This window comes from Oryctolagus cuniculus, chromosome 13, assembly GCF_051225735.1.
Source record: "Oryctolagus cuniculus isolate XC-2025 breed Fujian yellow rabbit chromosome 13, ASM5122573v1, whole genome shotgun sequence".
Taxonomy (NCBI): Eukaryota; Metazoa; Chordata; class Mammalia; order Lagomorpha; family Leporidae; genus Oryctolagus; species Oryctolagus cuniculus.
Window position 1 is genome coordinate 107737116 of NC_142879.1, and position 284546 is coordinate 108021661.

The 284546-nt window shown below is 51.7% G+C and overlaps 3 protein-coding genes, 4 long non-coding RNA genes and 1 other non-coding gene across 20 annotated transcripts in view; 2 read left to right on the top strand and 6 right to left on the bottom strand.

Moving 5' to 3' along the window:
• LOC149122848 (uncharacterized) overlaps window positions 1–6705 on the bottom strand; it is a 6960-nt gene extending 255 nt beyond the window's left edge. The window contains exons 1-6 of one of the 6 annotated variants that reach the window (XR_016219897.1): window positions 6228–6705; window positions 5027–5153; window positions 4862–4939; window positions 4516–4654; window positions 1363–1408; window positions 1–822 (exon numbers count right to left, since the gene is read on the bottom strand). The exon at window positions 1–822 is cut by the window's left edge and continues 255 nt beyond it. This is a non-coding gene — a long non-coding RNA (uncharacterized LOC149122848). The remainder of the gene's footprint in view (window positions 823–1362; window positions 1409–4515; window positions 4655–4861; window positions 4940–5026; window positions 5154–6227) is intronic. The other 5 variants (XR_016219895.1, XR_016219893.1, XR_016219896.1 and 2 more) reach the window with 5 other exon arrangements.
• Window positions 6706–14359: 7654 nt separating this feature from the next.
• On the bottom strand, window positions 14360–25657 carry LOC103350861 (uncharacterized). The gene is made up of 2 exons (XR_016219898.1): window positions 24161–25657; window positions 14360–18098 (listed from the first exon to the last, which is right to left on the bottom strand). It is a non-coding gene; the product is annotated as an uncharacterized LOC103350861 (transcript).
• A 309-nt stretch (window positions 25658–25966) lies between these two features.
• OTUD1 (OTU deubiquitinase 1) lies at window positions 25967–28567 on the bottom strand. The gene has a single exon (XM_017347598.4). It carries the CDS (start codon window positions 28378–28380, stop codon window positions 27118–27120), a length of 1263 nt encoding a protein of 420 aa, XP_017203087.4. The 5' UTR covers window positions 28381–28567; the 3' UTR covers window positions 25967–27117.
• An 18674-nt stretch (window positions 28568–47241) lies between these two features.
• Window positions 47242–48413, bottom strand: LOC149122849 (uncharacterized). Its single transcript, XR_016219899.1, has 2 exons — window positions 48047–48413; window positions 47242–47457 (listed from the first exon to the last, which is right to left on the bottom strand). It is a non-coding gene; the product is annotated as an uncharacterized LOC149122849 (long non-coding RNA).
• Window positions 48414–87494: 39081 nt separating this feature from the next.
• Window positions 87495–96821, bottom strand: LOC127483604 (uncharacterized). 3 transcript variants are annotated; one of them, XR_016219902.1, is made up of 3 exons: window positions 96495–96821; window positions 90762–90847; window positions 87495–89571 (listed from the first exon to the last, which is right to left on the bottom strand). It is a non-coding gene; the product is annotated as an uncharacterized LOC127483604 (long non-coding RNA). The 3 variants fall into 3 exon arrangements; XR_016219900.1 differs by having other exon boundaries at window positions 96568–96811; XR_016219901.1 differs by lacking the exon at window positions 96495–96821 and adding an exon at window positions 94881–95175.
• C13H10orf67 (chromosome 13 C10orf67 homolog) lies at window positions 95982–215136 on the top strand. Of its 2 annotated transcripts, none has more exons than XM_070056147.2 (17): window positions 95982–96179; window positions 102870–102990; window positions 109275–109418; window positions 110698–110772; window positions 138704–138859; window positions 145666–145813; window positions 146805–146863; window positions 149710–149775; window positions 164938–164994; window positions 165401–165619; window positions 183117–183176; window positions 183789–183868; window positions 183939–184004; window positions 189975–190062; window positions 196238–196318; window positions 197366–197423; window positions 214803–215136. In XM_070056147.2, the coding sequence occupies exons 1-17, from the start codon at window positions 96106–96108 to the stop codon at window positions 214886–214888; spliced, it is 1638 nt and encodes a 545-aa protein (XP_069912248.2). In that variant the 5' UTR covers window positions 95982–96105; the 3' UTR covers window positions 214889–215136. The 2 variants fall into 2 exon arrangements, with proteins under 2 accessions (XP_069912248.2, XP_089168571.1); XM_089312445.1 differs by lacking the exon at window positions 214803–215136 and adding an exon at window positions 204886–205827.
• A 9246-nt stretch (window positions 215137–224382) lies between these two features.
• Window positions 224383–226163, bottom strand: PTF1A (pancreas associated transcription factor 1a). The gene is made up of 2 exons (XM_051833486.3): window positions 225219–226163; window positions 224383–224907 (listed from the first exon to the last, which is right to left on the bottom strand). The coding sequence occupies exons 1-2, from the start codon at window positions 226012–226014 to the stop codon at window positions 224723–224725; spliced, it is 981 nt and encodes a 326-aa protein (XP_051689446.2). The 5' UTR covers window positions 226015–226163; the 3' UTR covers window positions 224383–224722.
• A 49791-nt stretch (window positions 226164–275954) lies between these two features.
• The window catches only part of LOC149122850 (uncharacterized), a 140070-nt gene continuing 131478 nt past the window's right edge, over window positions 275955–284546 (top strand). For 2 of the 5 annotated variants that reach the window (XR_016219913.1, XR_016219914.1), the window contains exons 1-2: window positions 275955–276273; window positions 277601–277680. This is a non-coding gene — a long non-coding RNA (uncharacterized LOC149122850). Of the gene's footprint in view, window positions 276274–277600; window positions 277681–279179; window positions 279628–282573; window positions 282768–284546 lie in introns of those variants that run through there. The other 3 variants (XR_016219912.1, XR_016219911.1, XR_016219910.1) reach the window with 3 other exon arrangements.

Here is a 284546-nt window from a genome sequence, read left to right on the forward strand (position 1 = left end):
CTGCAGGTGGTGGCTTTACCCGCTACGCCACAGCACCAACCCTGGAAGCTGGTTCTGAAGTGGAGTAGCCAGAACTCCGATATGGGATGCTGGTGTCACCAGTGGCGGCTGAACTCGCTGCACCACAGCACCCGTCAGGAGACTATTTAAAATACATAAGAAAGATGTTTTCAGAAGAATCTTCATCCGGAATTGAAGTAAGCAGGCGCATATTATTTTGCTAGGCTCACTACCCACATTTGATCTACTGACCCCACCTAATAAAGTCATTGGCCGGCAGGTAATTCAAAGATTAAGAGGGAAAGCATTGATCCAGGCATGATCTATGAATAGCTGAAGAACAGGAGAGTTAATGGATTGCAGGTGGATGATGGGCAGATTTGTTAATATGCTCATTCTATTCTGAGAGTATTCATAGAAGATAGTAATTCATCACCATGTCAGACTTGCTTCCAATGGGTAAGTTATCAGGATGCGAAAATAGAATGCAGATATAGCCCTCATTTCCACTTGGGCAAAGCCAAGAGTGTAACACAGATTGTCTCTTCTACTTACATTTAGAAATGGTAAAAGGTTTCCAGTAGAAATCTACAAGCAGTTTGCAAACATGGACTATTTTTCCAGGTTATTTTGTCTTTCCTTTTGGGTGCTTGACGAGTACAGCAGGTCAGGCGTGTGGAAGAGTTTCCTGGGCTTTTGAACCATGAGTAAAGGCTCCAGCAGTGATGTTTTCATGGTGCAGGGGGAGCTGTGACCCACAACCTCCGACAGTCCCATTTTGTTTTCCAGAGTGGCGGCATGCTCACGACGGAAGTACTTCCACTTGAAAAGACAAGCGTAGGGGCAGATGCTTAGCAAGGTGGCTAAGTTGCTGCTTGGGACACTGGCATCCCACATCAGAGTGTGTGGTCCAGTTCCTGGCTATCCTGCTACCCTGCTTCAGACCAGCTTGGTGCTACTGCACCTGCAGGCAGCAGATGATGGCTCGAGTACCTAAGTGCCCGGTACCCAGGTGGGAGACCCAGACAGACGTCTGGGCGCCCAGCTGTTGCAGATACTTGGGGGGGTGCTCCAGCAGTTAAAAGAGCTCTCCCTGCCTGTCTTTGTCTTTCAAATACAATGAAAACAAATAAATTAAAAACTTGTTAAAGGTACTGAAATCCACGCCTCCACATACATTTATCCCATTTGGCCTGAAAGTCCACTTTCACAGCCTGTGTATTATCAGCCTGCTAGACTCTCTCTCAAAGGCAAATAAAAAAACGTAGACTCATTTCCCTCAGATCTTTAATCTAGGAAACCCAAATGCTTAAAATGCTTAAATATTTTAATACAACGGGGAAGGATCATTGAATTCCTTACCTGCAAAATACAGTCTTTTAAATCTAGATCCGAATGACTCCGGCACCTGCCATCATCAGCAAACACATGGAGAACAGGAAGACAAATTTACAGTAAAGGGTTTTATTTTATCAATTGAGAGTCACAAGGGCTCCACGCTCCAATTAGCCCAGGAAATACATAACAGGCAATGACGCCAAGAACAAATTAAAAGCAAAGTTCTGAGAGCAGACTTCGTTTGTTTATATATTTGGGAATGACTTGTTTTTAGGTTGAAAATCTTCTGCCTTGACAATAAATTTGACCATTATTTGAAGGGAATTTTTAAAAATAATCACTAGGAGTCAACATTGTGACACAGCAGGTTAAGCCACTGCCTGCAATGCAAGCGTCCCCATACAGATGCTGGTTTGTGTCCCGGCTGCTCCACTTCCGATCCAGCTCCCTGCTACCAACCTGGGAAAGCAGCAGAGGGTGGACCAAGTGCTTGGAGCCCTGCACCCACGTGGGAGACCCAGATGGAGCCCCTGGCTTCAGCCTGGCCCATCCCCAGCTGTTGTGGCCATCTAGGGAGTGAACCAGCAGGTGGAAATTCTCTCTGGCTCGTCCTCTCTCTTTCAAATAAACAAAACAATCTTAAAAACAAAACCAAACAAACAAAAAAAACCACTGAGGCATAGACTACTCAAATACAGTACTGTATCAGGCCAGGCGCAGAGATGAATGGGGATGCCCGGGTCCCACAGTAGGGGGCCTGGGTTGAAGTTCTGGTTCTGCTCCCGATTCCCAGTTCCTGCTGATGCACACCCTGAGGGCAGCAGTGAGGGCTCAGGTCCTTGGGTCCCTGCCACCCACCTGGGGGACCCTGACTGAGGTCCTGGCTCCTATCTTTGGCCAGACCCAGCCTCAGCTATCGGAGGCATTCAGTTGAGAATAAAAAACTTTATGAAGAATCCTGCATGCAGCAAAGTAATATCATAACCACAAATGCACTATAAATATACATTATATATATTTGTTTATATGAAAGAGAGAACTGTATCACACAGAGGTAAAATGCTCTATTTTCTTTACTTTGAAGAACACAACAGTCTGGACAAAAAGGAGAGAATTGTGTCAGGGACTTGCGTAATACTGCAATTCCCCTTTCTTTAAAACGCATTCAGCTATCATGTGCTGAAAGTTAGAGAAAACTTGATCAGTTCTGCAAAGTCAGTTAAGAGCACCTCTTCCGGGTCCAGAGGGGTGGTATAGCGGGGAAAGCTGCCGTCTGCAACATCGGCATCCCTTTGGGTGCTGGTTCAAGTCCTGGCTCTCCCACGTCCAATCCAGCTCCCTGCTAATGGCCTGGGAAAGCAGTAGAAGATGGCCCAACTGCTTGGGCCCCTGCGCCCATGTGGGAGACCAGGGAGAAGCTCCTGGCTTCAGCCTGGCCCAGCCCTGGCTATCATGGCCATTTGGGGAGTGAACCAGCGGATGAAAGAGCTCTCAATCTCTCTCTCTCTCTCCTTCCCCTCCATAATTCTTCCTTTCAAATAAATAAATAAATATGGGGGGGGGGGGACTCTTCTTTCTTCCCAAATTCAGTTTAGTGAATTAAAAAAAAAAAAAAAGAAACTTCTATCACCTAATGGAATTGCTTTCACTCAAGCTAACTTTTTGTTTTTTGTTTTTGTTTTTTGTGTTTTGTTTTGTTTTTGACAGGCAGAGTGGACAGTGAGAGAGAGAGAGACAGAGAGAAAGGTCTTCCTTTTCCATTGGTTCACCCCTCAGTGGCTGCTACGGCTGACACACCACGCTGATCCAACGGCAGGAGCCAGGTGCTTCTCCTGGTCTCCCATGGGGTGCAGGGCCCAAGCACTTGGGCCATCCTCCACTGCACTCCCTGGCCACAGCAGAGAGCTGGCCTGGAAGAGGAGCAACCGGGACAGAATCCGGCGCCCCGACTGGGACTAGAACCCGGGGTGCCGGAGCTGCAGGCAGAGGCTTAGCCTAGTGAGGTGCCGCGCAGGCCTCAAGCTAACATCTTTAACATAATTCTCTAATGATCATCAATTCATTTCTCAAACCAAGCTTAGTTCAAAAAATTTTTTTAATTTATTTATTTGAAAGTCAGAGTTACACATCAGAGAGAGGCAGAGGCAGAGACAGAGAGAGAGGTCTTCCATCTAATGGTTCACTACCCAATTGGCCACAACTGCACTGGTCTGAAGCCAGGAGCCTCCTCCAGGTTTCCCACATGGGTGGAGGTGCCCAAGGACTTGGGCCATCTTCCACTGCTTTCCCAGGCCATAGCAGAGAGCTGGATCTGAAGAGGAGCAACTGGGACTAGAACCGGCGCCCATATGGGATGCCGGTGTCTCAGGCCAGGGCATTAACCTGTTGCGCCACAGCACCGAGCCCTTCAAAATGCTTTTAACACAAACTGCTGTGCAGAATTTTTTTTTACTGACAATGATTTCAAGTCTAAAGAAAATAACCCCTTAGGGTACACAGATTTATTCCATTTTGTTAGCTTTATTTTCCCCCTAACATTCAGCAGCATGTGTTTTTCTTACTCTTTATAGAAAAAAAAAAATGTCTAAGTGTATTTCACTGGACAAAACCCATTTCAGACAGCAATGCATTTATCTCATTTCTAGAATGATGGTGGACAGCCGCGAGACCCCCTGACTGCTGGCCTACGAGCAACCCAGGGGGACGTGGTAATGGGGGCAGCCCTGGGTGTTGGGGCCCACTCTGCAGCTGTTAGAACTGATTTAACGGCAGGAAGCCCACCCAAAGCAACGAATCCCTCAGGTTAGAGACCTCACAACGCTGAAATGGACAGGAACTTTACAAACCTTTTGTTTGTATTCTAATCTCACAGGGAAAACTCATTTTCTTTCAGAAAAGATTACTTACAGCTGCCCAGCGGTGTGCTGGCTCCGCGTGTGGGTGTTGGGCTGAGCGCTTCAGATGCCACGAGGGACACACCCACATCGAGTGCATGGGTTGGGGTCTCAGCTTTGCCCCGATCATGGAGTCCCGCTAATGTGCACCCTGGGGGGCACCAGTGATGGCTCAAGTCCCTGGGGCCCCGTCCCTGCTCCCGACGCGAGAGAGGAGAGGAGAGAGAGAGAGAGAGAGAGGGAGGCAGACCTGGGCTCCTAGCTTCACATAGGCTCAACCCACCTGTGCAGGCATTTGGGGAGTGAGCCTGTGGACAGGAGCGCTGTCTCTCTCCTTCTCGAATAAATGAATGGTTCCTCACATTTTATTATTGGGGCCAGGGTTGTGGTGCTGAGCATCAAAGCTTCTGCAGCGCCGGCATCTGTATCAGAGCGCCAGCTTGAGTCCTGGCTGCTCCCTGCTGAGGCACCTGGGTCAGCAGCAGAGGATGGCCCAAGTGCTTGGGCCCCTGCACCCCAGTAGGAGACCCGGATGGAGCTTATGCCTCATTGCTTGGGCCCGGCCCAGCCCCAGCCGTTAAGGCCATTTGGGGCAGCTCTGTAAGCTCCGCTCACACAAAGGCACATACCTGTGTGAGATGGCAGAGGGGCGCAGCTTCCTGAGGAGCCCGTCTGGGTGGGGAGGGACCGGCACAGCAGCTTCCACCCTGGAGGGCAGGGGGTTGCAGCAGTGGGGCTTCTTCGTCCCGCCCCTCCCCCTCCCCCTCCTCCTACATCTCCCCCTCCCCGGGTACCTGGGTACCTTGTGTCAGGTCAGCTGTGCTGGCGCCCACGAGTTCACAGGTGCAGCTCCTACTGCAGCCTCTGGGGGTGGAGTCTGTGAACCACTGACGGGATGGAGAGGGCTCCATTTCTCACCTGCTGAAACTCCCCATATAGATTTACAATTCAGAACACGAGGTGAGGCGGGCCAGCGACGCTGAGCACCAGGTCAGGTGATGCCGGCCTCCCAGGTCAGGGCGCTGGTGAGTCTGGGCTGCTCAGCCCCGATCCAGCTCCCTGCTAACGCACCTGGGAAGGTAGCAGAAAATGGCCCAAGTCCCTGGGCCCCTGCACCTGAGTGGGAGACCCGGATGGAGTTCCTAGCTCCTGGCTTTGGCCTGGCCTGGCTCTCTCTCTCTCTCTCTCTGCTCTTCAGATCAATAAATCTTTTTTTTTTTTTTTTTTTTTTTTTTTTGACAGGCAGAGTGGACAGTGAGAGAGAGAGACAGAGAGAAAGGTCTTCCTTTGCCGTTGGTTCACCCTCCAATGGCCGCTGTGGCCGGCGCACCGCACTGATCCGATGGCAGGAGCCAGGAGCCAGGTGCTTTTCCTGGTCTCCCATGGGGTGCAGGGCCCAAGCACTTGGGCCATCCTCCACTGCACTCCCTGGCCACAGCAGAGAGCTGGCCTGGAAGAGGGGCAACCGGGACAGAATCCGGCGCCCCAACCGGGACTAGAACCCGGTGTGCCGGCGCCGCAAGGTGGAGGATTAGCCTAGTGAGCCGCGGCGCCGGCCCAGATCAATAAATCTTTAAAACAAAATAAAATGAAAAATGTGTTTCTTCCCATTTTTAAAGATTTTTTTTTCTTTTTGTTAAATTATTTTATATTCTTGAAAGCAGATAGAGAGAGAGAGAGAATCTTCCATCTGCTGCTTTAGTCCCCAGAAATGGCCACAACAACCAGGCTGGGCCAGGCTGATGCCAGGAGCCAGGAGCTTCCTCCGGGTCTCCCATGTGGGTGCAGGGGTCCAAGCACTTGGGGCATCTTCCACTGCTTTCCCAGGCCACAGCAGAGAGCTGGATTGGAAGTGGAGCAACTGGGACTTGAGCCAGCACCCACATGGGACACAGTGTCGCAGGCAGCAGCTTACTCTGCGATGCCGCAAGGACCGCCCCTCTTTTCACATTTAGCAACACAAAGTAACTACTTGCCTGTGGCTTGCCCGCTCACCTAAGGACCTCCCCTCCCCTTTCTGCTTTCAAAGCTGTCGCTCCCCCTCTTCGTGGAGGAACGACACAGGACCCTGCGCTATTCTTTCGTCTGCTCGGCCCTCCCCGGGTTTGCTGCTGGTTCTTCCCGGGTTGGCTGCTGTCCCTTCCACCTCCGTGGAAGGGCGGTTCCCCCTGGCCACTTTCCCCACTTCCGCGGGGGAGCGGCACACTGCCGGCCGGCTCTCTCGGGGGCTGCACAGGTGTTCCCTCAGGTGTTCCCCTTAGATGTTCCTGGTGCATGCCGTCTCTCTCCTCCTTTATAGTCCTCTTCCACCAATCCCAACTCTGCTACCCACACGCCGAGTACGCTGCTCTCCTCCAATCAGGAGCAGGTCCCACAGTTTATTGGTTGAACTGGAGGCAGCTGTGTAGAAGCTGTTTCCCTTCTCAGCGCCATATTGTGGGAAAGCAGATGCATAGAATAAGTCCTAATTCCAGTAACTTAGTCTAGTCCGGGTTGCTCCCCACAAAAGCCCCCTCCAGGGCTCCACTGTGGGGGGCACCTCTGGGAGCAGAGCCTGCCTTGCTCTCGGTGGCCACTTACAAAGGCACCACGTCCCTGCACCCACCCTGTATCCCGTGAACCGACCAGCACCGAGCAGCCCAGGCCCAGTTTTGTTCCTGTGACAAAGCGGCTGTCACTGTGTTCTGAGTTACCGGTGCTGAGTGTCCCTCCGGGCTGGTGTCTTTGTGCGGCCCTGGATCCCTCAGTCCCGCCTCGGCCTTCCGGGCCCCTCCCTCACGGTCCCCCTTCCCCTTTTCTCGGCTCACTGAGGGATTTCCCCCACTTCATCTTCCAACTTTCTGCTGAATATTTAACTCCAGCTGTGCTATTTTTAGCTACAGTATTCTTTTTCTAAAAATAGCACTCTGTTCTCCAGGATCCCAATCTTACTTCTCTGAAGATGTGGATTACAGGTTTATTTACTTCTTCCCTTTTTTAAGGTTTTCTTCCACTCACTGCATTCTTTTCCGCTTCCCTTCCATTTGATGTTTCTTTTTTAGAATAAGATTTATTTTTCTGAAAGGCAGGGTGACGTAGTGGAGGGGGGAGGAAACAGAGAAAGAAACTTTTTTTTTAGATTTATTCATTTATTTGAGAGGCAGAGTTACAGAGAGAAAGAAATAGAGGGAGAGACAGAGGCAGAGAGAGAAAGGTTTTACATCCGCTGGTTCACTCCCCAAATGGCCACAATGTCCAGAGCTGGGCCTATCTGAAGCCAGGAGCCAGGAGCTTCCTCCAGGTCTCTACGCTGGTGCAGGGGCCCAAGGACTTGGCCCTCTGCTGCTGCTTTCCCAGGCCATCAGCAGGGAGCTGGATCAGAAGTGGAACAGCCAGGACTCGAACCAGCGTCCATACGAGAGGCTCAGCCCACTATGCCACAGCGCCTGGCCCCAAAGAGAAATCTTGCATCTGCTGGTTCACTCCCCAAATGCCTCAAACAGCCAGAGATGGGCCAGGCTGAAGCCAGGAGCTCCCTGGGAGTCTCCCACGTGGGTGGCAGTGACACAAGGACTTGAGCTGGAAGCTGGGGTTGAGAGCACAGCTGGGACTGCAACACAGGGTGTGGTTGTCCCAGGCAGAGGCGTAACCAGTGCACCCACGCAGCCCGCACTCGCTGTTTCTTTTCCATGTGTGTCTCTCTCTTGTTGGAGAGCTGCCGCCCAGGCCTCGCGATCCACGGCGGGCGCCTGCATTGTGGAGGCTCATACTGAAGTGCTGATTGATTGCAGTCAGCGCACAAGGGTGGCGCTTACTTTGGTGGCTTCCCCCTAAGTGACCTGGCACGGCTGCTGGACCTAGGGCCCCATCTGACGGCCTCTGTTGGTCCTTTCTCTCTCTCTTTTAAAGATTTGTTATTTATTTGAGAGGCAGAGTTACAGACAGAGAGCGGGAGAGACAGAGAGAAAGGTCTTCCTTCCGCTGGTTCACTCCCCACCTGGCTGCAACAGCCGGAGCTGTGCTGATCCGAAGCCAGGAGCCAGGAGCTTCTTCCAGGTCTCCCACGTGGGTGCAGGGGCCCAGGGACTTGGGCCATCTTCTACTGCTTTCCCAGGCCATAGCAGAGAGCTGGATCAGAAGAGGAGCAGCTGGGACCAGAACCGGCGCCCATATGGGATGCTGGCCTGGCAGACAGCAGCTTTACCTGTTACATCGCCAGTGCCAGTGCCTTGGGGAAATATTTTGAGACAGAGAGGTACAAGACATGTTGAAAATACCATTTTTAAAAGCTCACAGGCTGGCGCTGCGGCTCACTAGACTAATCCTCTGCCTGTGGAGCCAGCACCCCAGGGTTCTAGTCCCGGTTGGGGCACCGGATTCTGTCCCGGTTGCCCCTCTTCCAATCCAACTCTCTGCTGAGGCCCGGGAAGGCAGTGGAGGATGGCCCAGGTGCTTGGGCCCTGCACCCGCATGGGAGACCAGGAGGAAGCACCTGGCTCCTGGCTTCGGATCGGTGCAGTGCCGGCCGTAGCAGTCATTTGAGGGGTGAACCAATGGAAGGAAGACCTTTCTCTCTGTCTCTCCCGCTCTCTGTCTGTAACTCTGCCTCTCAAATAAATAACAAATCTTTAAAAGAGAGAGGACGCACCTGATGGGCTGGGTGGTTGACTCAGCGAAGCTCTGTGCTTAGACTGGAGGGGTCAGGGTACTGGAATGGGTCCCCAGGGCTCTCTCTCCTGGGACTTGGAGTTGGTGAAATTCCTCCCAGGACAGTGTTAATGGGCGTAGTAGCCCCACCCCCCAACACACACAGGGCAGAGGGGAGTCCCCTCGGCTGCATGTGGGCTGGTGCTGGGTCCCCCCTAACAAGGCAATGCTGCTACACAGTCTGCTTCCAAGGCTTGCTTCCTCTCCTCATTCCATTCTCAGTCTCCTGCTCCTCGCGCCCACCTAGGCTGATGTCCACCCCACTCTCCAACATCTGTCTGCCGGTCGCTTAACCTCTCCCTGCTGCCTCACCGACAGGTAACGTGGTGCCCACCTGTGGGGCCAGCGTTTTGGTGTAGTAGGCTAAGCAGTGGAAGATGGCCCAAGTGCTTGGGTCCCTGCACCCACGTGGGAGACCTGGAAGAAACTCCTGGCTCCTGGCTCCTGGCTCCTGGCCATTGCAGCTATTTGGGGAGTGAACCAGCGGAAGGAAGATCTTTCTCTCTGCCTCTCAAATAAATAAAAATCTTAAAAACAAAAATAAAAATAAGCAAGCATCACCACCCAACCCCACCGCCTGTAAGATCAGATAATACCGCCCGGGCAGCAGTAGGGGTGACATTTGGCACAGGAGTTAGGCATCCGGGCTGGCCGCCTTCCATATTGGAGTACCCGGGTTCCGGTCTGGCTGTGTTCTCCATTCCAGCTGATAGAGGAGGGCAAGGCCGCTGGGGGCTGCAGGCTGCAGACATAAGCCCGCCCCCACGTAACCCCAGCCTACCTATCGGAACACATTCTTTCCCAGGGCATCTGGTCTTCATCCCACACCTGGGAGAAAGCTCCAGGTGGGGTTCATGGGGGCATCACAGAGCTCCCAGGGACCACACGGCCTCACCAAGGGAGGCGCTGGGAAGCCTTGTCTTTTTGTGGGAGACTGCAGTGAACGGAGGGGCGGAGCCGCCCTCTACTCCCTGCCCCACCCATTTTCTCTCTCTGGCCCACCCCGATCCGCAGCTCTGCTCTTTGCTTTTAAGGAAACTTTCTTCGTGCACCCTCTATGGGCCTGTACTTCTTCTCTAAGCAGAAGGCAGGATCTGGAGTCAAGAGTCAACCCCACCTCCTGGGTGGGGTTGGCACCTTCCTGTCAACGTGCACTCGGGGGTGGGGAGCGCAGGAGAGGTCCCAAGCACCTGGGGCCCTCCCACACACACTGGAGACCCTGATGGAGCTCTGGGCTCCGGGCTTTGACCTGGGCCAGCTTCTGCTGTTGGAGTCATTTGGGAGTGAATCAGCAGATGAAAATGTCTCTCTCTTTCTCTTGCTTTCGCTCTGTCTCCCCTTCGCTCTGTCACTCTTTTTTTTTTTTTTTTCTTTCAGGAGCCAGGTGCTTCTCCTGGTCTCCCATGGGGTGCAGGGCCCAAGCACTTGGGCCATCCTCCACTGCACTCCCGGGCCACAGCAGAGAGCTGGCCTGGAAGAGGGGCAACCGGGACAGAATCCGGCACCCCGACCGGGACTAGAACCCGGTGTGCTGGCGCCGCAAGGTGGAGGATTAGCCTAGTGAGCCGCAGCGCCGGCCTTGTCACTCTTTCAAATAAATAAACAAATGCATCTTAAAAAAAAAAAAAAAGGAAGAAAAGGAGACCTGACCCTCCCGCTCCGGCTCCCTGTGGTTTGAGTATGACTGTGTGACTGGACGCCTCCACAGGTCCTGTTCCAATTGACTGCCTTCTTGGTCGTCCTAGGAGGTGGAGCCACAGGAAGTAACTAGGTCGGGAAGACGACCGTGCCTTTTCCACAGGACTGGGTGGGTCCCAGGAGCAGTGTTTGTCACAAAGCCAGGCTGCCTCTCGTGTGCGGCCTCTTCCGCACGTGCCTGCTTGTCCCTCGAACTTCTGCCACTTCTAGAAGTTTCTGGAAGCAGCACGGGGCCCTCACCAGACGCGGCTGCTGGTCTCGGACAGAATTCTCAGTGTCTGGAGTCGGAGGCAGTGGAGCCCCTTCCTCTGTCGGCTGCCCAGGTCAGGCACTGCGCTGCAGCCCAGGGAGCGGCTGAGACGCGGCCCGTGTTCTGGGGTCTGGGGGAGTTCACAGGGACGAGGGCTCAGCGCCTTCTCAGCCGGCGCAGTTCCGCACAGGTAGGAGCGCGGGCACATCTGCGGGAATCAGACTGGCCGGGCACGCCTCCTCGTGGTATTGCAGACGGGGAGGCCGTCCTGTCTGTGGCATCCATGACTCATCACTTCCAGAATTGTCATCACGTTCCTTCCCATTCATGCGACCTCTCCTCACCTCTATACTTGTCCCCGTGCACCTGCTCACGCACTGCGAGGTCACAGGAGCGCCTGTCGTCCAGGAGTGCCTCACCGGGCTCCGTGTGGCGATCACCAGGACAGACCTTCAGAGACACAAAGCCCAGGCCCCACTCGGGACCTGCAGATCCCTGGGGGCCACTCCCTATACACACTCACACCCCCCCATACATATACCACACACACACTCACACACCCCACACACACTCATATATACACACACACTCACACACACCACACACATATATACACACATGCACTCTCAAGCACTCACACACACCCCACACACATATATACCACACACACTCACAGTCACACTCACACCCCCCACACATACAGATTCCACACACACACTCACACACACCCCCACACATACATATACCACACACAAACTCACACACAATACACACATGCACTCTCACGCACTCACATACACACACCCCACACATATATATACCACACACAGTCACACTCACACACATATACACACATGCACTCACACAGTCACACACCACATAGTCACACTCACACACATACCACACACGCACTCACACCCCACACATACCACACACACACACCACACACACACTAGTCACACTCACACACCACACACACACTCAGTCACACACACATATACACACATGCACTCACACCCCACAATACATATACCACACACACACACACCACACACACTCACACACAATGCACACATGCACTCACACACTCACATACACACACCCCACACATATATATACAACACACACTCACAGTCACACTCACACACACACCCCACACACATACACCACACACAGTCACACTCACACACATATACACACATGCACTCACACACCCCACATATACCACACACACTCACACACACCACACACACAGTCACACACACATATACACCCATGCACTCACACACATCCCACACATACATATACCACACACATATTCACACATATACACACATGCACTCACACACTCACATACACCCCACACATATATATACAACACACACTCACAGTCACACTCACACACACACCCCACACAATACACCACAGTCACACTCACACACATACACACATGCACTCACACACCCCACATATACCACACACACTCACACACCACACATATACCACACACACATATTCACACATGCACTCACACTCACTCACACACATACTCATTCACACATAAGCACTCATATACACTCACATACACACAAATGCACTCATACAGCCATACACATACACATATGCACTCTCACACACATACACACTCAGTCACATGCATACACATATGCACTCATGCACATACACACACTCATACACACAATTCTCACACTTACACACACTCATATCCACACACACAGATGCACACTCTCAGACACAGTCACTCACACTCACACACTCATACTCACACTCACACATGCACTCACACATACACACACTCACACACATACACACATGCACACACACACACTCATTCACACTCACACATGCACTCACACACACACTCATATCCACACTCACAGATGCACACATGCACTCTCAGACATACTCACATACTCACAAACATGCACTCACACACACACTCACATGCACTCACACACTCATTCACACACACATACACTCACACTCACACTTGCACTTTCACACACATCTTGGTCAAACTGATGATGCCTGCACAGCTTCGCACTGGCCTGAAAATCATGTTTTGCCAACATCAAGAATTTCATCAAGTGCTTCCTGGGAACAGTGAAGTCTGAAACACGAGTACTCAAGAGTACTCCCAAGAGTAATGCAAAACACCCAACTTGCCACCCCACATCCTCTCTGACATAGCCTGTGTTTTAAGGTATTTATTTATTGAAAGGCACTGTTACAGTGAGGCGGAGACAGAGACATCTCCTACCTACTGGGTCACTCCCCAGAAGGCACCAGGGGCTGGGCCAGGGTGAAGCCGGGAGCCTGGAGCTCCACCCGGGTCCCCCATGTGGGTGCAGGGACCCAAGTCCCTGAGCTCTCACCTGCTGCCTCCCAGCATATGCAAAGCAGGAAGCTGGAATTGGGAACAGAGTTGAGACTTGAACCCAGGACGCCTTGATATGGATGGGGGAGTCCCAAGGGGTGTGTTAACCACTGCACCAGCTGTCTGCCCCCCAGAATAAAAGTTTACCTCAATCCTTAAGTTCCTAGATGGGACAGTTTCCTGTAAGAAGACAGATTAACAGCAGAGAAACCAGCAGGTGTATTAATGCATGCAGGGGCCGTATCACACAGGAGGCTTGGGCCTTACCTTACACAGGAGTTCAACAAAGAGCAATGGAGTCTAAAGAAGTGACGAGAGAGGAGGGCAGTACTGAGCTTCAGCGGTGGGGAAGGTAAGCTGGCGGGAAGAGAGCCAGGTGTCTGAGCTAAGCGGGAACTCACATCTCACCTTTAGTCTGGAAAGCGGGGAGGCAGGGAGAGGGAGACCTGTTGTCTTTGGGAGCCTCTGTCCTGCTTGGAGGCCAACACGGTCCACCTGCTGTTTAGGATCTTCACTCTGACAGTCCTGCGCATTTGGGGAGAAATGTCCTGGCATCCTTCAGTTAATTAAGAGTCTGCACGGGATGCTGGCTCCACACAGGGCTCCTGGCGGCCACCACCAGTTAATGAAAAACGCGCGTCCTGAAACCTACAGCCAGCGGGCTGCAGACGAAGCAGGCTGGGTGCTGACCCTGCACTGCCCCTGGTGCTGGGAACTTCTCTGTTTCAACTTCGTCTTCCGTTTCAAGGGATGACCCTTCTAAGACTCACGATGCTGGAACTGATGCTTCCCAAACACAAGACCAAATTGGGTGGCTGAGACGTTATACTGGATGAGGCATTTGGTGCAGCCACTTCAACACCACGGCCAGCGACGTGCCCTGTCAGAGAGCCTGCCTGGAGCTCTGGCTCCGCTATGTCCCAGCCAGCTTTCTGCTCACACACACCCTGGGAGGCAGCAGGTGACGGCTCAGGTACCTGGGCCCCCGCCACCCACGTAGGAGACCTGGACGGAGTTCCTGGCCACTGGCTTCAGCCCTGCCTGTTGTGGGCATTTGGGGAATAAATCAGTCAATGCGAGCTCTCTCTCTCTCTCTTTCTCATAAAATGAAAACAAAAATGTTTTAAAGATGGGCCAGGTAGAGGTGCAGAGGGTTAAGCCGCTGGCTGCAACACTGGCATCTCATAGAAGCCCTGGTTTGAGTCCCGGGCTCCACTTCCAATCCAGCTCCCTGTTAATGAGCCTGGGAGAGCAGTAGAGGATGGCCCAAGTCCTTGGGCCCCTGCACCCGCGTGGGAGACCCGGATGGAGTTCTTGGCTCCTGGCTTCAACCTGGCTCAGTCCCTACCATTGCAGCCATTTGGGGAGTGAACCAGTGGGTGGAAGTCTCCCCTCCTCTCTCTCTAACTCTGCCTGTCCAATACATAAATAAATAAATCTTTTAAAAAATAACATTTAAAAAAAGATGAGGTAAATAAAACAAAATATTATATCAAAGACACACATGGTTCTTTAGAACCAAAGATGATCAAAATTTCACTTAAAAGTTCCGTAGCCCAAAAACAAGTTGTGTCCATCCTAAACATAGTTTTGATATTTTTAGGCCAATTGAAAGGAAACATAAGCGGTGGGGGCAGCACTGTAGTGCAACAAGTTAAGCAACACCAGCATCCGTATCCCAGCTGCTGCACTTCCAGTCCGGCCCCCTGCTAACGCACCTGGGAAAGCAGTGAGTTATGGCCCAAGTGCTTGGGCCTCTGTGTCCCCGGTGGGAGACCGCGATGGAGTTCCTGGCTTCTGGCTTTGGCTTAGTTGTTGCAGCCTTTTTGGGAGCGAACCAGCAAACAGAGGATCTCTCTTGCTCTTTCTCCATGGCTCTCCCTTTCAAATACATACATAAATAAATAAGGAAACATCAGCGTCGAAATGGACACTACTTAATATTCATACCTTTCCAAAGCACTTGTAATTTTCAAGTTTCAAGATACATTTTCAATGTTCAATACACAAATGCTGAAAGACAGGCTGCACGTCCCTTATCTGAAATCCCAGATTTCGCATTTTAGAAGACCTGCATTTACATAAGGAGCTCTCTTGGCGATGGGGCCAGATACCCTACACACAGTGCCTGAAGGTAAGTCTGCACAGTAGCCCCCGTGCACCTGCCTTTGGGCTGTGACCTCTTCCATGAGGGCAGGTGTGGCATTTTTCTACTGTGACCTCATAGCTGCACTTAAAACGTTCAGATTTTGGAGCATTTTAGATCTCAGGTTTTCTAACTGAGGTGCTCAAACCTGTATTAAGATAAAATATTTGGGGGCTGGGCTGTGGCGCAGAGGGTTAACACCCTGGCCTGAAGTGCCAGCATCCCATATGGGCACTGGTTCTAGTCCTGGCTGCTCCTCTTCTGATCCAGCTCTCTGCTGTGGCCTGGGAAAGCAGTAGAAGATGATCCAGGTCCTTGGGCCCCTGCATCCCTGTGGGAGACCTGGAAGAAGCTCCTGGCTCCTGGCTTCGGATCAGCACAACTCAGCTCTGACCATTGGCGGCCATTTGGGGAATGAACCAGTGGATGGAAGACCTGTCTCTCTCTCTGGCTCTACCTGTCTCTGTAAGTCTGTCTTTCAAATAAATAAAATAAATCTTTAAAAAAATGATAAAACATTTGCATCAATAAAGAAAAGCAAAACCTATTGATAAATATGATGAGGTGCAATACCAGTCAATACTAAAATAAATAAATAAAACCACAAACTTAAATCAGAATAAGCATAAACTGGGCACTTGAGAGTAAACCTACAGGCCAGAGTTGTTGGGTAGTGGGTTATGCCGCTCTGTGGGAACCCAGATGCCACACTGCAGCGCTGGCTCAAGTCCTGGCTTTGCTCCACTTCCGATTCCACTCTTTGCTAATGGCCTGGGAAAGTAGTGGGAGTACCACCCACATGAGAGACCCAGATGAACCTCAAAGTTCCCAGTTTTGGCTTGGCCTGGCCCTGGTTATGTGGCCATTTGGAGAGTGAACCAGAGGATGGAAGACTCTCTTTCTTTCAAATAAATAAAATTAAATAAATAAATAAAAAAAACCCATTAAACCTGAAGGCAAAGCTACAAAGCAGGTTCAATTTGAAGTGTTTGGGAAAGGCCACCCCCAACAGGACACACTGATGTGCTGCTAACTGAGGGTGCTGGGGAAGAACAGGTGCAGGCAGAGACCCTGCCTAGAGAGATCTAGAAGAAACCCCACCGTCGTGACTCCCTCCCCAGGAGTCTCAGCGCCCAGGGAGAATTAACTGGATGAACTGGTTCCATGGAAGGAAGCCCTGCAGGCTGACACCAGGCCTACACAATCCCTTGGTTGTCTGACGGCTGCTCCAAGACCACCTTGGCTATGGCACCCCCACAAACCCGGGCGCCCCGCCCCACACAGCAGCCAGCCACACACTGACGGCAGGTGGTAGAAGACGGTAGGAGTTTATTCTTCAGTGTGCAGGGTAAGGAGCTGGACAACCCTTGCTCAACCCTCCAACTCCCCGTGGGGTTGAGCGGCACCACCGGCCACACCTTATCCCAAGCCAGGTTGGCTTCCCGGCACGTTTTAGCAACTGTCCTTTTCTGGGTGTGGTCAATCTTTCCGGACTTCCCAGCTGACCAGGAGGCTCCCGAGCTGTGTGCACACTCTGTGTCAGGATGGCCTGATCCTGTAGCACAGACAAGAGCAGTGCTGGCCAGGGCACCGTCTTCTGTCTCCACGCTGTGCCAGCATCCACATCACCCACAGGTCTCCGACGTTTCTGTCTTGCCTTCGGCAAGTACAGTCAGGTCCCTCGGCCAGTCTTCTCCTGGTCCGACAGTCTCCATGGACCTTGAACTCCCAGCAGGAGAGGGGCTGCACCTGCCTTAGTCTGTTTTCAGCATAAGCCTTGCGTTTGTGCGCGGTCCTCTGCGCATGTGGGTTGCATCCCGGCCGCGGCAATGGACGAGCTCCATGGCATCCTCCGACAGGTCCTTGGGCACCAGCAGTACCCATGGGTCATGTATCAGCCGGGTGTCGGGGTTTAGGTCTTGTGGAATGAAGAGCCTGCTCCTGGGCCTGGCCTGGGCCCCCGGGGAATGGTCTAAGTGGAGCTGTGTCAGGCTATATTTAGAGAGCAGCTCTCGTTTATTTATTTATTTGCTGCTGCCTCCTAGCAGTCAACTCTTGAGCAAGTCCGCAATGTGGGCTTCGAGGTCTGAGACACTGCCTCCAGGGAGCCTTACCATCTCTCGGGCACGCTTTGTTTCCTTTCCTGATATGAACGTGCTTCTGGTCTTCCAAACAGCCCGTCAGCCTGCAATACAAAAATAAACAAACGTACCTAGAGTCGGTCTAAACACGTGCTTCCTCACCTCTTCCAAAAGGTGGAGAGACGGTGAGGGCTGAGTCCGGCCTTTCCGGCGAGGCTGCCTGGTGGTGCTCCGCTTCCGACCGCTCCTTGTCCAGTTTTTCCACCTCCCTGGGCCGCGAAGCCACTTCCGCCCAGGACGAGGTCCGGATCTGGAGTCTCTAAGGGGACGTTCCCCGGGCAGGTGCGGTCAGGCGCGGCCTGTTGCAATTGAACTTGCTAGGTAACCTGTAGGCACTCACCCACGCGCTCCCCACACAGCAGCCTGGGAGCTGGCTCTGTGGACGATTTGGCTCTCGGAGTAACACGTGGGTTACTGAACCCGACGGCCAGAAGCGAGCCAGGGCCGGCAGAAGGAGGAGAAGCAACGGCGGAGCATGACTTCCCTGCCGGCATTCTTCCCCTTGCCCCTTGCAACCCGGTCCAGACGCAGCGAGGCTCAGGTTCCGCTGTAAGAAACAAAATGTGTGAATGTCTCCTGTCGGTCAGCAGAAGGGACAGCCTCGTTGGAGCTGGCAGGGCACCTTGCCCATGACCTATTCTGCACATGGCCTTTTCGTGTCTTCGTCACAACTAAGAAACGCAACCACACGGTCCCTCTCTAGAATCACCGAGAACTTCCAGTTTAGACGCCACCTTGAAGCAGGAGCCACCGGGGCTACCTCCAGACACTGCCAATCTCCCTGGCTCCGTCACTTGCTGCAATCATTCAGGTTCAAGGTATAAAACCCCTGTCTACCCCACAGTAGTTCACCATTTTTTCCTTTGCTCAGATTCTCCCTGTCTAAATCCTACTTGCCGGCACCGTGCCAGCACAGGGTCCCTAAATGCATCCACTCAGCCATTCTAATCCATGTGAGAAAAACCGATCAGTACGGAAAAGACAGGCTAGGAGAAGCAAGCCTTAACTCACCCCTGGGGGTGTCCAAACACACACACACACACACACACACACACACACACGGGAGAAGTATTAGGCAGAGGAAGCGTACAAGAGAGCTATCAGGATTGCACTGGGCCTGGCCGTGTACACTGTGACTTAGAGCCCACAGTGATTATTAACTCAGGATGACCACACTTTAGAGGACCAGAAGACCAAATATAAAAAAATATACATGAACAAAATGGAAGACGAATGCAGATACACGCTGTGGAAAATGCCTGTGGTGGAGAGGGAGAAAAATATCGGTTGGCAATGATAAAGCAGCTTGTTCTGAGGGCTTTTATAGCCGCGAGAGAGGGAGAGACAGAGACAGAGAGAGGTCTTCCATCTGCTGGTTCACTCCCCAGATGGCCGCAACCACCAGTGCTAGGCCAGGCAGGGGCCAGGAGCTTCGTCCAGGTCTCCCACTGGGCTGTGAACAGGGTGCTGGATTGGAAGCAGAGCGGCTGGGCCCTGAACCAGTTCCCCTGTGGGGATGCCGGTGTCGCAGGCAGTGACTTAACCCGCCACGTCACAACGCTGGCCCCAAGATTGTTCTGCGAGTGGATCACTGCACACATTCACAGATCTTGTCCTCTGGTACATCCAGGAGGCCACTAAAGCATGCAAAACAGAGACCAAGGAGGCAGCAGCAAGGCTGTCGCCCAAGCCTGGGGGTGGGCATTTGCTGTGGCAGGTGAGACACTGAATGAGATGCCCAGCCTCTGGCTAATTCACACCCTGGGAGGCAACAGGGATGGCTCAAGTACTGGGGTCCCTGCCAGCCATGTGGGAGCCCCAGATGGAGCCCCTCCCTCCTGGCTTAGGCCTCGCCCAGACCTGACTGTTGCTGACATTCAGAGAGTGAACCAACACACAGAAACTCTCTCTGTTTCTGCCTTTCAAATAAAATGAAGAAAATTAGAGAAAAAAAAAGAAACGTCAGCATATTGCTCATGGCAGAACCATCTGGTTCTGAATTGGAAATGCATTTCTAGGACAGTCAGGCCACCAAGCTTCTATGCTGGCATCTCCACTGAACACAGGGAATCACAATGGAGAACTGGGGCTGGAAAAGTGGTACCAGGAGGCTGGCACTGTGGCACAGTGGGTTAAGCTGCCGCCCGCGACATGGGCGTCCCATAGGAGTACCGGGTTGAGTCCTGGCTGCTCTGCTTCTGATCCAGCTCCCTGCTGTCACCTGGGGAAGCAGCGGAAGATGGCCCAAGTCCTTGGGCCCCTGCACCCACATGGGAGACCCGGAAGAAGCTCCTGGCTCCTGGTTTTGGCCTATCCCAGTGCTGGTCATTGTGCCCATCTGGGGAGTAAACCAGGGGACAGAAGATCTTTCTCTCTCTCTTTCATAGGATAAAAAGCCTTTTCTGAGAAACTCTTTCAAAATACACAATTTTTTTTTGACAGGCAGAGTTAGAGAGAGACAGAGAGAAAGGTCTTCCTTCCATTGGTTCACCCCCCAAATGGCCGCTACGGCCTGCGCGATGCACCGATCTGAAGCCAGGAGCCAGGTGCTTCTCCTGGTCTCCCATGGGGTGCAGGGTCCAAGCACTTGGGCCATCCTCCACTGCACTCCCGGGCCACAGCAGAGAGCTGGACTGGAAGAGGAGCAGCCGGGACAGAATCTGGTGCCCCCACCGGGACTAGAACCTGGTGTGCCGGCGCCGCAGGTGGAGGACTAGCCTAGTGAGCCACGGTGCCAGCCAAAATACACAAATCTTGCCGGAGGAAACACTGTTGTTTCTTCCGGGGCAGATCTGTGTTGATCGGATTCACACCGCCTGCCCTGGCCCCACTGACCAGGAGTACTGGACTCAGCGGTCCTACAGTGTGCCTGATGTCTGCCCCACACGTCCTGCCCAGCCAGGCTACAGAGAGAGAACACAGCCACACCAGGCCCTGCTATGGACAGGACTTGGGATGGCTCTATCCTCAAAAGCAAGCCGGATGGGCCAGCGCTGTGGCATAGCCGGTAAAGCCATCACCTGCAGTGCCGGCATTCCATTTGGCCACCACTTCGGGTCCCAGCTGTTCCACTTCCAATCCAGCTCCCTGCTATGGCCTGGGAAAGCAGTAGAAGATGACCCAAGTCCTTGGGCCCCGGCATCCTCATGGGAGACCTGGAAGAAGCTCCTGGCTTTGGATTTGCCCAGCCCTGGCTATTGTGGCCATTTGAGGAGTGAATTAGCAGATGGAAAACCTTTCTCTCTGTCTCTTCCTCTGTCTATAACTCTAACTCTCAAATAAATAAATCTTAAATAAATCTTTATAAAATAAAAAAAATTTTAAAAAGCAAGCCAGAGCACATCTCTTTGAACAGGAAACAACTTGAAAATCACTTCGCAATCATGGAAGGCCCTATTTTTATTTTTCTATAGTGAACATTTCACTACTACATGTAGTCCAAAGGATGGGCTACTCTTTCCAAAAAAATAAAATATTTGAGAGAGAGCAAGAGAGTGTGTGCCTGCAGCGAGAGTACCAGCATCCACTGGTTCACTCCCAGAAGCCTGCGATAGCCAGGGCTGAGCTAGGCTGCAGGCAGGAGCCTGGAGCTCCATCGAAGTCTCCCACATGGGCAGCAGGGACCCAAGGACCTGGGTCATCACCCGCCGCCTCCCTGGGTGTGCACTGGCAGGGAGCTGGAGTCAGCATTGAGGCCTGGACTTGAACCCAGGCTCTCCCACACGGCAGGTGAGCACCCCAAGTGCCATCTTCTACTGCTGCACCAAATGCCTGCTCTGAAGTTCTACTTATAAGCAATTTCTCTTGGCGCAATCTCTCAAGATGTCTGGAAGATGATAAAAAGATAAAATCAAGAAATTCTGGCCAGCACCGCGGCTCAATAGGCTAATCCTCCACCTTGCGGCGCCGGCACACAGGGTTCTAGTCCCGGTCGGAGTGCCGGATTCTGTCCCGGGTGCCCCTCTTCCAGGCCAGCTCTCTGCTGTGGCCCGAGAGTGCAGTGGAGGATGGCCCAAGTGCTTGGGCCCTGCACCCCATGGGAGACCAGGAGAAGCACCTGGCTCCTGCATCAGCGTGGTGCGCCGGCTGCAGCAGCCATTGGAGGGTGAACCAACAGCAAAAGGAAGACCTTTCTCTCTGTCTCTCTCTCTCACTGGCCACTCTGCCTGTCAATAAAAAAAAAAAAAAAAAAAAAAAAAAAAGAAATTCTAACTCTGGTTTCAAAAATAATTTTCCATACTCCAGCGTCTTTTGAAAGCACTGTTTCAGTTGACAACACTCAGCATTTCTCTAATTGCACAGCCACCAACTAAGTATTTTCCAAAAGTCACGTTTCTTTCCAATGGGTTCCTTCAGTCAACAACAAGTTAGTGAGCCCCCAATCTGCTAGGTGCTGGATGCAATGCTGCGATTCAAGTGGGGACGTAACACAGTCCACGCCCATCCAAGTTAGTGCACTGGGGGGAACAAAACTGAGCTCAATGCCTTTGAGATCCTTAGTGCCTGTCTGAGAAGGTTCTAGGGGTAGGGAACCCTTTTTCTGCCAAGGACCATTTGGAGATTTTTAACATCACGTGCCGGCTGGTCATACAAAATGACCGACTTCAAAATTAGCCTGCTATAGATTTCCTGCATCTCAACGCCCCCTGCAGGGCCAGTTTCATGGGCCTTCTATGGCCTGCGAATCCCCACCTCATCTGCAGACACTCTGGGAAAGGCCCCCCAGATTTCCAGGAAAGTCTGGATTTCACAGGACAAGTAACTGCTAATTGTGAACACGACGGGTAACTTAGGGACACAAGCTTCGTCTGCAGTGCACTGAGCCGGTGCCTTCGACCCAAGTACCGCAGAAGGGCTGCATTCACACGCAGGGGCTGATGCGGCTTGCGGGCCTGGGCGCTGGCATCCCAGAGGGAGCTTCCTGCTGCACCAGCCCACTGTGGGAGGCATCCTGATGGACGGTTTGCTTTTTTAACAAAGCCACTCCCTAGCCGCAGTTCTAACCCTGACTCCACGACTGGGTTTCCAACCCATCCGTTCTGGGGACGCACCCAAGCACTGGCACCTGCGGCTCAACACATCAGGAGTCCAGAGGCCTAAGACCTGTTTCTTCCCTAACGGAACCTTCCCTCTGTACAAACACACTGGTTATCAGGGTCAAACTTTAGGGAATTTAACTGCCTAATCTTTTAGGGAATGAAGAAAACCACACAGAAAATAAAGTAATATTTTCTCAAGAAACCCTTCCCACGCCTTTTTTCTTCTTCCAATACAAAAGTCACGGCGAAACATTTCGACAGAGGACTATTTGCCCAATCTGGGGTTAACCAGTTCTGAGACACTAAGGCATCTCCCCACCTCCATGACAGCTTTCTCAATGGCCAGCAACGTGGTGCAGAGAGGGTTAAGCCACTGTCCAGGTTGCTGCATCCCAATGGGAGAGAGTGCCCAGGGTGGAGTCTGGCTTCTCTGCTTCCTGCTGGTGCACTCCCTGAGTGGCAGTGGGGCGTCCCAGTCACCCAGGCGGGAGCCCCGATGCAGCTCCTGGGCTCCTGGCTTGGGCCTGGCCCAGCTTTGACTGTTATCAGTGTCTGAGAAGCCAATCAGCAGATGGAGAGATGTCCCACTCCCACCTCCTGCCACTCCCCCGTTGCTCTACCTTCCAAATACATAAATCAGTCTTGGGGGAATAAAACTGTTTCTCAGAACAGGCTTTGTATTTTATGAACATCCTGGCATGTAAGTTTCTAAGTTTAGAAAAATGTAATCAAAGTGTCACACATCTCTTTGCATTGCTTACCAATCATGGTGTAAGGCTCAATAAAATAAGTAAATTTTATCTTAATTTTTTAAATGTTCATTTTTATCAACTTGAAAGGCAAAGAGAGACAAAGAGAGAGAGAGAATCTTCCATCTGCTGGTTCATGCTCCAAATGTCTCCAACAGCTAGGTTGGGCCAGGCAAAGCCAGGGTCTCCCACATGGGTAACAGAGCCCCAAGTATTTGAGCCATCACCTGCTATATCCCAGCATGCACTGGCAGAAGCTGCATCAGAAGCAGACGAGCCAGGACCCAAACCCAGGCACTGCAATAAGGGACACCCGTATCCCCAACAGCCGCTGACCGCACTGGGCCACAAGGGCCACCCCTTAAAGAAAATCTAAGTTGGAAACGAACAGACTCAAGTATTAGGTTTCCGCCAAAATGTTTAAAACTGAAAAAGGCTTAAGAGCTAAACAGTACTCAAAAAAATGGTCAGTTCTTTATGCACCATTTTAGTAAAAATTCCCAAGTAAACAGACTAACTTTCTCACCAATCTGCCTGAGAACAGCAGAGCTGGGTTCACTTACAGATTTCAGCCTGCCCTATCATCCCTTCCAGGAAAGGAAGTCGACTCAGGAAACTAGGGAGCCCACAGCCCCCAGTCTCCCTACACAGGGAATGAATCTATTTGCTGGAGGGGAGTGAGCCTTCACCTCCACTCCGCAGGTCTTCAGTGAGCAAGGCCTGCTCCACCAACACAGAACTGCTACAGTCTTGCAAGGAGCGGGTGTGTGTGTGTGTCAAGAAACCAAACTACAGAAAGATAGGGAAAGACGTAAACCAACCTCTGAGGCCCGACCGCTCACGTAACAGGCTCCACTGAGCTGACACAGCAGCTGAAGGGCTGGCGCCCGCGTGGGAGAGCCAGGGTTCCGGCCGGGCTCTGCGTCCAGCCAACGTCCACCTTGCGAGGTAGCAGGTGTCGCTGCCACCCACGTGGGAGACCCAGCCTGAGTTCAGAGGGCCCTTGGCTTCTTGCCTGGCAGAGCCCCCACCAAGTGCCTGGAAGATTTCTCTCTCTGCTTTTCAAATAAGATGAAAAGAAAGTAAAATTTTTTTAAAAGTCACACCTCAATTCCAAGTCAAGGATCTTCACTTAAAAATGAAACAAAACAGGGGACAGGAACGCCTTTAAGATGGTAATGGACTGACAATGCTTCGACTTAACTCTCCATTCTTGTGCAAATACTCAGTATCTCCGGATTCCCTACAGCTCCAAATCAAGTGACAAAAAGGGGCAGCCCGGTAATTCGAATGAAAAGGAGTTCCTGCTTTCCTTGGCCTAAAATTCCTGGGACCCACAACTGGTTAACATTTAATCCTTCGGCAATTTCTTAACCAACAGTGTCTCCACCAACACACAGTAGGGCAGAGACGCCCGCTCTGCTGTGTCCGCAGTCAGGCCTTCCGTCTAAGAGGCGACCTGCTGGAAAGTTAAAACAAAAAAACCCAAAGGAGCTCGTGCTAGCCCGCGGCACCCGGCGCACCTGGTGTCACGGCCGCAGGTGCAGGGCTGTGGGCCATTTGTGCTGCTCTAATAAAAACACCTGGGCTTGTGCAGTTTACAAAGCGATTTCTTACAATTCCGGAGGCTGGGGAATCCCAGGCCTTACAGACGGTACCGCAGGCAGGGCAGCCAGCAGGGCCTAGAGCAGTTCCCTGGCCCAGCGCCAAGGCCCTATTCTGTCTGGGACGCTGCAGCTCTCGGGCCTTAATCACTGTGCCAAAGGCCCCAGCTCCCAGGACACCACAGTGGGGACTGAGTGCCAAAACTCTGGATCCGAGAGGCGACAAACGTGAGCGACAGCACCCACTTCTCAACTAGATCCCGTACCACATCTTCAGTTAGGAGTCCCATGCTATCTAGGGAGCAGGCTACATTTCCTTTTTATTTAAATGAAAACACAGCTTTGGTTCCCCTTTAAAAACATTCACCATCAGGGTCAGTGCTGTGCCATAGCAGGTAAGACCACCACCTGCTGTGCTGGCATCCCATATGGGCGCCAGTTCAAGTCCCGGCTGCTCCACTTCCCATCCAGCTCTCTGCTGTGCCCTGGGAAAGCAGTGGAAATGGCCCAGGTCCTTGGGCCCCCTGCACCCATGTCGGGGGTGGTGGGAGACCCGGAAGCAGCTCTGGCCGTTGCAGCCATCTGGGGGGGTTGAATCAGATGGAAGACCTCTCTCTGTCTCTACCTCTCTAACTCTTTGAAATAATTCTTTGAGAAAATGCAAAAAAAAAAAAATACATTAAAGATCTACGCTGGTGGTACGAGACTTAGACACTGCTGGCTCACACAGAACGCGCGCTTCCCTCGCAGCAGCCCACAGGCACAGCTCCAACTGCAGACAGGAACTCCAATCAACACGTAACGTAACGAGGGCAGTCTCTTGGGTTGCGCCTCCTTTCAGCTACATCTCACCTGGGACTAATCCTTGGCCATCACTAGCGTTGACAGCATTCTGCTCACGTGAGAACCTGCAGAACCTCTCAAGTCGGTTCCATGCCCACACGTGAGAAAACCCGCGTACCTGTGCGAACGGCTCCTAGACACACCGTCATCTTAAAGAACACTCCATCCAAAGAGACGTCGTAAAAGTAAAATTATGCCATTTTATTCATTCCATCAGCTGAGAATTGCTCAAATACAGTATTGTACAAAAAAATCACAAAATGTTACAAAATAAAAAAGTACAAACTGCATTACTTAATAAATAGGACTAAAAATAGGTAAAGTGGCAATGAGATAGAGTGTAGGTTGGAAACATCGTTTGACCCAGCAAACCACACAAGCTCTGTTCACAGACATCTTGACAGAACACAGGGGACTCCTATTTTGCCTTTTGAACACAATATTAAGACAGTATTTTCCTGCCGTCAAATTCCTGCCAGGGCTGGCTCCAGGCGTTTACCTTGGTTTCCAGATCTCTTTAGCTGAATCCAAGAAGCCAGGAAGCAGGAGGTTTATCTGGTCACAGACTGGAGTGGAAATCCTCGTGTAACAAAGTGACAGTTGGAGATAAAGCAACGAGGGCAGACACCCACTGCACACACCCGAGAGCAGCCATCACGGGCACTCCGCCCACAGCAGAAATCAAGACTTTGATTCAAGTAAGACCTGGCACTGCCTCTGAAGGAAAACAAACAGAATCTTCCCACACCTTCCCTTGGGTTCTTAAAAAAAAAAAAAAATCGACCATCTCTAGAAAAATAATGATTTCCGTAACAACAACTCTGTCAACACGGAATGGGTGGAGCATCCGGATACACGCACGCATCCGCGTCCACGCGGAATCAGAGAGGACGGCGAGACTCCCACGTCCACGACAGAAGGCCCACCCGCCACGGATGCCTGTCCCAGAGAGCAAGGTCGTGGAAAGCAGTTTCCGAAAGCCGCCCGTCGCATCCCGCGAGGGCGGGCCGCCAGTCTCTAAAAAGGTTGTGCAAAAATACATTATTTCTTCTTCTTCTTTTTTAATATATAAAATAGAGTGCCGGGAAGGGACCAGATCCACGCGGCGAGGCATCAGCAGGCCAGGAGGAGGCAGCGGGGGCGCCCAGAGCTCTCCGGAATCGCGCAGGTGCCCAGCAGCCGGCGGCTCGGAGAGCAAGCCAGGGAAGAGGGACGCGAGACAAGACTTAAGGCAGCACGCGCCGCAGGGCGTCTACGGGCACACCGCCCAGGGCGCGACCCCGGTCAGCGCTCCGGCCGCCGCCCCCGCCCCGCCCCCGGGGGAGGGGGGCTCACGAGCACGCGTTCTGCTGGATGTACATCTTGGACAGGGACACGGCCATGGACCTGGCCAGCTCCTCGTCGCGCTGCCGCTGCGCCTGCGTCTGCCGGCACCAGCGCTCGTACTCCGGGTTGGGGTAGCAGCGGTCGAACACCGCGTCGTAGTGGCCGTTGCTGAGCCAGCTGAGCCAGATGCTGGGCCTCAGGGCGTCCTCGGGCCCCAGGTAGTGGACCATGGTGGACACGGTGGGGCTCTCCCAGCGGCCCCCCGTCGTCAGGTGGATGTTGAGGTTCAGCATGCGGCCCATGGCCAGCAGCTCGGGGTAGCCGGCCCAGGCGCCGTCCTGCGCGGCGGCCACGAGGAACTCGCCCACGTCGCCCTCGATGAGCGGCCCGAAGTGGTCCAGGTGGTCGGCGATGTAGTGCACGGTCTGCTCGCGCAGCTCGCGGTGCAGGGCCTGGTCGCCGTACACCGCCTTGCTCACGGCCCGGTACAGGCAGTTGCCGTCGGGGATGATGTGGAAGCGGAACTGGTCGCGCTGCCGCAGGTACTTGTCCTGCCTGTCCACCTCGGCCAGGTACAGGGCCAGCTTCTCGTCGCGGGGCTCGGCCCGCCCGGCCGCCACCACCGCCGGCTCCTCCTCGGCCGGGGCGGGCTCGGGAGGCCCCGCGGGGTCGCCGCGGGGGCTGCGCCCGGGGGCTGCGCGGGGCTCCTCAGGGCTGGCGGGCGGCGCGGGCCCCCGCTGCCCGGCGGCCAGGGCCTGCTGGTGCTCGCTCCGTCGGAAGTCCCTGTCCGCGCCGTCGGGCTCCAGCAGCCAGGCCGGGGCGGCGCGGCGCGGCGCGGCGGGCAGCAGGCAGCGGGCGCGCGGGGCGGCCGGGGCCGGGGCCGGGGCCGGGGCTGGGGCCGGCTCGGGGCCGTGCAGCAGCAGGCGGTCCGCGCCCAGGGCGCGCACGGTGATCTGCGCCGTGGACGTGTAGTGCGGCGGCCGCGGCGGCTTGCAGGACGCGCCGGGAGGGCCGGCGGCCGGGCCGGCGGCGGCGGCCACCTCGAAGCAGGAGGAGAAGGCGGGCATCGCGGCGGCGGCGGCGGCTTCCCGGGGCGCGGCGGGCGGGTCCTCCCCGGTCTCGGGCTCCGGCGCGGCGCTGGCCGGCGGCGCGGGCGGCTGCAGGGAGACCTTGAAGGCGGCGGCGGCGGCGGGCGCGGCGGGCGCGGCGGCCGTGGGGCCCGGTCCGCCGGCGGGGAAGTGGGTGCAGACGCTGCTGTAGAGCTGCATGGCCCCGGCCGCCGCCGCGCGGCCCTTAATAGGCGCGGCCCGGCCGAGCGCGCTGACCGCGGCCCCCGGAATAGAAACGGGCCGCCTCGGCGCGCGTCAGCGCCCGCGAATAGCGCGCGGGGCCTCCGGCCAAACGGGCTGCTGCGCCACAGCGCGCGCTCGGCCCGCCCGGGCCGCCGGCCAGTGTCCGGACGACGCGGCGCTGCGCTCCGGCCACGGGCAGCGCGGGGCGCGCGGCGGCCGGGAGGCGGCGCCGCGATTGTTTACCTCAGGCCGCGCGCCGCGTCACGTGACCGCCGCCGCGGCCGCCGGAACGAGCGGCCCGTCAGTCAAGCGCGCGGCTCGCCCCGCCCCGCCCCGCCCCGCCGGCCGCGCCCCGCCCTCCCGCGCTCCCCCGACGTCAAGGGCGTGGCCCGGCGGGAGCGCGGAGCGCGGGGCGCGGGCGGGGCCGGGGCTCCTGGGCATGCGCAGTGGCGCGCGTCTCCTGCAGCCCGACCTGGGTTCCCCAGGTGCGTGGCGCGTTTCGGCTCTCGCGTGCTGCAGCTGGGCCGCGCTGGGTAGGCCGGGTGGGAGCTGCTCGGGGCCAGCGTTGCGGTTGTAGCTGAATGCAGCTGGTCTGCGCCCGTAGCCCCTGTCTGCAGGCAAACGCAAGGCATGGCCCGCCACCTGCTGCGCCTGGGCCGCCTTTGCTCTCCTGAGTTCTGAAGTTAGAGACGCAGGCAGCAGCCCTGGGTTAGGGGCATGCCTTCCCTCGCCTCCTCCCCAGTGCTGAGTACCTGATGCGGCTGTGTTAACACTGACTGAAGGGATGAGTGAAGAAAGAATTCCCAGGGTTTCTCAAAGAAGCCAGACTCTTGCAAATGCATTTCGGATTTTATTTTCATTGTATTTGAAAGGCAGAGAGTCGGGCCTCCCATCTGCTGATGCATTCCCCCCAAGTGTCCACAGCAGCCAGGGCTGGGCCGGGCCGAAGCCACAAGCCAGGCACTCACTCGGTCCAGGTCCCCACAGGCGCGGGTGGCAGGGACCCAGCTCCTTGGGCCATCCCAGCGTGCCCGTTAGCAGGAATGCTGGACAGGAAGTGGAGGGGCCAGGACTGGAACCAGGCTCTGCTGTGGATGGCGGGCATCCAGGCTGCAGCTGAACCACTGCCCAAATGCCCTCCCCAGGCGCCGGAATTGAGTTCTTCGCGGGGACTCCTGACCTCAGCCCACCAGGTGCCTTAACTCAGGAGAGGGTGAATGGGCGCCTGCTGGGGGCTCGTCCCAGGTGTGGGTTCATTTAAGGGCAGGGTATACGCTCACAGGTGAGTGCCAGCCCCCACCACAGTTGGCTTCACACTTTCCTGGGGGAGGGGGTGGAGGAGCCATAGGTGAATACGCAAGTGGAGCAGGGTTTGGCAGGCTCTGGGCCCCTTTGTTTGGGCCTCTGGACAGTGTCCTGGCGTCTCCACGTGGGGCTGGAGCACAGACAGGACCCTCTAGGAAGGTGTGTGGCACCTGGTGCATGATGGGAAGTGAGGCTCAGGTGTGTGATGGGAATGGCTGTGATACCGGAATATGGCCTCCTAAAAGTCCCCAAAAGTCCCATCTGGGGTGCCGTGATATCACCGTGTGCTTGTTAGTAAACTCCCAATGTTAACAAGCCCACGTGGGTTCTTCCGAGTACCGGCATAGATGAACGAGGCAGCACGATACGTTTTAGGCTTTTATTCAGTGAGAGAAATGCATAGGAGCATGAGGGCCCTGCCTGTAGCAGAGGGAACTCTGGGTTCATACCGAGCACCGGGAGCCAGCCACGTGGAGGAGCATCCAGGCCAGGAAGCCTGGGGCGGGTGGCCCGAAGGCCACGTGCCCTGGAGGTCAAGGGCCGCAAGGCAAAAGGCCAGAAAGGGAAGAAAAAGGCCGGCACACCTTGTCCCAGGCTCTTAGTCTACATTGAAAGGGGAGTGGTTAATGAGCCTGATTGGCCGGTGGGTGCTCAGGTGTGGCCTGGTAGGGTGTGGGGTCACCCAGGGGCGTGGCGAAGGCGTGGTCTTCCAGCTCACAGACCTCATCAGTTTTATCCTGTGTGCCTGCCTGCATCCGGTGTGGCGAGCTGGGAGACCTGTTGCGCCGCCCAGTGGGGGATGGGTTTGGGCGTGCAGGTGCAGCAATTTCGGCTCCTCGTTCCCTGGCTGTCCACCTTTCCGTGTCTTTATCATCCTGCCCGATTCTGGGGACCACCCTGCGGCCAGCTGGACATGGGATGTTACTTAGATGGTGTCCCTGGTTCGATGGATGGCTGGTGGGCGTGTCCCACCTTGACCTCTGACCTTAGCCTTGGCGTAGCTGGCACTGTGAAACAGACTCAGCCACAAGACAGTCCTCAAATGCTGCTAACCAAGTACCCATCGTGTGCCTGAAGGGAGAGAAGGAAAAAAAATTTTTTTTAAGATTTATTTATTTGAAAGTCAGAGAGAAAGTTACATAGAGAGGAGACAGAGAGGTCTTCCATCCGCTGGTTCACTCCCCAGATGGCCGCAATAGCCAGAGCTGCGCTGATCCGAGGATAGGAGCCAGAAGCTTCCTCTGGGTCTCCCACGTGGGTGCAGGGGCCCAAGGACTTGGGCCATCTTCTACTGCTTTCCCAGACCATAGCAGAGAGCTGGATCGGAAGTGGGGCAGCTGGGACTGGAACCAGCACCCACATGGGATGCCGCTGATGCAGGCAGGCATACAGGTTAAAATTGATCAGGTTTGTGAGCTGGAAGACCACGCCTTCGCCATGCCCCTGTGTGACCTCATGCCCCTAGCTGGCTACACCTCAGCGCCCACCGGCCAATCGGGTTCATTAGCCACTTCCCTTTGAAAGTGGATTAAAAGTCTGGGACACAGTGTGTCCACCTCTTCCTTTCCTTGGCCTCCTGCCAGTGTGGGCTTGCTGCAGCCCTGCGCCTCAGAGCACATGGCCTTCGGGCCACCCGCCCCAGGCTTCCTGGCCTGGATGCTCCTCCACGTGGCTGGTTCCTGGCACTCGTATGAACCCAGAGTTCCCTCTCTCCTTTAGACAGGGCCTCACCCCCTGTGCATCTTTCACACTGAATATGCTGGTATTCAGAATTCTTCTCTAAATATAAGTCAAGAACCCACACGGGCTTATTAATATTGGGAACTTATTAATAAGCACAGGTGATATCGTATGGCACCCCAAGTTCCGGTTTCATATGGTACCCCAGGTGAGACTTTAGGGGGCCATATTCTGATATATTTTAGGGGGTCAATCACAATTTTACCAACACTGCAGGTGGCAGCTTTACCCACTATGCCACAGCACCAGCCCCAGGACAATCTTTTAAAATTCAGATCCTAAAGCAAAAATGTGTTTTAACTGGTTGGGGTAAACACAAGGGAAAAAGATAGCAGCAGGCACACAGAGGATGGGCTACCTTTGGTATACCAGATGCACCTGCCGTATCCTCGTTGTAGGAGCAGCTGCCAAGAGACCAAGACTACGCTTTGTTCTGGGCCAGTGCTTTGCTGATGGCATTCTTTCCGTCCTGCTCACCTGGGAAGCCCTTGGCTAAAGCCGCTGCTGTGGAGTAGCAGAGAAAGCCGGCACCCGGGTGGGCGCCAGTGTGAGTCTTGGCTACTGCACTTCTGATCCCTGCTAACACATCTAGGAAAGCAGTGGAAGACGGCCCAAGTCCTTGGGCCCCTGTACCCACATGGGAGACCCAGAGGAAGCTCCTGGCTTCAGATGGGCCCAGCTCCTGCCGTTGCAGCCATCTGGGGAGTGAACCAGCAGATGGAAGACCTCTCTCTCTGTCTCTCCCTGTCTCTGTAACTGCCTTTCAAATAAAGGAATCTTAAAAAGACTGCATATTCACCATGGGAATTAGCATCTATTCTCTCTCTCAAGCTGGGAAGCCTTCCTGGAGGAGGTGCTTCTCCGGGCTGTCTTCGAAGAAGGAATGAAGGTCAGGCTTGTAAACGGAGGCTGGTTTCTGCCCTTGGACACGAAAGGCCAGGCCTTTCAAGGGACGGCAGAAGGGAGCCCAGGAAGGGAAAGCTGGCTCCTGCGGCCGTCTCCTTACTGCCCCAGCTGAAAGGCGTCCTGCTCCAGAGGGGAAGGGTGAGCTGCCCCACAGGAAGTGTGGGTCGGTGCCCACTGTGTGTCAGCAATAAAGAAGGTGAAACCAGCAACTCTGAAGCCAGGGGAAGGGGGAGGAGGAGTTCACGTAATCATCTGTAATTATTTGATTAAAATTAATGACATTGCCACACGATTAGGAAGATTGTGGAGTTACAAAAAGTCAGGTTATGGGAGGTTTTTTTTCTGGATAATTTAGATGACTTAACAGTGAGCTCTTCAGAAGAAAGGTTCCAAAACTTAGCATAGAATCACTATTGAAGCTTTTACTAGAAACTGTGTATTACAAACATGGGAAGACATTTAAAAATGTTGCAACTTAAAAAAAAAAAACACTGTGCAAGAAAATGGGATCTTATGTTTAGAGAGAAACTGTAAACATATCCACTCAAGCTGGAAAAAGAAAATCCCAATGATCACTCTGGAGTACCATCTGGTATACCACCCAGCATATTTGGTGCTGTGCGGAAAATCGGTAGGAGTTTAGGAAAACATGATCCTAAGCTGAAGTTGGTTATTGACTAAGCTAGAGAAATGGGAGATGTCAGTGACAGGCAGAGGAGGGCAGGGAGAGAAGCGATAGCTTAAAACAGAAAGGCCAAGTCGGGAGTGTTCATTGATCGCCAGCCATGCTGTCGGCTTGAGGCCAAATATGGAGAATCACAGGCAGATCTGTCCTGCAGCCGGGTAACAGGAACCTGACCACCAGGCGTCTTTGTGAAATGAGACATCTTTGTGAAACAGGGCAAATCCTGGCGTTATTTTTTCTTAAGCAGTTTACACCTAAATGTCAACATCTCCTAGCAAAATGTCTCTAAAAATAAAATCCCCAGCGTCTTAGCCTTCCTTCCAAATAAATGAAATCTTGAAAAATTCATTCATCCACTTACTAAGTATTTCTTTGTAAACCTGCTATGAAAAACAATTTAGTAAAAAAAATGAAGTTGGGGGACCCCAGTTTCCCAATTTCTGCACTTAGTACAAAGCTGCTGTCCGCAAAGCTACTACTACTGGGTTGAAAATAAACACATAAATCAATGGGATAGGGCCCGGCTTGTGGTGCACTAGGTTAATCCTCCTCCTGTGGCGCCGGCATCCCATATGGGCGCCAGGTTTTAGTCCCTGCTGCTCCTCTTCCAGGCCAGCTCTCTGCTGTGGCCCGGGAGTGCAGTGGAGGATGGCCCAAGTGCTTGGGCCCTGCACCCCATGGGAGACCAGGAGAAGCACCTGGCTCCTGGCTTCGGATCAGCGCAGCGCGCCAGCCATAGCGGCTATTTGGGGGGCGACCAAACAGAAGGAAGACCTTTCTCCCTGTCTCTCTCTCTTACTGTCTATGACTCTACCTGTCAAATAAATAAATAAATAAATAAATAAATAAATAAAATCTTTAAAAAAATGGGATGGACTTGAGAGCTCAGAGATCCATACACTTAAGGCCGTCTGACCTTAAACAGCATGCAAAGGCAATTCAGTGGGGGAAGAGACCAATCTCTCCAACAACTGGGACAACTGGGTATCTACTTGCAAAAATGAAATCAGACACCCTTTCTCATTACCCAAACATGAACTCAAACTGGATCAGAAGCCCGAACGTAGGAGTGAAAAGTGCACAACTCTTAGAAGGAATCAGAGGAGTAAGTCTTCGCTTTCATGTGCGAGTCAATGATTTTGCTATGGGAAAATGTGTGTCCCAGTGTTTAGTCCAAGTCCCAGCCCCCACACAAGAGTAAGAATTCAAAGCAGAGGCATTAAGTGAGGTGCCCAGACGAGAGCCGGGTTTGCCTAAAGTGAGAGGGAATGAGGATACGCCCACCTCCACGAGGACAGACACCTGTCATGGGGGGCCACATGCCACCTGCAAAGGAGGGAGCGCCTGCGAAAAGGTGACAGGAACCCAAAAAACGGGCCCCTCCCCTGCGCAGCAGTCCCCTCCTGGGGTAGCAGGGTGGTGCTCTAGTTGAACATACAAACAGGGTGGAGTTGGGCGAGGTTTAGTGTGTGGAAAAGTTCTCTGGGAGTTTCCTGGCACCTCACGCAGAGTTTACCATCCACAAGTCCACCATGGCGGTGCCTCCTTCCTAGTGCTTCAGGGGAAAGTGGGCGTGCAGGATTGGCTGTAAGGGGTGGAGTTACCATGCAGGGCTGCAGAGAGGGAGTTGGGGGAATCGCCCAGCTCACGGATCCCTAACTGCCTACCGAGTTCCCCCCGCCAGTGTCTCAGCCATGACACCAAAAGCATAAACCAGAAAAGCAAAAACTGAGAAACTGGCCTTCGACAGAAATTAAAAATGTGCACGTCAAAGATACAATAGAGAAAGTGAAAATGATAGCCTGAAGAATGAGAGATTATATTTGTAAGTCTTCTAGTTGGTGAGGGACTTCTATCCGGAATACAGTATAGAAAGAACTCTTAGAACTTTATGAGGCCGGCACCGCGGCTCACTAGGCTAATCCTCTGCCTTGTGGCGCCGGCACACCGGGTTCTAGTCCCGGTCAGGGCGCCAGATTCTGTCTCGGTTGCCCCTCTTCCAGGCCAGCTCTCTGCTGTGGCCAGGGAGTGCAGTGGAGGATGGCCCAAGTGCTTGGGCCCTGCACCCCATGGGAGACCAGGAGAAGCACCTGGCTCCTGCCTTCGGATCAGCGCGGTGCGCCGGCCGTGGTGGCCATTGGAGGATGAACCAACGGCAAAAAGGAAGACCTTTCTCTCTGTCTCTCTCACTGTCCACTCTGCCTGTCAAAATAAATAAATAAAAAAAAAGAACTTGACATGAACTAGAAGAAATTAGAATAAGCATTTGTGCAAAGAAGATATACAAACAGCCAACGAGTGCTTGAGAAGACACTCTGCATCACCAGTAATCAGGGAAATGCAAACTAAAGACATAGAAATGGACTTCACACCCACTAGCATAGCTATAATAAGAAAGATAAACAGTAGCGAGAGTTGGCAAAGATACAGAACAGTTATATGTGGCTGGTGGGATTGTGAAATGGTGCGGACATTTTGGAAAACGGTTTGGTAATTCCTCAAAAAGTCACACATACAGTTTGACCCAGCTGTTCTACTCCTAGATACATGATCATGGGAATTCAAAGTCCCTGGCCACATAAAAACCTGCATGTTAGTGCTCATAATCACATTATTCATAATATTCCCAAAGTGGCAACAACACAAATACCAATCCAACGATGACAAGCGAAATGCGGCATATGCATACCATGGAATATTATTCAACCGCAGACAAAATGAACTTCTGATACATGACACAGCGTGAGTGAACCTTGAAAATATGCTGAGTGGAAGAATCAAATGCGAAAGTGCAAAAGTGTGCCGACTGCATAATCCCGTTGACATGAAATGTCTGAGATAGACAAAAACATGGAGAGAGAGACCAGCAGTCGCCAGGAGCAGGGTGAGGAGACGATACAGAGGGCCCACCCACGAGTTTGGGTTTTCCTGGGAGGTGATGAAAATGTTCCAAAATTAGGTTATGGTCATAACTTCACAACTCCGAATACTAAAAAAACAAACAAACAAACAAACAAACAAAAACACCTGAATTACACATATTAAAAGGGTGGACTCTGGGGCTGGCATTGTGGCATAGAGGTGAGGCAGCCACCTGTAATGCCAGCATCCCATATGAGCACCAGTTTGAGTCTCTGATGCTCGCCTTCCAATCCAGCTCCCTGTAAATGAGCCTGAGAAAGCAGCAGCAGGTGGTCCAAGTGCTTTGGCACCTGTCACCCATGTGGGAGACCTGGATGGAGCTCCGGGCTCTTGGCGTCAGCCTGGCGCAGTCCCAGCTGTGGCTGTTTGGGGAGTGAACAAGTGGCTGTGTGTGTGTGTGTGTATGTTCCTCAAATAAATAAATACATATATTTTTTAAAAGATTTATTTTATTTATTTGAAAGACAGAGTTACAGAGAGAAGTAGAGACACAGAGAGAGGTCTTCCAGCCTCTGGTTCACTCCCTAGATGACCACAATGGCCGGAGCTGCACCTATCCGAAGTAAGAAACCAGGAGCTTCCTCCAGGTCTCCCACGTGGGTGCAGGAGCCCAAGGACCTGGGCCATCTTCTACTGCTTTCCCAGGCCACAGCAGAGAGCTGGATAGGAGTGGAGGAGCCGGGACTCGAACCGGCGCCCATAAGGGATGCTGGCGCTTCAGGCCAGGGCGTTACCTGCTGTGCCGTGGCACCGGCTCCATAAATTTTTTTTAAAAGGGTGAACTCTATGGCATATAAATTATATCTTTAAAAACTGTTTAGAGCACTTTCTCTCTCTCTTTTTTTTCTCTCTCTTCCTCTCTGTCTCTCTCTCTCTTTTCCTTCTTCGCCCCTTCCCTCCTGTCTGTCGGGTTTCCCCCAATAACTCTTTCCCTTACTCTGGTGTTCTGTGTGTTTGGTGACGACCTTACACAGAGTCACTCCATCTTGTGTCTGGATGAGCTCTAGTCACTCCCTTTGTCCCTGAGTGTTCTCTGTTTTTTTTCTAACCAGTCCCACAACTGCTATCCACTCACAAACTAGCCTTGTAAGAATCCTATCTGTAAGTGTAGAGTCAAAATCAAAATGGGGCAAGTGTGGCTAAAAGCTGATTGCAGATCTCCTGCTTCTGTACGTATTAGCTTTGCTTGCTAGTGGCTAAGGGTGCATCTTGTGAAACTACGTGGGCCCAAACCCTGAGTTACTGGAAAGCGCTAAGCTGGCGCATCAGATTTTTTTTTTTAATAAAAATTGGAGTATATAAAAAAAAACTGCTTAGAGAAAGCTTACTGGGGGGCCACATACTGTGCTTCAGTTAAAAAGCTGATTATAAATGTCTCAGCAACTCACTTTGTCACATTTGTGCACAAATTGTGGACATTTTATATAAATCATGTTTCTGACAAATGTATATTATTTAAATTTAAGTGTTGAAAGGATGCCTTCTTTTTTTCTTTTACCTTTTTTTTAAAAGATTTTATTTATTTGGCCGGCGCCGCGGCTCACTAGGCTAATCCTCCGCCTAGTGGCGCCGGCACACCAGGTTCTAGTCCCGGTCGGGGCACCGGATTCTGTCCCGGTTGCCCCTCTTCCAGGCCAGCTCTCTGCTGTGGCCAGGGAGTGCAGTGGAGGATGGCCCAGGTGCTTGGGCCCTGCACCCCATGGGAGACCAGGAAAAGCACCTGGCTCCTGGCTCCTGCCATCGCATCAGCGTGGTGCGCCGGCCGTGGCGGCCATTGGAGGGTGAACCAACGGCAAAGGAAGACCTTTCTCTCTGTCTCTCTCTCTCACTGTCCACTCTGCCTGTCAAAAAAAATTAAAAAAAAAAATAGAAAAAAAAAGATTTTATTTATTTGAGAGGTAGAGTTACAGACACAGAGAGAAGTCTTCCATCTGCATTTGGCTGGAGCTGAGCTGAGCTGATCTGGAGCCGGGAGCCAGAAGCTTCTTCATTCCCACGACGTGTGCCCCACACCGCCCAGAGGACTGGAAGGTGGCCTGTCTGAAGAAGTTTGATGCTGAAGGGGTTGCTGCATTTCCTGGTCTGCAGACATTCTGTGGATAACTTTTTCGATCTGCCAGAGTTCTGGAAGCAGCAAGTCCTTCATTCCAGCAGGGTTCCGACAGGGTGGTCAGCCAAAAGAGGAAGGGAAACTGTGGACTTTCATTTTCTCCGTCTCTAAAATGTGTAGAGGTCTCTGGAATGACACCTGGGCCAGTGCTGTGGCTCAGCGGGTTAAGTCGCTGCACGCAGGGTGCCGGTTCAAGTCCTGGCTCTTCCACTTCTGCCCCAGCTCCCTGCTAACGTTCCATTTTCCGGCTCCTCTGGAGCTCGGGGGTCCTCCCGAGGACTTCCTGGAGTGAGGGAAGTCCCCAGAGTGGCGGGGGCTGACGGGCCGGGGCTTCTCTCAGCAGCAGAGCCGGGAAGCCAGTCCTGGAGGCACCCGCGATGAAGCCCACATGCACAGCCTTGGGTCCCTGCTGCGTGGACGGGGAAGCCGAGGTCTCACGCGTTCCCTGAATGCGGTTACTTCTGTCCTTACATCAGACGCGCCATTCCTGTGCTCTGGGGCCAGCTCTGGGGGTCCTAACTGATGTGATGTTCAGGTCTGCCCATAGCAACCAGGCTGCTAGCTGCAGATGGGGAAACAGGAGTGGAAAGGCGGCCATCTGCTGCCAAGGGTGATTCTCACATCACAGTTGTCCCTTCTACACCAAACCCACAACCTAGTCCTTAACACCCGGTCGTAGGTGCCCATGAGTAGGTGAGTCCCTCCTCCCAGACACATTGAGGGATGTCCTGGGGGAAGGAGGACCCAGATCCCACTCGACCCTCCGTCTGCACACGGAGCAGGCCCCCTAAGAAACATGCACTCGGTGACTGGGAGGCCAGTTGTCCAAGTGCCCAGTCATCGCGTGAGTATGTTGCCAAGACTGAAGAAAAGGGGAGAAAGGGGATAGGCATCAAGTCACTTTAAAATTGCCTTTTATTTTAGAAGATGCGTATTGGAAATGAAAGCAATACGAAAGTATAGAAATCGAAGTGAGATTCCCTGATGCCGCATCTCCCTTATCTTTCACTTCAGATATCTTTAGATGCAAATCTGGGCTGTGTGTGTCATACGTATGCACACCTCCATCACAGGACTACACTGTGCAGGCACTGGCGGAGTGAACCTTCTTTCTCTCCCTTAGCCAAATAAAAATTTTTAAATAATAAATTAAATCCAAAAAATTATTGTGATTATTTTAAATAATTGTCCCCCCCCCCCAAAAAAAAAGAAACCACACTTTATGGCTTGGAAAACCCTAGGTCAGTAGATGACCACCTGAGGCTGCCTCCCAACTTGGACTTTTTTAATTTTTTTTAAGATCTATTTATTTATTTGAAAGGCAGAGTTAGAGAGTGGCAGAGAGAGAGAGAGAGAGAGAGAGAGAGGTCTTCCATCTGCTGGTTCACTCCCCAAATGGCTGCAATGGCCGGAGCTGTGCCGATCTGAAGCCAGGAGCCAGGAGCTTTTTCTGGGTCTCCCACATGATTCAGGGTCCCAAGAACTTGGGCCATCTTCTACTGCTTTCCTAGGCCATAGCAGAGAGCTGGATCGGAAGTGGAGCAGCCAGGACTCGAACTGGTACCCATATGGGATGCTGGCACTGTAGGCGGCGGCCTTACCCACTACGCCACAGCGCCAGGCCCAAAATTTGCTTATTTATTTGAAAGGCAGAGTGACAGAGAGAGGGAAAGAAGGAGACAGAGAGAGAGTTCTTCCATTTGCTGATTCACTCCCCAAATGCCTGCAACATGCAAGATTGGGCCAGGCTGAAGCCAGGAGCCAGGAGCTCCAGGGACCCAAGGATTCAAGCCATTGTCTGCTGCCTGTCCGGGTGCATCAGCCAGAAGCTAAATTATACAAAGAGAGAGAAATTTTCCATCCACTGCTCTACTCCCCAAATGCCTGTATCAGCCAGGGCTGGGCCAGTCTGAAGCCAGAACCCAGGAACTCCCTCAGGGTGGTGAGCACCCCAGTACTTGAGTCATCACTTGTTGCCTCCCAGGGTGTGCGTTAGCAGGAAGCTGGATCACAGGCAGGGTAACGGAGACTTGACCCAGGCTTTCTGATGTGGGATGTAGGTGTCTCAGACAGCAGCTTAGCCTGCTGGGCCACAACGTCTACCCTGAATCAGTATTCCAACTAATACACGAACTTGGCCAAGATCTAGGCCAGCAAGTGGGAGACCCAACACTTCCTCGCTTTCTGCCTTCTCCTCCATCACCTCCGGCCGTGCACCTTGGACAAGGAAGACGTCCCTGCCAAAAGAGAGCATTATTTAGTTCTCCGCCCTCTGATATATTCTAAACGAGCAATAGACATCTGAACACGGGAGTTCATTCTGACCGTTCTGTGTCTCTACCAAACGAAGCACACTCGAGCGTACTGAAGGCTAAATTCTCTGGTGCTGAGCCTTGCTTATGTACAGTTTTGGGTTCTGACTCATTTTCCGTGGGACACAGTCTATTTGAGGGATGTTAAATTTACTGATTTCCCAGCATGTTTTCCCTGTAACCTTATACCCGTGCCTACCATCTTCCCGTCTTTATATAGCTCTTCCTGTTCATGCTAAGGATGGCAGTGTGCACAGCTGATATTCAGCTCATGCCCACTGCCACAAGCAGACTGGCTGGTGATGAAATATTGAAATGCTTCCATATTTTTTGGCCAACATCCCACGGGTTTCAAGGCCTCCCAGCTTCCCTGGCCTCACCGGTCCCCTCATCAGCACCCCTGGAAATCTGCAGCACCCAGAAACCACAGGGAGCGCCCTGTTCTGAGACTTCAATCCCTCCTGATTCACTGGTGCCCTCTCCTTTTGATCACTGAATATTATATTTTTAAAAAACTTTTATTTTGGGGGCCGGCATTGTGGCATTGCTGGTGAAGCCGCTGCCTGCAGTGCTGGCATCCCATATGGGTGCCGGTTCTAGTCCTGGCTGCTCTGCTTCCCACCCAGCTCCCTGCTGTGGCCTGGGAAAACAGTGGAGGATGGCCCAAGTGCTTGGGCCCCTGCACCCATCTGGAGACTGGAAAGAAGCTCCTGGCTCCTGGCTTCTGCCTGGCTCAGCCCTGGTCCTTACAGCCATCTGGGGAGTGAACTAGCAGGTGGAAGATCTCTCTCTCTCTCTCCCTCTGTAATTCTGACTTCCAAATAAATGAATGAATTTTTTTAAAGAATTATTTTTAACTTTTAAATAAAATTTTTTTTGACAGGCAAAGTGGACAGTGAGAGAGAGAGAGACAGAGAGACAGAGAGAAAGGTCTTCCTTTGCTGTTGGTTCACCCTCCAATGGCCGCCGCAGCTGGCGCGCTGCGGCCGGTGCACCGTGCTGATCCGATGGCAGGAGCCAGGTACTTCTCCTAGTCTCCCATGGGGTGCAGGGCCCAAGCACTTGGGCCATCCTCCACTGCACTCCCGGGCCACAGCAGAGAGCTGGCCTGGAAGAGGGGCAACCGGGACAGAATCCGGCGCCCTGACCGGGACTAGAACCTGGTGTGCCGGCGCCGCAAGGCGGAGGATTAGCCTGTTGAGCCGCGGCGCCGGCCTATTTTTAATTTTTTATAAAGATTTATTTTATTTATGTGAAAGGCAGAGTGGCAGAGAAAGTGAGAGACATGGAAAGAGATCTTCCATCCACTGCTTCATTCCCCAAATGCCTGCAACAGCCAGGGCTGGGCCAGGCAGAAGCTGGGAGCCAGGAGCTCCATCCAGGTCTCCCATGTGCATGGCAAGTACTTGGGCCATCTGCTGCTGCTTTCCGAGGTGCTGTGGTAGGGAGCTAGATCACAAGCAGATGGGAGCAGAACCAGTGCCCACGTGGGATGCGGTCACCACAGACTGTGCCACAACACGGGCCCCACCAAGCATTCTTTTTTTTTAATTTTTTTTATTTTTTTTTATTTTTTGACAGGCAGAGTGGACAGTGAGAGAGAGACAGAGAGAAAGGTCTTCCTTTGCCGTTGGTTCACCCTCCAATGGCTGCCGCGGCCGGCGCACCACGCTGATCCGATGGCAGGAGCCAGGTGCTCCTCCTGGTCTCCCATGGGGTGCAGGGCCCAAGCACCTGGGCCATCCTCCACTGCACTCCCTGGCCACAGCAGAGAGCTGGCCTGGAAGAGGGGCAACCGGGACAGAATCCGGCACCCCGACCGGGACTAGAACCCGGTGTGCCGTCGCCGCTAGGCGGAGGATTAGCCTAGTGGGCCGCGGCGCTGGCCCCACCAAGTATTCTTAATGTTGTTTCTAGGAGCATATCTCGTCTGAGCCTTGCAAAGTAACATTATCAGAATGTCTATGGCTCCTCATTTCATGAATGCCTCGAAGAGACGTCACTCTCAGGCTGCTGTCGTCCTGAGAGCCTGGTGTCTTCTCGAAGACTCTGCTTACCTCCGTGACGCGAGGTGCACGCTGGGAACGTTCTCCCCAGGCCCTCCTTGGCACGCACACATACACGTAGATGCGCGCACATACACAACCTGGGCTACGGGGAGCTAAGTCAAGTTCAACACCATTCAAATCCACTCGCAATCCTTTCACCACTTTCCCACGTACATACAAGTTCTCGGAATGAAAAGCTTCCTGTTTATTTACGATGTCGAATCACCGTCTCCACAGCTGAGGTCCACACTCCATATGAAGCCACATTTCTGCTGGTACTTGTGAAACGGAGCCCTGTGCAAACAAATTAAAATGCTTTTCTTTTCCACTCTTCAACAATCGTGGCATATAATCTATGCGGCTTTTGTTGTTAGCTGCAGGAATCTTACTTGAAAGCCATATTAGAATGCACATGATATGAAACATTTATCACATTGGCTGCATGTTTTCAACACAGAAAAAAAGCGACCATTATTGTTTTATACTCATCATTATGATTCGGTCTCTTCTTTTAATCACATCTTTTAATTCTGTCTTCCATGAGCTTTGTTTTAATATTAATATTTTGAAAATCACAGTTACAGAGAAAGGGATATATATATATATATATATATAGAGAGAGAGAGAGAGAGAGAGAGATCTTCCATCTGCTGGATCACTCCCCATGTGGCCTCAACAGCCAGGGCTGGGCCAAGCCAAAGCCAGGAGCCAGGAGCTTCATCCAAGTCTCCCACATGGGTGCAGGGACTCAAGGACTGAGGCCGTCTTCCACTGCCTTCCCAAGTGCATTAGCAGGGAGCTGGGTCGGAAGTGGAGGAGCTGGGACTCATACTGGTGCCCACCTGGGATGCCGGCGTCATCAAAGGTGGCGGCCCCACCTGCTCCGCCACAGCACTGGCCCCTGGTTACGTTTTAAAGTGCACGTGTGGTCACGCTCTCCTCTTCAGATTCTGCTGGGGGGAGTTGCTCTCTCTTGGCACAGAGGTTCACATGTCACTGGAGACACCCACATCACGTATCGGAACGTTGATCTGAGTCCTGGCCATGCCACTTCCAATCCAGCTTTCTAATGAGGAAGCCGAAGATGGGCCCTTGAAACCCATCTAGCAGACCTGGGTGAGGGGCCTGGCTCCTGGCTTCAGCCTAGTGCAGACCTCACTGTTGTGGGCGTTTGGGGAGTGAGTCAGTGGATGGACTCTCTCTCTCTCTCTTTCTCTCCCCCCCTCTCTGCTTGTCTCTTTTGCTCTCTCTGTTGCCCTACCTTTCAAATAAATATTTTATTTAAAAAAAGAGGAACTTATGCTTTATCATAAGAACAATAAATTGTGTCAGTTTGAGGAAGCTGCCATTTATCTAATAAGAGTGAAGCTAAAACAGAAATCTGTATTGATTGTAATTCTACATGGAACTATGCGAATGCCTGTTACCTCGTAGACTAACCTGTGTTTTGTTTTGCAGGCCTAGAGGAGGAGTATTTATTCAATCATATTGAACTTTGAGGATGATGGAAGAAGTGATTACAAATACCAGGGATTATCATAATTAGCTCTTGGTAGTAGGTTAATTGGTATCCAGTTATGTAAATTTAATGTCCTTTCTTTTTTCTTTTTTTTTTTTTTTTGACAGGCAGAGTGGACAGTGAGAGAGAGAGACAGAGAGAAAGGTCTTCCTTTGCCGTTGGTTCACCCTCCAATGGCCGCCGCGGCCGGCACACTGCGGCCGGCGCACCGCGCTGATCTGATGGCAGGAGCCAGGAGCCAGGTGCTTTTCCTGGTCTCCCATGGGGTGCAGGGCCCAAGCACTTGGGCCATCCTCCACTGCACTCCCTGGCCACAGCAGAGAGCTGGCCTGGAAGAGGGGCAACCGGGACAGAATCCGGCACCCCGACCGGGACTAGAACCCGGTGTGCCGGTGCCGCTAGGCGGAGGATTAGCCTAGTGAGCCGCGGCGCCGGCAATGTCCTTTCTTCATTAAGCATACTATCAGCAAAGGTATGTGATGTGAAAATGTTCAGAGTATGCATTAGACATATTTTTTAAAAAGATGACTCAGAGTTAATTCGCCTTTTTCCTAACCTAAACATCATGGTGCCCCCAGTTAACTTTGCTGTAGTTTTAAAAATGGAAGTAAGCTTTAATCAAATCCGTCTTTCCATAGAGGTACACGGATATTCTTGTGTACACTTAGAATTAAACGGGGAAGATGAATCTTAAACCTTAAAATAAATACTGGAATCTCATATAATGAACCATATCTCTTTAAATTTAGAAGTCTTCTTTGAGTTTTCTATACCCTACATATCTGTTTGTATTTCTACTCTTCAGTGACAAAAACTCTTTGTATTTTTTAAGATGTGCTTATTTATGTATTTATTTGAAAGGCAAACTGACAGAATGTGACAGAGTAAGAGAGAGAGAGAGACAGATCGCCCGTTCGCTGGCTCATTCCTCAGATACCCACAGCAGCTAGGGCTGCACCAGGAGACAGGAACTCCATCTGGATGTCCCACATGGGTGGCGGGGACCAACGTTCCAAGCCGGCTGCAGCTGCCCTACCTCCCTGTGCGCATTGGCAGGGAGCTGGACTGGAAATGCAGCAGCCAGGACTCAAGACATTTTGAGTATCCTGTTTACACTGCTGAGCCCATGTCTGCTGCTGTTTGGTATTCTTATGGAAACCATGGTTACAAGCATTCAGGGAGCGACAGCTCAGCATTAAAGCCCGAAAAGAGAGAGGGGCAGGGGCTTTCAGTCTGCGAAAAATGGATCAAATGCCTGGAGCTTTTTCCCAAGCAGAAAGTTGAATAAATTCCTTGCTGCCTTTAGTCAACAGGCCTCCGCTCCCTAATTCTGAGCCCACAGTTTCTGAAGAGCCTAAGGCTTCAGAGGAGATAATTTACCAGGACTGCTTTTAGGGGGATTGGAAATTATGGGGCAGCACTGTGCACAGCAGATTAAGCCACAGCCTGCATCACCGGCATCCCCTATGGGTGTTGGATTGAGTCCCAGCTACTCCATTTCTAATCCAGCTCCCTGCGAATGGCCTGGGAAAGCAGCAGAAGGTGGCCCAAGTCCCCGGGACCCTGCACCCACATGGGAGACCTGGAAGAAGCTCCTGGCTCATGGCTTCTGCCTGGGTTGACCCAGGTCATGGCAGCCATTTGGGAAGTGAGCCAGGGGATGGAAGATCCCTCTCTCTCTCTCTCTCTCTCTCTCTCTCTCTCTCTGTCTCTCTGTCTCGCCTCTCTCTGTAACTTCATCTTTAAAATAAATCTTTTTTAAAAGTGTAAATTAGACTGCCTGCCTTAAAAAAATGAAAGCCAGAAGACAATAGCGAGAGTTGCAAATACAGGTGCTGACGTTTAAGGAAAGAGTGGCGTGATGTCGATCTATAGAGGTGACTCCAAGAGGCAACCTCCAGCGATGGAGTTGCTGGGATGACGAAGTGGCCAAAAGAATAAATTTCTAGGTGAAAAGCAACCCCCCAGAATGGGAGAAAATACTCGTCAACCGAGTATTTAGAAACTCACAAGTCAACAGAAAAACAACCCAGATTTTAAAAACGGGCAAAGGGTTTTAATAAACGTTTCTCTGAAGGAAGCAGGAGAGTGGCTAACAGACACAGGAAAAGCTGCTCCATACCACTTCCCTGTCTTTGGGAAAATCTAAGTTAAAATCACCATTAGATATGGTTTCTTACCCACTGATTGGTCTATCATCAGAACCCCACAAGTCTCTGGAGACAAAGAGTGGGTTCCGGGCTGCCCTGGGCAGCGGGAGGACTAGGGGGAAATGGGTAGTGATGGCTCTTAAGTAAGTCTTCTTTCTGGGGGTGTTTGAAGAGTGGATGTGGGGGTGACTAACAGCCCTGCAAACACCCTAAAAATAACACACTGTACACTTTCAGTGGGGCAATTGTGGGAGAAGTAGTTCTCACTAAAATTTGAAAAAAGACAATAATAAGTGCTAGCAAGTTTATGGAGAAGGTAGGAATGTAAACTGGTATAGCCACTATGGAAAACAACTTGGCCGTTCCTCAAAAACACAAATTCAGATTTACCTTATGACCCAGAAATCCCACTCGTAGGTATAAACACAAAAAAATTAAAAACAGATGTACCTACAAACACGCAGACATGGATGTTGGCAGAAGCACGACTCGTCCACAAAGTGGCAACTGCCCAGAGAAGCATGAACCGATGAACAGATAAGTAGAATGTGATATAAGGATGCAGTGCAATGTTAGCCAGTAATAGGAGAAGAATTACGTAGTAATGCCTATTACACAGAGATGAACCTCACAAGTGTCGACCCAGTGAAAGAAGTCGGTCACAAATGCCTACATTCTCAGGATCCCACTTAAGTAGTCAGAATAGCCCAGTCTCGGGGACACACAGATTCGCGCTGGCCTGCGTCCGGAGGGAGAATGAGGAAGCGAGTGAGTTAGCGGGTGTAAGGTTTCTTTCTGGGATGAAAGTTTTAAAATTAGATTACAGTGATGTTTGCCAAGCCCTATGAGCAGTAAAATGTATTGAATGCATGACTTAAAGCAGTGAAATTCCCTGTACGTCAATTAAATCTCAATAAAGCTGTTCAAAAATGATTGAGTAGGCGCATTATCTGCACTGCACTGGGGCTCGCGGGACAAGGACAGGACTCCCCCAGCCTCTGTCGCCCTCAGGTTTGCTTCCTCTTTCTGCTCGCTGTGTTCTCTGGCATCCTCTGTCCCGTGGCACGACACATTTCCCCTCCCTCTTCTTCAAAACTCTGTTCCTTACCTCCTTCCTCAAATTGTGTCTCATTCCTTGAATGATTTTTAAAGATTTATTTTATTTATTTGAAACAGTCACAGAGAGAGGTAGAGACGCAGAGAGAAAGGTCTTCCATCTGCTGGTGCACTCCCCAGTCGGCCGCAATGTCCGGAGCTGTGTCGATCTGAAGCCTGGAGCCTCCTCCGGTCTCCCACGCAGGTGCAGGGTCCCAAGTCCTTGAGCCATCTTCTGCTTTCCCAGGCCATAGCAGAGAGCTGGATTGGAAGTGGAGCAGCCAGGACTCGAACCACCGCCCACATGGAATGCCGGCACTGCAGGTGGCAGCTTAACCCACTATGCCACAGCCACAGCACTGGGCCCCTTATTCCTTTCAAAGACCGTATTTCTTAAATCAAATATATGCCCCTTGTACTTCAATGAATGAAGTTGAACCTTCCCATTTTCCCTATAAAAGTCGAAAACCTACATTTCCACGTTGCTTTTTCCTCTTTCTGGGTGTCTGGGATTGTTGCTCTAAAGCTTGGAGTGTAGGGGTGGGCATTGGAGCAGTGGTGAAGACCCACTCGGGACACCCACGTGCCATATCAGGGTGCCTGGATTCGCATCCTAGCTCTGCTTCTGATTCCGGCTTTCTGCCAGTGTGCACCCTGGAAGGCCAATGATGCCCCAAGCAGTTGGGAGACCCGGATGGAGCCCTTGGCTCCTGGTTTAGGTCGTGTCCAGCTTTAGCTGTTGTGGGGCATTTGGAGAATCAATCAGTGGATAGAAACTGTCTCTCTCTCCTCTCTCTCTCTCTCTCTATCTCTGCCTTTTGAATAAATACATAAAACTTTAGGATCTCACCGGAACATCTGCAGAAAGATGGTGGACTAGTCCTGCAGGTGGAGTTGGGCTGTTCTAGGGTCTTTCCTAAGACTGCTCGACCACCCTGCTGCAAGTTCGCGTCCACCGTGAAATCGCGGCCACCCGACCACACTGAGTCACGCATACACTAGCGGCCGGTTAAATCTTTCTGGTGTGCTAATTCTATTCTTTAAGAATAAGCCCTGAAAATGATCTCTCCTCCCCATTTCGGCACTCCTGCTCCCCCACCGTTGAGTGAGGAAACAAGCAATCTCAAGACAGCTGGTGGCAAATCGCTGCTTCCTTTTTTCTGGCTTGTTTTTTACTGCTTTCCTTTCTCTGGAAGGAGCTTGCTTCTGTCTCTCCAAGTGAGGTCAGAACGCCAAAATATCAGCCTGTGTCATTTGCATGGACATTTTCTCAGAAGGGGATTATGTTTCGGAAGCAGCTGGGCGGTTCCAATGAGTCATAGATGAGTCAATCCTGTGGCTAGAGCCCTGGTGCCTTCATGGAGACCCCCGGGCTGCCGGACTGGTTTGCAACTTGGCAGTCACGGGCACACTCTGATTAGTTTTTTTTGACAGGCAGAGTTAGACAGTGAGAGAGAGAGACAAAGGTCTTCTTTTTCCGTTGCTTCACCCCCCAAATGGCCAATATGACCGGCGCTGCACCGATCCGAAGCCAGGAGCCAGGTGCTTCCCCTGGTCTCCCATGCAGGTGCAGGGCCCAAGGACCTGGGCCATCCTCCACTGCACTCCTGGGCCACAGCAGAGAGCTGGACTGGAAGAGGGGCAACCGGGACAGAATCTGGCGCCCCAACCGGGACTAGAACCCAGGGTGCCGTTGCTGCAGGCGGAGGATTAGCCTAGTGAGCCGTGGCACTGGCCACTCTGATTAGTTTAATGAAATCCTTGAGTGTGACAAGGACAAAGCCAGAATGTTCTCAGTATGGCCACCGAGTCTCTCCTCAATATTTGATCCTTGAAAAAGGAAATTGGACTCAGATAGCAAGATTTGCCCCCCACACAGCGATTTTTATATTCCCCAAACCCCTGCAAGGCAGAAGGCACTCCCAGTCGGATCTCTGTTTACGCAGCAATAAACCAGGATCAGATGACCTTTATTAAAAAACTAAAAAGTAAATGTGGGGGTGGGGAGGCAGGCCCACCATTCCTCGCAGGGAAAATCCAAAGGACTTCAGTAGCTAGGGATCCACTTTGACCTAGGAAAGATCCTTCCACCCCAGGTGTAGACACGTCAGTACTGAATCCTGGTGTTTTACCACTTGAAAGTCATTGCTACTTCTCATTTCATAACTGATCACAAAGAACTTCTATCTGTGGAAGCCCTTTCGGAAATCACGGACAAGCACAGGGATTCTGACGGCAACATTCGTGTCCCTGTCTCTTTAGAGCTCAAATTCTTGGCCTAAGAGAGTGTTTCCTGCCCAGGAAGATGGAAATGGGGCTGGGATGGGGTTCAGGACCATTTTCAGTGTTTTTAAAAGATGATTAAAATCACAGTCTCATAAGATTACGCAGGTTAGCTAAACGCCACTTTCTTGGCTTTTTTTGAGGGGCGGGGGACATAGCAGTTTGTGGGGATCCTGCTGACAATTCCCTAGGAACTCTCGGGAAAAGGATCGCCTCATTCCTCTTTCTTGGGACAGTGCCGCTACATGCCTGGACGTGACAGGAAGCAGGCAGTGATGTCGCGGAGTGACGGGAGCCAACGGAAGATCTGATTGGCTGCTGGTGACATCATAGAGATTCCTGGATGATAGCTGGACCAGATGGTTCCAGATTGTGATCACCTGCTAGAGTTCAACAACCCAGATGTTGTGGACGGAACACAGAGTAAGCGTCACACGCAAGTGTGGAGCGACTGCCAGGTTTCCCAGGACGAGGCCGGCAGGGAGCAGGACCGCAGGGTCTGTATATTACTCGCTTGTACATTCCTGCTTATTGGCCGCAGTGAGCATTTTTGCTTATTAGCATCAGAGCGAGGGCCCTGATAGTGCTCTTTTTATCTTGCTGAACTTCAGGTAATCATTTCTATCTGATACATACATGACTTGGGTTTGGAAGAGAATAAAGAGACGCACAAGTGGAACCGGCGCTCTCCCAGCAGGTGTGCTTGGCCCAGTGAGCTCATCCCGGGGATGGGAATCCACAGGGGGCTGGCGCCGTGGCTCACTAGGCTAATCCGCCTTGCGGCGCCGGCACACTGGGTTCTAGTCCCGGTCGGGGCACCGGATTCTGTCCCGGTTGCCCCTCTTCCAGGCCAGCCCTCTGCTGTGGCCAGGGAGTGCAGTGGAGGATGGCCCAAGTGCTTGGGCCCTGCACCCCATGGGAGACCAGGAGAAGCACCTGGCTCCTGCCTTCGGATCAGCGCGGTGCGCCAGCAGTGGCGGCCATTGGAGGGTGAACCAACGGCAAAGGAAGACCTTTCTCTCTGTCTCTCTCTCTCTCACTGTCCACTCCGCCTGTCAAAAAAAAAAAAAAAAAAAAAAAAAAAAAAAAAGAAATCCACAAGGAATTCCCACCAAGGGTGCGAAGGGGGTCGTTGATGGTGGAAGGTGGTAAAAATCCTCTACCACAACCTCCCTCACCTCCTGTCCACACCCACCTGCCCCATTTCTCACCTAGGGAACCTGGGAACAACCAATACACAGAAACCTGGTTTCCCAAGGCCACTTTTCAAGGTAGACAGAAGGGTCCTCAGAGGTAGGGAAAGGTGATCGGCCGATTGGCAGAGCAAGATTCCAGCATTCCTCGTTCATCTCACCAAATACGTCTCAGCTCCTTTCTTAACCATCCCGTGTGCTCTTAACATCATTTCTTTATTTCCAGTTTATTTACAAGGCAGAGAGACAGAGCGGATCTTCTGTCCATTGGTTCACTCCCCAAACGCCCACAACAGCCAGAGTCAGGAGCCCAGAACTGAAACTGGGTCTCCTGTGTGGGTGGCAGAGACCCAAGCACCGGAACCATCTCGCGCTGCCTCCCAAGGTGCTGGGAGCAGCGAGCTGGACCAGGAGTGGAGGAGCCGGCACTCAGACCAGGCACTCGGATACGGGATGTGGGCATTCTCAGTGGGGTCCTGACTGCGGTGCCTAATACCTGCCCCCCTTGTATACTTTGGATGTCCCTTTAGGTCCCTAAACCCTGAAATACTGAGCCTTAACAGAAGTGGCATGAACTTGACCCTGGGGAGAAGGGGTCTGCTTCCAGAATAGGACATGGATTTGTTTCTTCTGCCTCTCTTTTCCAAATACCGAATTCCTCATAAAGAAATGCAGAGATACTGCGTCTATAACTAGAAAATAAAACAAGACGAAAACGTCTCTTACAAATGAGGAACTAGGGGCCAGCATTGTGGTGAGGCAGGTTAAACCAGCACTCGCAATGCCAATATCCCACATCAGAGTGCTGTTCCAGTCCAGGCTGCGCCACTTAGATCCACATTCCCGGTAACGCTTCTGAGAATAGGGCCCAAGTACTTGGGTCCCTGCCATGCACTTGGGAGACCCCGATGGAGTTCCAGGCTCCTGGCTTTGGCCTGGCCCAGCCCAGGCTGTTTGGGCCATTTGGGGGAATGAACCAATGGATGGAAGACCTCTCTCCCTCTCCCTTTTTCATTCTGCTTTGAAATAAACAAATCTTTTCTTTTTCAAGTGAGAGACTATAGAAGGGGGCACTAGACATCTTCCACCTGCTTGTCAGCGGAACTCCAAAGTTGGGAGGCCACGACTGTCACTGTCGTGATGAGATGAAGTACACCTGATGAACTGCTTCGTCCTGCATTTCCCACTGTGTGTCGGTGGTTAGGAGAGGCAAGCAGTTATCTGCATGCTATCTGCATGCTGGCTTCCTGGATGTGGAAGCGCTGTGCAAGGAAACTAGGCCGCACGAGTCTCACCCATGGACTCGTTCACCTAATCAGCAAACGGTGAACGTCTGCCGTAGTCCAGATAAAGATGGGGTAACTTGAAAGGCAGCAGAGAACAAGATAGACATGGTGTCTGGAAGCTCACCTGGTCGAGGACGGGGAGGAAAAGACACGGAGAAATAATGGAGATATTCAGTGGGCACCGTGAGGCGGTCCATCCTCTCCCTCCGAAGAGCACCAGGAGCACACCTGTCATAGAGTGACACGGCCATGGCTCATTGCACGGAGGGAGAACGCATGCCATGTGGAATGGTGGGTGCCTTGGGCAGAGGGGGTTAGGACCTGGTTGGGTGGTTTTGGGAACAGCCCAAGGCCTGCTCCAAGTTAGACACGTCAAGAGTGGGGGCAGTTCTATGACTGTGTAGAGCACCAACAGTCACCCGTTTAGTGAGAGAGGGAGAGTCAGTCTTACAGGCCCCACACGGGAGCTTTGTTTTTGTGCTTAACTGGAACTGTGAGGTGGCTGTGTGTTGTCTGGTTTTGTCCTGGTTTCCGAATGAGCACTCCTGAGTTGGATTCTCCGAGAACATTCGTGTCCAAGAGCAGGACAGCACAGCTCGGCCATCAGCGCCAGGCCCCTGCGGATGTCAGCAGCTCCTCTGTCCTTCTCAAGGGAATCAAATGAGGGGCTTGCGAGGAGCCACAGCATCTGCAGACCCCTCTTATCTCCCCAAGCACCTTACCCAGCCAAGGGCTTCTAGGCAGATAGATCGGGCAGTGCTGTAACTGGGAGTTCACCATTCCCTAAGAGGGGTGTGTGTGTGTGTGTGTGTGTGTGTTGCGGGGTACGGTCTGCGTGGTTTCAAAGCCATCTTGTGCTTCTCCCTTCTCTGTTCTCACGCTCAGTGACAGTGCATTTGCCCTCTGTTAGCTGATCAATAAAGAGTAAAAGAATATTGGGGGTGATCTATTTATAGCTGATAGTTAACACAGACCTCAGCAGCTCCCAATGGACAGAAGCAAATGTTTCCAGCCATGGGAGTATCGACGCTGGCTGCTGGGACATCGGCAGGAGTTGAAATAATGGTTCTACATTTTTCAAATCCTCTCCACCTAAATTCACTGCTCTCTCAGCTTGTCATTTTTTCCCCAGAAAAGCTCAGGAAGAGGTTTATGTGAGTGCCATGGCAACCACTGGCTCTGAGTCAAGCATTTTATGTCTGATTACATGTTTAGACATCTAAATGAGGCTGAAAATGGTGCATACACTTCAATAACAATTTCAACCATGGGATTCTTGCTCGGAGGGCCACAGAGTTAAAGTCCGGTGGGCACGGGGTGGGAGGTCAGGAGTTGGGTAAGGTTTCCTTTGTCAACCACAGGAGGCTCACAGCAGCCTCCAGTTGGCAGGTGCCTTCACGGAGGCAAATGGAGAATGACTGGCCTGTGACCAAGGAAGCCCTGCTGCGGTCTCTGGCTCTGCTACAAAGCACGCGTTGGAGAGCCTCGGGACTCAGTCTCCCTCTCTGGACAGAGAGAAGGTGGACTGGAGAGGTCCCCCGGCTTTCTGTTTCCAGGATCAGGGCTTTCCATGCTCCTGAGAGTCCCCCTGTGCATCTGCTGGTAGATACAGCGGTGCGGTTCAGAGTTCTAGCTTGGAGTTGGGCATTGGGTGCAGAGGCTAAGATATCACTGGGGGGCCGGCACTGTGGCGCAGCGGGTTAAGATGCCCCCTGCAGCACCAGCATCCCATATGGGCGCCGGTTCTGGTCCTGGCTGCTCTGCTTCTGATCCAGCTCTCTGCTATGGCCTGGGAAAGCAGTAGAAGATGGCCCAAGTCCTTGGGCCCCTGCACCTGCATGGGAGACCTGGAGGAAGCTCCTGGCTCCTGGCTTTGGACTAGTGCAGCTCCAGCCATTACAGCCATCTGGGATGTGAACCAGTGGATGGAAGACCTTTCTCTTTCTCTTTCTCTTTCTCTCTCTCTCTCTCTCTCTGCCTCTCCTTCTCTCTGTGGGTAACTCTTTCAAATAAATAAACAGATCTTTAAGAAAAAAGAAAAGAGATCACTTGGGATGTCTACACCCCATTCCAGTGAGCTTGGGTTTGAGTCCTGGCTCTGCTTCCTTTTCCAGCTTCCTGCTCATGCACACCCTGGGAGGCAGCAGTGATGGCTCTGGTCCGTGGGTCCCTGCCACCCACCTGGAACACCCAGATGGAGTTTCTGCTTCCTGGTTTTGGCTTGGCCCAGCCCCAGCTATTGTGGACATCTGGGAAGTAAACCAGCAGACAGACGGTGTGTGTGTGTGTGTGTGTGTGTGTGTGTATTCATGTCTTTGCTTTTCAAAAACTAAAAATAAATAATTTTAAAAAATCACCAAATACTCTTTAAAAAAATAGAGTCCAAGCTTGGAATTAAACCTGAGTTCAAGCCCTGGCTCTGGCTCTGCCTACTCACGTTGTGTTCTTGTGAAGGTTCTTTATTTGTGAGGTGGATCCTTTAATAGCAACTACCTCACACGGCTTTCGGGGGGGGGGGCGGGGGGGGGACTGTCCTGTGTGTAATATTAGCATCTACCTCATAGGTTATGTCGATTGTATGAGACAACACACATGAAGCTTGCTAAGCACCGGGCTTGTGTATCCAAAGCAACCAATTAACCAAAGCAACCAAAAATACCAATGACAACCTTCAAGGGCATTTTTCTCTTTAGGAGTGCGTTTGTGTAACCCACAGCCAGCTGGCCACCCTGTGGGATTAGACACAAACACACAGCGGCCAAGGCGGGGACTGGATTTCAGCTCCTTGGATTGACAGCTTTCCCCTGCCACTGCTGTCTTGGGCAAATGCACTTGTGTTTCTCGTCTATTAAAATAGCTCTGTGATAATTACTATCCCTGGAGAATTACTGTGATAATTACTATCCCTGGAGAATTACTGTGACGGTCAACTAATCAGTCAGTGTGAAGCATGAAGAACAGTGTCTGGTATCTAATAAATATTAAGTAAGCATAAAACAACAAGAAAAGCCACTGTATAGTGAAAGTAAGGAAGTCTTGGGATACAAAGTATTCACAAAATAATGGTGTATAATGCACTTTTTTTGAATGATCGCAACACAGTTGACATCTGTTCTGTAGCCAGTTCATGCCACCAGCACTCACTATTGGGACTGTTTGGGCCTGGATCCCAGGTACAGATGGATTTCTGCACAGCCCACAGCCATAAAGAAAAAAAAATCCCTGTGACTATGCCAAGGTGCAAGCCTGGTGGTCAGTGAAGGGCTGCCTGCCTGGCTCTCCCACTTTTCATTCCATATCTTAATCTTATTATTTAGTTTCTCTCAAAGCAGCCTTTTCTCAACATCACTGCTTATCCTAAGTTATCTGTACTCCTAGGCTGATTCATATTTGCATGTTTTGTACTTATTATATATACATATGCCTGTCAATCAGTCATAATAGCACCTTATATTGAACCCATATTAATACCATGACTACTTCCGATCCCTCTGAATTTAGTTTAAGAAAACAAGCTAACAATGTACTACATGCTGTAGCAGTTAAGACATCACTAGGAATGCCCTGGGTTCAAGTCCCGGCTCCGCTTCCAGCTCCAGCTTCCTGCAGATCCACGCTCTGGGTGGCAGCAGGGCCCAGTCCCAGCAGGCGCAGGCATTTGGGAGCTTTCTGTCTCGTCTGTTTCCCCATCTTGCTCTCTGTCTCTCTTTGCCTTTCAAATACAGAAAAACAGGGGCCAGTGTTGTGCAGCAGGTTAAGCCGGCATCCCATATAAGCAACAGTTCAAGTCCCGGCTGCTCCGCTTCCAAGCCAGTTCCTTGCTAAGGCACCTGGGAAGCAGCGGAAGATGTTTCTCATCTCCAGATTGGTCCAGGTCCTTTAACTGCATATCCACGGTGATCTGTGCTTTTGCACTGGAATTAAATTAATATTTAACTAACTGGTTTGTACCTAGGTTTTTTTTTTTTTTTTTTAATTTTAAATGAAATGGGTAACACGGTCATGCCTCATTTCCTCATCATCACCAGAATCCTAGCTCACCTACTAGACATCAGGGGCTCAGCAAGCATGCTGGCTGAATGTTGAGTCTATAAAGGGCGCGATACAGAAATGCTGCAGGGTCCTCAGGGTAACTTGGGATAATGCTTAAAGCACACCTGCTTGGCCAACTTCAGGAACCTTTATATTTTTATAGATATTGCCAAATCGAACCACAAAGCGTTTGTACCAACCTTAATAGCATGAATAGTTGTCCTGTTAATAGCAAATGAGATGGTCTGTTTCCTCATAGTTACCCCAAAATGTATAGGTTTTTACAACAAAGGTACAGAACATCAAAGAAAGATATTATTATTTTTTTTTGACAGGCAGAGTGGACAGTGAGAGAGAGAGACAGAGAGAAAGGTCTTCCTTTGCCGTTGGTTCACCCTCCAATGGCCGCCGCGGCCGGCGCACTGTGGCCGGCGCATCGAGCTGATCCAAAGGCAGGAGCCAGGTGCTTCTCCTGGTCTCCCATGGGGTGCAGGGCCCAAGCACTTGGGCCATCCTCCACTGCACTCCCGGGCCACAGCAGAGAGCTGGCCTGGAAGAGGGGCAACCGGGACAGAATCCTGCGCCCCAACCGGGACTAGAACCCGGTGTGCCAGCGCCGCAAGGCGGAGGATTAGCCTATTGAGCCATGGTGCAGGCCTGAAAGATATTATTTTTAAGACATTATTTTAAAACTGGATTTAATACATCTCTGTAATTGTGTGAAGATGAGATATGTTAGTTTTGTTTGGGGGAAAGTTGAAAACTACAAGAGTTCCCTTTTAAATGAAAGACTTAAGTCTTTTTGTTTTGTAAACTTTTAAAAAAGATTTTATTTATTTATTTGAGAGCAGAGTTACAGACAGAGAAAGGGAGAGACAGAGAGAAAGGTCTTCCAAGTGCCGGTTCACTCCCCCAAAGCCACAATGGCCGGAGCTAAGCTGATCCAAAGCCAGGAGCCAGGAGCTTCTTCCAGGTCTCCCATGCAGGTGCAGGGGCCCAAGGACTTGGGCCATCTTCCACTGCTTTCCCAGGCCACAGCAGAGAGCTGGGTTGGAAGAGGAGCAGCCAGGACTCGAACCAGCGCCCATATGGGATGCTGGTGAGGCTTAGTCTACTATGCCACAGCACCCACCGGCCACTATACTTTGTAAACTTTCCAAAAATTATTTAATCTTCATTAGAGCCCAAGTATGTGTTGTGTATGTGGTTTATTATTGCAGCTGTTCTATTTTTTCCTCAAAAAACATTAAGATTAAATAGTAAAGGTTTAAAATGGTGGATGCATAATACCATACAGGAAATGGCCCGTACCATTAAGTCTTTGGTTCAGCGAATGTTGCCCAACTGAGTATGCTTAGGTAAACGGCCCAGATGAGGCGGCTGAGCCTCTCAGGACACGGGAAGCCCACAGAGTAAGTTTCCATTTATACATTGCTGTCTCGATTCTGTCAGCACACTGGCCATTGAGGATAATGGTAATGCGCACTTTGTCTATTTAAACCTGGCCTGTAGGCCTGCGTGTGTAACCGCTCAGGAATCCAGACCGAGGTGTTCCTCCTGCACTGCCTTGGTGATTGCACTTCGTGTCCCAAAGACAGGTCACCAGAGAGACAGACGGACAATCCCTGACGTCACACGGAGCCAGAATTAACATCCCCGGTCACCCTGCACATTCCGAGCGGTTGTCAGATAGCGGGGGCAGGCAGGCGCGGAAGCCAGGGGAGCAGCTGAGGACTGGGTGCCACGCACAGTGAGGGAGATGACTCAGGGCCAGGGGCTATTATTAGAGTGCGCATGTGCTAGATAGGCACGCAGCCTGGCGGAGGACTCCCTGGAAGCGGAAGCAGAGACGGCACCGTGACTCAGAGTGGCTGCACTTGACCTCTCCAAACTGTATGTGTCACCGTCGGAATGGAACAGCAGCTGGGTCTTGGGCTCCCAGGCGGAGTGGGGCCGGGAGCGGCTGAGTGGGCGTGTGCGAACTCAGCACATAAATGTGATTGATGTCTCCTTAGCTCTTTGTAAATTATTTTTAAGATTTATTTTATTTGAAAAACAGAGTTAGAGAGAGAAGACACACACACACACAGATATTCTATCCACTGGTTTCTTCCCCAAATGGCCTCAATGGCCACTACTGGGCAAGGCCAAAGCCAGGAGCCAGGAATTCCATCCTGGTCTCCCACATGGGTGTAGGAGCCCAAGCACTGGGGCCATCTTCTGCTGCTTTCCCAGGTGCATTAGCAGGGAGCTGGATTGGAAGTGGAGCAGCCGGGACTCAAATAGGTGCTCATACAGGATGTCAGCGTTGCAGGTGGTGGCTTATCCTGCTGTGCCACAATGCTGGCCCCAGGCTTTCTTTGTAAAGTGCCAGAAACAACACACACTGTCGCTTTACGACTCTTTGTGATGATTAACATACAAAGGTCCAACTCTGAAAGAGAAGCATCCATCAGCACTGTGCACGCAGTCAGAGCAGAAAACTGGTGACAACAAAACCAGTCCCCTAGTGAAAAACTGTGGTATAATTCAGCATGTCTCTGCCCCTGGTTCTTCTATTATAATATTAGGTTCTTGTACAAAGCTGCTAAAATGCTCAGAATTTCCCAGTAGCAATGTCCGTGTTTAAAGACCTGTGGATCACAGCCGAGCACATGCTAATGAGACCCGGGGAGGGGGGTCCTCAGTAAGTCTCAGGATGGGGCCAATCCCAGGAAGACCAAGTGTTGGGAGGCTCAGAGGGTCAGAGTCTTTAGCCCTGTTCACTCTCCCCAGGAACTGCCAAGGGGCACTGGAGACCACGCTCCACAAAAACCTCTTGGACAGTGACATTCCATACAATGAACTTCAGAGGTGAGGACCCCAGTCAGGGCTTGGAAGTCCCAGTGGCTGCACCCCGGCCCTTTCGGACTCCTCATCTGGCCTTTCCCCTGTATCCTTTGTAACTTCCTTTATAGTAATTTCCTTTTTTCTTTTTCTTTTTTGAAAGGCAGAGTGGACAGTGAGAGAGAGAGACAGAGAGAAAGGTCTTCCTTCCGTTGGTTCACCCTCCAATGGCTGCCGCGGCCGGCGCACTGAGCCGATCCGAAGCCAGGAGCCAGGTGCTTTTCCTGGTCTCCCATGCGGGTGCAGGGCCCAAGCACTTGGGCCATCCTCCACTGCACTCCCTGGCCACAGCAGAGAGCTGGCCTGGAAGAGGGGCAACCGGGACAGAATCCGGTGCCCCGACCGGGACTAGAACCCGGGGTGCCGGCACTGCAGGGGGAGGATTAGCCTATTGAGCTGCAGCGCCGGCCAATTTCTTTATAATAAACTGATAAACCTAAGCCAAATGTCTCCCCGAGTTCTAGAGCCGTCCTAGGAATAGGGTTGTGGAATCACAAAGTGTAGCTGCTCACTCAGCAGTGACCAGCACCTGAAGGGGTGAGCCCTCACCCCGTGGGGTCTTTCTTCAGGAAGATCAGAACTGAATCGCATTACTAGACAACACAGAAGAGCTGATTGGTGTCTGCTGTCGAATTGCTTGGTGTGTGGGACAAACTGCCTTGTGTCTGGCTGCAGATGTGCTGTAGGTGCCTTGAGTGTATGCACAGGAAAGAAAAAGCACTTGGTTTTCCCCTTAACACAAACAAAAAACACTTTAAAAAACAGTAATAGTCCTGGGGTGGAAATTTAACCTAGGAGTTTAGATACAAGTTACTCATGGTTTTTTGTTTGTTTTTGGTTTTTTTGATTCATTTTATTTGAAAGGCAGGGTTACAGTGAGGAGAGAGAGAGAGAGAGACAGAGACAGAGACAGAGACAGAGACAGAGAGAGACAGAGGTCTTCCATCCACTGGTTCACTCCCCAAATGGCCACAATGGCCAGAGCTGGGTTGATCTGAAGCCAGGAGCCAGGAGCCAGGAGCTTGTTCCAGGCCTCCCGTATGGGAGCCATCTTCTGCTGCTTTTCCAGGTACATTATCAGGGAACCAGATCTGAAGTGGAGCAGCCGGGACTTGAACTAGCACCCATGTGGGATGCCAGTGCTGCACTGACTTAACACACTACGCCACAGGGCCGGCCCCATAATGCCCAGGATTTGAGTTTCAGCTCCTGACACTAACTTCCAGCTAATGCACACCCTGGAAGGTGGCAGGTAACGGCCCAAGTACTTGGGTCCCTGCAGCAACCTGGGAGGCTTGGAGGGAGTTTCTGGCTCCTGGCTTTGGCATGGCCCCGCCTTGGCTGTTTGAGCAGTGAACCAGCAGAAGGGAGATTTCTATTTGTGACTCTGTGTGTGTGTCTGTGCATTTCTGCCTTTCAAATAAATAAATAAATAAATAAAATATAATAAAAAATCAAAAGGTATAGTTCTAAATGTCCCAAACAATTAATTACAAATTTGGCTTTCATTTAACGGACTTCATCAACATTCAAAATCCTAATATGTTGGAGAAATGGTCTAAGATAGAATGAAGTTCAGTATAAGTCTGGATGCTAACTCTTGGAGAATCAAATTCTGTGTGGCGTGCATTTCCTCTCTGTACTGGCATGTGATGCCGGGCATCAGCTACGCTGGAGGCTTTATCACTAAGGACGCCGAGAGTGACTTGCTCTCAATGGCTCACTGGTGGGGGCTAAGGAGAACGGAACTCGGGCCAAGGAGGATGGAACTCGGGTCTCTGACTGCAGGGTTCTCCTGCAAGGCGTGTTCTCCAGAATGACTGGAGACTCTCCCGGCTCCATGACCCCACACTCCTTGGCCTAAAATGTGAACGGTAATGTGGGAATAGGCCATAGACAAAGGCTGTGGAGTCACAAGCTCTTCTCGTGGAATACCTGCTGTGTTCCCCGCATGGTGCCAAATGTGCCTCCTGCTTGTTCTCAGTGAATCCTGCTTGTTCTCAGTGAATCCTGCAGAGGCTCAATGAATCCTGCTTGTTCTCAATGAATCCTGCAGAGGCTCCCAGAGGTCCACAAGCTTGCACGGGGATAGGCCTTGTGGCACAGTGGGCAAAGCCACTGCTTGGGATGACTGGGTCTCACGCTGCAGTGCTGGCTGGAGTAACAGATACTTGGCTGATTACCCAGCTTCCTGCTAACGCTCCTGGGAAGGAAGCAAACGATGGCTCAAGGGTGTAGGTCCCTACCACATATGGCGGAGACCCAGATGCAGCTTGTCCAACAGGTGCCGAGAGGTAAGACGCAGCTCTGGCTCCTGATTCCACCTTCCTGCTAACTCAGTCCCCGGTGATGGCTCAAGTAGTGGATCCCTGCTACTCTCCTGGGAGGCCTGGACTGAGTTCTTCTGTCATGCCCAGTGTCAGTTGTTGTAGGCATTTGGATGCAATATCCCTCTGTCACTCTCTCTCTCTCTCTCTGTGTCTTTAAAAAAGATTTACTTATTTATTTATTTGAAATACAGAGTGACAAGAGAGGGAGAAAGATCTTCCATCTACTGGTTCTTTCTCCGAATGGTTGCAGCAGTCAAGGCTGGGCCAGGCCAAAGCCAGGAGGCAGGAGCTCCATTTGGGCATCCAACATGAGTGGCAGAGGCTCAGGTTTTTTGGGCCATCTGCTGCTGCCTTCCCAGGTGCGTTCCCAGGAAGCTGGATTAGAAAGTACCAGAGTAGCTGGGACTTCAACTGCCACTCTGATACGGGAAGGCAGTGTCTCAGCTGGGAGCTTGTGCTGCTGTACCATAATGCTGGCCCGGCCCCAAGGAGCTCTCTTTCTCTCTCTCTCTCTCTTTCTCTGTCTCTCTGCCTCTCAAATAAAAATGTCAAAAAGAAAAAGAATCATAATAAAAAGAAGCTTGCTCAAGGTCAAGCAAATAAGAGGGGAAAGTGACTTGTAGGTTTTTAAAAATTTATTTGAAAGAGTTACAGAGAAAGGAGGGAAGAGAGAGAGAAAGAGAGGGGGAGGGAGGGAGGGAGAGAGAGAGAGAGAGAGAGAATCTTCCATCACTGGTTCACTCCCTAGATGGCCACAATGGCACAATGGACAGGGCTGGGCAAGGCCAAAGCCAGGAGCCAGGAGCTACATAGTGGTCTCCCCACATGGGTGGCAGGGGCCCAAACCCTTGGGCCATCTTCCAATGCTTTTCCCAGGCCATTAGCAGGGAGTTGGACCAGAAGAGGAACAGTCAGGACACAAACCGGCACCCATATAGGATGCTGGTGTTTGCAGGTGGCAGCTTTACCTGCTTTTTATGAAGTCACCAATGCCATCATAGCCCACCCCGTTGTGACCCCAGCTAATCCTAATTACTCCCAAAGGCCCTGGCCTGCAAATGTCATCAACATGTGACCTTGGGGATTAAGTTTCCACCTGGGTCTGGTGGGGATGTTCAAACCGTAGCACCAGCTTTTGCTCCTTTGCCGTCAGTGGGATCCCTATGAGTGCTGGAGGCACACGGTTCTCTTTGTTCCAGCACAATGCTGCCTTGTCACTTCTAGGCACACAATGACTAAGTATTCAAACATAAACCAAACTAGCACACTGTTACATCGATGGTGGGTGACTGCAGGTGAACACACCGTTGTGATCACCTGGAAGGTTTCAGCTCTAATTCTCTGACTCCCCAGCACTGCCAGCCACACGCAGGCCCACACTTGCCTTCCTTTTCCCAGGCAGCAAGGGATCTTAAGCTGTGCTTCTATCCATCAGGGCTCCAGGCTGGCCCTGGGTGCACACTTGACTGTACCACGTGCTTCTGAGAACAGAGACTCAAAGAAGAACCTGGAGCAAGCCCTGTCTATCAATATGAGGCCATTCTGACGTGGCAAGACAGGGAGTCGGGAAGAAATAAGCCGCTATGGATGGTCAACTCACAAGCCATGTGTACTGGCCAAATCCCGTCATCTTCAGTGCCAATTCAACATGGCTGAAGATTCAACACACCCACTCTGCATCGTGCACCTAAGCCTCCCTCTCCATCATGCTCCAGGTGCCGTGACGCCTTCTTGGAGAACACCATGTGCACTGCAAACACTGTCTCCTTCTGATCTTGCCATCGGTCCTGCCTTGAGCCCACTCCTACCCTATAAAAGATGAGCCCATCCTGGGAGGGGGCAATGCTCTCTCCTGAGGTTCCCACACTCACATCTGAGTGTGCACTATCTTTCTGCCTTTCAACCAATCCTGGTCTTCTGTTCACCTCTGCCCACGTCTCCCAGTTGCATTCTTACACTTAGGAAGACAAGAACATGCCATCAGTCTAGCTGGGAGTCTCTCTGTGCCCAGTCAGGGGTCTTGGTACCTACAGCAAAATTTGGGAATCCCCATTCCTACAACAATTTAAGTAGAAAGTATGACATCGGAGATATTCCTGGAGCATGGTCTGAAAGGGGAAGGTGTGGGTGCTGGGTGTGCAAGTCCCCTGAGCCATGGTCTGAAAGGGGGAGCTGTGGGTGCTGGGTGTGCAAGTCCCCTGAGCCATGGTCTGAAAGGGGGAGCTGTGGGTGCTGGGTGTGCAAGTCCCCTGAGCCATGGTCTGAAAGGGGGAGGTGTGGGTGCTGGGTGTGCTAGTCCCCTGAGCCATGGTCCCCACCCAGAAGCTACAGCTGCAACAGGACCAGAACAAGGCTCCCTGTGCATAACCTCCTCTGACGGAGACCTATGAGCAGGAAGTACAGCTTGTGGTCCCAGAGCCAAACACAAGGATGCTTCCCCCAGCCAACTTTAAAACACAAATTCCAGTATTGTAACTTTACCCAGGTTCTACAGATTAGAAGTTACCCAGTACTTAAATCCCAGCAAGAATTCTTTAATCCTCTTTCTTCCTTAACATTTCCTACCACCTTACATCACCCAAAGCCTCCCCCACCATACACCCCCCATGAGGAAAGAAGACACCCTCGCCTGTAGCACCAGCCCACCCCTCTGGCTGCTCCCCCTCCTTTTCTTTAAAAACACTTTTATTCTTTTTTATTTGAGAAAGAGAGCTCCCATTGTTTGGATCACTCCCCAAATGGTCACAACAGCCAGAGCTGAGCCAGACTGAAGCCAGGAGCCAAGAATTCCATCGGGCCTCCCACATGAGTGGCAGGGGCCCAAGAACTTGAGCCCTCACCAGCCGGCTCCCAGGATGTGCATGAGGGGGGAGCTTGAACGAAGCACGGGACCAGAACTTGAACCCAGGCCACTCTAATGTGAGATACAGGCGTCTCAACCTCTGAGCCAAATGACCACCCTTCTTCCTACTTTTCTCCCTGCTAATGGTCTGGGAAAAAGCACCAATGGATGGCCCCAGAGCTTGGGCCCCTAACACATAAGAGATCTTGGAAGAAGCTCCTGGCTTCAGCCTGGCCCAGCCCCAGTCATCAGTCATCGCAGTCATGTGGGGCGTGAACCAGCAGAGGGAAGAGTCATTCTCTCTCTCTTTCTTTCTCTCTTTCCCTCTCTCTTCCCCTCCTTCCCTCTCCCTCACTCATCCCCTCCCTCCCTTTCTCTGTTACTCTGCCTTTGAGATAAATAAATAAACTTTAAAAAAAGAAAAATCCTTTGTTTTCCAGCTCAGGCTGCACTCAATCTCAGATTTGCACCACAGATGGTTTTAACCAAGGAAGAGAAGTTCTCTCAGGGGGAGGGTAGGAGGAGACGGTGAGAGAGACAAGGTGCTGGTATTTGGCACAGCTGTTAAGACACAACTGGGGATGCCTGCTTCCCACATAAGAGTGCGTGGGTTTCAGTGCTGGCTCCACATTCCAGCTTCCTGCTGATGTACACCCTGGGAGGCAGCAGGTGATGGCTCAAGCATTTCGGTCCCTGCCACCCACATGGGAGACCCAGAGGGAGTTCTGGGCTCTCCAGTTCAGCCTAGCCCAGCTGTGGCAGGTGTTTGGGAAGCAAGAGACAGATGAATAATCTCTTTCAAAAAATAAAAATAAATTAATTTTTTTTGACAGGCAGAGTGGACAGTGAGAGAGAGAGAGAGAGGTCTTTCTTTTGCCGTTGGTTCACCCTCCAATGGCCGCCGCACCGCGCTGATCCGAAGGCAGGAGCCAGGTGCTTTTCCTGGTCTCCCATGGGGTGCAGGGCCCAAGCACCTGGGCCATCCTCCACTGCACTCCCTGGCCACAGCAGAGGGCTGGCCTGGAAGAGGGGCAACCGGGACAGAATCCGGCGCCCCGACCGGGACTAGAACCCGGTGTGCCGGCGCCGCAAGGTGGAGGATTAGCCTAGTGAGCCGCGGCGCCGGCCTAAAATAAATTAATTTTTTAAAGTTCAAAGCTTGCTTTTGGCCGGCGCCACGGCTCACTAGGCTAATCCTCCGCCTAGCGGCGCCGGCACACCGGGTTCTAGTCCCGGTCGGGGCGCCGGATTCTGTCCCGGTTGCCCCTCTTCCAGGCCAGCCCTCTGCTGTGGCCAGGGAGTGCAGTGGAGGATGGCCCAGGTGCTTGGGCCCTGCACCCCATGGGAGACCAGGAAAAGCACCTGGCTCCTGCCTTCGGATCAGCGCGGTGCGCCGGCTGCAGCGCGCCGGCCGCGCCGGCCATTAGAGGGTGAACCAACGGCAAAGGAAGACCTTTCTCTCTGTCTCTCTCTCTCACTGTCCACTCTGCCTGTCAAAAAAAAAAAAAAAAAAAAGCTTGCTTTTAAAAACAGAGAAAGAAGATGACCGTGCAAAGAGCACACTCTTGGAGGGGGAGGTCAGGCAGGGAAGGGCGCAGACCCAGAAACATGAGGTGAAAGGAACCCAACAATGAGACTGAGGGTGACTCAAAATAAGTGGAATCCACTGAGCTCTTTCTGGGGAATGTGTGCTGAAAATCTGATTGAATGACTTAAAATGTAGGGAAGTTATTTTAAATATGATGATTTCTAGGAAATGTTTTTTTTTTTTTTACAAAAAAAGTATTTACTTAATTTGAATGTGCGTGTGTGTGTGTGTGTGTGTGTGTGAGAGAGAGATCTTTATGTCTATTTCACTCTGCAAAGGCCAGGACTGGGCCAGGATGAAGCTGGGAACTTCGTCCAAGTCCTCGTGTGTGTGGCAGGAACCCAAGTACTTGCGCCACCATCACTCTCAGGTCTGTATTTGCAAGGAGCTGAAGCCAGTAGCTCAGGCCAGGGACCAAACCCAGACACTCCAACATGGTATGTGGACATCTTTATTGCTAGGCCAAATGCCTTCTCCTGACGATTTTTTAAAAAGATTTGTTTACTTGAAAGTCAGAATTGCAGGAAGACAGGGAAAGATAGAGACATCTTCCTTTTGCTGGTTCACTCCCCAAATGGCTGCAATGGTCAGGGCTGGGCCAGGCTGAAGCCAGGAGCCAGGAGTTTCCCCTGGGTCTCTCACACGGGTGGCAGGGGCCCAAGTACTTGGGCCATCTTCCGCTGCTTTCCCAGGCCATTAGCAGGGAGCTGGATTGGAAGTGGAGCAACCGGGACACAAATATGGGATGCTGGTGTCGCAGGTGGCGGCTTTTACCCGCTACACCACAACGCCAGCTGCCGCTGATAATTTTTAAAAAACGTATCAACAAAGCTGACAGCACATAATGCAAGAACTTTAATTTTGGTAGTAATCACACCCTTTCAGATACTATATTTAATTTGGGTTTTGCATCTAAATGAAGAGGGAAAACTTGGCGAGAGTTTAAAGGAAGGCTGTGGGAACAATGGAAGCTTTGGGAAACAAGCTCAGGAGGAGAGATTAGAGGTTTTGCTGACTCCCCCTGTGGCGCAGATCTGAAGAAAGTGTTCAGGCGCAGGACATCTTGCCTCTGCTGTCACGTAGCAAGGATTTGACTTAAACATGAAATGGCCTGCAGTGGTAATAATCTGCCCAAAGAACAAGCAAAGCCCTCTACCACGGACTACTTAGAAATAGGTAGACTTTTCAATTGCCGGTTAGCAGAGAGTTTGACTTCCCTGATACCAAGATATAGTGAACATTATCTTGAAATTTCTCTTAGCATCATGATCCAAGGCTCGTTTTTGTTTGCATGAAGTTACTTCGAAAGGTCACAGGAAAAAGGGGCCGGTGTTGTGGCGCAAAGGGTTAAGCGGCCACACCACCACCAGCAATGCCAGCATCCCGTACTGGAGCCCCAGGTCAAGTCCTGGCTTCTCTGCCTCCCATTCAGCTTCCTGCTAATGCCCTTGGGAAGGCAGCAAGTGACGGCCCAAGCACTTGGGTCCCTGCACCTACGTGGGAGACCTGGATGGAGTTCCTGATTGCTGGCTTCAGCCTGGCCCAGTTCTGGCTCTTGTAACCATTTGGAATGTGAACCAGCTGGTGGAAGATCTCTCTGCTTCTCCCTCCTTGTCACTCTGCCTTTCAAATAAATAAAATAAATCTTTTTTTTTTTTAACTTCTTGGAGGGGATGTCGCTGTGGTGTTGTGGGTAAAACCGCTACCTGCAGTGTTGGCATCCCATATGGGTGCCATTTCAAGACCTGGCTGCTCCTCCACTTCTGATCCAGCTCCCTGCTAATGCTCCTGGGAAAGCAATGGAAGGTGACCCAAGTGCTTGGGCCTCTGTACCCACATGAGAGACCTGGAAGAAGCTCCTGGCTTCGGCCTGGCCTACCCCCAGCTGTTGTGGCCTTTTGGGGAGTGAATCAGTGGATGAAAGATACTTACCTCTCTCTCTCTGTAACTCTGCCTTTCAAATAAATAAATGTTTAAAAAAGAAAAGAAAATGTGTGTTATGAAAAACTATATGTTTGGGCTGGCGCCATGGCTCACTTGGTTAATCCTCCACCTGCGACGCCAGCATCCCATATGGGCGCTGGGTTCTGGTCCTGGTTGCTCTTCTTCCAGTCCAGCTCTCTGCTGTGGCCCGGGAAGGCAGTGGAGGATGGCCCAGGTCCTTAGGCCATGCACCACATGGGAGACCAGGAGGAAGCACCTGGCTCCTGGCTTCGGATGGGCACAGCGCGCCGGCTGTGGTGGCCATTTGGGGAGTGAACCAAGACCTTTCTCTCTGTCTCTCTCTTACTGTCTAACTCTGCCTTTCTAATAAAAAAAAAGAAAGAAAGAAAACTAAATGTTCTAGCCATGTTGAAGTCAAGTCACTAATTACCAGAAAATATAACCTCCCCAATGGCTGATAGCCCAACTTCATTGATAATTCTATAAAATTTGGGGAAACCATGGGGAATTATGCGCACTTTACAGCTTTAATTGTTGCCATCGTCTGACTGTGTCCCCCCAGCACTCCTGTGTTGAAATCCCAACTGCCAAGGTGAAGACCCGAGAATAAGGTTTGTGGCCACAGGAAGCTGTTGTACATTCATGTACTTGTACACCCTTGCTCCTGGTTCCTGCTGGTTCCTGTCACAGAGTTCCTGGAACCCTGGGGATCGCCCACATCAGAGGAGGGCCGTCTGTAACTCACAACGAGCCCCTTTGGAGATAGCTGAGTTGATGCCAATGCCGTGACTTAGGATGGGGTGACCCCCAGAGAGCCCTAGGATGTGGCCTCTTGCCAGAAAGAGCAACTGATCAGGAGGGGAGGTGATTAGGACTTCCAGCTGCACCTGCCAACCTCCAGGTCAGGGATGGGGCTAGGGAGCCGCTGGAGACGAACCCCACAAAAACCCTTCAACTTTCACTAATTAGTTAAAGTTTAGGCAAGTGGAATTTTTGTGACCCTGTAATGTAACTCTATCTCTTCAACTGGTGACTTGAAATGCCTACCTTACCTGGGTGCACCTGTTGCTTCTGAGACCAGGATGCAGGCTCAGACCCCACCCCATTTGCATATCGAATTGGACCACCACCCCTTTCCTTATAGAAAGAGGTAGAGGCTGGAGAGAGCCCTCTTTCCACCACAGACTTTGCTTAGAAGTATTACTTGCTTTGTCTTTCCACCGCAGAACATACCCCCTCTTGTTTTCTTTCTTTCCATCGTCAGACCTCTCTGCCTCTCCTGCTGTCCCACTGTCTGACTGATCATCCTAATTATAGGTACCGTTTTAGGTCCCCCCCTTCTCTCATTTACGGGCAACTCTGTGGCTCGCTCATGTTGGGTATTTATCTGTGTGGGGTGGCCCACACCTGCCCATGGATGTAGGTGTCTTCCCTCACTGCCAAATAAATTCTGTTCTATTTGCACATGACACCGGATTCTAGCTCTGCAGGAAACGAGCACCTGGATAAAAATCAATGTATTCATCGCCTCCTCACTAGGAGACTTGGAAACTCACGGAAGTGCTACAAGGTTGGGCGCCCAGACAGAACCTGGGAGCACTAACCCCTTCCCGGTCACCTTGCCTGCGCCCACTCCCCAAATAATTTTTTTAATTATTGCCCTCCCTTAAGTATTACTGTATCTAAAGTATACCTTGATGAAACTGACTTTATTTTTTGCTTATTTATTTTTATTAATTTAAAAGGCAAAGAGACAGAGATAGACAGAGAGAGATCTATCATCTGCTTGTTCACTCCCCAAATGGTTACAACAGTTGGGGCTAGGCCAGGCTGAAGCCAGGGCCCAGAACTCCATCTGGGTCTCCTACATGGGTGCGGGAACCCAAGTATTTGGGCCATCTTCGGCTGACTCCCAGGATGTGGATTCGCAGGAAGTTGGATTGGAAATTGAGCCAGGACTCAAACCTGCGTGCTTTGATATGGGTGTCCCAAGCAGCATCGTAACTGTTACAACAAATACCCACTCCTGAGATAATGTTTTTAAACCCAAAGTTCTATATACTAGAATTTAGGGCAAGCCGTAATATCAACTAAAGAAATTTTAGGCCGGTGCCACGGCTCACTAGGCTAATCCTCCACTTAGCGGCGCCGGCACACCGGGTTCTAGTCCTGGTTGGGGCGCCAGATTCTGTCCCGGTTGCCCCTCTTCCAGTCCAGCTCTCTACTGTGGCCCGGGAAGGCAGTGGAGGATGGCTCAAGTGCTTGGGCCCTGCACCCCATGGGAGACCAGGAGAAGCACCTGGCTCCTGCCATCGGATCAGCGCGGTGCGCTGGCCGCAGTGCACCAGCCGTGGCGGCCATTGGAGGGTGAACCAATGGCAAAGGAAAACCTTTCTCTCTGTCTCTCTCTCTCTCTCTCACTGTCCACTCTTCCTGTCAAAAAAGAAAAAAAAAAAGAAATTGTAAAATTTAAGACTTTATTTCCTTGCAGCCTTCCCCCATCAATTTGATAATTGCCACACAGCCAGTTTTACTGTAAATACAAACATTTCAATGGTTAAAAACTAAACGCAAGTATTAAAAATACTATACAAACTAAAATGTACTGCCATTGCCTCCTGATTCACCATTCTCTTTGACCCTTACTTTTCAGAAATGTCCTCTGTGTTTGTGTGTAATGAATAAAGTTAGGGATCTATTTATAAAATTGCTCCGAGTTCCCGTTTTTCAAGGCTTAAGATCATTGGCCATCAACTATGATTTTCTTAATAATTTTAATAGTCCATAAAGTTGGGGCTGGCATTGTGGTACTATGGGTTTAAGCCAGAGCGAGTGATACCAGCATACCCTACTGAAGGCTGTTAAAGTCCTAACTGCTCTGCCTCCTAGCCAGCACCCTGTTAAAGTGCCTGGGAAGGCAGCAGAAGACGGCATAAGTGCTTGAGCCCCTGCCACACACACGAGAGACTCAGATGAAGCTCCTGGCTCCTGGTGTCAGCCTGGCCCAGCCCCATGGTGGCCATTTGAGCTGGAGAGGAACATATGGATGGAAGATCTTTTTTTCTCTTTGCCACTCTTCCTTTCAAATAAATAAAATACAGATTAAAAAAAAAAAAAACAGTCCAGGGGTCGGCTCCATGGCACAGTAGGTTAATCCTCTGCCTGTGGTGCTGGCATCCCATATGGGCGACGGTTCTAGTCCCAGCTGCTCCTCTTCCAACCCAGCTCTCTGCTGTGGCCTGGGAGAGCAGTAGAAGATGGCCCAAGTGCTTGGGCCCCTGCACCCACATGGGAGACCGGGAGGAGGCACCTGGCTCCTGGCTTCGGATCGGCGCAGCTCCAGTTGTTGTGGCCATCTAGGGAGTGCACCAGCAGATGAAAGACCTTTCTCTCTGTCTCTACCTCTCACTGTCTGTGACTCTACCTCTCAAATAAATGAAAAAAAAAATCTTAAAAAAAAAAGTCCAGGGGCCAGCGCAGTGGTGTAACGGGTAAAGCCGCTGCCTACAGTGCTGGCACCCCATATACATGCCAGTTTGAGTTCTGGCTGCTCCACTTCCAATCCAGCTCTCTGCTATAGCCTGGGAAAGTCCCTGTGCCTCTGCACTCAGGTGGGAAACCCGGAAGAAGCTCCTGGCTTCGGATCCGGTCATTGTGGCCATCTGGGGAGTGAACCAGTGGACGGAAGACCCTTCTCTCTCTGCCTCTTTCCCTCTGTACCTCTGCTTTTCAAATAAATAAATAAATCTTTTTAAAAATAGTGCTTAAGTCGATTTAAGCAGATTGCCTATTGAGTTAGTCCCATTAATACAAACTGGCACAACTTGAAAATATTTTTAATGCTCTGATTTGATCAAAGAATTATATGGTGAAACTATCCCAAATTCAATTCTACCTGCCAGTCTTAGACTAGTTGGTCTGTCACAAGCCTTCCCAGATCATTTGTGATTTGCCAGATCGGTTGTAACTTGCGTATTTTATGTTTACGTTAGCTAATCCTTCTGGAATGCTACAAACTTGTTTTTTGCTTTGCTGATTAAATTCCTTGTTGCATGTTTTGCAAAAAGCTTCAAGCAGGATCACAAAGGGCTACACCCAGCAAATGCTTCAGAAACACAGCTGGACAGGGCGTTCTGTATGTGCACAGGAGCTGCCTGAGTCACCGATGACTTGTTGGGTCTTGAGAGCCTGTTTTTGAATAGAACAGCCTTGAGTTGTGAGAGCAACTGTTTGTGGAATGTTGATCTCACATAAAGTTCAGTATGTATTTTACGGAGTTTTTCTTTGTGATATTGATGATATAAGAATTCTTCAGAAATGCTCATTATTGAAAAAATATTCACATTCTTTTGCTTTGTCATATAGAGACTGAACAATTGAGAAGAGTTGGGACTACTGAAATATTTCAAGGAGGGTTGGGTGGCGCGGCACAGTGGGTTGAGCCACAGCTGGAGATGCCCGTATCTCATAGCAGAGTGCCTGGGATCAAGTCCCACCTCTCCTTCCATCCAGTTTCCTGCTAATGTATACCCTGGGAGACAGCAGTAGTTGGGGCTCTGTCACCTATGTGGGAAACTGATTGGAGTTCTGGGCTCCCAACTTTGTTAAAAAAAAAAAAAACTTGAGTTTTTTAGCTCCTGGTTGCTGTGGATATTTGGGGAGTGAAGCAGCAAATGGAAGATCTCTGTCTGTCTGCTTTTAACATAAATAAATTCATGAATTAAAAAGCAAGTACAAAGTTTGTACTTCATAGCTCAAACATGCAGAGGTATTTTGTTCTTATCAGAACAAATAGTGTGAATAGTGTAAGTGCTGCATAGCGTTAGCCCTCGTGTTTTAGATACCACTTCTGATAGGTGCACATTCTGTCCGTATCCTACCTTCTATCTACTGATGAGTCAGGAAGGCGGAAAAGGAAAAGGTGTGGCTTGTCCCATTCCCTTTCCTTTTATGCCATCATTTTTATTAGTCAGCTAATAAGGACAATACTATGAGAGAGATACTGTGAGATACAAATAAGAGAGGATAATGTAGAGTTCCTTGGTCATTCATATTTCTTAGAACGTGGTCAGGGAGGTAAAACTTTTTCCTCTTTTCTCTTTGGGTGCCTAGCTGGGCCTAAGAATTAAATTGATAGAAGACATACTAACAGTAGGAAAACATACAGATTTTATTTAGTGTATTTTACATGTTGAGGCAGGAAAGTAGTGGTTAAGAGGTCGGTTAGCACACTTGCGTCCCATATCTGAGTATCTGGGGTCAGTATCTGGCTCTGGCTCCTGACTCCAGCTTCCTGCTAACGAGCACCGTGGTAAGCACTGGTAATGGCTCCAGTACTTGGGTGCCTGCCTCCCATGTGGAAGATGAGGGCTTCGGGTTTTGGCTCTATGTGGGGCATGTTGCAGGCATTTGGGGAATGAACCAGCAGATGGGTGCTCTCCCTCCCTCCCTCCCTATGTATCTCTCTACCTCTCAAAACAAAAACAAAAACAAAAACAAAAAACCAAAACCTTTTTCCTAAATGTGCATGGGAGTCCTCACTAGAAAAATGAAGACCCAAAGAAGCAGATAGGGTCAAAAATTGCCACACTGGGATGTTGGACAGAGTGGGAAATTGCAAAGATGTGACAAGAGGAAGGGGTTTGTATCAGAGCAGTTAATGGCGGAGAAGCAAGGCGCAGGGTAAGTTTCCCAGGGTGGGTTTGAACAGATTTCCCTCTCTGGTGATAAGAATGTCCTCCTTCTCCTGGGGTGGGAGGGCACCTTCCACGGGCAAACCCCCTCTCCTGCTGTCGGGAAGACGTGGCCTTGAAATCTGTTCCCGCGTGGATTTGTTAGCTCTGCTTAGTGAGCTTACTGAAGCCACAGACCTGTGTATTTGCTCTCCCAAGTCAGTAACAACATCAAGAGAGCTTTTGAATGAGGCTGTGGACTACTTGCTTGGCCTCTCACTCAGTGCTTTCCAAAGCAAACTGTCGTGTGGGAAATCCTGAAACAGGGCTTTCCAGGTGCCGGTCTTTACGGAGCTTAGCGGAGCCTCCTTGCCAGAGGGATTCAACCAACAGATAACTTATCTCTATCCATTACCTACTGACCTTCTCAAAGAACTATTTTAAATTAGCAAGACCTGATTTCCCTTTTATCTGCCCAGTAAGAGGTCAAACGTCTCTTGTATTCATCTCTGAACCTGGGAGCTAGGTCTGTGGTGCAAGTGGGTGTAGCTACATTGCATACAGGAAGTTGGGGAAAGCCTTGGTACTCCCTAATCAATGGAAAAATCCTATTTGAAGCGGGCCTAGGAAAAAAAGAACATCCCATGAATTTGTCCTGGGTGCTGGCTCCAGGCTAAAAGGCCAAGTAGGTGAGCTCGAGTCGTCCACCCCCCACCCCCACCCCAGCTTTTCTGCTTCTGGGACTCCCTGGCTGGTTCTGCTCTTTGGGTCTGAGCAAAGCTGGTGAGACAGGTCCCCGGGAGATGTGAGTGGTTTGGTTTGGGATTATCTCTGTGGGAAGGAGGTGTCAGAAACCAGACCTAATACAAACAGTGTGTCGCCTGGGAATGCTGGCCACCGGCCAGGACAGCAGCTATTTACAAGCTTCACGAGGGCCGTTTGTTTAATAAGCATTCACAATGACCCTGCAGGGCCACACTCTGAACTTCCTGTGTGGATACCCAGAAGCCTTTGCTTCCAAGGAGTCTCTGATTTGTTAGCAAGAAGACAGATACTTACAATGCATTAGAGAAGAGTAAGAGCAGGTGTAATGTGGGTCCAAGGAGTGGGGTGTCAGAGAAGAGCGCTGTGAGATAGACGTCGTGGTTGTGTGCTTGCCACCCTCAGCCCTTCTTCCCCTTGCTAACGGTCGTGAGGGAGGGGCCTGAGAAGTCGAAGTCACTCAGGGGCATCTCAAGGCTGCCAGCCCCCGCCTCTGTGTATCTACTCAAGTCGTTAACAGGAGAGGTGAGGGTTCCTTTTGAGAACTTCTGGGAATAAATGTTCCTGCCCCTTTGTTTTATCTATCTATTTATTTATTTTTTAGCTTGAAAGGTTATTATTCGTTGGTTTTAGCATAGGCACAAAGGCAACCATCATCAGGAATTTCAATAGAAATCTCACGCCCATTCTCCCCTCCCTGTAGCCTTTGGCAACCAGTAACCTACTTCCTCTCCTGGATTTGCCTGCTCTGGATGTTTTGGGTAAATGGAATCACACAATTGTGTGACCTTCACTGAGCAAAAGATGTCCAAGGTTCACTCGTTTCGGATGGTGGGATGTATTAGTATTTCAGGCTTTGTCATGGTGGAATAATATTCTGTCATGTGGATAGACCAGCTTCTTATATATCTAAGATATGTATATTATTTATATATTCACCAGCTGATGGACATGTGGGTTTATTTCACTTTTTGGCTGTTAGGGACAATGCTGCTATAATACCCATACACTTTTGTGAGGGCATGTGTTTAGTATCCTCAGGTAGTTCTAGGAGCAGAACTGCTGGTTATGGGGGAAGTCGCCCTTGAATGATATGGAGAAGGGCCAGGCTGGTTTCCTAAGGGGACTACAGTGTTTTACGTCCCCACCAGCAGTGGACAATTCTGATTTCTCCTTGCCAACACTTGTCAATGCTGCGCCTTATTAACTACAGCTGTCCTGGTGTGTATGCAGCAGTATCACAGTATCTTATCTCATTATTTTTTCTAAGACTTATTTATTCAACAGAGAGAAAGAGAAAGCGAAGAGAGAGGGAAGAGAGAGAGAGGGAGGTAAGAGAGAGAGAGAGAGAGAGAGAGGTGAGTCAGGTCAAAGCCAAGAGCCAGGTGTCCCTCGTGGGTGGCAGGAACACAGCTACTTGAACCATGACCGGCTGCCTCTCAGTGTGGGCACCACAGTTCAACTGGAATTAGGAATCAAGCCAGGACTCGCACCCGGCCCCTCAGATACGGAGCGCGGGTGTGCTAGGCGACAGCTTACTCAGTGGGTTGAATGCCTGCCCCGTGCATGCCCGGCTTTGATTGGATTGGTGTTGGCAACTATTTCCCCCCATGGCTGTTCACGCCCCTGCTGGGGCTCAGCTCAATCCCCACGGCTGGGGCACGGAAGGAGATGAGACGGCCTCAGAGGCAAGGTCTCTCACTTTCCCCTTCCCGCATTGCTTCCTTTCCCCTTTCTCCTCCACAGACACTCGAATTCCTCTCTCCAAGCGATTCAGAAATGCACACAAGGCCGCTTGCTGCCCCGTATCCCTTCCCCTGAAGGCTCTCCTCCTGTAAAAGACACCCTGTTCCGTACCTGGTGGGAGGAAGATCAGCCAGAGACATAGAAGGAATCTGAGTGAACCGGCCTGGCTGAGCCCTGCCCCACAACCAGTCTGTCACCTTTAGCTCAGAGCCCCTTTTGTCTAATCATGAGTGTCCACGCGTATCTACGTCTTAGTGTAAAAATGCAGTTTTCCCTGGGTCTTTAGTCTGCGTTTCTGAAGACTTGTATCACATAAGCTTTTGTTAAATAAATTTGTTATGCTTTTCTTTCATTAATCTGACTTTTGTTACAGGCAAATTAACCATGGTTCTTACAATGGGTAAGGAAAATGCATTCCTTTGTTCCTTTCCAGACACTTTTTTTTTTTAAAGTTTATTTATCTATTTTCATTTTACTTGAAAGGAAGGGCAACAGAGAGACAGAGACATAGAGATCTTGCATCTGCTGGTTAACTCCCTAGATGCCCATGGCAGCCAGGCTGGGCCAGGCTAAAGCTGGAAGCAGGCGCTCCATCCAGGTCTCCCACACGGGTGGCAGGACCAAGCCCTTGAGCACCATCACGGCTTCCCAGGATGCATTCGCAGGAAGCTGGCTCAGAAGCAGAGGTGGGACCCCAGGATGGAGGGCTGGTGTCCCCAGAGGTCGCTAGACACCCGTCCCAACCCCCTACCCTCTTCCAAGGTGTTCAGTAACTTTCTCCCCTTTCCCCAGAATGGTTGCCCTCCTCACCATAGGCCTGGGACTCAGCCTGCAGAATTGTGCAGAAGCGGAGTCGGAACCCCTGGAGTGACTGAGCCAGTCCTTGAGAGCTCATCTCATCTCTGGACTCCCAGGTCCACGAGCCAACAGATTCTTCTGTTTCCCTGTGATATTTGGGCACTTGCTGCTGAAAGCATCCTAAATGAAACAAGCATGAAGCCCAGCCTGAAGGAGAGAGAGCTGATGGTTTCCTTCTCCTCAAATCCAACCAAGGAGTTTCAGAAACTATCCCTGGATACTACTAACAGCGATGTCTGGGGTGGACCTCACTCAGACATGAAAGTGCTGTAAACGGTGTCACCGTAGGGACAGGGACCCAGCGGCCTCTCGGTCAAGTCGCCATTGCACTGCTAATTAAACGTTAGTTTAATCAACTCTCACCTCTGCACCCAGGATCTATACGGCTGTAGACTTTGGGCAGATCATTAAAGGAAAGACTAAACAGATCACTGGCCTCCCCACTCAGGAAATCATTCTTGCTACACGCATCTCTGAACAAAGCCATGCAACCTGGCCCAACGCTACTTCCTCCCTCTACGGCACAAAGGAAACCACAAGGTGTATCAGTTAACCAGCCGTTCTGAATGTGGCTTGGCTGGTTTGTGTACAGTTACTGAATGAATTGCAAAAAGGGGAAAAAAAAAAGCAAGAATGAAAGAAAGAGGAGAAAAAAGGCCAGAGTTATTACAGGAGAGAGCGCCAAGCACCCAGGTGAATTTCATTCTTATTTGGCAATTCTACTGATAGCAGAGACCACTCAGCACCTACTTGGTTTTTTTTTTTCTTAAAAGAGAACTGCTTTGCCGTAGGGATCACAAACCCCAAACATTCTCACCAAAATGTTCTGCGGCTCTCTCGGCTCTTTTTCTCACCAAGATTGAATAGCCAGGGCGCGGCGTCAGGTTCCCAAGACAATGTCGAACCAGAAGGTCTCGGTGCTCAGGCACCCATGTGGGATCGGTGGGAAACGCGGTGGGTAACACACGATTCCTTCCGGCCTGGTGCAGCTCGGGAGGTCTGACCCAGACACAAAGAAGCACACTGCCCTGGCACAGTCACTGTGGCAAGCCTGTGGGCCCAACCAGGGATGCACAGAAGTATTCATTCGTTCTTATTCATGTAAGCATTTTTCGACTTATTTTATTTGAAAGGCAGATGGAGCTCCTGTCTGCTGGTTTACCCCCCAAATGCCACAACAGCCAGGGCTGGGCCAGGCTGAAGCCGGGAGCCAAGAACTCCATCCAGGTCTCCCACATGGGTGGCAGGGACCCAAATAACTGAGCCATCACTGCTGCCTCTGAGAGTGCACGTTATCAGGAAGACTGATCAGAAGCAGAGGTGGGGGCCGGCACTGTGGTGTAGTGGGTAGAGCTGCCGCCCGCAGTGCCGGCATCCCATATGGGCTCCGGCTCAAGTTCCGGCTGCACCACCTCCCATCCACCTCTTTGCTATGGCCTGGGAGAGCAGAAGATGGCCCAAGTGCTTGGGCCCCTGCACTAGCGTGGTAGACCTGGAGGAAGCTCCTGGCTCCTGGCTTCAGATCGGCTCAGCTCTGTCCATTGTGGCCATTTGGGGAGTGAACCAGCAGATGGAAGATCTCTCTCTCTCTCTCTCTCTGCCTCTCTGCCTCTCTGCCTCTCTGCCTCTCTGCCTCTCTGTAACTCTTTCAAATAAATAAAAATAAATCTTAAAAGAAAAAAAGATTATGGAACAACTCTTACCGGTCAGAGTATGATGGGAACCTCGCCTAAACCAAGACCCTGACACCAGTCTAGGAACAGCCTCACCAGCAGTCTTTCTAAGGGTGTCAGCCTCACAACTGCTATGCTAACTCCCTTTCTGGGATGAGCGACTGGCTTTGCAGTTGGGATGCCTACGTCCAATATGGGAGTGCCTGGGTTCGAGTCCCAGCTCTGCCTCCACCTCCAGCTTCCTGCTGCTGTGCACCTGGGAGGCAGCAGGTGGTGGCTCAACTACTTGGGTCCCTTCCCTCCATGTGGGAGATCTGGATTGAGTTCTGGTCTCCTGTCCTTTGCTTGGCCCAGCCCTAACAGTTGCGGGCACTTGGGGAGTGAACTAATAGATGGAAGATTCTCTCTCTCTCTGTCCCTCTGCCTTTCAAATAAATATAATTTTTTTTTAAAAAAGAACTGGAAACTAACTAGGTGATTGTGTGCCGGTGAGAACTTGGCTGAGTGCCTGACTGCACAGAGACCTGGCTGGACCACTTCCCTGGAGGACTTCCAGAGGCAGTGTCTTTGAGTATTTTCAGTCTCCCCAGAGAGGAGGCTCTGACCACCTGCTCGCATGGTGGAAGCCTGGCCACCAGCTTTCTCAGCGTCTGGCCAGGGCAGCCCTGGAGATGCCAGCAGTCACCAGGTATGGTCTCTCCGTCTCTAGTCCAGTACCCCAGTAACCACGTGTGCAACGCCCTGGGTCACACACCCTCTGATCCTTCCCAGGAATAAATCTCCAGCGTCTGAGAACGCAGGGGCGCGTGTGAGCTGGAGTGGGGATCTGCGGCCCCACTGCTGCTGAGATGAACGTCCCTGTTGTCCCATGTTTCCTCCTGGCTCCCATTCCAGAGGAGACTTGTTTGACCAGTTCCTCAGCTCTGTGAAGGCTTTGCAGTGCAAACACGTTTACAGACTGGGGCTCCCTCCCACCTTTTGGATTGGCTGTATCAGTCACTGCTCACCCTGCTTCTTGCCTTCCAATGACTGATTGCGGTCGACTCCTCCCCTGTTCTCGTGGTCCTGGTGTATCAAACGCTTTTCAAATGCTCGCCTCCTGCATCAGGGGTTGTGTGATGCAGCAGGTGTCCTGGGCACATATGCACCCCACCACCTTCAACCCAAGGCGTGGCCTTGTCCTGGCCGCTCCTGCTGCCTCTGCCATAGCTCTCACGCCCACATCTGCCACCAGGATGACTGTCGTGACATTTCAAGTCTCCCCCACCACCACACCCATCTCCAAACTCCCATCTTGCTCCATTTTCTCAGCCACAGTCAGAACATTCTAAGACTGAAGTGACCGTGAGAAAGCCCCAGCCCTTTCTCTTCCTTCCTGTCCACCCATCACGGTGACAGCCCTACCGCCCAGCAGTGGTGACCTGGGTCACCTGTGGCCCCGACACACCGGGCCCTTCCTCTCGGCAAGCTCTTACCCCGGCTCTTCCCTCAGCCTCGGGTGGCTCCTCTGTGAGTTTTCTCCTGACTCTTGCTCAACCTTTGAATCTCCGCTCTGGGGCCACGTATGCCAGAAGAAGTGCCACTGAGTCCCTGGGAGCAAAGCTTGTCTGGGAGCTGCCAGGGAGTGCAGGGCAGAGAGGGCGAGGAGGAACTGACACGGGATGAAGAGTTTGTGAGCATAGGGAAAAAGAACCCATAGGAAAAAGCCCACCAAGGACAAATCCCCTGCCATGGGCATGTCTATGACTCTCATGTGCTGTATGCTGTCCTGGAGGCCCTCACCTGCACCTCTTTTTCCCTAGGGTCAGCCCACTGAGAGTTGAGGTCTTGAACTTTTGGTGATTTTGCACTGCAGAAATGTTGGCAAGAGCCAGAACACGTCCTCTCTCCCTGTATCTGGCTGAGGATTTTTTTTTTTTTTTTTTGAGAGACAGAGCGAGTTCCCATCCAATGGTTCACTCCCTAAATGCCTACAAGGTATAGACTGGGGCCAAGCTGAAGCTGGGAGCCAGGAACTCAATCCAGGTCTCCCGTGTGGGTGGCAGGGACCTAGGTTCTCGAGTCATCATCTGCTGCCTCCCGTGGTGCTCACTAACGAGAAGGTGGGATTAGGAGTGGAGCTGGAACTGGAACCCAGGCGGTCTGATGTAGGATGTGTGGCTGTCTTAACTTCTAGACCCAGCACCCACCCCATGCTGAAAACTGTCTTAAAAAATCAAAATAAAAGACCAGGGTGTACAATGAAGCCAATTTTTTTGCACATAAAGGAAAGACGGAATCAGAAGTCTAGAGGGTTTTAACATCTGATCTATTAAGGATAAAGTTGTGGGGCGGCAGCGGCAGTGCTGGGGCTCAATGGGTTAAGCCGCCGCCTGCATTATCAGCATCCCCTGTGGAGCCCTGGGTCCCTGCACCCACATGGGCGATCCAGAAGCAGCTCCTGGCTTCTTTGGACTAGCCTAGCTCCAGCCATCGTGGCCATTTAAGGAGTCAACCAGTGGATGGAAGATCTCTCTCTCTCTCTCTGCTTCTCTCTCTGTAACTCTGCTTTTTAAGTGAATAAATAAATCTTCTTTAAAAAACAAAGTTACGAGAAAATTTAGAGGGAAGAACAGGTCCATTCACAATGTTACCTACCCAATTCAGTAATTCCCTTTTCTTTTTTATTACATACTGTTTTCCCTTTCATTCTTTGACTATTATCACCGCAGGCATTTTTACAAGGTCTTACTCAGAGGGTACAATAAATTTTGTGTCTTGTTTTTATGAGGTGGGACACAGTCTTCATAATCTTTCATGTTGATCATCATCTTTTCATGAAACAGAGGACTTGAGCCTTAGAACCTTGATGGCTGTGGTCCTTGTGACAAATTAAATGCAAACAGCTCTTTGTCGGAAAAGCAGGCTGTTCAAGTGGAGGAGTCAGTAGGCACACTTCACCCCCGCCAGCAACCCAGCTCTGCAAGCTCCCAGCGCTTCAGCCATGTGATTATGCGAGGACATCTGAGGGATGGAAGGCAGGGACTCAGAGGGGCAGCTGGGGGCCAAAGAAGAGAGAAGATGCCATAAACCAAGTCTGCGAGCTGAGGGACGTCAGCATCTTTAGCTGCTTCGTCTGAGAAAGTAATGAAAACAAACAAAGCAAAGCAAGGAGTGGGTGCTGTGGCCCAACAGGGTAAGCCTCTGCTTGGGATACCTGCATCACACATGGCACAGAGTGCCTGCAATGGAGTCCCTCTTCCATTTCTGATCCGGCTCCCTGCTAATGTGCCCGGGAGGCGGCTGATGATGACTCAAGGACTTGGGTCCCTGCCACCCTACATGGGAGACCTGGATGGTGTTCTAGGGCTCCTGGCTTTGACCAGGCTCAGTACTAGCAGTTGTGGGCATTTGGAGAGTGAATCAGCAGAAGGAAGGTCCCCCTCTCTCTCTGCCTTTCAAATAAATGAAAATGCATTGAATAAAACAACAAAATAAGACAAGCAAAAAATAGGCTGTATGTATCAAGCTTTGGAATTTGACAAATTATAAAAGGGATCAAAACATAGTAGTAATTGAGACAGCAGGCTGATGCCAAGACAGGGAAGCCTGCCATTAAAATTCATTAAGACACAAGAAACTCTAGTCTAGGTTGTTGCAGGTAAAAGGGACTTTGTCCATGAATTATTCAAGGAGAAAGGAGCTGCACAGGGGAATCCTCTCTTGGTTTGGCAATGGTTCAGACTTAGTCCAGCTTCCTCCCCAGGTAACAGCAAAGGACAAGTGACAAAGAAGCGCTTTCACTGTTCCTCAGTACTTTGCACAGGGGACCAGATGCTGGGTATCCTACTATCGTCAGTAATAGGGAGAAAGAACGTTGGGAATGGAATCTTAGCACAAGTTAATTAATAATAAAGGGGTTCAAGGAAAGTTAGTGGAATGCATGGGAAGTCCTCTTTTTCACTCTTTGGAGCAAAAGAACTTTTTTTTAAAACAAATTATACTAGGTTTTTTTTTTTCTTTAAGATTTATTTATTTGAAAGGCAGAATGGGAGGGAGGGAGATAGGTAGATAGATGATACATAGAGATCTTCCATCCACTGGTTCACTCCCCAAATGGCCACAATCAATATGAATGAAAATTTTTTGTTCCAAGATATAGGCCTTATGGTACAGGGGTAAAGCCACCTCTTGGGACAACCGCATCCCTTACTGGAGTGTAGGTTCAGGTACCAGCTACTCCACACTTCCAATCCAGCTCCCTGCTGATGCATCTGGAAGGGCAGCAGATGATGGCCCAAGTCCATGGGTTCCTGACACCCATGTGGGAACCCAGGTAGAAGTCTTAGTTCCTAGCTTTGGCCTGGCCCAGCCCTGGCTATCCCATATGGGATGCTGGCACTGCAGGCAGCAGCTTTACCTGCTATGCCACAGTGCTGGCCCCGCCTGTGACTGTTAAACTGAGTCACACACAACCTGGATGCTACAATGGAGCCAGGCAGTATCCCAGGAACACAGCACACCTTGAGCCTCCGTGCATTCCTCCCTTGCTTCTAACTTGTTTATTTAACAGGCAGAGTTACAGAAAGATCTGTCTCCCATCAGTTGGTTTACTCCCCAAATGGCCACGACAGCCAGGGCTGGGCCAGGCTGAAGTCAGGAACCAGGAGCTTCATCCAGGTCTCCCATGGGGGTGGCGGGGAACCAGCACTTGGGCCATCCTCCGCTGCTTTCCTAGGTGTAGCAGTAGAGCGCTGGATCAGAAGCGGAGCAACTGGGACCTAAACCAGCCCCCGTATGGAACGTCAACTTTGCAGGTGGTGGCTTAATCAGTGCACTCCAAGTCCAGTCCCTTGACTTCCTCTTCCTGTCTGCCCGGCCGGCTGACCCTCAGGCATTCAGTCCTGGCCATGCATCAGCTTCCCATGAAATAGTGACCAGGCAATCTTCCCTCAGGGCTCATCTCTTTTCTTTCTTAGAGCTTAATTTTCTTCATATTTCCTACATTATGTGATGTTGTTGCTTTTTAAAAGTTTTATTTATTTATTTGAGAGTTGTAGAGACACAGAGAGGGCTTCCACCTGCTGGTTCATTCTTAAGATGCTCACAATTGCCAGGGCTAAGGCAGGCCAAAGTCAGGAGCCAGGACCTCAATCCAGATCTTCATGTGGGCAGCAAGGACCCAAGTACTTGAGACGTGACCTGCTGCCTCCCAGGGTGTACAGTAAGAAGAAACCGGAGTCAAGAGCTGTGATTCCTGTATGGGATGCACACCTTGCACTCACTATCTTAACTGTTATGACAAATACATGCCCCTGTGATTAACTTTTAGTAAACCCTATCTTTAAAAAAAAAAAAAACTTTAAAAAATATTTATCTATTTGAAGGCAGAGAGAGAGAGAGAGAGAGAGATCTTCCATCCTCTTGTTCACTTCCCAAATGGCTGCAAAGGCCAGAGCTGGGCCAGGCTGAAGCCAAGAGCCTGGAACTCCATCCAGATCTCCCACGTGGGTGGAAGGGTCCCAGGTACTTGGACCATCACCTGCTGCTTTCCCAAGCACATTGGCAGGGAGCTGGATTGGATGAGAGCAGCCAGGACTTGAAGCAGCACTCTGATACGGGTTGCTGGCACTGAAAGCTTGCTGCCCTGCAATGCCAGTCCCTGCAGAGCCTTGAATTTCTGTATCAGATGAGACACTTCTCATCTAATAGTGCCATTACTCAACACCTAATACATTCTATTAGGAATACATGCTATTTACATTGCTTTTGCATTAGCCTTATGTATACCAAGGGTCTCTACTGTGTACCTAGGCATGTTGTGAAATCAGAAGTATATTTGGAGCTAGCGCTGTGGCTCAGTAGGCTAATCCTCCGCCTAGCGGCGCTGGCACCCCGGGTTCTAGTCCCGGTTGCCCCTCTTCCAGGCCAGCTCTCTGCTGTGGCCCAGGAAGGCAGCGGAGGATGGCCCAAGTGCTTGGGCCCTGCACCCCATGGGAGACCAGGAGAAGTACCTGGCTCCTGCCATCGGATCAGCGCGGTGCGCCGGCCACAGCGCACCGGCCGCGGCGGCCATTGGAGGGTGAACCAACGGCAAAAGGAAGACCTTTCTCTCTGTCTCTCTCACTGTCCACTCTGCCTGTCAAAAAAAAAAAAAAGTATATTTGGTTATGAGTCATGCTTAGTAATGCATTCTTCTGTTTTCTGTAGGAGTGTTAATTCATGTGCTTTCAAGCAGGTGTTGCTCTAGTTCCTGGTGAATTCTGAGAACGGGTTCTCCTGTTGGTTCCTGTCTGGATGAGATCCCTGTCCTCTTTTTCTCCGTGGCTCCTCTGCAGCTCCATCTGGACTCTCAGGATTCCATCCTCCAGAGACCCGTCTGTGGGATCCTGAGCACGTAACTCCATTCCATTGAATTTCTCTTGGTTTCAAGCCCTCATATGAAAAAGGGAAATCAGAGTGTGACTGTACAAGGTAACAGCACAGATGAGAGAAGTGTTTTCTAGCCCGGAAGGGTCTCTGCACTGTTTATCTCTGCACTGTCTTGCAATTGGCAGAGTCATTTAATGTGGTAGAATGAGAAGGCCATACCAATATGTCCACTGGCAAGCGAGTGTCAGTTATTCACAAATGGCTTCGAAACCCACCTAGCAATGGAGTCTGCCTGGCAACAGGCTGTGATTGGATGGCTTCGGATACTGCCTGGCAACAGGCTGTGATTGGTTAGGGCATAGACCTCCCCTTGACCGGATTGGCTGCCTTGGCTATATAAGCTGCTGTACCAACTGAAATAAACGAGTCTGTGGGCTGCTCGCCTCTGGCCCGCTTTCACCAGACTCCGGGGGTCTGTGTGTTGACTCCGCGCCTCTTGCCCCCACCACGCTCCTCCTCTCAGAAAGAATCAACCTCAACAATTTAAAAAGCGGGGTTCAGTGGAAAGGGCGTGGGAAGAAGTTACCAGTGTTCACCACCATCAGCTCTCATCTTCCTCAGTACTTGGAGTAGCGACATCCCAGCTCCCTTTGCAGGGTGGAGGAGCCATGTGACTCTGGTCCCGGACGCTCTGTCTTTTCCTTTCTGGGTGCAGTGGCTTCCGAAGCCTGTGCTATAGACGTTGCTGCCGCCAACTCAAAGCTTGTGTCATCCGGGTCTCTGAGTGGTGTGCGGGGCAGAACTCCATACCACCCTGTGGGATGCGTGGTGGGAGTGAGAAATGAACTTCTGTCATGGTCAGTCTCTGCAGCGTGGCCTTGTGACGGCAGCATGGCACTGCCTATCGTGACAAACACACTGTGCTGAGTCTCAGGAGAAATTCTGGATCCAGCTCTGGTCTATTACACCTTGAGCGACAGGACCAAGTTCTCTCCAATCCTGGAAATTCTTAGATTGAAGGCAGGTGGTTGGTACAGCGGTTATGACACTGCTTGGAATGCCAGCATCCCGTGTCACAGAGTGCCAGGGTTCACGTCCTGGCTCTGTTTCCAATCCACCTTCCTGCTAATGTGTACCAAGGCAGCAAGCGATGGTTCAAGTACTGGGTCCCTGCCACCCACATGGGAGACCCAGACTGAGGTCCATGCTCCTGATTTTGGCAAGTGCAGTCATAGCTATTGTATTTGGGGTATGATGGAAGATATCTGTCTCTCTTTCTACCTCCCTCTATGCTGCTCTGTCTTATAAATTAAAAAACAAAAAACCCAAAGACTCAAAAAAAAACCCTGACACTGCAACAAAGCAGTCCCATGTCAGTGACAAAAAATTATTTTTTAAAAAAGATTATTTATTTGAAAGGCAGAGTTACAGCAAGAGAGAGAGAAAGAGATCTTCTATTGGCTGGTTTACTCCCCAGATGGCTACAATGACCAGGCCTGGCACAGGCTGAAGCCAGGAGTCAGCAGTTTTATCCCAGTCTCCCACATGGGTAACAGGGGTCCAAATACTTGGCCCATCTTCTGCTGGTTTCCCAGGCACATCAGCAGGGAGCTGTATGGGAAGGAGCAGCTGGGACTTGAACTGGCAGTCATATGGGATGCAACTGTCGCAGTGACTTAACCCACTGTGCCATAACACTAGCCCCAAAACATTCACTTTTGTGACAGAATAAAATAAAATTTCAGCTATATCAAACCATCCCAGAGAATCAATCGAGGTAGAATAACAGAGTTTAAAATCTTAAAAGGTGTATTTAAATTGTTTCATACACATACTTGCCTTAAAGACAGTGCGTTTAGCATAGCCGCATTGAAGGTAGTAATTTAGGACTGAAGGTCCCTATCATGAACCTTGATTAAAACAACTAAGTAACGTTGTGAAATACAGCCACATCCTCAGTGTCGATGAAAAACAGGTGCATTCGCTCCTCATGATAGCTGAAAATCCTCCACATGATTTGAATTTTTTCATCAATTTTTAAAGATTTATTTATTTATTTGAAAGTCAGAGTTACACACAGAGAGAAGGAGAGGCAGAGAGAAAGAAAGAGAGAGAGAGGTCTTCCATCCACTGGTTCACTCCCCAGTTGGCCGCAATGGCCAGAGCTGCACCGATCTGAAGCCAAGAGCCAGGAGCGTCCTCTGGGTCTCCCACATGGGTGTAGAGACTGAAGCCCTTGGGCCATCTTCTACTGCTTTCCCAGGCAATAGCAGAGAGCTGGATCGGAAGTGGAGCAGCTGGGTTTTGAACCGGTGCCCATATGGGATGCCAGCTTTGCAGGCAGTGGCTTTACCCGCTATGCCACAGCACCGGCCCCATGATTTGAATTTTTGTTTGGATTTTTACCATCATTCAATGCCTTTGTGTCAATTATTATCTTTCATTGCTGCCAATGAACTGATATCTGCCACAGCCCCTCTCACCCTTGCAGCTAGAAAGCACATCTCAAACTCCATTGGAAGCATTTTTTAAAAATGATTTATTTATTTGAAAGGCAGTGTGACAGAGAGAGAATAGAAAGAGAGGTCTTCCATCCGCTGGTTCCCTCCCTAAATGGCCACAACAGCCAGGGCTGGCCAAGCCAAAGCCAGGAACCAGAAACTCCACGTGGGTCTCCCATGTGGGTGGTGGGGACCAGTGGAGAATTGAACCTACATTCCATTATGGGATGTTAGCATTGCAAGCAGCAACCTAACCTGCTGTGCCATAACGCCAGCTTCTTTCTCCATAGGATTTGAACACAGTGATATGTTAGAGTCGACTGCCCGAAAAACGTCACCAAGAGACATCTCTTATGCAAACAGCAAGGGGAAGCTTTATTGATTATCCAGCATGCTGGGGCTGTCTGACCATACATGAACAGAGCAGCCCCGAATAACCAAAGGTTAGGGTTTATAAAGGCAAAAACCGCAAAACCGGGAAGGGGGGAATACATGGTTGCTATGCACGGTTGCTATACACAGTTGCTAAAATCAAAAGAGAGTACATAAAATCAAAAGAGAGTATATGGTTACTGGGGTCAACATAACCTAAAACCTAAGTGAAATTAATATTTATCATAATCTTGACAACATCAGTTACAATATTACAATCAGCAATTAGGACTTGACATTAATGTAAGACACAGACAAATCACATCTTCATTATTAGCCCAGGTAACCCAGGTGCAACCTTTCTACTTTTAAGCTTGAGCAATCATGCTAGGGGGTTTTTGTGTGTTGCCAAGGGTGATGTAGTGCACTGCTATTGTCCGACTATTTGAGATCATAGTTTCAGACCAGAGTCTCACGGTGGGGGGGTGCTTTCCCAGAATGCAGTCTCAAGTGCTCCAAAATGGAGTCCCTACTGCCAAGGTGCTACTCTGTCTTATTTTTTTACAGCTGTACCAGCAAGGTTTAAACCTGTAAGCTTAAGCTTAACTTTTTACACCCGCACATATACAATTTTAACTCTTCAGATACAGACATGGGCATTGAGGCCAGAACCAGCCTCCTGGGAGTGAAGCAGAGATTTTAGGCCCACACGTTGTCGTCACCTTTCTGAGTGCTTGTGTCATTCTGCTTAAGGGTTTTTTTTTTTTTTTTTTTTTTTTTTTTTGTAGGCAGAGTGGACAGTGAGAGAGAGAGACAGAGAGAAAGGTCTTCCTTTTCCGTTGGTTCACCCTCTAATGGCCGCTGCGGCCGGCATACCGCGCTGATCCGATGGCAGGAGCCAGGTGCTTCTCCTGGTCTCCCATGCGGGTGCAGGGCCCAAGGACCTGGGCCATCCTCCACTGCACTCCCTGGCCACAGCAGAGAGCTGGCCTGGAAGAGGAGCAACCGGGACAAATCCAGCGCCCCAACTGGGACTAGAACCCGGGGTGCCGGCGCCACAGGCGGATTAGCCTAGTGAGCTGTGGCGCCAGCCATCTGCTTAAGGTTTTTTCAAGCATCCTGCACGAAGGTGGAATTCCCTGGCCCCCACACTCCGGTCGGACCATGTGTGACAATGCATTAGCTTCCTACAGCAACTGCAGCAGCACGGATTCGTGACCTACTTGCTAAGACCTGTTTGACAGCTGCAGAGACACCTTTTGGGCCATGGCCGAAACCTACTTAGCAGGAAGAGCTGAAATACTTCTCTCTGCTGGCCATTTGGTGAGGCATGGTGATGGTGTCTGTGGGGCCTGGAGCCGCGCTGTCTGTGCTCAGAGCCCAGTTACAGCCCCTGAGCCATGTAAACCTGGACAAGCGAGTCAACTTCTTGGAGTTTCCACTTCCACATTTTTACACTGGGGGGACTGACTCCATGATTAAGTGTCAAAAGCTTAGAAAAGCTCCTGGTACAAGATAAGCATCCAGGAAATATGAGACTCATACGAATTGTTTTAATTGATTTTCTTTGGATATGTTTACTCGTATTGATCACAGGTAAGAGCTGCAGAGTGCAATGGTATCTTCCGATTAATTTATTTCTAATTAATTTTCAGTGGTCACCTGTCGCTCCCCGTCTTCGTGGAGGAACGACACAGGACCCTGCGTTGTTCTTTTGTCTGCTCGGCCCTCCCCGGGTTTGCTGCTGGTTCTTCCCGGGTTGGCTACCGTCCCTTCCACCTCCGTGGAAGGGCGATTCCCCCTGCCACATTCCCCACTTCCGCAGGGGAGCGGCACACCGCCGGCCGGCTCTCTCGGGGGCTGCACAGGTGCTCCTCATAGATGTTCCCCTTAGATGTTCCTGGTGCATGCCGTCTCTCTCCTCCTTTATAGTCCTCCTCCGCCAATCCCAACTCAGCTGCCCACATGCCGAGTACGCTGCTCTCCTCCAATCAGGAGCAGGTCCTGCAGCTTGTCAAGTTGGTGAGAGGCAGCTGGGTAGAAGCTGTTGCCTCCTCTCCCAGCGCCATATTGTGGGAGAGCAGATGCATAGAATAAGTCTTAATTCCAGTAACTTAGTCTAGTCCGAGTTGCTCCCCACAGTCACCATGTTCTCCAGAGAAACAGAACAGTAGGGTGTGCATGCAGGGTGTGTGTATGGGGGTGGGGAGTGTGTGTGAGGGGAGAGTGTGTTGTGTGTATGTGTGTTATTTTGAGAAACTGGCCTATTATAGAGGCTGGCAAGTCCACAAGTCACAGAGCAAGTAGCAGGCAGGATTCGCCGGGACAGCCAGTGCTGTAGGTTAACTGTGACAGCCTCAGGCTGAGAACCCAGAGCGAGCCGAGGGTGGGACGCGAATCCACAAGCCGTCTGCTACGGAACCCTCTCTTGCTCAGGGCAGGGGAGAAGTTCACCGCAGGCAGGCATTTGGATTGGGAAGACCCAGCCACTCCTTGGAGAGCAACCTGCTGCACTCAAAGTCCACAGACTTAAAAGTTAATCCCATAAAAAAAGTAAAGCTTCACAGGAACATGGTGTCTACACAGCTGGACACCATGCCAGGGAAACTGAAGGTGGCACGAACCCTCACCGCCACTCTTCTGAGACAGTGTGTAGCTGAGGCCAGCAGGCAGTGTCCGATAGTGAGCGAACCCTGCTGGATGCTGGGTGCAGTCTGATTTGAAGTGGAACTTGATTCCGAGTCTGATCGTGCAGAGGCAGACCTAAACACTGTCCTGGGCCAGTTCACTTAGGTCAGACTACAGGGGAATACGGTAGCCACCCCCAAATCCCTGGCTACCGCTTTGTCCATGGGAGGGATATTCAAGATCCTGAACCCACAGATAGTACCAAACCCTACATACATGTGTTTTCCTATACCCTCAAAACCATGGTGAAACTTTATTTACAAAGGCACAGTAAAGGATCAATGAAAACTAATAATAAAATAGAACAATTACTGTAATAAAAGTCATGTGGATGTGTTCTCCTTCTGTGTCTCTCTCTCCCTCTCCCTCTCTCCCTCTCACCCTCTCTCCCTCCCTCTCTCTCTCTCTCCATCTCTCCCTCTCACGCTCTTTCTCTCTCTCTCTGTCTCATCCTATTGCATATCCAGGGGTCAGTACCATCCAAGGCTGACCACAGGTATCTGAAACCTCTCAAGGCGAAAACTGCAGTTAAGGGGGGACCACTGTACTGACACTCACCAAAATCATGCTTGCTATTTAGAGGAAGTCCTTCTGGGAATCCATGTCTCCAGGAACATGAGTTACTGGCAGGCGGCCTTGTGGCCCTGGAAAAGAACAAAGAGAGTGAGGTTGTTAAGGGACGCTTTTCCCAAGTGATGGAAAGCTTTGGACAAATGTCTGCCTTCTCCCTTGTCCACAGCACACCCCTGTGGGATCTGGTGCAATGGGGCCCCAGAGAGGGTTTCTCCCTGATAAGTTCTTAAGATCCGCCTGATTTCACTGCATCTAAACTTCAAAATGTTTCACGTCTCTAACATCTGGGAAGTTACAGTACATCACACAGCCAATGGCGGGCCAAGGTGTTCTTGTAGTTAGTAGTGGTGCTGTTTCCTTCCTAGTAGCACAGGAAGCAAAATCGATCTTACACAGGATGAGATCGGGGTGGCGTGAAATAAGGTAACTGCCCTTGGATTACTCCTCACTCGGGCTTCACTGCATCACTCAGTACTGCCATGTAGCAGAGTTCTAAGGACGGGATGAGGGGGTTGAGGGAGGGAGGAAAAGGGGGAAACATGGTCATCTTAGAACTGTGCCTATCAAGTACATGAAATCTGTTCTCTGTATGTTAACACAAAATTTTTTCAACAAGCTCAGGGAGGGCCAGTGTTGTGGTGCAGTGGGTTAAGCCACCGCCCAAGACATTGACATCCCATATGGTGCAAAGTAACTCCATGTGGGTGGCTCACATGGGTGGCAGAGGCCCAAGCCCTTGGGCCATCTTCTGCTGCTTTCCCAGGCACATTAGCTGGGGGCTCCTTTGGAAGTGGAGCAGCTGGGAGTAGAACCAGCACTTACACGGGATGCAGGCGCTGCAGGCTGTGGCTTAACCTGCTGTTCCACACTGCCGGCCCCCAAATGACAAACTCTTATTGATGGACTTCACATGTGGACAAGCTGTCTCTCTGTAGCAACATTTAAGCTAGGAAAATGAGCTGCTCTCAGGCGTTTTTCCATAAAGGGTTTAGTAGCATAATACTCTCCTGGCTTAGGGCCTTGCTGTTTCCTTCCCAGCCCTTTATTTAAGAATTTTGGTTATGGATGAAGCACGACATAAAACAAGTTTACATAACAGAGCCTGCACCACATAATCATACATTACAGCGGCGATAAAAGAAAAATAAGCACTTGACGTACAATGACTCTCCAGAAAGAATTTAAATTACAAACCTACGCTGAAACCTCCTGGCATGTATTAGACTATGGAACTGATACTATCCAGCTGGGATATATGAATTACTGTGTTTGGAGTCAGCACTTGACTCTTAATCAGAGATGTTATCACTTAACACTGCTTAGGTGATATTTTCAAAGAAATACATACACATTGTACGTATACATATGTGCCTTTCCAAGAGGCATTTTAAACTAAAGTTGTCCCCTACTTCCTATCGAATAAGTAAAAGTCATTTTAGCTGTGAGAGTTTAACTCTTCAAAACTGGAAAACTTTAAACAGTAATGTTGTATCACTGAGCAGTGAATGACTTATTTATCTTTTAAAGATTTATTTATTTATTTATTTGAAAAGCAGAGTTACAGAGAGAGCACACGAGATCTTCCATCCACTAGTTTGCTCCCCAAATGGCTGCAACAGCTGGGGCTGGACCAGGCCTAAGCCAGGAACCAGGAGTTTCTTCCAGGTCTCCCACGTGGGTGCAGGGGCCCAAGGACGAGGGCCATCCTCTGCTGCTTTTCCAGGCCTTAGCAGGCAGCTGGACTGGAAGTGAAGCAGCCGGGACTTGAACCGGTGCACATATGGGATGACAGTGTCACAGGCGGCAGCTTAACCCTTTGTGCCACAGCATGGGCCCCTGGACGGTAGTTTAGGAAGAGGGTCCTGGTATTTACTTGGTATCTGTCTCCTGGGGTGTTACAGGGATTATGGGCTTTTTCTGTGGGTGACTCCCAATTGCCAAGTTCAGCAAAGTACACGATCCTGTTTTCACTTGTGAGAAAATGGACGTTCAGAAATGTGAAGTAACTTGCCCAGCGTCCTGAAGCAAGTAAGTTGTTTACACTAGAGATCATGACCTTTCTATTCAAAACTGTCGATGAATTCGACCTGTGATACAAGAGACCTGGGTTTAAGGCGACAAATGCTTTGGCAAGGCCAGCCCGTTAGCACAGGTGAGAACAGGATCTGAAACAAGTAATTTTATAAGCCAGAACACCTGACAGATAAACTATCAGTAGCTGACGAGCGAGCGCGCTGTTATGCAGTTAATCGTTTCAAAAACAGTCCGCATCATTGCTTGGTCTCCTAGATACTGAAATGTGAAACTCCCTGATGCACACTTAACAAGGACCCACACAGAGATGCTTTGTTCGGCCCGTGTTTCTGTGGGGTGGTGTAACTCCGCAGTCCCTGTCAGTCAACAAATGCCGCACGGCGCTGACCAGTGACTCACCAGCTCCAGGGCCAGCTCTGCCTGCCCAGCTGCAGAATATTCCCCCATAATTGCATTAGCAAAGCAACCAGCGCTTATCACACGCCTCCCACTTTCCTGGTCTGGTTCTAAACTCGGGATTTTAATTTTTATTTAAAAGCTCTGTGTAGATTGTTTTAAAACTCACTTAATGCAAAAAAAATTGTTATAGATCTTTTAAACATTTTTGGTTCTACAATGAAAATTTCCTAAATATGTTTGGAGCTAATTTTTTTTTTATTTATTTTTTTGACAGGCAGAGTGGACAGTGAGAGAGAGAGAGAGAAAGGTCTTCCTTTTGCCGTTGGTTCACCCTCCAATGGCCGCCACGGGCAGGAGCCAGGTGCTTCTCCTGGTCTCCCATGGGGTGCAGGGCCCAAGCACTTGGGCCATCCTCCACTGCACTCCCTGGCCACAGCAGAGAGCTGGCCTGGAAGAGGGGCAACTGGGAAAGAATCCGGCGCCCTGACTGGGACTAGAACCCGGTGTGCTGGCGCCGCAAGGCGGAGGATTAGCCTAGTGAGCAGCAGCGCCGGCCTTGGAGTTAATTTTTAAAGAACCTGCAGGGCTAGTACTATGGCATAGCCTCCACCTGCCACGCTGGCATCCCACGTGGGTGCCGGGTCAAGAGCAGGCCGCTCCACTTCCAACCCAGCTCCCTGGGAATGCCGCTGGGAAAGCCGAGAATGGCACCAGAGCTTGGGCCCCTGCATCCACGCGGAAGGCCCAAAGAAGCTCCTGGCTCCGGACCTGGCCAGTCCTGGCTGTTGCGGCCATTTGGGGAGTGACCAGCAGATGAAATTCTTGCTCTCTCTCTCGTCTCTCCTCCTCTGTTAACTCTGCCTTTCAAATAAGTAATCAATAAAAAATAAGTAAATTTTACAAATAAACAAGGAGGCCAGTGCTGCAGCGTAACAGGTTAAGCCTCTGCCTGGTGCGTCATCCCACATGGACTGCTGGCTCCTGTCCTGGCTGCTCCGCTTCCTGGGAAAGCAAAGATGGCGCAATGCTTGGTGCCCAGCACCCACGTGGGCAAACCAGAGGAGGCTCCTGGCTTCAGACGGGCACAGCTCCTGCCACTGGGGCTGTAGGTAAAATGGTGCAGTATCAGCGGCACATCTATGACCAGACACCATCCTAGGCTCTAGCCCACAAGCCAGGTGACCCCATGGCCCAACCACAGGGGCCAGCTCCACCCCCACGCTAATGGGATTCGCGCTCCTACGTCCCTGCCTGCCCCGGGCAAAGGTTTAGCAGGACCTGTTGCTCTCTCACCATGCCGCCCTGGCCCCCACCCTACAGTAACCCTTTCTTCTTGACTCCGGGGTCTGGGCACCAATGTTAAGGCCGCCACAACACGGGAGTTAGAGGCGAGGCTTGTGGTCGGTCGGGGAGCGGAAGCGAGGGGCCCTGGTCGGCAACAGGTGCTCTCAAACCTCGGCCCCGGGGGCGGGCGCCAACCCCACGGACACCGTGGTCGGGCCAGGGCCCACGATGGCGCCTTTTTAGCAACAGCGGCCATCTGGGGAGTGAGCCAGAGGACGGGAGACCCCGAACTCAAATAAATAAAATCTTTCAATAACAAGGCCCTCCCGGAGGCCACGCTCCCCGTGGTCACGGGCCAGTCTGACAGGACAAAGGCCACAGAGCTACCTCCACTCTGTTCTTCACATAGCCAGCGTCCGAGACATTGGGAAAAAAGCGCGTTTTCCCCCGCCGACGACACACACGGACACGCACACGCGCTGGCGGTGTCCGGCGGGGGCGGCCCGGGAGCCGCCGTGGGCGTCTTCCTCAGCCGGGGCGGCGCGGGAGCAGCCACGGGGCCCGCAGCACGAAGCAGCAAGGCGGTCCGCACGCCTGGGGAGGCGGCTCCCCACGGGCGGCGTCCTGAAGCCCGGCGTCGCGCGGGACCGTGGAAGCCGCCCACGCCCACGCCCACGCCCACGCCCGCAAGTCCCGCCCCACAGGCCTCGCTCCCTTCGCTCCGCCCCTCGCCACGCCCACGCCCACAAGCCCCGTCCTCGTTCCCCTACGCCCCGCCCCCGCCCCACGCCCACGCCCCACCCCCGCAAGTCCCGTCATCGCTTCATACGCCCCGCCCACGCCCCACGCCCCACGCCCACGCCCACAAGCCCCGGTCCCCTCTCTACACCCCGCCCCCCGCCCCACGCCCCACGCCTGCAAGTCCCGTCCTCGCTCCCTACGCCCCGCCACGCCCCACGCCCGCAAACCCCTTCCTCGCTCCCTACGCTCCGCCCCTCACCCCGCCCCACGCCCACAAGCCCCGGTCCCTTCTCTACGCCCCGCCCCTCGCCCCGCCCCCGCCCCACCCCCAACAAGTCCCGTCCTCGTTCCCCTACGCCCCGCCCCCGCCCCGCCCCACCCCCACAAGTCCCGTCCTTGTTCCTCTACGCCCCGCCCCCGCCCCACACCACGCCCACAAGCCCGTCCTCGCTCCCTACGCCCCTCCCCTCGCCCCCACGCCACACCCACAAGCCCGTCCTCGCTCCCTACGCCCCTCCCCTCGCCCCCACGCCACACCCACAAGCCCGTCCTCGCTCCCTACGCCCCTCCCCTCGCCCCGCCCCACACCCACAAGTCCCGTCCTCGCTCCCTACGCCCCTCCCCTCGCCCCGCCCCACACCCACAAGCCCCGTCCTCGCTCCCTACGCCCCGCCCACAAGCACCGTCCTCTCCCCTACGCCCCTCCCCTCGCCCCGCCCCATGCCCGCAAACCCCGCCCCCACTTCCATTCGCCCCGCCCCCTCGCGGCGCCCTCGCGCCTCGCGGGCCCGGGAGTTGCCCGGGCGACGGACGCGGCGTGTGGGCGCCGGCGGCAGGGAGCGCGCCGGGCGGCGGGTGCGTCAGCGCTCGGATGGAGGACGAGGAGTCTGAGGAGGCGGGCGAGTCCCTGGAGGCCACGCTCGAACGGTTCAAGGCCCTCCCCAGGTGACGCGGCCTGCTCCTCCCGGCCAGGGTCCCGGGGGCGCTCCGGGGGCGCACGCCGCGCACGGGGGTGCGCCGCTCCCCCGGTCGCTGCCCTTCGTGACCCTTCTCCCGGCGCCTCGTCTCCGGTTTCCTTTAGATAATGGAGACGGGCGTTTCTGGAAGATCCTGAAAACCCATTCCAGTTAGCGCCCGTGAGACCCTGGGGGGGGGGTCTTTGGAAAGGGTCGGCTAGGGAACACTGCCCATGGGCTCCGGGGGCCTGCTGCGCCCCGTGGGAGCTGGGCCAGGGGAGCCCCGGGGCGCGCCGTGTCCAACCTGTTCTGGCTGCTGACGCATCTCAATGATTTCGTGCCTTGAATTCCTTGGCGTTCCTTGTGGGGCAACCTACCAGACGCCCAGTGCCCGGTGTCCATGTGGTGCCTGTGGGTGCTGGTGGTAACTTCTGTCCACCCGCGGCGCCAGGGGGCTGGCGGAGAACCTCTGGCCCACGAGCCCAGCCTTGATCGGTGACTGACGATACTCTATATAAACAAGTCAACTGCAAACCAGTGAGCCAGGGGTTAGCTGTGGAAGCAGAAACATGAGGCAGGGAGAAGGCAGACTGTGCATGTGTGCACACGCGTGCCTGTGTGTGTCACTGGGGAGGGGTCATTGGAAGCTGGCATTGAGGGTGAGGCCCTGCAGGCTTGACGGAGCCCTGTGGTTCTGTTGCAGACCAAGTGTTAGGTAGAGAGACGGGAGAGTGGACAGCAGGGGGCCGTGTGGCTGGAGCAGAGGACGGAGGGGGAGGAGTGAGTGGCAGAGGGGAGGTCAGAGGTGGCCCATGGTGCGCAGATCCTGTTGCTGGGGATGAGACGGGGAGGTAGGGGGGATTGGAGTCATGCTCCCGAGTCATGTTTCGTTTTGATACTGGATTATGGGGCCAAGGGCAGAAGCAGGGAGCCAGCCAGGGGACCACTGCCCTAGTCCTTGTGAGCCATGATCCCCGGGGACACAGTGGTCGCAGGTGCAGCAAGATGTCAGACGGCAGCTGTAAGTCACAGATGGGATGTGTGAGCTGGCCTGGAGGGGGAAACTGAGATTTTTTGACCCAATACCTGGAAGAGAGGAGGGGATATTGTCATCTTACTTTGGGACCTGCTGTGTCGTAGGGACGATTAGAGAGCCACTCAGACTAAGGAGACAGGAGACAGGGCTAGCCTGGGTCCGTTAGTGCAGAAGCGATGAGCACAAAGATGGTGTCTTAAGCTATGAGACTCGCTGAGACGGACCAGGAAGTGAGTGTACGTAGAGGAGGGGCCCCTGAACTGAGCAGGGCGTCAGATAATCCTTTTCCTCTTTGAACACCAAGCCGTGAGAGCGTGGACAGCCCTCCTCTGTCTGCATTGTCAGGCCCCCGTGGGCATGGCCTAGTGTGGAAGTGCCATTGCGGCCTATTAATGCACATTCATGGCTCTCTTTTCTAGAGTAACAGCATTCCTAATCTTATATCTGATTCATTAAAAACTCTGTTATCTTCCCAAGACCATGTTTCATGCATAACAACCCACTTGCTACTGAGAAATGGGGTTGCTGAGACTATAAATAAGGCCTGTGTGGGGACTACTTAGCTCATTTGTTGTGATGGGGGTGAGGCTGTCGTCTGAGATGAGAGGTGTTTGGAATTTGAAGGGAAGCTGGAATCACTTAGATTCTTTTTTTTTTTTTTTTTTTTTGACAGGCAGAGTGGACAGTGAGAGAGAGAGACAGAGAGAAAGGTCTTCCTTTGCCGTTGGTTCACCCTCCAGTGGCCGCTGTGGCCGGCGCACCGCGCTGATCCAATGGCAGGAGCCAGGTGCTTCTCCTGGTCTCCCATGGGGTGCAGGGCCCAAGCACCTGGGCCATCCTCCACTGCACTCCCTGGCCACAGCAGAGAGCTGGCCTGGAAGAGGGGCAACCGGGACAGAATCCGGCGCCCAGACCGGGACTAGAACCCGGTGTGCCGGCGCCGCTAGGCGGAGGATTAGCCTAGTGAGCTGCGGCGCCGGCCTGAAATCACTTAGATTCTGAAGGAGCCATGCCCTCCTGAACCAGCAACACGAAAGGTTGGGCCTGGGGTGACCCTCGTGTCATGGTCTGCCCTCACCAGGGACCAGAGGAAGAATCTGACGCTCCAGGCTTAGCATTTTCTTTTTACGAAATCTTCATTTATTTCCATTTTATTTGAAAGGCAGAGAGGGGAAGAGACAGATCAATCATCCATCCGCTGGTTCATTCCCCCAGTGCCTGCAGCAGCTGGGACTGCACCAGTCCAAAGCTGGGAGTTGGAACCCCGTCTGGGTCCCATGCGGGTGGCAGGGACCCGAGTGGCTGAGTGATCACCCTTGCCTCGCAGGTGCGCGTTAGCAGGAAGCTGGATCGGGCGTGGAGCCAGGACGCAAGCCCAGGCACTCTCGTGTAGGTGCCCCAAGTGCGTCCTGACCTGGAGGCCAAAGGCCTGCCCCCACCACTGGTACTCCGGGGTGTCATTGTGACCTCTGGTCATGCAGTCGGAGTGGAAGGGCAGCCGGTGCCAGCACAGACTTGCTGCAGGGTCACCCTTGCTGTGGGCTCCAGCACAAACAGGGAGCTCTGGCCGGCGCCGCGGCTCACTAGGCTAATCCTCCGCCTTGCGGTGCCGGCACACCGGATTCTAGTCCCGGTCGGGGTGCCGGATTCTGTCCCGGTTGCCCCTCTTCCAGGCCAGCCCTCTGCTATGGCCCGGGAGTGCAGTGGAGGATGGCCCAAGTGCTTGGGCCCTGCACCCCATGGGAGACCAGGAGAAGTACCTGGCTCCTGGCTTCAGATCAGCGCGGTGTGCCGGCCACGGCGGCCATTGGAGGGTGAACCAACAGTAAAGGAAGACCTTTCTCTCTGTCTCTCTCTCTCACTGTCCACTCTGCCTGTCAAAAAAAAAAAAAAAAAAAAAAAGAAAAGAAAAGAAAGAAAGAAACAGGGAGCTCTGCCTGACACCTGGGAAGTGGCTGGAGGTAGCACACAGTGTGGGGTGTGGTGCCTGCCGTCCCCGGTCTGTTCTTCATGAAGGCCTGAAGCAGCAACATTCTGGATGAAACTGAGAACATTTGAAGTGGTCCTTTGTTGAAGAATTCATGTGACTTTAAAATGATTGATTTGGAAAGAATTTCACATCTACAGAAAAGTGACCAGATTAAAACAAAGAATGCCCACATCCCTTTCACCTAGAATTTTCTATTTTTCATATTTTTCTTAAAAAAAAAAAGATGTATTTATTTGAAAGGCACACACACACACACACGGCGGGGGTAGGGGGAGACCGACTTTTCATCTGCTAGTTCACTTCCCAGATGGCCACAACGGCCAGATCTGACCAGGCTGAAGCGGGGAGTCGGGAGCTGCGTCCTGGTCTCCCACATGGGTGGCAGTGCCCAGGTGTTTGAGCCATGTTTGGCTGTCTTCCCAGGCCCATGAGCAGGGAGTTGGATTGGAAGTGGGGCAGCTGGAACTTGAACTGGCGCCCTGATACGGGATGCCGGCACTGGAAGCAGCAACTCGATCTCCAGCTTCGTCGTGCTCCCACTACACTGGTGCACACACACACGTGCATACACACTCACATTCAGGCCCCGTTTACCGTCTGTCTCTCCACAGCGGGAGATCAGCATTGCACAGAACTCCCGTCCAGCCCACATGCCCATTCAGATTGTGCCTACCTGGTCAAGGAGCCTATCCAGACATACACGTTGGCCTTTCAGACATTCATTCTGCCGGAGTTCCTCATCCTTTCCCCGTCTCTCATGTCCCTGACACTTCTGGGAATGACAGAATTTGTGTCCTGCGGACGCCCAGCCCTGCCTGGGCCCGCGCACGCTCCTCCCTAGGGGCTCAGGCTGTGTCCTGTGGACGCCCAGCCCTGCCTGGGCCCATGGACGCTCCTCCCTAGGGGCTTGGGCTGTGTCCTGCGGACGCCCAGCCCTGCCTGGGCCCATGGACGCTCCTCCCTAGGGGCTTGGGCTGTGTCCTGTGGACGCCCAGTTCTGCCTGGGCCCACAGACGCTCCTCCCTAGGGGCTCAGGCTGTGTCCTGTGGACGCCCAGCCCTGCCTGGGCCCACAGACGCTCCTCCCTAGGGGCTTGGGCTGTGTCCTGTGGACGCCCAGCCCTGCCTGGGCCCGGGGACGCTCCTCCCCAGGGGCTCAGGCTGTGTCCTGTGGACGCCCAGTTCTGCCTGGGCCCACAGACACTCCTCCCTAGGGGCTCGGGCTGTGTCCTGTGGACGCCCAGCCCTGCCTGGGCCCGGGGACGCTCCTCCCTAGGGGCTCAGGCTGTGTTCCAGGCAGGAGCGCCCTGACCAGGAGCTCTGCTTCCGGTTGAGCAGGCACAGTTGTTCAGTCATTTTCTGCATTAACCTTGGTCGCCTTGTGTTGGTGTCGTCCAAGGTTCTCTGTCTTAATTTTGTGATGCTTTCCAGTGTAATAAATTTTTATTTAGTGGGTGGATGTTGCAGACTTTTCTCTTCCTAAGCAAGAATATATTGACACCCCCCACCCCAATGTCATCGACAGCTCATGTTCCCCAAGGAGCCTTGGGTCCTTCTGATTGAGGATAGTATTTAGAAAGCAACCTCTTGGCATTTGGTGTGCTCACTGCTTCGGGGTATCATTGTTCCAGCCCCTCATGGAGCATAATAGAAACAAATGTGTACAGGCATACGTGGGGGTGGGCCTCTGGCACAGCATTAAGATGCTGGTTAGACACCGGCATCCCACATTGAAGTGCCTGGCTTTGGCTCCTGGCTCCAGCTCTTGACTCCAGCTTCCTGCTAATGCAGACCCAGGGGGCAGTGGTGGTGGCTCAAGCATTTGGGTTCCAGAAACCCACGTGGTAGGCCCAGGTAGTTCCTGGCTACTGGCTTTGGCCCCCTGGCTGTTGCAGGCGTTGGGAAGTGAACCAGGGGATGGGAGCTCACTCTTTGTCTCACTGTCTGGCTCTCAGATAAGTAAATATTTTCTAAAAATGTATATGTGTAGATATATTTATATACACACACGCACACAATTATACCTGTAACTATTTGTCTATCTGTCTATGTGTTTTTCTACTCGTACCCTTAGCCTTCCCTATCTGTGAGTTCTGCATCTGTGGATTCAACCAGCCAGGGACTTAATACAGTTTTAAAAATCACATCTATACTGACATTTACTAAACAATACAGCATAGCAACTAGTTGCATAGCGTTCATCTTGTGTCAGATATTATAAATAATCTAGCAGTGACTTAAGGAATACCGGTGAATGTGTGCCAGTTATATGCAAATGCTGACATCACAAAGCAGGAAGTAGAAAAGAGAACATATGCTGACCTGAACTGAAGTCATCAAACCCGCTGTGGGAACCGCCCTCCAGGGTACCCCCCCACCCACCGTGATCCAAAGACCTCCCACAGGTCCCACCTCTCAGATACCATTGGGTCAAGTCTCTGCCCTTAATCTGTTGACTTCAGAGTTCATACAGCTATATGAGTTTTGGGGAGACAAATCTTGCTGAACCTATTCCACCAACAGTAGCACAGGAAACAATAATAGATAAGCTATAAATAGAAGGGGCTGTAAATAGAGTATGAATCAAACTATTATATATAAATATAAATATATAATAGAATATGAATATATAAACATATAATATATAATATATATCTATAGATATACTTGATATAAATAAATAATAAAATAAGTTAAAATAATTAAATATAAATATATAAAATATATAAATATATAATATATATAAATATATAAATAGAATATGAATCATATTCAGAAAAAATAAAATGGGCGTCTAGAGAACAGTGTGCCACAGTCCCGGGCTACTGGTAATCCATGGATTCCTACTGAATGTCATTCACCAACCCCTTAAATTTTTCTAAAGATTTATTTATTTATTTTAAAGGAAGGGTTACAGAAAGAGAGAGAGAGAGGGAGAGATACTTTCCATTCGCCGGTTCACTTCCCAAATGGCCACAACAGCCAGGGCTGGTCCGAGCTGAAGCCCAGAGCGAGGAACTTCATCAGGGTCTCCCACGTAGGCGCGGGGGCCCAACCACTGAGCCATCCTCCACTGCCTTTCCAGGTGCATCAGCAGGGAGCTGCATCAGGAGTGGAGCAGCCGGGACGTAATCACAGGGCCCACAGGCAGTGGTTCAACCTGCTGTGCCACAATGCTGGCCCCAGAATATTGAAAATATAATAGGACTTACCCCAACCGTACACATTCATGTACATTCCTAAGAAAGTATCTACGATAGGGCCGGCGCCGTGGCTCAATAGGCTAATCCTCCACCTTGCGGCGCCGGCACACCGGGTTCTAGTCCCGGTCGGGGCGCCGGATTCTGTCCCGGTTGCCCCTCTTCCAGGCCAGCCCTCTGCTGTGGCCAGGGAGTGCAGTGGAGGATGGCCCAGGTGCTTGGGCCCTGCACCCCATGGGAGACCAGGAAAAGCACCTGGATCCTGGCTCCTGCCATCGGATCAGCGTGGTGCGCCGGCTGCAGCGGCGGCCATTGGAGGGTGAACCAACGGCATAGGAAGACCTTTCTCTCTGTCTCTCTCACTGTCCACTCTGCCTGTCAAAAATAATAATAATAAAAAAAAAAAGAAAATATCTACGATGTAAAGTGCATTTAACCCTTTTTTTCCCCCTAGATATAACATTTCTGATGACTTGAAGGTGGGCTTTTTCAACACAGACCATGCGACACAAACAGACTACAGTGAAATTTTGCCGGTGAAAGAATTAAGTTCGTCTACGCAGGAGTTAGCGCAGGTAACACTGTATTGATTCTTAAACTTCTGAGATGGTCTTTAGATATTATTTGCCTTCATGTCGCTTTCATTGCAGAACTGAAATGGTTAAAATTTTAAAAATCTTAGCATCGTTGAAAAACTGATGTGAGTTGTGTGTGTGTTTTTTTTTTAAGTTAATGTAAGCTCTTATTTGTATTTTTGTCTTAATGTGGCATGCCTACATATGTCACCTTGTTTGGGGATATGCTTGCTTAGTCTTTGACATGAGCGTTTTCTCTGTGTGAGACATTGAACACGCTATAGCATACTTTACGCATGCAGAGGGATCTACTTGCCGTCCAGCGTAGAGCTTTGTCAAATCTGCATTCTCACATCTTCCCTTTAGATCTTTTTCGGTTGTAGAGGAAGGGAACATTTCATGTACATCAGCCATCTAATTACAGAACTCTGTGACGTGATGTCACATTCCACTGCAGATACTCTCCCCTGCCTGGCCTTGGCTGTTTTTCACTGGATATAATTCAGAAATTGTTCCGCCCTGGTACCTAAAGACTCCTCATTCTGTCAACGGATGTTGTGTCGCAAGATGCGCATCACACAGTGAGCCGCCCCCAGTGACGGCCTTGGACGAGTCCTGCCCATGCTCTCCTGCCAGTGACTCTGTGGTGCCAGTGTCCAAGGGTGGAGTTTTGGTCGGAGGATGTGTGCATCAGTTACCGTGGGGTTCAGGACCGAATTGCCCTGTGTCGCTCCGACAACACTCCCACTGCTGGCTCTAAGGGCACCTTTCCCACGTTCCTGCCAAGTTGTCGCTTCATGTGTGACAGCTGCCTGAGAGAAGTTTTCAGTTTTATCCCCTGGTAACTAGGCTGTCCCAGTGACTAAGCTTTGGTCAGTAGGATTTCCATGGAGAAGGCACGTGGCAGCTTTGGGTAACTCATCAACAGTCAGTTCATATGCACCCTCTGCCTCCTGCCCCTCCCTCCCTCCTTCCCCCCTCCTCCCCTCTGTCCCTCCCTCCTGCCTGCCTGCCCTCTTCCCTCCCCCCCACTCTCCCTCCTTCCCTTCCTCCCTCCTTCCCTCCCTCCTCTTGTCCCTCCCTGCCTCCTTCATTCCCTCTTCCTTCCTTCCTTCCCCCCTGTCTCCCTCCCCTCCTCCCTCCTTGCCTTCCCTGTGGCCCTCAGAATACAGAACACATTTGGACCCCAGCGAGATAAACAGTGGAATCTTAGATCATTTTCCCCACTGTCTAGGCAGGTTGCTAATGAAGGAAAGCTGCATTTATGGCTCATTTATATGTCTGTTATTTGGAATTTTTGTTATAGTGTGTCGCTCCCCCTCTTCGTGGAGGAACGACACTAAACCCTGCCTAGGCTTCATATCCGAGTCACGGCACCATTATGTCGCTCCCCGTCTTCGTGGAGGAACGACACAGGACCCTGCGCTGTTCTTTCGTCTGCTCGGCCCTCCCCGGGTTTGCTGCTGGTTCCTCCCGGGTTGGCTACTATCCCTTCCACCTCCGTGGAAGGGTGGTTCCCCCTGGCCACTTTCCCCACTTCCGCAGGGGAGCGGCACACCGCCGGCCGGCTTTCTCGGGGCTGCACAGGTGTTCCTTCAGCTAGATGTTCCCCTTAGATGTTCCTGGTGCATGCCGTCTCTCTCCTCCTTTATAGTCCTCCTCTGCCAATCCCAACTCGGCTGCCCACACGCCGAGTACGCTGCTCTCCTCCAATCAGGAGCAAGTCCTACAGTTTATTAGCTGAACTGGAGGCAGCTGTGTAGAAGCTGTTTTCTTCTCTCCCAGCGCCATACTGTGGGAGAGCAGATGCATAGAATAAGTCTTAATTCCAGTAACTTAGTCTAGTCCGAGTTGCTCCCCACAATAGTGAAAGTAAAATCCTATACATGTTGAAATCAGATGAAAATTTTCTTTCTGTTTCTAATTAATGAATTGGTTTTTCTAGGTTAATTTTTTTTTTCATTTTATTTGAAAGGTAGAGAGACAGAGTGAGAGATCTTCCATCTGTTGGCTCACTCCCCAAATGCCCGGAACAGCCAGGGCTGGGGCCAGACTAAAGCCAGGAGCCTGAAACTCCATCCAGGTCTCCCATATAGATAACAGGGAGCCAAGTATTTGAGCCATCACCCGCTGCTGTGTCCCAGGGAACGCATTAGCAGGGGAGACGGATGGGCAGTGGGAGAGCCAGGTCTTGACCCTGCACGCTGATACGGGATGCAGGCATTTTAAGTGGTGACTTTATTGCCATACCAGACATCTGCCCCTAATGAAGTGTTGGTGTTTTTAATCACAAATGATTGGATGTTTTCCATGGATCTGTTGAGATGATCATGTGGTCATATGACTGTTCTTCTTTATTGGAGGGGGCAAAACTTGGCTTTTTTTTTGACAGCCAGAGTGGACAGTGAGAGAGAGAGAGAGACAGAGAGAAAGGTCTTCCTTTGCCGTTGGTTCACCCTCCAATGGCCACTGCGGCTGGCGCACCGCGCTGATCCGAAGGCAGGAGCCAGGTGCTTCTCCTGGTCTCCCATGGGGTGCAGGGCCCAAGCACTTGGGCCATCCTCCACTGCACTCCCTGGCCACAGCAGAGAGCTGGCCTGGAAGAGGAGCAACCAGGACAGAATCCGGCGCCCCGACCAGGACTAGAACCCGGTGTGCCGGCGCCGCTAGGTGGAGGATTAGCCTAGTGAGCCGCGGTGCCGGCAAAACTTGGCTTTTGTAAGCTAAGCCATCCTCGAGTTCCTGGAACGAGCCTGACTGGATTGTGATACTGCTTTGTGCCTTATTTGCTGATAGTTTACCGAGGAGTGCGTTCGCGTTTCTAAGTGACACTGCCCTGTAATTTTCTTTTCTGGCCCTGCTGCTGTTCAGTCCTGGCACCACAGTCACAGCACCCTCATGCAGTGAGGTGGGTGGCGCCCCCTGCTCTATTCCTGGAGCTCCGTGGCCCGGGACTTGGATCAGGTGTCTCTTCAAGGTTTGCTAAAAGTTGCCTGTGAAACTGTGCTGACTTTCATTGCTGTTGTCGTTTGGTTATGAGTATATTCTGGGATCAGTCTTGATATTTCTTTATGCAAGTATTTCTTTTGCTAGATCTTCAAGTTATTAGTTTAATGTTATTTTCTCTTATTTCAAAAAGGTCTTTTACTGTATCTATAGTTATATTCCCTTTTTCATTTTTTTTAAAGATTTATAGGGCTGATGTTGTAGCATAGTGCGATGCTGGCTTCCCATGTAGACACCAGTTTGAGTCCTGGCTGCTCCACTTTGAATCCAGCTCTCTGCTAATGCACCTGGGAAAGGCAGCAGAAGATGGCCCACATGTTTGGGCCCCTGCTACCCACATGGTAGACCTGGAAGAAGCTACTGGCTCCTGGCTTCTGCCTGTCCCAGCCCTGGCTGGTGCAGCCATCTCAGGAATGAACCAGTGGATGGAAGATCTCACTCTCTGTCTCTCCTTTTCTCTCTCTGTCACTCTGACTCTCAAGTAAAATAAATACTTTTTTAAAGCTGCGAGCCCAGCACTAAATCCCGGTCTCTCACACAAATGAACGGGACTCAAGTACTTGAGCCAAGGGTGTGCATTAGCAGGGAGCTGCAGTTGGGAGTAGAGCCAGGGTTTGAATCCAGGCACTCTGGTACTGCATACAGCATTCCAAGTAGCACCTTAACTAACTGCTATGCCAAACACCTGCCCCAGTTTATCCAATTATAAAATTATTCTTCTGTTGATCTGTCTTGAAGTTCACATACCCCTTTTTCTATCTTTATTCTTTTAAATACTTCCAGTGAAGTTTTAGTTTCAGATATATTTTCAACTCTAGAGTTTGCTTTCTTTGTCATAGTTTCTATTTCTGTTTCTGTTTCCCTTTTTTGCCCCCATTTATCATAACCATATTTTCCTCCACTCCAGCATGCATAGTTATAATAGCTGCTTTAAAATCTTTTCCTGGGAATCCCATCATTTTGGTAATATTGGGATTGGTTTCAGTCATCCTTTTTCTTGAGATTGGATCAAATTTTCCTTTTTTCGGGGGGTGACTATGAAATCATTGGGATTATGTTGCAAATGTTATTGTGTGAACTCTGACGTGTTCCCCTGGAGACTGTCGTTAAAAAAAAAAGATTTATTTATTTAAAAGTCAGAGTTACACAGAGAGAGGAGAGGCAGAGAAAGAGAGACAGACAGACAGAGAGAGGTCTTCCATCCGCTGGCTCACTCCCCAGTTGGCTGCAGTGGCCAGAGCTGCGCTGATCTGAAGCCAGGAGCCAGGAGCTTCTTCCAGGTCTCCCACGTGGTTCAGGGGCCCAAGGACTTGGGCCATCTTCCACTGCTTTCCCAGGCCATAGCAGAGAGCTGGATGGGAAGTGGAGCAGCCGGGTCTTGAACCAGCGCCCATATGAGATGCCAGCACTTCAGGCCAGGGTGTTACCCCACTGCGCCACAGCTGATCCAGCTTCCTATTAATGCAAACCCTGGGAGGCAGCAGGTGATGGCTCAAGTACTTGGGTTCCTGGATTAAGTTCCAGGCTCCTGGGCTTGACCTGGCCTAACCCTGGCTGTTGTGGACATTTGGGGATGGAAGACCTCTCTGTCTGTCTCTGTCTCTCAAATTAAAATGAAAATTAAAAAAGAAATTATTAGACAAAAAAAGAACTACTGGCATGGCCCTTATAGAAGAAGGGGCAGCCGGGCTTCCTTAGCTCAAAGCTAGGAAGGTGGGATTGTGGGGGTTTGAAACACATTTGCCACTGCTGGGGGACACAGGGGCGAGCCCTGGCAGCTGGAGTGCCCAGGGGAGCCACTGTGGTGCCCAGGGAACAGCTGGTTCTCGTGCCCAGCCAGACCTGGGTGAGGCTGCCCCTGCCGGAGGGCCCAGCTGTGCTCCTCTGTTCCCTTCGCCGTGTGCCTGGTGGCGACTCAGGTGCTGGGGCGTGAGGAAGAGGTGAGGGAGAAGGGAAAGCCCAAGAAGGAATCCCCCCGTCTTGTCTTTAAGGATGGGCAGCTGCCGCCTACGGGCCTCCTAGTGCGGTCCAGGGAGAACGGGCGCCCTGCAGGGTGATTGGAAGCATTCTAACGACCAGCTGCCTGGAGGCAGTGTTCTAGTGGTGGGAGGGCACTCTGCTCCCAAGCACAAACAGAAAAGCCATGGGCGTTCTGAGAGTGGGGGAAGATCATTTTCAGGAGCTGGCAGAGGACACGCACGCGCTGTGTCTCGATCACAAATGGTTCGGGGTCGACACGCCGGTTATAGTATTTAGCCGCATGGCCAGGGCAGGCACAGTGGTTAACTTGCTGCTTGGGACGGCTGCATTCCATGTCGGATCCTGACTCCACCTCCTATTGCAGCCTCCTGCTAATGCCCTCTTGGGGACAGCAGGTGAGAGGTCCTGCCATCCGTATGGGAGAGCTGCATGGAATTTCTGGCCTCTGGTTTCAATCTGGCCCCGGCCCTAGGTGTCGTGGGCATTTGGGGAATGAACCAGTGGATGGAAGATTGCTCTCTCTGTGTCTGTCTTTCAAATCAGTGAAACAGCAAACAAGCACAGGGTAAGTTATTTTTTAAATAAATCTATGGCTAACAGATTCTCAGCAAACATTGATTCCTGTCTGTCTTTTCTGATCTGAAATCCATGTCTTTTTTTTTTTTAAAAGGATTTTTTATTTTACTTTTCTGAAGAGTTACAGAGAGAGAAAAAGAGAGAGACAGAGAGAGATCTTCCACCCACTGGTTCATTCCACAAATGGCCTCAATGGCCAAAGCTGTGCTGGTCCAAAGCCAGGAAGCAGGAGCTTCCTCCGGGTGTCCCACATGGGCCATCTTCTGCCGCCTTCCCAGGTGGATTAGCAGGGAGCTGGATCAGAAGCGGAGCAGCCGGGACTCAGACACACATTTGGGATGCCGGTGCCGCAGGCAGTGGCTTTACCCATTATGCCACAGCGCTGTCCCCAAAATCCATGTCTTCAAGTGAGTCCATGCACGCATTTTGAGGCACGACAAAAGACTCTTGTCTGTTAGTGCAGAAATCTCATTCTGTGTGGAAGGAAACTACAGGGACCACCTCCGCCCTCCTCTGTTAGCTTGGCAAATGAACTCCCGTTGAAAGTTCAGGCGCCATTCGGTGAGACTCCCCAGCATGCACAGACTGACAGGTGATCCAAAAAGTAGGACCGGCCTCTGGCCAGGCTTCCAGATTGTACGCACACAGAGAGAGAGAGCACGCTGCACTCTTGCGGCAGACGGCCCTGCCTCCCTCTCGGTAACGCGTGTTTCCTTCTCCAGATGGTCAGATCCATCCAGATGGACTTCGGCTTCCTCAGACAGCTGCTGCAGTTGAGGTTTGAGGACCAGCTTAAGGAGCAGTCGCTAAACCTCTTCAACACTCTGCGCGACAGGATCCTGGAAGTGGAAAAGCACTACCAGCAGGTAGACCCCCGCTTGGCCTGCAGGCGGGCGGGCCTTGCGCGCGGACCTGTAGCACTGCGTTTGGAATTTAGCAGGGCGGTTTGATTCGTGTGAATCGTGCCCCATACATGTGGGGCTAATGCACGTGGCTCTCCTGTGTCAGGAACTTCCGTACGTGCTTTGTGTAGGAGCTCATTTAATCCTCACGCCGACCTTACAGCGTAGGTCTGACTGTGTCTCCTGTTTTACAGGAGGGCTGACCAGCTTGCTCAAGTCACCGGTTAGGAAGCAGCAGGGCTCCGTTTCCAGCCCTCACTGCCTGGTGCTTGGAGTTCTCGCTCTGACCCCACAGTTCTGGCTCTGTGGGAGCCAAAGACACTAAAACAGCCACTTCAAGCAATTTCCTATAATCTTTGTTCAGGGTAGCACACTCGCCTGTTGCTAGGAGCAGGCATCACTGTTACTTCTGTGTTAACAATAACAAAATTCCCTTATCTAAGGCTTACTGCCTGGTACGATTGTCTGTGTGTATAGCAGACCGTACTGTAGCCCATAAACGTGCACACGTGTTACATGCTAATCCAAAACAACAGACAACAACGACAACAACAAAATCCCTCATTTTCTTGTTGGCCACACCACTTTAGGTACTATGCTAAGCTTTTTCAATATTTTTGCTCTCTAAATTCCCTCAACATCCTAAACTGGAAATTCTGTTTTCCTTGATCCATAGAGAAGGAAACAGTTTGCCAGTGGGAAGTCTGGTGGCCGTCGGGGCCCAAGGACACTGGCATTGGCTTCCATTCAAGGCTGCCTGGCCTTCAGGATGGGATCCAAATTGATATCGGTCTCAGGGGCATTACAAAAACATACAAAAAATGTCTTTCATGGTTATCCTCAGCAGATCAACCAACGTATTGGATTAATGATTCTTGCTTACAGATTGGCCACTGTATGTAGAGTTCTGAGCATATCCCATGACAGAAGCTCAAGGACCAGGGGAAGAGAAGGAGGCAGAAACAGACGCCACCGCTGTTTAGAAAGCAGCGCTAGGAAGACACAGGGAGAATTGAGCTGTCGTGTAAATGAAGGGTTCAGACGACCTGTGGCCTCCCTGTGACTTTGGGTGGAGCCCGTGGAGAGTCTGAATGCGCTGCCCGAGCTGCTGGGAGGGAGAAGGGCTCTCAGAACTCGGGCTGCTGGTTTTTCCACCGGAAGTCCCCCCGCCGCCCCCACCAGCGCACGTGAGTGGCGTTGGGAACGCGCCCTGGTGCTAACCCTCTGTCCTTGTGGCTTGCAGAACGAGGACAACATGAGGAAGTGCTTCTACCAGCAGCTGGCCGACGCCATCGCCGTCATCAGAGGGTCCTACCAGGTGGGGCAGAGCCGGCTGTGGTGTCTGGGGCGCTCGCCTTGGACTCCGGGGCTGGGCTGTCCACTCCGAAGATCCATGTCCTCTCAGGGGGGTCGGGCCTCCCGCAGTTCACTCTCACACCAGATTCACCAGAGTAACGCTTTGTGCTGCGGGATTCTGCTTCCCCTCAAAGTGGAAAATTCCTTCTGGTGCCCGAGGCCCCCGGGCAGGTGCCTACGTACCGCAGAGCAGGACTGGTGGGGAGGCAGTGGCGTGGAGTCTGTGAGATCTGTGCACTCCACGGAGGGACTTTTCTGTCGGTCACATGTGCTCCTGTCGGCAGGCTGCACAGGGATGGCGTAGTTAGCAGGGTTTACGGGAACACCTCGGTTACTCCTGCGGGGTGCTTTGGGAAGGCTTCAAGGAGGAGGTGATGGTTGTGCTGAGCTTTCTTTTTTTTTTTTTTTGGACAGGCAGAGTAGACAGAAAGAGAGACAGAGAGAAAAGTCTTCCTTTTGCCGTTGGTTCACCCTCCAATGGCCGCCGCGGCCAGCACGCTGTGGCCAGCGCACCGCGCTGATCTGATGGCAGGAGCCAGGTGCTTCTCCTGGTCTCCCATGGGGTGCAGGGCCCAAGCACTTGGGCCATCCTCCACTGCACTCCCTGGCCACAGCAGAGAGCTGGCCTGAAAGAGGGGCAACCGGGACAGAATCCGGTGCCCCGACCGGGACTAGAACCCGGTGTGCCGGCGCCGCAGGCGGAGGATTAGCCTAGTGAGCCGCGGCACCGGCCTTGAACTTTCTTTTTTATTTTTTAATTTAAAAGTTTTTTTCTATTTTTTAAGGTTATTTATTTGAGGAACTACACAGAGAGAGAGAAAGAGAGAGAAAGAGGGAGAGGGAGAGGGAGGGAGGGAAGGAGAGAGAGAGAGAGAGAGGGAGAGAGAGAGAGAGAAACTTCCATCCGCTGGCTCACTCTGCCTGCAATGGGCAGAGCAGAGTCAGAGCAGAGCCAGTAGCTTCCTCCTGGTCTCCCACGGGGGTGCAGGGGCCCAGGGACTTGGGTCATCTGCTGCTGCTTTCCCAGGCCATCAGCAGGGAGCTGGATTGAAAGTAGAGCAGCCATGGCTGGTGCCGCGGCTCACTAGGCTAATCCTCTGCCTTGCGGTGCCGGCACACCGGGTTCTAGTCCAGGTCAGGGTGCCGGATTCTGTCCCGGTTGCCCCTCTTCCAGGCCAGCTCTCTGCTGTGGCCAGGGAGTGCAGTGGAGGATGGCCCAGGTGCTTGGGCCCTGCACCCACATGGGAGACCAGGAGAAGTACCTGGCTCCTGCCTTCAGATCAGCGCGGTGCGCCGGCCACAGTGCACCAGCCGTGGCGACCATTGGAGGGTGAACCAACGGCAAAAGGAAGACCTTTCTCTCTGTCTCTCTCTCTCACTGTCCACTCTGCCTGTCAAAAAAAAAAAAAAAAAAAAAAAGTAGAGCAGCCGGGACACAAACTGGCACCCTTATGGATGCCACATTTCCATTATCTGCTACACGGTGATGCCGGCCTCTGGGCTGAGTTTTACAGCTAATAACTCAGCGGGTGGAGAGGAATAGAAGGGGATTCTATGCAGTTTTTAGCCCGCATGGGTCAGGCGTTTCTGGCGGTAAACGATGAAAACTTAACTCACACTGACATCAGCTACAGAAGGGAGGCCATGAGTGTGTGTGACTGGAAAGTGTCGAGAGACTGACGACTTCAGGAAGGTCAGATCTAGGTGCTCAGATAATAGCCCCGACAAATTGTCACCCCCTGCTTCTGCCTCCCGCTCCGACGGCTTCCCTGCTAAGCAGACTGCGTCCACACAGTGACAAACTCAGCCAGCGTGTCTCTTCTCAATCAGGAGTTCCTCTTGGCACCCCACTCTGCCCTGACCCGCCCTGGTTGTTGTGTGCCCTCCTCACGCCAGGCCAGAGTCACAGGCCCGGCCGGGGAGGTGGTGCTAGTGCAGGGCAGGGAAGGGAGGCCCTGTCACCTGGAGGAGCAGTGCTGGTTAGGTAGAAAGAGCAGGTAGGGCCTGGCCAGAGCATTGCCAGGTGCCACCTTGCCCGGTACACCGGCCACTACAGGGCATGGCTGTTCAAATTTGCCGGATGGCAGCGCTCCAGTGTTGGTGTGGCTCACCCAGGAGCCATGTCAGTGCCCCCGCTGTCTCTGTGCTCTCGCTAGTTAGACCTGAGGCCAGTGCTTGTTCTCTCTGGCTCTCCAGAGAGTAGTGCCCAAGGATCAAGTCCAAGTGTCTTGCCTGGCTTCCCCACAACGGGTGAGTGTTCAAAGCCGGTGCCAGGATCTTCGCTATGTAGCTGGAGTGTTGTTAAGCAGGAAGAGGGTAGGAGAGCAGATGGGCATTACCTGCAGCCATTGCGGGTGGTGGCGAGGGCAGGGGGCAGGGGGCAGGAGAGGAGGAAGGAAGCCCCGCCCCACAGTCAAAGGATGAAGGAGACAGATGGCCACATGCAGCCTGCGGGGCTGGCTGTTAAAAAAACCAGCTGTGAGAAAAAAGGAAAAAAAGACCATTTTGAAAGCACTAGAGCAATGGTTATTGTGGAACGGGCTGTGTGTTAATTTTGTTAGATGTGACGCTGGCGTTGTGACGCATGTAAGACAGATGTCCCTGGTTGTGAGAGGTGCACCTTGAGAGGTGTCGGAATCCGTGGCGTGATGTGGAGGACACCCTCCGAGATACTTCAGCCCAGAACATGGCCAAACCGTTCTGTCTGTTTCAACATCTTTGTCGTTAAAAAAAGTAGTCATGTTTGCAAAATGTGTTAGCTCTTCAATTCCTTTTACATAAACAAATTTAAGTATGTATTTGGTGTTTCAAAGTCTCCATAAACTTCCCTTTCTAGGGTCGAATAAATGCCAGCTGTCGTTTGTGGTGTGTCACAGTGTTGAGTTTCGTGATTTTTGAATGAACTCATGTGGAACTTTTTGAGGCCTGAAATGAGCGGGATTTCTTCTTTGAAAGTTTTATTAGTTTCTATTTATTTAAAAGGCAGTGAAAGAGAAAGAGAGAGAGAGAGAGAGAGATTTTTCTGTGTGCTAGTTTCCTCCCCAAATACCTGAACAGCTGGGGCTGGGCCAGGATGAAGCCAGCAACCTGAAACTGGGTCTCCCACGCAGGCGGCAGGGACCCAAATGCTTGAGGCACAACCTGCTGCCTCCCGGGGTGTGCGTTAGCAGGAAGCTGGATCCGAAGCGCAGCTGGGACTTGGACCCAGCTTAGTCTGGGATGTGGGCGTCCCACGTGGCATCTCACACCCTGAGCCACAACGCCCAACGGGGAGGGGGCTCTTTGAAGGCAACTCATGTTTGCTTCAGTGAGACTCCTGGCTGTGTGATTTCTGTAACCTAATTCAGGTTACTATTTAGACACGTGTAAGTTTGTGGACTGCATACTCCGTGGGCCATCTCCCGTTCCCCCTCTTCCCGGTACGTAGAGCCAGTTTCTAGATAGAAGCCACTCCCGGTGCAGGGGGTAGGAGTGGGTGTCACGTCCGTTCTCGCACTGGAAGGCTGGCCCTGGCCCTGTGGTGTCCTGAGTTGTTTTGCACTGGTGCTGGGAGGCGGACCTCAGCCTGGTCTATTCTCTGCACCCTGGGTAGAGTTTAAGCCGCAGATCAGAATCCCCTGGCTTAGCAGTGCCGTGGAAGTGCAGGCCCGCGCGGGCGTGCCGCATACTCCTCCAGGCTCAGCTGTCAGCTCGCAGACACGTGCAGTGCGCATCGTCTGGCGTGCACATCGGTTACGGCGGAAGGCAGGGTCCCGTGATGCTACACACCAGTTGCTATGACATTGATTTGTTTGTAATGTGTAGAAGATGCCCAAGCATGTGGCAGCGTAGTAAAGATCTCTCTCTCTCTCTCTCTCTCTCTCTCTCTCTCACACACACACACACACACACACACACATACACCGTGTCACTTCTTCTTCTTTTTTTTTTAAAGATTTATTTATTTATTTGAAAGTCAGAGTTACACAGAGAGAGGAGAGGCAGAGAGAGACAGAGGTCTTCCATCCAATGGTTCACGCCCCAATTGGCCGCAACAGCCGGAGCTGTGCTGATCTGGAGCCAGGAGCCAGGAGCCTCCTCCAGGTCTCCCACATGGGTGCAGCGGCCCAAGGACTTGGGCCATCTTCCACTGCTTTCCCAGGCCATAGCAGAGAGCTGGATGGGAAGAGGAGCAGCTGGGACTCGAACCGGCACCCATATGGGATGCTGGCGCCTCAGGCCAGGGCCTTACCCCACTGCGCCACAGCGCCGGCCCCAGTGTCACTTCTGTATGTACACTATTCATACTTCTAGCAGTAGAAATCCCTGACAGCATTACATTCTTGGTATTCATTAGTTTTTCATAAACACGCGCTGGTTAACTACATTCAACCACAAGTGGATTAATTGTAGCTACTTGGCCTTATCTGATGAAAAACTTGTTTATATTTTATTAGAGTCATTATTTAAATCTTCACCCTGGCGTGTTGGCATTGCTGTGACCCCTGACCCCGGCAGCCCTCCCCATCCTGGCCGCCCAGCTCAGTCATAAGAGAGCAGAGCAGAGTTAAACAGCTCCTTGCTCCGCAGGTTTTGCCCAGGGCATGCGTGCATGCCTCGCGTCTGCCCTCTGCAGGCCAGTTCAGGATACAGCGCCTTTTTAAAAAACAGCTTTGGGCACGTTTCTGACTTTTAAAACTATTGCTTGTGTGGTATTTTAGTATCCCATTTACAGGTAGAAGAAAATATTTTTTGAAAAATTGCATCTTATGTAGCTATTTTTGGTTCTGGAAATGGTTTAGGCAAGATTCATATAAAAATATTCTGGGGTATTTCAGACACACGTAGAGAGATTTAGGCACCTCTCAGTGTCGCTCCCCCTCTTCGTGGAGGAACGACACAGGACCCTGCGCTGTTCTTTCGTCTGCTCGGCCCTCCCCGGGATTGCTGCTGGTTCTTCCTGGGTTGGCTACTATCCCTTCCACCTCCGTGGAAGGGCGGTTCCCCCTGGCCAAATTCCCCACTTCCGCAGGGGAGCAGCACACCGCCGGCCAGCTCTCTCTCGGGGGCTGCACAGGTGTTCCTTCAGATAGATGTTCCCCATAGATGTTCCTGGTGCATGCCGTCTCTCTCCTCCTTTATAGTCCTCCTCCGCCAATCCCAACTCGGCTGCCCACACGCCGAGTACGCTGCTCTCCAATCAGGAGCAAGTCCTACAGTTAATTGGTTGAACTGGAGGCAGCTGTGCGGAAGCTGTTTACTTCTCTCCCAGCGCCATATTGTGGGAGAGCAGATGCATAGAATAAGTCTTAATTCCAGTAACTCAGTCCAGTCCGGATTGCTCCCCACACTCAGAATGGAGGAGCGAAGCTTAGGCATGCCATCAGTAGCTTTCAAACTGACATGCAGGTTTTTTGCACGTCATTCTTGGCACGTATGCCTTTTCCATTGATTTGTGGCATTCCTGTCCTATAACTGGGAGTTGTATTTCTAGGCTACCCGTGCTATTTTGTGGCTCTGTATTGCTTTTTTGTGTAAAAATTTTGAGGGTTATAATGTGTTTTAGATTATCCATCTATTTAAGAGGCAGACACAGAGAACAAGCCCCCATCTGCTGGTTCACTTTCTGTATGCCCCAACGCCGACAAGAGCTGGGGCGGAGCTGGTCTGGGCCAGGCCACAGCCAGGAGCTGGGCCCTCCGTCTGGGTCTCCTCCCTAGGAGTCAGGAGCCCGATTCTGCTGCCTCCCAGGGTCTACACTGGCAGGGAGCTGGAGTGACGAGTTCGAGTCAGGCATCAAACCTGGGTACTCTTATGTGGCCCATAAGCACTAGACCCAATGCCTGCCTTTATAATACAGTCTTTTTAATGGGGAAAAAGATCTTCATAGAACACCAATAAATATAGAGTGATAAAGTTAGAACGTCGGCATTTTACAAACTTCACAGCGGTGAGTGATTTAGGCAGAATTAATAAGCATTAAAAGCATTGGTGAATATAATACATTTTCATATCTAGTAAGCTTAGATCTTTTTTCATTAAATCTCTCTCTCAAAATTTTCTCCCCTTTTTAATTCTTCCAGATAGATTTCAAAATAATTGGCCTCTTTTTTTTTCTTTTGCATTTTTACCAAACTTCGGTTAAAAATTTATTCATGAATTCTGGCAGAAACCATATCCTCTATATTCTTCCATTTTCCTTACCAAAACTGTCTCCTATTTCTTGATTCAGTTATGTCTTACTTTATGGGTTTCAGTTAAGTTTTATAGTTTTAGTCATGTTGGTTGTATGCATTTCTCATTTAACTCAGTTATTCCTAAATATCATATTTTATTTCGTTAGCAAATGTAATGTCATGTCATATTTTCAATGTCTACTGTTAGTATATATTGAAATTTTTTTATCAGTTTTATTGAGGTAGGATTTATATAGCATAAAAGTCACCCACTGAAAGTGTGCAACCTAATGGCTTCTAGAAGGTTTACAGGGTTGTGCAACCATCACTGTAAGGTAATTTTCAAATTTTCTGTCACCCCAAGGAGAAACCTTAACCCGCTGGGAGCCACTCCCCACTCCTCTCTTCTCTTCCCCCGTTCCACATTTCTGGCAACAGCTAATCTCTCTCAACAGCTTGCCTTTCTGCACATTCTGTCTAGGTGGCACCACGCTCTCTGTGCACTTTTCTTATTGACTTGTTTTACTTAGCATGCTGGTTCTTACGTGAAACCAACGGTTGTCATAAATACAATAGCCCTTCACCGTATTGAGGGATTTCCAGGTGCGCAATTGGCGGATCTAATTTTTTACTGTTCTTAGTCAATTAATTTGTATTTTCTTTTTGTCCATTTTTTTTCTGAAAGAGAGACAGACATAGAAAGAGTGCTTCTCTTGATTCATTCCCCAGATGTCCACAACAGCCAGGAACGGAGCAGCCCAAAGCCAGGAGCCAGGACGGAACTCAGCCGACGTCTCCCACGTGGGTGGCAGGGACCCCAGTACTTGGGCCATCACTGCCCCTCCCAGGGTGTGCGTGAGCAGGCAGCAGAAATTGGGAATGAAACTAGGACGCCAGCCCAGGCACTGCAGTGTGGGATGTGGGGGTCCCAACTGCCATCTTAACTGCTGTGCCACCCCCACTCCCATTTATATTCTCTGAGTTCCCGCATGTACTAACTGGAGATTACGGTATTCCTGTCTTTATTTCTCAGATGTTTGTCTCTTTTTTATGCTGGTCTGAAGTTGCCAAATAATATTAAATAGAGTCAGGCTGCTGATTCTTCCTTCGCTGGTAGTGAACCTGACGAGAATCCCCAATTGTTAAGTACAGTCACGGCATCTGGTGTGAGACAGTCTGTTGGGTCCCTTCGTTGATGGAGAGCAGGGTGGGAAGAGGGTCTGGCCGGTTAGTCCTCCAGGGTGGGCTGCTGAGTGGAGATGCAGTTAGCTGAGTGTCCCGGTGCACAGGGCGAACAGGCAGACATGGCAGGCATGCCTGGGGCAGGCAAGAGGACACGGCCAGAGACGCCCAGCTCCCACCTCAGAGTGCGTGGCTTCAGGTTCCCATTTCTGCTTCCTGCTAATGCGCACCCTGGGAGATAGCAGGTGGCAGCTCCAGTGCTTGGACCTGGAGTGAGTTCTTAGCTCCCAGTTTAGACCTGGTGCAGCCCTGGTCATTGTGGGCGTGAACCAGCAGATGGAACCTCCGTCTCTCTCCCCTCCCCCAGAATCTCCCTACCTCTCAAATAAATCAAGCAAGCAAGTACGTAAATAAGCATTTTTTTAAAATAAATAAGTTTTAAAAGGGAATACTTGCCTTTGGGGAAAGCAAATGTCGCATTAGTGGGGGCTGGCGTTGTGGCATAGCAGGTAAAGCCACTGCCTGGGAAGCAGGCATCCCAGACGGGCACTGGTTTGCGTTCACCTTCTGATCCAGCTCCCTGCTAATGGCCTGGGAAAGGCAGCAAAAGGTGGCCCAAGTGCTCAGCCCAAACTGGAGCATCTCTTCCCTTACCTCTGGCCTTTCTCCCGAGCCCCCTGGGCTCACGTGGTGGTGTCTGATCTCCCCATCACCCAGCTGGAAACCTCCAAGTCACAGCTTGTGCTGGACACACTCTACTTGCTTCTTTGAAAGGCAGGCAGACAGATAGCTTCCATCTGCTGGTTCACTGCCCAAATGCCCACAACAGCCTGGTTTGGGCCAGGTCAAAACTGGAAGCCTGAAACTGGGAACTCCATCCCGATCACCCACGTGGGCAGCCAAGACCCCACATCTTGAGCGTGACCTGCTGTCCCCAGGGTGTGTGTGAGCAGGAACTGGGACTTGAGGCCAGGCGCTCCAGTGTGGGATCCAGGCATCCCGCGTGGTGGCTTAACTGCTGGGCCACTTGCCTGCCCTTTGGACAGGCCCTAAAGGTGGCCCAGGACCCTGGTCTGGTGTGCGTGAGCCTCACCCCCGTCTCCCTCAGTGAGAGCAGGACATGGAACTGACCTGCAGGAGAACTGATAGGCAGCAGGGACACCAAGTCGAGCCTTTGTATTCAAGGGACCACCGTTGTTTTTTTTTTTTTTTTTTTTTTTTTTGACAGGCAGAGTGGATAGTGAGAGAGAGAGACAGAGAGAAAGGTCTTCCTTTGCCGTTGGTTCACCCTCCAATGGACGCCGTGGCCAGCGCACTGCAGCCGGCGCACCACACTGATCCGAAGGCAGGAGCCAGGTACTTATCCTGGTCTCCCATGGGGTGCAGGGCCCAAGCACTTGGGCCATCCTCCACTGCACTCCCGGGCCACAGCAGAGAGCTGGCCTGGAAGAGGGGCAACCGGGACAGAATCCAGCGCCCCGACCGGGACTAGAACCCAGTGTGCCAGCGCCGCAGGAGGAGGATTAGCCTAGTGAGCCGTGGCGCCGGCCAGGACCACCATTTTTTAACCTCCCCAGTCCACCCCTTGTTCTGCTCTGAGCCAGTTCCAGGTGAGCCTCACTCCCCTGGTTGCCTTCTTACACCTCCAGGTCTTCAGGGAGTCCAGTCCAGTCTCACCCCTTCCCTGTTTGAAACCCTTCGGCAGTTCCTCCCTGCCCATGGAGGTCTCACGCCACGCACGCGTTCCTTTCTGTTTCTCTCCTGGCCAAGGGCTGCCCGCTTCCCTGCTAGGCTGCCCCCTTCCCACGCCACTGCTCCCGTCGGGCAGGAGTGGATCTTCTCCGGCCAGGGAGCCTGGCACATCAATGGGTCTTTTTTTTTTCAACTTTGATTTAATGAATATAAATTTCCAAAGTACAGCTTATGGATTACAATGGCTTCCCCCCCATAACATCCCTCCCACCCGCAACCCTCCCCTTTCCCACTCCTTCTCCCCTTCCATTCACATCTAGATTCATTTTCAATTCTCTTTATATACAGAAGATCAGTTTAGCATACATTAAGTAAAGATTTCAACAGTTTGCTCCCACACAGAAACATAAAGTGAAAAATACTGTTTGAGTACTAGTTATAGCATTAAATCTCAATGTACAGCAAACTAAGGACAAAGATCCTACATGAGGAGTAAGTGCACAGTGACTCCTGTTGTTGACTTAACAAATTGACACTCTTGTTTGTGGCATCAGTAATCACCCTAGGCTCTTGTCATGAGCTGCCAAGGCTATGGAAGCCCCCTTGAGTTCACTGACTCTGATCATATTTAGACAAGGCCATGGTCAAAGTGGAAGTTGTCTCCTCCCTTCAGAGAAAGGTACCTCCTTCTTTGATGACCCATTCTTTCCACTGGGATCTCACTCACGGAGATCTTTCATTTAGTTGTTTTTTTTTTTTTTTTTTTCCCCAGAGTGTCTTGGCTTTCCATGCCTGAAATACTCTCATGGGCTTTTCAGCTGGATCCGCATGCCTTAAGGGCTGATTCTGAGGCCAGAGTGCTGTTAGGACATTTGCCATTCTATGGGTCTGCTGTGTATCTCACTTCCCATGTTGGATCATTCTCTCCCTTTTTGATTCTATCAGCTAGTATTTGCAGACACTATTCTTGTTTATGTGATCCCTTTGGTTCTTAGTCCTATCATTATGATCAATTGTGAACAGAAATTGATCACTGGGACTAGTGAGATGGCATTGGTACATGCCACTTTGATGGGATTGAATTGGAATCCCCTGGTATGTTTCTAACTCTACCGTTTGAGGCAAGACAGCTTGAGCATGTCCCGAATTGCACATCTCTTCCCTCTCTTATTCCCACTCTTATATTTAACAGCAATCACTTTTCAATTAAGTTTCAGCACTTAAGAAGAATTGTGTATTGATTACAGTATTCAACCAAAAGTATTAAGTAGAACAAACAAAAAACTACTAAGAGGGATAACATATTAAGTTGCTCATCAACAGTCAGGGTGAGGGCTGATCAAGTCACCGTTTCTCATAGTGTTCATTTCACTTTAACAGGTTTCCTTTTTGGTGCTCAGTTAGTTGTCACCTATCAAGGAGAACAAGTGGTATTTGTCCCTTTGGGATTGGCTTACATCAATGGGTCTTTAACTCCTGTTCATTGGACCCAGGGCTGAACATGGCCAGGGGAGGAGCCCAGAGAACTTGGCCTGTCCCCTGCATTGGAAATCGGAGATGAGTCCCCGTGGGAGTTCCCCAGAGCAAGGGCAGTGGCAGCCTTAGCTGCATTCTCACTCAGTCATTGTCCTTGAATGGAAGTTGTTCTTAATGTAGCGGTCAAGAGAGAAGCGTGGCCATTATGGCGGGGCTTGCACCGGCGGGTGCCTGGCTCTTCCTGCTGGTCAGGAAGCTCCGCGTGGAAGGATGATGGCAGCTGGGGAAGATGGGAGGGAGTGGGCGCCGTGGCGGGTGTGGCCACGTGGAGGCAGCGAGCCGGGTGCAGTCAGGGGCCCTGCCATGGCTACACAGCAGGAGTTCTGGAGGAGGAGGAGGTGAGGGGGTGCGGGTGGAGGGATCTGTGTTCTCCCAGAGACATCAGAGAGCAGTCGTGGTCTCACGAGACACTGGACTCGGGAGTTTGAATGAGAAGCCTCACTGGGGTGTCTGCGAGACTCCATTAAGAACTTCCCTCTTCCCACAAAGGCTCCGGACCATCGCAAAAAATGGAGCCAGGGAGGCCTCCGAGGGAGACCACCTGTCCTGCTGGCAGGGGTGCCGCTGGAGAAGGTGCCGGCCACGTGACGGCAGATCCCCCGTCGGCAGCGGCTGGGGCAGGTCTTCTCCTTGGCCAGGGCCGGCCCTGTGCTCCGGGCGGAGCAGGGAGGCAGGAGCCGTGCCTCTTGCATGTGATCTAAAGGGCGTCACCCTGCACCAGAGGGAGCAGCTTTCCCTGCGGGTTCTCTTCTTCTGGCACACAGAACTTCAGTGTGGGGGCTGCGATCTGCCAGGGGCTTGTCACTGCCACTCCAAGACCACCCAGTGCCCCTCTGGGGACCCCAGGGACTCTGCATCAGGTTAGAAGACGGCGTTGTCCACGTCCAGGGCCAAGGGCACTGTGATGGGTAGTCGTAGGTCTCAACTCGATGCACCAGTGGGCACCTGGGTAGCTGCTGAAGTGTTGATTTTCCTCTGGAGAAATTGGCTGTGGAATCAGCGCACTGAGTAAGATGGGTGGGCCCTTGCCTGCTGTGGGCAGGCCTGTCCAGTTGACTGAGGGCCTGGAAAATAGAAAAGGGAGGCTTGCTCGCTCTCTCCTCCCCGCCTGTCTTCCAGAGCTGGGACTTGTGTCTCTTCCTCCCCAAGCGCACCAGCACTCCAGGTTCCAGCCTTTGGGCTCTTGGACTTGCACCGGCAGCCGCTCAGGCGCTCAGGCCTCTGGTCTTGGATTGAGAGTGACACCATCGACCGCCCTGCTTCTCAGGCCTTTGTCCTTGAACTAAGCCATGCCCTGGACTTGCTCATTCTCCAGCTTGCAGGAAGCATTCTGTGGGACTTCTCAGCCTCTACACTGATTACACGAGCCAGATCCCCGAGACCACGGGAGCTGCATTTACACCCCCATCCACCTGCCCCTCTGCCGTTAAATCTACACTCGCCCCTGTACCTTCATCCACATCTGTGCTCACTACAGCTACACCTGCCCCTGTACCTTCATCCACATCTGTGCTCACTCTACAGCTACACCTGCCCCTGTACCTTCATCCTCATCTGTGCTCACTTCTACAGCTACACCTGCCCCTACACCTTCATCCTCATCTGTGCTCACTACAGCTTCACCTGTCCCTACACCTTCATCCACATCTGTGCTCACTTCTACAGCTACACCTGCCCCTACACCTTCATCCACATCTGTGCTCACTCTACAGCTACACCTGCCCCTACACCTTCATCCTCATCTGTGCTCACTCTACAGCTACACCTGCCCCTACACCTTCATCCTCATCTGTGCTCACTACAGCTTCACCTGTCCCTACACCTTCATCCACATCTGTGCTCACTCTACAGCTACACCTGCCCCTACACCTTCATCCACATCTGTGCTCACTACAGCTACACCTGCCCCTGCACCTTCATCCTCATCTGTGCTCACTTCTACAGCTACACCTGCCCCTACACCTTCATCCTCATCTGTGCTCACTCTACAGCTACACCTGCCTCTACACCTTCATCCTCATCTGTGCTCACTCTACAGCTACACCTGCCCCTGTACCTTCATCCACATCTGTGCTCACTTCTACAGCTACACCTGCCCCTGTACCTTCATCCACATCTGTGCTCACTCTACAGCTACACCTGCCCTGTACCTTCATCCACATCTGTGCTCACTCTACAGCTACACCTGCCCCTACACCTTCATCCACATCTGTGCTCACTTCTACAGCTACACCTGCCCTACACCTTCATCCACATCTGTGCTCACTCTACAGCTACACCTGCCCCTACACCTTCATCCTCATCTGTGCTCACTCTACAGCTACACCTGCCCTACACCTTCATCCACATCTGTGCTCACTCTACAGCTACACCTGCCCCTACACCTTCATCCACATCTGTGCTCACTTCTACAGCTACACCTGCCCCTACACCTTCATCCTCATCTGTGCTCACTACAGCTACACCTGCCCCTACACCTTCATCCTCATCTGTGCTCACTTCTACAGCTACACCTGCCCCTACACCTTCATCCACATCTGTGCTCACTCTACAGCTACACCTGCCCCTACACCTTCATCCACATCTGTGCTCACTTCTACAGCTACACCTGCCCCTACACCTTCATCCTCATCTGTGCTCACTCTACAGCTACACCTGCCCCTACACCTTCATCCTCATCTGTGCTCACTCTACAGCTACACCTGCCCCTACACCTTCATCCTCATCTGTGCTCACTTCTACAGCTACACCTGCCTCTACACCTTCATCCACATCTGTGCTCACTCTACAGCTACACCTGCCCTGTACCTTCATCCACATCTGTGCTCACTCTACAGCTACACCTGCCCTGTACCTTCATCCACATCTGTGCTCACTCTACAGCTACACCTGCCCCTGTACCATCATCCACATCTGTGCTCACTTCTACAGTTACACCTGACCCTACACCTTCATCCTCATCTGTGCTCACTCTACAGCTACACCTGCCCCTACACCTTCATCCACATCTGTGCTCACTCTACAGCTACACCTGCCCCTACACCTTCATCCACATCTGTGCTCACTCTACAGCTACACCTGCCCCTACACCTTCATCCTCATCTGTGCTCACTTCTACAGCTACACCTGCCCCTGTACCTTCATCCTCATCTGTGCTCACTCTACAGCTACACCTGCCCCTGTACCTTCATCCACATCTGTGCTCACTCTACAGCTACACCTGCCCCTGTACCTTCATCCACATCTGTGCTCACTTCTACAGCTACACCTGCCCCTACACCTTCATCCACATCTGTGCTCACTTCTACAGCTACACCTGCCCCTACACCTTCATCCACATCTGTGCTCACTCTACAGCTACACCTGCCCCTACACCTTCATCCACATCTGTGCTCACTTCTACAGCTACACCTGCCCCTACACCTTCATCCTCATCTGTGCTCACTTCTACAGCTACACCTGCCCCTGTACCTTCATCCACATCTGTGCTCACTTCTACAGCTACACCTGCCCCTACACCTTCATCCACATCTGTGCTCACTCTACAGCTACACCTGCCCCTGTACCTTCATCCTCATCTGTGCTCACTCTACAGCTACACCTGCCCCTACACCTTCATCCACATCTGTGCTCACTCTACAGCTACACCTGCCCCTACACCTTCATCCACATCTGTGCTCACTCTACAGCTACACCTGCCCCTGTACCTTCATCCTCATCTGTGCTCACTCTACAGCTACACCTGCCCCTACACCTTCATCCTCATCTGTGCTCACTCTACAGCTACACCTGCCCCTGTACCTTCATCCACATCTGTGCTCACTCTACAGCTACACCTGCCCCTACACCTTCATCCTCATCTGTGCTCACTCTACAGCTACACCTGCCCCTACACCTTCATCCTCATCTGTGCTCACTCTACAGCTACACCTGCCCCTGTACCTTCATCCTCATCTGTGCTCACTCTACAGCTACACCTGCCCCTACACCTTCATCCACATCTGTGCTCACTTCTACAGCTACACCTGCCCCTACACCTTCATCCACATCTGTGCTCACTTCTACAGCTACACCTGCCCCTACACCTTCATCCACATCTGTGCTCACTTCTACAGCTACACCTGCCCCTGTACCTTCATCCTCATCTGTGCTCACTTCTACAGCTACACCTGCCCCTGTACCTTCATCCTCATCTGTGCTCACTCTACAGCTACACCTGCCCCTACACCTTCATCCTCATCTGTGCTCACTCTACAGCTACACCTGCCCCTACACCTTCATCCTCATCTGTGCTCACTTCTACAGCTACACCTGCCCCTGTACCTTCATCCTCATCTGTGCTCACTCTACAGCTACACCTGCCCCTACACCTTCATCCTCATCTGTGCTCACTTCTACAGCTACACCTGCCCCTACACCTTCATCCACATCTGTGCTCACTTCTACAGCTACACCTGCCCCTACACCTTCATCCTCATCTGTGCTCACTCTACAGCTACACCTGCCCCTACACCTTCAACCACATCTGTGCTCACTTCTACAGCTACACCTGCCCCTGTACCTTCATCCTCATCTGTGCTCACTTCTACAGCTACACCTGCCCCTGTACCTTCATCCTCATCTGTGCTCACTACAGCTACACCTGCCCTGTACCTTCATCCACATCTGTGCTCACTCTACAGCTACACCTGCCCCTGTACCTTCATCCTCATCTGTGCTCACTCTACAGCTACACCTGCCCCTACACCTTCATCCACATCTGTGCTCACTCTACAGCTACACCTGCCCCTGTACCTTCATCCACATCTGTGCTCACTTCTACAGCTACACCTGCCCCTACACCTTCATCCACATCTGTGCTCACTTCTACAGCTACACCTGCCCCTACACCTTCATCCACATCTGTGCTCACTCTACAGCTACACCTGCCCCTACACCTTCATCCACATCTGTGCTCACTTCTACAGCTACACCTGCCCCTACACCTTCATCCTCATCTGTGCTCACTTCTACAGCTACACCTGCCCCTGTACCTTCATCCACATCTGTGCTCACTTCTACAGCTACACCTGCCCCTACACCTTCATCCACATCTGTGCTCACTCTACAGCTACACCTGCCCCTGTACCTTCATCCTCATCTGTGCTCACTCTACAGCTACACCTGCCCCTACACCTTCATCCACATCTGTGCTCACTCTACAGCTACACCTGCCCCTGTACCTTCATCCTCATCTGTGCTCACTCTACAGCTACACCTGCCCCTACACCTTCATCCTCATCTGTGCTCACTCTACAGCTACACCTGCCCCTGTACCTTCATCCACATCTGTGCTCACTCTACAGCTACACCTGCCCCTACACCTTCATCCTCATCTGTGCTCACTCTACAGCTACACCTGCCCCTACACCTTCATCCTCATCTGTGCTCACTCTACAGCTACACCTGCCCCTGTACCTTCATCCTCATCTGTGTTCACTCTACAGCTACACCTGCCCCTACACCTTCATCCACATCTGTGCTCACTTCTACAGCTACACCTGCCCCTACACCTTCATCCACATCTGTGCTCACTTCTACAGCTACACCTGCCCCTACACCTTCATCCACATCTGTGCTCACTTCTACAGCTACACCTGCCCCTGTACCTTCATCCTCATCTGTGCTCACTTCTACAGCTACACCTGCCCCTGTACCTTCATCCTCATCTGTGCTCACTTCTACAGCTACACCTGCCCCTGTACCTTCATCCTCATCTGTGCTCACTTCTACAGCTACACCTGCCCTGTACCTTCATCCACATCTGTGCTCACTTCTACAGCTACACCTGCCCCTACACCTTCATCCACATCTGTGCTCACTTCTACAGCTACACCTGCCCCTACACCTTCATCCTCATCTGTGCTCACTCTACAGCTACACCTGCCCCTGTACCTTCATCCTCATCTGTGCTCACTTCTACAGCTACACCTGCCCCTGTACCTTCATCCTCATCTGTGCTCACTACAGCTACACCTGCCCCTACACCTTCATCCTCATCTGTGCTCACTTCTACAGCTACACCTGCCCCTGTACCTTCATCCTCATCTGTGCTCACTCTACAGCTACACCTGCCCCTGTACCTTCATCCTCATCTGTGCTCACTCTACAGCTACACCTGCCCCTACACCTTCATCCACATCTGTGCTCACTCTACAGCTACACCTGCCCCTGTACCTTCATCCTCATCTGTGCTCACTCTACAGCTACACCTGCCCCTGTACCTTCATCCTCATCTGTGCTCACGTCTACAGCTACACCTGCCCCTGTACCTTCATCCACATCTGTGCTCACTCTACAGCTACACCTGCCCCTACACCTTCATCCACATCTGTGCTCACTCTACAGCTACACCTGCCCCTGTACCTTCATCCTCATCTGTGCTCACTCTACAGCTACACCTGCCCCTGTACCTTCATCCTCATCTGTGCTCACGTCTACAGCTACACCTGCCCCTGTACCTTCATCCACATCTGTGCTCACTCTACAGCTACACCTGCCCCTACACCTTCATCCACATCTGTGCTCACTCTACAGCTACACCTGCCCCTACACCTTCATCCACATCTGTGCTCACTCTACAGCTACACCTGCCCCTGTACCTTCATCCTCATCTGTGCTCACTTCTACAGCTACACCTGCCCCTACACCTTCATCCACATCTGTGCTCACTTCTACAGCTACACCTGCCCCTACACCTTCATCCTCATCTGTGCTCACTTCTACAGCTACACCTGCCCCTACACCTTCATCCACATCTGTGCTCACTCTACAGCTACACCTGCCCCTACACCTTCATCCTCATCTGTGCTCACTTCTACAGCTACACCTGCCCCTGTACCTTCATCCACATCTGTGCTCACTCTACAGCTACACCTGCCCTGTACCTTCATCCTCATCTGTGCTCACTTCTACAGCTACACCTGCCCCTGTACCTTCATCCACATCTGTGCTCACTTCTACAGCTACACCTGCCCTGTACCTTCATCCACATCTGTGCTCACTCTACAGCTACACCTGCCCCTACACCTTCATCCACATCTGTGCTCACTTCTACAGCTACACCTGCCCCTACACCTTCATCCACATCTGTGCTCACTCTACAGCTACACCTGCCCCTGTACCTTCATCCTCATCTGTGCTCACTCTACAGCTACACCTGCCCCTACACCTTCATCCTCATCTGTGCTCACTCTACAGCTACACCTGCCCCTGTACCTTCATCCACATCTGTGCTCACTCTACAGCTACACCTGCCCCTACACCTTCATCCTCATCTGTGCTCACTCTACAGCTACACCTGCCCCTGCACCTTCATCCTCATCTGTGCTCACTCTACAGCTACACCTGCCCCTACACCTTCATCCTCATCTGTGCTCACTCTACAGCTACACCTGCCCCTACACCTTCATCCTCATCTGTGCTCACTCTACAGCTACACCTGCCCCTGTACCTTCATCCTCATCTGTGCTCACTCTACAGCTACACCTGCCCCTACACCTTCATCCTCATCTGTGCTCACTCTACAGCTACACCTGCCCCTGTACCTTCATCCACATCTGTGCTCACTACAGCTACACCTGCCCCTACACCTTCATCCTCATCTGTGCTCACTCTACAGCTACACCTGCCCCTACACCTTCATCCACATCTGTGCTCACTCTACAGCTACACCTGCCCCTACACCTTCATCCTCATCTGTGCTCACTCTACAGCTACACCTGCCCCTACACCTTCATCCACATCTGTGCTCACTACAGCTACACCTGCCCCTACACCTTCATCCACATCTGTGCTCACTCTACAGCTACACCTGCCCCTGTACATTCATCCTCATCTGTGCTCACTCTACAGCTACACCTGCCCCTACACCTTCATCCACATCTGTGCTCACTCTACAGCTACACCTGCCCCTACACCTTCATCCTCATCTGTGCTCACTCTACAGCTACACCTGCCCCTACACCTTCATCCACATCTGTGCTCACTACAGCTACACCTGCCCCTACACCTTCATCCACATCTGTGCTCACTTCTACAGCTACACCTGCCCCTGTACCTTCATCCTCATCTGTGTTCACTCTACAGCTACACCTGCCCCTGCACCTTCATCCACATCTGTGCTCACTCTACAGCTACACCTGCCCCTACACCTTCATCCTCATCTGTGCTCACTTCTACAGCTACACCTGCCCCTACACCTTCATCCTCATCTGTGCTCACTCTACAGCTACACCTGCCCCTGTACCTTCATCCACATCTGTGCTCACTACAGCTACACCTGCCCCTACACCTTCATCCACATCTGTGCTCACTCTACAGCTACACCTGCCCCTACACCTTCATCCTCATCTGTGCTCACTCTACAGCTACACCTGCCCCTACACCTTCATCCTCATCTGTGTTCACTCTACAGCTACACCTGCCCCTACACCTTCATCCACATCTGTGCTCACTCTACAGCTACACCTGCCCCTACACCTTCATCCACATCTGTGCTCACTTCTACAGCTACACCTGCCCCTACACCTTCATCCACATCTGTGCTCACTCTACAGCTACACCTGCCCCTGTACCTTCATCCTCATCTGTGCTCACTTCTACAGCTACACCTGCCCCTGTACCTTCATCCACATCTGTGCTCACTACAGCTACACCTGCCCCTACACCTTCATCCACATCTGTGCTCACTCTACAGCTACACCTGCCCCTACACCTTCATCCTCATCTGTGCTCACTCTACAGCTACACCTGCCCCTACACCTTCATCCACATCTGTGCTCACTCTACAGCTACACCTGCCCCTACACCTTCATCCTCATCTGTGCTCACTCTACAGCTACACCTGCCCCTACACCTTCATCCTCATCTGTGCTCACTCTACAGCTACACCTGCCCCTACACCTTCATCCACATCTGTGCTCACTCTACAGCTACACCTGCCCCTACACCTTCATCCTCATCTGTGCTCACTCTACAGCTACACCTGCCCCTACACCTTCATCCTCATCTGTGCTCACTCTACAGCTACACCTGCCCCTACACCTTCATCCACATCTGTGCTCACTACAGCTACACCTGCCCCTACACCTTCATCCTCATCTGTGCTCACTTCTACAGCTACACCTGCCCCTACACCTTCATCCTCATCTGTGCTCACTACAGCTACACCTGCCCCTACACCTTCATCCTCATCTGTGCTCACTTCTACAGCTACACCTGCCCCTACACCTTCATCCTCATCTGTGCTCACTCTACAGCTACACCTGCCCTGTACCTTCATCCTCATCTGTGCTCACTCTACAGCTACACCTGCCCCTACACCTTCATCCACATCTGTGCTCACTTCTACAGCTACACCTGCCCCTGTACCTTCATCCTTATCTGTGCTCACTCTACAGCTACACCTGCCCCTGTACCTTCATCCACATCTGTGCTCACTCTACAGCTACACCTGCCCCTGTACCTTCATCCTCATCTGTGCTCACTCTACAGCTACACCTGCCCCTGTACCTTCATCCTCATCTGTGCTCACGTCTACAGCTACACCTGCCCCTGTACCTTCATCCTCATCTGTGCTCACTCTACAGCTACACCTGCCCCTGTACCTTCATCCACATCTGTGCTCACTTCTACAGCTACACCTGCCCCTACACCTTCATCCACGTCTTTGCTCACTTCTACAGCTACACCTGCCCCTACACCTTCATCCTCATCTGTGCTCACTTCTACAGCTACACCTGCCCCTACACCTTCATCCACATCTGTGCTCACTCTACAGCTACACCTGCCCTGTACCTTCATCCACATCTGTGCTCACTCTACAGCTACACCTGCCCCTGTACATTCATCCACATCTGTGCTCACTCTACAGCTACACCTGCCCTGTACCTTCATCCTCATCTGTGCTCACTTCTACAGCTACTCCTGCCCCTGTACCTTCATCCACATCTGTGCTCACTCTACAGCTACACCTGCCCCTGTACCTTCATCCACATCTGTGCTCACTCTACAGCTACACCTGCCCCTACACCTTCATCCACATCTGTGCTCACTACAGCTACACCTGCCCCTGTACCTTCATCCTCATCTGTGCTCACTTCTACAGCTACACCTGCCCCTACACCTTCATCCTCATCTGTGCTCACTTCTACAGCTACACCTGCCCCTACACCTTCATCCTCATCTGTGCTCACTCTACAGCTACACCTGCCCCTGTACCTTCATCCTCATCTGTGCTCACTCTACAGCTACACCTGCCCCTACACCTTCATCCTCATCTGTGCTCACTCTACAGCTACACCTGCCCCTGTACATTCATCCACATCTGTGCTCACTCTACAGCTACACCTGCCCCTACACCTTCATCCTCATCTGTGCTCACTCTACAGCTACACCTGCCCCTGTACCTTCATCCTCATCTGTGCTCACTCTACAGCTACGCCTGCCCCTGTACCTTCATCCTCATCTGTGCTCACTCTACAGCTACACCTGCCCTGTACCTTCATCCACATCTGTGCTCACTCTACAGCTACACCTGCCCTGTACCTTCATCCACATCTGTGCTCACTCTACAGCTACACCTGCCCCTACACCTTCATCCACATCTGTGCTCACTCTACAGCTACACCTGCCCCTACACCTTCATCCACATCTGTGCTCACTTCTACAGCTACACCTGCCCCTACACCTTCATCCACATCTGTGCTCACTCTACAGCTACACCTGCCTCTGTACCTTCATCCTCATCTGTGCTCACTTCTACAGCTACACCTGCCCCTACACCTTCATCCACATCTGTGCTCACTCTACAGCTACACCTGCCCCTGTACCTTCATCCTCATCTGTGCTCACTCTACAGCTACACCTGCCCCTACACCTTCATCCTCATCTGTGCTCACTCTACAGCTACACCTGCCCCTACACCTTCATCCACATCTGTGCTCACTCTACAGCTACACCTGCCCTGTACCTTCATCCACATCTGTGCTCACTCTACAGCTACACCTGCCCCTACACCTTCATCCACATCTGTGCTCACTCTACAGCTACACCTGCCCCTGTACCTTCATCCTCATCTGTGCTCACTTCTACAGCTACACCTGCCCCTACACCTTCATCCTCATCTGTGCTCACTCTACAGCTACACCTGCCCCTACACCTTCATCCACATCTGTGCTCACTCTACAGCTACACCTGCCCTGTACCTTCATCCACATCTGTGCTCACTCTACAGCTACACCTGCCCCTGTACCTTCATCCACATCTGTGCTCACTCTACAGCTACACCTGCCCCTGTACATTCATCCACATCTGTGCTCACTCTACAGCTACACCTGCCCCTGTACCTTCATCCTTATCTGTGCTCACTCTACAGCTACACCTGCCCTGTACCTTCATCCTCATCTGTGCTCACTTCTACAGCTACACCTGCCCCTACACCTTCATCCACATCTGTGCTCACTCTACAGCTACACCTGCCCCTACACCTTCATCCTCATCTGTGCTCACTACAGCTACACCTGCCCCTACACCTTCATCCACATCTGTGCTCACTTCTACAGCTACACCTGCCCCTACACCTTCATCCACATCTGTGCTCACTCTACAGCTACACCTGCCCTGTACCTTCATCCTCATCTGTGCTCACTCTACAGCTACACCTGCCCCTGTACCATCATCCACTCTGTGCTCACTTCTACAGCTACACCTGCCCCTACACCTTCATCCTCATCTGTGCTCACTCTACAGCTACACCTGCCCCTACACCTTCAACCACATCTGTGCTCACTCTACAGCTACACCTGCCCCTGTACCTTCATCCTCATCTGTGCTCACTCTACAGCTACACCTGCCCCTGTACATTCATCCACATCTGTGCTCACTCTACAGCTACACCTGCCCCTGTACCTTCATCCACATCTGTGCTCACTCTACAGCTACACCTGCCCCTACACCTTCATCCACATCTGTGCTCACTTCTACAGCTACACCTGCCCCTGTACCTTCATCCACATCTGTGCTCACTCTACAGCTACACCTGCCCCTGTACCTTCATCCACATCTGTGCTCACTCTACAGCTACACCTGCCCCTGTACATTCATCCACATCTGTGCTCACTCTACAGCTACACCTGCCCCTGTACCTTCATCCTTATCTGTGCTCACTCTACAGCTACACCTGCCCTGTACCTTCATCCTCATCTGTGCTCACTTCTACAGCTACACCTGCCCCTACACCTTCATCCACATCTGTGCTCACTCTACAGCTACACCTGCCCCTACACCTTCATCCTCATCTGTGCTCACTACAGCTACACCTGCCCCTACACCTTCATCCACATCTGTGCTCACTTCTACAGCTACACCTGCCCCTACACCTTCATCCACATCTGTGCTCACTCTACAGCTACACCTGCCCTGTACCTTCATCCTCATCTGTGCTCACTCTACAGCTACACCTGCCCCTGTACCATCATCCACATCTGTGCTCACTTCTACAGCTACACCTGCCCCTACACCTTCATCCTCATCTGTGCTCACTCTACAGCTACACCTGCCCCTACACCTTCAACCACATCTGTGCTCACTCTACAGCTACACCTGCCCTGTACCTTCATCCACATCTGTGCTCACTCTACAGCTACACCTGCCCCTGTACCTTCATCCACATCTGTGCTCACTCTACAGCTACACCTGCCCCTGTACCTTCATCCACATCTGTGCTCACTCTACAGCTACACCTGCCTCTACACCTTCATCCTCATCTGTGCTCACTTCTACAGTTACACCTGCCCCTACACCTTCATCCTCATCTGTGCTCACTCTACAGCTACACCTGCCCCTACACCTTCATCCACATCTGTGCTCACTTCTACAGCTACACCTGCCCCTACACCTTCATCCTCATCTGTGCTCACTCTACAGCTACACCTGCCCCTGTACCTTCATCCACATCTGTGCTCACTCTACAGCTACACCTGCCCCTGTACCTTCATCCTCATCTGTGCTCACTCTACAGCTACACCTGCCCCTGTACCTTCATCCACATCTGTGCTCACTCTACAGCTACACCTGCCCCTACACCTTCATCCTCATCTGTGCTCACTTCTACAGCTACACCTGCCCCTGTACCTTCATCCTCATCTGTGCTCACTCTACAGCTACACCTGCCCCTACACCTTCATCCACATCTGTGCTCACTCTACAGCTACACCTGCCCCTACACCTTCATCCTCATCTGTGCTCACTTCTACAGCTTCACCTGCCCCTACACCTTCATCCTCATCTGTGCTCACTCTACAGCTACACCTGCCCCTGTACCTTCATCCTCATCTGTGCTCACGTCTACAGCTACACCTGCCCCTACACCTTCATCCACATCTGTGCTCACTCTACAGCTACACCTGCCCCTACACCTTCATCCTCATCTGTGCTCACTTCTACAGTTACACCTGCCCCTGTACCTTCATCCACATCTGTGCTCACTTCTACAGCTACACCTGCCCCTGTACCTTCATCCTCATCTGTGCTCACTTCTACAGTTACACCTGCCCCTGTACCTTCATCCTCATCTGTGCTCACTTCTACAGTTACACCTGCCCCTACACCTTCATCCACATCTGTGCTCACTTCTACAGCTACACCTGCCCCTGTACCTTCATCCACATCTGTGCTCACTTCTACAGTTACACCTGCCCCTACACCTTCATCCTCATCTGTGCTCACTCTACAGCTACACCTGCCCCTGTACCTTCATCCACATCTGTGCTCACTTCTACAGCTACACCTGCCTCTACCTCTACATCTTTCCCTACAACCAACCATCCTCCTCCTCCACGTCCACATCTCTGTCCGAAGCCTCTTAGCTCTGTTTCTCTGGAGGACCTCACTGTTTTGGTCACTGTACATCCGGTGCTAGTCTGTTTCTCACCTCAAGGGATATCCAGCTATGTTGTCCAATATGATCTATCATGGAGTTTGTCATGTGAGAGCCAGTAACATCATGAAATTATTTTAACAATAAAAAGCCTTTGTGTGGGTGTTGGGGTACAGCAGTTTAACCTACTGTTTAGGCACTCGCATCCTATATCAGAGGGGCTGGGATCACGTCCCATTTCCGCTGCCAGTGCACCTGCCTGCTAATCCACCCCTGGGAGCTGGCAGTGGGATCTCCATATGTAGGTCCGTGCTCCCCACCTGGACACCTTGATCAAATTCCAGGCTCCTGGCTTAGGTCTGGCCCAGCCCCCAGCTGTCACAGGTATATGTGGAGTAAAGCAATGGGGGAACTTTCTCTCTGTGTCACTCTCTTTCTCAAACAAAAATAAAATAAAATAAAATAATGAAAAGCCAACAACACAGCTGTGCCCCAGCTTTGACTATGAACCCTTTTCTACTTGCAAATGCCAAAGAAGAAAAGTTAAGATTGAACGTATCTTGCAAGACCCAAGGAATTAAATTCGAAGATAAAATTTTCTTGCCACTGTGAATTTGAAGGGCAGCGCATGCTTCTGCCTCTCCTGCTCCCGTCGCCCTGCGTCCCAAGCTCAGTGTGCAGTGCAGTCAGCGTCCCTGGTTGAGTGAGGGGAGGACTGAGCAGATGTGCAGGGCGCGTGCTTCTCTCCTGCCGTGGATGGGAAGGAGACAAGCCACAGTAAACGCCAGCCTTGGGTTGCCAAGCGCAGGTGTTGCTGTGACCTTAACAGTCACCTAGATCCAGATACTGGGCGGAGTTCTCCGGAGAAACAGAACGAATAGGCTGTGGAGGCAGGAAGACAGAGAACGAGAGAGAAGAAGGGGTGGGGGGTGAGGATGGGAGGGAGGCCAGGGACGTGGCTCACGCAGTGGTGGGAGCTGAGGGTCCCACACTGGGAAGTCGGGCAGGAGAGAGCAGGCACCCAGTGCAGTGCTGAGGCAGGGTGCTGGCCACATTGCCCCTTCCTGAGGCTCTTTCTCGGCCAGTTGTAGCTTCAGCAGATTGGGCAAGGCCTACCCACAGGGTGGAGCTGGGGAGGAGAACCTGTTACTTGCGTCTACTGATGTAGATGTCAGTCTCCAAAGTGTGCCTGCACACCAGCGTCCGGACTGATGGGTGACCCAGCTGAGTCAGCTTGCCAGTTGTCAAAGACACAGACTTGGATATGTGTCTATGCAGACGTGTGTGCACGTGTGTGTGTGCGTGCGTGCGCCTCTGTTGATAGATTTGCTAGTTCTGTCCCAGGAGACCACCCTCAGGCAGTGACACCCCTGTCACCCTGAGCACTCCTTTCCTTGAGCTTAGGTCTTATTTATTTATTTTTAAAGGCTTATTTATTTGAAAAGCAGAGTTACAGAGAGTGGGAGAGACAGAGAGGTCTTCCATCTGCTGGGTCACTGCCCAGATAGCTGCAGTGGCCAGGGCTGGGCCAGGCAGCTTCTTCCAGATCTCCTAATTTTTAATGATTTGTGTGTTTATCTGAAAGGCAGAATGACAGAGAAGGAGAGAGAGAGAGAGAGAGACAGAGAGAGAGAGAGAGAGACAGAGAAGGAGAGAGAGAGAGATCTTCATCTGCTGGTTCACTCTCAAAATGGCCACAATGGTGGGGCTGAGTCAGGCTGAAGCCGGGAGCCTGGAGCTCCATCTGGGTCTCCCCCGTGGGTGTCAGGGGCCCATGCACTTGGGCCCTCCTCCCACGCCTTCTCAGGTGCATTACCAGGGAGCTGGCTTGGAAGTGGAGCCACACTCACAGGGGATGCGGCAGCTGAACCCTCTGTGCCGTGATCCTGGCCCGAGATCCCATTTCTCTTGCTACCAGGGAGCTTACGGGCATCGTCATGGAGCTGATCGGATTCCATTCTCAGCTGAGCGCATACTTTCTACACTGTTGCTCACCACCACCCTGCATAGTTTATGCTTTCAATGTCACTCTTTCTATCTCTCTACATTACATGCCATGGAATTATAATAATTAGCAAATGATTATAGATTTGGTTTTTAGTACTGGTTTTTGAGACAGCGTTTACTTTTTTTTTTTTTTAATTTTATGTGAGGGAGAGCTCCCATCTGGGAGATGGGAACTCAATCCAGCTTCCAAGTAGATGGCAGAGATCCAACCACTTGAGCCATCACCACTGCTTGCCAGGGCGCATTGGCAGAAAGCCCAACCGGAAGTGGAGGAGCCAGGGCTCGAACTAGGCGCTCCAGTATTAGATGCAGTGGTCCCAAGAGGCATCCCAACCACTGTGCCAAATGCCTGCCCCACTACCAGGGCTGTGAAGCCTCCTACCTGGGTGCTGGAGCCCCCACCACGGCACCTGCATCTGCGGATGTGTGCCTACCTGCCTGCTAAGTTGTTACTGCTGTGAGGGGGCGTGAGCATGCTGGGGGGGTTGGGCGGGGCTCCAGTGCTGCCATCTGTGGGGGGGGCTGGGCGGGGCTCCAGTGCTGCCATCTGTGGGGGGGGCTGGGCAGGGCTCCGGTGCTGCTGTGTGGGGGGGGGGGCTGGGCGGGGCTCCAGTGCTGCTGTCTGTGTGTGTGTGTGTGTGTGGTGTGTTGGTGGGGATGGGCGGGGCTCCAGTGCTGCTGTGTGTGTGTGGGTGTGTGTGTCAGTGGGGCTGGGCGGGGCTCAGTGCTGCTGTGTGTGTGCGTGTGTGTGTGTGTATGTATGTGTGTCGGTGGGGATGGACGGGGCTCAGTGCTGCTGTCTGTGTGTGTGTGTCTGTGTGCTCATCAGTGGGGCTGGGCGGGGCTCCTGTGCTACTGTGTGTGTGAGTGTGTGTGTGTTGGTGGGGATGGGCGGGGCTCCTGTGCTACTGTGTGTGTGGGTGTGTGTGTGTGTGTGTGTTGGTGGAGATGGGCGGGGCTCCAGTGCTACTGTGTGTGTGGGTGTGTTGGTGGGGATGGGTAGGGCTCCTGTGCTACTGTGTGTGTGTGTGTGGGTATGTGGGTCCGTGGGGATGGGCGGGGCTCCTGTGCTACTGTGTGTGTGTGTGTGCGTATGTGGGTCCGTGGGGATGGGCGGGGCTCCTGTGCTACTGTGTGTGTGTGTGTGTGTTCGGGGGGGTGGGGAGGGCAGCTGCCACCTTGCTCTGATGCAGTTGTGTAGTACCCCAGGCTCTGTGTTTCACAGGATAGTGCTGTGCCGTGTTGCATGGCACTTCAGAATGTCTTATAGATGAATCGTTGTTTACTAAAATCCACACGTGCTTTATAAATGACAGCATAATTTGAAGGCAGCAGCTAAATCAGTGCCGTGTGGCTCGCGGGTGCTGCCCTCGGGTCTGATTCTCGGTGTTTTCCTCCTGCAGCAATTCTTCGACGTAGATGAAGAGAGGGCTGCTTTGCAAGACGCGTCTAGTGTCAAGATAGGCGTTTTGCTAAGAAAAGTAAAAGAGAGAGAAGAAATTATTAGGGAGCTGAAAGAAGAGCTAGACCAGTACGAGGAATACGGATTTAAAAAAGTGGTAAGTCCCAAGGCAAAGAAGCCTGACTTTGAATGCATGTAAATAAATTCATACACAGCTAAAAGCTTGCGTTAAGAACAAGTGCGATCCAGTAGACACACCAAGGGCATCTCTCCACGAGATGAGCCCGTCCACCTTCCAGAATCTCACCATAGCTTCAAAACAGGAGCAACACGGTTGTTCTCAATTTTGAAATTTATAGCAGAAATCAGATACTTCACCTCCCACTGGAAAAAAAGGAAAGTCCCGCTCTAGACGAGTGTGCAATGGGTTTCGGTTGTGATTCTGGAGATTGCCACCTCTTTGTGCTCTCGAGGTCACTTGAAAGACACACCGCTGATGTTGCCAAGCCGGAAGCTTCGAGCAGGATGACCTGCACGTCAGAATGTCCAGAAGCGAAATCTCGAGAGGATCCCCCACCCCCGCCCCGGCTCTGCCCGTTGCCGAGGGAGTCAGAAGCTGCCTCTCTGCTCCCTCCAAATGCAACAAACACACAGAAAGGCCGCAGCAGGGCTGAGGCAGCTCCTGGCCAGGCGGAGGATTTGAAAGGCCCTGGGGAGCGGGGGCCCCCAGAAGTGAGTGCACTGGCATCGTGAGTATAACTCCCAGCCCCCGCTGCCTGGGGCCCAGCCACAGCCCAGAGCCAGTGAGGGACATGTGCACAGGCGTGCATGAGAAAAGTCCCGGGAATCATGGAGCAACATGGTAGCCCTGGGAAGACCTCAGATCTCCGGTCCCTAGCAATGCCTCCATGGTTTATATAAATCATACATGTTTTCTTTGAAACTGCAAGGTTGTAAGAGGGGAAGAAGGCCGGCACCGCAGCTCACTAGTCTAATCCTCCGCCTGCAGCGCTGGCACCCCAGGTTCTAGTCCCGGTCGGGGCGCCGGATTCTGTCCCGGTTGCCCCTCTTCCAGGCCAGCTCTCTGCTGTGGCCCGGGAGTGCAGTGGAGGATGGCCCAAGTGCTTGGGCCCTGCACCCCATGGGAGACCAGGAGAAGCACCTGGCTCCTGCCATCAGATCAGCGCGGTGCACCGGCTGCAGCGCACCGGCCGCAGTGGCCATTGGAGGGTGAACCAATGGCAAAGGAAGACCTTTCTCTCTGTCTCTCTCTCTCACTGTCCACTCTGCCTGTCAAAAAAAAAAAAAAAAAAGGAAGCCAACACAGCCTTGCGTGCAGAACACCTGCTGAGCACCGTAATATCAGGTGTCATTTCCATCCACCTGGTGAACCCGACTCTTCCTTATCTGCGTGGGTTCCATGGCCTTGGAGGAGAAAACACACCCAACGTTTACACCCACTTCCGCCTTCCTGTGGGTCTACACCTACGCTTGCCTTACTGTTGGGAGACAAGAATTGAACAGAAGAGACTGAAAATTCTCACAGGCCACTCTGAATCCCGCCTGCGCCAAAGGCATCTGCCGTAGGTATGGCAGGGTGCTTCCCTCTGTGCAGTGCAAAGCGACACCTGCCTGGCGGAGGTGGACGGCTGCTGGCTGAGCGTGGAGGGCGCTTAGTGCCCTGAAGAAGGTGACCATACACGTTCTGGTTAACACAAGCCGTTATGACTGGCTGGGTTATACTCCAGAAAGTGTACCGACCGGCACTCTGGGCTGTTGAGAACCTCCCCTGTCGGTGAGAACTCCCCATACCTGAGACATGTGCACGGGGCTGCTGGGCCGTCCAGGGCAAGAGTGAGGGTGGGCAGGGCCTTTGGGAGGAGAGCAGGTGGGGGGCTGGCTGTGCCCTGGGTCAGGATGGCACTCAGAATCCCCTGGCCTCGCCCTGATGATTCTGTGTTTTTAATTTGAAAGGTGCCTTGTGTGCACATGTGTACACACATATACATACAAACACAGATAGATTTGCCATCTGTGGAGGTCGCCCCAGAGGCCTGTAGTATCGGGCTGGGCAAGGTGAAAGCCAGGAGCTCAAGTCAGGTCTCCCATGTGGGTGACAGGGGCTGCCTCCCTGGGCGCACCTTAGCAGGAAGCGGGGATTGGCGGAAGCAGAGCCGGGACTCCAAGCCAGGCCCTGTGTTAACGGAAATTGGGCATCCCACGTGGTGTCTTTGCTGCCCTGCCAAACACCTCCCCTAATGCCACGGTACTGTGCCCCCCTCCTGCCTACCAACACCGCGTGATGTGAGGAAGGTGAGGGAACTCTGATCTTGGCCAGGTATGCAGGTTCCTCCCAGGGACCCTGTCCATAAAACACATCGGCTCTGGTCTCACGATCGAGGTGGCACAGTGTGCATTTCAGGGGCACAGACGCAGATCTGGGGTCACAGCAAAGAAACCCCTGGAAAATTTTTTTTTTTTTTAAATCCTCCAAAAACAGTTTCCTAAAACTCCAGGGCCCTCCAGTCCTAGAGGCTCATTTTTCTACTAGAAACGTTATCTTATACAACTGCCCCCTCTAGTGGTCTAAACAACCCACTGTCATTCTCGCCCGGAATTCGATTTGGAGTACAGAGTTTATTGGGAGATCAATTAAAAACTAAAAAGTCAGTATGGAAGTAACTTGAAAATGAATAGTTTATCTACATCGTTTACTTAAAGCTCGCTAGTTTATTTTTCCTGATGGCCAACTTACACAAGCAGCCCTGTGGTGAATCAGTAGTCACGTAGTTCCCCTGGAGGCAAACGGCCATCGGGAAAGGAGGCCCCTCTGGTTACAGATGCTTCATCTCCGGCTCCAATCCACGTGGAGTCTCTCCAAGAGCAGTCTCATGGAAGGGGCCAATGCGGTTTTCCGTTTTGTTCTGTGAGGGGCCACCGGGACACAGCGGCAGGTGTCAGGTTACCCTGCTGTCCATTGGCCAGTCCCTGGGGGAGCCCTACAAGAGGTCAGCCCAGAGGAGTGTGTATGTGTGTGAGTGTGTGCGCGCACACACACACACACTTGTGCTTGCTAGCATGTTTTAATTTCAGCCGGACGTGCCATTTTAAACAGGCTTCCCATTGTTCTTTCTTACCCCAACACGGACAAGCCACGCCACCATCAACCCCCCACCCCACCCTCTGCCGGGGAACGTATCTGCCTGTTGCCGACGGCTCTGAAACAGAGCTGGCATTCAGCAGCGGCTCTGCAGGGCTGCGCTGCCCAGCGTGCCACCTCCCTGGCTGTCACTCACTGAGGATGCACCTGCTCTCCTTCCTGGCTGTCATGAGGCCCCGGGCACGCATCAGAGCCCTACTCCTCCCCCCAGCAGCAAATGGAGACATCCGCAGGCTGTGGGATGAAGACACCAACGTCATGGAAAGCAGCCGAGGGGGCACAGACCGCGCTCCGGCTGCTCTGCACTTAGCCGTCACTTGCAGATCTTGCCGAGCTGCGGACGCCCGGAGATCTGGACTGGAAGTTCCCACGTGTGCCTAGGTTCCTGGTCCGTGGACCACACTTTGAGTAGCCAGGCTTTCTGCCGCACCCGTTTCTCACAAAGCATTCTCTAGAGAATCGCTTTTTGGGATCCTGAAGCCAGGAAACAATAATTCTGTATGCCGTGTGAATATTCACAAATGAAGAGGTGCACAGTGCCACCCCGTGAAGTCCTCGTCATCACAGAGTAGGAAACTCTAAGATTGGCCAGTGCCTTCACAGACTGAAAGTTCCAGAATGATCACAGTTCTCCCCCTCTGTCTCTCTCTCTCTCTCACACACCCTACTTTAGCCTTTACCTTGCTTACAAGCCTGGTTTATTTTTAAAGAAGTCTCGAGGCTTAAGCCAGCTCGCCCTCGCCGAGTGGGCAGATGGCAGTAGGCACACCACCACAAAACGTGCCGCTCAGAGTGTAGCCCAGGACCACGGCAACCCAGAGCTCTCCTTTGTTCGTGTTGCTAATGAGTGTCCTCATGGCCGCGGGCGGCCAGACGGTCAACCACTCGCAGTTCCTGCAGCTGACAAGCGGTGGGGCCAGAGCTGCAGGCTCACCTCCCGGGAACGGGACTGGGACTGTGCAGACACCCAGTACATTCTCCCTGGGTGCTGCTGCCCTCAGCAGTCGCCTGTAGGTGTCAGCTGCTGCCCTTGTACGCACTGCACTGATTGACGCAGAGCGTCGTGGGGACAGGTGCTCCCTTGTGGGCTGCCCCTGTGTTAGGGTACATTGCTTCAGCTTGCAAGGCCAGTGTCTGCTTTAAAACACTCACACGGCACTTTACGTCGATGAATGACTTGTTGATTCAGTCTGTGGTGGCCTCAAATGGAACATGGCGGGGCAAGAAATTAATGGCCGGGTTCCTTCCTTTTTCCAGGAAGGGAACAGTGTTGTTCGTTAACTACTAACTTGGTTTGTCAGTTATCATTTGTTAAAATGAACTGCCTCCAGCGACCTACTCGGACCGGTGAGGCAGAGTGCTGAAGCTTTCTAACTGAGTGTCCTGCAGTGTCACATGTAGCAGAGGATTTAAATACAACCCCTAGGTATGCACTCTCATTCATCAGTCACTCTTTAAAGGGCTTTTTAAGGTACAACAACACATTTCTTTTTTTAAAGGTTTTTATTTAATGAATACAAATCTCACATGTACAGCTTTTAAGAATACAGTGTTTCTTCTCCCCATTCCCGTCCTCCCACCCCCACTCCCATCCCACCTCACACTCTTCTCTGCCATTCTATTCCCCACCAAGATTCTTTTTTAATTCACTTTATATACAGAAGACCAACTCTATGCTTAGTAGAGATTGCCACTGTTTGCACCCACACAGACACACAAAGTATAAAGTACTGTTTGAAGACAGGTTTTACTGTTAATTCTCTTAGTACATCTCATTAAGGACAGAGGTCCTACATGGGGAGTAAGTGCACAGCGACTCCTGTTATTGATTTAACAACTACACTCTTATTTTTGACATCAGTGACCACCCAAGGCTCTTGACATGAGCTGCTGAGGCTATGGAAGCTTTTTGAGTCCACAAGCTTTGTTGATATTTAGACAGGGCCATATACAAAGGGGAAGTTCTCTCCTCCCTTCAGAGAAAGGTACCTCCTTCTGTTATGACCCCTTCTTTCCACTGGGGTCTCACTCACAGAGATCCTTGTAGGTTATTTTTTGCCACAGTGTCTTGGCTTTCCATGCCTGAAATTCTCTCCTGGGCTTTTCAGCCAGATCTAAAAGACTTAAGGGCTGATTCTGAGGTCAGAGTGCTATTTAGGGCATTTGTCATTCTATGAGTCTGCTGTGTGGCCTGCTTCCCATGTTGGATCATTCTATCTTTTTTTAATTCTATCTATTTAACAATAGATAGAATTACCAGACACTTGGTCTTATTTATGTGATCCCTTTGACACTTAATCCTATCTATATGATCAGTTACACACTTAATATGATCACTTTAACATGTAAGATGGCATTGGTACCTGCCAACTTAATGGAATTTGGAGTCCTATGGCAAATTTTTAGCTTTACCCTTAGGTGTAAGTCCATGGGAATGTATGCCAAACTGTACATCTCCTCCCTTAGAACACATTTTGATGGCCTGTTTTTCCCTTGGGACAGTGAGGTCACTGGGGGAAATATCTTAATAATCCCTAAAGCCAAGTGGAAGTTCACTTCCAGAAGGAAATCAGGACATGTTTAGGAGTGACTTTGTTTTTGAGGGGGAGAATTCCTTCAGACTCATTTGCAAATCATAGAATTCCCACAAAAAGAATGGGTTACAGTTGACCTGAAGGGTAAAGCTGGGAAGTATTTTTAGTGTGTGTTGTCACTTGGGCGAGGCGCGTGGCGTCTTCCGCCTCTTGAATTGTCTCGGGACTGTGCTGTTTTTGCCGTCACGGAGCGTTGAAGTTCTGCACCAGCCCCGCCCGTCCATTACATCTTAATTTTCAGAAGAAACGTGTGGCCGCCCAATGGAGACAAGCATAAGGCAGCATATTCAGATGTTCTCAATAGCTGTGAGACAGACATGGAGAAGTCGGAGAAAGAAAGAGGAGCTGTCCCCATCAGCCTCTGTGGCGTAAGAAAAAGGCCGTCCCAGAAAGCCCTAAACAAAGGACGCACATAATAAAAATGTAAATGAGTTGGCCTTACTAAAACTATAACTTTAAAGTCCTTTGTTGCAAGTTATCGCCAAACCTTCTTACAAGGTAATCACTGTTTGCATAGAGATTTAAACCCAGGCCCTCAATAGCCCAGGGAGGCCTGCACAGGCCACGGTGACAGGCATGCAAAGCCACGTTAACGTGCCGAATGTGAATTGCCTCTGGGTGGCTCCTCCACCCAGCAGTAAACCAACTGTGTGCACATCCGCGCGCCTGGTGGACTCCATGCGGCTCCCAGGCGGAAAACGTCACGGCTTTGACATGTGATGTGCTCCTCACGACACCGGCAGTGCTGACACCGGGGAGTGCCACAAAGGCGACAAGCCCCCCTCCTTAGCCCGCTGCACTTTGCCACCCCCTGGCGCTGCCCGCCCCGGTCTCCCCAGCCTGCCTAGTTACGGGCGGACAGCACTTCAGACGCACAGAGGGAGCTGTGGGTGGGGGGCCCCAGCTGCCTCCGGGACACAGGCTCCCTGATGAATTGACCTGAACGATGAGGGCACACAGACAGTATGATATGCTTTATTCCCGTCAATAAAACGCCCCCATGGGCTGCGGTCTTTGTATAGCAGGCGCTGCGGCCTTTCTTCGCGCGAGCTCCGTGGAGTCTCCTTGCGTTTTGACTATTCATATTGTAAGTGTGTCATAGAATTCAGAAAATGATAGCATCGTCCGTATTGTCCCCGGCGTCGCGTGCTTAACACCCCCACCCACCCACCCCCGCCGTAAGGAATATGGGTTTCTCCGTCTTCGCAGGACTCTTTTGCCAAAAAGACCAGCTCCACAAAATCCAACGTGGACCGGGAGATCATGGAGTACAAACTGGAAAATGAGAGGCTGCTGCAGGTCGTCTCGGAACTGGAAGAAGAGCTGCAGATGAATCTGAGAGAAAATGCGGAATTAGGTAAGGCTTGGAAGTCACGCTGGAGAAACAAATAACCCAGGCACTGGGCACGCGGTGTACAGTTCCCAGCTGCGGCTTGTCACTCGCTTGCTTATCTGTGCTTGAGAGAGCCAGGTCCTAGCCAGCTTCGGTTTCTGTGTGAGACCTGGTCCCTCGCTGCAGACAGAGGATCTGTCTGGGGAAGCCCCTGCTTCCCCTAGGAACGGCAGCCGACTGGTTGCGTAGGCTTCCCTCATTCCCTGAACATTCCCCGTCCGTGTCAGGACGTGCCTCGTAGCGGTGACAGAGTTAGTTCTTCACGAAGAGCACGCCACCACCCACAACTCACTGTCTGGGATTTCTGATGGAAGCTGTAAACACGGCTTGTTTGTGAACTTGATTCCTGCTGGTTCGTACCCCAAACACCGACGAAAGTCACATTTGAATCACCACAGTGAGGTTGCTCTCTGTGTCCTTTTCATTAACTTGTTAATGTAACTGTTAATTCTGTAACATTGCCCTTAGTCTGGTAGTATGCAGGCAATGAAAATCTCGCTGGGAAACCCTGAGAGACTGAGACACACCATGGCCTTCCCCAGTTATAACATCGCACCCTGCCAGTGTGGCCCTAATAAGTGTGGTGCTTCCCCCCCCCCACCCCACCCCAGGTTGCTGTAGTCCTTATTGAGTCATAAAGTGCCACCTGCTAAAGCACTTTGTATTGGCTGTGGCTAAGAGCCGTGGTGTCCACTGCTAGTGGCGATGAAAAGCCTTCCGCCCCCAGCCACACTTGGATCTTGAACTTCCCTTCTTCTTCTCTCTCTGACCAGCCGTCTGAACAGCGGGAGGAAGGCCCTGAATGTCAAGGGCAGTTGTGAAAGTCACAGTCCCGCTAGGACTCGCGTCCACCAGGCCTGCCGGGGGACTTCCCGCCTGGCCAGAGCAGACGGCCTGAATGTCGGGGCATACGCGTGTAATTTCATGGTCGGCCTCTCTCCGCTTTTGTTTTCAGAAGCTGAATATATGAGTCTGAAAGAGATCTCAGAAAAGGATCAGAAAACTATTCAAAAGGTACTGTACCATCTTTACATTGATAAATGACTCTTTTAAATTGAAATATCAGCTCTGCTGGGGAGAGAGCCCTGTGTGCCCGGCGCCCGAGAGGTGGAGGAGGGTTTTGATTTCCGCGTGGAACTGTCCCCGTCACTTGGGGGCGGTGGCTAGGGATGAGCGCGGCTTCCAACATTGGAGCCCACTGCCTCGAGTGTTCCCCTGAAAGGGGCCCTCAAGCATCCCCTCTGTTGCTTGTACGGAACCCAAGGGTCCAGGACCCAGAGAGGTCCAAAGGTGTGCTTGTGCCTGTGGAAAACTTCTGTTGAGAAAGAGCCGTGCGGTCATCAGATCACGTGTTGGTAGACGTTCACTCTGCTGAATGCGTGTGGATTGGGCTTAGGTTGTCTGCTAGACCTCTTACCAAGAGCAGGGGATTCTCTCCATCTCATGAAAACCAGGTGCCCTTGGCCAGCGCCGTGGCTCAATAAGCTAATCCTCTGCCTAGCGGCGCCGGCACACCGGGTTCTAGTCCCGGTCGGAGCGCCGGATTCTGTCCCGGTTGCCCCTCTTCCAGGCCAGCTCTCTGCTGTGGCCAGGGAGTGCAGTGGAGGATGGCCCAAGTGCTTGGGCCCTGCACCCCATGGGAGACCAGGAGAAGCACCTGGCTCCTGCCATCGGATCAGCGTGGTGCGCCGGCCGCAGTGCACCAGCCGCGGCGGCCATTGGAGGGTGAACCAATGGCAAAAGGAAGACCTTTCTCTCTGTCTCTCTCTCTCACTGTCCACTCTGCCTGTCAAAAGAAAGAAAGGAGAGGGGAGGGGAGGGGAGGAGAGGAGAGGAGAGGAAACCAGGTGCCCTGCTTGTGCTGTGTTGGGCCTGGCATGTCCCTGCCGGTAGGGTCTCCCTAACACTGCCCTCTCCCGGCCTGTGGGGCGTCCCCAGCGCTGTGCCTGGGCCTGGGCCCCTTGGGTACTCAGCTTCACCGATGAGAAGGCAGAGTCACATCCCAAATCATTGCACGCAGACCCAACTCGTTTTCCAGTCCCTCAACTATCAGGTTGTGGGTTAAAATTAGGCAACATTACAAATCCAGCTGCTCAAGTACACGAGCCGCATCTCCAGGGCCCAGGGCCCCGTGGGTCTCAGCCAGAACTGGATGTGCAGCTGGCGACGGAGCTCGGGTTTCAGGTGAACTTCCTTCCAAGAGCCAGGTTTAGGGGCACCTCCCCTGCCCCGGACACAGGTCAGAGTTGGGAGCTGCTTTCTCGGACCCATCGATCCATTTCCGGGTTTTGCCTCATTTCCCCTGTGCTCCGCCCCCTGTGCGAGGGCTGGCACCTAGGTCCTGCCAGACAGCAAGGGAGTCTAGCGTGCCACCTTCCTGCTGCCAACGTCTGAAATGAAGAGGAAACAGCTTTCAGACTTCACGAGCCGCCTGCCGAGGGCCAGCACTCGTCCCTTGATTTAAAGCGTTTCTTTTCCTTTTTTTTTTTTTTTTAAAGATTTATTTATTTGTTTGAAAGGCAGAGTTACAGAGAGGGAGAGAGGGAGGGAGAACAGACAGAGGTTTTCCATCCGCTGGTTCACTCTCCAAATGGCTGCAAGGCTGGAGCTGGGCAGACCCAAAGCCAGGAACCAGGAACTTCATTCGGGTCTCCTGCATGGGTGGCAGGGGCCCACGCACTTGGCCATCTTCCACTGCTTTTCCAGGCCACCAGCAGGCAGCTGGATCAGAAGGGCAGCAGCCAGGACTCAAACCGGTGCCCATATGGGAAGGGGGACGAGGCTGAGCTTCGCCGCCACAACACCAGCCCAGCTGTTGCATCTCAGATCCCGGCCACCTGATCACAGCTGTATCTGCGCCTGTCACAGCGTAACCCGTTCTTGTGGGTGTCCTCCTGCAGCGAGGACAGGTGGCCGCACAGGTGGGATAGTGTCAGCACACAGGGAGGCGCACCCAGCCTGGATGGAAGGCGTCAGGGAAGGCGGGAAGGAGGCTGAGCTGGCTTCCAGAGAGGAGCGTGCAGGAACCGGCGCCCAGGACGGGAAGGGAAGGGTGCGTGGTCAGCCGCAGCAGATGGGCGTTGGCTGTGCCCCGGAGCTTCCATTCCCTTCTGAGTGCCTCGGGGAGCCCGGACGCTGTGGCAGGAACGTGGTTGTGCTCCAGAAAGAGAATGAGCCAGAGAGCAGCCAAGAGGCTGCTGGGACAGACAGACCAGGGAAGCTGTGGACAGTCCTGAGCCACAAGGACAGTGCACGTACGTGGATCAGTGAGCTGCATGGGCAGACCAAGGGTATGTAGCACACGGGTAGCTAGGTGCGTGGGCACAGCCGCCCTGCTCTCTCTTCTGCCGACGGCTATTGATGGTCGACAGGAAAGCGGTGTGATCCACACACGGGAGCCAGGGTGCTCCCGAAAGTTTGTGGACAACGGCATTGCTTATAAGTAAGTGTTATTTTGGTGTAAAGGTTTTTGAAGTCTGTGCATAGATTTTTCCTACTCTGTGCATTTCCCTAGGAACTTCTTGAGCGTCCCTTGTATAGCATGAAAACCTAAAAGAGAAGAAGAAATCACAGAATGGGTGAAATCAGTTTGTTTTTCTGGTCAGACTCTATGTATTGTTGTCACATTTGGGGGGGGGGCAGGAAGTGAGGAAGGCTCTATCACATTGGGATTTTCTGTGTATACTTTGCTTGCTTCTATAATAATGCATTATTATAATACGGTATCCCAGGAGTTAATCTATTCCTTTATTCGTATTGTGATCCACCTTGCTCGTGTGGAAACACCACTGAATTCTATGGAGGAAGGGCTCCAGGTGCTCTGATCCTCAATGATACCGCGATACTCTTCTGTGTTTCAGTTAATCGACGGGAGAGCAAGATTACAATATGAACTTGACTGTGAAAGGGCGTTTGTTCAAGATATGGTAAGATGACTTGAGTGTGCACTCTGCATTTCACCTTTATCAAAAATTGCAAAAACAATTTGACCAGCGCTGCAATAAGCGGATACACACAAAAACTCACCATAGAGTTTTCCGTAAGAAGTCGTGATTCCACTTGGAACAGTGCACCCAAGTTTTGCGTCTTCTCCTGGAGTTGCTTTTTCTTTTAAAAGCAGCTAGGAGAGCCCAGTGTTTGGGGCTCTATTTGCTATTTTTAGTTGCTCATTGCCTTAAGTGACAACAGAACCGCGCTCAGCAAGATATCTTGGCATTCCGTGTCAGTCCCGTGAGGAAACACTGGCTTTTTCTGTTCTTCCAAGAGGACTCTGCAGACGGCTGGCTGGTCTTTTATTTGGCCGGTGGACTGCCCACCCACCCCCGCCCCGCTTATGCTGTTGCACCCTGGCTTTCAACCCATCACCACTCGCACGTCTTTGTTACAGTAAACTGACTGTGTTTATTATGACAAAACATAAGACACAGCTTGAGCCGCGTCCTAAATGTGCTTGAAAAGAATATGACACTGTTTGCAAGAGAAAAGATTGCTCGTAGGCAGCCCACGCCACTGCAGATCCTGCAACGCTGGCTTTTCTGCCGCTTGTCACTCTTGGTGCCAAGTCATGGCTGCTTCCCTAACTCTGTTTTGTTACTCTCAGCACCCTGTGTTTTGGGTCCCTTGTCATAGAAATTAATGCCGAACAATGCTCCTGGGTTACAATGAAGCCTTCTATGAAGCCAAGTTGGGAATGCAGGCAAAGGGGGGGGGGGGGGCGGAAAATTCCGGCCAGCTATTCACGGAGCCCGTGTGTTAATGAACATGGTATTTGGAAGGCTTAACTTTTAAATACCTGGCGGAGGAAATTCGACTTCGCTGTTGGAGCCTACTCAGTGGGTTTCTCCCACCCGCAGCCCTCCCCCATCAGGCCTCCCCCATCATTCCTCCAAAGTCTGGACCCAAGTCTTCCCGAAGTCTTCCCAAAGCCCGTCGCCCTGAGCGTTACAGCACGGGAAGTAAAGGTGACAGTGGGAGTGTGTGAGAAGCCACCCAGCCCCGCGGATCCGGGCCTAGAAGAGGGGCAGGCCCCTCAGGCCCTCGGAGTCGGTTTGCTGCTTTAACTCACCGCCAGCCTGCAGCGGCTGCGGCTGTATTGCGCACCGTGGGCACGGTGCCCTTGTATTTTGCCATTTACGGATTTGTTGAGCCCGAGCTTGTTGCCAAGCAGCAAGAGCCCGCCTCTTAGACCCCAGGGCACAGCAAGGGCTGAGCGTGTTAGCTTGGGGTTCACGTGTCACGGGAGGGGGGGGGCTCGGGGTCCCTCCATACACCTGTCCGGAGCTCTCGCCCCTAAGGCCCTGTGTGTTCCCTGGGCGGGGAACCTGGCTTTGTTTGTTTCTCCCCAATTTCCCCCAGAAGCTGGGGTTTGTGATGCTGACAAGGGAGAGCGAGTCGGGGGCGTTGGCCACAATTACCTAGCAAAAATGACAAAACTTCCTTGCAGAAAGCCGTTCGCTCTATGCGTGTGTGTGGCTGTGTCCCAGGGTAGGTTGTTTGCTGGCCTGGCCAGCACTGGGAGGAAGGCGCCATGGATAGATGTGGGTGCCTGGGGAAGCACCCAGCGACTGCAGGGCCAGCACAGCAGATCATGTCCTGTCTTCCTATGATTCCTGAGTCCAGGGGCCGAGAGAGAGACAGACAGACAGACAGACAGATGCTGTGTGTGAACTGTTTCCCTCCCCCAGTTTCCATCTGCCCCGTCCCAGTGCATGATGGGGTTTCCCAGGCTACAGCCAGGAGGGAGTGACGTGGGGCCGCGGGGCCTTGGTGCTCAGTTGCCACTGCAGTCTGACCTGCTCCCCTGCCTGGGTTCCTGAGGCCCGATCCCTCCATCCTGGGCTTCCAGCAGACCGTGTCCGGTTGGCCATGCAGCTGGGAGACGGATGCTTCGGGGGTCGGTCAGCACTGTCTTCACACTGAAGCTCTGGGAAGACGACGTGACCCGAGGACCGTGGCCCACTGTGGCTGCCTGCTGGTGGCTCAGGCAGGCAGGGGGCAAGTTCTACTGCCTGTCAGGGCGTCCCCACCCAGTGGTCAGGAGCAGGCACCCACACAGCCCCCCGTGGCCAGGAGCCCTGCTCATCGCTCGCAGTCCGCTCAGAAGGTCACAGGGCCGAGGGCAGGGCTCCTTCGGCCACATGTGAGGGCTGCAGCAGTTGGAGGCCTCAAGCCACGGGGGTCTCCCTGCTTAGCATCCGGGGCTTTACCCACGGTGCCGCGGCACTGCTGTGCTGTTCCCTTCCTGAACTGCCTCTTCTCGTCTTTGATTGATTGTTTAGATTATTTTCATTGTACATGGTTATGGGCTACGGCGTGCTAATTCAATACACACATTCAGTGGGGGAGTGATCACATCAGCTTAGTTAATTCCTTGAAGGTTTTTTTTTTTTTTTTAAGCTTTTATCTATTTATTTGAGAGGTAGAATTGCAGAGAGAGGGAGAGGCACAGAGAAAGGTCTTCTGTCCTCTGGTTCACTCCCCAAATGGCTGCAGTGGCCTGAGCTGGGCTGATCTGAAGCCAGGAGCCAGGAGCTTCTACCGGCTCTCCCAGGTGGGTGCAGGGGCCCAAGCACGTGGGCCATCTTCTACTGCTTTCCCAGGCCACAGCAGAGAGCCGGATCGAAAGAGGAGCAGCCGGAACTAGAACCAGCACCCATATGGGATGCTGACGCTGCAGGCAGAGGCTTAGCCTACTACCTCATAGTGCCAGCCTCTCCTGACAGTTTTTTAAAAAAACGTTTCAGTGTATTTTTATTTATGAGAGAGGTGGGGGGAGGGGAAAAGGGCGAGGAAGAGACTCTTCCGTCTGCTGATTCCCTCCCGCAATGAAGTGAGATGTGGGTGTCCCAAGGGGCAGCCTAGCCCTCTGTGCCGTGGCGCCCACCCAGCTTTTTCTCAGAGCCCCATCATTGCACATACGCACACGGTGCACTGTGTGGTGTTTCAGCAGCTGTTCACAGCGTGGACCGACGGAGTCGAAGCATGCACGGTCCCTTGACCCTGTCGTCACCTCCAGCACCTCTGCTCTCTGTGTTCAGGCCACTGTGCACCACAGCCACCCCCGGTCTGCGAGTGCTACAACTTATTCCTGCCACCTCACTGTGCCCCCTGGGCCCCCTCCGCCACCTCCATTCATTTAAAAACAGCAGTGATAAGCCGGCGCCGCGGCTCACTAGGCTAATCCTCTGCCTAGCGGCGCCGGCACACCGGGTTCTAGTCCCAGTCGGGGCTCCAGATTCTGTCCCGGTTGCCCCTCTTCCAGGCCAGCCCTCTGCTGTGGCCGGGAGTGCAGTGGAGGATGGCCCAGGTGCTTGGGCCCTGCACCCCATGGGAGACCAGGAAAAGCACCTGGCTCCTGGCTCCTGCCATCGGATCAGTGCGGTGCGCCGGCTGCAGCGCACTGGCCGCGGCGGCCATTGGAGGGTGAACCAATGGCAAAAGGAAGACCTTTCTCTTTGTCTCTCTCTCTCACTGTCCACTCTGCCTGTCAAAAAAAAAAAAAAATAGCAGTGATAAACCCTTTACCTGCTAGCACGAATGGACTCCTTTGCAAGCGAGCAGGGAGAACCTCTGCAGGCACAAGTGGAAATATTCTCTGGAAGAGGGCACTGAGCCTCAGAGAAACCCCAAGACTCGCTCCCTGGGTTGTGGGAGAAATGGCTCTCATGAGTGCGACAAGTGAGGAGGCGCACAAGGAAACAAGAAACACTGCAGCGTAGAAAGAACCGCGGGTTTCAGAGAAGGGAGTTTGCCCGCTGCCGTGTTCTGGGCTTCCAGACTGCTGTGGACTGGTCATGGCTGCGCACCCCCCACCCTTCCCTTTCTTCACAGGGAGTGGGTCCCACGTGGTGGGGCTGTGGGAGACAACTTGTCTCTCAATTCCTGTGTCTTCCGACCAAGGCTGACTATGCACCAGGGCCTGATTCACATAATGAAATCCCAGTCTCCCGAGGTTTGGGGATGCCTCGGGTGGAGATGGAAGCATTCTGCCAATGGGGGGGATATAGATGCAGAAAAGGCATTTGAGAAAATCCTAGGTCTAATTCGTAGTTTTTGAAAAGATGTATTTATTTATCTGAAAAGCAGAGTTACAGAGAAGGAGAGGGAGAGGCAGAGAGAGAGAGAGAGAGAGCAAGCAAGCCCTCCATTCTCTGGTTCACTCCACAGATAGCTGCAATGGCCAGGGCTAGGCCAGGCCAAAGCTGGGAGCCAGGAGCTTCATCTCGGTCTTCCAAGAGGGTGCAGGGGCCCAAGCACGTGGGCCATCTTCTGCTGCTTTCCCAGGCCATCAGCAGGGAGCTGGATGAGAAAGGGAGCAGCCGGGACTCTAACTGGTGCTCACCTGGGATGCTAGTACTGCAGGTGGAGGCAGCTTTGCCTGCTATGCAGCAGCGCCAGCCCCATGAGGAGATCTTGAACAGGCACTTCACAGAAGAGGAAACTCAGCAACCAACAACAAAGTTGGTGCTCCATTGCATTAATAAGGCACCACCACGTGTTGGTGAGAATGGGAAGTGGAGCACATTGGGACAGAAACTTTGGGAAGCAGTGTTGTTGTGGCCGGCGCCGTGGCTCACTAGGCTAATCCTCCGCCTTGCGGCGCCGGCACACCGAGTTCTAGTCCTGGTTGGGGTGTCGGATTCTGTCCCGGTTGCCCCTCTTCCAGGCCAGCTCTCTGCTGTGGCCAGGGAGTGCAGTGGAGGATGGCCCAAGTACTTGGGCCCCCGTACCCGCATGGGAGACCAGGAAGAAGCACCTGGCTCCTGGCTTTGGATCAGCACGGTGCGCCGGCCGTGGCGGCCATTGGAGGGTGAACCAACGGCAAAGGAAGACCTTTCTCTCTGTCTCTCTCTCTCACTGTCCACTCTGCCTGTCAAAAAAAAAAAAAAAAAAGTGTTGTTGTTCTGTTCAGAAGTTAAACATCCCTAGAATGTGTGACCCAGGTGTTCTACTGCAAGGCCCCGTAGTACTCACTTAGAGGGTCTTAAGCGAAAGTACCCCAGGTGACACAGAGAAGGTGTGGACAGGCTGCTGCTCCCCGTGTCAGCATGGCTTAGTCTCAGGAGCAGCACCCAGCAAGTGGAGGAAGAACATGGACATTGATGTGTCAATCAAGTTAAAAAATAAGCACAGCTAAATGTGTATGTTGTTCAGGAATATCTATCAATCTGTATTAGCATTGAAATCACAAAGATGACTGGATAACGAGAAGGGGACATAAGGCAATACTCAGGGGAAAAACCATCCTTGGTGACAACGTGGGTGAGCCCAGAGGACCTCCTGTTGAGTGAAGTAAGCCAGCCCCCTGGAGACAAAACCTGCATGAGCTCATGTATTTGTGGAGTCTAAAAAAGCGGAACTCACAGGATGGGGGTTCCCGGGGACTGGCCCTGGGGACGGTGGGGAGACGCGGGCCAAAGGATGCAAGATTTCCACTGGACTTGAAGGATACGTTTGTTTCCTTGGCTCTATTCACGATCATGTTGGCCCAACTGGTGTCGCTTTCCTGATTTGGAAGTGCACTGAGTTATGATCTATTTTTGTTTTGAAGGAGAGAGATCTTCCATCCTCTGGTTCACTCCCCAAATGCCACTGAAGCCAGGGCTGGGCCAGGCGAAAACTTGAAGCTGTGAAGTCAGTCCAGGTCTCCTGCATGGGAGGCAGGGACTCCACTACCTCAACGTCACTTCCTGCCTCGCAAGGTGAACGTGAGCAGGAAGCTGGATCACACGCAGAGCCAGCACTCAAGCAGACACTCTGATACGGGCTGTGGGCCTCCCAGGCAGCATCTTAGCTGCTGTATCAAATGCCTATCCCCAAGTCGGGATCTATTTTTTTTTTTTTGGACAGGCAGAGTGGACAGTGAGAGAGAGAGACAGAGAGAAAGGTCTTCCTTTGCCGTTGGTTCACCCTCCAATGGCCGCCGCGGCCAGCATGCTGCGGCCGGCGCACCGCGCTGATCCGAAGGCAGGAGCCAGGTGCTTCTCCTGGTCTCCCATGGGGTGCAGGGCCCAAGCACTTGGGCCATCCTCCACTGCACTCCCTGGCCACAGCAGAGAGCTGGCCTGGAAGAGGGGCAACCGGGACAGAATCTGGCGTCCCAACCAGGCATTTTTCAAAAGAGGAAATCCAAATGGCCAACAGACACATGAAAAAATACTCAGGATCACTAGCCATCAGGGAAATGCAAGTCAAAACCACAATGAGGTTCCACCTCACCCCACTTAGAAAGGATTTCATACAGAAATCAACAAACAACAAATGCTGGCGAGGATGTGCAGGAAAATGTTCCCTAATGCACTGTTGGTGGGAATGTAAACTGGTACAGCCACTGTGGAAAACAGTATGGAGATTCCTCAGAAACCTGAATACAGACCTAATATATGACCCAGCCACCCCACTCCTGGGAATGTACCCAAGGGAAATGAAATCAGCATATGAAAGAGTTATCTGCACCCCCATGTTAATTACAGCTCAACTCACAATAACTAAGACATGCAATCAACCCAGATGCTTGTCAACTGAAGACTGGATTCAGAGATTATGGGATATGTACACCATAGAATACTACACACAGAGGTAATAATACACACAGAGGTAAAAAAAAAAAAAAAAAAAAAAAAAAAAACAATGAAATCCTGTCCTCTGCAACAAAGTAACAAAATGGATGCAACTGGGAAACAGTATACTTAGTGAAATAAGCCAGTCCCCAAAAGACAAATAGGTATGTTCTCCCTGACCTGTGGTAATGCATAGAGCACCTAAAAGTTAATCTATAGAAGTGCAATTGACACTTTGAGCAGCAATGACTTTGAACTGCCTTTGTCTCGACTTTTGAGGAACAGTTTTTTTATATACTATTTGTTGAACTTTTAGTATAGGGTTAATCTTATATGCATAATGTATATTATACATATAAGATATATATAATATATGTATATATTATATACATATAAGATACATATAAGATGTATTATATATTGTATAATATTATATATAATATATATAATCTTATATGTATGAAGATAAATGTTAGTGAAAAATAAGAATGGGACTAGGAGAGGGAGGAGGAGGAAGGGTGGGAGTTGGGTAGGGTGGGAAGAATTGCTGTGTTCCTGAATTTGTATTTATGAGATGCAGGAAGTTTGTATACCTTACATAAAAGGTTTCTGGGTTAAAAATGATAGTTTGTGGCCGGTGCCGCGGCTCACTAGGCTAATCCTCTGCCTAGCGGCGCCGGCACACCGGGTTCTAGTCCCGGTTGGGGTGCCAGATTCTGTCCCGGTTGCCCCTCTTCCAGGCCAGCTCTCTGCAGTGGCCCAGGAGTGCAGTGGAGGATGGCCCAAGTGCTTGGGCCCTGCACCCCATGGGAGACCAGGAGAAGCACCTGGCTCCTGGCTCCTGCCATCTGATCAGCGTGGTGCGCCGGCCGCGGCGGCCATTGGAGGGTGAACCAACGGCAAAGGAAGACCTTTCTCTCTGTCTCTCTCTCTCACTGTCCACTCTGCCTGTCAAAAAAAAAAAAAAAAAAAAAAAAAAAAAAAAAAAAAACATAAAAAAAAATTTAAAAAAATGATAGTTTGTGTACTTTTTCTTATAATACCTCTAAGTGCTTGCTACCGCTCTCATCTGGAAAGGTCTGGGCCTGTTGGGTTGGGTTTTTTTTTTTTTTTAGATTGATTGATTGATTGATTGAAAAGGCAGAGTGTCAGAGAGATGGGGAGAGGCGGAGAGAGAGATGGTCCATCGTTTACTTTGCATAGACGTCCTTCATCCCTCTGTGCACCCAGCAGCTCGTCTTTATGATGCCTGTCAGAGCGCACTGCAGTCAGGAGGGCGCTTCCGTAAACCTTCCAGCCGTGCACACCGTGATCTAGAGCTCAACATTTGCCTGCAATTCACCTGCAGTTCACTGCTTCCTTTCGAGATCACATGTGTACAGAGGCCGGCACTGCGGTACAGTGAGCTGATCTCTCCTCTCTTTGTAGCTCTGCCTTTTTTTTTTTTTTTTTTTTACAGGCAGAGTGGACAGTGAGAGAGAGAGACAGGGAGAAAGGTCTTCCTTTGCCGTTGGTTCACCCTCCAATGGCAGCCACGGCCGGCGCACCGCGCTGATCCCATGGCAGGAGCCAGGTACTTCTCCTGGTCTCCCATGGGGTGCAGGGCCCAAGCACCTGGGCCATCCTCCACTGCACTCCCGGGCCACAGCAGAGAGCTGGACAGGAAGAGGAGCAACCAGGAAAGAATCCGGTGCCCCGACTGGGACTAGAACCCGGTGTGCCGGCGCCTCAAGGTGGAGGATTAGCCTAGTGAGCCGCGGCGCCGGCCTGAAACATACATCTTCAGTGAACAGTTTGGTGTATACCCTTGTGTGGGGCAAATGCCCATCGACATGGAAAACATTACCATTGCCCCACAGTTGCCTCAGTCTGGTGGGGCCTGTCCTGTCTGTGATCTCCCACTGCCCACCCCAGTGCTGCTCTGATGGTGTCTGGAGGCTTCAGCCGCACAAGGGGCTCCTCCCCCAACTGCAAAGAGAAGTCAGGAGGAAATCCCAGCCCACAGAGAGCTCCACCCCTCTGCTCTTGGGTCAGTGGGCCCAGTGGGGAGCTGGGCCTCTACCCTCACCCAGCATCGAGGAGACTGAGCAAGAGGCTGAAGGAGGCCGGCACCGCGGCTCAATAGGCTAATCCTCCACCTGTGGTGCTGGCACACCGGGTTCTAGTCCCGGTCGGGGTGCCGGATTCTGTCCCGGTTGCCCCTCTTCCAGGCCAGCTCTCTGCTGTGGCCCGGGAGTGCAGTGGAGGATGGCCCAAGTGCTTGGGCCCTGCACCCACATGGGAGACCAGGAGAAGCACCTGGCTCCTGCCATGGATCAGCACGGTGCGCCAGCCGCGGTGGCCATTGGAGGGTGAACCAACGGCAAAGAAGAACTTTCTCTCTGTCTCTCTCCCTCTCTCACTGTCCACTCTGCCTGTCAACAACAAAAAAGAGGCTGAAAAACTCCCTTCCCCTCGTGATGGGAGCCCAGTGGGGAATGACCTTGGCCTCCACCTGAGGCCAGCTGACGCCCTGGGCCCCCTCCTCTGCTGTAAGGGGCAGGCCAGTGGGAAGCCAAGTTTTCCACCCTGCAAGAAGAGGGATCGATCGGAGCCCAGCCCCCACTGCTTTCCCCTCCCCGGGGCTGGGGGGGCGGCCTGGGGGGAGCTGAATGTTCACCCCAGCTTTCCGTAGTGAAGAAATGGGGGCCCGGGCTGCATTCCTGCTGGGGTGGTGAGGGCCAGACCCATGCCTGCGGAAAGAGACGTCACCCAGAACCCAGCATTCCCAAGTACCGAGTGGAAAACTTTCACAATTTGAATGGAAAAACAAAAGTTCTAACCACCTGACAGGGATCATAAACACTTTTCATCAGGAAAGTACTAACTGTCTTGAAACAAACAAAAATAGGGTATTTCAGCAAATACAAATTACTAGAAATCGAGATTACAGAACTGAAAAACAGAGAAATGAAGTTCGCAGGATGGGCTGATACCAGAGAGGAGATGTCAGAGGACAGAGTCACCGAACTAGGTACCAGGTCACCAGAGTTTAGGAATCTAATCAGAGGGGACACAGTAGGTTTTTAAAATAAAAATGAAAATAAGCAGACGCAGTGATGTGTGGAGCCATAGCAGAAAAACTGACCTCTAGCATCAGAGGTCAGGAGAGAGAGTGACACAAAAAATACTCAAAGAAATAATGGCTGATAAACATCCCAAATTTGGTGAAAGACAGACATCAGCTCATTTAAGAAGCTGAGAAAACAAAGTAGAAGAACCCAAAAGGATCCACATCGTAATTAAACTTCTGAAAGCTAAAGACCAAAGGAAAACATCTTGAAAGCAGCCAGAAATGGCAAAAATGGAATGAACCGTATTATAATAGAACACAAATTTAAATGACAGCATTTCTGTTCTGAAACCATGGAGTCCAGAGAGAAGCGACGGGACATGTTTCAAATACCGAAAGAAAAGAACTGTCAGCTGTGAATTCTGTATCAGGCATAACTATCCCTCAAGAATGAAGGAGAGATAAAGACGTTGTCAGATGGAGGGGAAACAGAGAATTTGTTGCCAGTAAGAGTGCCCTTTAAGAATGCTAAAGAGGTCCACTGCACAAAAAGAATGGTAACAGAACAAGGGATGGAAATTTAGAGGTAAAAGTTAGCTAGGGTGATGAAAATATTCTAGAATCAGATTTCATGGTCGATGCAGAAATCATAACCCCGTCTGGCGTAGTCCTCACTCCACGGAGATGGAAACACTGAATGAGGGCAATTCTACGTAAAGAGTGGGACAGGACCTAACTGGAAGTAACACTTCTATACGTCACTGGATCCCCGCGGCCTGTGGTTAATTATATGTGGACATTGCAGCACAAGAAAACTCTGTTTGTGTTGCATATCTTACTCAACACACTTATTTTCAGTCTTTGTATGAAGATCTTCAACAGCTTCATGGAAAATACGTATCATGAAAATGAAATGTGCATGGATTTCCAGTTTTTGTACAGAAATAAACTCATGTGTCCATTCCATTTTCCGCAAACATTTCCAAGTCCCTCCACCCTTTTCATAGACAGTGCTTCTCTTACGGACAGTAAACAGTGGGGTCAAGCCTTTCTGTACGCCCTGGCCACATCACACCTCGTGAGACTGCTCAGCTCGTCAGCGTCGATGTTGGGGCTTCCATTTCACATCGGTGTTCTGTGCGTCCCCTCTGGGTTTTTGGTCATCTCTGTTGCTCTGTTCCTTCTCTTTTGCCTTCCTCTTCATTTTATGGTCATTTGATTGTACCTTCTAGGGATTGCTTCATTCATATCCTTATCTTTTGACAACCCTCTTAATGTGGAATAATTTTAAACTATAGAGAGCTCATAAATATTTATGTTTCCATAGGATTATGTGTTTATCTTTTTTTTTTTTAAAAAAGGGGGTATATTTATTTATTTGAGAGGCAGAGTTACAGTCAGAGAGAGGGAGAGACAGAGAGAAAGGTCTTCCTTCCGCTGGTTCACTCCCCAGATGGCTGCAACTTCTGAAGCCAAGCCAGTCCAAAAGCAGGAGCCAGGAGCTTCATCCAGGTCTCCCACTTGGGTGCAGGGGCCCAAGCACTTGGGCCATCTTCCACTGCTTTCCCAGGTGCATTAGCAGGGAGCTGGATTGGAAGAGGAGCAGCCAGGACAGGGACTGGTGCCCATAGGGGATGCTGGCACAGCAGGTGGAGGCTTAACCCACTACGCCACAGCTCCGGCCTGATTTCTCCCTTCTTCACATTAGAGTTATTGTGAGTATTATATTTATGCCAGTGTTATATTTCTTGCTCTAACCAGTCTTATATGTTTGAAAGACATTCAGATAAAACTTTTCTTATCTTTGTACCAAATTCTTGATCATTGCTGTTGCTCTTATTCCTTCCCAAGAATCGGAGCTTCTGTCGGGCCAGTAGTCTCAGGTCCGGGAGCTTCCCCTTGCTTGGTTGTCAGTGAGGACTGGTGGCGACACCGTTCCGTTTCCCTTCACTGAAATGCTCTCTCCGTCTTCCGCCTTCCGTCTTGGAAGATAGTTTTCCTTGGCATAGGATTTTGAGTCAACGACATTTTGAGGCTTTTTCTGCACTCAGGAGATCCTGTCTCACTCACTCTGAGCCTTCATTCAACATCAAATTTCGGGGCATGGCCTTGTGGCACAGTGGGTTGAGCCACCGCTCAGTTACACTGCATCCCGTACGGGAGTGCAGGTTCGAGCCCTGGCTACTCGGATTCCTATCCAGGTTCCTGCTTACGTGCCTGGGAAGGCAGCAGCAGGTGGCCTAAGTATTTGAGCTCCTGTCTCCTGTGGGAGACAAAGAAGGAATTCCTGGCTTTGGCCTGGCCTGGTTCCGGCTTTGAGACTGGGGAGTGAGCCAGCAGATGGAAGCTCTCTCTCTGTCTCTCTCTGTCTCTCTCTCTCTCTCTCTGTGTGTGTGTGTTTCCCACATCCCTCTGCTTTGCAAGTAAGTACAAATAAATAAACATTTTTTCGATAAATAAAAACAGACTCTATTTTTTAAGAGCAACTTAAGGACACAGCAGGACTGAGACGATAAGGGAGACTCCTCACCCTTCTCCCGCCCTTGCTTCTTCCCGCTTCGCTCGCTCATTCTTCGGTCTCAGCCGAAACGCCACGGCCCCCAGGGTCCTCTCCTGACCGGGCGTCGGAGGCGTCCTGCCTGTCCAGGCCTGTCTGCGGCGCCGGTTTCACTGAGCACTATACATACACGCAGTACCTAGCACAGGGCCTGGCATACAGCATGCAGTCAACAGGCGCTTCTCCAAGGAGCAAGGGGCAGTGAGGAGTCATTTCTACCAAGTTCTTGCAGCAGAGTGGAGAAAATGACTTTAGACCCCCGGACGGAGCTTGACTGCAGTGTGAGCCTGGAGTCAGCCCACTGGAGCCCAACCCCTCAGTAGTCAGCACCCCACCCCCACCCCCACCCCGGGCACAGAGTGCTCTGTGTTGAGTCCTGCTGTGTGGATCGGTGAGCGGGAGCTTGGAAAACCCATTGCAGTTGTGGCTCAGGTTCCAGCGAGGCGAATGGTTAGATGTACTGCCCATCACTGGTTAACTGCAAATAGGATCTGGCATGATTAGGATCACTGCCATTGTTTATCAGTTCATGTTATAAAAATATTAATATTATTGAAGCATGTGTATGTAATACTTTTTTATGCAATGCCTTCTACAACTGGAAATTAGAATTGACTTTTAGGCCGGCACCATGGCTCACTTGGCTAATCCTCCACCTGCGGCGCCAGCACCCCAGGTTCTAGTCCCGGTCGGGGTGCTGGATTCTGTCCCAGTTGCTCCTCTTCCAGGCCAGCTCTCTGCTGTGGCCCGGGAAGGCAGTGGAGGATGGCCCAAGTCCTTGGGCCCTGCACCCGCATAGAAGACCAGGAGGAAGCACCTGGCTCCAGGCTTCAGATTGGCACAGTACTGGCCATGGTGGCTATTTGGGGAGTGAACCAATGGAAGGAAGACCTTTCTCTCTGTCTCTCTGTCTCTCTCTCACTGTCTAACTTTGCCTGTCAAAAAAAAAAAAAAAAGAATTGACTTTTAAAGTAAAATTTCAATAACTTAGTGAAGTTTGGCTATTGAAGTTTGTTAGATTTCTCAAATAAGGCCTGGGATTTTTAGCTGTTATAATAATGTATAAAGCACATGATCACCTCATAAACAAATAATGCATATTTCCCTATAATCTCTGTTGCACTTCAAAAGGCTGATGAAAAAGTGGAATTGAAAGGTAAACTTATTTTGGTGAAAAAATATTGATATCCATGCATAGTGTTTTTCTTTTTTTTTTTTTTAAGGTTTATTTATTTATTTGAGAGGCAGAGTTATAGACAGAGAAAGGGAGAGACAGAGAGAAAGGTCTTCCGTATACCTGTTTAGTCCCCAAATGGCTGTGGTTGCCAGAGCTGAGCCAACTCAAAGCCAGGAGCCAGGAGCTTCCTCCAGGCCTCCCACATGGGTGCAGGGGCCCAAAAGGACTTGGGCCATCCTCCACTCCTTTCCCAGGCCTTAGCAGAGAGCTGGATCGGAAGTGGAGCAGCCGGGACTTGAACCAGTGCCCACATGGGATGCTGGCACTACAGGTGGCAGCTTTACCTGCTACGCCACAGCACCAGCCTCCATGCACTGTATTTTCATAATGTACATTTTCTGTTGTCTTTTTGGAGCTCCCTTGTACTTATGTAAATAAATAACTGTAATGACTTTAGACGTTTAGAATTTCATGTATTTCTGTCCATTTTTTTAAGAATTATTTTATTCATTTGAAAGAGTTACAGAGAGAAAGGTAGAGCCAAAGAGAGAGAGAAAGAGAGGTCTTCCATTCCACTGGTTCACTCCCCAAATGCCCGCAATGGCCAGAGCTGAGCTGAGCTGAAGCCAGGAGCCAGGAGCTTCCTCTGGGTCTCCCACATGGGTGCAGGGGCCCAAGGACTTGAGCCATCTACTACTGCTTTCCCAGGGCACAGCAGAGAGCTGGATCGGAAGAGGAGCAGCCGGGACTAGAACCGGTGCCCATGTGGGATGCCAGTGCTGCAGGCTGGCACTTTAACCTGCTGTGCCTCAGCGCTGGCTCTGTATTCACTTCTGTTTCAGTGTTTTTCTGGATAAATTTATTTTCCATTCAAATTCACATTCAGCATCATAACAGATATTCCCACAAGGGTTTAACAATCAAAAAATGTTTTAAAAGATGTATTTATTTATTGACTTGTTTCAAAGGCAGAGTGACAGAGATCTTCCATCCACTGGTTTAATCCCCTAATGGCCACCCAGCCATGTCTGGGCCAGGCTAACGTCAGGAGCTAGGAACTCCATCTGAGTCTCCCATGTGGGTGCAGGGACCCAAGTACTTAGACCCTCTGCTGCCGCTTTCCCAGGTGCATTAGTAGGAAGCTGGATAGGAAGTGGAGTAGCTGAGACTTGAACCAGCGCTCACATGTGGGATGCCAGTGTTACAATGGTGACTTAACCTGTTACACCACAACACAGGCCCCAATCAAATGGTTTAACATACTCGTGTTTCATGACTTAAGGAAGTTTTGCTAAAACAATAACAAACCGTGTGGCTGGTGCTGTGGCGTAGCAGGTAAAGTTGCCGCCTGGAGTGCCGGCATCCCATATGGGCGTCAGTTCGAGATCCATCTGCTCCTCTTCTGATCCAGCTCTCTGCTACGGCCTGGGAAAGCAGTAGAAGATGGCCCAAGTCCTTGGGGCCCTGCACCCATGTGGGAGACCCGGAAGAAGCTCCTGGTTCCTGGCTTTGGATCAGCCCAGCTCTGGCCATTGCGGCCATCTGGGGAGTGAACCATCAGACGGAAGACCTCTCTCTCCCTCCCTCTCTCCCTCTCTCTCTCCTTCTGCCTCTCTGTAACTCTGCCTTTCAAATAAATAAATAAATCTTTAAAAATACATAAAAAACCACCAAAAAATAAAACCCTCTTTTTTTGATCTTTGCAAATGGTAAAAAAAATAACATGGGCCTTTAACTTCACAGATTAACAAACAGAAAGAAGACATGGACAGGAGAAAGCCGGAGACCCTGGCCCTCAAGGTTTGCATTTAGGTGGTTTACGTGTTGTTGTGTTTTCTCCTTCTCTCTCTCTCACTGAGGGGTCCATATGGACTTCTGTCCTCCCTCCGGGAGGCGCCAGCTGTGGCTGGGGGCGGGGCGCTGCAGGTGGACAGCAGGGAGCCTTGCAGAGGGGCCCTAGGCTGGTGCTGCCGGCCGCACCTGCTCCTGCTCGGACTTCCTGCATCCCGGCTGCAAGCTCACCTCTCTCCTCCAAGGCCCCACCGATGGGGTCAGGCGGGCAGGGCCTGTGGGGTCACACGCAGCTCCGTGGCCCCTTGGGGCAGCCCCAGCCCCAACACCCGGGGAGGGAAGGCATGGGGGCGCGAATGCAGGGTTTAGGCCGAGAGTAACGATGCTGCTGTTCTTGTATGTGTGCGCGTGCCAGGGCCCGCGCTCAGCCAAGGGAAAGGAGACCTTTGTGCCCACGTGGTCCACGCTGCAGCCGCCCACAGCGGCCGCCACTGCCACCACTGCCGCCACCGCCACTGCCGCCGCCACCACGGAGCTGGAGTCAGTCAAGGCGCAGGCGGCCTCCGTCAGCGTGTCGGGTAAGAGGAAGAAAGCCAAGTCGGCCAAGAGGTTGTCCAAGGAGGCGCGCCCCGTGGTAAGCACTGCCCGGCCTCGCCTGCCCACGGCCCTTCCCACTCCCCCCAGAAGCTGCACGGCCGGCCGCTCTCTCTCCACGCACCTGAGCCCACATCCCAGCTTGCCGGCCCTTCGCTTGTCCAGTGGGATACCCACCTTCCCCGGCCAGCCAGCGTGGCGCTTGGCTTCGGCCCTGAGCAGGTGTCTGATTAGAACAGCGTCTGCCGACTTTACCACGGCCGCCCAGTGTCCAGCAGAGCGCTGGGCACGCAGGTGTGCGCGCAGTCCGCGCGTGCCGGGCATGCGCAGGTGCATCCTACACCGCCGCCGCCGCCCTCCGTAGCCACCTTGTGCCGCACAGGCCTAGTGAGACCGGAGGCTGCGCGGAGCACCGGCTGGGCTCAGGGTGGGCCAGTGCGGGACTGCAGCGAGGCACCCAGTCCTGGACCCAGCCCTGCCTCCCGCATAGAGAAGAATGTGCTCCGCCCCACCCCCTAGCTGGTTGTGGAAAATGCGCATTTAAAAAGAAAAAGAAACAACGCATTAATTTCAAAAAGGTGTTTTGCACCAAAGTTCACTTACTTTTAATTCTGACTCTCCGAGGCCCCTCCTGTGGCTGATGCAAAGCCACGGAAATTCTGTCCAGGTGGACTTGGAGTTCTCTGTACTCTTTGGTCCTATCTCTAGAGGTTCCCACGTTCTGCCTTCTTCCCCCACAGCAGGTGCAACCTGCCGCTTTATCTCTTTATTTAGGAAGCAGAGAGATGCATAGAAAGACAGAGACAGGTGGGGAGAGAGATCTTCCATAGAAAGACAGAGACAGACGGGGAGAGAGATCTTCCATAAAAAGACAGGGACAGACGGGGAGAGAGATCTTTCGTCCACTCCCCAAAGCCCCTCAGAGGCCAGGCCTGAGCCAGGGCTCCAACCCGGGTCAAGAATTCGATGGGTCTCCTAAGTAGGTGGCCCCAGGCCCCAAGTGCCTAGGCTGCTGCTGCTGGCTCCGGGGGTGCATCAGCAGGATGGAGGAGTGGGAGCAGAGGTGGGTGTGGAAGGCAGAGAATTCGCCTCCTTAGTGTGTGGGGTGTGGGGGTGTGCACACCCATGGTCCGGGAGGTGGGCGGGAAGGGCGCAGGCCTGGCGCGTGGGTGAGGTGGTTTCTGCGCACGTCACTCAGGTGGAAGGAGGGTTCTCCCCGAGCAGCCCCACTCTGCAGAAACTGGGAGCTGAGCCCTCCTGGAAACCAGGGTAGTTCCCCCAGGAAGAGAGCGACACTGAGCCGCGGAGTTTGTTCAAGACTGGCTAGCCACTGTGTTCCAAAGTCAGGTGTTTGTGACCCAGATCTTGGCAAGTATTTCTTACTGGCCTGCAAAACACACACACACACACACACACACACACACACTCACAGAGACGCACAAACTCATACACACAGAGACACACACCCACATACCACACACAGTCACACACACTCACACACACACATACAGTCCCACACACACTCTCACACTCACAGAGACACACAAACTCATACACACAGAGACACACACCCACATACCACACACAGTCACACATACTCACACAGTCACACACTCACACTCTCACAATGCAGTCACTCACTTGCACACACACAGACACACACAGTCATACACACACTTGCACACACACAGACACATAGTCATACAAACACCCTGGCCAGTGTATACAGTGTTACCCACCGCCCTGGGTGGGGAGCCCAGCTGCCCGGGGGGGGGGAGGGGGACGGGGTGGGGGTCTTGGACCCACTGGGCCTGAGGTCCCCTTCCGGAAGACTGACTCAGTCACGTTTCAGGGGGCTGGGGTCCGGGCTCCGAGGTGACGGCTGGAGGGATGGCAGAGGTGGGTCAGCGACTGGGGCAGAGCAGCTGAGCCAGCCACGCGGAGGTCCCAGCAGCAGGGGGCAGCTGCAGCAGAAGGCGCCCGTGCCCCCGCGCCCTCCGTGTGCAGACAGGAGCTGGGCCAGAGCCGGGTCCTGCCCCTCCCTCCCGCACTCACCTCCCATGGGGAATGCACCATGGAGGAGAGACCAAGGCCGCCGGGGGCCCCCAGAAGGTGTTATCTCAGTGGGCTCCCCTCAGAGCCCACAGTCTTCCCTTCTCACTGTACTGATTGCTTTCGGGATGTTTCCAAAGCTTAACAGTGGGGAGATTCTGAAGTTAATGTGTAACAGGAAGTAAAAACCCCCGGACCAGGGGGAAGGGGCAATGACGTAACCTGGTGTTTACATCTTCCTATTAATGGGCTCCGCTTTAAAGTGCAGGCGTCCTCGTCCTCGGTCCACTGTCCCCTTCCCCGCCCGTGCTCGGGGTGTCGCCTTCACGGTGCAGTCACTCTGTGTATACGAACCCGTGGTGATTTTCCCGCTGCACTTTCACACAGCTCTCTGGAGGCAGCCGGCCCTCTTCAAGTTCGTCTTTAAGGCTCTGATAGTATCTACCACGTGCAGGTGACCCAATGGGGAGCTTTCACTGGGAGCCGATGCAGGCCCATTTTACATCAGTCATTGAGCTGATCTCATTAATCACACTTATTTTCTGAAATCTGTGTCATTCGGTGGGAACCGCACACATGCTGCCCACAGCCCTGCACGCAGCGACAAACCGAGTGTTTGGCCAGTCTCAGAAACCCGATATGAAGCCCTGCCGTCGGAGTGCTATTCCTGAGAGATTTCACAACATAAAAATGTCTGCCGGCACAGCCCTGTTGTGTAAAGTTTATTTTCCGATATCTGTGAACATTTCAAACATCACGGCTGCACAGATCAAGGTTAAATTGGATTCCAGGGTCTCCTCCCCCTGCCCAAGTAATTAGTGCATTAAGGTTGCACCCAGTAAATGTGGCGCTTCCACGGGGTAACGTGCTGTGTGCTGACGGAACATATGGTGGGTGCTGGGATCCGCAGACAGCCCCGGCCCCTCCGTGTGGGAAGTGGGGCACGGGACGGAGTCCGTCGTGTGCTCCTGCTTGGAGTCCTCGCAGCACGGCACAACAGGCACAGAGAAAAGGCTAAAAACTCTAGAGCATTTTTCTTTCTCTTTAACATTCGAGAATTGTTAGGTGAAATACTTTTGCATTCCTTTCTGCAATGAGGACCCTAATCATGCTGCCAGCTAGGAATTTTAAAAAATGACTATTACGAGATGGGGAATGATGACTATAGGTATGGGGTATTTATAGGCTGGCTGAAGGGCAGGAAAAAAATTCTTTCTTTCTGAAATGTGTTGTTCTGCCTCCATGTGAGGGTACTTCAGAAAGTTCATGGAGAATGGAATGAAAAAGGAAGTTTATTTTGGTGCAAAAAAAAGAAGTTTTGAAATCCTTAGGTAGTTTTTCCCTAATATGGATTTTCCACGAACTTTTGAAGACCCCTGCATGCACATGGATTTCAAAAGGTTTTGGCATCCACAATGACCTTTTCATTCCATTCTCCACCAACTTCATTTTTTTAAAGATTTATTTTTATTTATTTGAAAGACAGAGTTACAGAGAGAGGTAGAGAGAGAGAGAGGTCTTCTAGCTGCTGGTTCACTCCCCAGATGGAGCTATGCTGACCCGAAGCCAGGAGCCAGGAGCTTCTTCCGGGTCTCTCTCAGGGGTACAGGGGCCTAAGGACTTGGGCCATCTTCTACTGCTGTCCCAGGCCATAGCAGAGAGCTGGATCGGAAAAGGGGCAGCGGGACTAGAACCAGTGCCCATAAGGGATGCTGGCACTTCAGGCCAGGGCTTTAACCCGCTGCGCCACAGCGCTGGCCCCATCTCCATGAACTTTAAACAATACCCTTATACAACCCATCTGTGTGGTTTAGTTGCACGTGAGGTTTAAAATAAACTTGATCAGAGAAGGGAAACTTGTGAGCTGTTAGTTGTTCCATTGTCCAGTTTTTGCTGCCTTCGGCTTGGTCAGCAGCTCTGCAGACCAACCTGGGGGGGTGGTCTTGTGCCACTCATGCCTGGAGCAGCACTGGGTGGGGGGTGAGCCCGAGGCAGGATGGTTCTGCCCGCGTGCATGGCTTTCAGAGGCTGCCAGGGGATAGTTACCGTATTTTTGTAGATTACATCGATACAACAGGGCCATCCTTATGACATTGGATCTTTGTTTTGTAACACAGGTAACTTTAAAATGTAGAGATAATTTGAAATTGTACAAAAATCAGTTATTCTAGAATCAAATTTTGCATTTACCACCAAAATGAATTCATCTGAAAGATCTGCTTTCAGAGAACGAAACTGAAACCCTGAGTCGTGTCGTACTGAAAATGCAGCCGCAGGGGACTGTTGCCTCTCACATTACTTTGTTATTCTGGGTGGTTTGATAGCTTAAAATTCTCAGTATATTTGGAATCGAAGATTTCCTAATGGAAATAATATTCAATTTTTCATTGTACAAAAGACAAAAATGTTGTTTGTTAAAATTCACTGGAGAGGTTTTGTGCTTCTTATTTTCCGGTTTATTCTGTGGGGCACAGTTGGTTGGTTGGATGTGGAGTTCACAGTTTGCCAGTGGAACTTCAGTGAGGATCAGGGTTGTGCTGTGGGGGTTAGGGATGGGCAGGTCTGGGATGTGGGTAACTTCCTGCTGTCCTCAGGCACGGGGCAAGGTGCTCATTTCTGTCCATACATGGTGGTGACAGAGTGTCCACCCTGGTGCCGAGGAACCCATGGGCCAGCGTCTCTCCCTGTGTGCTGTATCTCATTCACCTGGCCGTCAGCCTTGGGTCTCTCTGTCCTGTTTCCACTGGGAGCCGAGGCCAGCCCTGAGTGCCAGGCACTTCGCTTTGGGTCCTGATGCCACACAGACACCGTTCTTTGGCGTAAGACCGAGACTTCCCCTACTGCCACTCATCCTGCCTGCATTGTTCCTCCCTGATGCCGTCTGGTGCCGCGGAGCCACTGCACGTCCATGCTTGCCCGCGTCCAGCCAGAGGGTCTGCCCCCCTGGGCCACTGACGGTGGGCTGCCGGCCACCCTCTTTGCACCAGGCTCTCCCAACGTGTGGGTTTCTCTACCCTTGGTGTCTTTAGGCCTCGTCTCTCTAGCTAGAGGCTCTTCTCCACCCCTCTCAGTGTGGGTGTCATTCCTCTGTTCAGTATTGGCGGGTAATTAAGAAAGTTCATGGAAAAAATATGTTAAAGATAAATTTGGGCAGTGCGCATTTGGCACAGCTGCTAAAACCGCCCCTTGGGATGCCCACAACCCACATCAAAAAGCGTGGTTTATTTATTTTTTTAAGATTTATTTTATTATTTATTTGAAAGAGTTACAGAGATAGGTAGAGCCAGAGAGACAGAGAGAAAAGAAGTCTTCCATCTGCTGGTTCACTCCCCAAATGATCGAAATGGCCAGAGCTGAGCTGATCCAAAGCCAGGAGCCAGGAGCTTCTTCCAGTTCTCCCATGTGAGTGCAGGGGCCCAAGCACTTGGGCCATCTTCTACTGCTTTCCCAGGCCATATCAGAGAGTTGGATCAGAAGTGGATCAGCCGGGGCACGAACCAGCGTCCATATGGGATGCTGGCACTGCAGGCTACGGCTTTAATCCACTGCGCCACAGCGCCAGCCCCAAAGAGTGTGGTTTAAGTACTGGCTCCTTGGCTTCCAATCCAGCTTCCTGATGATGGCGTCTCGGAAGGCAGCAGGTGACAGCCCGAGGACTTGGGCCCCTGCCACCACGTGGGAGACCTGCTGGTTCCCGAGTTTAGCCTGGTTCAGCCCTGGCTGTTGCAGGCATTTAGGGACTGCAACAGCAGATGGAAGGTCTCTGTCCATCTGTCTCTCTGCCTGTTAAGTAAAATGAAAATAAATAATGAGAGGTTGTGCAAGACTTTATAAAAAATGCAGTAAAACAAAGATAAATTTGAGGCAGTTGCTAACACCCTGGAGCACCTGCGTCCTGTATCAGAGTGCCGAGTTCAAGTCCTTGCTCTGTGTCCCATTCCACTTTGCAACTAATGCACACAGTGCGGGTGAAGGCTCAAATACTCGGGTCCCTGCCTTCAGGGTGAAGCTGTGGGCTCCTGGCTTCTGCCTGGCCCAGCCCTGGCTGTGGCGGGTATTTGAGGAATGAACCAGCAGATGGAAGAGTCTCTCTCTCTGTTTCTCTCTCTCTCTCAAATGCATAAAGATTATAAAAGAGCACAGTTTTTAAAAAGATAAATTTATTTTGGTACAAAAAAATTGAAACCCATGGATAGTTTTTTTTCATAATAATTGTTTTCATAAACCTTTATCAGACCATTCTTATGCATGGGTTTCAATTTTTTTTCTGCACAAAAATAAACAGATTTTAATTCCATTTTGTGTAAGCCTTTGGAAGTTCCCTCAAAGATTTTTAGCCATGAAATGTGTATGTGTGTGTGTGTGTGTGTGTATATATATATACATATATATATTTATTTCAGTCATTCAATTAACTGGGCTTCCTAATACTTCTACCAATTGTATGTAACTTTTGTCCTATGTCAAATTTTGCTCCATTCCGTATCTAGAATAGAACAAAGAGTTATCTGCAACAAAGACCGTGAAGTGTTATGGCGTTTAGGCCGATGACTGGGAAGTGTAGAACAACCATTTATTTGGATGCCTACTGCCAGAATTGGTGTGTATGCATCCTGACAACCTGGAGTGTCGTTCTGGAACCCGCGGTCTGCCCCTTGATTGAGAACATGCAAGTGGATTCTAGCAAAAATCCGTAACATTTCTGTCTAGTTTACATGCAATAAAGCATACTCTATTTTTTTAAAGCTTAATTTGTTTGAAAGGCACAGTTACAGAATGAGAGAAAGAGAGTGAGATTTTTCCATTTACTGATTCACTCCCCAAGTGGCCACATTGGCCGGGGCGGGGAGCAGGCTGAGCTCCATCCAGATTTCCCACGTAGGTGGCGGGGACTGGGGCTGTCCTCGGCTGCTTTCCCAGGTGCATTAGCAGGGGGCTGGATCAGAAGCGGGGCAGCCGGGGTCAAGCGGTGCTCACGTGGGACGCCAGCATCCCAGGCAGTGGCTCAGCCCACTGTGCCACAACGCCAGCCCGCAAAGCTCGTTGTAAAGGTTTGCTTTGTACTCACATTACAAAGATTTGAATACAGAGATTTAGATTCTTGTACAACCATTGGAAAAGCTGGGAGAGAAAGTAAATTAAAAAAATCACCCAAGGAAAGGTTTCAGTCAGAGGCGCCCAGGTAGCTAAGAGGTCGACGAGAAGCCACTGTGATTTCTAAGAACCTCTGGAATCTCCCACCAGAAAACGTAGCGTTCAGCAGCGAGGAGTGTCTTTCTTTCTTTCTTTCTTTCTTTCTTTCTTTCTTTCTTTCTTTCTTTCTTTCTTTCTTTCTTTCTTTCTTTCCTTCCTTCCTTCCTTCCTTCCTTCCTTCCTTCCTTCCTTCCTTCCTTCCTTCCTTCCTTCCTTCCTTCCTTCCTTCCTTCCTTCCTTCCTTCCTTCCTTCCTTCCTTCCTTCCTTCCTTCCTTCCTTCCTTCCTTCCTTCCTTCCTTCCTTTACAGGCAGAGTTAGTGAGAGAGAGAGAGAGACAGAGAGAAAGGGCTTCCTTCCGTTGCTTCACCCCCCAAGTGCCTGCTACAGCTGGTGCACTGCGCCGATCCAAAGCCAGGAGCCAGGTGCTTCTCCTGGTCTCCCATGCGGGTGCAGGGCCCAAGCACTTGGGCCATCCTCCACTGCACTCCCGGGCCACAGCAGAGAGCTGGCCTGGAAGAGGGGCAACCGGGACAGAATCCGGTGCCCCAACCAGGACTAGAACCCGGGGTGCCAGTGCCGCAGGCGGAGGATTAGCCTAGTGAGCCATGGCGCCAGCCAAACCCTGGTTTTGTAAGTTGTTTTAAAATATTTTTTATTTATTTGAAAGGCAGAGTTATAGAGAGGCAGAGGCGGAGAAGAAAGAGGTCTTCCATCTGCTGGTTCACTCCCCAAATGGCTGCAAAGGTCGGATCTGGGCCTAACTGAAGCCAGGAGCCAGGACCTTCTGGGTCTCCCATGTGGGTGCAGGGGCCCAAGCACTTGGGCCATCTTCTACTGCTTTCCCAGGCCGTAGCAGAGAGCTGGATCAGAAGTGGAGCAACTGGGACTTGAACCAGTGCCCGTATGGGATGCCGGCACTGCAGGTGGCAGCGTTACGTGCTACACCACAGGGCCAGCCCCTTCTCATTTGATTCTCTTTTAGAGGAGACGAGATTGGGCGTGTTCAGGGCGGTGTGGGCGTAGATTTTATTTTCTCTTAATACCCGGAAGATGTGGCTCCGTTGTCTTTCGGCTTGCATAGTTTCTGACAGGAAGCCTGCTGTTCATTTTGTTTGCCTGTGTGTAATGCGTCTCATTTTGGAATGACTCTAGCCGTCCTCTGTATCTTTGCTCTTTGACTGTCGGACCATAACGTGTCGTTGGGTGAGTGTTGTCTCCTACTGCCCACTGCCTCCTTCTCTACTTCTGTTAATCCTGACTGCGCTGCTTGACTTTCTGGCTGGACGTCTTTCATTCCCTCGTGATCAGTCACGCATCGCTGTGTCAAGGAGGTGGCTCCTAGGAAGTGCACTGTCAGGTAATGTTGTTATGAACATCCTGGATGTATGGCATGCCGCACACCTGGCAGTCTGGCGCTGGCTGCAACGCCACGTGGTGTGTGTATGGATGGCTACAGCAAGCCGATTCATATTGTTGCCCAGCTCTCATATCCTGTCTCTGCTTTGGTTTGGGGAATGTCTTTTAGGCTAATGTCAAATTACTGCTTTTTTTCTTCAGTTGCACTGAGTCTACTGATGAGCCCATCAAAACAACTTATGGTCTTGTTTTATTTCTGGTATTTCCATTTTATGGCCCTCTTTTTTTATACATGATTTTTTTTGACAGGTAGAGTTAGACACAGAGAGAGTCAGAGAGAAATGTCTTCCTTTTTCCATTGGTTCACCCCCCCCCCCCAAAGTGGCCGCTATGGCCAGCGCTGCACTGATTGGAAGCCAGGAGCCAGGTGCTTCCTCCTGGTCTCCCATGGGGTGCAGGGCCCAAGCACTTGGGCCATCCTCCACTGCACTCCCTGGCCACAGCAGAGAGCTGGCCTGGAAGAGGGGCAACCGGCACAGAATCTGGTGCCCCAACCAGGACTAGAACCCGGGGTGCCGGCGCCGCAGGCAGAGGATTAGCCTAGTGAGCTGCGGCGCCAGCCCATTTTATGCCTTTTTACACTCTCCGTCTCTCTGATGGAACTGCCTATCTGTTGTTTATCATACATGCTGTTCATCTCTTCTCCTAGGTCCTTCACCATTCTACTTATAATTATTTTCAGATCCCCATCAGGGGAGCTTTCAGTCTGGTTCTGTCAATTGGTTTATCTCTAACATTACGTTCTTTTTTCCTTGACTTTTTGTCCGTCTCTCTCTTTCTCTCTTTTTAAGTTAAATTCTGGGCATTGTGCATGGAGTAGTAGAGATGGAAGTAAATTGTATTTACACCTCAAAATGGCATGCTCTTGTCATACCAGACTGTGACTGTGAGAGATTAGATCAAACTAACAGAAGTGGCTTAAACCGCTATGCTGTTCCAGTGCCCCCCCGATAATAACATATTTAAAGATTTCAAGAAGAAAGAGCTTAAAGGGAGAATACCTTTCACTAAAGCCCAGAAAGAATGGCCACAATTTCAGAAGAGGGCTGTTCGTAGAAATTGAGAGGAACAGGAGATTGCAATGAGTGTGGGATGTGAGGATGGGATCAGGGGTGAGGTTAATCCCATGACACATAATAAACATAACTGTGCTTCTCTTACTGCAAACTTTGGCTTGTTGGCTTCTTATTTAAAGATTATATTCATCCAGTTTTAAGAAATGTCTTAACTGCTAACAAATTTAACAATTATAGCAACTATTGAGAATGAATCTTTCTTATGAAGTTTTAGCTGTGTCTACCCATTCAAAAGAAAATGAGAAGTATTTATAATGAATGATTCACAGTCACAATATGTTATTACCGCTATAGTTATTTAATTCACATTTCCCTACTGAGTAAGTTAAACTACTTTCCCATTCTTGTTACCAGTCATTTTCACCTCTATCATTCTGCAGTGGACTGTTTGCACCTGTCAACAACGTGACCGCGTAAGACCTGGCGTGCGTGTTCCGGGGAAGCGGAACATCAGCAGCTGACAAAACAGAATGACAGCTCCGTGTGGACTGAGCAGGGTTCAGTGTAATATGCGGTAGCAAAGTTGAAAGTTCAACTCGAGCCGGAGAGCAAACACTCCAAGCGTGGATGTGTGCTTGTTTCTTTTCAATGAAAAGAGGCGCTATCTTCATCATTGCAATCGTATTGAGTTATGGAGAGATTGGATAACTATTTGTTCTGCAGACGATATGTTTGAGCAAGCATAGTTTTTTTTTATCTCTAGTTATTACACAGTTGATCATTATATGAGACTCAGAGAAAGGCAGCCTTCAGAATTGAAACTGATTTTGAATGTACGTGAATTTAAACACAGAATTCTTTTTTAAAAATTATTTGAGAGACAGAGTTAGAGACAGAGGGAGAGACAGAGAGAGAGAGAGAGAGAGATCTTCCATCTGCTGGTTCACTCCCCAAATGGCTGCAACAGCTGGAGCTGGGCTAATCCGAAAACAAGAGCCAGGAACTTCATCCCGGTCTGCCATGTGGGTGCAGGGGCCCAACCACTGGGACCATCCTCCATTGCTTTCCCAGGCCATTAGCAGAGAGCTGGATTGGAAGAGGAGCAACCAGGACAAGAACTGGTACCCATATGGGATGCCAGTGCCACTGATGGAGGCCTAACCCACCATGCTACAGTGCCAGCACCTAAGCATAGAATTCTTTTATAAGCTTTCAATCCTTGATGTCACTTTGGGTATCATGAAATAAATATAAATGTCTTCCTACATGGAAACATTTTACCAATTTTTTTTCCTAATTTTCTTGGGATTTTTTTAAAATTTGAGTTAATTTTTCACTTTAGTATACTGATAAAGTTTGGGGCTTGGACCCCAGTGGTTTCCTTGGTCCACTGCTGACCCTGTACCCCAGGCTCCCTGGGCTGGGAGGCAGCCAAGGGCACCGTGCCCATTGCTGGAGAGCAGACAGGTGGAGAGATCCCCCAGAGCCCCCGCCTGCTGTCATTTTGATGGTCCCCAATGTCTTTGAGGCCAAGGAAGGCTAATGATACCAGACCCTTTGTTGTTGTTTGGGTTAATTTGATGAAATCAGTCATGCTGTTGGTTTTCCTTTTGGCAAAGTTTCCTGTTCAGTGGCCTTGGGAACGTGAGTCACGGTGCCAGGAGTGGTGAGGCATAGCTTCTTCTGGGAAGTCTGGGAAACCTTGGGGACGATGGCAGGAACGGTTATGTGGGTGTTCTAGCTCCGCTGACCTGTTCTTCAGAACAGTGGCCCTGACAGAGCAGGGGTTAGGAGTAGGGACCTAAGGCAAGAGCAGGGGTTAGGAGTAGGGACCTCAGGCAAGAGCAGGGGTTAGGAGTAGAGAGAGACCTAAGGCAAGAGCAGGGGTTAGGAGCAGAGACCTAAGGCAAGAGCAGGGGTTAGGAGTGGAGAGACCTAAGGCAAGAGCAGGGGTTAGGTAGGAGTAGAGAGACCTAAGGCAAGAGCAGGGGTTAGGAGTGGAGAGACCTAAGGCAAGAGCAGGGGTTAGGAGAAGAGAGACCTAAGGCAAGAGCAGGGGTTAGGAGTAGAGAGACCTAAGGCAAGAGCAGGGGTTAGGAGTAGAGAGACCTAAGGCAAGAGCAGGGGTTAGGTAGGAGTAGAGAGACCTAAGGCAAGAGCAGGGGTTAGGAGTAGAGAGACCTAAGGCAAGAGCAGGGGTTAGGTAGGAGTAGAGAGACCTAAGACAAGAGCAGGGGTTAGGAGTAGAGAGACCTAAGACAAGAGCAGGGGTTAGGAGTAGAGAGACCTAAGGCAAGAGCAGGGGTTAGGAGTAGAGAGACCTAAGGCAAGAGCAGGGGTTAGGTAGGAGTAGAGAGACCTAAGGCAAGAGCAGGGGTTAGGAGTAGAGAGACCTAAGGCAAGAGCAGGGGTTAGGAGCAGAGACCTAAGGCAAGAGCAGGGGTTAGGAGCAGAGACCTAAGGCAAGAGCAGGGGTTAGGTAGGAGTAGAGAGACCTAAGGCAAGAGCAGGGGTTAGGAGTAGAGAGACCTAAGGCAAGAGCAGGGGTTAGGAGTAGAGAGACCTAAGGCAAGAGCAGGGGTTAGGAGTAGAGAGACCTAAGGCAAGAGCAGGGGTTAGGAGCAGAGACCTAAGGCAAGAGCAGGGGTTAGGAGTAGAGAGACCTAAGGCAAGAGCAGGGGTTAGGAGTAGAGAGACCTAAGGCAAGAGCAGGGGTTAGGAGTAGAGAGACCTAAGGCAAGAGCAGGGGTTAGGTAGGAGTAGAGAGACCTAAGGCAAGAGCAGGGGTTAGGAGTAGAGAGACCTAAGGCAAGAGCAGGGGTTAGGAGCAGAGACCTAAGGCAAGAGCAGGGGTTAGGAGCAGAGACCTAAGGCAAGAGCAGGGGTTAGGTAGGAGTAGAGACCTCAGGCAAGAGCAGGGGTTAGGTAGGAGTAGAGAGACCTAAGACAAGAGCAGGGGTTAGGAGTAGAGAGACCTAAGGCAAGAGCAGGGGTTAGGAGTAGAGAGACCTAAGGCAAGAGCAGGGGTTAGGTAGGAGTAGAGAGACCTAAGGCAAGAGCAGGGGTTAGGAGCAGAGAGACCTAAGGCAAGAGCAGGGGTTAGGAGTAGTGACCTAAGGCAAGAGCAGGGGTTAGGAGTAGAGAGACCTCAGGCAAGAGCAGGGGTTAGGTAGGAGTAGAGAGACCTAAGGCAAGAGCAGGGGTTAGGAGCAGAGACCTAAGGCAAGAGCAGGGGTTAGGAGTAGAGAGACCTAAGGCAAGAGCAGGGGTTAGGAGTAGAGACCTCAGGCAAGAGCAGGGGTTAGGTAGGAGTAGAGAGACCTAAGGCAAGAGCAGGGGTTAGGAGTAGAGACCTAAGGCAAGAGCAGGGGTTAGGAGTAGAGAGACCTAAGGCAAGAGCAGGGGTTAGGAGTAGAGAGACCTAAGGCAAGAGCAGGGGTTAGGTAGGAGTAGAGAGACCTAAGACAAGAGCAGGGGTTAGGAGTAGAGAGACCTAAGACAAGAGCAGGGGTTAGGAGTAGAGAGACCTAAGGCAAGAGCAGGGGTTAGGAGTAGAGAGACCTAAGGCAAGAGCAGGGGTTAGGAGTAGAGAGACCTCAGGCAAGAGCAGGGGTTAGGTAGGAGTAGAGAGACCTAAGACAAGAGCAGGGGTTAGGAGTAGAGAGACCTAAGGCAAGAGCAGGGGTTAGGAGTAGAGAGACCTAAGGCAAGAGCAGGGGTTAGGAGTAGAGAGACCTAAGGCAAGAGCAGGGGTTAGGAGTAGAGAGACCTAAGGCAAGAGCAGGGGTTAGGTAGGAGTAGAGAGACCTAAGACAAGAGCAGGGGTTAGGAGTAGAGAGACCTAAGGCAAGAGCAGGGGTTAGGAGTAGAGAGACCTAAGGCAAGAGCAGGGGTTAGGAGTAGAGAGACCTAAGGCAAGAGCAGGGGTTAGGAGTAGAGACCTAAGGCAAGAGCAGGGGTTAGGAGTAGAGAGACCTAAGACAAGAGCAGGGGTTAGGAGTAGAGAGACCTAAGGCAAGAGCAGGGGTTAGGAGTAGAGAGACCTAAGGCAAGAGCAGGGGTTAGGAGTAGAGAGACCTAAGGCAAGAGCAGGGGTTAGGTAGGAGTAGAGAGACCTCAGGCAAGAGCAGGGGTTAGGAGTAGAGAGACCTAAGGCAAGAGCAGGGGTTAGGAGTAGAGAGACCTAAGGCAAGAGCAGGGGTTAGGTAGGAGTAGAGAGACCTCAGGCAAGAGCAGGGGTTAGGTAGGAGTAGAGAGACCTAAGGCAAGAGCAGGGGTTAGGTAGGAGTAGAGAGACCTAAGGCAAGAGCAGGGGTTAGGAGCAGAGACCTAAGGCAAGAGCAGGGGTTAGGAGTAGAGAGACCTAAGGCAAGAGCAGGGGTTAGGGTCCCGGGGGTTTTCCTGTGGGCCAGGGGCAGACCAGAAGTACAGGATCGGCTCCCATCCCTGCTGTCTGCTCTTCTGTCTGTAGGTTTCATGAGCTTCGGCTTTAACTCCTACACCCATGGCTGCCACGTTATGTGTGGAAGATCTGCCCCGTACCCCAGGTCTGGTCCTTGTGCCAGTTTCCTGTTGTACACCTTCATTTGAACAGGATTAAACTGCCCCCCGCAGAGTCTGCAGAGCCTTGGAGAGAGGCATGTCGGGAGGGAGCTGTCAGTCTCACCCACTGGGTCTGCTGGGCTCAGGGGAGTACACGTGGGGCCTGTTTCATCTTAGCCATCTGGAGGGATTTCCGGCAACCCTTGACATGTCCTTAAAACTGGCCAGTGTCCTGCGCTCAGAGGTGATGATTGTAACCAACACTGTTCTAAGGAAATTCGTCTCCACGCTCTGAGGGCTTTGCCCTTTGCTTGCCTGAAGCTCACCTTTTGTGGCCAAGCCAATGTGTGTGTGTACTGTGTAATCCTAAGTGTAGTGTCCTGTCGTGGAATACATCCATTCGAAATCTGAAGCACCTCTCGAAAGGCGTTAAAAGTCTTTGTACTGGCCGGCACCAGGGCTCACTAGGCTAATCCTCTGCCTGTGGCACCGGCACACCGGGTTCTAGTCCCAGTCGGGGCGCTGGATTCTGTCCCGGTTACCCCTCTTCCAGGCCAGCTCTCTGCTGTGGCCAGGGAGTGCAGTGGAGGATGGCCCAAGTGCTTGGGCCCTGCACCCCATGGGAGACCAGGATAAGTACCTGGCTCCTGCCATCGGATCAGCGCAGTGCGCCGGCCGCGGTGGCCATTGGAGGGTGAACCAATGGCAAAAAGGAAGACCTTTCTCTCTGTCTCTCTCTCTCACTATCCACTCTGCCTGTCAAAAAAAAAAAAAAAGTCTTTGTACTTCTCTCTCCCAGACCCAAGTCACTCCTATTCTGCCCCGAACTAACTTCACACTAATCTTCTTATGTTGATAGTGTGTCAAGTGCTGCAAGTGCTGGAATCTGAATTTACCAAATTCTTTCTGATTCAAAAAAAAAAAATAAACAAAACCAGCAAAGAAAATCATCTCAATTTTTATTGTATTTCATTTTTCTCTTAGCGAGTGGTGCCATTCTTCCTCCCGTTGTCCAAATGAGAAATTCTAGGCAGCTTTCCTACTCGAAAAGTCCCCTAAACTCTACCTCTTCCATAACGTCTCTCAAATCTGTCTCCTCAACTTCAACCCTGTTTGGCTTTTTTTAATTTTATCTCCAGGACCTACAACAATTCCTGGCACCTAGCAGACAGCTCAGTAAATATTTGGCGAGTGAGAGAGCACACACAGAGGACAAACAAAGCACCTGGCTCTGCAGAAACAGTTACCGCGGGGAACACAGGCGAGAAGCTGAAAGACTTAAAAATAATATCTTGGGGGCAGGGCTGGTGCTGTGGTGTAGTGGGTAAAGCCACCACCTGCGATGCCAGCATCCAATATGGGCACCAGTTCATGTCCTGGCTGCTCCATTTCCAGTTCAGCTCCCTGCGAATGATCTGGGAAAGCAGTGGAAGATGGCCCAAGTACTTGGGCCCCTGCACCCACGTGGGAGACCTGGAAGACGCTCCAGGCTCCTGGCTGCAGATCAGCACAGCTCCAGCCATTGCAGCCAATTGGGGAGTGAACCATCGAATGGAAAATCTCTCTCTCTCCCTCTGCCTCTCTTTCTGCCTCTCCTCTCTCTGTGTAACTCTGACTTTCAAATAAATAAATAAATCTTTAAAAAAATAAGAAGTTTACCATCCATAAAACCCTGATGGAAACCACAGAAGTATTCTAACTGAACACGGGAGGACCTGAACACTCAGGGTGATGGGGACACATAACAGGAGGGTCAAGAACCACTCAGAGGTTAAGAGAAATGAGAAGGACTTGAGAGCTGGTGCATGAGCCCTCGCAGGAGTCTGGTTGCAGTCTCGTCTCCTTCTCCAGGGATCTGGTCACAGGACTTGGTTCTAGAGTAGTGAACATGTTGTTAGTGCTGTCTGAGTTCTGTCTTCAGGACCCATGTGCAAACTGGCCTAGCCTGGAGGACTTAACTGTGGCAAGGGAAGAATGCCATCTCCACTCACGAAACCACAGGAAACGGTTCCTCCTAGAAAGGGAGAGGTAGAGTGAGTGAAACGCATCAAAGACACGAAGAGCCAGTGGATGTCACCGCTCAGAGCTAATCAACCAGCACGGGGACTTACAGATCTTAAAGTCGTGAGAGAGGCAGCGAAAGAAGAACTAACCATGCACAGATAAGACACTGGGCCTGTGCAGGAGAGAGAGGCGCCGAGAGTAATGTGGGTGCTCTGAATCCTCCATCTTTACTGCCGGGGAGCCCAGAGTGAAGCTGTTTATAACAATAGCAAGAGAGGGCCGGCGCCGCGGCTCACTAGGCTAATCCTCCGCCTGTGGTGCTGGCACCCCGGGTTCTAGTCCCCGTTGGGGCGCCGGATTCTGTCCCGGTTGCTCCTCTTCCAGTCCAGCTCTCCACTGTGGCCCAGGAAGGCAGTGGAGGATGGCCCAAGTGCTTGGGCCCTGCAACCTCATGGGAGACCAGGCTCCTGGCTTCGGATCGGCACAGCGCCGGCCATATCGGCCACTTAGGGGGTGAACCAACGGAAAAAGGAAGACCTTTCTCTCTGTCTCTCTCTCTCACTGTCTAACTCTGCCTGTAAAAAATAAATAAATAAATAAAAATAATAATAGCAAGAGAAAAACTGGAGTGGGGGCAAACACTTCATTTCTAAGAATTGAGAGTTTTCTGTTCATGTATAGTACAAGGTATTTTTTCAAACAGAGGTTTGGTGCAGTGGTTAAAGTGTTGTGTGGGACAGCTTCCTGCTGAATCGGGGAGTACCTGGGTTCCAGTGTCCTGCTCATGTGCACCCTGGGAGGCAGCAAATGTTGGATCCAGGAGTTGGGTCCTTGGCACCTATGTGGAGGACCCAGATGCAGTTCTGGGTCCTGGCTTCAGCCTGGTCCAGGACCAGCTGTTTGAGGGCATTTGAGGAGTGAACCAGCAGATGGAAGATTCTCTCTCTCCCTCTCCCTCTCCCTCCTTAACCCCTCCCTCTCCCTCTCCCTCTCCCTCCTTAACCCCTCCCTCTCCCTCCCTCTCCCACTCCCTCTCTCGCTCCTTCTCCCTCTCCCTCTCTCTCTTTCCTCCCTCTCTTCTCTGCCTTTCAAATAAAAAATGAAAGAGACATGAAATTGTTTTTAATGGGCTTTGTCCAATTTGAATGTCAGGTACCAGCACTGAGCTTTTTAAATTTTATAGGTAATGAAGGCCCTTGGGGGTGATGGTTGACATGTTTCAAGTCTGTTTCCTTTCTACAAGTTACAAACAAGCTGCATCTTCAAGCCCTGATTTGCAATGTTATCTTGACCTTGGTTAATTCCCTTGCCAGTCTAGAAGTCTAACACTTGTGGCACAAGAAGAAAAGAAGGTGAAACTGTCGTGGACTAAGGTATACCCCCGAGGAGCAGGACCCCTGCTGTTTACCTGGCTAGCGTTGGTGTCGATGTTGGCTACTCTCAGGAAAGAGCGCTGACTTGGGAGCCTACACTGAGAGTCCGTCTTGGACAGAGAACCCGACTGCCTCTTTAGTGTGATCCTGCGGTACAGCCCTGCCACACCCAAACAAATCTCACGACTGTCCACATCCACAGTTAGAAGTTCGTTCCTTTTGCAAAACGCATTGTCCTCTAGATAGTACTGGAGGACGCTGAGGGCTCTAGTGTGATTGGGTTGGTCCGATCCCTTCCTGACACCTGTATTAATAAAACATGGAGCAGAAGGGGCCCCTGCTTATTAACGGAGAGGGCGAGAAGGAAAGATTTACGAAAAAATGACCGTGGCGCAGGGTAGGAGAAGGATGGTTGATCCAGATGCAGTCCGGCTGCCCGTGACTTCATCGCGAGGCCAGGGGTCTCCAGTTCTTCCCATTTGTAGGGATTTGCAAATAAATGTAACTCCCTGTTCCCCCCGACTCCCTCTGAGAGTCCTGCTACGGGGTTCATGGAGAAACGGGGGATGTTGTGCTCGTCCTCATCTCTGTGACTTTGTTTCCATGGCAAAGGATGACGACAGAAGATTTCTGCAGATGCAGATAGAGGTGCTGCAGGCCACGCTGGAGTCGGAGACCAGGAAGATAGAAAGGTGGGGCTGCAGCGGCTCAGGGCCGAGCCCCGGGGCCCTCCGGCCCCTCACTGCTGTCACTCTCTTACAGATACCGGAAGGAAGCCGAGCAGATCAGCAAGAACTGGGAGAGGAAGTTCGTCATCCTCCGGAACAGGTACGGCTGGTGGTGCGGTGTGGTTCCTCGGAGGACGGGACTGATTGTCTCCTAGGCTTGGGGGACTTGAACTCTTCTCTGCACCTGCACGTTAATCAACATCAGATACCCTCAGCTACTTTGAAAAGAAATGCAGAATACCTGGCTAAAAGCAGAGGAGTCATCAAAGACACTTGAAAGAGAAACAACCCGGGCTGGCGCCGCGGCTCACTAGGCTAATCCTCCACCTGCGGTGCAGGCACCCCGGGTTCTAGTCCCGGTCAGGGCGCCGGATTCTGTCCCGGTTGCCCCTCTTCAAGGCCAGCTCTCTGCTGTGGCCAGGGAGTGCAGTGGAGGATGGCCCAAGTGCTTGGGCCCTGCACCCCATGGGAGACCAGGATGGGTACTTGGCTCCTGCCATCGGATCAGTGCGGTGCGCCGGCCGCAGCACAGCAGCCACGGCGGCCATTGGAGGGTGAACCAATGGCAAAGGAAGACCTTTCTCTCTGTCTCTCTCTCTCACTGTCCACTCTGCCTGTCAAAAAAAAAATAATAAAAAAAAAGAAAGAGAAACAACTCAAGGTTCTGTGGGATTCCCTATTGCAGTGTTTCAGCTTTGAGAGATCAGCAAGCCAGATGCCTGGAGAGCAATTTATTCAGGCCCTATCAAAGCAGACAGAGGCAGAGAGAGAGAGAGAAATAGAGAGAGCAAGCGAGCGAGCGAGCTTCCATCCTCTGGTTCACTCCCTACATGGCCACAATGGTCAGAGCTGGGCTGTTATGAAGCCAGGAGCCAGGAGCTTCTTCCGGGTCTCCCACGCAGGTGCAAGGGCCCAAGGACTTGGGCCATCTTCCACTGCTTTCCCAGGCCACAGCAGAGAGCTGGATCAGAAGAGGAGCAGCCGGGACTAGAACCAGCGCCTATATGAGATGCTGGCACTGGCAGGCCGGGGCTTTAACCCGCTGTGCCACAGTGCCAGCCCCTGTGTTTGCAGTTTCCTTGTGTACCTACCTGGGAAGGGACGGCTGGGACATGTAATTCCATGCTGAACATTTTGCGGAACTGCAGGCTGTTTTCCAAAGGGGCTGCGTCTTTGCTGAGCGCACCAGCAGGGAGGGAGGGCTCCGCGTTCTCTGCACCCTCCCCGGCATCGTGTGTTATTGGCCTTTCTGGCTGCAGTCGTCCTGGGGGGTGTGGAAGCGCTCCATCAGCACAGCTGTGATTAGTGCGACCAGTGATACTGCGACGCGGCGCATCGTGCCCTGGGCCTCTTGGCCATTTGTGTATCTTCTTTACAAAGATCTGTTGGAATCCTCCGCCCATTCTTTATTTGGGTTCTTTTTCATTATTGAACTGAAAGTCCCAGTATCTCCTTGGCCACATAGCACCCATCGAGTCCTGCCGAGTCGGCCTCTCCCCTAGACGTGTCTCGTCCCTTCCCCTTGGACAGATGGACGCGGTCGGAGCCGAGTCAGGACCTCATCTGCCTCTGGTTCAGCTGCCTCTGCCCCCGAGGTGCAGCTCTTCAGCCGTGAGCTCAGACCCGGCTGTCGTCCGACACAGACAGCACCACTTTGCCTTTCAAAAGCTTTCTCCTACGGCTGTAGCCTCATGGCCTGTGCAGCTCCAGACCTCAGCAGACATTTTGCTGGGAAAACAGCTGTGTATTCTGAAACCCCCAAGTCTCCAGGGTAGTGCTGTGTAGCCTCACCTACGTGCAAGGAGGTCTGCTCGCTGCCCGGCCCTCACAGTGGCCGTCCTCCAGAGCTCACGCCAGCCACAGTGGAAATCAGACAGCGCCAGCCGGCGCCGCGGCTCACTAGGCTAATCCTCTGCCTTGCGGCGCCGGCACACTGGGTTCTAGTCCCGGTCGGGGCGCCGGACTCTGTCCCGGTTGCCCCTCTTCCAGGCCAGCTCTCTGCTGTGGCCCGGGAGTGCAGTGGAGGATGGCCCAAGTGCTTGGACCCTGCACCCCATGGGAGACCAGGAGAAGCACCTGGCTCCTGCCTTCGGATCAGTGCGGTGCGCTGGCCTCAGCGGCCATTGGAGGGTGAACCAACGGCAAAGGAAGACCTTTCTCTCTGTCTCTCTCTCTCACTGTCCACTCTGCCTGTCAAAAAAAAAAAAAAAAAATCACAGCGCCGCAGTCACGCGGACTTGCTGTGATGGGGTGGGCCCCTTTCCCGTGCTTCCCCAAGGCGCCCTCAACATCACACACTTTAGGGAAAGTGAACTCAATGATGTGTAGTCATTTTTTGGTGATATTACTGTATTACTATAATATTCTTATGAAATATCATGGGCAAATATTTTGAAGTGGGGAAGGGATAGGCCATGCATTTTAATTCCACGGCCAAGTGAGAACCTTGCTACTCCAGCCCCATCCTACTGTCATAGAGCTGCGGGGCCGTGGTTGTGGTCCACGTTACTACCACGGCTCTCTGGTCTCTTTAAAAGTGGACATGCTGTCTAGGCCATTCCACTGTCTTCAGGGGTAGCACTGGACATGGAACCCCCACCCCAGCCTTCCGGGAATGGGAAGTCCATCTGCTGACATTTAAGAACTTTCTGTCCATGCTCACGAATGTGGTTGAGTTGCTTTTTTTTTTTTTCTTTCTCATACTGTCCTTGACTGCTGTTGGTATCGAAGTCCTTCTGGCCTCCTCGTATTAGCTGTAAAGTTATCCTTCTTTGCTCTCTGAGAAATAATAAGAATAAAAAGTATTCATTACTAGATTTTATGGTAAACCTGACTTTTAAATTAGCTGGGCTGTTTCCTGATAAACATATCTTAACTGGTTGATTCTTTTTATTTTCATACCTTAAAGACCATGAAAGTTTTCTGTATCTTTGTTTTTTTTAAGATTTATTTTTATTTACTTGCAAGTTACAGAGAGAGGGAAGAGAGAGGGGAAAGAGAGAGAGAGAGGGAGAGGAAGAGAGAGAGAAAGAAAGAAAGAGATCTTCCATCCACTGGTTCACTCCCAAAATGTCTGTAACAGCCAGGGCTGGGCCAGACTGCAGCCAGGATCCAGAAGCTTCACCCACTCCCACGTGGGTGCAGGGGCCCAAGCACTTGGGCCATCCTATGCTGCTTTCCCAGGTGCATCAACAGGGAGCTGGATTGGAAGAGGAGCAGCCAGGCTCAAACCTGTCCTCATATGGGATGCCAGTGCCGCAGCCAGTGGCTTAACCTGTTATGCCACGACTCCAGCCCCTCCATATCTTCTTGATTCTATTTCCTAGTTACATTTTATTTAAAAAAATTTTTTTTTAATTTATTCAAAAGGCAGAGTTACAGAGAGAGGGGGAAAGACTGATATATAGAGATCTTCCATCTACTGGATCACTCCCCAAATGGACACAAAGTCTGAGGCTGGGCCAGGCTGGAGCCAGGAACCTGGAGCTCCATCCAGGCCTCCCACATCGGGGACAAGGCTCCAGGTACTTGGGCCATCTTCTGCTGCCTTCCCGGGCAAAGTAGCAGGGAGCTGGGTCGAAGGGGAGCAGCCGGAACTCAAAGCCGTCCTCCTGAGGGATGCCAGCGACACAGGTGGTGCTTTAAGTCCTGCGCCACGACATCGGCTGCTCCTGGTTCCGCTTTCTATGAAACTGATTTCCCAGAATTACTATCACACAGTTGTCCCCCGATCTGCGTATCAGGTCCCTGTTGCTGCTGTGCCGAATGACCCCATGTGCAGCCCTCTGAAACAACACACATTTGTCATCTCGCAGCCTGGAGGTTAGAGACCCCAGTGATGGCTGCAGGATCAAGTCCAAGGTGCTGGTGGGTCTGGCTCCTCCTGGGGGAGAGCCCGTCCTGTGCGCCTCCCGTCTTCTAGAGCAGCGGTGGCAAAGTGGAGAGCTTGCAGGTCACAGGCCACATTCAGCCCACAGATCCATCTGATCTGGGCCCGCCAAGGCAACCACAGGCTGATTTCTAAGTTGATGATTGTGTGTGGCCCTCAAGTGGTGGTATAAATATGCAAATTGCCCTTGGCAGAGAAAAGTTTCCCCACCACCCCTGTTGGAGGCTGCAGGTACCACACTGCCCTCTCAATGCGTTGCCTTCTCCTGTGCCTACTGGGTCCTCTGGTTTCCCTCTTGAAAGGAACTTTGTGATGGGGCTGGTGCCATGGCTCACTAGGCTAATCCTCCGCCTGTGGCACTGGCACACCGGGTTCTAGTCCCGGTTGGGGCACCGGATTCTGTCCCGGTTGCCCCTCTTCCAGGCCAGCTCTCTGCTGTGGCCCGGGAAGGCAGTGGAGGATGGCCCAAGTGCTGGGTCGCTCTGTCCCTCTGCTTGCTGCCCGTCCAGTTCTGGGAGTCCAGTGGCCTTCTTCACTTGTTTTCCCTCTCGGTTCTGGTCCGTTTGGCTCCTAGACCGTTCTGCAGACCTTGTGCGTCTCCCGCCTCTGTCGTGGGGGTCTGCTGGTTAGGTAAGAAGCTCCTCCGGGGCTCTCCTGGATTCTCCTGTCCCTGTTTTGGATGTCTGCTGAGACAGCCGACAGGATCCGTGAGCCGCACTTGGAGCTGTGTCACTGGACACTGTGGGGTTTTTGCTCCCTCCTGGGCGCGAGCAGAAGCTTGCCCAGCCTTCCTCCTGTCTCTCTCCAGAGCGTGTTTCCTGACGCAGATCTGCTCATGTTAGCATCATTTGCAGTCTGGATGGGCTGCACCGTTCCCAGATTACTAACATTAGGCATTTGCTGTGTTCACGTACATGGTGGACCTTATTGTGTTTGATGCTCGCTTGCTCTAATGTTAAATGAATGGGAATTTTTCAAGTTGGCAGCCACGTTCTTTTTAAAAAAAATATTTATTTGCAACATATGGGCCAGTCAGAAGCCAGGAGCCAGGAGCTTCTTCCAGGTCTCCCACGTGGGTGCAGGGGCCCAAGGACTTGGGCCATCTTCTGCTGCTGTCCCAGGCCACAGCAGAGAGCGGGATCGGAAGTGGAGCAGCCGGGACTTGAACCGGTGCTCCTATAGGATGGCAGCACTGCAGGTGGCGGCTTTGCCCGCTACGCCACAGCACCGGCACCAGTGCCCTCAATTTCAGCAGCTGGGGTTTGGCCAGTCTAAAGCCGGGAGCTGGGGGCTCAGTCCAAGCCTTCCACCTGGGTGGCAGGGACCCAACTACTTGAGTCAGCCCCTGCTGTCTTGCAAGGTGTGTATTAGCAGGAAGCTGCATCAGAAGCAGAGCCGAGACCAAAGCCCAGGCACCCCGAGATGGGATGCAAGCCCCCAAGCAGTGTCTTAACCACTGGGCCACAGCGCGGCCCCTGCGCTGTCCTCTTGACCGCGTCCTTGATGACTCCCTTGCTTTCTGGCATGGAAGGTCCCAGGTGTATCAGACGTGTTTATTACCTTAGATCTAGAGACAACCACTTCTGAAAGGTGCATGGGAAGTGTTTTGTTTTGTTTTGTTTTGTTTTGTTTTGTTTTGTTTGTTTGTGACAGAGTGGACAGTGAGAGAGAGAGACAGAGAGAAAGGTCTTCCTTTTGCCGTTGGTTCACCCTCCAATGGCCGCCGTGGCCGGCGCACCGTGCTGATCCGATGGCAGGAGCCAGGTGCTTCTCCTGGTCTCCCATGGGGTGCAGGGCCCAAGCACTTGGGCCATCCTCCACTGCACTCCCTGGCCACAGCAGAGAGCTGGCCTGGAAGAGGAGCGACCGGTGCCCCAACCAGGACTAGAACCCGGTGTGCCGGCGCCGCAAGGTGGAGGATTAGCCTGTTGAGCCGCGGCGCCGGCCGGGAGGTGTTTCTAAATCCCAGTCTGGACCCTAAAGGTGGTCCTTGCCGTTACTCCTGTGCCTTTTCCCAGCAGGAAAATGCGTGTCTTTAACAAGGCTAAAGTCCTAAGTCCCTGCTAGTACGTTGGAACTTTAGCTTGGCAACATCTGCAGGTTTCCTTGCCCGCGCCAGCAGGACACTCGCTTGCTCCGCGGTCGCTCTACACCTGTTTGTCACTGCTCCTCTGGTTGCAGCTACCACGTGCTCAAGAACGAGATGTTCACGCGGCACACGCTGTTCCGGCAGTTCGCGGTGCTGGCCGACACGTCCTTCAATTACGTCGTGAGTGCCCGTCTCGTTCGGTTGCCCTTGCTCAGCCGTCTGGACCTCTTGTTCGGATGCAACCCTTGTGGAGCCCCTTTGACGCAGGGCTAGAGCAGCGCGGCCACTGTGTGCGGGGAGGAGAGTGAGGCAGAGTGCGTGACCCCACCGAGCTCAGCCCAGGGTGAGCAGAGACGGCCGTGCGCTGCCAGGGTGCACGGGGGTGGGCTACGGTGGAGCCCAGTGCCGGCAGCAGAAGAGGGAGGGTGACTCGTCCGAGGACCCCCTGCCCGTCCCCCCATCCGTGCTCGTAGGCGGAAGCCAGGGGGATAGCCAAGCCCATCCGAGTGTCCACTTGCTCCACAGTGAGAAGGGAGGCACAAGAACCTGTTGCTACTACCAGGCCCCTCACGCTCATAGTCAAGGGCATTTGTAATAAAGCCAGTGCCACGGCACGTCTTATTTAGCCTGTTTGACTCACCGTCTTCAGTTGCGGGTTCAGATTGTTGAGGTAAATGATGCCCAGTGTGGAACTGTGCCCAGTAGATTCCAGCTCTGTCCGGTACCCACCAGGATGCCACGTGCTCTGAGGGTAAGTTAGGTGTGTGGCACAGGACAGGAGAAACACAAATATGACATTTTTTTTTTTTTTTGCTGAGGCTCACACTCTAAAATTATTTTCTTAAAATTTTTCTGTGTCATTTTAAGATCATTTTCTGAATTTAAGGTTTTTTCCAATTATTTATTTATAACTTTTTAAGGTAAACAAATTTCATATATGTCATATTACATTTAAGTTTTTTAAGGAGACCAAAGAACTTGAGTATACTGGTGAAACAACATAGAAGTATTTCCTGTTTTTAACTAAATTCATACAATAACCTGTGCCTGGCTAAGGATTTTAATAATCAACTCCCCTGCAACATTCTAAACTGGTCTACGTAGACAAGAATCTGTCTCGTCCACTCGGTTTCTCCTCTTCTCACCTGAAGTTTGCACAGTCAGAGTGCTCCTCATTTTAGATATTTCATCAGCTTTACCAATAAAATAGGGGAGAATCCACATATAATGCTGTTTTGGCCCGAATCAGGCACTGTATTATTGTCACCTGGTCATGTTTTCTGGTCCGAACTTGAATTGTGTATTAGGCAACACTGTTCTGCATCTCAAAAACATGCCAGCTCAAGCACATTAGTGAACTCAGTCCTTTTTCTTTTTTAAATTTGTGTTTATCCGATTTTATTTGAGAGGCAGGGGTTGGGGGTGGGGAGAGAGAGAAAAAGAGAGAGAGAGAGAGAGAGAATCTTCCATCTGCTGTTTCACTCCCTGAGTGCTGGGGCTGGGCCAGGCCAAGCTAGGAGCCCGGAACTGCATCGGAGACTCCCACGTGGGTAGCAGGCAGGCATCATCTGCTGCCTCCCAGCGTGCACATCAGTAGGAAGCTGGAACCAGAAGTGGAGCCAGGACTGGAACCCAGGCATCCCGACATGGGATACGAGCATCTTAACCCCTATGCCACACATCTCCCCAACCACCCCCGTCTTGTTTTGTTATTAAAGATTTTATTTATTTATTTGAGAGGCAGAGTTACAGACAGAGAGAGGGAGAGATGGAGAGAGAGGTCTTCCATCCACTGGTTCACTCCCCAGATGGCTGCAATGACTGGAGCTGGGCCAATCCAAAGCCAGGAGCCAGGAGCTTCTTCCAGGTCTCCCACGTGAGAGGCAGGGGTCCAAGCACTCAGGCCATCTTCCACTGCTTTCCCAGGCCATAGCAGAGAGCTGGGTCGGAAGTGGAGCAGCCAGGACTAGAACTGGCGCCCACATGGGATGCTGGTGCTGCAGGTGGAGGCCTGGCCCATAGTGCTGGGCCCCTGTTCACATTTCTTCAGTGTTGCTATTTCATTTTGTTTTAGCTGTGAATTTTTTTTTTTTTTTGACAGGCAGAGTGGACAGTGAGAGAGAGAGAGACAGAGAGAAAGGTCTTCCTTTGCCGTTGGTTCACCCTCCAATGGCCGCCGCGGCTGGCACACCGCGCTGATCCGAAGGCAGGAGCCAGGTGCTTTTCCTGGTCTCCATGGGGTGCAGGGTCCAAGCACCTGGGCCATCCTCCACTGCACTCCCGGGCCACAGCAGAGAGCTGGCCTGGAAGAGGAGCAACTGGGACAGAATCCGGCACCCCGACCGGGACTAGAACCCAGTGTGCCGGCGCTGCAAGGCGGAGGATTAGCCTAGTGAGCTGCGGCGCCAGCCATGATTTATTTCTTATAAACTGGACCGTGTGTTTGCTGTCTTTCTGTTTCTCTCGAAGGGAAGTTGTCTTCACTTTGCCGTGTCCCGACATGACAAAGGCCAGTTTAGTTTTGTATGTTGCCGATTCATCTGCCTCCTCGCCAGCTTGGTTATTTGGGCCTTATTTTTATTTTTATTTTTTTGGCCTAGAAATTCAAAGTAGTCACTAGAGCTTGAGTAAACAAGCATTATTTTGTTCACTTCCCTTGAATAAAATGACGCCCTCTGATCTACAGGTTTAAGTCTTTTTTCTCCCCAACTCTCACATACACAGGTACTTCAAAAAGTTTGTGCAGAAACACAATTAAATGCAGCGGGTTGAGCGGCTGCGTGAGACTCCAGCATCTCGTGGGAGGGCTGATTCAAGTCCCAGCTCCTCTGCCTCCAGGGCAGCTTCCTGCTAGCGCGCGTCCTGAGAAGCAGCAGCGGCGGCCCAAGTACTCGGGTCCCTGCGACTCCCGGGGAGACCCAGATGGAGTGCTGCGTCCTGGCTTTGGCCTGGCTGGGCCCTGGCCATTGTGGGCATTTGGGGAGTGAACCAGTGGATGAAAGATCTCTCTCTGTCACTCTACCTTTCAAATAAATAAACAAAACTTTAAAAATGTTTGTTTCAGAGCAGAAGATTTTGAAATCCATGCATAGGTTTTAAAAATAACACACAGGCCGGCGCCGCGGCTCACTAGGCTAATCCTCCACCTGCGGCACCCGGCACACCGGGTTCTAGTCCCGGTCAGGGTGCTGGATTCTGTCCCAGTTGCCCCCCTTCCAGGCCAGCTCTCTGCTGTGGCCCGGGAGTGCAGTGGAGGATGGCCCAAGTACTTGGGCCCTGCACCCCATGGGAGACCAGGAAAAGCACCTGGCTCCTGCCTTCAGATCAGCGCGGTGCGCCGGCTGCGGCGGCCATTGGAGGGTGAACCAACGGCAAAGGAAGACCTTTCTCTCTGTCTCTCTCTCTCACTGTCCACTCTGCCTGTCAAAAAAAAAAAAATTTCACAGCTAAAACAAAATGAAATAGCAACACTGAAGAAATGTGAACAGGGGCCCAGCACTATGGTGAGCAGCTCTGGGCAGGCCAGTGAGCCACGAAGAGCAGAATCCCACGAAATCATGCCCAGGTTCCCGCAGTCTTCCTGCTCAGCCATATCCCAGGGCCTCTGTCTCATCCTCGTGAATGAATGCAGCCAGTCCCCCTGTGCGTGTGGAGACTACAAAGAGAGAAGAGGGAAGAAGGTTTATCCTCAAGCACACGGCCCAACAGTGGGACACATCACTCCCGCTCTTGTCCCTAGACCTGGCCCTGCATCTAATCAGGAGAGACACGGAGAAAAGTGGTCTCTGTCTCTGCAGCCAAATCCCACACTCAGCTGGGGATTGTGTTGCTGTAGGAGCAGGGAGTAGGAAGGCGAGGGCCAGGACAGGCTCTGGGAGCCTCAGACGATGGACTGAGGGAGGCTCGCGCAGATCCTGAGTAGAACGGCAAAGGTTCATTACAGGAAGAGAACGCTCACTTCTCGGGAGAGCAGGGCGGGCCGGGAGTCGAAGCTCAGACGCAGGCTCAGACTCGAGGCCCTGGACATAATGGGGGCCGGGATTCCACGGGAGCTGTGAGGGGCCCTTAGTGTGTGTTTTAAGATTTGTTTATTTGAAAGTCAGAGTTACAGAGAGAGAAAAGGAGAGGCAGAGAGAGAGAGAAGTCTTCTATCCACTGGTTCACACCCCAACTAGCCTCAACGGCCGGAGCTGCACCGATCTGAGGCCAGCAGCCAGGAGCTTCCTCCGGGTCTCCCACGTGGGTGCAGAGGCTCAAGGACTTGGGCCATCTTACACTGCTTCCCCAGGCCACAGCAGAGAGCTGGATTGGAAGTAGAGCAGCTGGGACTTGAACCGGTGCCCATATGGGATGTCGGCACTGCAGGCGGCAGCTTTACCCGCCATGCCACAGCGCTGGTGCCCACAATGGCCTCTTCCATTGTTTCCACGAAAGACTGGCAGGTAGGGAGGCAAGGAGCCCTCTGTAGTCAGGAGATAGGTTTCCAGCCAGGGCAAGGCTCTGAGGTAGGCATGTGCCGGTCGTGTCTGAGCGCCCGCAGGCAGGGGTGAGAGCAGTGAGTCACGCGCTGAGGGAGGCGCGGGGATGTGGATGTCTCACTCCCAGTAAAACGGGGAGCATTCCAGAGTTGTGGGCAGAGGAGGAAGGCCACCTCACTGAAGGACAGCATCAGCAGCCATGGGTGGGCGTGGGAGGGAAGCCCCGGGGGTGATGCAGATGGGAGCTGAAGGAGGCTTGGGCCCCCTTGCAGAGTGGAGGGGAGATGTGGAGCATAAGACACATCGCGATTTTAGGGGTGCTCAACTCTCAGAAGACTGTCTTAGAATCAACAAAGCAGGAGTTCACACAGCACCATCAGCGTAAATCAAAACACAGGCCCCAGATTGCAGCGTTCACCATCATATCCAAATAAAATACCCACATAAAATATTGAATATTAAATATGAAAAAATTTTCAGGGAAAACAAAAAAAGAATGGGCTGGGGGGAGAGTCAAATGCAGGCAGCCACACATATGTGCACACATACGTACATACGTGTAAGCCAAGGAGAGGAGCCCCGGCTAGAGAAGACGTCACACAAATCCCGAGGGTCTGTGCGTGCTCCTTAGCCTGCTTTGGATCAGCTTGGTGTGCCCTTGGCCTTCCCAGCGTGCACGTGCATGGGCGCGGTTCACGGAGCAGGGTCTGGTGTCGGGGCCAGGCCTGTCTGCACCAGCGGGGCAGGGTCTGGTGTCGGGGACAGGCCCATCTGCACCAGCTGCTTCTGCAGTCCAGGAAGAGGTGTCCCCTCCCCTCTACCTGTCAGTTCGTGGGATTGAGGACCGCGTCACGGAGCCTTCCAGCAGCGAGGGCTGCTGGGGGCTGGCCTCGTGAGTCCCGGCCAGGTCCAAGAGTGGTCGCTCGTCCACCCGTGTCCACGGGTGCTTGGTTTCAGGACCCCCAAATACAGAGATACACAAGTGCCTTCCATGAAGTGGCACAGTCTGCGTGAGCTGCCCTTGCCTCACCTCTAGACTACGTACAACACCCAGTGCAATGTGAACGCTACGCAAAATGTCGCAGTGCCTTATTTAGGGAGTATCAGCATATTGCAAAGTCTGAACAAGTTCAGCACAGATGCAGCTTTTTTTTTTTTTTTTTTTTTTTTTTTTTTTTTTTTTTTTTGACAGAGTGGACAGTGAGAGAGAGAGACAGAGAGAAAGGTCTTCCTTTGCCGTTGGTTCACCCTCCAATGGCCGCCACGGCTGGCGCGCTGCGGCTGGTGCACCGCGCTGATCCCATGGCAGGAGCCAGGAGCCAGGAGCCAGGAGCCAGGTGCTTTTCCTGGTCTCCCATAGGGTGCAGGGCCCAAGCACCTGGGCCATCCTCCACTGCACTCCCTGGCCACAGCAGAGAGCTGGCCTGGAAGAGGGGCAACCGGGACAGAATCCGGCGCCCCAACCGGGACTAGAACCCGGTGTGCCGGCGCCGCTAGGCGGAGGATTAGCCTAGTGAGCCGCGGCGCTGGCGCAGGTTTTTTTTTTTTTTTTTTTTTTCTGAGTATTTGGCACCTGCGATGGGTTGGATCTGTGTGTGCAGAAGGTGCGGATGCCAGGGGCCGATGGCCGTAGGTTCCCCACGGCAGGGACGATGAGGAGGAGGGCGGGTCTGAGGAGACACCGAGGGACACGTTTTTCTTGGGTTTTCTCTCCAAGGGCCCGCTGGTTAGGAGGACAGGATGTCCCCAGCCAGCCTGGAGCCACTCAGGAGCAGTCAGCATGTCCTGGCTGTCTGAGGGTGGAACCTGTTGACACCTGTGTGTCGGGACCACCGTTGGCTCTCTGTCACCCAGGGCACGCCTTCCGTGTCTTTCAGAAGGTGAAGCCTCTGTACGTGCAGTCTAAGGTGAACTTGGTTGACACGACACCGTCGTCCAGCGATCATGGCGCGTCCTCGGTAGGTAGCTGGGCCCTTCTGTGTTCGACATCTCTTAGGCCAGGCCTGTGGCAGTAGCAGGAAGGGCAGGTGTCAGTTTCCACGGTGCTGGGATAGGACCAGGAGTGACCCCCCACCCCATAAGCAGCACGAGCCAGTGTGGTTGGGCACAGCCCAGGAGGCCAACCCTGGTGGAGGCACTTCCTGTGCAAAGGGAGAAAGTAGGCGCTTAACCACAGCCATCAGCTGGACCCTGATTTAAAAAATATATATATAGTGTGGGGAGCAATCCGGACTAGACTGAGTTACTGGAATTAAGACTTATTCTATGCATCTGCTCTCCCACAATATGGCGCTGGGAGAGAAGAAAACAGCTTCTACGCAGCTGCCTCCAGTTCAACCAATAAACTGTAGGACTTGCTCCTGATTGGAGGAGAGCAGCGTACTCGGCGTGTGGGCAGCCGAGTTGGGATTGGCAGAGGAGGACTATAAAGGAGGAGAGAGACGGCATGCACCAGGAACATCTAAGGGGAACATCTGAAGGAACGCCTGTGCAGCCCCCCAGAGAGCCGGCCGGCGGAGTGCCGCTCCCCTGCGGAAGTGGGGAATGTGGCCAGGGGGAACTGCCCTTCCACGGAGGTGGAAGGGATAGTAGCCAACCCGGGAAGAACCAGCAGCAAACCCGGGGAGGGCCGAGCAGACAGAAAGAACAGCGCAGGGTCCTGTGTCGTTCCTCCACGAAGAGGGGGAGCGACAATATAGCAGCAAGGAAAGTGCAGCCTTCACGCCCAGTGATGGTGGCTGGGCCCCCAGGCAGGAAAACCATGGTGTTCTGTTTGCTGGGGGTTGGTGGCAAAGGGCCAGCTGCTGGTGAGATTCCCAGAGACTCCTCTAAGGTTGGCAAAGCCAAGGGATCCTTCTCTCTCAGGCCCTCATACAAATGGCAAGGAGGAGAGGCCAAGAGCCTGTGTTCTGAACGGTGGACTAAAATTTCGTTTAATGAAGAAACTGCATGCGCCCCGTTGGCCGTCTTGGACGTTAGTAACGGGCCTGTTGGTTGACCCATAGGTAGACGCTGAGTGCATGGACGTCGACGAGCCAGTGTCCATCCCTGTTCCGCCCAAAGGTAAGGATCTCGCGCTCGGAGGTGGGGCCCCCACTCAGCGCAGCCCTCGGCCGGCCTGACTTTGCTTTTCCTTCGCGCCCTGGGTGCATGGGGGACTTGTTTCGGCCAGGCCATCACTCGAAGCTTAGGTAGGCCGAAGCCCAGGCTACCGACGTGTAGTTCGAATGGCCGCTCCCTGGGAAGGAGTTCAGTCCTACTTCAGAGCCAGATCCTGTCTCAGCGCGAGTCCCATTTCTGGCTCATTAAACCACCAGCAAACCCGAAGCTCTCGTTACATTCTGCCGGTGCCCAGCGCCTAACTGTCTACTGTGCAAGCAGTGCCCCTGAGGGTCCCCAGGGTGGGATAAAGTAACTTGAAAGAACGTCTTTATTTTCATTTGAGAGGGAGAGAGAGAGAGAAAGCCTCCATCTGCCGATTCACTCCCTCAAAAGCCTGCCATGGTAAGGGCTGGGCCAGGTCGAAGCCAGGAGCCAGGAGCTCAGTCTAGGGCCCATGTAGGTGACAGGAACCCCTTTACCTGAGCCGCCATCTGCTGTCTCCCAGAGCGTGCATTAGCAGGAAGCTGGGCTGCAGGTGGCCCTAGTGATGTCTTAACCACAGCACCCAAAGCCCACCCCAAAAATGCATCATTTTCTGAAAAGATTTATTTATGTGTTTGAAAGGCAGGGCAACATAGAATGGGAGACACAGAGAAAGAGAGAGAGAGAGAGAGAGAGAGAGAGAGAGAGAGCTCCCATTTCCTATTTTACTCTCCAAATGGCTGCAACAGCCGGCTCTAGGCTAAGCCGAAACCAGGAGCCAGAAACTCTATCCTGGTCTCCCACGTGGGTGCAGGGGCCCGAGCACTTGGGCCATCCTCCACTGCTTTCCCAGGCGCACTGGTAGGGAGCTGGATCGGAAGCGGAGCAGCCAGGAATCTAACCGGCACTCCCGCATGGCATGCTGTCCTTACAAGCAGTGGCTTAACTCACTGCACCACAACACAGGCGCCCAGGGACTCATCATTTAAAGCGTATTAATCTTCATGGGTTGTAAGAAGCATGTTGGGTTAGCAAACCCTGACGGTATTAGTTCGAATGATTATTGATGATGGTCAAAGAGCAGGGGAACATTTAAAGGTAGGTTACATAATGCGTCTTATGCAAAGAAGAGAGTGTGAAGAGTGTGATAGGAGTTTAAATCGTGGGTCCCTACATTCTCCAGTTTTTGAACACTTGAGCAGGGAGGAACCTGTCTCCTCCCTGGGCCTCTGTGCATGGAGACGGCTTTTCCAGGGCTCGTATGTCTGCTTGCAGAGGCCACGCTGGGTATAAAGGAACCTTAAGCCACCGTGGCTGGCTGCCCCGGCTGGCTCCCCCGAGCTGGCCGTTAGGTCACAGTGACACTGAGACTGGACTCACCGCTCACATGGGCCAGCTTACGAGGCAGCAAGCTTCGAAGGCACTGGCATTTAAACCAAACTGATTCATCTCCGGACTTCTCAACAGTTCAAACCCGTCCGGGAAGTTACCCCCGATCCACCTTGCTGTAAAAATGTGGCTTCAGAATCCGTGCTCAGCTGCACTGTCCCGCTGCTCAAAAACACAGTGGAGGGTCTTGCATCCACAGTTGGCTTTCCACAACCAAGCGACTCAGTTTTCAAATCTTTCCGCTTGAAGTAACACCAATGACTTTGAGGGGTGCCTGGCATGTAGGGCAGCCACAGCCAAGACGAGCACTGCGACTTGCTGACCTCAGCCCTGAAAATGCAAGATTTAAAGTCACTTCCTCTCTGTCCACTGAAAACCCTCCTAACTTCATTCGTTCACTTTTTTTTTTTTTTTTTTTTTTTGGCTTTGCCGGTGCAATGGAACGTAAAGGCTTTTTGACGACCCGCACTACTGCAATGTGCCACAGGGCTCTTTGCTGTGCCTGGCAGGGTGGCCAGCGTGGCAGTGTTCACACAGGGAGTCTCCAGAGAGGGCTCTGACACAGCCCCCAGCCACCTTCCTCCTCCTGAAGATATTTTCAGGAAGTAATTCTCGTTCACAAAAGTTTCCAGTTAACTGGTTCTGGTTAATCCACTTGTCTAAAATAAGTAAGCAGTGCCGGGGCAAAGCTGCGTCACTAAGGTTCTAGTGTGGGGAGTAAGGATTCATCCCCTTAGAAAGAGGAGACCCGAGCCTAGCGCTGTGGCATAGCAGGTAAAGCCATCACCTGCAACCCTGGCATCTCACGTGGGCACTGGTTTGTGCCCTGGCTGCTCCACTTCCGATCCAGCTCCTTGCTACGGCCTGGGGAAGCAGTAGAAGATGGCCCAAGTCCTTGGGCCCCTGCACCCGCGTGGGAGACACAGAAGAAGCTCCTGGCTTCAATCTGGCCCAGCCCTGGCCATTGTGGCCATCTGGGAGTGAACAAGCAGATGAGAGACTCTCTCTCTCTCTGCCTTTCAAATAAATAACTATTTTAAAAGAAAGAGGGAGGGTGATGGCCTGGCCTGGACAGTGCCCAGGGGGTTTTCCGAGGACCAATGGGTTCCTGATGTAACTGCAGGAAAGGTGTGTGCCCTCTTCAGGCCCGAGGGAAAACTAAATTTCTTCAAAAAATTCATAGAAAATGAAATTCGAAGAGAAGTTTAATTTTGATGCAAAAAATAGAAATATCTGCATAGCTTTTTTAATAACATGCATTTTCCATGAACTTTTTGAAGATCCCACATGTGTGGATTTCAACACCTTTTACAACAAAGTAAGTTTTTTTTTTTTTTGAAGATTTATTTATTTATTTGAAAGGTAGAGTTACAGAGAGAGAGAGAGAGAGAGAGGGAGCAAGCTTCCATCTGCTGGTGCACTCCACAAATGGCCACAGTGGCCAGTGCTGGACCAGGCCGAAGCCAGGAGCTAGGGACTTGATCCGGGTACTCTAACTTGCCCCAAGCCTTCGCGCGTGACAGCATGTTGTCCTGTGTCCAACGACTCTCACAGAAGGGCAGTAGGTGATGCCGCAGCGAGGGCAGGCACGGGCCCTGGGGACTGCGGTCCCAGTCTCAGTGAACTCCAGACTCTGTGGTGACGTCACCTCCATGCCCCCCCTGCCTGGTGGCGTGCGGAAGGAGGCCCACCTCACGCGCCACGGGTAGAATCCCAGGTAGGATGTGAGTGCCGTGCCTGTCCAATCCCTGCAGGGCTGTCCCCAGTATAGTCCCCAGGGGAGCCTGGCGTGTCCGCGCCAAGCCCTCCACGTGAGCCGCGCAGCCCGAGCAGTGGGACCTCGTACGTTGAAAGAACCAGGCTTTCCTTTGCTTCTTTAGCAGCTCACTTTCTGCTGGGCCTAAGCACAAGATAACATCCAGCGTTAGAACAAAATTAAGTGAAATAAAATATTTTTTAAAAAATCCTTTAACACCAGGCTGCGTCCTTCCTAAGCAGAATGGAAACTTGGGCTAAGGAGAGCAACAGGGTCATTCCTGCAACACAGGAACCAGTCCTTGGTACTATTCGGAAATAAGAAATGAGGGACACCACTTCGCCAAATTTCAGAGCCGTTTGCTTTTAGCAGCAGTAATTGTCCTGCGAGCGTGCAGGTAGCATTATTAATTTGTTTGCTACTTAGTGGTGATAAAATTGGGGATCTGAGCCACCCATTGTGCACCGGGCCTGGCCCTGGATTTTATGTACTCAAGAAGACCTTTCTCACAGACCAGTAATTAGGTGCTGTTGACATTGTAATCTCTGGAAATGTTGCTAATGAGCCCCAAAGACACGAATCTCACAGATAAAACCTCAAAGCAGCAGTGGCTTGTCAGGAAGAAAGAGCTCAAACAGCGGTATCGGAAACACGGAAGCAGGAGCAAACTCACACGTAAACTGAGATTACATTGTGTGGCGAATTCCCTGGGACTCCGCGGGAGGAAGCAGCAGCGGGGACCGGGATGGCTTTGACAGGGTATAAGTAAGACACTTTCTTTTCACCGCTTGAAACCTTGAACTTGCCAAGTGTGTGCGATCATTTCCACCTCTCTGTTGCTTTACGTAGACGTAACCCTCAGTATCACACAGGTGGCTGGAACGCACAGGACAGATGCATGTGTCAGCTCTAGTCAGTGTATGTGACAACGTTTAAAACGTACATGCAGTGGCCTGCGGTATTCTGCTGTGTATCCGGAAACAGTATGTAACATGAATTAGCATGGAATGGATGGCTGTACAGATGTCAAAGGGAGGAGCCAGTGACTCGTAAGTGAGGTCCCAGGTGGCCAGCAGTGGCCTAGTCCAGCGTTCTAAGAAGTTCCAGGCTTTGTGTGGCATCCTTGGCTCTTTGATTTGAGCTGGTTCTTAGCTTGTCTTTAGAATTGTCCTTGCTTTTCACACGATCGTTCCCGGGCCATCTCGTGCCCAAGGCATAGAATTCAGGACCTTAACTGATGAGTTAAGTCCTGGGAGATGAGAGCCCTGCCTCTGGATCTCTCCTTCTAAGTTCTCCATGGCACAGGAAAGGGCAGGGTGGCCGATTGGGAGTAGCGAAGAAATGACCGAAACAAACAGGTTCTCTGTCTAATGGAAGCTCTGTCCATAGGCCAGAGAGGGGCTTGACCTTTGTGAAAAATGTAAAGGAAGAGGAGTCCGGACTTTAAAAGCAGCGTCCACCTTTGCAATACACAGGCAGCAATTTACTTTGAATTTGACGAGACTGTAAAACTTCAGTAGAAAAAAAGCTCAAGACTAAGACACATTGAAATGTACTTCATCCGTTCGATGGACTTCCCTAGCTTAGTGTAGTTTAGCATTGCTGGGAAGTGCGTGAATGAGGTATCGTTTACTACATGCCATTAAGATCATCCTTATTAAGCCCAACCCTGGTGCTCAGAGCTCCAAAGAGCATGAGGTAGGAGACACGAATGCTCTCTGCTCTGTGTGTGGCTCATTCAGCAGTGGGCTGTGAGCTGGATTCTGGAAGCTTCTGCGATTTCCTGACCCACTTCAGCTGCCTGGCTGTGGCCCGACACTGGTCATGCGAGAGGCCCTGTGGACCACCCCTGGACAGCCTTTGTGGCGGTCACACACACAGGACACAGGGCGCAGTCAGTGCAGGGACGACGGGGTGCTTGTGTTTTTACGTTAGGACTGGTTCTGTTACAGACACGGCAAAGTGTCCCAGGGTACGTATGCAGTCAGGCAAACCTGGGAACTTGTCAAGGCACCCTAGAACCGAATTTGACAAGACGCCCTTGTATATGAGAGACGCCCTGTTCACACTCCTTCCCACTACAGGAAGCCCAGGTTCAGAAAACTGCATCGGAAAAGTGGGCATTGATGGGTGCTGGTGTGTGAAGATGGCACTGGGATCTTGTCCTTGGTGATATTCCTGGACAGTTCAGTGTCTTGAAAAAGATGTATTTATTAATTTTAAATGTGGAGAGAGAGAGAGAGAGAAAGAGAGAGAATATCTCTTCCATCTGGCCGCAGCAGCTGGGCTGGGCCAGGCTGCAGCCAGGAGCTCCATCTTGGTCTCCCACAGGGGTGGTAGGGTCCCAAGCAGTTGAGCCCTCACCTGCTGCCTTCCCAGGCGCATGAACCAGGAGCGGGGTGTGGCCGAAACTCACCCCTATGCTCCGATGTGGGCTGCTGGACTTGCAGGCAGCAGCTTAGCTCCCTGCACCAGTTCAATGTCTTTCGTCAAAGCTTGTCACCTCACAAGGCAACACTGATCTGGGAAGAGCACTTCATAGGGAGAAGGGTTGTGTCCACTGTCAGAGTCTGCACACATGTAAGCCAGAGGTCACCAAAAACTGATGAAATGATGTCAGGGGCCGGCGCTGTGGTGTAGCATGTAAAGCTGCCACCTGCAGTGCCGGCATCCCATATGGGCACCAGTTCAAATCCTGGCTGCTCCACTTCTGATCCAGCTCCCTGCTATGGCCTGGGAAAGCAGTAGAAGATGGCCCAAGTGCCTGGGCCCCTGCACCCACGTGGGAGACCTGGAAGAAGTTCCTGGCTCCTGGCTTCGGAATAGCCCAGCTCCGGCCACTGTGACCATTTGGGGAGTGAACCAGTGAATGGAAGACCTTTCTCTCTCTCTCTCTCTCTCTCTCTCTCTGCCTCTGTAACTCTGTCTTTCAAATCAATAAATAAATCTTTTAAAAATGATTTCAGCATTTATGTTTTCCTATTGGTAAAAATACAATTGAGGAAGGGCTTACTTTCTTCATGGACAAAGTTTAATGTAGAAACTGTTTTCATTTTTGCTGTGAAATACTGGAAAGATTGGGAAGGTAGAGAGCGTGTCACGCTGAACACCACTGGATTTTGCTGTGCTGGATGCATAAGAGAAAGCAATCAGGAAGGAACTGGAGCTGCACCACCTGCATGCCCCAGGGCTACCGCTGCCTGGTTTCAGAGCTTGTCAGTCTCAAGTGCGTTACATGGCTGCACACGCACATGGCACACGTACACATAGTGTATAAGACGTTATATGACTACACACGCACACATAGTGTATAAGATGTTATATGGCTACACACGCACATGGCACTTGTACACATAGTGTATAAGACGTTATATGGCTACACACGCACATGGCACATGTACACATAGTGTATAAGACGTTATATGACTACACACGCACACATAGTGTATAAGATGTTATATGGCTACACACGCACATGGCACACGTACACATAGTTTATAAGACGTTATATGACTACACACGTACACATAGTGTATAAGATGTTATATGACTACACACGTACATGGCACACACACAGTTTACAATACGTTATATGACTACACACGTACATGGCACACGTACACATAGTTTGTAAGACGTTATATGACTACACACGTACCTGGCACACACAACACACAGTTTATAATATGTTATAGGACTACACATGTACATGGCACACGTAACACACAGTTTATAATATGTTATAGGACTACACACATACCTGGCACACACACAGTTTATAATATTTGCTATGCTCTCAAGTATTATGACCATATGAGTAGAAATGATAGTGGAATGTATGAGCCCTTGGATTTTTCCCAAGTAATGCTATAATGTTGAAACTGAATTACGGTATTTCCCTATACGTAGCTTCAATGCCTTTGTTCTGCCTGCCGTGGGTTATATTTCACTGTGTGAGTCCACTGCATGTCAAGCAACCTTAGTCTGAAATCCGGAATGTGCCAGCACTTGAAAGTCTCCGAGCACTGACATGATGCCACACAAGAAAGTTCCACACTGTGGGATGTGTTTCCTTCACAAAATTATTAAAACTGTCGGATAAAACGGCCTTCAGACTATGTGTATCTGTTGTGTGTGCAACATACATGAACTTCCTGTGTAAATTTGGGTTCCCCAATATGTCTCATTATGTACACGCAAATATCCCTCAACCCATGATGATCGGAATCTGAAACAGTCCTAGTGCATTTCAGACGGAGGACCCTCGACCCATACCTGGTATTCACTCTCCTGCAGACAGGAATTGAGATTCGCAGCTTGCTGGAGTAGACACCCCGGACACCTCCCGGAGGCCTGTGTGCGGAGTCCATGGGGGCACATACCAGGAGTGGAGTTACGAGTTTGAACAACGTCGCCAGATCCCACGCAGCCTGAGGAACACACGACTCGGGAGACGGAGTCTGTGTCCCGTGTTCTACTTCGCTGCTCACGCGTGGGGTCGCCTTCCTCTTTGAATCTTGCTGATCTGCTGGGTACGACATTGTGTCTCCTTTTCCTTACTTGAAATTCCCTGATAACCAACGACATTGTGTCTCCTTTTCCTTACTTGAAATTCCCTGATAACCAGTGGGGACAATACTTTTTCCCATATGTTTGTTAGTTCTTTTGGCTTCCTCTTCTGGGGACTGCTTGTTACTAACAGAGGATTATTCTTCTGAAATTGGGTGGTTTTAATTTTTCTTACTGATCTGTCTTTACAAATTCTGAGTGTTAACCCAGTGACAGTTATGTGCTACACAAAATCTCTTTTTAACTTGCTTTTGATATCTTGTTGAACTGAAGATTTTAGAGATTTTTATGTGATGATATTTTCCAACCTCTTAATTCTGGAATTGTTTATTAGCATTTTTGAAATATTACTTATTTCGGCCGGCGCCATGGCTCACTAGGCTAATCCTCCACCTGCGGCACCAGCAACCCGGGTTCTAGTCCTGGTTGGGGTGCCAGATTCTGTCCTGGTCTGCTGTGACCCGGGAAGGCAGTGGAAGATGGCCCAAGTCCTTGGGCCCTGCACCCACATGGGAGACCAGGAGGAAGCACCTGGCTCCTGGCTTCAGATCAGCATGGTGCGTGCCGGCCGTAGCGGCCATTTGGTGAGTGAACCAATGGAAGGAAGACCTTTCTCTGTCTCTTTCTCTCTGTCTAACTCTGCCTGTCAAAAAAAAAAAAAAAAAGAAATATTACTTATTTGAAAAGCACAGTTATGGAGAACGAGGAAGAGACAGAGAGCCCTTCCATCTGCTGATGTGCTCCTCAAATGACCACACACCGTGGCCAGCGCTGAGCCAGGTGGAGCGAGGAGCTTGGAACTCCATCTGGGTCTCCCACGTGGATGGCAGGGGCCCAAGGATGAGCCATCCTCTGCCCCTTCTCAGGTGCATTAGCAGGAAACCGAATCGGAAGTGGAGCACCTGGGTGCTCATAGGGGATGGTGGCTTAACTCACTGCACCACAACACAGACTCTTATAATTCTTAGAAAAAGTTTTCTGCTCTAAATTTTGAAGATGATCCCACATTGTTTTCTAAAAATGTTACCAATTTGTTGTTCATGTCTGGATGTCAGAGCACCAGAATTCGGTTCTGTGGATTCTGTAGTTTGGGGTCTGGCTTTTCCGTTCCAGTAGAACATTTGTCCTGCCCCTTCCACTCCTTCTCACTAAAAAAAATTATGTATTTTTTTTATATATATATATTTATTTATTTTTATTGATTTATTTGAGAACCAGAGAGAGAAAGACAGAGGGATCTCCCATCTACAGACCCCAAATGGCCGGGGCTGGACTAGTCTGAAGCCAGGAGCCAGGTCTCCCCCATGAGTGTCAGGGACCCAGCCATTGGAGCCATCACCCCGTGCCTTCTGCATCCCGGGGTGTGATAGAGGGAAGCTGGCATTGAGCGCGGAGCCAGGACTGCGACCCGGGCACTCCTGTGTAGGATGGATGTGAGTGTCCCAGCCGGCGTCGTAACTGCTACCCAAGCGCCGGCCGCTTTCCCCACTGGCACTGCCTCTGACCCCTGACCCCTGACCCCCGACACATGCCAAGTCTCTGTCAGGAGGGATTTTTCTGAGCTCTCCATTCTGTGCAATTGACCAGGTTTCTTTCCTGATAGCAAAGGGTGTTAACCTTGCTTTTGGCCGGTGCTGCGGCTCACTAGGTTAATCCTCCGCCTGCGGTGCTGGCATCCCATATGGGCACCGGGTTCTAGTCCCAGTTGCTCCTCTTCCAGGCCAGCTCTCTGCTGTGGCCCGGGAAGGCAGTGGAGGATGGCCCAAGTGCTTGGGCCCTGCACCCGCATGGGAGACCAGGAGAAGCACCTGGCTCCTGGCTTCGGATCAGCACAGCGCCGGTTGTAGCGGCCATTTGAGGGGTGAACAAACGGGAGGAAGACCTTTCTCTCTGTCTCTCCCTCTCACTGTCTAACTCTACCTGTCAAAAAAAAACAAAACAAAACAATAACAAAGCAACCTTGCTTTTAACATAAAACTTGATAGCTAGCAGAGCAAGTACTGCTAAAGTAATATATCAATTTTACTCTTTTTCAGAGTACTGATTTTTGGTTTATTGATTACTCAACTATTCTTTGGCTACTGAATTAATTTATGTTTTCTCTATTATTTCCATGTATTTTCAAAAGATTTTTTACTCTAACTTAATTCTTTTCATTTTTACCACATTTTATTTTATTTTATTAAAGATTTATATATTTGAGGACTGGCACTGTGGTGTGGTAGGTTAAGCCTCTGCCTGTGGTGCTGGCATCCTATATGGGTGCTGGTTCACTTCCCAGCTGCTCCACTTCCAATCCAGCTTCCTGCTGATGGCCTGGGAAAGCAGCAGAAGAGAGGGAAGACCTGGAAGAAGCTCCTGGGTCCTGGCTTTGGCTCGGCCCCGCTCCACCCATGAGGCCATTTGGGAAGTGAACCAGCGGATGGGAGACCTCTCTCTGTGTCTCTCCCTCTCTGTCTGTAACTCTGTTTCTCAAATAAATTTATTTATTTGAAAGCATTTGGACCATCCTCTGTATCTTTCAGAGTTTGGGCTATCCTCTGTTACTTTCCCAGACTCATAAGCAGGGAGCTGGCTCAGAAGTGGAGCAGCCAGGACTTAACCAGCGCCCACACTGGATGCTGGCAAGGCAGGTGGCCGCTTTACCCTCTGTGTCACCGTGCCAGCCCCCATTTTTACCAAATTTTAATAAGTACATGCGTAACTCAAAAAATGTTCAATGTTTTATATTTTAAATGAAAACTGTGCCATGAGATGTTTTGACACATGAATACAATCTGTGATGTCTAATCAGGGTAAGCTTGTCTATCTAAAGAATATTTTTCAGTTATAGCCCAGAAATTTTATCTTGGCGGCGCTTTGCTAGCATGCTACTCCTTTATGTCTGTCTGTCTGTCTGTCACTCTGCCTAAGCAGTGTATCCAGAAAACTGTTCTGTGACTGCTTCCTGTGCCCCTCACTCCCAGTCCACAGCCAGCTCCTACAGTCCGGGGGTGCCTGCTTTGCTGTGTCCTGAACTTCTGGGCCCAGCAAGTGCCCGGGCCCACGTCCTCTGTGTGGACTAAGTTGAGCTTCCGGCCGTCCCGGGCCCGTCGCCTTCTCTGATGCTGCAGCCCCAGGTTGGAAACCGCTCACCCTCTGCACCCCCAGTTTCCTTTCCTGAAAGCCCCTGGGCTAGAGGAGGGAGCATTCCCTCTGACCGCGTCCAGCACATCCGGCCTCTTGGAGCAGACAGGGGCCTGGCCCTGGGCTGCCAGCAGGGGTGTCTGCCACTGAACCCCGGAAGCACAGGGTCTCAGCTAAGTGCCACAAGCCTGGGCCTGGACCACAGACTCTGGCCCAAAGTCTGAAGTCAGGGCACCGGCCGAGTTGCTCGTCCCGTGGATGGGGTGGGGGTGGGGGGGCAGAACCTGTTTTCTGACAGCCCCCTTTCTGCTGGGGAATGAAGGCTTCCCTTCTGTCTACACAGCCTTCCCCCAACCCGAGTGTGTCTCTGTGTTCAGCCTCCCTTTCTGTGTGGATGCAGACATTCTGGGTTCAGGCCCCCGCTGGACTCGCCTTCATCTGATCCTTGGCAAAGACCATATTTGCAAGGTCCTGGGGATTAGGACGTCAGCATCCACGGGGCTAGGGACAGACATGGTGCAGTCTGTAATAGACCGGTTCCTTTCTCTACATTTCTTCCTTTCTTTTTTTTAAAGATGTATTTATTGATTTGAAAGAGTTACAGAGAGGGAGAGGGAGAGGGAGAGAGAGAGAGAGGTCTTCCATCCACTGATTTACTCCCCAAATGGCCACAATGGCTGGGTCTGGGCCAGGCTGAAGCCAGGAGCCAGGAGTGTGGATGGCAGGGGCCCAAGCACTTGGACCATCTTCCGCTGCTTTTCCAAGACCATTAGCAGGGAGCTGGATCGGAAGTGGGGCAGCTGGGACTCCAACAGTCATCTACCTGGAATGCCGGCACTTGTAGACAGTGGCCTAACCTACAGTGCCACAACGCTGGCCCCAACTCTATCTTGTTTCTCCAAGTACATCGTTCTGTTTTTCGTTTTGAAGTTCCTCTTTGGTGGCCCTATGCAGTACTGAACCATGAGCTTACCATCGCATTGCACTTCCTTCTCCTCCCCGCCCCCAAATCAGGTCCTGTGTTCTGCTGAAGCGAGGGGTAAGCCACCGCCCACAATCTCGCCACCCCGTAGGAATGCTGGCTTGTGTCCTATCTGCTCTGCTTCCAATCCATCTCCCTGCTAGCACACCTCCTGAGGAGGCAGTGGAGGGTCGCCCAAGGGCTTGGGTCTCCGCCAAGTTCCAGGCTCCTGGCTTCAACCTGGGCCAGCCCTGGCCATTGTGGCCATTTGGGGGGTGAACCAGCAGGTGGAAGGTGTGTGTGTGTGTGTGTGTGTGTGCATGTGTGTGTGTGTGTGTGTGTGTCTTGATCTCTCTAACTCTGCCTTTCAAATAAGTATTTTTTTAAATTACAAAAACATCCTGTGTATTCAAACCAGCTGTCTTCATTTTTCTGGGCCAACACCATTTCATTTGGTTTCGACCTTGCCTCATCCACACGACAGGCCGCATGTTCGCCGTGCAGGCTCTCCTGCTGGGATTAGACGTATCCCACATCAGCAACTCGCCCTCATGCTCTCCGCCTGCATTTTCTCCACTTGCAAGACCCCAGCGGCTCGGCGCCGCCCTCACGCCCTCCTCAGTCTCTCCTGGCTGCCTGTTACCGTCGCGGAGGGCCTCCTTCCCTGGCTGGTTTTCCACACTGTGCCACTGCCCTCTGAGTCCTTCCATCCATCTGCGCTGTGGAATTCTGGGTGAAGTCAAGGTCAACACAGCGGCGCCCCACCTGGCCCCTGCACAGGCGCTCTGAGCTCGTGACAAGTGACCTGCAGCTCCATGCTGCTGTGTCCCCTCATACTCTGGTCAGCTGGCCACTTACGGCCTCACGCAGGTGACCGGGTGACCAGACCTGGGGCAGCCCCTCATCATCAGATAGGCTAGCCCTGGCCTGCTGTCGTGGTGGTCTTGGGTTCCGAAGACAGCTGGACAGAGAGCACGCTGCCGTGCACAAGGAGCGTCTGAGTCCCTGTTGCCATCACCATTATTAGTCTCGTCCCTTTAGCCAAAGCCAGCCACACGGCCAAGACCAGAGTCCATCTGGGAGGGAACCGTACAGGCCATGGACACTCCCCTTTGTTGTTCATTTATGCACAGAGTTTAGGGACCTCTTCTGTAAGCAAATCACTGGGCTAGGCAGAAAGGACAGGATTTTTCTCATGCTTGGATTATATGTATGTAGGTATGTAAGTATGTATGTAGGTATGTAGGTATATATGTATGTATGTAGGTATAGCAGAGCTAGATTTATTGATGACACGGCAAGGAAACAGTGGGCAAGCTGGCCAGGGGAAGGCTGATAACTGAATGAATATTCTAAGAGCAGCTCAGAGACCAGCCCTCAGGGCTGGCAATGTGGTGCAGTGGGTTAAGCCACTGCCTGCAGCACTGGCATCCCGTATAGGCACTGGTTCAAGTCCCATCTAATCCACTTCTGATCCAGCTCCTTGTTAATGGCCTGGAAAAAGCAGCAGAGGAGGCTCAACTGCTTGGGCCCTGCCACCCATGTGGGAGACCCGGATGAAGCTCCTGGCTTCAGCCTGGCCCAGCCCAGAGTGTGCAGCATTTGGGGAGTGAACCAGCAGATGGAAGATCTCTCCCCACCCTTTACCTCTCCCTCCCTCTCTGTAACTCTGCCTTTCAAGTAAATAAATCAATCTTTTTTTTTTTAAAAAAAAAGAGCATCTGGCCCAGGTGAGACAGGGATTCATGGAGTTGCATCAGGTAGGGTGGACCTCAGGAGCCTCTGCATTTCTACAGAAATCCCGATGCTGTCACTCAGGGTTATCTGGGAATAACCAGCCCTCCCCTTCTTAAAAAGACTTATTTATTTGAAAGGCAGAGAGAGAGAAAGAGAAAGAGAAAGAGAGAGAGAGAGGTGGCATCTACTGGTTCAGTCCCCAAATGACCACAGTGGCTAGGGCTGGGCCAGGCTGAAGCCACAAGGCAGGACCTTATTCAGGGTCTACCATGTCGGTGACAGGGGTCCAAGCACTGGGGCCGTCTTCTGCTGCCTCCCCAGGTGCATTAGCAGGGAGCTGGATCAGAAGTGGAGCAGCCGTGGCTTGAACCTGTGCCCACATGGGATGGCCAGACATCCTCTTTCCTTTGAGAACACTCAAAAACCAAAACATGAGAACAAAACTTTACTTTCGACGTGTATATTTTTAAAACTGTAATTGAAAAAAATTACCCTGTTTCTCTGGCAATCACTAAATTGTGTGATTCCAGCATTCCTGCTCAGTATCTCAATGTCAAGGGTGAGTTCTCGGGCCCAGAGCTGTTGCCTTATGCATAGGAGTCAACACTCTGACTTCAGATTCACACTTGCAACACTCACACGGCCCAGAAGCCCCGATGGAAGCCCTTTGCAAGGAGCCGGCCCGAGCCTCCCATGAAGTGGATTTATTTTCCTCTGGGGTGAGGACAGACTGCACTGGGAGCCCAGCCTTCCATCAAGGGGGGGTGGGGGTGGGGCACGGAGCTGGGCCTTGCTTTTCTCACAAAAGGGACAATGTGAAGTGCATCTGTGAACATCGCATAATTTGTTATGTCCCACAAAGAGGTGGGTTTTTGTTGCACACACACCAGAGCTATTTGGTGCTGTGTCACCAATGATCTGCATTCAGGTTCAGAAAAGAAATTGGCCTCAGAAGAGTGAAAGCAGAGTAAATTTTTCTTTAAAAATTAGATACAGACGGTCACTTCCAAATGCAGAGGGGGAATTTTACAAGTGCCGGGCTACCGATTAGCTTTCCAGTGGACACCCAGCCCTTTATACAGCACGGACTAGCGGTGGTCAGCTGTGACCAATGTGCTTTATTACTCCCCCGAAGAGCGGCACTGAGAGTGCCCATCTAATTAAACTGAGAAGAGTTGGGTGAACTTGAACTGTTCCAGGGACGTGAATGACCAGAGAATTTCTTTGATGAGGCATTAAAGGCTGACTATGCTAACTCTTTGATGGTTTGGTAAAGTCAGTTCTTTCGTTCATTAGCATGTCTTTCAATTTTGTTGCTGTTATTACTTTTTTTTTTTTGGTATGTTTGCAACGTGCATGAAAAAAACAAATTAAGTTTCCTTACAGCATCATTACAAACATTTTAGCCATCCTACCTTTCTTGGTAAACGTTCATGACAGCTTTTTGTAGTTCACTCTTTCAAGAGTGACATCACCTTTCAAGTCAAGGCAGTTAACAGTAGTTAAGTTGTGAAAAAAAAAAAAAAAAATGAATAGATGCCCTGGCTTTTCATTTGAGACTCCCTAAGTTATTTTTTCACATGTTGTCTTCTGATTTCAATCATTAAGAAAAAAAAAGTGGGCTCCAAGAGGTTATCACATTTTTCACCAGTCTCCTTAGCATTTCGTTGTAACCTGGGCAGCTTGCTTGAGCTATCACAACTTTTATGGCAACTTTATCAACAGATACACACACGGTGGCATCAGGTCACAGCGCCGTGTCTTCATACGTTTGCTAACTTGTTAGATAAATTCTGCTTTATGACCAGGGATGGATGCTAAGTCGTAATTTTGATATGTAATTCTCATTCTTAAAATCATTTAAATATTATGTCCTTTAAATCTTAGGTAAGAAACCAAGAATAAATGATAACAAAGTCATACTTCGCATTCCTAGTGACTCCTTACATAGAATTTTTCAATGAAATGTTGTCATTAAAATAGAAAAGGCCTTTTGGCTGTGCCCATACAAGCATAATAAATTGTGTATGTTTGTGATACTGAATGACTCCTGCCCATATGCTACACCGCACAGCTACATGAATGAGGCATTTACCAAATCAGGCCCACCACATTAAACAGAAAAACAATCTTTATTCATGGTAACTTATCAGTTTCAATTAATCAACCTTCACAATGGAAATTCTGATGTGTTCCAGCAACTTGAAAGCAATAGGTCACCCCTAGGGCAGCCATGTTGTGTCTTTGTGCCTAAGTTTTTGAACAAAGCAACATCGCCAATAAATACACACACACACACACACATGCATGTGCATATATATATAGATATATGTCTATACACACACACACAAGTACACACACACAGACTGGACAGCTACAGCTACGCCCTGCAGGGATGGCAAAAGTGCGCGTTTCTTGCTTATGATTTTTTTTTGTCATAGCAAGTGTGATTGTTGCAAGTATGACTTTTTGAGCTCTGCGAGATTAAACAAAAGGAGAGAAATCTCCATTGGATGACCATTCTTTCAGGTTCTGTGCTGCCATGTGAATGGCATTGTGCAGACCATTCCAATGGTTTTGAAAAGGGGTAACCACTGGTTTGATTTGGTTACACGGTTTAGCAAAGAGCTCCCTCCCACTGCCTTAGGGTCTGTGAAAGGTCTGTGACCTGTTTAGAACTGCCGTCATGTCGCCCCTCCCAAGTGGGAGTATCTGCATTCATTTGATCAGTATAAAAAATGATAGGGGATGGGGAGATCAGTGCTTTTGAATTGCAATTTATAGCAGTTTACAAAAATGCACATTGTTGGAAAAGAAAACAGGGAAGTGTTTCTTTCTAAATTGCATTACCTGTGAAATGTCATTAGTCTTTTTAAGGATATTTACATCCTTTTTGAAAATTATTATTTTAGCAGAGTTACTTCTCCTAAAGACCATCAGCATTTTATTACATTATGGTTTTTTTTTTACTTGCTTTTTTTTTTTTTTTTGGTAGTAGTAGACTGGAAGGAAAGCATGTCTGAGTTCTTAGGATGAGTGTACGCTGTCACCGTGTCCGTGTCTGAACTAAGCATCTTTGCGAGCGAGTCGCCCTGGAGTGGTAGCTCCTGAGTTACAGGGACATGCCTCTGTGGGGAGACGGCTGTGTGCTGATGGTTTGCTCGCAGAGAAACTGAAACGCCAGCCTCCCCCGGGCTTCCATCGCCCCTTCAGCATTCGACGGCCAACACGTCTTTGTAAAACGAGTGCTTTGTAAGCTCAGGTGCTCAGAGAGCCAGCCTCCTGTACGCAGAGTGCCAGAGAAGGACAGGCCGGTTCTGTGCGTCGAGTGTGCGCAGTGCTATATAAGCGAGAGCTTTAGGTAACAGTTCAACGTCCAAACACTGACCGCAGCCACTGGGGTGTGGCTGCCGGTGCAGCAAACCCACACAGCACCCTCTTCGAGCCTCTGCAGGGCCTGTTTTCCCCCCGTCGGTCATTTTCTGTTGCGCATGGAGGGAGGGCAGGCACGGACCTTTGGGTCCTCCACCCAAGTTCAGGGTGAAGGCCTTGGACGCACACACAGGGCCCCCTCCTTCCTTCTCTGGCAGAGACTCCTGACTCTCAGCGCAAGGGCATTTCCTGGCCTTGGTCGCAGACAGCTGGAGACCAGCGCTGTGGAATGGGTCTGCAGGAAGTGGTCCCGAGGGGAGAGCGAGCCGGGCCGGAGCGCGCAGGCTGCGGGGCACACCCAGCCCGCCTCCCCAACTCTGCGGAGCCCGCAGTGGCTTACGGAGAGTGAGCAGAGTCAAGTTCACGCCTGTTCTTTCTTCACCTCCAGCGAGGCTGTCGGGAACCCTGAAGGAGCCACTGAAGAGGCTGTCGCAGTCCCAGAGGAGCCCCGTGAGAGAAGAGGACCGAGACTGACCCACGGGGACGCACCCCTGGGGCGCGCCAGGCTAGTCTCGCTGGCCAGGGAGAGCTCTCCAGGGCGTCCGAGCCGGGCGCTTGGGCAGCGCCTCCCCCAGAAACCCCGCGCCCCTGCGGGGCGAGCCGGGGGCGCAGACGCCCTGGGCCGGCGCCTAGGGGAGGGCAGGAACGCACTTGAGTGAGAAAGCTCGAGGCATTAAATGTGTTTGACCCTTCCTCCGGCATCTCCCTAACGACCAAGTCAAACCGAGCTCGGCCCGCACTCTCCCTGGGGGAGGCGGGCTGGGGGAGGCGCGCGCGTGGGAGGGGGGGGTGTTTCACTTGTCCCCTGGGAAGTTCCACACCCGGAGCTCACAGGGGCGCGACGCCCCTGCCCGCATCTAAAAGGCCGCCACCGGCAAGAAGGGAGTCCGGGCCGGTCTGGAGCCCCAGCTCCACGTGGGGAGAACATTCTCGAAGGGCAGGTGCCAGTCCCGGAAGGGCCGGTTGGCTTTCCTGGCGTGCGTCACGTTCAGCCAGCGGCGCTCTCTGTTACCCCCGACTACAAGCTAGGCGCCATCGGAAGCTGGAACAGAAGTGGAGACCCCTGAAGTTGCATTTCAGCTCTCAAGAAACAGGTCGGCGGCGGCGGCTGTCGCACAAAGCTGATGGAGTAAAAAAAAAAAAAAAAAAAAAAAGCTAGACCAGGCGTTTCGTGTGTGCGTAAAAGGGACAAGGTTGAATTGGAGAGAGACGAGTGAGGTTGAGCGCAAGCGCGCGGGGGTGGCACTGCGCCGGGGAGCTTGGTCTGCCTTGCGCTCTGTGCCACCGTCTCTCCAAAGAAGGGTTGCCCTAGAAACTTGTTCCCAACGCGCTGCTATATATCAACACCTTGTGCTGGCGGTCCTGGGCTGAATTACAGGGACACAGTTTGGCGCTTCTTTCAAATTTCCTCCCATCAGTTTGGCTAAAGAAAGGAATTTTTCTCCTTTAGAGATGAATCGGCTTAATTAGTAAGTAGATTGATGGCAATTGCTGGTGAGCTGGTTTCCAACAGAGTCTCCCCAGAGAGGGTTAATCGGAGTCAGGTCTGGAGCCTTTCCCACAACTGGCTCCCAGCCATTTCCACCAACCAATCAACCACGCAAGAAGCAGAGGAAATGAAATAAAATTTATATTCTCAGCGCCATGCTCCTGAAACCGAGATTCTTTGGAAGCAGCCTCCCCGTTGGGTGCCCTGCAGACGGCTTGGTTTCAGAATTTCAACAGAGATTTTAAACCTCAAGGTTTAGCTGGGTACCAACGCCGAATTCCAGCTGGCACAGTGAGTCTCTCCACGGGACACTGGGTGCACTGCAAACTTCTCCCAGTCCAGTTCTGGTTTAGAGAAGTTGGAGGCACCCCCCTAGCCCCGCCCTGAGTCTGTTATCCACCAAAAGTCTTTGAACAGTCTTGTATGTTTTGCAGCCTTTTCACTTATTTTTTTCCATAGTGATAAAAATCCATTCATAGTTTAACTTGCAGCTGCATTAGTCTTGCAAGAAAAAAAAAATCCCTGCTGAGAAATGCATATAATAGGAAAAACAGATCGGCTGGACAGCAGCGTAATTAATGCCAAAGAGGGCTGAGGCCGGTTTCATAGTTTGTCTTTTGAGGATATCGAGACGAGACCTGGTGAAAAATTACGCATGCTTTAGCATTTCAGAAAGCTGGCAACTGGCAACGCTTTTCCTTTTTCTTTGACTTTTCGCCGAAGAACAAAGAGGTCGGCAGAACTAGCTAGGTTGTAATGAGTTCTATGTCCTGAGCGCATTAAGTGCATCATGGAAACATATTGTATCGAAATAGTTTGGAGGAGAATACCGGGGATGAAAGAGAATGGGTGCTTTGATCAGCTCCCTGGGGTCCTGAGCGCGCGGGGCTGACTTGCAAGGAGTTATTCAGCTCCCGCTAGACACACTCACAACACCACTGAAAGAAATTTGCATATCTGTAATTTATCACATTGCTCCCGAACATTATTGCAAGGTAAATAAAAGTTAGTTGAATAATAAAAAAAAAAAGATCAATCATCAGAAGAAACCGTGAAGCCAGCCTTTCCCTTAAAATCAGACAGAAGTAGGTTTAGAAAACGTGACAGTTTAGAAGCTGACTTTATTTTAAAAAGTGTCCGGGAGGAGCGGCAGGTTACGCTCCGGCAGAAACAGAAGCAGCAAGCAGAGAAAACTCAGCACTGGCTCTGGGAAGACAGGAGAGATGGCTGTGTCTCCCCGGTCCCACCGCCGAGCCCCGAGCCCTGCTGGCCCCGCGCAGCTCAGGAGGACGGAGCGTCCGGGAGGGACCCGTCAGGAGCTTTAGAAAACTCCCTGAGAACAAGCGAAAACTTAACAGGCCCGCATTGTTCTGAGTTCTTAAACAACCCGGTTTAAACAGCAAACAAGAATCTTCACCTTGACCTTGGAACAGACTGTGCCGGCAGATAATCTATCACACAACTCTGGATGACAATGATATATTTCAAAGTATTGTCAGATGAAAAGATTGATAAATTTGCTGCCGCCAAGAGAGATCTTTGGAAACAGTCAACCGGCGACACTCAGCTCACCAAGCCGGCCTGCCTCCTCCTCCTCCTCCCTCTGTACTCACCGCCCCGTCCCCACCTCCTGCACCACCGCCCCCAGCCGGCCTTGGGGGCCAAGCGGGCGAGCCTGGGGCCAGTAAATCAGCACTGTAATATTTCTTACGGGGCACAGAAAAGCTGCGAGCGGTACCTCTCATATTAAGCGCAACATTTCTCCGCTTTGGCGGGGGAACAAAAGTCATAGCAAGACGTCTTTATGGCTAATTCAGTCAAAGGCACATCCCTGGTTCCCCGTGCGGAAGGGTCAGTGTCGCTGTGTTCCGTCCACCGAGGGGGTGTTTTCACACGGCAGACCCAGCCAGCTGTCCCTGTCATACCCTCGCCACTGGGGAGTGCGCACCAGCCATGGTTATTAGGCACATTCTACACCTGCAAAAAATACGGATCTCCGCGAGTTGTCAAGACACCCTCCCGTTCTCATGCCCCCTCCGCTTTCTGTCCCCCCAGCGTTGACAACACAATTCAAGCCCTGGATGAAAGCGCTGAGCTGAGGGACCACAGGGAGGGCTGGGAAGGGGGTGGCTCTGCCACCGTCCCCTGGCGCCTACTGGGCAGCCCTCAAAGAAATGAGGCATACAGCATGTTTTCAGACGCAGGGACGGACTTCCCATCACACGTCTGCTTGTGCGCCAGCGCTAACTGTGGAGCCCTAGTGCTGAACTGCACCGGTGTGTGTGCGTGGGGGGTGGGGGGTGGTGCAGGCAGGCATCCTTTATTTACAAGCGGCTCCTTCCTCAAACTTGACTGGTATTTAACACTTTGCCTATTGGTGACAACCGATTCATTTATTTCCAGTCCCCCAGGGAGAGTGAAGCCCACATTTTGTTTTTGATCGTTTTTTTCTTTTTATCCAAATACCAATGCTTGCCCAACTGGGCTTCGTAATAAAATCCCTTCTAGAAATATGCCCTGGCTAGGCAGAACCCAATTCCACAAGCTCGCACTGCAAAGACGGCTGGTTGACTCGCGGTTAGACACTCGCGCTGTCACTCAGGGCAAAGGAGCCACAGTTGATCCTGCGCAGCCGCGGAAGAGAAACCGAGACACCAGAAATAGCTTCAGAAAAATCTGCTCGAGCGCCAGCTCCCTTAATACGGGGGCGCGAATATAAGCGGCTTTGTCCATGGGCTCTCACCCTGGGCTTGGGATGGAAGAGGTGGTGGGGGGAACCGAAGATTCCCACTTGGCTGGGGCTTGGGGGCAGTGGAGGCGGGGGCGGGGAGGGAGGCGAGGAGGGGGCCAGCGCGGGTTTGGTCAGCCGGTGGTCTACATCTTCGTCTAATCCCGCCACCCAAAGTGCGAAGAGAAATCCCCAAAGTGGGCAAGGTGGAGGGGTGCCCTGGAGACCGCGGAGCCCCGGGGCGCACGCAGGGGGCGAAACCCACCGCGTGCCCCAGGAGGCGAGGAGGGGGCCGCCCCCTCATTAGCACTGGACCCCGAACGCTTTCCCGGAGGCCAGGGGCCACGCCGCAGCCCGACTCTACCAAGCCCGCGGCCGGCGCCTCTCCAAAGGGAAGCGAGCGCAACAGGTGGTTTGACGCAGGTGCCCACCCGCCGGGGAAGGGGTGAGCGTGGAGCTGCGGGGATCAGCCTGGGGCCAAGACTCCGCAAGAAGCAAGGGCAGGTCCCTGGGGGCCTCCCCGAGAGCGGGGACCGGCCGGAATCTCGCGTCCTCACCGCTGCCGCGACCAGCGCGGGCGCTTTCGACCAGAGGCAAACAACAGCTCCCCACAAGCTGCGCCTCCGGCCACTGCACCCGCGACCGGCGGCCGCCCGAGGGCTCCACGCCGACCCCGGGGCGTCGTGGCCCGGGGACTCCTTCGGGGGAGCCGAGGGTCCCCCGGGCAGGCCGCCTCCGGGCCGTTCTCCTGCCTCCCTGCTCGCCGCTCCCCGGACCCTCTCCTGGAGACTTCCATGCGCAAAGATAGCAGGAGTGCGGAGAGCTGGGCGCGGGGCGGCCGCTTCCAACCCCGCGGGAGGACAGCAAGCCCCCGAGTCCGGGCTGCCCTGGGGAGCGGGGGCCGCGCGGGCCCCCGGGGCTGTCTGCTGGACTCCACCCCGGCTCTCCCGAGCCCGGGGAACGCCGAGCAGCAGGCGGGGCGCATGCGCGCCTCTGGCCAGGGTTCCCTCCCCGGCCCGCCGAGTTTGGACAAAGTTTGGCGAGGTTTGCCTCGGAGGCAGCGCCAGTCCCCGAGGCTGGGCCGCCCTGGGGCTGCGGCCAGGAGCCCTCCGGAGTCCCGGGAGTCAGCTCGGCAGGCGCCCAAGGGCTGAGAGGCGGCAGAAGGTGGGGGAGAGGGAGGCCTTTTGTGTGTGGCACCGGAGTCACTTGCGCACAAACGCGGCAGCGCGCTCCGCCGCCGCCTCGGCCTCCTCTTCTGCACCTCCGCCTCCCAGGCGCTCGGGGACAGCCCGGCCCCTCCCCCCGCCTCCCCCCTCCCCCGGGGCCCGGCCTTTGTTCGCCTTGAAAGTAATGCTGTGAATTAAAAGAAATGACAATATTTTCTATCTGCTTGCAAGTCCACGAGAAGAGCCCTTGAGCTTGGCAAAAATCAGGCCAATCATTCATCATGCCACCCCGCACCTGTGGTCTTGGCATTGAAAACTCTGCGGACCTATTCCTATTAAATGTAATTATTCCCCCAAAGCACACAATGGTTGAAATGGAGCAGGTTGGAGTCTGTTTATTGGTGGTAAATGTTTTTCTGAAGATCTTCTGAATCTCATTGTTAGCTCGTTGTTTGAGGCTGCCCTCTCTCTTTCAGACTAGAGCAGCCTTGGACTTTTCAATGTTCAATCGTAACATCTGCTTAATCGGACGGATCAAAATATGGAGACACAAAACATATGTAATGGTTGATTTGTTAAATCCTGGTAATGAGTTATTAACAAGGGAAAACAATAGGCCGGGATGGCAAGAGCCTTATGGTGACAGAGTCCCTGTGTGCAATGCTCACCGTCCCCCTTCTTGATAAATGGGACTAAGGTCTGAGCGCCAGGTGATAGCAAGAAAATCAATGTCTTTCGGGGCCAGCACGGAGACTTTTTTTTTCTATGTGAAAAATTAGGAGACATAAAATTTAATTGGCTGATCAGGAGGGGAGGGGGGGTGGAAAGAGTGGTGTGGAGTTTAATTGCCAGTAGGCTCTGCAAGGAAGACAAAACAAGATTTGGGCCTGTTTGTTTGGCTCACCCCAGCCTCAAGTCCAAGTGTATCATTGAGAATGTGTTTTATTATAACACATGTCATGCTTTACAGTCCCCATATTGTGTGAAGACAATGCTTAATGGTACATTAAAGACGGGCAGACCATGCCAACACGTCTTGGAGACAGTGTAAGGGCCTCTCTCTTTGCTTGTCATGGGCAGCTGCAGCCCAGGACCCAGAAGCACAAAAAAAGAACAAGTTTGAAATACCAGGTGCATCCGAGAGAGCCACGACAGGGATTGATATGTTATAGCCCAGGACATGAACCTAGCAATAAAGATATCATTGCGATTGTCTGCGGCTTCCATGGCCCCTCGAGCAGGAGGCCCGGAGCAGCCTGCTCCCTGGCGGCTCTGCCTCTCCTCCCCCTGGGCTTCCCCCGGCTCGTTGGGCCAAATCCCAACACCTGTTGGCCAGACCCCACAGCCCTCCCGTCGTGGGAATCGGCTCCTCCCGGTGGTTCCAGATCTCAAAAAACGCAACTGGTAGTGGAATTATTTAGGGCTCTTCCCACAGGCTGCAAAGGAGGCTTTGGGAAAGGCGGTGGGGAGGGGAGGGCCAGGGCGAGAGGGCTCTTCCCAGAGAGCTTCGCCAGGGAGTGCACTCAACTGGTGTTTGTTCAACCTCGCAGCTGGTACTCGGTGCCACCGCGGAAGCCCATTAATGGAAATGGGATGAGTTTATGGGTTTGAGAGGTTTCACACCCTCTCCACCCAGGGATGTTAATCCTGGTCCTGGCAGATGAGCAGTCCTGGGAACCCCCGGCAGCCGGTTTCACAGGCGTTCCCACCGGGCCCCTCTCTCGTGCGCCCTGCTCCCACCCAGCCTGCAGCAGCGGGAGAGCCTCACCCTCTCTCCCACCTGTCCTTTTCTGCCCCGAGGGACACAGGGGCTCCAGAACTCAACCTTCCACAGGAGGTTCAAGCCACCAGGGAGTGCCACATCCATCCGAGGCTTCCGCAAGGGGGCTCTGGCTGCCCAGCTCAGGGTGCGGACCACCACGCGCCCCCCCCCCCCCCGCATCCCTCCTCCTCCTCTTTCTCAGGTCAAAAGTCACCAGGTCCCACCTGCTGAAAAGCCAAGGGAAGAATAGTGCCTCCGCTCCCAGCATCTGAACACGGCCAACTTTCCTGTTATCTTTTAAGGCACTGGCAAGAGGACCCTGACCCTGATACCTGCCTCGAATGTAGGGGGCAGGGAGTGACGGGGACAAGGGGCTTTACCCCAGTCGAGCCACTGGCTGGAAGGCAGGATGGCACAGCAACCTGGGATGCAGATAGGCAGGAGGGACTGGCGGGGGGTGGGGGTGGGCAGGAGGTGAGGTGTTGGGGGGACACTCCACTACAGTCTGCTCTCAGAAGCCCACCTGGCACCCTCTCCATGATATATATATATATATATATAGAGAGAGAGAGAGAGAGAGAGAGCCACTGGCAATGGAGTGGGGGCTCTATTGGGAAACCTCCACTGGGAAATGCTTTAGCTAGCTCCACCAAGGAGATCATGCCATGTACCCATTTGAGTCTGCTGCTTTTTTTTTTTTTTTTAAGCTAAATGGACAAAAGGCGGCCAAGGCCAGACTTGAACCTCTTTCCCCCTGGAGGTCTCAGGCTGGTTTTCAGCACGGTGGCCCGCAGGCTGTTCCAAAGAACAGGGCTGGCCAGAGGCTGGCCACAGTCATCCAGAAGTTGGATTCACCCCCATTATTTTCACGTACGTGTTTTGGGGAGCGAGTTGGCAGAAGTGTCCACTTAAAGAGCTGTTGAAAACCTGTCACTCAAACGCCCCCTCCCATGCAGATCCTTTAAGCGCCAGGCGGTAGAGTCTGCACGGGCAGGGACGCCCCAGGCCACAGACTCCAGCCTGGCACCACCGAGGCACTTCTGCACCCAGCCCAGCCACGAGGCCAAAAACCGACTCTGAAACGATACATTTGTTCTGCTTTTACTGTTGCTTTTTTTTTTTTTTTGGAAAAAAAAGGATTGCTACACTAGGATGAATGGATTATGAGTAAATAAAAAGAAGCTGTCAGTCTCTTTGAAGGTTGTGCTTAAAGGGACTTGCCAAGTCAGGACAGAAGAGTGACAAGATAGGGACCCTGGTGTTTCGCCTGCTCAGTTCCAGTCTTCCGCTTCATCTGCACTGCACTAAAGGATGTGTAGAGGCATTGAATCACACGCACACTCACAAAGTGGCACACAAAATGAAAGGTGCCACACCACCATGATTGCGGTGCCTCTGCTGCCTGGGGCCACACTGCCCAATCCCACGAAAGCGTACGTCTACACGGCCAAAAATAATTAATAATAATTAGTAATTAATAAAGTCCCCAGGGCGCGTCCTTCCATAACTTGGGATCAAGTTGAAGTGTGTGTAGCATTTGACTTTCTAATGAGTGTAATGAGATTACATGCCTGATGGGAACGTTTGTGCCAAAGCCACTTTCCTGCTTAACGAGGCCCTAATACAGGGCACAATCGAATTATTTACTCTCACCCTTCGAATTGTTTCCAGAGCGGAATCATCCTGCAACCGGAGGGACAGGGGAGAGGGCGCCAGGGCGGATGGGGGCGACGGCGGTCCCTGGCCCAGGGCCCCCCGGGGGCCCCCGCGACCCGGAATCCCCGCGCCGCCGGGTCGGGCCCGCCGCTTCGCTTTAATTGCTTTTGGACGACGTCCATGGCCCCCGCGGCGCGGGGAACCCCTCGGTGGGTGTGCCACGAGGTTAAATCAATTAGCATGCCGCAAGCATATTGTTCTTCCGCGAGGCCGTGGGCGCTGAAGGCGACGCGCCCCGGTACCTTGGCCCACCAGCGCCGCGCCTGGCCGCGGAGCCACGCCTCGCTCGCCTTGGCGCGGCGCAGGGGGCGGCGGTTCCACGCGAAGCGGGCGCGGGTGGCGCAGCGCGCCTGGGCCCCACAGGCCCCGGCCATGCGCGCACCCCCGGCGCTGGCCCACGGGCGAGGAGGCTGCACCGCGGGCCTGGGAGGCTCCTGGAGACCGCCGTCCACACAGGACCGAGGGAGCCCGGCCCCGGGGCGCGCTGGAGCCGCGCGGCTCTGGCTGCGCCCTTGCCCGTGTACCCTCCGCCCCGGCCTCCCCAGGTCCCGTCGGAGGCGACAGGGACCCGGGCTCAGAGTGGGTCGCTGAGCTGTTCCCTGCCTGCCTGCCCCAAAGATGCTGGATTTAGTCCTAGACTGTCACCAGTCCCTCGTCCTCAGAACAGCCGCGTTCCAGGCACCCGCTGCGCTCACCGCGGAAGGCACGCTCAGGGGTGACCAGGCGAGCGCGAGGCCCCTCCCTGCCCTATACCCGCACCGGACTCCGCGCGCGCGTCCACCTGGAAACCCTGCGAGGGGGCAGCGTGGGCCGCCGCGCCTTCGTTTCCGGCTCTGACAAACAACTCCCCACCCGGGCCCTGTTGGCCTCCGTGGGCGTTTCTGCAAAGCAGGCTGGAAATACAGGCCCGGGTCGTTACTGCGGGGGCGGGCTCAGGGGGCTTCCGGCCCACCTCCTCCCAGGCGGAGTCTACCTGGTTTCTTACAGTTTAGGGCGCGAGCCTCCGCCGCACCTCCTGTTTGCAAAGCTACTTCTTTCAGCGACCCCCACATCAGTATTGAACCAATCACTTTAGGGAGAAAAAAACCACATCTGTAAATACCGTTTATTAACAATGCTTTAATAGACCACATCTGGCAATAAATAAGCGGGAAGTATTCCGGCTAGGGTTCTCCCAGCAACACAGAGTCTGGTGCCCAAGGTGCTGGGGTGGGGGTGGGGGTGGGGGGACGAGGGGATCATAAGCTATAGCATATTTTTAGAAAAAAAAATCAAGATAAATTATATAACTTATATATATTTAAAAGAGATCGTCTATGGCGTTAACTCAGCGGAATAAATAGATAAATTAACAAGAGGCGGATTGCCTTTGGAGACATGTGCGGGATAGACACTCCGACGTGGACCACACGCACAGGGACCCAGCCCCCGCCGCGCCCGGGCCTGCTCAGGACGCCACCTGCAAAGGCGGCTGGCTTTCCACGCCGCTGAGCTTTCTGGGGTCCTCGGGCGTCCACACTTTGGCTGTCCGGATGATGTTTTGTTCGCTGAGCTGTTTCTCATCGGTCCACGAGAGTGAGTGTCCGGCGAGCGGCGGGAGGCCGTAATCCGGATCGCCGGGGGAGGGGGGACCTGGGGACGGGACAAAGGAACACAGACCGTCCAAGTCCAGCCCGGGCCCCCGAGGGTCCCGGCCGTGGGCGCTTCTCCCCAGCAGGCCTTGGAGCGCCCTCTCCCCGGAATCCCAGGAGCTGCAAGCCTGGGGTCGCCGCGCTCACAGCGCTGAGGACGGCCGAGACCCGGAGCGGGCTCTCCAGGAGGCGGTGTCCAGCGACCGGGAGGCCGGCCAGGCCTCCCCCAGGCCCCTGCGCAGAGCCTGCACCAGCCCAAGCCCGTCCCCAACCCGTCCCCGACTCCCTGAGCCGGAACGCGGCCGCACTTACGCGTGCCCCGATGGCAAATGATGACCTTGTGGGCCTGGCTGCCCGGGCTGTCCGAGCCCAGGCGCCCGCCGCCCGGCCCGCCGCCTCCCGCGCCGCTGCCCGCACAGCCGCCGCCGCCGCGCAGTGGCAGGTCGGCCTGCACCAGCTCGCTGAGGAAGTTGATGTAGCCGATGGCCAGGCGCAGCGTGTCCACCTTGGAGAGGCGCTTCTCGTAGGGCAGCGTGGGGATGTGGGAGCGCAGCCCCTCGAAGGCGTCGTTGATGGACTGCATGCGCCGCCGCTCGCGCACGTTGGCCGCCTGCCGCAGCTGCTGCAGCTCCGCCTCGGAGCGCACCCGCCGCCGCCGCCGCGCCGCCGCGCCGCCCAGGCCACGCAGCCGCGCCCCGGGGGACAGCGCTGCGGCCGCGGCGCACGGGTAGGCCAGGCACGCGGGCGGCGAGCCGGGCGAGTAGGGGAAGGCGCCGGGGCCCACGGCCGCCCCGCAGCAGTAGCCGGGGCCGCCGAGGTCTTCGGGCTCCCCGGGAGCCCCCGACGGCGGCTGCGGCGCGAGCGCGCGGGGACCGGCCGCGGGCGCGGGCGGCGGCGGCAGCAGCAGGCACGCCCCGTCGCGGTAGCAGCACTCGTGCAGCTGGTGGCTGAGGAAGTCCACCTCGGCGTGCTCCTCCGCCAGCAGCTCCTCGCCGTCCTCCAGGGGGTCCCGGGAGGACTGGTCGGTGAGGAAGTCCTCGTCGTCCAGGTACGCTGCCGGGAAGGCGTCCAGGCCCCCGGGGAAGGGCTCCAGCAGCACCGCGTCCATTCTGGCGGCCGCCGCGCGCCTCCGGGGATCTTCAGTGCGCGTGCGGTTGAGGTCTCGCCGTCCTGCAGTCCCCGCTTCGCCCGGGCCGCGCCGGGGGCAGCCCCCCTACCCCCGGCCTCCCTCTCGTGCCCGCTGCGCTCCGGCTGGCGCCCGCGCTGCGCGCTGCGGAGGGCCGCGGCCGACGTGCGGGAGCTGAGGGCTGGCACGCGAGGGCTCTTATAGCTACAGCCCCAGGCGCGTGCCGGGGACCCGCGGCGCCAGCCAATCAGAGCGCGGGGTGCCGGCGGGGAGGGGGACCTTCCCCTGTGCTCGCCAGCTCCCGGGGCGGGGCCGGTTGGCTGCCTCCTGGGCGGCTCCTCTGGCGGCTGCTCGGTACCTGCCCGGCGCGCGGCTCCAGGTGCACCTGCTGCCTGCCCGAGTGCGGGGGGCGCGGCGCCCGGCCCTTCGGCGCTGGTGCTAGGGCTGCCGCGCGCAGCGTCTCTGCGCAGTCGGAAAAGGCCTGAGGGGTGCGGGAGTGAGGTCTCCGGGGCGCTCGCTCCGCCCAGCCTCTGCAGTTGGCGCGGGAAACCGCCGGCGGCCTGGGGCAGTCGGAGGAAGGCTGCGGTCCAGGGCCCGGGCGCGCGCGGGGCCTTTGGGGCCACTGTGCCATTACAGGACCTTCCAAGGTATCTTGTGCAGTGGGAGGAGGATGTGCCGGCGGGGTTGGAGGGCGCCCTGGGCCCAGCTCCTGAGGTTTCCAGGGGAAGCTTCGGTCTAGGAGCACTCCAGAGGGACCCCTCTCGGGAACCTAAGACCGGCGCCTGCCTCAGGCGGGAAAAAGCCATGTGCAGACGGGAGGGGCTGCCCGGAGGGGCGCCAATCCAGACCCCAGGGGTTCTGAGCGATAAACTGGGTACCGGAGTCCACTGAGCGGTCTGCCCCGGAGCGGAGCGGGGCTAGGGCGGTGAAGTCGGAGCTCGGAAAGCCAGCGATTTTTGGAGTCAGGAGCCAGCCCTGAACCAAGCGTTTCCATCTGACCCTTTCTCTGCGCTAGCGCAGAACAAGCGCTCTGCCCCCGAGACGCACCTGCTCACAGAGTGCGGTGCGAACTCCCCGGGTTAAGGGCCGCGGCACGTCCAAGGTCAGGAGGTCCCTGCTCAAAGCTAGCTCTGGCCTGCTTCCCGAGAGGGTTCAGGGGCGCAGCCGGGCTGTCCTCTCCGCACGGGGACGGGGACGGGCAACTCTGCTCCTGACACCTGTTCTGGCAGAGACCTCCACTGGGGGGTTCAGACTCGGCTCACAACCCAAGTGCATGCCTCCTAGGAACAGTGGTTTAAACACAGCTCCTGGAGACGTTTGGCGCAGCGGTTAGGTCTCCCTTAAGGGGATGCCTGGTTCATGTGCCGCACTCCCCTTCCTGGGTTGCAGCAGCTGGTGGCTCCGGTGCCTGGGTGCCTGGGTCCCTGCCACCCACGTGCGAGCCTCAGGTGCAACCCTGGGCTCTTAGATTTGGCCTGGTCCAGACCTGACTGCTGCACGCTCGCTCTCACTCCTCCCTTTCTCCCTCTCAAATAAAATGGAAATTAAAAAATTAAAATAAATGCATACATCTTGGTTGTAGGCATTCTGCTACATTTAACTGAGTTCTGAGTAAAGATTTAAGGCCAAAAGCTTTGTAAAATCAGAAGAACAGAGACTGCTCTACTCTGAACGCCTAAGGATTGATTTGTTTTACTTGAAAGAGTTACAGAGAGAGAGAGAGAGAGAGAGAGCGAGAGAGAGAGAGCTTCCATCCACTGGTTCACCCATAAGTTGGCTGCAATGGCCAGAGCTGCGCCCATCCGAAGCCAGGAGTCTGGAGCTTCCTCCAGGTCTCCCATGTGGGTGCAGGGGCGCAAGGACTTGGGCCATCTTCCACTGCTTTCCCAGGCCATAGCAGAGAGCTGGATTGGAAGTGGGGCAGCTGGGTCTCGAACCTGCGCTCATACGGGATGCCGGCACCACAGGCGACGGCTTTACCCACTGTGCCACCGCGCTCGCCCCATCCTGGACAGTTTTAACCCAACAGCGGTGGACAGTTTCCAGCAGGTTCTTTCCTGGGTTTCTCGGTCAGTGCCCCCTTCCTAATGAGCTGATCAAACCTAAACTGAGTTAAACAGGAGCCAGAGCTGTGGCTTTCTGAACTGAATATGGAGTCTCTTTCTGACCCAAAAGAGAGGGGAGCTGTGGAGCTGTCTGGGGGCGGAGAGGAGGGCAAGGGTCAAGAGCAGCGATCTGGCCAGCCATGTGTGTACTAACTTCCCCCTGCTTGGTGAGACTAAAGCAAGTGGAAACCAGTCCTTGGATGGATATGGGGACATGTAACAAACAACCGGACTTCAAAGCCTTATCCAAGATACTGATAACTGTTCCGTGAAGAGAGGACCGGATCTGAGCCCGCATGGGCTCCCTCCAAGGCTGGCAGCCGCTCACGAATTTTCTGAAGAGCAACAGAAATTTACTTTGGGCACCAGGTGAGTTGATGGGGCGTCCACTGCTGGTGGGAATCCTGATTGTCTTAGGATTGTGGGCAGAGCTCACTAAGAAGTTCTCGGCGTTTCTGGAGCTGCCTGGATGGGCTCAGGGTAGCAGGGAGAGAGAAGGCACCGGCTTGTTCCAGACATGACCTTTGTTGTCCCCTTGCTCCTCCTCCTCCTCCCCACCCCTCCTCCCCATTTTGAGAGACTTTGGACTGGTCTTGGGAAGCTTGGGCAAGGCCTGCGGACGCCGACACCGTGTGGTTGTCGTGCACACACACGCACGTGCACACACACACACCGTCCTTAAGTAAGACATGATCGTTTCTTAACAGAAAGAAGAAAGACTTCTTGGCTCATAAAGGCGATTGTGTCTGGGTCACTGGAGGTCACAGCCGGCCGGACGGCTGCTCTCTGCCACTTGCAGCAGCAGGTTGGATGAGGGGCAGGCTGGAAGTGAGCCTTGACCTCTCAGGCTAGAGGCCCCGACCCGTTCCAGCTCTCCCACCCCCATCCTTTGGGCAGCGGGGGATGGTGGCAAGCTTGAGAACCGCCTCCCAGGGAAGGCCAGCAGCTGCGCCCTCCAAGCACAGACCTCTCTGCCCCACCACCTTCTTCTTCATAGATGGGTGATCTTTACTTGTTTCCACTGTATTTGAAAGATGAGAGAGAGAGAGAGAGATTTTAATCCAGTGGTTAACTCCCTAGATGCCTGACATCCTGGGCTGGGCCAGGCCAAAGTGCGGAGGCAGGAGCTCCATCCAGGTCTCCCGTCTGGGTGGCAGGGACCAAGTACTCGAGCCATCACCTGCTGCCTCCCAGGGTGTGCACTGGTGGGAAGCTGGCATCAGGAGCAGAGCCAGGAGGGCAGCCCAGGCACTCTGCGGTGGGGTATGGGATCCCCAAGCAGGGTCTTTATTGTGTACCAGATGGCCCTGCCCCAACCCTCCCAAGACCCCCTGGCTCATAATAAAATGAGATTTCGACTCCCATGGTGACCAGCATACGGGATACTGGGCTCTTCCCAGTGCCAAATCCTGGTGAAGCCCCAAGACTTCTTCAGGTCTGTCCACAGGGCCCCAGGGCCTCCCTGCTGTCCAGGACTTGCCCCTGCCCCGACCCTCTCTCCCCGCTAGGGTCTGAGGGACCAGAACATGTGCTAGTTTTGCCTCTGAAGTCTTATCCCAGTGTCAAAGGGCAGTGATGGGAGGGTTTGGGCCCAGCTCCTTGGCTCGTCCCAGGAATGGGCCCCCAGGCCTGCAGCTGCCTTGTAGCACATTCTAACGGGGTCTCTCTTGCTGGACTCTGAACTCCGCAGCACGCAGCTGCCCCTCAGCATCCCCCGTGCCACCTCAGTGCCTGCAGGAGCCCTTCCCTAGCTTGAAGATGGGGCCACATTAAGCCTTCTCGGCCACCTCCTTTCAGGAACACAGAAGAGTCGGCAGGTGGGTGCTCGGTCCTCACCTGGGTCTCTTGGCCGTTCTTTGACGCTTTCCCCAGCACTGGTCTGAGAAATCTTCCTTCTCCCCACTTGAGTGCTGTGTCTTGGTCCCTATGCCCTTAGGAAAGGATTTGAGAAGTAGAAGCATAAGGCTCATGCTGAGAGGCCTTGGAGGCCCAGAGAGGTTGAGTGACTTCCCTGAGGTCACACAATAGGTTCCTATCAGTCCCAGTCCTTCACAGCCCAGTGCTGGCTCCGCTGGCTGCTGAGAGCAGGGTCTGGCCCTAACCCCCTCACTCACAACAGGTGCATCTATACAGAGGTACATCGTCGGCAGTCCAGACCTGCCACCGGCCCAGGTTACCAAAGGACCATCTTCTTACCACCACTCCCAGCTGCCCACTGCCCTGGCCTTGCTCTGCAGCTCATGGAGCCATCTGAGGTCAGAAACTCAAACAGTGGAGGAAGGAATTGCTCAATGGCGCCATTCCCAGCATGAGACCAAGTATGGGAAATTAAATATGGATGGTGCGGCTTGCTCTGGCCTCAGAAGTCACTCTATGGACTATGGATGATTTCCACGGTTTCCCGAAGCTGCCCACTCTGGTCATGTGACATCTGATGCCCTCCTGGAGGGGAGTGGCCCAGGGTTTCTTAGTTCCTTCCACAACTTACGAGGCTGCCCTTGGAGTAGCCTCCCAGCGACCTGCCTCTCCCTTCTCACCAGCCTTGATTGTTGTCTGGGTCGTTTCATACATAATTAGCTTCCTTCAAGTTTCCAGATGGCATCGTGACAGCGGCTGGCTTTTTGTTTCACTTCCACTCTCCTTTCCACTGGTCCCAGAGCTGCTTGATCTGGTGTAAAGATCTGATATAAGGGCATTTCAGAAAGTTTGGAAGAAATGGATTTAAATGATGTGTTAAAATTTTCAGAACCCACACACTGTTAGAGTACGCATTTCCTGTGAACTTTTTTTTTTTTTTTGACAGGCAGAGTGGACAGTGAGAGAGAGAGACAGAGAGAAAGGTCTTCCTTTGCCGTTGGTTCACCCTCCAATGGCCGCCGCGGCTGGCGCACCGCGCTGATCCGATGGCAGGAGCCAGGTGCTTCTCCTGGTCTCCCATGGGGTGCAGGGCCCAAGCACTTGGGCCATCCTCCACTGCACTCCCTGGCCACAGCAGAGAGCTGGCCTGGAGGGGCAACCGGGACAGAATCCGGCGCCCCGACCGGGACTAGAACCCGGCGTGCCAGTGCCGCAAGGCGGAGGATTAGCCTAGTGAGCCGTGGCGCCGGCCCTGTGAGTGTCTTTTCAAAGACACTTTCCCCAGCACTGTTCTGTCTGGCTCAAGGGATTACATTACATCCCGGAGATGCAGTGAACATCCAGCAGCCTTAGAAAAGAGTGAGACGTGCGAGACCCGGAGGAAGCTCCTGGCTCTTGGCTTTGGATCAGCGCAGCTCCAGCTGTTGTGGCCACCTTGGGGGTGAACCAGCGGATGGAAGACCTCTCTCTCTCTGTATACCTCTCTCTCTAACTCTGTCTTTCAAATAAATGAAATAAATCTTAAAAAAAAAAAAGAGTGAGAACGCTTAGGAAAGGACAGGGAACATACCTAAGTGTGTGTGTGTGTGTGTGTGTGTTGGCATCAAATGTCCTCGGATGGGTGTACCGAACTGATGGCCTTGGTAGCATGGAGCAAGGACCCAAGTGGTCAGTGGAAATGAATTTGCAATGCACCAGCTCTTATAATCTTTTGATTATTGCAATATATGAACAGAGACACAGGACATTTGCTAAACCTCTTATAAATGTATTTTTGTAACTAACTTTTTCTTTAATAATTTCTATTTATTTTTTAAATACCCCACAAAGATCTGATATCTTTTTTGATTCACCTGTAGTAACTGTCATGTTTTCAGCGTACAGTGAGACATTTTGAGACAGTGACTTGGATTGTACCAATCACATTGTGGCATCCTCTCAGCTCTTCATGTTTGTACACTTTGTGCTTCTAACTAAGAGACAGAATTACAGAGAGAGGGAGAGAGAGAGAGAGAGAGAGAGAGAGAGACAAAGATAGAGAGAGGTCTTCCACCTGCTGGTTCACTCCCCAGATGGCCACAACAGCCAGGGCTGGGCCAGGCCAAAGCCAGGAGCCTGGAACTCTGTCCAGATGTCCCTCATGGAGTGCAGGGGCCCGGGCACTCGGGTTATCCTCTGTATTTTCCCCGGCATGTTAGCAGAGAGCTACATCTGAGGCAGAGCAGCCGGCACGCCTATGGGATGTCAGCCGCGACTTAACCCACTGTACCACAATGCTGGCCCTCTGACTCATCTGTAATTACAGGAAAGCCTTGGGATTTGTGATCTCTGCAGGTAGTCCCTGACAGAGCTCTCCAGAGAGCCTGGATACTAACCTGTGCCAGCTTCAGAAGTCAGCAAGCACCTCTGGGTAGACGGGACCAGGAGAGGCTGGCAGGGCAGCCAGGTACAGGAAGCCTGTCCGTCACCCCGAGTCCCGGCTCCTGTGCACTTGGACGGGAGGGCACCGCGTGGAAGGTCATTCTCTGGCTGAAATCAGCACTGAGTGCACTCAGAGAGATTCAGTACTGTCGAGGCGATGCGAAGTCACCCACTCCTCAAAAGCCACCACCTGTCTCCCTGGCCCACAGTCGACAGCCCAAGGGTGGCCACCGTTAACACTTTGGTCTCTTTCCTCCCAGGCACTTCTAGCTCTCTTCCTGACCCTCTCCTGACAGCTCCTCGGGGTAACTTCCCCCACGTCCTTCAGACCTGCCTTGACGGTGGTGTGATGGCTCGTCCCTCAGGCCTTCTGAGTCGCTTCCTCTTCACTGTCTGGGAACTCACGGCTCATTCGTAGAATGAGACTTCGGGAGTCCTCGGAAAATGCATGTTGTGAGAAAACTGTGCGTGTGTGCAGCCCAAACAATTTCTGCACCAAAACAAAGTTACCTAAATTCCCTTTCCCCATGAACTTTTTGAAGGAGCCTCATATTTTCTGTATCTCGCAGAAAGAATTCGCAGTCTGTGACCCGACTTCATTCCTTGCTTTGTACATCATGATTTTGATTCCTCCAGGATTTTTCTTCCTTATACCGACCAGGGGGTAGGGGACATCCAGTCCATGGGCCAACATGAAGACCCGCAACATCACTTGGTCTGAGCCTGCCAAGGCAACCTCAGGCAGGTTTTTAAACCCAGTAAGCCTATACGTTAGGGTTAGGGCTTTTGTTGATCATTTTGTATGAGCTGCACATGATGTTACAAATATCCAGTGGCCCTTGGCAGATAAAAGGCTCCTCAGCCCGAGTTACACTTTTTTTTTTTTTTTGACAGGCAGAGTGGACAGTGAGAGAGAGACAGAGAGAAAGGTCTTCCTTTTGCCGTTGGTTCACCCTCCAATGGCCGCCGCAGCTGGCGCACTGCGGCCGGCGCACCGCGCTGATCTGAAGGCAGGATCCAGGTGCTTCTCCTGGTCTCCCATGGGGTGCAGGGCCCAAGCACTTGGGCCATCCTCCACTGCACTCCTGGGCCACAGCAGAGAGCTTGCCTGGAAGAGGGGCAACCGGGACAGAATCCAGCACCCCGACCGGGACTAGAACCCAGTGTGCCGGCGCCGCAAGGTGGAGGATAGCCTATTGAGCCGGGGCGCCGGCTGAGTTACACTTTCCAGTTGTGTCGGCAGCCCTTCCTCAGCTGGGGTGACCTGTGCTTGAAGCAGCCTGTGCAGGAGCCAAGCAGGGATGCGCACGATGTTAGGCAAGGTCCTTGGGCTATTTTGAAAGCTGCCTAAAACCCGGCCTACAGTGTTCCGGTTTGTGCTTTCTAAGAAGTAGGCACTCTGTGTGTCACCGTGCTTCAGGTTTTGCCACCATTCAATGGCAATTTTTACTTTTTAAAGGTTTATTTACTTGAAAGTCAAAATTACAGCGAGAGGGGGAGAGACACAGAGAGATGACGTCGTCCATTTTCTGATTCACTCCCCAGGTGGCTGCAATGGCCAGGGCTGGGCCAGGCTGAAGCCGGGAGCCAGGAGCTTCTTCCAGGTGTCCCATGTGGGTAGCAGGGGCCATCTTCCAGAGCTTTCTCAGGCCATTAGCAGGGAGCTGGATCTGAAGGGGAGCGGCTGGGACATGAACTAGCACCTACACGGGACACCAGCATTGCAGCCTTCGGCTTTACCTGCTACGTCACACGGCCGTCTGGGAAATGTGATTTATAGATAATGTGAAGACAGGCATTTGGCCTACTGATAAAGATGCTGCTGTCATGCCCCCGTCCCACATCAGTGTCTGGACTTGACACCCAGATCAGGATCCTGACTCCAGTCTCCTACTAAGGCAGAGATGAGAGCTCATGTAATTGGGTTCCTGCCACCCATGTGGGAGGCCTGGACTGACTGCTTGGCTTTGGCCCCAGCTGAGGTATTTTGGGAGCATCTGGGGAGTGAACCTGTAGATGAGCGCTCGTGCGTGCTCTCTCTCTCCCTCTCTCTCTCTCTATCTGTGTCCCTCTGCTTTTCAAATAACACTATGAACAAGTGAAAAGAAAGCCACACTTTTCCCGTGAGCTCTTTGAAGCCATCTTGCGAGGGAGCTCCGCCTCTGCATTTGAAAGAAGCTGTAGTGATTCTGCCTGGGTGGGCGGATGAAGTGAGTTGAGGGATTCAAAGCACACGGAGTTCTGGGCACACAGGCCTAGCTGCTCAGTTACCTGGTGGCAGCCGGTGCTGAGCAGGTGGTGGGTGGGTGAGCGAGCAGCCGGTGAGAAGCAGGAGCCCTCTGAGCCCCTTACGCAGGTAGGCGTCATGCTTGTGTTGCCCACTCTTAGCCAACTTCCGAGGTGTATGGTGGGCAAGTCTCAGCAGATTCATCAACAATGCTTAGCTTGGTTTACCGTCCACAGTGGGAGATGCAGCCCACCTCTACACCTCTGTTCAGCTTTCTTGTGACTCTGGGGATGGAGGATCTGGCCGAGTTGCAGCTTTTTGCTGTACCTAGGGTGGGAGAGGGCAGCCGTGTGGGCCAGTCTTTCCCACTGCTCCTTGCTGGCTCCCCGCCCAGTCACCGAGTGGACTCACACCAGGCTTAGAGTGGGAGCTGGCCTTCCCACTTCCTCTCCATTCTCCCCATCTCTGCAGGAAGGCCGGAGGTGTAGGTCCCACCTGGAAGGAAAAAGCAGCTGGGCTTGACCCATATTCCCTTCATCGAAGCCCCACAGCTTGTTCTCTGCCATTGGTCAGTTTTGGGACATGGTTTAGCTGATGTCATGTAACAATGACAACAGGGAAGGGCGTATTCTGGGTAGCCTGGTCCTGTCACTGGACTCAGGGCCTACAGCTGAGTTTACATGTGTGTTAAAGATCATGGGGTTTGCCGACTAAGGCTGCTGGGATTGCTGTGAGCTTAGGAAGCCACACCAATATTGTGCTGTGCCAGGAAGCGATCCAATAACCCCTCAACTAGCCAGAGGAAGAGGACTATCAAGGTAGTTTCATTAACCTGGGGTAGAAGGGAATCCTCTGAACGGCTGCACCTAGCTGCAAGGGAAGCGGACACACATACTCTTGAACTCGGTGGTCTTGTTCTTAGATAAAAATTGGTGAGCTAGCAAAGACGGAAGGAAAAATACTATGCTTATGTGTGTAGGGGACGGAGATTGGCTGTGCCTGACATACCTTATCATAATTACTTTTGAATATACACTGTTGTGGATATATGAAGTTATGAAAATTTCATACAAAAGAAGCCTGAACTGATACATTGGGTACATTTTCTTTTCTTTCTTTATTTATTTGAGAGGCAGAGTTAAAGACAGTGAGAGGGAGAGACAGAGAGAAAGGTCTTCTGTCCGCTGGTTCACTCCTCAAATGGCCACAATGGCTGGAGCTGTGCTGATCCAATGCCAGGATCCAGCTGCTTCTTCCTTGTCTCTTATGTGGGTGCAGGGGCCCAAGGACTTGAGGAATCTCCTACTGTTTTCCCAGGGCAAGCAGAGAGCTGGAGTGGAAGAGGAGCAGCTGGGACTAGAACCAGTGCCTGTATGGGATGCCAGCACCACAGGTGGAAGACTAACTTACTGTGCCACGACGCCAGCCCCGGGTACATTTTCAAAACTGGCATTGGCCATAGAGCTCCCCAGTACAAATATGAATTTTAAGAAGATGAATAAAAAATAATAGATGTTCTAAAATTTTCTCTGTAATCCAACATAACGTCTGTTGACTGTAGGGTACTGGTCTATATAATACAAACACTTAAAACTTTAAATAGTCTTACTGTTTTTCATTGTTACACTTGAAGTTACAGGGAGTGCAGAAATACAGAGAACATGTACAAACTCCCTGTTTTTAGCCCTTACTTCTTTATCCTTTTTTTAAAATTTTTTTTTATTTTTTGACAGGCAGAGTGGACAGTGAGAGAGAGAGACAGAGAGAAAGGTCTTCCTTTGCCGTTGGTTCACCCTCCAATGGCTGCCGCGGCCGGCGCACCACGCTGATCCGATGGCAGGAGCCAGGTGCTTCTCCTGGTCTCCCATGGGGTGCAGGGCCCAAGCACTTGGGCCATCCTCCACTGCACTCCCTGGCCACAGCAGAGAGCTGGCCTGGAAGAGGGGCAACCGGGACAGAATCCGGCGCCCCGACCGGGACTAGAACCCGGTGTGCCGGCGCCGCAAGGCAGAGGATTAGCCTAGTGAGCCGCGGCGCTGGCCACTTCTTTATCCTTTAAAAAATGCATTCTGAGCAGCAGGTGTGTCACGTCACTGTGTTAAACTGGGTGACAAGCAGATGGAGAAGTGCAGCACTGTCTCTTCACTCATTCTTGGGGCAGTCAGAGAGAGGAGCAGCTGGGAGGAGTGATAACCCAGTGCAGAGAACCTCGAGCAGAGATGGGAGGGCTCGGCTGGTACAAGAACAGCTTCATAGAGACAGTGGTTTGTGCCGAGCCGTGAGGGGTGTGGCCACAGCGGAAGGGATGACGTGTTGCCTCTGGGAGGCAGAATGGACTTACGGAAGCCCAGAGCCTGGCAGTTGTGCCGGTTGCCCCCGGATCAGGGCAGTGAGCGTGAGTGTGCTCATAGGATGCTCTGGTCTCAAGCTCAAGCAAGGCCCAGGGTCCCTGCCTACGATCTTCCTTTCGGCCTCTCCTTTCTTAGTCCTGCTCCCCACCGCCCATGCCCTAGGCATGCAATGGCCTCATGATGACCACATGGACGTCCCCCCAAGACCCGTGTCCTCAAAGAAGACCTAATGCTCCAAATTATCCTTTCTGCCCTCTTAAAAAGCCAGTTACTTCAGGGCCATTGATCCCAGCAAGAGGCCACAAAGGAAAACATCTGCTCAGCTAAGGTATGAGCAACACTTAGCAACGGATTAGCGCCCTTGCAAGGTAAGGCCATAAATCACAGGCAGGATTTTTTTAAACGCAGCACTTGTGGCCTTATTGTGGTCACGTGGAAGCTTTGGGGGTGGGGAGCCAGGCTTCTGCATGCCCGCACACTTCACCTTTGTTGCGCCCTGGCCTCCCTCTGTCCCTGGGAGGATGCCTTTGAGTATTGTCACACGCTCCTGATCCTTGGTGTCTTTTCAGCGTGGTGCCCACCACATCTGCTTGCAAAACCACTGTAGAAATGCAGGGTGGGAGGGGCTGGGGTTGTGGCATCCTGATGGGCACTGCTTTGTGTCCTGGCTGTTCCACTTCTGATCCAGTTCCCTGCTAATGTGCCTGGGAAAGCAGCGGAAATGGCCCTGTGCCCACGTAGGAGACTTGGTAGGAGCTCCAGCTCCTGGTGTTGGCTTCATCCTGGCTGTTGAGGCCATGTGGGGAGTGAACCAGTGGGTGGACGATCTCAAGTAAATAAAAAATAAATCTTAAAAAAAAAAGTTTAGTGAGAATGCAGTAAAGAGAGATGAGAAGGGTAGACAGGGTACAGATCAGAAGAGACCTCGTGCCGAGATCTGCTCAGCAAGTCTCCAGGATGAAGCAGGGACAGAGTGCAATGAATAAAGACAAAGACTAGCGATTATGGAAAAGCGAGGGGGACAGAGGGACACTCTCTGCAGAAGTGGAGCAGTCGGGACTCAAACCAGTGCCTGTATGGTATGCTGGCATCGCAGGCGGCGGCTTTACCTGCCATGCCACAGTGCCAGCCCCAGACCTCAGAAGCTGAGAGTCTGGCATCACAGGCACCTGCCATTTCCAGAGATCAGATCTGTGGGGTTATGGGAAGCAACTAATCAACCTTTCGTTTATATTTATACCTAATTATTTTGGAACTTACATGTCTTGTGCATTGTTGAATGAGGTACGTAGCTGAGGATTCCGGTAGTGCTACCATGGTACATTTTTATAATTTATGAGTTATCAGGGAGTGGAACGGACAGCCACTGAAGAGTGGTACCCAGGGCAGGGGTGTGGTCAAGTTTACGGTGCGGAGCATGAACAGGGCAGCAGAGCAGCAGCTGAGAGCTGATGAGGGTCTGGACCAGGTGGTGGCCAGGTGGACAGGAGTGAGATTCGGGAGACAAAATTGCTAGCACTTACTAACCTGGGAAAGATGATGGGGAGGATTTTGCGTTAGCGATCAGGTGGAGTGGGCCCGTAACTGCAATTTTAGGCAAGCTACGATCTGTCCATCTGTAAACTGTCCACGGCTGTCACTGTGAGTCACGGCTGACACAAGCGTCTTAGTGTGAGAGTGTGGGCCAGAATGCAGAGTGCCAGGGACTGACTAAACTCTGAAGTAAGGACACCTGCTTCAGAGAGCTTACTCAAGGAACACAGTTGGGGGTAGACTTTGGCCTAGTTGAGAAGCCCCTGTATCCCATATGGGAGTATATGACTCCTGACTCTGGCTCCTGACTCCAACTTCCTGCTAAAGCAGACCCTGGGCGGCAGCAGGGACGGGTCAAGTCCTTGCCTTCCTGCAACCCACCTGGGAGGCTGGATTGAGTTCCTGGCTCTCAGCTCCTGGCTTCAGCCTGGCCCAGTCCTGGGCCTTTGGGGGCGGCAGAGTGAACCAGGAAATGGGAGCTCACTGTATCTCTGTCTTGTTAAAAATACGTGCAGTTACAGACTTTTTTTTTTTTTTTTCAGATTGTACTTCCTTCTGCCTAGTAAGGAGTGTTCTCTCCCTTGCACTCTGCCCTCAGTTCATCTCTCTCTCTCTCTCTCTCTCTCACACACACACACACACACACGCGGGTTCTAAGCTCTGCACCACCTGCAGGCCATCTTGCCTGGTACTTTAAGATCACCCAGCTTTGCTGGCCAAAGCGAACCCTCATCAAAGAAGACACACAGAGAACCACTAACGCGGCGCGGCCGCACTGGGAGAAGGCAGCGTGTTTTTTTTTTTTTTTTGGGGGGGGGCGCTGTTTTATTCTTTTTTTTTTTAATTTTCTTTTTTGCGCTTTGGGGCCACGTGAGCGATTAGCCCCTTCCTTAAGGGAAGACGTGTTTTGCAGTCTTGCTTTAGAAGCAAACGTGAACACTTGGCTTTGCCCGGCACGATTTGGGGACCCAGACGCTTGCAGGAGCGACCCCTCCGGGCGCAGCCGCCGCGGCTTCAGCAAAGAGCGCAGGCGGGTTCCCTGGTTTCTCCCGGCACCGAGTGACTGCGGCGCTGGAGAGCGGCGGGCCGGGGAGGGCCCGTGCTTAGTCCATTTCTGCACTGGGAGACTAACAAGGCTGCGAGCCCGACGCGCTGACAAGACGCGCCCTTCACCGCACGGCGCCTGCCTCCACAGAGGCAGTGCCCCTCCCTCTCCCCTTAGCCTTGACTCTGGCTCCGGGCTGGGCACAAGGCCAGAGCCTCGCGGGGCTCCCGGCTGCCTTCTCCACCACCGCTGAGCACCTCGTCCTGCGCCCGGGACCGGCTGCAGGGGCGGCGCGCGCGGGGCGGCAGACCCCGCCCCGGACCCCTCCCTGGCGGCGCTCCCTGCGCCCCCTCCCGGGGCGTTTGTATGGCGGACACCTGCAGCACGGGCGGCCGCCCGGGCTCCCCGACACAAGGCGCTGGTACCTGAGCCCTTGACTGCTAATGCACCATAAACGGCTCCTTTCAGGCCCTTTTAGAGCCGGAGCGCGGAGGTCACCGCGTCTACAAACCCCTCTGTGTCCGCCGCGTCTCCTGGGCCCCGGGCGCCCGGGCCTCCAGCCGCAGAGCGCGCCGGCCCGTGGGAATCCCAACACTTGTGCTCGGCAGAGGCCGGCGGGGCGGGGGCGGGGGAGCGGGACCACCCGGCCCTCCCCGAGCCGAGCCTCCCGCCGCCCGCCTGCCCGCCCGCCGCTCGTCACAGAGCGCAGCGAGTGGAACGAATGGGGTGCGGCGGGCCCGGGACGCTGGCACACAGCAAATGCTAGGGAGGTGGCATGCCCGCGGCGCCTCCCTGCGCCCTGCCGGCCCGCGTGGTCTGTTCGGCCCCGGCGTCCCAGCGCAGCCAAGGGCCCGGATCAACTAGGGCGCAGAGCCCGAGGGCCGAGTAGGTTTGGGTGCAGCGGTCCTAGAGGCACCGGGGGCCCGGTGACTCCTACCAGGGCGGGTGGCAGCGACGGATACGCGCGTTACGAGCGGGTTGCGGAAGGCGCGTCCCCGGCTCCGGGGAGGGCAAGGCGGCCTTCGCTGTCTTCCTGGCCCCGCGGTGCGCCCCGAGCCTTGCGCACTCGGCACCGGGACGCAGAGACCGAGGAAGAGAAAAGCGACTCCCCAAGATGGGGAAGCGGGAGCTGACGAGCAAGCGAGGGAACAGCCGTGAGCGTGACGGCCACAGCTCCCCTAGTCTTTTGCCGACGAAGCTTCCGGGACGGAGAGCAGGGAAGAGGGCGCCGCGCCCGGGGGAACGCGGGCGGCGCTGGCCGAGGCCCCTGCAGCCGGGCAGGCGAGCCAGCGGCGCGCCGGGGAGCCGGCCCGAGGGTCGCGGACGGCGGCAGCCGAGGCGCCGGAGGGGCCGCGCGTTCCAAGGCCACGGCCCTGGGGCCGCCGGGAACCGGGGTTACCTGGGGAGCGGGGCTTTGTCGGGCCCCACTGGCTCTCCGAGGCCCCAGAACTAATTAGACGCCTCTTTTGGCCGAGGGCAGCCTCGCGCCGGACGGGGGTGGGGGCGGCGGCGGCATGTGGGCTGGGGAATAATCAGCCCCATTCTTGCGCGGCCACAAAACCCGCGGCGCGGCGAGAAGTGAACAGCGGCCGCCTGAATGGCAGTTTCAAAAGGCGACACCTGCAGGCGCGGCCGGTTGTGAATGGAACGGGGCCGAATGCGGCGCGCGCTCGTACCTGGGCCGCGAGCGAGGAGCGCCGGGCGCGCGGCCCGGCCGCCCGCGCTCCATGGGAATGTGGCCACTTGCGCCGCTCGCGGTCCGGAGGGGGTGTGCGGGCCTTTCAGAGACAGACACAATTAGGCAAAACGCTCAGTGAACATAATAAATGAGGTGCGATCGCTGTGCAGATTGCCTGGCAAATCAAATTATATGGTCGCTCGCGGGCGATTTCCATGCGCTTAAGAAAACTTAAACAGGTATTCGCCCGTTTAAGAAGAAGAAGTAGGAGAAGAAAAAAAGGCCGACTCCGGGATTCCGGAAAACACAACAGAGAGCGCCTCGGTGTTGAATATTCACACGCCCCCTTTGTTAGGCGCCCCGTTCACAGTGGGCTAGGGAGGGATGCGTTTGAACGAGACACATTTTTTACTGTCTTTCCGCAGAGGAGGGCACCAGAAGTTTGCATTTATTACAACGCACAATTACAGTGAGGCGCTCTTTTTTTTTTTTTTAAAGACTAAAAATTCTCGTAATGAATGACTTGAAAGCTACTGTCATTCTAATCAGATGGAAGAAACATTCTAATCAGATGGAAGCGCGCCCGGGCGCACTTCGGGAGGAGGCAGGGAGAGTCCTGCTTTTCTTTCTGGTACTGCTAACCCGGGGGGCAGAGCCGGAGGAAGCCGGGGACTGCGCGCCCACGCGCTCCGCACTGCCCGGCCCCGCGACTGCCGGCTCCCCACGCGGTGCCCGCCGTCCGCCGAGCTTCGGGAGCTGCAGCCGCGCCAGGCGAGCGGGACCAGGCAGAGCTCTGGTGTCCTGCGCACTGGGCACCTCGGCAGCCCATGCTACGCTCCAGCGTGGCCGTGCGCTCTGCGGCCAGAGACCCTTGGGGCAGAAGGGGCTGCTGGGCGCAGACGGGAGGACGGAGGACTGTCACCCAGCAGGAGCAGAGTCGGTTTTTCCTTCTGAAAAAGCAAGAAGGGGGTGGCATGAATGCAGGACTGCGGATGCTGGAGAGGGCTGAGGGTCTGCGTCCTACCGGGGAAGACCCGCAGGAAAGACCCCATATCCGGCTTTTGAGTCACATCTTGGGCAGTTTCCTGATCCAGGAAGTGCGAGTCGAAGTTCAGGATTTTTTATGGGCTTCGTTGGGGGCGGCAGTCTTTTGGGCAGATTGTTAGCCTTGCAGCTAACAGCGAATCACAAACCTCAGGGATCAAACACACTTAAGGAAGACCAGCCTGGAAAACCAGATCCCGCGCACTCGGCTCGTCCCACACCCTCCGCTCTTTGCAGGAGAATCCTCCATGGGACAGGAGGCGCGAGAAGCCAGACCTAACGGCTTGCGCATGCAGACAGGACCCGGGTCCCCGCGGAGCGAGCGGAGCAGAAGCCAGGCTACACGCAGCGGGGTGGCCACCCGTGTGTCTGAGCGCGCGAGCCTGAGGACGCAGGTCTCCTGGCCGAGCACTTCTCACGCTGGCGCCAGTGACCACTTCGTGGAGAGCAATGCAGGGAGCGTGGGTTGGGGAGGTGCGTTTCATTGAGACGGAGGCTCGACCCTACGGTTCTGGGAGCGACGGGCCGGTCCGCAGCGAGAGGTTCCCGAGCCGGGCGAGCCAGGTGCGCTGGCCTTGGTGCTGAAGGTGACAGACAGCTGCGCCCGGGGAGGCGACCGCCCTCCACTCGTAGGCCACCCGCGGGAAGAACCGCGGTCACTGCTTCTTGGGACCTGGCGTCCCGGGCTTGTGTGCGCGTGTTTGTGCGCGTGCGTGTGTGTAAAACAGGAATTCCGCGAGAACACAGTCCCTGGAATATGAACAGGAGCCCTGAAAATTATACTTAACCGAGTGGATGTTTAGATGTCTTTCTCACTCGCCTCCGTAACTTAAATTACAAGTGGGAAAAATTTAAGTAACAGTCTTTCAGTGTTTTAGGGGTACCTGAATTCTTTCTTTCTTTTTTGGCCATAAATTATACTTAAAACATTTTCGTGGAGAAGTTTAGAAAAAGCAAAAGTTATCAAAGCTGGGTGCTGCCCATCGAACTCCGGATGATGTTTGAGCTTTTTCCCCCATCTAGGCCAGCAATGGACTGTTTGCGTCCTAGGAAAATAAACGACTGAGAAAGAGATAAAAAATTTTGAAATCCATCCATAGTCTTTTCATGATGCTCATTTCCCATTGCCTGTGGTTTTAATGAATGATTCAGTTCTTAGGTCACTGAGGCAACTCAGTCACCCAATGATGAACGCTTCATCTGGGTAATTATGGGGGAACATGTTCTCTGGGAAAAATGTGGTCAAAATACCGAAAACCAATATTTGTGTTCACTTTCCCTTCACAATATCATATTCAGTCATTAAAATTTAGTTTTAGATTGTTTGCTGAAAACCGGTATCAGCTAGCATGTGCAAATGTTTAACAAGCTAAGAAAATAAGCACACGAGAATAGCTGGGTGAAAAGCAGGTGAATGGATGTCACTGGGATTCTGTTCTGTATGCCTGCTAAGGGTGAGCTAATGTTTTGGGTTCAAGTTTCCTGCAAGGGGGAAATGCAGTGATCATTATTCACAGTGTCTACGATGAAAGCCAACTGGCTTCTCATAGAGAAACAACCGTTTGTGGTATTGACACATGAAATTTCTCCCATCGCGTCCTCATGGGGGGAAACCCATGCCTTGAACAGTGACCCCAACTATGTCTCGAGTTGTGTGGGCTGGCTACTCTCTGTGTCACTGAGTGCAGCTATATCTCTTTTGAGTAAGAATTAGACTGGGAGAAAAGGCCTAGCAATCACTGTGCTTCCCACACCTTTAATGCGATGCTGGAATCTGAGTGCTCACAGGAATCCACCCTGGGAGACCTACACCACAGTTACTGCAACTTCTGCAAGACTGGCAGACATTCTTTGGGGACCCAGCCCTGTATCTAAGGCAAGGTCAAAGACACACCGTCCTTGAAAGAGAGGAGGGGTTATACTTGGTCTGGAGCCATCAAAGTCATCCATGGGCCAGTGCCCCAACTTTAGTGCCCACGAAAATGATAGGTTTCAACTTCACCTTTCTAGGCCCCAGAGATTCTGATTCAGTAGGTCTAGGTTGCATTAGAAAAAAATTACACACACACACCCCCCACAGAACCTCACAAGGTCATGGAAATATAATTAAAGGATGAATTATTTTGGTTCAAAAAATTTGAAACTCATGCATAGTTTTTTCATGATATAAATTTCCCATGAAGTTTTGGAAGGCCTCTAATGTGCATGAATCTCATTTTTTGCACCAAAATAAACATTTATTCCCATTTTCTTCAAACTTTCTGAAGGACCTTTTTTGTATTTTGTGTGTGTAATTTTGGAGAATTGGATGATTTTTTTAAAGCACCCTGAGTATGGAATGAGACCACCAGGACTGTGTCCTTTTCCTCCTGGGTGGAGCTGACGATAATTTCCAGGCTCTCGCACAGCTGAGTGGAACTGTGCACTTGAGACTTGGCCAGTGGGATGTTGGCAACAGTGATGTACCTCACTGCCTGCATTAGTTCCTGATACCTCTCTCAAAACGTCCTGCATTGGCTTTTTCTCCTCTTGTCATCTGCCAAGTGGGTGCAGAGGATTTTAGAGAGGACTCTAAGCCCTGGATGATGGACAGGCATTGGATGGAGGGAGTCTGTTCCCCTAAGTGACAGGTAGGGAAGCCCCTCCTTACACCCCAGCAAGGCACCTGGCACTGTATGACTAACAGTAACTAAAGCTTTGTGCCATCAAACCGCTGAGATGTGGGAACTGTATATGACAGCATCTACTTTTACTTAACACACGGTGTGATTGTAGAATAATCTAGTAACCACCTTTGGGAAGACACTAGCCCCGAAGAAACTATCAAAAAGCAAATCATTCAGCCTTCTGGCGACAGCATTGACTAAGAATGACTCAAGTGGTAAGAATTCCAGGTAGTGGCTGCCCAGGTGAAAGCAAGATTCGGGGTAAGTGCCGGTCTAACCACATGCCCTAAGTCTTGTCTTCTCATAAAGCATACTGGGAAATCATGGTTACTATGGTATTGTTTTAATTCTCGAATGTCCTCCTTCTCTTTATCTCTTCTTTGCTCCTATCACCATCGTGGGAAGAAAATGAGTTCCAAGAGATAAGGGAGGAAGAATTTTGTGTCTGTGGGGAGTTCACTGCACAGCAGACGGTCCACTAGACATGTACTAAACATTCTTTTATTTATGCTCACATACATTCCTTCAAAGTAGGTATTAATATTTTAATTTCACAATGAAAACTCTGAATCTGGTTGGAATTGTTGTGCTAGGTATTTAGGGACTCACTGATAAGTTTAAAGCTCTGCTCAGCTATGGAGTTTAACTGGGTGACGTAAGTACACTCAAGTTATGCATCTCAGTGGGAAGAGAGACATAGGGATTTAAATTCAAGTTTAGTGCAATCATTGATTCGGACCAGCAAGTTGGAAAGAGCTATGCCTCATGCAATGGATCAGTTGGCCCAATTCTGTGAAGAGCTGTTCTAAATGCCTGTTTGAACTCATTGAGTTCCTTTAACCCTGACCCATGAGAAAGAACACTGTGTGTATGTGTATAAAACCCTAAAGGCCTAGAGACCCTTATTTCTCAGAATCAGTTCTAAGGCAACAATCTGAAATATAGGAGGAAACTGCACAAAAGGTTCTGTTCTGGGGCCAGCACTGTGGCACAGCAGGTAAACCTGCTGCCTGCAGTGCCGGCATCCCATATGGGCGCTGGCTCGAGTCTTGGCTGCTCCACTTCCAATCCAGCTCTCTGCTGTGGCCTGGGAAAGCAGTAGAAGATGGCCCAAGTCCTTGGGCCCTGGCTTCAGATTGGCGCAGCTCCGGCTGTTGTAGCCAACTGGGGAGTCAACCAGTGGATGGAAGACCTCTATCTCTCTGCCTCTCCTTCTCTCTCTGTGTAACTCTGACTTTCAAATAAATAAATAAATCTTTTTTTTTTTAAAAAGGGTTTTGTTGTGACACTGCTTATAAACCTAAAGTGCTATTTCAGCTGATAGTTACTTAAAGTGTAGTTCATCTAAAAGAAAAAAGAAAAACACAAAAGTTGTCATTGAACAAAGATTGGAATAAGAACAAATGTTCACAGTGTTTAAAGGGATTTTTCTTTCTACTTTTCCAGCTGTTTTCATGATCATGAATATATTTCGTACTGGAAAATCCTAAAATGAGAATTGTTAAATGTTACCCATTTTAAGGGAAATGGTTCAGAATAAAGGTGCTGAGGTTTCACGTAAAAGTTGTGAAATATAGCTCACAGAATACATAAAACACACGCTTCAAGGTGGTAGCTTCAGACTTGCAACACCAAGGCTAAGGAAACAGAACATTGCCAGGGCCCAGAGAACCGGCTGGGAGCTGAGCCATCACCCTCCCCTTCAGTCCCCCCAGGAGGGCTGAGGTAGATACTTTGTGTGGCAACAATTTCCCTCCTCTGCTTTAGAGTGCTGCTAGGAAGTCTGAGTCCCTGCCGAACTTTTTGAACTTTATGTAAGTGGACTCAGAGGACACTCCTTTGACCTGCCATCTGCTATTCAACCCCAGTGCGCCATTGTATTCTGCAAGGGCAAAATTCACTCGTGGCTGTAGTGTATCAGGACACCACTGCTTATGTAGCACCGTTCCACTCGTGTTCCCAGTGGGGACTGGCGATGACTACTGCTGTGGTCCTTGTAGCACATGCCTCCTAGGGTTGTGTTCAGATGTCTTCAATGGATATCACCTAGGAGGGGAAGATGTGCGCATCGCTAAATTCAACAGATCCAATGCCAAACTGTCTTCACGGTGGTTCTGAGTTCACACTCCATGAGCAGGAAGCAGGTGCGCTGGCTCTTTCTGTAGGAGAGCATACATCAACAGGGGGTTTGTTTTTAGCTTTTTCCTTCACAGGGACAGACTGGGAGAAGTCCCTTTATTGCATGATGGGATCCCCAAAAAGCTCACAGTGATACTGCTGGTACTGTCTGCTTGTCCAGTTTGAGTCGAAGCTGGCCTTGGAGTGAATGGCTCAGTACGGTGAGTCACCTCCCCTACCCAAAAGTCTGAAAGGGACTCAGGGATAACAGTTGGGTGCAAAGATTGACCAAGGAGTAAAATTTCGAATGTGAACGGATTTCACATCTTTCTATAGTTCTCACTCTGGGGCCCATAAGAAGTTGTGGAAGTAGTAATGGGGAAACCCCAAGTTTATGAATGAATCGTTGCAACACGTTCATGGTAAAAAGTTAAAACAGTACATTTCCTGAGGGCAGACCTAGCAGGCCCTCTAGACCTTCCCGGCTTTGTTTTTGCCTGGAATTCCATGAACTCAAGGTGATAACTCTGGCTATTTGGTTCTAATCCCAGGCAATGGTCGGAAGTTGTATGTTTCTCTGAAGAATAGTTTTAGGAAGATTAGTTGAAAATTACAGCATAATCTCCTAAACCTAGAGGCCCACGGCACTGGTGGTGAGGAAGAAGTCTGAGGCCCTTCATGAAGGGTTGTAAGGTAGAACTGGAGTCTCCTGGCATCCAAGGAACAGGCCTGCCACTGCCTACTCCTGTGCCTCCTTCCTGGCCATTCTGGGCTTCCTAGGGCAGGCTGCAGGCGCTCGTGGGCTTTGACCCCTATTCTCCGGGCACAGGGGCCTAGCAGCGTCCGGCTGGTTTGTGACACCAGGCCACAGGCAAAACTGGGCAGACAGCATGTGCCATATCTTTAGATGTGCATCTAGGCCATACGGATGTTGCCAGGTGATGGGGAGAAAGACCGCACAGTCATTTTCCGCGGCTGTCCTAGCAGGTTGCCTGCAGCTGGCTACAACAGTACCCCCACGTTGCCCTTCATCTGTGGGTGAAGTGCCTGAAATGGAGGTGTCAGCAGGGCTGTAGTCCTCTCTGGCGGCACTGGGGGAAGCCGTGTCGCTGCCTTTCCCATGCTTCGGCTTCCAGCCCTGCTGGAGTCAGAATGCTGGGGTCCCTCCAAACTTCAGGTGTTGAAACTCAGTCCCCAGTGGGGTGGGGTTGGAAGGCGGGGCCTCCTGAGGGGGATGAGTGTCCTGGTTAGAGACTGAGGGAGCCCGTTTGTCTCCTACACGGAGTGAGGGCTGAGCAGCTGCCCCTGGGGACGCCGTGGGACGTGGCTGTCTGAGCTTGGACTTCCCCTGCCCCTACGCAGTGAGACGCTGTCTGAGCTTGGACTTCCCCTGCCCCTACACTGGTGGAATGCTGTCTGATCTTGGACTTCCCCTGCCCCTACAACTTACAGAAGTACATTTGTATCACTTGTCCATCACCCAGTCTACCTTATTTTGTGACAGAAGCAGAAACAGATGAAGGTAGTCCCCCTCTTCCCTCTTCAAAACCAGCAATGTGGGTATTATTGAACATCTGGTCTAGTCACACCTCCTGCCTCTTTTAGGAATCTGATGATGGCCGTGGACCTCCAGGCTCCTCTGGGACAACCTCTTGATCTTATAGCAGCTCATTAGCCACCAGGATCCCACCTGCACTCATAGTTCCCTTTGCTGTGTAATCTGCAACATTCCTAGGCTCCGGGGGGCAGGGCGTAGAAGTATTTAGGGCCTGCTAGTCTGCCTCCCACAGAGCCTTGGTTACAAGGTTGAGAAGTGAGCTATGGGGCTGCAAAAGGGTGAGGCAGCCCTGGGTGGAAGTGGGGAGTAGGGGAGACTGGGTCTGTGCGTATCAAAACAGCTGTCCTTCCCGCCCTCCACCTCCTCCTGGTGGGGCAGAGCGCAAAGGGAGGTGAGCAAACCCCAGTGCCACCATCCTGCACGAGCTGCTGGACGCCATGTCTGCGTTTCCTGGAAGAGCTCACTTGACTTCCACATGTCTGCAGGCCACAGCCTGGCTTGCTGAGTCACTGCCCTGCTGAGTTGAATTGGAATCGTTTTCCCCTTGCATCCCAGGGCAGATGTCTAAATTGCCCAGAGGGAGGAAGACTAGAAGGCAGCAGGGCCCCAGCAGCCAACCCTTTATGGTCTCGGTGGCAGACACCAGCCTGGAGCACTTTATCTGCATCGTATGCACCTTCGCAAAGTCCAGTATACCCATCACGGTGCTGATCTAGTCGTGAGGAACAAGCCACTGCCTGTGGCTCCGCAGTCGTGACCACACGCAGAAGCCCAGGATGGAGAGCCGGACACATCCAGGTTATTTTCAGCTAACACTGGTCACTGGGAAGGACACTGCTTCTGCTGTACTTGCTCCACCCTGAGCACATGGGCTGGCCGTGCCTTCTCCCTGCCAGCCTGGCCAATGGAAGCAAGAAGCTGCCACCGTTCTAATTGAGCAGATTGAAAAGTGCCAGTTCCCAGGGGCGGAGGGCAGCAGCGCCCCCAGTGCCACCTGGCCCCTTTGAGGCCGAGAGAGTGGGGCTGGGCTGGGCAGGGGATTTAGCTTTCCATTGTCCCCAACCCTCTTGTTTGGGTGGGGCTGCATCTGTCGTGGGCACGGCTGTCCTGTAATGAGCCCGGGCCTTGGCCGTTCCGCCCTCTGGCCTCATTGGCACAGGACCAACCCCGCTCCTCATGCCCTCCTGCTGGAAGAGGGAGCTCAGGGCCGTGCGAGGGGAGTTACTGTGCCTTCATGGAAACTCCTGTTTATTTGTGCTGGCCGTTCTCCTCGTACCCTCCTTCCGGAACTCCTCCCCAACCCAGACAAGGCGCCTGCCCCTGTCCACACCAGAATCTCAGTGTCTGTTGTGGGTGGGCTCCCTCCCACAGGAGGTTCCCCCTCCCACAGGAGGTTCCTGAAGGCAGGTCCCGTCCTCCTGCTCTGCTCTCTCTTCCCCATTGCCTCAGCCTTAGGACATCCAAGGCACAGAAGTCATGGCCAGGTTATTCTTTTTTTGCCAAATGATAGCATAAACTCAGTTCATTATATAGATTTCTGGCAGAATTAAGCAAAAAGATGCAACTTCAAGCCATATTTATTTATTTATTTATTTTTTGACAGGCAGAGTGGACAGTGAGAGAGAGAGACAGAGAGACAGGTCTTCCTTTGCCGTTGGTTCACCCTCCAATGGCCGCCGCGGCTGGCGCACCGCGCTGATCCAGTGGCAGGAGCCAGGTGCTTCTCCTGGTCTCCCATGGGGTGCAGGACCCAAGCACCTGGGCCATCCTCCACTGCACTCCCTGGCCACAGCAGAGAGCTGGCCTGGAAGAGGGGCAACCGGGACAGAATCTGGCGCCCCGACCGGGACTAGAACCCGGTGTGCTGGCGCCGCAGGCGGAGGATTAGCCTAGTGAGCCGCGGCGCCGGTCAAGCCACGTTTAGAAACAAAATGATTGGTCTGCTTTATTGAAAAATGATTTTCCATGCCCAGACTGTATCTTCTGAGACAAAAATGCCTGTCAGAACATTCCTCAGGGCCCGGCGCCGTGGCTCACTGGGTTAACCCTCCACCTGTGGTGCCAGCATCCTATATGGGCGCCGGGTTCTAGTCCTGGTTGCTCCTCTTCCTGTCCAGCTCTCTGCTGTGGCCCGGGAGAGCAGTGGAGGATGGCCCAGGTCCTTGGGTCCTGCACCCGCACGGGAGACCAGGAGGAAGCACCTGGCTTTTGGCTTCGGATCAGCACGGTGCGCCAGCTGTAGCGGCCATTTGTGGGGTGAACCAATGGAAGGAGACCTTTCTCTCTGTCTGTAACTCTACCTGTCAGAGGGTAGACCAAATTCTAGGGCCCCTGCACCCACATGGGATTCCAGGATGGAATTCCAGACTCCTGGCCTCAGCCTGGCCCAGCCCTGGTCCAGTGAATGGAAGATTTCTCTTTCTTTCCTCTCCCCTCTCTCTGTAACTCTGCCTTTCATATAAATAAATAAATATTTTTTAAAAAAAGAAAAGAAAAAATCCAAATTCTAACAGATGCATCCGTCTACCCTCTGACGCTTTCCCAGGTGCATCAGCAGGAAGCTGGATTGGAAGTGCAGCAGCTGGGACTTGAACCCCACACCCATATGGGATGTTGGGCTGCAGGCCCTGGTTTAATCTGTTGTGCCATAGTGCTGGCCCGGAGGATTTTTTTCCTTTTCAAATCCATTTGATTCTGGCTCCCTGCAGCGCCATTTGCATTCTTACTGCTGTGTCCACAGGAAGCTTGGCAATATGGTTGCCAAGGCAGACTTCCCTACCCTCAGCCCCTAGTCCCAGACTAAAGGAACTTCCCTACCTGGACCCCTGCAGTTTCTGATGGCCACCACGTGGGAGGAGAGTCACACCATGGGACACCAGAGGCCTGAGTCAGATGACCTAAGGCTAGCCAGGCTCTCCTGACACTGAAGCCCTGGTGATAATGGCCACTAAGAAGTCAGATATTCTTGCCAGTGGTTTGGAGTGCCTTTGGCTCCATTCCCCAGAGCTGCCTGTCTTAAAGTTTCCCCTGGCCACTGGACGTTGATCTGGGGTGGATGGCCTTGGATGTAGTGCCTGGACTTCTTCTCAGAGCTGTCACTGTTCTCTCCAGCTTGCGATTTGGGGGACCCTACACTCACCTGGTGGGGTCTGTTGAACCTGGTATCCTACCCTGCCCTTGTGCAGTGGATCTCCAGGGTCTGAGAGCTGATTGTGTATGGAATCCTGATTGATTTCCTCTTGTCTCTGTGAGCCCCCTGCTTAGCTGATTGCGATCTTTTAACAGCTGTGTTGTGATATAATTAACACACCACCCAGCTCATCCATTTCAAGTACACCACTCAGTGGCTGTTAGCATATTGAGCATGTTCACTATGTAACCATATTCATCACCACAGTCAGTCTCACAAACTGTAGAAGCAACTCTATGCCTCCTAGCTGTCACCCCACAGGCAACTATGAATCTACTTTCGTTCCCTATGGATTTGACTTTTTTTTTTTTTAAGATTTATTTATTTGAAAGAGTTACAGAGAGAGAGAGAGAGAGAGAGAGAGAGAGAGAGAGAGAAGGAGAGAAGGAGAGAGGGAGAGAGGGAGAGAGAGAGTGAGAGAGAGAGAGAGAGAGAGAGAAAGAGAGAGAGAGATTGGCTTTCCATCTGCTGGTTTACCCCTCAAATGGCTGCAATGGCTAGTTGGGCCAATCCAAAGCCAGGGGCTTCCTCAGGGTCTCCCATGTAGGTGCAGGGCCCACCATTCTCATCTGCTTTCCCAGGTACATTAGCAGGGAGCTGGATTGGAAGTGGAGCAACCAGCACCCGTATGGAATGCCAGCGCGGCAGGTGGCTACTTTACCCACTAGGCCCCGGAACTGGCCTCTTGACTCTGGAGATCCTGTGTCCTTGGACATTCCACGTACGGGCGATCCTTTGTTCATGAAGCTTCGCTCCACTTCGCTTCACGTTTGCAAGGTTCATCCGCACAAACACACAACTTTAGTCCTTTGTGACTTTTTTTTTTTTTGCCAGATGAAATTCTATTGCATGGATATACAGCATCAGTTCATGGGGATTTGGGCTGTTTCCGCAGTCTGGTGACTGTACATAACACTGCTGTGAACATGTGTGTGCAGGTTTATCTTTTCCTCGGGCGTCTGAGTGTACCAAGGAGTGGACTGCAAGGCCCTGCCACGCTAGTGCCCAAGCTGTGGCACAATTCCACATACAGCAGCAGCGGACGTGGTTCCAGTGCCGCCATATTCTCTCCAGCACTTGTCGTCTCTCTCCTTCTCCCGGGGGCGCCGTCTTCCATGGTTTTGGCTTGCATTTCCCTGGCTGCTAAGGTTGCTGAGTGTTTTTTGTGGGCTCACTGGCCTCTGGGTATCTTCTTTTGAGAAATAGCTATTCATTTTCTCATTTGGAATTTGAGTCATTTGTCTCATTACAATCATATTTGTTTTTATGCTTTTTTAATTTTTAAAAATGTATTTTAAAGGCAGAGACACAGTGAGATTTCCAACCACGGGTTCATTCCTCAAATGCCCACTACAGCTGGGGTTGACCAAGGCAAAACCAGGGGCCAGGAACTCCATCTGGTTCTCCCAGGTGGGTGGCGGGGACCCAAGTACTTGATCCATCATCTGTTGTCTTCCATGCACAGCAGTAAGAAGCTGGAATTGGGAGCAGAGCCAGGACTTGAGCCCAGGCACTCTGATGGAGGTGTCCTAACTGCCATGCCAGGCAGGCGGGTTAACCTCGGGTGGTTCATTCATTCCGCCCATCCCCTGGCCTTCTGAGACACATAACTGGATTTACTCCTCACTGTGTACCCACAATTTTGCTTTTCCCAAGGCAATGTCTCTTTTAAGTATTCTCATTAAGTGAGCAGGCCGTCTTCATATTGTATCATCTGTTAAACTCTCTGGGCTCTTAAGAAAACACAGAATGTTCATTTCTAGTGTGATATGACTTGTGATTTCTGAAATGTCTTGGGTGGAAAGAGGAGACTGGCGGGCAGAGGGCAGAGAAGGGTGGCTTCCCAAAGTGTGTACACAGGGAATGCTTTAAGTGGTCATGTGGCTCCCTCTGGTGGCATCTTTCTAAATTGCTGCTCCCCAAGTAAATTTCTGTCAAATACAAACTACTGATTAGGGAAAGACGCAGGCTGTCAGCCTAGAACGGGCTAAGGACTTTGGCTGATAGAGGCTGTGCTGGAGCTCAGGAGATAAAATCGACTGAGCTCCATTCTGTGCAAAAAGGATACCAATGCTGTATAAGGATGGTAGTTCTTGTAGTTATCAGTTCTTCCTCCATAGTGCTTTAGCATACAACCAAAAGCCCATCCAGTACATCTCAGAGTCTTACTATACCTCTTACCTACCCCTCCCCCCCCACACCCAAAGCTCTTGATACTTGTAAGTATATGAAGCTACTTTTTCTTCGTTTGGAAGCCCTGAAAGATCTCTGCCTACACTAGGGCTTCTCAGCCCATCAGACTTGCAGCCCCCTGCGCCCACCACATGGTACTGGATGCATGTTTTTAATTGGCTGATAACAGATATTTAATAATAAGCTCCTAGATGTAATGCACACTCTGCTAGCGTGATGCATACTCTGCACACCACGAGCCATACGTGTGCTGTTTGTAACCTGCAGGTGGTTAGTGGGGTATGGGTTAGGCACAGAGCACAGAGCTTTGCTTGCTTTTGTAGTGGAAGGAGACAGATGCCGGCTTTCCGGCTCGGCCCTGCGCGGGCCCCGGCTGATTCTCTGGAACCCAGGAGCCGCCACCTGGAGGACAAGAGCGGGCACTGCAAGATTCGCGCACCCGCGCGGAGGCCCTCTCTCCACCTGGGGACGCGCACAGGGGGGACTCTGCTGGAACTCCTTGACCAGGGTACGGTTCCCGCCCGCCTTTGTGCAGATGCTGGTCCCCAGAGGGGCCCTTGTGCCTGCAGCCCGTGCTCACGGAGGCAGATTTGTCCAGCATTCCTTTGTGGGTGCATTTAGTCGCCCACACACCGTGGCTTCGGTCAGCTGCCTCCGTGCGCATCAGGGGCAGAAGTCTCCCGCGTTCTGGTGTCCAGCGGTCAGTGTTGCGGGAGGGGATGCCCCACACCAGCTCAAGGGCTCTCTGCCCTCGCGGCTGAGCCCATGAACCTAGCACTTGGAGAGTCCGTCTCTCTGGCTCACTTCAGCTGTTCAGGGGTTTGAGCTTTGTTTTTAAGTGGTATTTAAGCGCCCTGGACTGAACTCTGATGCAGACCCCAGTGGAAAGTTCCTACCGGCGTGGAGAAGACAAGGGTGGGTTAAAGGAGAAGTCCCGTGGCCACGTGTTACTGCACGCTGCGCACTCCCACGATTGCCCAGGACTTGATGACTGGGGCTCAGGGGTGACTCGCCTGCTGTCCGCGTGGTGTCACCCTCATACATCTCGCAGATGGCAGGGGATTACAGGGCTGTTTGGCACTCAGTGGAGGCTGGTAAACTTCAACTTCGAGCAGATTCTAACAGTTCCTGCCCTCAGCTCAGTGTCTGAAGACGGATCCTTCGGAACGGCTCAGTACCAAGTGGAGTCCTGTGCCTCCAGCTGATCGGTCCAATACCCTGTCAGCACCACCTGAGGCTGGCGACAGTGCCTTCAGCGTGAGTCCGTCTCAGCAGGGTGAATTTGGGTCCTTTCGCTGGATTGTGCTGGTCTTAGTGGGCTCTGGGCTCTGGATATGACTGAGTGGACGCAGGCTAGTACCTTGAGCATATCTGAGTCCAGGAGTTGCTTGTAGCGATGGACTACTTCTATTTAAGCCCTTCTCCACGTCATTTGGAGCAAAAAGGATACAACTTGGGGACAAATGTGAGCTTGGGGAGAATTGTACAACTGAAATGGTGAGAAGCCATCAGGAGATGACTTGCAAACCTTGGTGGAGGGTGCTATCCAGTACTGAACTAGAAGTGTCCATGGGCTCAGATAAAATAAACAGACCACCTAGAATCTCTAGGAGGACAGCCACGGATGAAGCTGCATTCCTGTCCGGAACCCTTCAGTGCACAGACGGCTTTGCACACCAACAGAGGGTTGTCAAGGACTCCCAGGGAACCATGGTCTCGCCGAAACAGCAAAATCAGTTGGCAGAAACCAACTATGTAGGAATTAAAATTTTCCAATGCTCAAATGAAGATTTCAAAATTGGCTGTTTTAAGGAAACCCAACAAACTTAAAGAGAATAAAGATAAAATAATCTATTGTTTGAGCAGAGAAACTTGACAGAGATAGAATTAAACAAAATCAAACAGAAATCCTTGACCTGAAAAGTACACTAGGCAAAATTCAAAATGTGATAGAAGGCATCATTAGAATAGATCAAACAGAAAAAAACCCCAGTGAACGCAAACACGGTCAGGGGAGGAAGAAAAAGAATCAAGAAGAATGAAGAAAATGTACAGGAACCCCAATATCTGAACTGTTGGGTTTCAGATGGGCCTTGAGAGTGCTCAGGGGGTAGGAAGAATATTCAGAGATAACAACAGTGAACTTCTGAAACATAAAGAAAGATACCACTATCCAGGTATACGAAGGGCAAAGAATAACAGCCAGGGACAAGGATTCTGAATCATTAAACACAGGAACCACTCTTTTTTTAAATTTTTTTATTTTATTTTTTATTTTTTGACAGGCAGAGTGGACAGTGAGAGAGAGAGACAGAGAGAAAGGTCTTCCTTTGCCGTTGGTTCACCCTCCAATGGCCGCTGCGGCTGGCGCACTGTGGCCGGCGCACCGCGCTGATCCGAAGCCAGGAGCCGGGTACTTATCCTGGTCTCCCATGGGGTGCAGGGCCCAAGCACTTGGGCCATCCTCCACTGCACTCCCGGGCCACAGCAGAGAGCTGGCCTGGAGGAGGGGCAACCGGGACAGAATCCGGCGCCCCGACCGGGACTAGAACCCGGTGTGCCGGCGCTGCAAGGCGGAGGATTAGCCTAGTGAGCCTAGTGACCACTCTTTGGGTCACTCTCAACTGTCTAAAATATAGCTTTCCCCTTTTGGCAAGGAAATTTACATTTACAAAGATAGAGGACCAGGAGCAGACGCAGTGCTGTGTCCTACACAATCCCTTCCCAGCCCTCCCCATTACCTGGGACTTTTCCAGCGTATAAGGCCGATGGCCGGGCCGGCTCTGTAGGTTAAGCCTCCGCCAACAGTGCTGGCATCCCATGTGGGCACTGGTTCGAGACCTGGCTGCTCCACTTCTAATCCAGCCCTCTGCTAATGGCCTGGGAAAGCAGGAGACAGCCCAAGTGCTTGGGCCCCTGCATCCACATGGGAGACCCAGAAGAAGTTCCTAGTTTGGATCGGCGCAGCTCCAGGCATTGCAGCCATTTGGTGAGTGAACTAGTGGATGGAAGCCCTCTCTCTGTCTCTTCCTCTCTCTGTCTGCAACTCTGCCTCTCAACTAAATAAATAAATGAACCTTAAAAAACAGCATATGTCATCAGAGACTGTGCTGATAAACAGCAATAACAAAAAGGCAACGACAAAAACATCCTAAAAGGACACATTTAATTACCTTTGTACATTAGGTTTTTTTTTCTAAAGATTTTTATTTATTTATTTGAGAGGCAGAGTTACAGAGAGAGGGAGAGACAGAGAGGACTTTGAACCTCTGGTTCACTCTGCAATGGTGGAGCTGGGCTGACATGAAGCCAGGAGCCAGGAGTCTCTTCTGGTCTCCCATGCGGGTACAGGAATCCAAGCACTTGGGCCATCTTGCACTGCATTCCCAGGGCATTAGCACAGAGCTGGATTGGAAGCGGTGCAGCCAGGACTTGAACTGGCACTCACATGGGATGCTGGCACCACAGGCAGAGGCTTCACCTGCTACACCACAGCACCAACCCCATAACTAGCATTTTGATGTCAACACTCACATATGAAAACCATGAAAAACAGCACGTTGCTTTGTAATCCATGCAGAGACACCTTGAGAAAAGTCATATTTTACTGAAGAAAAAGCCTGACTATCCTTCTTGGTTCCCAAGTTGTGTTGAGCAAGAATGTTGTTCTAAAATAGCAGATCACCTCGCCCTTAGAAACTTTTTTAGAAAACAGAGGCAGAAAGAGCGCAAGACAGAGACAAAGGCACAAACAGCTCCCCTTCACTGGCTCATTCCCAAAATGCTCATAATGGCTGGGGGTGGGCCAGAACGAAGTCTGGAGGTAGGAATTCAATCTGAATTTTCCATGTGGACGACAGGGGCCTGAGTCTTTGAATCATCATCTGTTGCCTCCCTGAGTATCCATTAGTCGGGAGCTTGAATAGGAGCACAGCTGAGACTTGAACTCAGAATCTCAGATGCAGCATGTGGGCTTCTTAACTGCTTGGCCAATGCCAGCTTCAACTCTTAGAAACTTTAATAACATTATTTTAATAGCAATTTTGAAATATTTTGCAAATTTAATATCTTGCCTATGTAGTATTGACTATTTACTTGTACCAACAGATGCTATCTTGGGAATTCCAGTGTTTATCAGGGTAAATTATTTTTTTAACTTTTATTTAATGAATATAAATTTCCAAAGTACAGCTTATGGGTTACAATGGCTTCCCCCTCTCCCATAACTTCCCTCCCACCCGGAACCTTCCCCTCACCTGCTCCCTCCCCCTTTACATTCACATCAAGATTCATTTTCAATTCTCTTTATATACAGAAGATCAATTTAGCATATATTAAGTAAAGATTTCGACAGTTTGCATATCAGGGTAAATTATTTACAAGGCTAAAGGGGAAAGACAAAGAAGCCTCTGTGCCACTGAGGTAGTCCATGAAGTTTCTAATTTAAAGTCCTCTCATGGACAATAACTATGCTGAGGTCACTTATCTGAAGTAGAGAAAGAATTAAAAGAAGAATTCTCCCCTAGTTTGGCATATTGTAATTAATATAATTCACAGATAAGTAATAGCTGTTGGTAGGCTTAAAAAATCAATAATACTCACAATAAGAATCATAGTGGTTTCAGTTAACAGTGCTCGTAAACAAGAGCCAGGTACTGAATTAAATGCTATATAGGTAATCTTAAGATTTTTTTTATTAATATAAAAGGAACAGATTTCATGTGGTTCATAGATACTATATATGTAATCTTACACATGACCCTTTAAGGAGATATTACTATCCTCCTTTTCATGTCACATCAGATAAGATTTGGTATTTGGTAATGCTTCCAAGGTCATCCACCCAGCAAGTGGGATAGGTGGAAGTCAAACTCAGTCTTGTGTGTCTGTTCTCGTTTCCACCCACCTGTGACTTATCTTCATTAAGGAAAAGTTGATGCTCTTACAGCTACCTTTCTCCCTCTGCCCATAACATTAAAAATAAAAATATCAGGAGCAGGTGGTTAAGCCAACAGTCAAAATACTCATGCCCAATAACTGAGTAACTGGGTCTAAGACCTGTGTCCAGCTTCTGACTTCAGCTTTTTGCTGATGCAGACCCTGGCAGGCATCAGTGACGGCTCCAGTAACTGGCCTCCTGCTGTGCATGTGGGAGACCTGATTGGACTGCTGGCTCCCAACTTCAGCCTGGCCAGTTCCAGGATATTGTAGTCCTTTTGGGAGCGAGTCAATAGATGTGTGTCTCTCTCTGTGTCTCTTTCAATCTCTCAATTTTAAAAATTCCTTTTAAAAGAAATAAAAACCAAATAAAAGCATCAAAATATATCAGACATCTTAAAGTAGAAGCTGTGATGCACCCACAATATCTGGAATAACAATTAATTTCATTTGGGGATAACCTAACAGTATAATTCTTCAAATAAATCCATTTAATTAAAGCCTTATCCAAAAGACCATGATTTTTCAGCATTTATCTATGTTTGATGTAGTATTTTTAAAAAGCTATATAAGAGGTTTAAGAAATAGTTCAATAGGGTTGAGAAGTTCAATGTTGACTCATAAAGTAAACTGAAAGTTAAAGTCCCATACTTTACAAACCTAGTAAAACAAATACGAACCCTTTTAACTCATCTACGATCATATGATCAAAAATAAGATTACAAATAACAAGCATCAGTCAATATTATGTGAGTATGAACCCTCCTATATATTTTTTATTTTGCCTAGTCCAAATAATCGCTTTTCTACCTAATTGAGGATTTGCACTGATGTCTTTCACTATATCCCAAAGACTTCTAAGTAAATCTTACTGTTATTTCTGACTTTCATAATTGTTACCACAGAACAACACTAAGGCTTAAAAAGAAAGAATGAACCACATTACCATTTATTCATATCAACTGTATGTATATTTGCCTTTTATTAACATTTCCACCATTTGTCTTTTACTTATAGTAAGTACAATTGCTACGAGGTGAGTCCATAAAACAATTTATAACTCACAAAATTATCTATTTTTATATGTAAACATTGAAAACCTTAAAATGATCCTGAAAACATAAACCTCTAATATAAAAAGGAAATAAAAGTAGTCTCCTTCCCAGATGTGCAATTCGGGACATGCTCAAGCTGACTTGCCCCAAACGGTGGAGTTAGAAACATACCAGGGGACTCCAATTCAATCCCATCGAGGTGGCATGTACCAATGCCATCTCATTAGTCCAAGGGATCAATTTCTGTTCACAACTGATCATAATGATAGGACTAAGAACCAAAGGGATCACATAAACAAGAATAGTGTCTGCAAATACTAGCTGATAGAATAAAAAAGGGAGAGAATGATCCAACATGGGAAGTGGGATACACAGCAGACCCATAGAATGGCGGATGTCCTAAACAGCACTCTGGCCTCAGAGTCAGCCCTTAAGCCATGTGGATCCGGCTGAAAAGCCCATGAGAGTATTTCAGGCATGGAAAGGCAAGACACTCTGGCAAAAAAAAAAAAAAAAATTACCTAAATGAAAGATCTCTGCGAGTGAGATCCCAGTGGAAAGAACAGGTTATCAAAAAAGGAGGTACCTTTCTCTGAAGGGAGGAGAGAACTTCCACTTTGACTATGGCCTTGTCTAAATATGATAAGAGTTGGTGAACTCAAAAGGCTTCCATAGCTTTGGCAACTCATGACAAGAGCCTAGGGAGATTACTGATGCCAAAAACAAGAGTGTCAATTTGTTAAGTCAACAACAGGAGTCACTGTGTACTTACTCCTCATGTAGGATCTCTGTCCTTAATGTGCTGTACATTGTGATTTAACACTATAACTAGTACTCAAACAGTATTTTACACTTTGTGTTTCTGTGTGGGAGCAAACTGTTGAAATCTTTACTTAATGTATGCTAAACTGATCTTCTGTATATAAAGAGAATCGAAAATGAATCTTGATGTGAATGGAAGGGGAGAGGGAGTGGGAAAGGGGAGGGTTGCGGGTGGGAGGGACGTTATGGGGGGGAAGCCATTGTAATCCATAAGCTGTACTTTGGAAATTTATATGCATTTAATAAAAGTAAAAAAAAAAACAAAAAAAGTCCTCTCCTTCCTTTTCACACCTGTGCACTCATAGGGGCTGCTCCTTCCCTTTGATGCGCATCTCTTCTGCCCCCCCATCTGGACTCCAGTCCTTTCCAAAAGTCACTGCAAATACTCACGGATTCCAACAATCTTTGCTTCTGTCAAAGCATTTGTCCTGGTACATCGTAGTTATACGATTCACATCATCTAAAGCCAGAGTTTCTTGAGGGCAAAGCTGTACCTTTTATTTCTATAGTTCTAAACCTAAAGACATAATCAAGGCTTCACATAATTTTAGACCTAATTAGTAGTTCTAGAGAAATGTCCCTAAATCTAAATCCCAAGACTATTTACTTTTCTAAAGGTTAAGTGCTATGCCCTAACACAAAGATTCCAGGATCATCTGTGTTTGAGAAACATTACAAAACTAGGCATTACATATATGGCATTAAAGAAATCTAACCTTGCTTAATGCCTATTTGACATACTTTTTTTGTAGTAAACATTAAAATTCAAGGAATCAGATTTTCGGAAATTTCCATTAAAGGAGAGGTTTTCCACAGGTTGCACGAACTTGTTTGATTCTCTTCTATGGCTGGTGTCAGGCTCCTAGATGCCAAAGTCAGGTACTGCTGCTCCAAATTGGCCACTAAGCCAGTGGGCTCTGAATTAAGACATAGGCTTCAAATAAACTTCCATTAACCATTAGGAAATGGTCCAGGAGTTTTCTCCCACTACAGCATGATAGAGTTTTATCTCAGCTGCTAGAAAATTCACTATAGAATTTTATTCTCAATCACATAACCAGGGACACTACTGCATATCTACTTACAGAAACCTGTTTGTATTCTGATTCCCATTTTGATCACTCCATAGATTGTATTTTATTTTAGGTAAAATATATATAATAACAAAGATGTCTCATAAGTAAAAGTTCTAATAATGATTATACACACACACACACACACACATTTTAAAGGATTTATTTAATATACAAAGGGACAGAGAGAGGAGGAGATGCACAAAGAGAGATCTTCCATTCACTGGTTCACTCTCCAAATGCCTGTGAACAGCTGGGGTTTGGCTAGTCTAAAGTCAATGCCCAGGAATTCCATCAGGTCCCCCACCTAGGTGGAAGGGATCCAAGTCCTTGGGTGATCAATTTACCACCTTCCCAGGTGCAATGGCAGGAAGATGGAGTGGAAGCAGAGTAGCCAGGACTCTAACTGGTACTCTGATGTGGGATGTATACCAGTGGTGTCTTTCTTTTTTAAAGATAAATTTATTTATTTATTTGAAAGACAGAGAGAGAGGGAGAGGGAGAGAGAGAGGTCTTCCATCCTGTGGTTTATTTCTCAAGACCGAAATGGCTGGAGCTGCACCCATCCGAAGCCAGGAGCCAGGAGCTTCTTCTGGGTCTCCCACATGGGTGCAGGGGCCCAAGGACTTGGGCCATCTTCCACTGCTTTATAGAAGAGAGCTGGCCGGCGCTGTGGCTCACTAGGCTAATCCTCCGCCTTGCGGCGCTGGCACTCCGGGTTCTAGTCCCAGTCGGGGTGCCGGATTCTGTCCCGGTTGCCCCTCTTCCAGGCCAGCTCTCTGCTGTGGCCCGGGAGTGCAGTGGAGGATGGCCCAAGTGCTTGGGCCCTGCACCCCATGGAGACCAGGAGAAGCACCTGGCTCCTGGCATCGGATCCGTGCGGTGCGCCGGCCGCAGTGCACCAGCCGTGGCGGCCATTGGAGGGTGAACCAATGGCAAAGGAAGACCTTTCTCTCTGTCTCTCTCTCTCTCACTGTCCACTCTGCCTGTCAAAAAAATAAATAAAAAAAAAAAAAAAAGAAGAGAGCTGGATCAGAAGTGGAGCAGCTGGGTCACAAACCGGCACCCATATGGGATATGCTGGTGCTTCAGGCCCGGGCTTTAACCTGCTATGCACCAGTGCTGGCCCTCCAAGTGGTGTCTTAATCCATTATACTACAACACCCAAACCATTTCATTTTTTTTTTTTAAGCTAATCAAAGCCACAAAGTTATTTGTGCTTTTAAGGGACAATGCTCATGAGAAAAAATATTGTCTGCAGTAGACATAAGCTATGCAAGTAGAACAATGGTTAAGTTAATAAATCTTATAAATATTATATGGGGCTGGTGCTGTGGTGCAGTGGGTTAATGCCCTGGCCTGAAGCACCGGCATCCCATGTGGGCGCTGGTTCCAGACCCAGCTGCTCCTTTTCCCTTCCGGCTCTCTGCTATGGCCTGGGAAAGCAGTGGAAGATGGCCTGAGTGCTTGGACCCCTGCACCCGTGTGGGAGACCTGGAAGAGGCTCCTGGCTCCTGGCTTTGGATTGGCACAGTTCCGGCCATTGCAGCCTTCTGGGGAGTGAACCAGTGAATGGACCTCACCCCTGACCCTGACCTCACCCCTGCCCCTGACCTGCCGCGGCCTCCTCACCCTCACGGACTCCTTACCCCTAACCGTGACCTCACCCCTGACCCTGACCTCACCCCTGACCCTGACCTCCCCGCGGCCTCCTCACCTCTCACGGCCTCCTCACCCCTGCCCCTGACCTCACCTCTGCCCCTGATCTCACCCCTGACCCTGACCTCACCCCTGACCCTGACCTCCCCGCGGCCTCCTCACCCCTGCCCCTGACCTCCCTGCGGCCTCCTCACCCCTGACCCTGACCTCCCTGCGGCCTCCTCACCCCTGCCCGACCTCCCTGCCCCTGATCTCACCCCTGCCCCTGACCTCACCCCTGACCCTGACCTCCCCGAGGCCTCCTCCCTCCCTTGCACGCGCGGCTCTCCCCTCCGGAACCCGGTACTGGCGCAGCTGCTGATCCGCGGGTCTCAGCGTCCCACAGCCGTAGCCTAGCAACCGCGGGCGTGGCCCGAGGCACTGCGCGTGCGCACGGCGGCCTGGCGCGGCCTGGGCGCGGCAGTGGGCGGGCGAGTCGTGCAGCCGGGAAGCCGCAGGGGGCGCCGCGCGCTTCCGGGTCGTGCGTTCGAGGCCGCGCGCTCCCACTTGGGGCGCCAACCTGAGGATGGGCGTCGTCTGGGGTCTGTGCGGGCAGAATGTCAACAAATCGCGCACAAACCCGAGGGGACGTCTTGCCGGAGGGGCAGCCGGCCAGAGCCGCGGGGACGCCGCAGCGCAGCAGGTGTGGTCTAGAAAATTCTAGAATGCACTCCACAGTCTCCTCACGCACAGCCCGCTGGGGCCCAGCGCGTCGCCCTGCGAATTCAGTCGAGGCGACAGCACAACGCTGCTTTCGTCATTTCAGACATGGGCACTGCGCAGGCTCGGGAGGAGAGACCGCTGCACGTTTTCCAGAAAATGAAAACGCACTTTTGCAGGTCTCCTTCCCCTCTAGGGCTCAGCCTGTTACGTTTCCTTTTTTTTTTTTTTCTTTTGAGATTTTATTTATTTATTTGAACAGTAGAGCTACAGACAGGAAGAGAGAGAGAGAGAGAGAGAGAGGTCTTCCATCTGCTGGTTCACTCCCCAGATGGCCGCAATGGGCAGATCTGGGCCATCGGAAGCCAGGAGCTTCTTCCTGGCCTCCCACGCAGGTGCAGGGCCCAAGCACTTGGTCCATCCTTCACTGCCCTCCCAGGCCATAGCAGAGAGCTGGATCGGATGAGGAGCAGCCGGGACTCGAACCCGTGCCCACGTGGCGGATTAGCCTACTGCACCACAGCACAGGCCCAAGCAGAGCTTCTTAAATCTGTTTTGTAGCATGAGAAGGAGTCTACACACACAGAAGGCACCAGTCGGACAGTAGAGATTTCACCAGGAAGATTTAGTAGTGAAGAGTGGTTTGATGAAGAGGAAAACAATACCAAGCAAAAGTCACACTGGATGGGCTGTTTCTATTGAGGAGTGAGATAATTATAAAAATTTATAAATATGTAATATAGCTGTCTTTGTTCAAATCTGACTTGCCAAATTTTCAGTAATTACGTCTTTTTTGTTTTCTTAATATTTTCTTTGTTTCATCGACCAAAATCTTTTCCTCCTTCCTATATATAAACACCATTCTTTTTTTTTTTGGACAGGCAGAGTGGACAGTGAGAGAGAGAGACAGAGAGAAAGGTCTTCCTTTGCCGTTGGTTCACCCTCCAATGGCCGCCGCGGCTGGCGCACCACGCTGATCCGAAGCCAGGAGCCAGGTGCTTCTCCTGGTCTCCCATGCGGGTACAGGGCCCAAGCACTTGGGCCATCCTCCACTGCACTCCCGGGCCACAGCAGAGAGCTGGCCTGGAAGAGGGGCAACTGGGACAGAATCCGGCGCCCCGACCGGGACTAGAACCCGGTGTGCCGGCGCCACTAGGTGGAGGATTAGCCTAGTGAGCCGCGGCGCCGGCTACACCATTCTTAATTTATGTTCTTACCTCCATGATTATGAAGCCTTTTGTACTTCATAAATTTCTCATATTCTTTAATATTATCCAGGCTTAAAATTTAAATGATCATTTCCCCTGGCCTCTTTCTTTTTCTATCTAGAACTCCTGTGTTTCTGTCTTTATTCTGTGTCTAAGGAAGGAAAAAAGTGTCAATTCTGTAGTCCACAAAAACTGGTGTAAAAAGGTAAGTGAATCCAGAAACTCTTTTTAATTACTTGATTCAGTGTCACTGGTTCCAACTCGATGACAGCTGGTATTGTTGGTGAAGCAGAGAGGAATAGGACCAGGCCCAGAACAACAGCACATACAGAATGAGCTGAAACTCAACAGGTTCCTACCATATTTCTTAACAATGTCAAGAATTAACAAGAGGCACCAGCAAAATTTGAAAGTTTTTATCTATATTTTACAGCAAGGCAAATACAAAAGATATTCCTCTAAGTACATAATCTTCAGAGGTCATTTATGCCATTTTGCTCTTTGTAGGTAGAAGGATGGACGCATTCTTTGGCATTAACTGCTCAGAAGTCAAGCATTCGAACAGAAACGGCTGCTGGAATGACCTTGAGAACCAGGGTCCCTGCTGAGGAGGTGGCTGGTTCCCGGATGGGAGTCTTTACTGGTGAGAGAGCGAGGAACAAAGATGCTTCTCGGGCCTACCCAGGTGAGCTCACGTAGTTATGTGTGTGTGCATGCCTTTGACTGTGACAGCCATGCACTTGCTGCCTGTAATAGCCCACCTGAAACTTGTCAACTCAGCATTTCCTAGGGTGACCTATGAAGCTGGTCACGTCTTTTCTTGTGATAGCCGTAGAGAAGATGACGTCATCCTGATGCAGCCTAGAATAAAGGTTAAAGAGATGACCAAGTTGCAGAGATGTAGGAGCCACACCAGGCTTCTGGGTAGGTTCTGGAGATTTAGTTAACCCTAGTGTGTTTGTGTGAGGCAGGTGTCCTCAAAGATTATACAGTGGGCCGACTCTGAGTTGCTGCATCTCATGGCCAAATGCTGTCTGGATCTTTAGAGAGTTTCTTGGAAACTCCCATTCTCAGATTTCTGTTGAAAGTACTAGAGATCCACAGGAGACATCACTAGAAAATTGTCGTTTACCATTCCCACACCCACTTGAGGTTTAAAGAATTCTGTGGTTCATTTTTCATGTGCCCTCATTTGGTGTTTATGCTAATTTGGGGTTAATAATGTATTAGGTAATGATCTATTTTATGATGAAAACCAGCTGAGATACGGAGACCTTAATAGAGCTCTTGGCTAAAGAACTCTCCAATTCTAGCTCAAGGGTGTCACAAATGTTCTCTTTTGAAGTGTTACTGAGAAACTTACTAAATACTTTTCTATAATTGGCCCGTTCATTCTTTGGGATGAGCCTTCCCATGCATGCCTACATGTCTGTAGAGGAAAAATGAAGTTATACTGTGATTTAACCATAATTAGAATATGGGGGCTCAAGTGTGTTGAATCAAGTTTGCCAGTGTTGGCCGGCTCACTAGGCTAATCCTCCACCTGTGGCGCCAGTACCCCGGGTTCTAGTCCTGGTTGGGGCACTGATTCTGTCCCGGTTGCCCCTCTTCCAGTCCAGCTCTCTGCTGTGGCCGGGGAAGGCAGTGGAGGATGGCCCAAGTGCTTGGGCCTTGCACCCGCATGGGAGACCAGGAGGGGGCACCTGGTTCCTGGCTTCAGATTGGCGCAGCACGCTGGCCGTAGTGACCATTTTGGGGGTGAACCAACGAAAGGAAGACCTTTCTCTCTGTCTCTCTCTTACTGTCTAACTCTGCCTGTCAAAAAAAAAAAAAAAGTTTGCCAGTGTCTATTGGAGATGCCTAATTCAGGAGTGGAGACAAATTTTATCTGTAGTGCTACCTTATGGGGGGCATCAAGAGCAGGTGGTTATGGCTGGCGCCGCGGCTCACTGGGCTAATCCTCCACCTTGCGGCACCGGCACACCGGGTTCTAGTCCCGGTCGGGCGCTGGATTCTGTCCCTGTTGCCCCTCTTCCAGGCCAGCTCTCTGCTGTGGCCAGGGAGTGCAGTGGAGGATGGCCCAAGTGCTTGGGCCCTGCACCCCATGGGAGACCAGGAGAAGCACCTGGCTCCTGCCTTCGGATCAGCGTGGTGCGCTGGCTGCAGTGCGCCAGCCACGGCGGCCATTGGAGGGTGAACCAACGGCAAAGGAAGACCTTTCTCTCTGTCTCTCTCTCTCACTGTCCACTCTGCCTGTCAAAAAAAAAAAAAAAAAAAAAAGCAGGTGGTTAGACAGGCCGAGATGCACAGGAAGAAGTGGTGTAAGGAGTTAGCCAGTAAGAGGGGGATAAACAGGAAAAAAATACATTATAGAAAGAAGAGATAATGTATCAGCCAAAGTCCAATCAGGAGAGAAACAACTGAGTGATTTGAACAAAGAAAGTTTTATATAAAGCGTCATGAACTATAGCAGATCAACAACATGTTTAAAGATAAAAAGAAATACCCTCGAGTGAGATCATACTTAAAGTGGAAAAGTTTTGTTTTTTTTTTTTTTTTTTTTTTTTTGACAGGCAGAGTGGACAGTGAGAGAGAGAGACAGAGAGAAAGGTCTTCCTTTGCCGTTGGGTCACCCTCCAATGGCCGCCGCGGCCGGCGCACTGCGCTGATCCGATGGCAGGAGCCAGGAGCCAGGTGCTTCTCCTGGTCTCCCATGGGGTGCAGGGCCCAAGCACTTGGGCCATCCTCCACTGCACTCCCGGGCCACAGCAGAGAGCCGGCCTGGAAGAGGGGCAACCGGGACAGAATCCGGCACCCTGACCGGGACTAGAACCCGGTGTGCCGGCGCCGCTAGGCGGAGGATTAGCCTATTGAGCCGCGGCGCCGGCCAAAGTAGAAAAGTTTTAAAGTTGGTATTGTTCCAAGGGTGGGGGTCAGACCTCATTGAATAAAGTGTGTTAAGGTGAAAACCGGTCCACAGTCATTAAGCAGGTAAGTGACACTCTTATTAGTACAGGGACCAGCTCCTACAGATGGGAACTTAACAGGTGAAGGGCCATGGGGGGCCCTTCTTGAACAGAGTGGTATGAGGCTGACGGGGCGTGTCTGTGTGTGTGTGTGTGTGTGTGTGTGATAATACTGCTTGTTGGGTCCGTGGTGTCCGTGTCGGGAGGATTGCTGTCTGGGGATGGGGTTGCTAAGTGGTTGAAGGGCGGCATGCTCTGGGAGTGCACACCTGGCGTGGAGCACTGCTGATGTTGGTATAGAGGCAACAACGAAGAAGCAAAACAGCAGTGCACCTGAAGCTGGGCTGCGGCCCCATCCCAGCCTTCTGGCAGGTAGGGGTAGCACACTAGCATGCAGACAGCAGAAGTGGCCGTTAGGCACAGAGAGAATCAGATGGACTGATTTGGGTCAAACTTCTTTACGACCCAGTGGGTTGCAGCCACAGTTCTTTCAATAACACTTGACCCCCTCCTCCCCAATATTCCCTTTCTTGAGTATCCTCCTTCAGTCCTAGTGTCCCCTTCTGAGTTCTTTTTCATCTTTATAATCACTGTCATATCATAGCTTAATAATTCTCTACGTTGAGTGTCTTCTAAGTTACGGTGTGGTTTCTGTCTTCTCCTGGAACCAGATTCATGCAGAGGTCATAGAATTGCCCTGTTCAGAACTTTCTTTAGGAAAGTCAACGTGGAGAGCAGAGTTGGACTGTTACCTCCACCCACTGTGTTCTTAAGCCATGGTGCTCTCTCCAGTATCACATTTCTGCCCTGCTGATTCCAGCCAGCGACAACACAGAAGCGCAGAAAGGGCAGTAAAGCCAAGTTGTTTCTGTCTGACATAGGACTACTCTATGGGAAACCCCTTGATGGACCCTCACTCTTAGTACCCTTGGGGTCTGTGGTAAGATTCTCCGGCTGGGACTGACCCTAAGACACGCCCCACCCCCACCCCGACTGCAACTCTTCTCCTTTCCTGATACTACTAACACCATAGGGGCCACCGAGTCCTGTGGACAGAGTGGTAGGGCTCCTAGAACCCAGTCTAGACCCACTTCAGAATACTCTAGGCTGACACAAATAATGCAACCTGTGGTGTCATCAGAGATATGGATAGCTGGAGTGCTTCAGTGTAGGGCAGGGTTTCTCAATTTCAGTGACATTGGCATGTTTCCTCTGCTAATGTCTTGCTGTGTGGTCTGCCCTGTATCTGTAAGGCTGTTAGGCACATTTCCCGACCTCTGCTCACTCACTAGACGCTGATGGCATTCTTAGTTGTGACCATCAACGATGTCTCCAAACATTGTCAGATATCCTCTGGGAAGTAAAACTGCCCCCCTGCCCTGTAATATTGAGGATCACTGATGTGAAATATGCTGCTTCCAGAAGCCAAAGAGACTTGTCAGTTGCTATGCTCTGTCTTTGGGAAAGGCATTCGATGCAGCAGTTGTCTTTCACTCTGAGGGATTATCCTGGCTCTCCCATGGTCACGAAATCCTTAAAGCTATCCTGAGATGGAAGCTTGTGTGTCTCACTAAGGCCTCCAGATCATAGCTGCTAATTGCTCATCCTGTCCAGTCAGTCGATACCATCAAAGTAAGAGATTAGTGCGCTGTTCATGTGCCCAGGTCTTTGTAGTGTGACCACGAGACCAAACTATGAATGAATGAACAATTTGTCCATACTGTTTTGGTCCTCTTTTGCAACTTAATAGAAAGGAATGCATTTGCCAAAGTAGTGGCCACATACCATGTCTGTGAGGCTTTGTTCATCTGTACTGGCAATAATGCTACTTCCCCGCCAGCGCTGCGGCTCAATAGGCTAAACCTCCGCCTTGTGGCGCCGGCACACCGGGTTCTAGTCCCGGTCGGGGCGCCGGATTCTGTCCCGGTTGCTCCTCTTCCAGGCCAGCTCTCTGCTGTGGCCCGGGAGTGCAGTGGAGGATGGCCCAAGTGCTTGGGCCCTGCACCCCATGGGAGACCAGGAGAAGCACCTGGCTCCTGCCATCGGATCAGTGCGGTGCGCTGGCTGCAGCGCACCAGCCGCGGCGGCCACTGGAGGGTGAACCAACGGCAAAGGAAGACCTTTCTCTCTGTCTCTCTCTCTCACTGTCCACTCTGCCTGTCAAAAAAAAAATAATAATAATGCCACTTCCAGAACAGCAGCTGTGGTTGGGGCCACTGTCTGCGTTCACACTCGTCTTCAGGCGTTCTTCAGTGTTCATCTAGTTACTGTAGGGGCCAGTATAGAAAGCCAAATGGAAACGTGATAAGGATAAGCATTCCCGCACCCTTTAAATCTTGAGTGGTGGTACTAACCCCACCCACCCTATCCCCTGGAATGCAAAATTTTTGATTTACTCTCTTCACTGAGGGGTTGGAGACCGTTTGAGAGGTTTTCACTCGATGTTTGAACTATGATAGCTCTTATGTCACAGGCTAAGTACCCAATATGGAGGCCGCCCTTACTATCATGTATTTTCATTCCATTTGTAGACTCAGAGACTTGGGAAATGACCACTGGTGAATTTCAGACCATGTACAATAGATTTTAAATTTATCACCTGGTCCCAGTAACATCCCACTCTACTAGGCGTGCTATGATGGTGTTTCGGGTCCGAAGTCTCAACCTCAACTCAGATCCTGTGTCTGAATTCCCCTCTCTCTTAGTGTAGAGCCGTCCAATTAAGTGGCCTTAAGTTCTTTTGGAGAAGGAGGAAAATTAGTATAGTATATATTTGGCATGGTATTGTAGGGTCCTTTCTCCTAGGGACTCATCTGGTTCTTTTTAGCCATTTTAGCCTGGATCTGAAAATTGGGAAGAGAAAGGGAATTACTATAGGGGAAATTGCCCAGCTTCTCATGGCCGTCCTCTTTTGCCTTGCTCTGAGTATAAATGCTAAAAGCACCCCGTTGCTCAGTCATCCCTTTTCCTTAATGGATGCCATGTGCTTTTTACCATTTTCTTTTTTAAAAATTTTTTTTTTATTTTTTGACAGGCAGAGTGGACAGTGAGAGAGAGAGACAGAGAGAAAGGTCTTCCTTTGCCGTTGGTTCACCCTCCAATGGCTGCCGCGGCCGGCGCACCGTGCTGATCCGATGGCAGGAGCCAGGTGCTTCTCCTGGTCTCCCATGGGGTGCAGGGCCCAAGCACTTGGGCCATCCTCCACTGCACTCCCGGGCCACAGCAGAGAGCTGGCCTGGAAGAGGGGCAACCGGGACAGAATCCGGGGCCCGACTGGGACTAGAACCCGGTGTGCCGGCGCCACAAGGTGGAGGATTAGCCTAGTGAGCCGCGGCGCCGGCCACTTTTTACCATTTTCACAACTCCCTCAAGCTTACCCATGCATCACTGCTGGCCTTGGTGTGTTCCTGGCATTCCAGCATGGAAACTTCCCTCAATTCCTGTATCTATCAACTGTCAAGATATAATAAAAAGATATTGAGTGTGTGTTCCCAGATTCTGGCCCAGAGCTCCTCACACTCTTTATAACGAGCCCCTTTACCCATGTTGAGGTTTTGCTGATGCAGCTACTCATGGAGGAGAGGGAGGCTGGGATGGATTCAGGAAGAGGCTGGTCACAAGAGAAACCCAGCACAAGACGAAGAAGCTGGAACCTCAACCTTGTACTTCTCTGCCTCCACAATCTTCCAGGAGGGAGGGTTTGCCCGAGGTTGAGTTCAATGACAAGGTCAGTGTTTAAACCAGTCCAGCTTATATAACGAAACCCCACGTGAAAACTGAAGCACACGGCTCCGTGAAATTCCTGGCTAATGAAAGCGTTCTTGTGCGTAGATGGTGGTGGGCACTAAGAGAGTGGGAAAGGCTTGCTCCCAGCCCCCGCCTGTACCTTCCCGCTCTGTGTATCCCTTCCTCTAGTTACTGTTCATGTGTGTCTTTGTAATAATCACCATGATTGCATTTTCCTGACTTTTTGGAGTAATTCTAGAAAATTGTTGAACCTGAAGAAATATCATAGGGATCCCAAACTTGTAACCAAGCGGGGTAGAAGTATGAGCTGCCTGGTGGTCCAGGATGCACAGCTGTTGTCCCAGAACCTGTGGGGTCTGTGCTAGTCCTGGGTAGTCAGTGTCAGTATGCAATTGAAACGAAGGACACTCTATTTTTGGATCAAATGCAATGCAGGCATTTCTGTTTCTTTCAGGGTTGGCCAGTGCTTTGCTCTGATTTCTTTCATTGAACCTAGTAGCAAATTTATTCCATTGCCTGGGGCTCTTGCAGGAGTGTTAAAGCCTGTTGAGGGAACCTGGGACTAGAAGCAGGCCAGGCTAACTGCATCCCATTGCTCCTTGCCAGCACATACACACTGAACGAAACAGGATGAGAGTTCAGTTGTGACAGTGTTTGCCAATAGACAACAAGATTGAGGTTTTGACAAAAACAAGCTAGAAGAAATCCCATTGAATCTGCCCCTGCTTGCGCAATAGCTAATGCATAACCTCTACATTTGTTCTTTGGAGAAAACTCATTGAAGACATACAAATATCCTTAGACTGCGAGGCCTTGGCAGCTTGGTCTCTCTCTACCAGCCCTTCCCTTTGCTGGGAGCTTTTCTATTTTTTTTTTTTTTTGACAGGCAGAGTCGACAGTGAGAGAGAGAGAGAGACAGAGAGAAAGGTCTTCCTTTGCTGTTGGTTCACTCTCCAATGGCCGCTGCGGCCAGCGCACCGCGCTGATCTGATGGCAGGAGCCAAGTGCTTCCTCCTGGTCTCCCATGGGGTGCAGGGCCCAAGCACTTGGGCCATCCTCCACTGCACTCCCTGGCCACAGCAGAGAGCTGGCCTGGAAGAGGGGCAACCGGGACAGAATCCGGCGCCCCAACCGGGACCAGAACTCGGTGTGACGGCACCGCTAGGCGGAGGATTAGCCTAGTTCTATTTTTCTTTTTCTTTTTCTTTCTTTTTTTTTTTCTTTCTTTTTTTTTTTTTTTTTTTTTTTTTTTGACAGGCAGAGTCGACAGTGAGAGAGAGAGAGACAGAGAGAAAGGTTTTCCTTTTCCGTTGGTTCACCCTCCAATGGCCGTCGCGGCCGGCGTGCTGTGGCTGGCACACTGCGCTGATCCGATGGCAGGAGCCAGGTGCTTCTCCTGGTCTCCCATGGGGTGCAGGGCCCAAGCACTTGGGCCATCCTCCACTGCACTCCCTGGCCACAGCAGAGAGCTGGCCTGGAAGACGGGCAACCGGGACAGAACTGGCGCCCCGACCGGGACTAGAACCTGGTGTGCCGGCGCCGCAGGTGGAGGATTAGCCTCGTGAGCCATGGCGCCGGCCATCAGCACATTAATTAATTAATGTAAATTATCAGCCTAGCAGCCAGCAGCAGAAATGGGCTAAGCTCTAGAGAGAACACCTGTTGCCTTGTTGGGGCGAAGCCTCACAGGTCTCTCACACATGGGGAATGCTGGTCCTTACTGGGGACAGCAGGGCCATCTCTGTGGGGATGCAGTGAGAATGCAGAGCTGATGTGTTCAGGGGCACAGGGCCTGCTGTCTCCAGGCCATTTGAGAGTTCCAGACTTCATCAGCTACCCTGAACTTGTCCTGGCGTAGTTGTTTTCCTGCCTTGACTCAGCATTCGGACATCTTCACATCTCTGAAACTCTGTCCCATTTTCAGTTTGCCATTGAGCGGTTTCTTCTCTTCCACTGTAGAGGACGAGATCCTCCGTGGGACCTTCCAAGAAAGCTTGTAGCTCTGACCTTAACCTTTCCTACCTGTTGATCGCCCTCAGTGTTTCCTTGTCCCTCTGCAGGGTGAAGACGCCGTTTGTCAGAACCCAGACACCTTTTTAAAATGGCTTTCTTGGGATAAAATTAAAATACTATTCACCCACTTACAGTGTGCAGTTCAGTAGAAATGTGCGATGGTCACTGCAATCCACTTTAGAATGTTTTCTTTTCATTTCTTTCCTTTTTTTTTGACAGTTAGTGAGAGAGAGAGAGAAAGGTGTTCCTTTTTCCATTGGTTCACCCCCCAAATGGCTGCTACGGCCTCTGCACTGCACCAATCCAAAGCCGGGAGCCAGGTGCTTCTCCTGGTCTCCCATGGGGTGCAGGGCCCAAGCACTTGGGCCATCCTCCACTGCACTCCCTGGCCACAGCAGAGAGCTGGCCTGGAAGAGGAGCAGCCGGGACTAGAACCCAGCGCCCCGACTGGGACTAGAACCCGGTGTGCCGGCGCCATAGGCAGAGGATTAGCCTAGTGAGCCACGGCGCCAGCGTAGAATGTTTTCATCACCAGCACAAAGAAGCCCCATCACCCTTTAGCAGCCACTCCATTTCCTTCTCACTGGCAGCCCTAGACAATGATCACTTTTTTTCTCTCCTGATACACTTGCTTATTCCGTATAGTTCATATCAGTAGAACCATATACTGTGTGACCTTTTGTGACCGATTACTTTCATCTAATTTCCAGTTTCTTCCTTGTGTTGGTTTCCTAAGGCTGCTGCAGCACATTACCATACCCTTGGCTACTGAAAATAGTTGCATAGTGCTGGAGGCCAGGGTTCTGAGCTCATGGTCTCCCGAGGCCTCTGCTTCATCCAAAGCTCTGGGGGGAACCCGTCCTTGCTTCTTCCGGTCTTGGCACTCCAGTGTGGCTTGTGGCTGCATAGCTCTGATCTACCTCCATCATCACCCTTCTCCGGGGACTTCTCATCTGTGTGTCTCTTAGAGGACACAGGTCATTGGGATCGGAGCTCAGCTAATCCATGGGGATCTCATCTCAGGATCCTCAACCGCCTCTTGTGAAATGGGCTTTTCCCAGATAAGATGGTTTCAGGAGTTGAGGGCTTGGATGTATATTTGGAGGAGAAGCATTGCAGCATACTGCATCCCTGTTGTAGCACGTATCAGCTCTTCATGCATCTTGTGACTAAAATAACATTCCATGCCAGGGATACGCCACATTTTGTTTCATTTTCTGGTCATTTACCCTGTTTTTCACTTTTTGGCTATGATGAACAACAGTGCTGGGAACATTTGTCGTGTAGTATTTTTCTTCTCTTGGGTACCTACCTAGGAGTGGATCTACCATCTTTAATGGAATGTTCTCTGATTGTCTTTCAAAATCCTTCCACCAGGAATTTTTCCAAGATCAGTACTGAGATGTTTAGCAAGGAGGCCACCATCCCCCCCCTCCCCCGCCGCCTTTTTTTCAGCCAGGAAATACTCGTGCCCCATCTGACACTCACAGTGGTGCTCTATGATAAGCTATAAAGCAGCCTCAAATCCTGTTTCCCAGACTGCTCTTGGCACCACCTTGTCAGACGACTTCTCAGAGAAGGAGATGTGTGGGGAGCAACTCGGACTAGACTAAGTTACTGGAATTAAGACTTATTCTATGCATCTGCTCTCCCACAATATGGCGCTGGGAGAGGAGTAAACAGCTTCTACACAGCTGCCTCCAGTTCAACCAATAACCTGCAGGAGCTGATCTGCTCCTGATTGGAGGAGAGCAGCGTCCTCGGCGTGTGGGTAGCAGAGTTGGGATTGGTGGAAGAGGACTATAAAGGAGGAGAGAGACAACATGCACCAGGAACACCTGAGGAACATCTGTGCAGCCCCCGAGAGAGCCGGCCGGCGGTGTGCCGCTGCCCCGCGGAAGTGGGGAGAGTGGCAGGGGGAGCCGCCCTTCCACAGAGGTGGAAGGGATGGTAGCCAACCCGGGAAGAACCAGCAGCAAACCCGGGGAGGGCCGAGCAGACAAAAGAACAGCGCAGGGTCCTGTGTCGTTCCTCCGCGAAGAGGGGGAGCGACAGAGATGCCTAGGTGGGACCAGGTATGCCAGAGACAAGCTGGAGAGATTTCTCTGCAGGTGAAGGGAGTGTGATGGGCAGAATCACAGTCCCAGAGTTGATCGCACCCTAGTCCCTGTTATGTTAATGGGATACTTGGACTGTGGATGGAATTAGGGTGCTAACAGGAGTTGCTAAAGTGAGGAGAGTGTCCTGGGATATCCAGGTGGGCCCCGTGTAATTACAAGGGTCCTTTAAATGTGAAAGAGGGAGGCAGAGTGTCAGAATGAGAAGACGACGTGACAAGCCCTTGCTGGCTTTGAAGATGGAAGGGGTTCAGTAGCAACAGGGTGGGGTGGGAGGAGGCCACAGATTCCAGAAGCTGGAAGAGACAAGAGAGTGGGTTCTTCCCTGGAAGACCCAGAAAGGAACCTTGATTTTAGCCCAGTAAGTTCCCTTTCAGACCTCTGCACTCCACGTCTGTGAAATACATGTGTGTTGCGTTAAGCCACTGCACTTGTGGGTGCCTGTTACGGCAGGCACAGGAACTAACACAGGGAGGGAACTAGAGAGCACTAGGAGGACTTCCAGGGGGCAACACAGGTCTGACCCCTGTGAAGGGGTGGGAGGAAGAGGGCAGAGGGTTGGGTAGGAAGAGTCTCAAGTCTGCAGCACAGTGCTGGGTATGTTTCTGCCTAGGCTAATAGGAGCCAAACTCACCCGTTGAAGAAATCCCACCTCTGGCAGGCGTAGACCTGTCTTAGTCTCTGTGGTGCTGGTTAGGGCGGGGAGCCGTCCACAGGAAACACCGTCTCAGCACAGGCACAAAAGCAGATCCAGGACTGCTGGGGCGGTTGCCTGCTGCTGCCTGTGTGTCCCACGTGGGCATAACTGACTAGGCTGCCAGTGCTAAGAGCAACCTGGGAAAATGGTTATTGTGGCCACCCTGTCCCCAGCACTGGGAACCTGGGTGACCATGCTCATGCCCAACTTACCCTTCCATTCTGTGGTCCCCTCTTATGACGCATTTCTATTATTATAATTGTTTAGGGCTAGAAAAAATGGTCACCATCGTCTCTAGAGCCCTCTGTCCTTCTCCGTCTGTCCAGACCAGACACCGCCTGTGGCTGAGATTCTACAGGAGTCTACACGTTCCCAGTCCTTAGGCAGTCCCTGGAGCAGCCTAACTTTTCTTTGTAACTCTCAGACTTTAAAAGACTCTGTGATTAGAACTGCAAGTTAATGTGCAGCTTCTTCCCTAAAGGATCCAGGCCAGCTCCTGTAGCCCTGGCCCGCGTCACAGGGGAAGGGGCATTGGTTTACCACATGCCTACTCTAGCCCTTTCTACAAGGGCCTTTGTCTCCTCGCAGGGGAAAGCAGATGCTGGTGCTGAGCTCATGTTCCCATGTTTATAATAAGCCACCCAGTGCACGTCCTGTCTTCAAAATGAGTGAGTATTTGTACTTTGTAAAGTCTTAAGCTTCTTTTATTTGTTTTATTTTTATTCTTTTTTATTTCTGTTTTATCAAGTCGTTTACCTGCTAACACAGTGGTGAGCATTGTCTGCATATACAGTTTTCTGTCCATCTGACTTCATTGATCTAGCCTTCAGAAATTTTTTTTTTTTTTTTTTTTTTGACAGGCAGAGTGGACAGTGAGAGAGAGAGACAGAGAGAAAGGTCTTCCTTTTTGCCGTTGGTTCACCCTCCAATGGCTGCCACGGCTGGCGCGCTGTGGCCAGCGCACTGTGCTGATCCGATGGCAGGAGCCAGGTGCTTCTCCTGGTCTCCCATGGGGTGCAGGGCCCAAGCACTTGGGCCATCCTCCACTGCACTCCCGGGCCACAGCAGAGAGCTGGCCTGGAAGAAGGGCAACCGGGACAGAATCCGGCGCCCCGACCGGGACTAGAACCCGGTGTGCCGGCGCCACTAGGTGGGGGATTAGCCTAGTGAGCTGTGGCACCGGCCCAGAAAATGTTTTAAAACTTGTAAAATTTATTCATTTTCATTTTATTTGAAGCGGGGTAGGGTGGGGGAATCTTCCACCTAATGTTCATTCTTGGAATTCCTTTATGCAAGAGCCAGGATTGGGATGATGCCAAAACCAGCAGCCTAAAACTCAAGCTGGTTCTCCAACATGATCATAGGGTCCCAAGTACTTGAGCCATCACATTCTGTCTCTTGAGGTACACAATAATAGGAATATGGATTGGAAGTGGAGGAGCGAGGACTGTAAGCAGAAACTCTGAGATGGTATACGGGTACCCCAAGGGGTGGCCTAACTGCTACACTAAACACTTGCCTCCAGAAAATATTTTATGAAGTCTCTTTTTATTAAGATAAGTAAGATAGATTCAGGGAGCTAAATGATTCCTTAGGCTTTAATAGAATAAAAAGGGTTAGTTTGTATTCATTGTATGGAATTCGTTACTCCCTTGAGGATTAGGATGAGAAGGAAAAAATAAACTATTGAATAAAATGAGAAGAGTTTCCGCATGCAGCTATTATTTTTTCCTAGTTAAATAGGACAATAGTAAAGTAAAAAGAGAGCTAAGAATTGTTATAAGTGCAACTGCACAGTCACACTCGGAAATTGGACTTGGTAACATCCCAGGAGGCATTGCAATACTTAGCAGTAGGGAAGCCCGTGGCAGACCCTATACAAACAGCACTGGCGAGCTAGACACTTACAGGAGCCCATCAGTGCTCCCTTTTCACACGTGCTCCGGAAACTGAGTTTTCTGAGAGTCTGGCTTACGGTGTAAGATGCTAGCACGCCATTCTTTTCAAAGAGCACACCAACAGGAAATCCCACAGAAAGTAAATCAAGCAGTGAGGAATGCTGTGATCCATCCTTCATGATGACGATCTGATTCCTTCTGGGCTCTGCGTTAGTCCCACCATCAAGGTGTTGTCATAATTGTAAACTGCTGGCTTCTACTCTCTTCAGGGTCCTGAAAGCCTGGGCTTGGTGAGGGCAAGAGAACGGCAAACTGCCAGAAAATCCAATAACAACATCTTCATGTAAATCACTCCAAGAGAAAAGCCTGATCTTTCTCTCAGTCTGTCACTGGCTAAGCTTCAGAGCCTTGGAGTCAAGAACCTGGGAGAAGGGACTGGCACTGTGGCGCAGCAGGTTAAAGCCCCTGGCCTTAAGCGCCGGCATCTCTTATGGGCACCGCTTTGAATCCCACCTGCTCCAATTCTGATCCAGCTCTCTGCTGTGGCCTGGGAGAGCAGTAGAAGATACCCAGGTCCTTGGGCCCCTGCACCCATGTGGGAGACCCAGAAGAAGCTCCTGGCTCTTGGCTTCGGATAGGTGCAGCTCCGGTCGTTGCGGCCATTTGGGAGTGAACCAGCGGATGGAAGACCTCTCTCTCTGTCTCTACCTCTCTCTGTAACTCTTTCAAGTAAAAAAATCTTTTTTTTTTAAAGAACCTGGGAGAGGACACAAGGAAAGTTCCTCCCTCAAGAACATGCTCTGTCATTTTCATGTACAGTTGACATCTGCATGTGGGCACAAACGTTCACAGACAGTTCGGAAATGAACTAGTAACTTCCGCAGAGAAGGTCAGAATGGGTCTTGCCTGGTTAGAAACATTTCCTCTACTCTATTAAGTTCAGTGATAGGGGCCTGCAAATTAAACTCATAAAAGACATTAACAGAAAAGACAATCACATATGTAAGAGATGACAGAAGAATGTTGCTCCAAGAGGTGGTTAGAATTTGGGGTTTACCTACCACTTTAATAGGGAGAGTTGGGTAAAGGCACTTAGGGAAAACAAATGACTTTTTAGAACGGTAAGTGGGCTCTTAGTGAAATAAATGGGAAGTATGCTAGTTTTCTGACAATGTTGGGATGTAGTGCTCACTTTAGGCTCCAGTCCTGGGCCAATCTTTCTTGCTTACTTCCTGGGAGGGAGTTTATTACTACTGGGTTCCGAGTTTTCTTTTGACTTTGGGAGGCTCTGCGTTTAGACAGATGAGAGATTTCAGGAACTCAAATGCCATGTGTTCAAAATGATTCTGTGTCACAAATAGCATATCCTGGAGCACTTTAGCTCTAAAGTATTTATTCCCTCACATCAGGTCTATTTGCAAAAATCTGCTTGGATTAATAATATCTTAATATTTATTCTTAAGCTAATATTTATTCAACTATTTTAGGCTAAATGACACTTGGGCAGACTGAGTATCTTTTTTTTTTTTTTTTTAACTGTGCTAAAACATGTAACATAACATCTACCATCTTGGGGCCAGCACTACGGTGTAATGGGTAAAGCTGCTGCCACTTGCAACTCAGGTGGCATATGGGTGCCGGCTAGAGATTCAGCTTGCTTTGCTTCTGGTCCAATTCTCTGCTATGGCCTGGGAAAGCAGTGAAAGATGACCCAAGTGCTTGGCATGTGGGAGACCTGGAAGAAGCTCTGTGCTCCTGGCTTCGGCCTGGCACAGCCCCGGCAGTTGTGGCCATTTGGGGTATGAACCAGGGGTGGAAGATCTCTCTGTGTCCCCCTGTCTCTAACTGTGCCTTTCAAATAAAATAAAAAAAGACCTACTGTCTTTAACAAAATGTCTAATTGTATAATACCACTTAACTGCCAGCAGAATGCTATAAAGCAAATCTCTAGGCAGTGATTATCACTCATATTTCATTAGCCAGTGTCCTCACCATTGAACAGGCACTGACTTTATTTTTTTTTATTTTTATTCATTTATTTTTTGACAGGCAGAGTGGACAGTGAGAGAGAGAGACAGAGAGAAAGGTCTTCCTTTGCCATTGGTGCACCCTCCGATGGCCGCTGCAGCCGGTGCGCTGTGGCCGGCACACCGTGCCTATCTGAAGGCAGGAGCCAGGTGCTTCTCCTGGTCTCCCATGGGTGCAGGGCCCAAGCACTTGGGCCATCCTCCACTGCACTCCCAGGCCACAGCAGAGAGCTGGCCTGGAAGAGGGGCAACCGGGACAGAATCTGGCGCCTGACTGGGACTAGAACCCAGTGTGCCGGCGCCGCTAGGTGGAGGATTAGCCTAGTGAGCCGTGGCACCAGCCAAGGCACTGACTTTAGCCAAGAGTAGAGCGAGATGAGAAATGGTTTCCTTCTACTTCATCGTTCTTAATGCCCCTTTGACTTATACATCATCTTAAACATCTTATGAATTTAAAGAGCTGCTAGAACTGTGTACAAATAAATCCGTCTATGCCTAGCTACACCAAATTTTGCATTTGACCTAATGCAACACTTGATTCCATTCATTTCCAGTGTGGACACAGGTTCTCTATTTTGAGCTGTTCCATATGATCGCGACAGTGCTTATCAAGACCAGAGGACCTGAGAGGGAAGGGAAGCTAGGATGGGCAGGGTGAGTGTAATAGATGAAGAGGCCTGGAAGAAGAAAACCCAGCAAGTTATTTTCCAGTGTGTGGTAGAGAGAGGTGTTGAGAGTGTGGTAGGAGAACCGTAGGGCTGCTGGTGTTGACGTTGTCCCTCAGTGTTTCCAAATACCTCATGAGAAGTGCAGAGGTCTCCAAGCAGTCACTACTGGCCAGAGTCCTGAACATGGGGTGGAGAATTCTCAGGGGCAAGAGCCTACTTCCCTTGAGGACTGCGTAGGGTTCCGATGAAGGAGGAATGTTGGAAGTCTTTACGTGACAGTTCTGAAGGTGCTGACCCAATGGGCAGTTTCATGAAGACAGAAGGCAGTTCGGGTCCCTTCCCTGCAGCTTCTGAATTCCAGTAATTACATCCTCAACTCTTTCTGGAAAGTCTTCTTTTTCTAGTAACCCTTTCTCTTCAGCCTATGAGTATAAACAAGCATATGCGTATAAACTGCATTAACAAACACACAACAAAACAAAACAACAACACGACAACAACAAATATCTGAACCACCAAGCAAAAAAACATGTCTTGACTGTTATCTTCCTCTAGCTCCTACGCAATTTCTTTTTGTCTACAGGTGAAATTCTGTAAAGAATAATATAAAACCTGAACATCTACATTCTCCTTTCTGAGTTTCATACACCCTAAATCTACTGAAATTTGTCTTGTGTTAATAGGAAGTAGATCAAAACTGTTAGTGTGAAAGTCACACTGAGTAACTCTCAGTTCATATTTTCTTTTAAGGAAATTTTCAGACAAGTGTCTATGAAGTCTCTCTCTAAATGTACGGATATTTTTGATTTTAAACTTCCAAAGACCAAGTAAAAAGTGAGATAAGTTGTGAAGAAATTTTATTATCAATTGTAACTTAGTCACATCATAACAAGAGGTCCCAATATCCATAATCAATTAATCAATCATCAGAGGCACTATTGTTTTTTCCTTGCAATTTGGTCTTTCAGATTGTGTTCTTATTTTGGGGATTCTACTCAAGGTCAAGGATTCTACTCAAGGTTCTGCTCAAGGTGGTGTGTAGCAAAAGGAAACCCAGACATGACAATGTCTGTCCAAAGCAGAGGCACTGCTTCTTCTGAGAGCTTTTGGCAAGAGCCTGACGTCGTTTAAGCCTTCAGCAGCCCCCTCTCTCTGCATGTCCCATGATAGAACATACGTGACTCACAATCTTGAATTAAAAGACCTGTATGGCTTGGTGGTATCTGAGTACAGAAGCTTCTACTTGGGCTGAGGTCACGTGTGCTCAGGTCTCATGCCAGTGCACAAATGATTCAGTCTCACAGCAGAGGGAACACCTTGAGGGCTTTAAAGTAACCAGCATTTTCCTGGTTCATGTAGGAGGGGGCTAGACAGATCTCTGCTAGGACGAGGAGAAGCAGTGATGTCTGCCAAGAGGCCATCAATAAGGCCTGCTGGACTTTATTCTTCTTGTTCAGATGTCCAAGCCTTTCATTATCTGCTTGTCCCTCAAATGTTCATGTCAATAGAGCTGTTTGGGGACCCTCTCCAGTCACGTCCTCCTCCCAACTCTGCACTCCCAACTCTGGGTCTACCTACCACCGATATTCTCTCAATTTTGAAGTCTATTTTTCAAGGAGAGATATTCACCGATATTCAACTAAAATTCCTGTGGATGGGCAAGAAAGCAAAGCTATGTTCCTCACTCCTCTGCAAACACGTGCACACACACACAAAGACAGAGAAACTGATACACAGACACAGACTCGTTAAAATTTTTACTTTCCTCTTGTATTTATATTTTTAGGAGTCATTTTTTGATACTATAATGGAATACCCAAGGCAACCAACTTTACAGAGAGAGGAGATTTATTTAGCTCCAAATTCTGGAGGTCCAAGGCCTAGATCAGCAACACATCAGCTCTGTTTCTGTGAGGGGAGCGCATGGCAGTCACTGAGCATGCACGGTATTGTGTGCTAAACCAGGAAGCCTAAGAGGAGGAGGATAGATTAAACTCAGGCTTTTGTATACACCCTCTCCTGAAAACTCAAGAGATAACTTGAGAACTACCTTCTGAGGAGACAATCCTAGTGACCTAAGAACCTCTCTCTAGGGCCCACTTCCTAAAGGTTTCCATCTCCCACAGTGCCATTCTGGGGACAAAGCCTTGAACATGTAGGCCTGTGGGGGTTTTTCAAACTATTATCCAAATCACAGCAATTCATTGGTAAACAAAATAATCATCCGTCCAATTATGCAAGCCAGAAAGCAGAGAGTAATTCCTGATACTCCTCCCTTACTGGCCATAATCGCCCATTTCCACATCTCTCGTAGTCTCCACCCTGCCACGTTTTCTTTGATGTCGTTTAGCTCGTTTAGCTCGGATCCATAAGGAATCACAAACATTTGCTCCCTGTCATCCTGGAATGCAAGCTTGTTTTGTGAAAATGGGTTTTAGAAACCAGATCCATTCCTGAGACACCCAACTAAAAAGAATCAGGAAGCCATGGGGCAGGCACTCACCAGTGCCTGCTCTTGGCTGTGTTTTACAAGCCCAGACAAGTGAGATGTGCTTTATGACTTCAGGCCTAGTCTTCATGGTGAATGCCAACACCTGCCAATAGCAGCGCACCAGCTCTCACTTCCTGCCACGAGTGTGGGTGAACTTTCACAATACTTCATGTCACTTTTCTCTTTCCTAATAACATTCCAACTTTGTCTTTGTTTCTCAGACATGCCAGTTGCCACACTGGCCCACGCGTGTATGTCCTGCATTGCAATCCTATTCTTTGTTTATCCCCCCAAAATCTCTTTGGCATAGAGATTTGTTTCTGTATTTTTGTCTGACTCTGGCATTATGTGACGGAAATGGACTCACCCCAGAAAGGCGAGTGTCCCTATGCCTACAGCATGTCGTACTCACACTTGGTCAACTGGAGGCCCCGCCTTCTGCTTCTGTTT

What these genes read in the sequence shown, in the direction of transcription:
- OTUD1 (XM_017347598.4), bottom strand. Translation starts at nt 28,380, where the DNA reads ATGCAGCTCTACAGCAGCGTCTGCACCCACTTCCCCGCCGGCGGACCG.
- C13H10orf67 (XM_070056147.2), top strand. Translation starts at nt 96,106, where the DNA reads ATGGAGGACGAGGAGTCTGAGGAGGCGGGCGAGTCCCTGGAGGCCACG. An exon ending in CTACGCAGGAGTTAGCGCAG is followed by an intron (nt 102,991 to 109,274) that starts GTAACACTGTAT and finishes TTCCTTCTCCAG; the next exon opens with ATGGTCAGATCCATCCAGAT. An exon ending in TCATCAGAGGGTCCTACCAG is followed by an intron (nt 110,773 to 138,703) that starts GTGGGGCAGAGC and finishes TTCCTCCTGCAG; the next exon opens with CAATTCTTCGACGTAGATGA.
- PTF1A (XM_051833486.3), bottom strand. Translation starts at nt 226,014, where the DNA reads ATGGACGCGGTGCTGCTGGAGCCCTTCCCCGGGGGCCTGGACGCCTTC. An exon ending in CATTTGCCATCGGGGCACGC is followed by an intron (nt 224,908 to 225,218) that starts GTAAGTGCGGCC and finishes TCCCGTCCCCAG; the next exon opens with GTCCCCCCTCCCCCGGCGAT.